General features: G+C 41.0%; 3 protein-coding genes and 1 long non-coding RNA gene across 11 annotated transcripts in view; 3 read left to right on the top strand and 1 right to left on the bottom strand.

Moving 5' to 3' along the window:
- LOC308394253 overlaps positions 1–899 on the top strand; it is a 1271-nt gene extending 372 nt beyond the window's left edge. The window contains exons 1-2 of the long non-coding RNA XR_013971145.1: positions 1–469; positions 715–899. The exon at positions 1–469 is cut by the window's left edge and continues 372 nt beyond it. This is a non-coding gene — a long non-coding RNA (uncharacterized lncRNA). The remainder of the gene's footprint in view (positions 470–714) is intronic.
- Positions 900–178066: 177167 nt separating this feature from the next.
- Positions 178067–261197, top strand: dab1a (DAB adaptor protein 1a). Of its 7 annotated transcripts, XM_080876795.1 has the most exons (17): positions 178067–178351; positions 208412–208695; positions 225980–226119; positions 227786–227884; positions 238739–238870; positions 243507–243626; positions 244087–244125; positions 244572–244634; positions 246010–246063; positions 250373–250519; positions 252236–252298; positions 252417–252513; positions 253577–253983; positions 254610–254805; positions 254908–255056; positions 256460–256556; positions 259550–261197. In XM_080876795.1, the coding sequence occupies exons 2-16, from the start codon at positions 208626–208628 to the stop codon at positions 256538–256540; spliced, it is 1857 nt and encodes a 618-aa protein (XP_080732921.1). In that variant the 5' UTR covers positions 178067–178351; positions 208412–208625; the 3' UTR covers positions 256541–256556; positions 259550–261197. The 7 variants fall into 7 exon arrangements, with proteins under 7 accessions (XP_080732921.1, XP_080732924.1, XP_080732922.1 ...); XM_080876798.1 differs by lacking the exon at positions 250373–250519; XM_080876796.1 differs by lacking the exon at positions 256460–256556.
- Positions 261198–264314: 3117 nt separating this feature from the next.
- On the top strand, positions 264315–274173 carry LOC308393203 (uncharacterized protein). Of its 2 annotated transcripts, XM_080876781.1 has the most exons (21): positions 264315–264427; positions 264530–264619; positions 264977–266145; positions 266258–266427; positions 267296–267484; positions 267582–267864; positions 267969–268087; positions 268214–268242; positions 268357–268391; positions 268554–268722; positions 270442–270601; positions 270734–270857; positions 270960–270994; positions 271083–271158; positions 271278–271312; positions 272012–272081; positions 272163–272222; positions 272330–272349; positions 272535–272580; positions 273130–273246; positions 273328–274173. In XM_080876781.1, exons 2-20 carry the CDS (start codon positions 264611–264613, stop codon positions 273218–273220), a joined length of 2889 nt encoding a protein of 962 aa, XP_080732907.1. In that variant the 5' UTR covers positions 264315–264427; positions 264530–264610; the 3' UTR covers positions 273221–273246; positions 273328–274173. The 2 variants fall into 2 exon arrangements, with proteins under 2 accessions (XP_080732907.1, XP_080732906.1); XM_080876780.1 differs by having other exon boundaries at positions 264410–264619; positions 273130–273222.
- Positions 274174–274307: 134 nt separating this feature from the next.
- prkaa2 (protein kinase, AMP-activated, alpha 2 catalytic subunit) lies at positions 274308–287793 on the bottom strand. The gene is made up of 10 exons (XM_080876782.1): positions 287633–287793; positions 286291–286432; positions 284385–284478; positions 282076–282220; positions 280441–280528; positions 280017–280241; positions 279463–279625; positions 278966–279304; positions 278626–278752; positions 274308–277621 (listed from the first exon to the last, which is right to left on the bottom strand). Exons 1-10 carry the CDS (start codon positions 287730–287732, stop codon positions 277371–277373), a joined length of 1674 nt encoding a protein of 557 aa, XP_080732908.1. The 5' UTR covers positions 287733–287793; the 3' UTR covers positions 274308–277370.
- Between the last annotated feature and the right edge of the window lie 565 nt (positions 287794–288358).

The following is a 288358-nucleotide window of genomic DNA, read 5'->3' as shown; positions in this document are numbered from 1 at the left end:
AGGTGTCGGTGTGTTGGTGGTTCTTTGTGTCTGGGGGTGGGCGTCCGGGTACACACCGGCTCACTCCTTGGCGGCCGCTTGTCGGGGCCTGGGGCCTGGGGCTCGCTCGGGCCCCTTTGGAGGTGGGGTGCCCCCGGCCTCTCGGCCTGGGGCTCGGTCACTCAGGCACAGCTGGGGGCCGGCGGAGCTCACGGGCGCGTCACTGCAACTCCCCCTGACTTCTGCTCCGCGGCTGCTGGGCGAGCCCTCATCTGGGACTCTCCTCAGCTCTTACTGGAACAGTGGCGCGGCTGCCCCTCTGTTGGTCTTCCATGGTCTCTTGTGTTCTGGGGGCCTCTGGATGTCTGGAGTTTTGATCTCCTCCATACCCGCTTCACACCCTGGAGGACGGGGCTGTGGCCCCCCCACACTCCCTAGCAGATCATTACATGGAGAAACCTTTGGAATGCAAGCATGCTGATCCACACAGGTATGCACACATGGGTATTCACAGACGCGGACTAAAGCTTTCTTGGCTGCTGCCTCAAAGCACACTGTGCGCTGTCTATCTTGCGTGCTGCACAATATCGTTTATTATTTAGTAAATATTGATATCTATGACTAGCTAGTTTATTGTGATGGTGCTTTGTTTTCTCTATTATTATGTTACTCTTTGTTGTTTGCTGTCTCCTCTGTTTGTTTTTTTTGTTTGTTTTTTTTTTTTTCTCCATACAGGTGACCCAGGAGTTCTTTTTTTTTTTTTCTCTCTCTTCCCCCCCCTTCTCACCGTCTCTTCTCCCCTTTGGTTTTCTTTCTTTCTCTCCCCCTCTTTCTCTCATTCATTCCCCCTGTCCTATTTATTAAAAAAAAAAAAAAAAAAAAAAAAAAAAAATGACAAAGGATGAACTGAAGCTCTGCCATCACGTAATGTCGCATACTGCTGTTTCTGATGTCATTTAAAGAAAAAAAAAAAAAATAATAATTCAAAACTAAATGATAAACAAAATCCAGGTCCTTAACAGAGACTATACATCACATTGCCTGATGACACCATCCTTCCTCCTTCTGCTTTGTACCTTTCACAGATGAAAGCAATGCCTCCTGGTTACTGAAACATGACAAATCAGAAGGAGAGTGGAAGAAAAGCCATTCATCACAAAGTTGGAGTTGACAACAGTTTTTCTGCAGCGTTGTGCATAGGTGAGTGTTTTTTCTCCCCTGGCTCTGTGTACACTTTGAAATACCCATCTCTTGCTGTTGTACTAGTGTATATGAGAACTGTGCAGAAATATTGTTCTTTTTGTGTTGTGCACAAAACCGACTGCTGCAAACGAACACCCAGACATTTCTTCTTGGCAGCCGTGTCTCCCTCCTTTTGTCAGTCTGTCCATGTCTTCATTTTGATTCTGACGTTTATCCACCGCCCCACGTTGACAACCAATATAATACCCTGTCATTCATTCACCTTGTTGCTTGGCTTGGGTCGCTCTAACAGAATCACCCTATTACCCAACTAACTAACTTGTGATATCACACACACATACATACACAGGCATTGAGTTTAAGCTGTCTATGTGATGGATGTGCCCTCTCAGACAGGACTGCTGTGTGTTGCATCTCAACCTTCAGCCTCACCTTCAGGCTATTACTAAGGCAGTGCTCTGTGTGTGTGAAGAGGGAGAGTGTTTGATCATCAGGACTTTTACCCAAAGTACTGTGCACTGTGTTAAAACACACACACCCACACACACACACACACAGGGAATCTCCCCCTTTCACTTTCTCTCTCTGTCACACACATGCACACACAGGCTCCTAGTGTCTGATAAAGACCTTTTTGGCAGAGGCTCTCCTCTGTGCTGTGGGCTCATTAATGCTCCGAGTGTGTCCCTGTGACTGAGGACTAAGCCCTCAGCCCTTATCAACAACAGCAGGCCTCGTCGGCTACACACATACACACCAACACGCACAAAAATAGACACACAATGGATTATGAAGAGTGTGGATAAGTCGCCAACATCAGCTCAGATATCCCCTTACAGGACAATGACAGACACCCCCTCTCCCATCCCACTGTCACAGTCATGGAGAGTGTGTTTGTGCTTAAGGGCTGGAGGGGAAGTGGATAGTACTGCTTTCCAATTGATCCGTTTGTATTTGTTGATCCATCTGTACACAGTCCCTATCATGGATAGGTCATTTTTGTCTGAGCGTGTTGGGTGCAAACTTGGGCATTGTTCGCCGTGTGTTATTTCAGCTCAGGATGACACAAAAGCTTACGCCTACTCTCCTTGCGAGTACTATTTGTTTCCTTTAGCGCACACACAGATGCTCGCCCAAACACAAACTGTGTGGTTATTTGCATATTTATTACTGCACTGTGCTTGTGCTCAACAAATTGATTGTCTGTGTGTGTGTGGTTAACTGGGTGTTGGTGTGGACTAACGTTACAAACCTGGTTCAGGAAGGACAGTATGGACAGATGCTGGTTTATGGCTATTTCACGTTGGCACAATTTGTTCAGCTTGGTGTACTATTATTATTCCTTTATCCTGATGCACAGCAACACCCACCTAGCACATTCAGCCACGTGCACATACCTGCATACCTGGGCAGAATGCTACACATGCATTACCACCATAGGACTTGTAAGGCATTTGAACTCTGGAGGGATTTTTACTGTAGTGGTTGTGTTCTCATTGCGTTGGGGTTTTTAATGGGTGTGCTTAGGTGTACATATATGTCAACAGGAAGTGCAGATACTGTCTTAAATGACGTAATACTGTTTATTAGTGTATAAGCAACAGGTTATCAATAAAACAGGTTCCTTGTGGGTCTCTTTCTGCAGAGAGCATTTGATGATGGTAGGACTTTCTACAGAATAGTGGCACGAGCAGCATTTCTTCTTCAGCAAGATTGCAGCACTTGCTGTGTAGCAACAACTGAATGAACTGACTGTGGATGGTGTCATTATCCCAGATGGATAAAATTACTAAATTAATTAAAAAAAAAATATAGAATAAGTTGACAAATACAAATAAGTGGACTTTAAAACACCTCTATTTGGCATGCCTCTGTACTGTAGCAGCACTGTACTGTTTTTATCCTTTCATTGTTTTATTTTAAAAAAAAAAGTGTGTTATTAAAAAATTGTTTTTCAGGAATGCATGCACAAATTCTGCATTTTAATAAATGTTCTCATAGATTTTCAGTGGATTTTATTGGCCTGGGAGTCATGACAGTTGTTCCGCCTCTTAAAGCCCTCCGAGCAAAAACAATGCAAATTACCAAAATGTATGTTGTCATTTTTATTTTTTATTTATTTATTTATTTTTTAGATGCACGGGTTTCATCTCATCACGTCCCTCTTTCTTCTTCATCTCACTCCCGAAATTACTCTTGGAGCAGCAGATGCAGAATTTACAGCATATACAAAAACATTGTTTTTAAATTTCATTCGGAGCTTTTTAATCTTAGCTCTTTATACAAGAGAACAAGTGGACCGGATGTCCTCTGGTGGGTTCAGATCTAATCATGTTGAAAGGCAGCCAGTGTTGCTTGCGGCGCTCGATAATTGGTTGACCTCAGAACCGCTCCAACTCTTTTTGAGGATTTGATATTTTAAAGCTGATGTTAGAATGGAAACGGCTGGTACTAACGATGGTTCTCCCTGCTTTGCTGTCTAATTCATCAGATTGTCCTCCTAGATTTGGAACAGTCAGGCGTCTGGCTTCTTACTCACAGCGATGTTATGATTATATGGCTCATTAATAACTACATCTCAGGCCTGGAGAGATGGAGAAGCAGAGAGGGCAGGTTTTGAGTGAGAAACAGTGGGAAAGCTTTGTCAGTGATGTAACAACACTTGGAGAGGGAGCCGAACTTGAGAACACAATCTGAAATGAGTTTGTCGGTTTACTTGTCAATGGTTTATTATGTTGGAAAATTTGGGAAATTTATATATCTGCCTTTTTGTTTATGTGTTGAGTGGGCAGGATGTGGTGGGCTATATGTGCTGTGTTAGTTTTGTGTATGTGTATGATTGTAGCCTTGGCATATCTGGTGCATGTGTGTGTTCCTTTTTTCTGTTAAGGGAATTGAGAAGCATCTCTTTAATTTGGCCTATAATTGAATTTGGCCCATGGGCATGCCATAATCTTCAGAGAGATGGCAGCAGATGAGAAGGGGATGAGAAGAAGTGGCAGAGAGAAAGAGAAGGGGACAAGAGGAGAGGCAGCAGAGAGAGGGAGAGGGTGGAGAAAAAGGAGGTGGCATATGGACGGGAGATGAGAAAATGTATAGTGGGAAGAAAAGGGGGATAGTAGGGAGGCAGGGGATGGGGGAGGACACAACATTGCATCCTCAGTCATCTGTGAGACTTCATAAGTACTGGGTGCATGGGCGAGTGGCTGGCAGTCAAGTCAATATGACATATGAATATTGCAGGAGCCATTCTCTCGCCTCCTGCCCTCCTCAATTATTAACGTCTGGCTCAGAGTTGGCTCAACTTTTACTTGAGGCATTCCTCTCCAATACTCCTGAAAACGAATGAGAAACAGACAGATGGACAAATAGACATAAAGACAGCAGAAAAAAGGCAACAGTCAAGTAGACAGCGAGGCACACAATGTAGATGGAGCAGAAAGAGATGAGGTTTTCAACATTCCCGACAGTTCATGTCTGCAGAGAAGAAATGGACTTTGTTGGCTCATTTCAAACAGACCAAAATAAACGAAAGATCTGCAGCACTAGCCATACAGATGGCCACCCTGCTCAGGTCAGTGTGTCTTCAGGCAACATGTTTGATAACAAGATGTCTGTTACACTCCATATTCACAAATGTGCTAATGTTAAATGTTTTTGAAGGGTGTGAAAGAAATTAAAGATCTTACCCTTTGAAAAATATCAATACTGTGGAGTTGTGTGTAATGGTAATTTGCAAACATCAGGTTAAAAAACACATGGAAGTCATAAATAATTTGTTTAACTGTAATGGTTTCAGTTTTAAATTACAGATCAAAGCTCATTATATTTCTGATTTCTTTTTGTCTGCTTTATAAGGCCTGACTATACTTACTGACCACTTTATTAGGCACACCTGTTCTGCTCATTAGCAGAAAAAAATCGAATCAGCCAATCACTTGGGGCGATCGTGGCTCAAGAGTTGGGAGTTTGCCTTGTAATCGGAAGGTTGCCGGTTCGAGCCCCGGCTTGGACAGTCTCGGTCGTTGTGTCCTTGGGCAAGACACTTCACCCGTTGCCTACTGGCGGTAGTCAGAGGGCCCGGTGGCGCCAGTGTCCGACAGCCTCGCCTCTGTCAGTGGCTACAATGTAGCTTGCCATCATGTGTGTGATAGTGTGTGTGAATGGGTGGATGACTGAACGTGTAAAGCGCTTTGGGGTCCTTAGGGACTAGGACCATTTGGCAGCATTTGGGCGTGTAGACATCCTCAAGATGGCATACTGAGTTCCCTGTACCCAAAGATCCCAGTCCAATGCAGCACCTTTGGTGGAACAGGAGAGTCTCATCGTGATTGTGCAGACAACAAATCTGCAGTAACTGTGTGATCTTATCACATTAGTACGACCTAAGAAAACATGAGGATTTTTTCCAGCACTTGTTGCTACAACAAATTAGGGTAGTTCTGAAGGCAAATGAGGGTCCTGGCAAGGTGTACCTAATAATAAAGCAGCTGTTATATTTATATTAAACTAATAACTAGTCTGTTATGGTAACTTGTAGGGAATGTCATCATTTTTACTGCACCCCGTACTCAAGGGTGGAGTGCTAGAGAAAGCTAACACTTATTTTTAGGGCTATAATCTTTAAAGAGTGGTCGAAACATGCCCAGGGAGTGTCAGAAAGTATTTTTACTTTAAATTACATCATTGGTTTCTGAATTCATCTGAAACACATGGTTTGTGATATATATATTTTTCAGTATAAATTGGAAATGTGCAAAAAAAAGGAGCTTAATCTATAATTGAGAAAACTTTTGTTTTGGTGCCATGCTGTCATCTTTCATCCATACTGCATAAGTGCACAGAAATGTAAGGTAGACTCTAATTGGCTTCAGTCATTGTGTCAGGAGGTGGACCCAGTCAACCTACGTGCTACGAGCTACACTGCTGATATGCTAAACATAAATTAAGCAGGATGTTTGGAGGATGACCATTAAAATGACTGATAACTAATGTCATTTCCAATTAGTGTTAAGTATGATTTAAAAGCATTAAAGTGTGACATTAAGCCTCTGAGTGTGTCACATCGGATATGCACAAGTTCATGACCTTAAATGTGATGAATCCATGAAATAAAGTTTTGAATAGGTCACAGCTGCTACACTGAGTGTGACTCTTTGTCCTTGAGTGACATCATCATTGGGCAAAGTGTTACCCTGATGCCAGCCTAGTTGCTGACATTATGGCTCTTGTTGGCCCTACTGGCAGGTGAGGTACAAAGATACCAAGGTGGGAGAGGTGGGCAAAGAGGTGCTGTAATGTAACAAGGCCAGAGGGTGGGGAGGGTCAAATTAATTGACAGGGTGTCAGCACAGCAACAGGGTGATCAGGGCGTAAGAGCTTCTACCCAGCTGGGTAGTAGATTTGGAAAGTGGATGTCAAGGTCTCCTATGCTGTTTACACACTTCACACAAAAAGTCCACATTCACAAATACACACAGGCACACACGTTGCCTGTGTTTTCAGTGCTGACCTTGTTGGGCTGACAGAGTTAGCAGGCGCAACACCTCTCTTTGGCAGCATCATCTGTTTGCTTAGAGCAGAGCAGTGCATTACTGTGTGTATGTGTGCTTATCTGCATTGTCTGTGACCCCCCCCCCCTCATTGGACTTAGTGATTCATCCCTTACATATCCACAAGTTAAGGCATTGTAGAATAAACAGGAAAAGAGTGAGAAAGGGTAGAAAGAAACGATGGGTTTTCAGTTTGCTGTGTTACATTGTAGCTTGTTTTTCTGGCTTTGGCAATAACAGATCAGATAGTCAAGTTCAGTTCAGACAGTTAAGTTCAATCTTTGAACTTAACTCATGAAAGCAGAATTGACAAGTTACACACATGCAGCTTTAGGTTGTTTTTTTTCCAGCCTCCATCTTTATAATCTTTTTGCATCTACATTCAACGTGTGCTGTTCTGATTAGGTCCCTGCTGTGAACACGCAGAATCAGAGTATTTGCTCCTGAGTGAAGATAAAAGAGTGAGCTACATCTTTTTATTCCCAAGAGGCATCACCCATACAGAAAAGCAATAAACCCCCCCCCCCCCCCCCCCCCATAAGAATCACCCATTTAAAACAGCAGTGAATGCCTTGTAAGGCTTGCATGTCTCTCACTTTTACTCATGAAAGTGGGCATACGCTCATGTTTTGGCCTGTATAGTGTGAATGTGTTGTCCTAGTTCACCTAGCATTTTCTGACCTTTAGTCTTATTTTGGCTGAGGCTGATTTTTAGAGCATGAGCAGTTGGTCTGGTTACCGCGGCTCACTACATGTTCAATGTTGACTGAAATATACCAGCTAATGCTTGGTCAGATTCTTAAGCTTGTTTATTTTACCCAACGGATGCTTGCAATACACTGACTCGCTCACAAGTCAAACATGATTTTCATGGGGAAAAAAGGAATTTGTTGAATGTATTTATGTTTCCAAAGTAGAAGATTTTTTTTTTTCCCCTAACACCTTAATTTTTGTCTTACTTTGATCACCTTTTAATATTTTGGTTCATCTGATTGTTGGGGTTTTCTCTGTTTTCCCTGTATTATTGGAGGGTCTTTACCTTACAATATGAAGTGCCTTGAGGCAACTGTTTGGTGCTATATAAATAAAACTGAATTTAATTGAATGTTTTAGAGTTGGTATTGTTACTTTATAATGTTAACAGAGTTTTTGTTACTGCTGCTTCCAGAACCATTAAAAGAGGCGACAAATATGTATACAGATGTTAAGAGTCATGCTTCATGTGATTCTAGGCTAAAACTAAGTGCACCCCGTGATTGTGTAGCATTTTGTAGAACCACCAGCAATAGCTTGATGTAATCATGGTCGACTCAATTACTGCAAGGTGCCCAGGTTGTGTGGCTATAAAACAAGCCCTAATCATCATCCCTCCTGACAGTAGGTATAAAGTCTTTGTGCTTTAAACCACAAAGATTGGTTTTCACCAAATGTGGTGCTCTACCGTCTTCCCAAACACCTCCACCTTGGTCTTGTCTCTTCCAAAGGATATGGATCCAAAAGCCTTGTGGTTTGTTGAAATGCAACTTTGCAAACCTAAGTCATGTTACCATGTTCTTTTTAGAGAGAAGGGGCAACCCTTCCCAACAAGCCGTACTTGTTTAGGGTTTTTCATGTACTCAGGAACTGTCATGAACTTCTCTGAGTAGTGCATTGTCTAAACTTGGACCCTGTGAACTTTAATTTTCACATGGCTCTATGGTGTATTGCCACTGAGCCTAACAATATGACTTTGGGTCCATATTGCTCTGCCCTAGGAGAAGGTATAGATTATTTTGAAGCTTTCTAACAAGGTATATTTCATATATCTATATATATCTATATATATACATACATACATACATACATACATACATACATACATACATACATACATACATACATACATACATACATACATATATATATATAAAAAATAAATATTTTTTTTAACTTGCCTGGAAGGGTTTGAATATGTGTATGGACAGACTGGTAAGTGAGAATGTTTGTGTGCTCAGATTCAGAGTGGCTAAAATGCCTGTATTTGTGTAGCAGTGTCCCTGGCTGTGCGTTGCTGTTGTAGCAGTGATTGACGAGGAACTGTGAGTGTGCAGTATAGGAGCAGAGCTCAACCCCATTTGACTGATCTGTAAATATTCCCTCTTTCTGCTGCCTCAGCAAGTCTCTGCAGGAGCACAACACATGGATCACAATGGCAGGGTACAGGCAGGGAGGGAGCAAGAGGTGTGGGGAAAACTAACAAGTACAGGCGAATGATGCGGGCTGGGGGGCTGTGGGGACTGGAGAAATGGTTGGAGGAAACAGTGAGAGAAGAGTGGGGCTGCAGAGCTCTTTTCATCAGAACTGCAACACTGGGTCCTGAGGCCCTGTTGGAGCATAGCCAGAACCACAAAGCAGCAAACACAGAGGTTCAGTTTACTCTTTTTTTCCTGTTGTTCTTGCGCTCTGTGTATCTCTGTCCTTCTTTCATGTATCACATCTTAATCTAACAAACTCACAGTGGAAATTGCAGGGAAAGATGCGATGTGTCTCAGTTCATTAGGAGGTTTGAAATTCTGGTGCATAATCAAAAATATGAACAAAGTCGATGCTGGTTAAAAAGAGGGTAATTGGAATAATTATGTTTTAATAACTAGTGTGTTTAGGAAATATAGAGCTAAAGCTAAAAGACAGCAAATTCTTGGACTGAGAGCAACAGACACCAACAGAGAAACACAAAGAGAGAGAGGTGCAGGTAGCGAGGCTGTTACCTCAGTCTTCCTCTCCTGGGTGTTCAGTCACTCTCTCTCTGCAGTCATGGTGGGAGGCAAATGCTTGGCTTCAGATGAAATGGACATATTGATATTAAAGGCCGCCCCTGCAGTGGAGCATTCCTAGGTAATTGTCTAAAGTAAAAAGACATTTTAGTCATGACCTTTTTGAATCTATTTCTTTTACACATTTCTGTCTGATGCACTCATGCACTCACAGAAATGCGCATACTCTCATCTTCACATGCTGAGTGTTTTGGGGTGGAACTAAAATCTTTTAAAGCCACTTTGTAAGGTTGGTCCATTGGCTAATTCTATTCAGTGTGAAATGAAATTGCAAGCCTCGGTGAGGCATGTCCAAGTCTTGATTCAGAGGCCTGCAGCTTCTTTAAAGGCAGGATTTAAAAAGAGCAAAGGTTTGACACAAAGTGGCTTTGTTGATTGCATGAAATTAGGTCCTGCATATAGGCTTTTTACACAGCTCTGCTCTTTTTCTAGACCCTGTTCTCCTTCTTACTTATATAAAGCCTGCGAGCATTTCCATTACTCTTTTGACAGAAGCCTATGACAAAAGCGTTCCTGTGTGGTAATATGATTACATTAACATGGAGGAATGGAGCCAGTTGGTCCTAGAAAGCTCAAATCAAACAGGCTCTTGGAATGTCTGCTATTGCATTTAGCAAGACAAAGACAACTGGAGATCTTCCAGTGTTATTAGAGAGCTTTGTCATTCTTTTAACTTTGGTACCTGTTTATAATTTGTATCTATCCTCTTGTGTCTGTTTTGCATTTTCTCAAAGGGATTCTTGAGGCTCAAATACTGCCAAAATAGATCAAACTTAGCTACCAATGAACGTAGTAGCACTGTTATCTGCTGTCATGGCGTGGTTCACAAGCAATGTGTGCAGTGCACAGCATAGCAATAGAGACCAGAGTGCCTAGAGATGCACCGATCGACTGTCCAGGGACCAGAATTGGCGGATTTAGTGTTCTCAGTCCAGACCAGTTACTGAGTGACTGGCTGGTTGGCCTTACGCATGTCTGATTATGATCCTTTTCATACATGTACAACACGCACATAGTGGTGCAGGTAAGTAAATTGGTTTTAAGACATGTTTTAAAAGTGGTAAATCCCCTTAACCCTGCTGAACATGGATGTTTTAAAGAAGCTAACAAAATGAAAGTGGGTCTAGTTAAAGCTGACCAGAAATCAGAGTCAGCTGTAAGGGCCCATTTTATCCACTAGACATTGGTTGCATCATGTACTGACCGTGATGTCATCGCACACCTAAATGTATTTATACTTCCTGTATAGCCCATGTGCTGCAATGGCAAAACACACGGGGGTTACACAAGTACTCGACCAGCTGAAACGACACCAAAACATGGCTTGCACCAGTGGATGTGATGCCACTTTTGTCGTACAGTAAACAGCGAGTATAATGTTCCCGTACGCCAGCAGTTTCGATATGAGCAGTCAGAACATCAAAGCATTTACAAGCAAAATTATGGAGATGAGTAAAAAAGAGAAAAGAGTCAATGTCCTGTTACCTGGTGAAATTATAAACGTAATGGAAAATGATGTAAGCACATTTCTTTTGTTCATATAAATCTTTTGCTTTTGTTTGGTAACGTAAAATATGTTAGGTAAATGTCGATATATACAGTATGGCAGCATTTTTTTTTTAGATCCTGTAATTTAACTATTTACCACTTGAAGTAACTCTTAAAGCTCCTTTTTAAATGTATTCCAGGTCGTTTTATAGAACAAAATTGATGCGTGTGGATCAGAAGTTAGAGTCAGGGTGGTCTCCGCTTATGCAGCTACCCTTGAAATAACCCAGAAACCATTCTAATGTCAAACTTTGTCTTTATTGACATATACTGAGATTTGAAAACTGGTCATTAAGGATACAGGGGAGGTCGTCAAATGTGAAAAACTGTATGGGGGAAAGAGTTATTGCATTTTGGGGGAAATGATAACATTTAATAGGTTATTTCATTATGAAAATAACATTTTGCATTAAAGATTTTTTTTTTGTATATGTTACCAATTATAGTGGAATCAGAAAACATCAGCATTGGGAGGTCACCTTTAATGTCAGACTCACAAATCAAAAATCAGAATTAGCCAAGAAAATTATATCTTTAATGCGTTAAACTTGCTGCTGAAAGCCAATGGCCAAATGAGGGCTGGACGTATTGACAAAGTGGTTGTTGCACATGAAGGTTACCTTTCTCGCAGACGGTGCGACTCATGTCTTATTAATGTGTTTTTGATTTGGCAACTTATAAAAACTTAGTTGTGTGTTCTTTACCCTGGTGCTGTTACACCCCGGCACAGTTTAGGCATGTTTTTAGGCAATTAGTTCTTTTTTTGCTAGCAGAAAGAATTGACTTGTGTTGCATGAATAATTTGATTTGTATTGCATGAATTCAGAATTGAAATCATGCAATACAAAGTCGCTGGAGATTCGTTAATTGTTTTCCTTTTTGTGCGTGTGGGACTTAACTGTTCTGTTTTTCATTTGAGTGAGAAAAGCAAGTGTTTCATGCTCTTGAAACACTCTGTTGTTCCACCACTAAGTGCTATTGTTCTAGTTCAAGACAGCATTTAAACGTATGTATTAAATTTGTGTTTTGGTTAAAAATAGGCTGTCAAAACACCATCTGAAGTTGACAGGTCTGCACTGACACTCCTCTATATGGATATTATACAAAGCACTTTAAGACACTATACAGAGTATTATAGGAAGCCATTGAAGGCAAGCAGTGATGCAGGCTGCATAATTCAGTGCTATTCAGCTGTCATATTTTATTTTCAAGTCATACTTGAATTACTTGGGTAAACTGAGTGTAGACACACTTTGCATTGTTCTTCAGACTGGCATTGGTATGATGTGATTAAAGAAAGCGTTTAGTTTTTCTGTTCTTTTAAAGATTTTTCCATGTCTGTAGTTTGCTAGACAGGGTTGTATTTAGTTTGCCAGGTGATACATGAACCTACTTGAAGATATTATTAAGCAAGAGATCTTTCTGAAGATAACAATTGAGCCTTTAAAACCTTTTCATACTTCACAAAAACCCAGATGAGATCACTGAACCATGAAACCAACAGCGAGTGATTCAAAGCACAGACAAATTTGTTCAGATGAAGGCTTATTGAGGGAGGTTTCATCAGACAAATTAATAATACTGAGACAGATATGAAAAGCACTGTGTTATATATACAAGTATTTTAAACTAATGTTGCCTGTGGAGTCCAAAGAACTGCTGAGAACATAGCAGTTAGGCATAAAGACTTGTTTTTAGACAGTGTTGTTTATAATGAATGCTGTACCACACTGGAGGCCATAAATGGACAAGAACATCACGTAGTGATGGTCTGAGCTGGAATATTGGAAAGTGAGAAAATGTATCAGACTATATGTTCTCTAAAGAGCACCATTATCAGTATACATTGAATTAACAGCTGGAACCTGATGGTAGAGTCTGAGCTATGTCAAGTGTTTAGAAACTGCTGCTATGAAAGGGTACATTTTAACTTGAGGAGCCAGCAGATCTCCCAAGTATCACTCTCTTTTACACAACATTCAAATTCAGCTGCTGTGGTAAGAAAAGCTAATGGATGCTCTTTAGGTTTGTACAGAGTAAGAGGTGCTTCAGCTAAGAAATATGCCGGAGATACCTTATCTATGTAAAAATAAATGCATAAATAGATAAAATTGAGTGGTGCTTATGATCCTGATTAGTGATTTTTGTGCACACTAATTTAGTTTAGTCGAAGCTAGTCTATAACAAATTACAGCAGCCCATATATTTGTGATATCAGGAAAATAACCTTTTCTGCTTTAAACTTATATTTAATCTTTGCACACTAAGTGTTTTTAGACACCAAGTTGTGGAAAGGTTTCAAATTTATTTTACATACTTCTCAAAGCTTAAGATTCATACTGAAGTTTCCAGTTTTTCTCTTGTAATTGTCTGTCATGCACTCTGCATGATAAAAGGGCTGCAGCCTTACTCTAGCACATTCACGCTGATGCTCTAGCCTGTCTCTAACAGTTTCATATTCCTGCCTAAAACTCAGTCTGGTGATGCAATGGATACCACTAAGCACAGAGCAGAATTTATTTCACAAGCTGACATTACTTTAAACTATTAGACCATATTTGGTTTAGCTTTATGTGCTTATCAGTTTGAGGATTTGATAGATGTGCGTGTGTACTGTAAATGTTTTTGCGGACACTGACGTTAGAAAGGACAGAAAGGACAATACGGCTATTGTGGTGATTGATCTTTAAAGTTGAGTGGTTTCACATCTGATATCAGGTCGGACAAAACATCCCACTCTTAACACGCCGGCGTGTCACTCTGTGTGTGAAAGCAAGGGGAGAAGTGGGCATTATAACCTCGTTGTGACCCCAAGTTGTTCTCGTAATTAAAAGATAACCTTTAATGAGGCTTTGTCCTCAGAAGCGCTATCCGTGGAAATGTCACATTTAACCAGACGGGAACACATCCTGGGTTTGCACGCACATACATGCGCGCATTAATGTGAACACACACCCATAAGCACATACACATACAGTGGGGAATGTGTTAAAAGTGTCCTGTCATGCCATAAATGTCATCTGACTGTAACATTCAGGGACTGCCTCTGTGCTTTTTGCAGATGGATCGTGTGGGTGGGAAGGAAACGGGCTGGGAAAGATCAGCCTGTCACAATGTGTTGTCATCATGTATTGAGGAGAACAGTGAGCTGAACACATGAACAAATTAGTGTAATCTGCACATAGTTTTTTTATGAAGTCAAGTTGTCATAGCAGAATCTGTTCCATACAATTAAATATCTGATTATTGAACCTGATTTTCTTGACAAAACAATGTCAGAATCATTTCATTATCAGGGTCTCTGGCAGCTGTGCATTCTCTAGATTGGGTTTAAACCCAGCAGGGAGAAACTCTTTGCACAATCAGACCCACTGCTCTCTCTGTGTGCTCAGTTTCTTTTTGATCTCTCCTCTCTTTTCTGCACGCTTTCTTCTATTTGCCTCCTTCCTGCTTCCTATCTGGCTTTTCTTTGAACAAAAACAACTTTTTCTGACAGTCCATTTATGAGGAGATGGATTGATGTGTGTAAGTTGTATTTTCAAAGATATACCCCCACTAAAAAGGAAACCTAAACACACACTCATACTTAAACACACAGATACACACACGGAGTACCGTTTCACATACTGCTAGATATCCATCGGGGAGCTATTGTTTGTAATAAGGTTAAACCTTGCACTGGTTGTGGTCACTGAGGTAAGCTCCTGAGCTGACATAGTTTTTTATTAGGAGTAAATAGATTTGGCTGGAAACTACTCCCCACACATTCATTTGACAAAAGCAATAAAGTCAAGCTGGAACTCTTATGACACTTGGATAGTTCTGCGGGGCTTTTATGATGCTGCTTTATTTAAATATCCATGAATATATCAGAAATGTATAGATGACTCTCCACGTCAGATAACTACTCGGATAATTTTGGAAGAGGAAATAGGATTTCTTTGAATGAGATGCAACAAATACTTGTAGGTTGCGAGTATATGAGAGACATCCCATGCACGTACACACGCACACAAATGCAATGTACATTTTAGCATGTTGGCATTAGGGGGGGAAAAGTGACGTGTTTGGCTATTCATTGCTGCTGTAGCAGAGAGTGAGGATGTGTAAGTGTCATTTCACTGTAAATCGGTTTAGAAGTGAAACTGTCAGCTTGCATCAAACAGATATGTGACGACTTTTGAATGCTGAAGAGGTGCGTGTGTGTGTTTGTTTATGTTGGCTCTTCTGCACTGCAGCCTAATGCAGAGATGTACTCTTCTACTGTATTGGCTACATCCCACACCCTTGTGCATACACGCGCACGTACACACACGCTGGCTTGCATAGTGTCAAGATGTACCAGCAGACACAATCACAGACATTCCCCCTGCATCTTGTGCTCTCGTCACGCCTCCCTGACATTTTCTCATTGTCTGAATCTGAGATGAATACACACACAAACAAACACACACATACGCAGTCGCACAAATTATACCACCCGCACGAACACGTTCTTTAGGTTAGGGGACAATTTGTTCAGCATCTGTGAAATTAGACATGGGGTTACAATGTAGCCTTTTCAATACTGATCACTGTTAAGTCTCTGCGTTAGTGTGTCTCTCTCTCTGTGTGTGTGTGTGTGTGTGTGTGTGTGTGTGTGTGTGTGTGTGTGTATTTGTGCATTTTATTCAGAAGAGAGTTAAAAGAAACTCATTGTGTTAAGTTGTTTTGTGAATTTGTAGTGAGCCCCAGTGGTTTAACTTAATTCATGTAGCATAAGCAGAACATCTTCACCTTCTATATGTCACGGTCCGCTGTGACGGACCGAGTGGAGAATGCGTGTAATGGACCCAGGTGCGTACACAAGTGAGCAGACGGGAGTGAGTTTTAACAAAAGGCGAGCCTTTAATATGGCTGAAAACAAGGTGTGCAAATACAGCAGGGATGGCGTGGCTAAACAAAAACCTAAACTGGGAACAAACTATGGTGAGGCTATGGCTTGGAAGACAACAGACCAGGCATGGAAACACGGAGGGTGGGAACACAGACGACGCGACACAGACTGTATGAAACACAGAGACTAAATACACATGAGGGATGATCAGGGGAAGTGGATGCACACGGGGAACACAGGTGACACTGATAATCATAACAAGACACGGCAGGAGTGAACGTAACACTGATGGGAGATGGGCAAAGTAAAGCAGGAAGTACACAGAGGTTCAAACAGGAGGAGAGAGAGCACGGGGAGAACGCAGACATAACGGGCTGGGGAAAACATAGAATAAAACACAAAGAGAGACGAGGGCTCATAAATACACAGAGGGGCACACAGGGGGTAAGAGTCACGAAGGGAAAACACATAAGGAACAACGTAACAGATCAACCCAGGAAGCATGGCCTAAATAAAGAACAAAATACAAAAATACATGAAAACTAAGAATACTGGGCCCACATGGCCCAGGACCATGACACTATATATTTATGGACCTGCAACATGATGCTTTTTTTCTTCATGTGGCTGAAAAAACTGCTTTGTGTAGGAGTGACTAGGGCTGGGTATCGTCACTGATTTCTAGAATCGATTTGATTCCAATTCACAAGGTTTCGATTTGATTTGAATCGGGGAAATTTTGCCTCATATTATAATTCTGATCACTTATCAGTACATATCTATATTTTTTATATCTATAAAAAGAAAGCTGACACTTGTGAGACTTTATCAAAGGTAGCTCGTCTTCTGACACGTACTAAAAGATGTGAACACATTTCCCTGGTGCTTGCTTCTCTTCATTGGCTCCCTGTCCGCTTCAGAATTAACTTTAAAATTTTATTGTTAACTTACAAAGCCCTGAATGGACAGGCTCCCGGGTATTTGTCTGACCTCTTGCAGACTTATACCCCCTTTAGATCTCTTAGATCAAGTGATCTTTTGCTTTTAGCTGTACCAAGGTCGAGACTGGTTCATAGAGGCGATCGAGCATTTGCAGTTGTAGCGCCTAAGCTGTGGAATAATTTACCCCTATACATCAGACAGGCTCCCACTGTAAATCTTTTTAAATCTTATCTTAAAATGCATTTTTATTTACTGGCTTTTAATACAGCATGAGAGTTATTTGTTAATTCATATTTGGTGTTTGCTATCAATACTCTAAGTTATTTTATTAGGTATGTTGTATTCTTGTACAGTTATTTTATTATGTATACTGTTTTAGCTGTTTGGTGGTTTTAGAAATTTTGTGAGGTTTAACCTGAGATTCTGGCGTTTCGGGCAAAATAAATTTATATTTAAAAATCAATCAATTCAGGATTTTAATGAATCGATATCATGTTATCCAAGCCACAATTGATTTTAATCGATAAATCTATAATCAAAACCCACCCCTAGGAGTGACCGCCTTAGGCCTTCAAGGATCTGTAAGCCATTATGGACCTCCAACCTTTTATTTTCCATTAGTAAGCTATCACTTTGCAAGCCTTCTACTAATTACGTTTATTGTAACATTTACGCTTAGCTATGTTTGCAATGTCGTTTTGAAAAAGTAGTTTTCCACCTTGTTGTATGCAGATGCTGGGGGGCTTACTATATGACTAAAAAAAAAGCTTAAACCATGAATTTTATAGTAATATTGCCATAGAAAACAAAAGGGGGAGGAGGGGACAGATATCATATTAAGTGCATATAAAGCTTAGGATGATCGTATGTTTTGGTTGCCCCTCAGGCTCTGACATATTTTTCTGCTTCCATCAAGCATTAATATGCAGTCTGATGTTGACTATTACCCGTGTTGCCAACTGTTTCTGCTTGAGCTATGCTTGCTTGATCTCTGATGTGTTGCTGTTGTTTTTTTGTTTGTTTTTTGTCCTTGTTTAAGTGCAGCTAATTTTCCCGTCTTCATTATGGCAATGAGCAGCAATTACTGGGAGATATGTGACAGAACTTAACATTTTTTGTCAAATTTAAATCAAAGCAAACAAAATGTGATTTGTGTTTTTAAATCATCACCAGTCTTGATTATGTTTCTCTCTATCTTTAAGCTTCTGCAATTTCTATCTCCCATATTTTTTTCTATCCTCCAGCATGTTGTGGTTTTGGGAGTTTGGTTGTTTTTGTTTCCTGTGTACAGAATTGAGAGCAGAGGGTCATTTTAATGTTAGAGTATAAACTGAGTTAGTGAAAGGAAAAATAACTTTATGTGAACCCCTGTATTTGTGGGGTTACCAACAACCTCTGTGTAGCAAGTATTTTACTGCTGTGTTCCAGTTCAGATGCTGCCTGCTTCACAGGATACATCCCACTGGTGGGAGCAAAGGCCAAGGGGAAAATAATCCTCCAGTAGCTGCCCGTCAAACATTATGCCTGGTTTACATTTTATACAGTTTGTCTGAGGGCACTGTCACCTAACAGCATAAAGCTTCTGGGTTTGAATACACTGGTCATCTGGGGTCTTTTTGCATGTTCTGGAAGGCCTGGTCTCCTCTGGTTTCTCACTAGTTTTTCTCCAGGTTCCTCAATTTCCTCCCACAGTTGAGCTTGAATGGTAATTATACATTAGTTGTAGGCCTGAATGTGTGTTAATTGATGTCTTTCTCTGTCGTAGTTATGATTATCATGGAGCCTGCCCTGCATTCCACCCGTTCAACCCTATTTGGATAATGTTATTGTTGGGATACAACGATAACACGGTCGTGCAACACTTTCTGAAATTATGTTAATAAAAATCCCAACTGCTGCTCTGACAGAGTCAAATTTAGCTCGGTGTAATATAAAAATAATAGGAAATAATGATTAACCGCTAACGGAAAACAACATAATTTGACAGCACGCATGGAATGGGTCAGTGCTGTTTTCAATAGGAGTCTCATTTGAATTGTGTGTAATGCTGAGGGATGGAGTGAACAATGGCAGTGTCCTACTAACTCAAGCAGTAGAAGTTTGTGTCTAGAGAAACCTTTGAGCTAGAACAGTCTTTGTCAGCCTTTTCAGATGAATCAGGCATTAAAATGCAGACTTACCACACTGTATGACATTTTTCTTTGCTGGTGCTACATGGGCTGCTGTTGAAGGAAGCATTGGTGGTAGTAAAATCAGAGAACTGTATTAGAAGCCCCTGTCTCTCTCTCTCTCTCTCTTTCTGCGTGTGTGTGTGTGTGTGTGTGTGTGAGAGAGAGAGAGAGAAAGTGAGACTGGACACTAGTTAATCAGAGCTGTCTCTGTGCTTGCTCCTTGAATCCCCTGTTGGTGAAAACTGAGTTTGTCTGGGAGCTAAAAGAGACTGGTGAATTATTAAAGCTTGCTGAAGCTTCACTCACAGAGAACCAGCAGACTACCGAGACGCCACAACACACACACACACATATACACACTGAGAGGCCAGTTCAATGTAATACCCGCAGGGTACCGTACTCACAATCGCTACACATGAAGAATGTTGACTGTTCATGCTGAGCAAAGCTTGTGGATTTCACTGTTTGCAGCTGCAGACAGACTTTAGTAGCCTTTCAAACATCCAGCTATAGGCTACTCTTACTACAGCTCACTACAACAGGAAAAAAAAATCATCCCACCTGGCTTACAACATTTTCAGCTTGTAGGCTGAACTCCAAGTCAGACGAGCTTTATGAAGAGCCTCTGCCTTGCACTCTAACCTTTTAAAGATTCATTCTCATGGCATTTCTGTTTTATTAGATGACCAGCTGATGTAAAATAAAAGGCAAAAGTTCTGGGTTACAACCCAGCTTTTTATTAGTAGCCACACACAGCCGGCTGTTTTCGATTTGGTTGTGAATTCATGCAGTTCACAGAAGTGTAAAAAAAAGTGACTCCAGGGGCTTGGATATGAAATTCTTGTCAAGAAAGACAGAACAAATGGAATTCATGAAAATGACAACCACCAACCTCTGTCCATCATACTGACTACTTTCAAAAATATCTGCTTGACATGCTTTTTATGGCTGTCTACATACTGCGATTGTTCTTAGTGTGGTGTACAAAAATGTGGATTAAAGCTGATTTGTTTGTCATCCATAGCATGCAGATATGTTTTGAACCACTATTCTGCTATAACCTTGGCTTTTGGTTCACTATCAAACTGCATTCATAGAAAAACACGGCACTACCCTTGGGAGTGTAAAGACATATTTTGATTTTTGTTATTATTTTGAGCCTGTAAAATAAAAGAAACTGTGCAGTGTTGCAATCCTTTGTAGGAGGCATTGACATTTTTGTCTACAGCTGTCCTGGTAAGATGTATGTTGTATATTTATACATAGTAAGTCCCTGGAATCAAAGTGCTACTTCACTTTTCTCCCCCTAGGTTTCATTTTTTTTCTAGAGTAACATTCAACTGTACTGAGAAAAGACTTTGTTATTCTCTAAACATATGGGTGGAAAGAGCAGTTGCTACAACAATGTTGCAGCACATTTTTCCACTTGAGAAACAGTGAGTACAGAGAGAATAAAGCCACAGTTTATTGTGCCCAGTGGTTTAATTAAAACGCTAAAATGGAGCTCATAGTATGGGTCTTAAGCAGGAGCATGAAGTCGTTTGTGCCATCTAGATGAGCTGATGATCAGCTGATTCCTTTAAGTGCCATCTTCATAACCATCCACATAATAGAGTGCTCTTCCTAAACACTCTGCTCTATACATCTGCTGTGTGCCTGCCACATTGGCCACTAGTGTAGGGCAGGCTAAAAATGCCCATCTTTTTTAAATAGTTTACTTAATTTAAGCTGCATCAGCTGTTTATTATGACCAACGTGTTGTTCATGGATCCTTTTTACTTTTTTTTTTAGATAAATCTTTCTCCTCACCCCACAGCTGGTTGGAAAAAAAATACTTGTCACTCCCTGATCTTCTAGATATTATGTTTATTGAAAGGGAGTTCTTCCTTCCCACTGTTGCCAGGTGCTTAATCATAAGGGATTGTTAATATTAGTTATTAACAATAGCTGTGCTTTTATAGCCTATTAGATAATATCAGTTAGGGTCTTTCCATAGTGGGAAAAGGTAATTACCAAAATGTTTACCAAATTACCTCTAAAATAGTTTAAACTCGCTGTACTGTCCCGTGAAGAAAGATTCCACCAATCTGCAATTTCCAGATGGTTGAAACAAATGTGTTCAATTATTTGCTAATGCTGTTTGATCAAGGTCTTGTATATAGTAATTGTAAAAGTCTTTGAAGGTGCAAGGGGTTACACAGTAAATGCCCACATTTACTATTTGCTATCATTTTCTAGTCTTGGGAGATTGCAGCTAATCTATTCTTGCAAGCCAGTGGCAAGTTGCAGCATTATCTGCTATGTGAGGCAGCCTCCATTGAGTGCTGCTAGTCAAGCTGGCATTCATTATCAAGCAGGTAATAACACAGAGCAGTGGGCCTAACTCAACCGGCAGTGGACTCATTAATATAAACAGGACCCTAAACCCAAACTCAATTTACTTGAAAGCCTCTTTGCAGACGGGGGTTCAGTGAAGAGCCTTTGCCGGAGTGTGTGCGAGCGCGTGCGTCCGCATGTGTGTCTAAGAAAGGTATTAGTCATTCCTCTCCTACAGCCTGACACACCAGTGCACAAACAGTGCTGCGTGTGTGTGCGTGTGTGTGTGTGTGCATTACAAAGCTCCAATTAGATAGCTGATCAGTGGTGTATATTTAAGTAGTCACTCATCTCTTTTCGCTCCCTACCCCCACCCTCCCACCCCCCCATATCTGTGCCATTAATGAGTCCAATTAGCACATGCAAATATTTACTTCTAACCAGCATTTGTGATTTATCACACTGTTCACTTTTTAAAACAAACAGTCTGAGTCATTTGTGTGTATGTCCATGCACATACATATGTGTGTGCAGGTTTTCTTGCTTTATTCATGAGGGCACATCAACTCATTAGGCCCTCCTGTAGTGTAAGATCATCAGCAAAGCACAGAGAGGAATCAAAAGACAGTGAACATCACAATATAAATCTTTGCTGGAATTTTTTTTTTACATTTTTTTTTGTTTTTAAGCTATGCAGACACACATACACCCCCATGTATCAGTCATTGATTTAAGATAAGATAAGATAAGATAGAACTTTATTAATCCCTCGGGTGGGTTCCTCTGGGAAATTCGATTTCCAAAAAAAGCACAGCAACGACCGAAGTTACAGTTACAGAATTGTTATATAGAGGATGCCCAGCATTGTTCATAATGTCCATCAGTTTCTTTAGTGTCCTTTTCTCTGCCACTGTCACCAGAGTGTCCAGCTTCATGCCGACCACAGAGCTAGCCCTCCTGATCAGTTTCTCCAGCCTGGATGAGTCCTTCTTTGCTGTGCTGCTCCCCCAGCACACCACAGCATAGAAAAGTACTCCAGCAACCACCGACTGGTAAAACATCCTCAGGAGCTTCCTGCAGATGTTAAAAGACCTCAGCCTCCTGAGGAAGTACAGTCGGCTTTGGGCTTTTTTATACAGGTGCTCTGTGTTGCATGACCAGTCCAGTTTATTGTCCACCCACAGCCCGAGGTACTTGTAGTTGTTGACCACCTCCACCTCCTCCCCCTCTATCTGAACCGGCAGTGGACCTTCTCTGGACCTCCCGAAGTCCACAACCAGTTCCTTAGTCTTTGAGGTGTTGCGACTGTAATGGGTACCACTCCAGTACCATCAGATTAATGACACCCAGACATCGCAGAAGGCACTGGGAAAAAGAGTGGAGGAGGGGGAGGAAGGAGGAGATTAAATAGAGGGAAACAGAGATGCTCTTTTGGGGAGTTATTGCTGAGAGGTACTTAAATCTGCTGCACATAGCATTTTAAAATATCAATATATCATTGGGCAATGTGTTATGATGCCTGGGTAGAATTGACATAAATAAATGGATGCTATTGTAGCTTTGTAGCCTTTTTTTCAACCTCCTTTGTGCTGTGATTCTCTTCAGAACATTCCCTGCAAAATATGACTAATTTACCTCAGATTTTACACGGTGTGGACACGCATTAATGAAACATGCAGATTTTTTCCCTATTGTTCAGCACCAAAATGGAATATGATGCACCACACTCTAAACCATTACAGTTTCATATTCCTGACTAATCAGAACAGTGATACATTAATCTACAACAGTTAGTAGACGAAGAAAATGTTAAGATATCAGATCCATTTATACAAGAGCATGACGCAAAAAGACAATACTCACTAAAGCCATTAAAAGACATTATTATTATCTATATTTTTGCAATATAAAAATCCTAAGGTAAATTTCAGGGGAAGATGCAAATGTTGAGCAGCACGCTTTGCCATGTTGGCAGTTCGTGGAATGAATATGTGGGAGTTCAATGGAGCCCAAATCAAGGACTAATATATTCAAGAGTGTGTACCAATTACTTTTTATGATTATCTCTGGTCTGTAGGTGGGTGTGACGAATAGGAATTGGTTTATGTACTGCCATTTATGTGTTCATGTTCACGTGCTGTGTGTGTGTATATATATATATATATATATGCATTTGCTGCAGCAGCTCATCATCTGCTATGTTTGTTCATTTAGGAGGTGGTCTGACCAGCTAATGGAAAATTGAGGTACATGGGTCCAAATGTTTGTGTTTGTACATATCTGTTTCTGTGTGTGTATTAGACCAGCTGCAGGGAAACTACTGCTAATTCTTACACTGTGCTGCTCCTATCATGTGTGTGAGTAGGTCCTCTGTAAACTGTAATATATAAATTAATAATGTGGAGCAATAAAAGTGTAAAAAGCAGGAAATTATTGAATAGTTTGTATAGTAAAAGGCATATAATAGTGTCAGGCTGGTAAGCAGTGACAGTTATACACAGATGGTTTGGAAGAGCTGTTGGAAATCCTCATACTGACCAGAATTCATGATTTAGAACCAGGTAGAAAATAACTGCTGGAGGGTAAAGAACCAAAATGACTTTGCCTTTTGGCTAATTTCAGATGCGTAGTAATTTTGACTACTATTTCCAGCCACATACAGCAAAAACACCCTAATATGTAAGAAACAGTTTGTTACCTTCCTGCAAACCAAATAGTTGTTGGGTAATGTCTTATTACTAGCTGCAATACAAGGGAGTGATATGTGTAGTGCTGTGTTCGATGAGGCAAAGATATCGATTGTGTTGGTACTCTAGACTGAGCCATTAATGAAGCTGTAATGTTGTAAACCTGTGCCTATATGCAGAAGCAGTAGGTGAAAAGGGGTTTTAAATATTATATTACAACAGATTCAAAAAGCTTATAAATCATTTAAGTCAAAATTGATTAGTGTTTTCTTCTTTCCTGGTTACCATTAACATTATGTCCCTTTTCCCTATTTGGTTGGATAGGCTGTGTATTATTCTTAACCTGAAATAACTGCTGCATTTAGTAAAAAATGGTAAGTAACATTTAGTTATCCTTTAAAAATCACAACACACATTTTAAAATGTATTACCTATTAGAGGCTGGGTTCATCCCTGGCATCATAACAGGACTCACAAATCGCCGTTTCTCAGATAATCATGTTCTCTTAAGAAAAGAATTTGCATGATTTTGCAAATTTGCAGAAGTATAATCTTATAGTGAAACTCAGCTGAAATTTTATTTCAAGGATATCTTCCACAAATGCAGTTTTCTGTATAACAACATTTTCTTGAAATCTGACGTTCTTTAAGTGTATGCTGTGTGATCCTCCTTCATATGCTGGAAAGGATCACACAGCGTTTAGTCTCTACCTCCATCAACAGAGATGACTGGCAACATTTAACCTTTGATCTCCAAAGTGGTTCTTGCTGACTCCTCAAACCAGAGGACGATGAGAACACGATTTCTAATTATTATATCTCAGCTTCAGCATTCCAGTACTGCATGTTACCCTCTTTTTCTCACCCATCTGTCCCCTCACCTTGCTTCTTCACCCCCCCTTCACTGCCTTTTTTCTCTGTCGCTCAGCAACCATCCGTAATTAATGAGCTTTTACTGTTCGATCTGATCTACCTCAGGATTGGACACGTCTGATAAGCCGAATGGAATATACACACAGTCCTGCCCCTCTCTACTCAGCACTGCCTGGAAATATAATTACTTGAGAATGAATACACACACATATGCGCACACATTTTACACACACAGAATGAGTAAGCCCAGGTTAATACCAATCTTTTTCCTCTTCTCTGCACTAATTAGAAATGTACTGACGAGTCATTTGTTTGGAAGTTGAATGCACTGTGAGCTTGTTGTCGTTATTCAGAGACTCAGAAACTTAAATAATTAAATCTATTTAATGTTACGCTTTAGTGAGCGTATGTGTGTATGTTAATGACATGCTCTAATGCTCTTAATGAGCATGTGACAGTGCCAGGGAGATGGAACAGCATTCCACATCTAAATACCACTCAGCTAGTCATTACCTAAACGTAATCTATCTCCTCTATGTCAAATGCCAGTTAACACGCTTGCTTATCAATCTGCCCCTATGGCAACACTCGACAGCTGTCAATTGACTGCTCAAGTGGTTCCTCATAACAGTTTGGTCTCCATCGAAGAACGATGCAGGTGCATACATGTTTGTTTTCTCATAGTTTTGACACATGTAAGGGCAGAAGCACATCCTATATAAGCACTCATTCAGTTTGGAGTGAGGCAGCACAGTCAGGTTTATTGCTGTGACCATAGCAACAGCTGTGAGTAGAGATGGAGATGGAGATGACATTTTTTTGTGGTGATGTACTGAATGTCCTTGTTCAGATGAGAGAGGAGAGTGCGGGTTGAAAGCACAGTCAGACTGATGGAGAGACAGAGAAAGGGTAGAGAGGGCTGGAAGAAATTTTTAGAGAAGACTGAGTGAAGGCTTTATTTCATATCCTTTTAGCTGTTTGTTCTACAAGCCGGCAGAGCTCAGGGATGGACTCTTTATGAGTTTTTTATTTTCTCTCTGCTCCCATGAAAAGTGGCTTTCCCTGCTTATAGTGTTTCCTATGGAGACTCAATCGGATGTGAGCCCAACAACAGATGAGAGGTGCTGTTCACTTGCTCGGAAAGCTTTTAAAAAGTAATTATGTTTAAAAAAAAAACCCAAACAAAATACTAATAAAAATATGTTTTGCATTTTATTTAATTATCATATTCAGACTAAAAAGCTGCTTTCATACATTCGCTGCAGTGCTTACCAAATGGGGAATCTCCAGGGCTAAAAAATTAAGCTAATGCTTAAGTGGCAAAAACTGCCGTTCCTCTAGGTGCCAACTGAGGCTGACTCCAAATCTCTATAAACACCCAAATTAAAATGCCCAACTGTACAGCATTAAAAAAAGGTCATTTACAGCCTCATTTGGCCTCTAGGGGGATAGCCATATTGATAGGTGTGCCAATTCAGATACCTAAAGCTGATCAGCTTCTCCCAGATTTCGCCTCCACTATTAACTTATTAAACTGGACCTCTTTGCTGTGTTTATGCTGTTGGTGCCTTTTGGAGCATTTTTATCTGGAATTATCTGGTACACAATATGGCTTAGTGTGAGCGCTACACCGTCCAAGAAGTGCAGCAGTTTTAGTGAGTGAAATATCTAAATCTAGTAATTTATAAGTCTGTCACTCAACACTAATGAGGTCATATTTCTGTTTTTGCATTGCACCTGTATAGTTGATTAAGGCAGCTTGCCTACCAAGTTAGCGTTATTTAGCACTCCATGATGCCAAAAAGTAAAAAGGATTCCAAAACACTAAGGTTGAAGCTTGAAGTTCAAAACCAGTGGCTGACATCTTGATGTCTGTGTCCATCTTTCATTCTGTCTATAGTACCTACGCCACAGAGATGCCTGTGACAGATCAAATGTTCAGTGCAGTGTTATGCTAGATTGCGAAGAATATTGCAACTGATAGTCCGAGTGTTGCATTTACATTAAGAGAGTGGGTGCCGTGTGTCCTGCACAATCTACCCAGGCAGCTACCTTGTTTAAACTGCACATAGTATTCCCAGTGGTGCGAATTTGTCTAAAGCGGACCGACTGTGTGCAACATGTGAGAGCTGTGGAAAATATTCTGACCTAATTCTCCCCAAATCGTCCAAAAATTACGTGTGTGCAACTTGGCTGGGACATGTTAGGAAATGAACAAATGTATAGACGAGCCAGTATTTGTAGCATGGCATGCTTACTTTTTCTGTGATGTCTAGATGTCCGTTTTAAAGAACTGCTGTTTTTAGGCATAAATATTAGCGTTCACTGTGTTGGCTAAAGCGACTATCAATTCGTTTCCAAAATAAATGCTATTTCAGTCAGTAAGAAACAATCATTTAGTTTACTTAAGACTGAAGTCATATACCACAATGTTACCACTTGAGGTTTAAATTAAATTGTAGTCACTGTGTGTCCTCAAAGCCTCAAATAGTGTTTCCTGCCTTGAAATGGTGTTAAATGTATGATGTCATAATTGACATTATGACTCTAAAAACAAAAGATATTGCAGTATTATTTTGTACTGCACTGCTTAGTGCCTGTCATAACAACAGACAGAATTTTGGTAAATTATTGATTTTCCAACACCTGTCCAAAGTGAGCCTTTCTGATACAGTGACTGCAGTCTCTTTTTCCTGGATTGCTCTTTTTTTCCCCAATGGGCAATGCTCCACTTGACTTCCCCTCCCACTCTTTATGTGTTCATCTCTTTCCACTCCACTATGTGGGTCTCAGTGTGTGTAGTCTGTCTGTGGCTAATCTGTGTGTTAAGGAGGGCTGAATAAGCTTGTCTTTGTCAGGGCATTAGGTTTGGAGAGGATGAATACTTTAAATGATAAATAGTGGGGGTGAAGGTGGTGGTGTGTGGATTTAGATTAATCTGGGGCCACTGTGTCCCTCTTTTATTGCTGTCTTCTTGACTGTATATGATTTTTTGTGATCTGTATGTTGCTTATTTGTGTTAAAAGGTAAGCAAAAAAAAAAGAGTATCTGAGCTGAACAGAACTGTTTTGGGTTATTTTTTTCATCTCTGTATCTCTGTCTTTGTATAAAAAATATTTGGTAGAAATCAGCTAAGGGTATGGACAAATAGCTGTGATCATACAGTTCTACAAGTATGCCCATAAAAAATGAAAATCTTGTCTCATTTAGATCTGGCTGATCTCTTCTTCCAGGTAGTCTGCTTGGGCAGTACTTTTTTAGCAGCATCTTCTTGACACAACTGTAATGCTGTTAAGACTGTTGCTGATATTGGTGTCAGATCAAACAGAAGATTTTAGTGAAACATCATTCAGAAGCATGCTCATCAATTTTTGACATGCACTGGGTTATGTACCGTGAATTGATGCCCAAAGGGTTTACTGTATTGTTATGAGACATTTGACGGAGCATTTTTAACTCAAAGAGTGGCATTACATGCTTCCATTGGCCGCACCAATTGAATCTTCACTCACCAACTGACCTTCTTGCCAAATTTGGCTCCACTCAACTTTCTACTTTTCCCCAAAGTGAAGTCGATTGGTTGCTGTTTCGACACACTGAAGAAGATCCAGCGCACATTACAAATGCACAAGTGCAAGTTGTAAGAAGAGATTTTCAGAACATGTTTACAAAATAGCAGTTGGAAGGAAACTAACTTGAAGGGGTTACTGGCCAAGTTTAAATGAAATGTCTTTTTATTTCTTTAAAGGCAGACAGAGAACTTCACAATCAATAGACAGCCCACAGTCTGCAGGTTTTTATTCCAACTAAAATTTCACTCACTGACAAGTAATCATTATAGTAGAGAAAAAGAGAACAAAGTAAGAGCGTAAAATCACTTGAAGAGGTGACTAAAACTCCCAAACTTGAACTTAATCTTTATTTTACCTTTAGCAAAAGAGTGAAAATGGTCTTATGGACATGTTCGCATGAGATGATTGCTTGGTAGGTGCATGTTGCTGTTTCAAAAAGAAACAAAATGTATAGTTAAACACATTTGACTGAAGGATTGTAGCAACAGTGAAAGGGAGGGTTTACAAAATGGTCAAGGTGATAAGATTTTTATTGGGGATGAGGAGGAGAAATTAATATATCAGAGGGACAACTCAGGTTGAGTAGTTCAGAGACAAAGTTAGCCAGACATGCGGAAAAGAGGTAAACAATTCAAGGAGAAAATTCATGGATCTAGTAAAGGTGGACACGGAGAGGATTGGTGTGACAGAAGAGGATGCTGGGGATAGGGTACGATGAAGGCAGATCATCGACTGTGATAACTCCTAAAGGGAGGAGCCGAAAGAAGAAAAGAGAGAAACAGGTTTTTGACTTTCTTCTTGGTGCTTTTAAGGTGTCCTTTTCATCCTGTGTTCACTAACACAATCTTGCCTTGAAGATATATTAGTGAGAAGATAAGATTTTACCTACATCTCAGCTGCAGGATTTTCTTGTCTGATTGAAGGGTAATGCCTGAGCTGGGGATGAGAGTGATGTATACTTTAGTTAAATGAAGAAGAAAGTGAGGAAGAGAGGATTCTGCTATTAGGTGGAATGTGGTAACTGTGCAAGAGGAAAGGAGGGGGGCAGCGGCAGAGCAAGAGTGAGCCAGGCGGGAGGGGAGGGTGGGGGGCTAGGTTGCTGACTCGGAGCTCTGCTGCGGTGAGCTTTGAGCTAGCGACTCTCTGAGCTTTCTGGCTGCTCATGTGTCTGTACACTGCTGTGGTGCAGACCGTATCGTAGTCACGCTAGCCTCCCTCCAGCACTTTCACAGCTCAGTCAGTCAGCAGCTCCTGTGTATTTCAGCGGCAGCTAGGCTTTACAATCTTTAAGTGTCTCTGTCTCTAGCTGAGGATTTCCTGTCTGTGGAAGGATTTTCTTCTCTCTCTTTCTGACCAAAGCAGAGAGAGGAGGAGAAGGACAGATAGTAAGAGGAGAGGAAAACAGGAGAAGGAAGAGCGACAGTGGGCCGGGAGTGACCTTCGTGGTGTGGTGGCAAAGCAGAGGAGGAGGAACGGGACTAAGCGGAGGATCCATCAGGTGTGTGTCAGCACTTAAAGGGATGAGTAAGAGAGAGTCTGCTCTGTGTTTGAATTTGTATTCGGAGGCTGTGAGTGACTAAGTAGAGAGGATACCTTATATGAGTTAAATAGACTTTATTTCTTTGCAGCAGCATGTTATTTTCATACTGAAATTCAGTGCAAGTGTTCAAGTTAACTAAGAAGTACAAAGCTCAGGAGAGGAGTTGTAAGAGTAGTAGATAAGCATTAAGAGGGAGATATTCTTCTGTGACATGTTGTAGATGAATACATCCTTACAGAAGTCAGATATAGAGATGCTGATATGAGGAGAGCAGAGGAAATATAAATGGAGAATACTGGAGATGGATGGAACAGGAGAGAGAGAGAGATGTATGTTGTGCCAGCCATTGCTCAGCGAGGATGACAGACGTGTTTGTGTGTGTGTTTTTTCTCACTGGCTTGGACTTGGCTGGCAAGAAAAACGTCTGTATCAGAATATCCATCACTTTGGGCTGGGCGCTGCCTCAAGGTTGCAGGCTAGAGAAGTATGCTCTCACAGATATTTGGGAGCATCTGTGCGTCTTTTAATTAATGTAATTTAGTACTTCTGTACAGTAATATCATAGTATTAGTTATTTTTTGGGGTACTGATATGTAGGAGTGTTCATTATGAAAAGATTAAATGTATTAGAGTATTGTCTCACTACAGGACTTGTTGCCAGATAAAAAGGTACAAAGCTGAAAATATTTTGAGCCGATATCAGATTAGTCGAGCGGAGTGACTGTACCTCAGTCATAAGGTGCAATGCTGCATGATGGATAGCCAAGTGGTGGTGCTTTTTCTCTTTCTGGCTACACCTTCCTTTTATTCATTTTGTCATGTTTGCTCAGCGGCACCTGAGCAGTACAGGATCAGTGCTGCAGAGCCCATGTTGAGAAAACCTCTTCTCCAAGCTCATTTTTAAAAAGTTAAATCACTCATTTTGGACGTTTTTAGCACTAAATTTCTACATTGTACACTCAGCTAGGTGGGGATATCCAAGACAGAATATGCAAGTCATTCGATTGGCTTAGAGCCAGTCGAGTGTATCAGTAATTTCTTTTGTGTCTCTTTTGTGTGTGCATTTGTTTGTTCAACAGCCAAAGCCTGAACTTGAGGCCTAAGGGGACATGTACTGTGGGTGCATGAGGGAGAATGAAAGGCTTGGTCTGCATGCCTTGAGGATGGTCTCATTCAGTATCTGTTATTTCGTTTCCTTTTTCCTTTTTGACAACCCATCATGTCTTTCTTAGGTAACATCTTGACTTTGACCTATTGAGAACTGGCTCAGACGGATCCGTGACTCAGCAGCCGGCACACACTTATCTACTTCCACATATACGTACGCTCGCCTGGGCTTTTGCTAGTCTTGAGGTTATTAAAATTCTGGCTTGCTCCTCTATTTCTATAGCTCAAAATTGGCACAGTGAAAATTGGCGCTGATGTAGAGTGGATATGAGTGGTAATATTACTTTGTGTGAAAAAAAAACAGAGGTCTATTGTGTTGTACTGGCAGCTGTAATATCACATTGTTTGTTGTGCTACATTTTCTGTGTACAAGTGTGTCTGAATGTGCGTACAGGTGCTGTGCAGCTCTCATAACTTTGTACCCTTCGTACAGCAGAACATCATTTGTTAAACCAAGAGAGGAAAAATGTAATTACATTCTCCTTACACTGTCTGCCAACAAAGAGACAGGCTTTTTATATCTTGGATTTTACAAATCTCTTTCAATCATCAAATGGGCCAAATGTACCTAAAACGGTATGCTTTTACTGTATTCATTTGGCATGCAGCATGGCTGTGGGAATGAGAAAGTTATGCGTACACAAATGTGTGTATGTTTGCAGAAGTGTGTTATCCATGTGAAGGCAAAGCTTTTCCTTGATAGGTCCTGACAGAGAATTCCATTTACCACGTAGGCGTTTGCTATATAGACTCTATGGATGAAGTTTGCTTTAAAGAACTGTAAATACATGTGAAGGCGCATAAATAAGCAATATAAATGCACATTTTTTTATGGTATTTATGTGTATATATAGGTGACGGCTCTATGAATGCACATATTTATCAAATGTACTGTGTCCTTTTGTGTCCTTTATGTGTTAAGAACCTTGGTTGTGGTAAATGAGGGAAGGGTGAGATGAAAAAAAGAAAGCTTCTCTTCTTCCATCCCTCTCTCTGGTGCTGCTTTGTGCTATCATGGCTGTAATGAAGGCTCATTTATCTCCATCTCAGCACAGTCTCATCATTCACATAAGGCCTGCAGTAGCCCTGGATTGAGGATGAGTGTGTATTGCTTAAGGGATGGTCCTTTATGCATGTGTTGTCTGAGGATGGATGCTGGACGGGATGCAGAAACTGACCTGTTGATGTACCTGTTGAGTGGAATGAGTGAAATAGGTCAGATTTGATACGAAAGGGCAAACGTTTTCTGTGTTTGGTCAGCATTGTGAGGGCAAACGCTCAGCGTAGAATTGGATCAATGGACAAGGATTACATCCAGAGGTCAGGTTAAGTAAGCGTCCATTTGAGCTGTAGAGCCACCTCCTCATCCTGGAGCTGAGAGGCAACGAATGGAATAGGCAGATTGGGAGACAGACATACAGAGAAACAGTGGGACGTGTGTAGAGAGATAAAGGCTGAGTAATGTCATCATAGGCCCCATGTCCTCCAGGTCTGATTAAGAGCCTCTCTGAGCATTCCCAGACACTGTGCTGTGATAGGCCAAGGTCACTGCGAATCACTGCACAGTGCTGCAGATTGATGCTTAACTCCGTCAGGAAATGGCACAATCTAATTTGGCCAATGGGCTTCCTCCCTACTTCAGATGAAGAGGACGATTCTCCTCACCCTGGGGCCCTTTGAGGAAGTTTGCGTGTGAATGTCTGCTGGCTTGCAGCCTGTGTGGTTGAGTGATTGTACGTGTGTCTGGGTGCATTCATTCATTCTCTGCGCATTCTATTACTTCTCACCATGTGCAGATCTATATGGATGCATTTCGGTTTAAAACTACTCCTGTCTATGTGTGTTTATGCCTCTCATACAGTATGTGTGCAACACCACACCTGTCAGCATGTGGTTAAGAAAGGCAAGCAAGTGATTGGCAGGCTATGATATTAGTTTGGGAATAATAAGACTGTGATAACTCAGCAGCGTTTCCCTCCAGAGAGTGACTCCCAGGTAATCACATTGACTCAACACAATCACTGTCTTGCATGGCAGTGCCCAGGACAGGACAAAGCTCTTTTTCATTTCCTCTTATGAATGTCATGGGTCCTGGTGTGCGTGAAGTGTGTTGGTGTGTGTATGGGAGTGATGCAGTTTAATAGCTTATGGTTATGAGTTTAGATTTCTTTTGGATGTATTTTGAAAACTGTAATGTTCCAAGGTAGGTGGCAAAGAGTTTACAGATATTGAAGTTGCATTTAAAAAAGCCTTAAAATAATGCTATACAGTGGTCCCTCGTTTATAGCGGGAGTCACGTTTTAAAAATAACCCCCGATAGGTGAAATCCGTGAAGTAGCCAGCTTTATTTTTTACAATTATTATAGATGTTTTAAGGCTGTAAAACCCCTCACTACACACTTTATACACTTTTCTCAGACAGGCATGAACATTTTCACACTTTTCTCTCTTGTTTAAACACCCTCAAAGTTCAAACCTTGGTAGAAAAATAAGTCCAGTATTATACAATGAAACAAAGATCAAACCCTGTTTTCAGGTCCAGAACATGGGAATAGAGCAGCTGAGAGAGTATTCAACATTAATGAATCAATGATATGGAAGTAGAGGAAGCAAAAAGAATGAGTTGAGTAAAGTATGACTTATCTGACTGTTTTGTTTCGCTTAATGCGCCTTATAATCCCAAAAATACAGTAACTTCTGCCTTTCTTTAGCATGTCCAGATGTCCAACTTTTTGAGAGATGGTTAGCATCTTCCTCTGCCCTTTTGGTGCTATCGCAGGTGCCTTTGATGCTGCAAAACGTTTCGTCGAAATTGTTGTGTTCGTTGGGGACAAAACATATAAACATGCAGTACAGCACTTCAGAAGCAGAATTTTGGCAATTGAAGATTTATGTAAATTTGACAAGCAGAACACATTCTGTACTGTACAGGAGACACAGCATGGAGGAGATTGATTGACAGTGGTCTACAGCCAATCATGACGCAGAACACAATGTGCTGTTAAAAGTATTTAGGGACAGGCTTAGGGCGTCGGGGGGTTCCCCGGAGGCATCTTCCTTGGGGGGCTCAACCCGGGGTAGCGGTCATGTCCGGTTGGGGGCTCTGTTGGCTCTCAGGTGACTGTTTCCTCGCGGCTGCGTGCAGCGGGGCTAGGGGAGGGTCTGTGCTGACGGACGTGGGTTACTGACCTGGTAGCCTGGCTGGCCCTGGGTGGGTCCGGGATGGGCGTGAGGTTCTGGGGGCGCTCCGTCTCTGGGCTGGGGCCCGGGCCGGGCCTCGGGGGCTTGGATCCTGGTTGGTGTGTTGCCGGGGTTGTGGGCGGGTGGGTGCATGGGGGCCCGGCCCTGGAGCGGGGTGCCGCCGGTGCGTCGAACCACCTGGGGGGCTCTTCAACTGGTGGGGGAGATGGTCACATCTTGCAGGAGCTTTCCTCTCTTCAGGAACTCTCTCTGCAGGAGGGGGAGATACAGGAGAGGTGGAGGAAGATCTCAGCCTGGGCGTTTACTGTCTTATGTAGTCTGGAAGATGAGTGGATGGTGGGGTGGGTGCAGTTTTCTCTGTGGTGGGGTTGGGTGGACTGTCCCGGGCTCTGTGGGGCCGGGAGGCGCTGCTGCACTGGGCCCCGGTCTGGATGGGCCTGGGCCCCCTTTCCCTGGCGGGTCGTGGAGTGTGGGAGTGCCTACTGGGGTCAGCGGGGGAGCTGGCCCCAGGGAGGGGTTACCTGCCCCTCCCTTCCTTCCCTCCCCATCTCCAGCTGCCTCTCTCTTCCCGCTCCACCACAACCACCCACACATGCAGGGCCTTGGAGTAGGGGTATGTCACCAGGGTGCAGAGGAGGCTATTCCCCCCCTCTGTCCCCTTCTGGCTGCCTCTGCCTCAATTTTATCCCACAACTTAGACATTCACATTATTCACACTCTCATTATACATACATATAGGATCTTGGGGGTGGGCACAATCACGGAGTCCAAATTACCATCAGGGTGTACACCTCACCCCTGGCGTCGTTGCCCACCTCTCAATTTTAAATACACTTAGACATTGAGGGCTATCAGGAGGGACTATGCGCTTACCTGCTGCTCCTTGGCAGGTAGCTCCATGCCCTCCTGGGTTTTAATTGCACCTCAGAACACACATGCATCAACACTACAATGAGCGGGTGGAGGGAGGTTTGGAGTCTTCTCCCACCCCCATTCTCTGCGGCCTGCTGGAGCGGGAGGGCTAGGTGGAGTTGGCCGTCCGACTGCGGTCTGGAGTGTGGGGCCTCCCTGCTGCTACGGAGTCGGGGTGGTCTGCCTCTCCCCACCGCAGGGAAAAGGGTAACACCACCTGGGTCTGGGTGCAGTTCCCCCCTCCAGGAGCAAGGGTACCTAGACCCGGTTTGTAGAGTACGCTTGGGGAGTGTGATCGTGTGTACAGCGTCTCTTTATGTCTGTCTCCACGTTGGTTGAGTGTGGGGTGAGTGCATATGAGAGCATGAGGGGGGGAATGGATGTTTGTGTCTGTGTGTGCCTGTATGTCTGTGTCTATATGTCAGGTTGGGTATCAGATGCCACCTCTCTGGGGACACCTCAGGCCCTCCAAGGTTTGGAGGCCTATCTCCACCTACCACCACTTCCCCTGCCGGTGGCGGACTCCCTCAGGTGTCGGTGCGTTGGTGGTTCTTTGTGTCTGGGGGTGGGCGTCCAGGTACACACCGGCTCACTCCTTGGCGGCCGCTTATCGGGGCCTGGAGCCTGGGGCTCGCTCGGGCCCCTTCGGGGGTGGGGTGCCCCCGGCCTCTCGGCCTGGGGCTCGGTCACTCAGGCACAGCTGGCGGCCGGCGGAGCTCACGGGCGCGTCACTGCAACTCCCCCTGGCTTCTGCTCCGCGGCTGCTGAGTGAACCCTCATCTGGGACTCTCCTCAGCTCTTACTGGAACAGTGGCGCGGCTGCCCCTCTGTTGGTCTTCCATGGTTTCTTGTGTTCTGGGGGCCTCTGGATGTCTGGAGTTTTGATCTCCTCCATACCTGCTTCACACCCTGGAGGACGGGGCTGTGGCCCCCCCACACTCCCTAGCAGATCGTTACATGGAGAAACCTTTGGAATACAAGCGCGCTGATCCACACAGGTATGCACACGGGTGTTCACTGCTCGTAGACCCAAATTACACCTTTCTTGGCTGCTACTTCGAAGCACATCTGTCCTGCGTGCTGCACAACAACATTGAATATTTAGTATTTACTGCTGTTTACACTTAGCTAGATTAATGCGATGGTGTTGTGTTTAGTATGTTGCTTTGTTTTTTGTTTTTTTTGTCTTTTTTTGCTTGTTTTCTATTCTTCTCTCAACAGGTGATCCAGGAGATTTTTATTTTTTTTCTCCCCCCCTTTCTCACTGTCCCTCTCCCCTTCTGTTTTTCCTTTCCTTCCTCTTTCTTTCTCCCTTTCCTATCTCTCACTCATGTCTGTCCCGTCTGTAACATCTGAAAATAAAATATAATAAATAATAAAAACAAAGATCGACCAAATGGACCAATACGGCAATGCCACGATGATCCATTTGGCAAAGTAAATCCATTGGGTATCCTTGTTGGTCTTCAGACAACAATTCTGATGGCTAAAGAACCAAATGGGACAGGCGAAAAAAAAAAAAAAGAAAAAAAAAAGTATTTATTTTTGTGCATAATTGCACAAAGAAAATCTGCGAAACAGCGAGGCTGCAAAAGGTGAACCGCGTTATAGTGAAGGACCACTGTATATAGATGAAGTGTGGTCTCATTTTCCATATTTTGAGAGGTGCTGGTATTGGTACAAAAAAAGAATACTGCAAATTGTCCAGTTCCAGTCTGCGGCTGGTCCATTCTCTAAATGTAATGCAATAATTGTTTAACCTCGAGTGCTTTGTACATTTCTACTTGTGAGAACTGTTTATAAGTTTGAGAACTTTCTGCTCTGGACTCCTTGAGCCAGCATTGACTTTTAGAAAAGTACTATTGGAGCAGAACAAAACCTGTTAATAGAAAACAGAGGGTTGGCTTCCCTCCGAGACTGACGTTTAGAAATAATGTTGGTGCAGCAATAAATATGCACGCTAATTGTTTTTTTTTGTTGTTGTTTTTTTAATTTTCAGACTGATCCAAAGGAGTGTGTAAGTGAAATGCATTGCAGTAGAAACGTAAACATCAATTATGGTGCTGGAATATGTTGTGTTAGTTGCGTCAGTGAACACATATACTGTCTTCTTTCTGGAGAGGAGATGTTTACAGTATTGGCAGAGTATACTTCTCTTTATTATAGGAGAATTTTTCTCTTTACATAATAATTAATATAGGGATATTTTTAGTCATTATTTTCACTGTTAATTAACATTTTGATTATTTGTCTTCTTTTTACACAGGTAATTGTGATACGTTTCATTGAATTGCTCATTTTACCTACTGTCTAAAACAAAGCTTCATTGATAGATTACAAGCAGTAAATGTGTACTGTTAACTATTAACTATAACTCTCTCCCTCTCTTTTGAGTTTACACCATATACAAATGATGAAGGCTGCTCTCTTTTTTTTTTTGTCTTAATTACTGATATTTTTCACCAGCTAAACAAATATTGATTAATGTACAGGGTGGGCCATTTATATGGATACACCGTGATAAAATGGGAATGGTTGGTGATATTAAAGTCCTGTTTGTGTCACATTAGTATATGTGAGGGGGCAAACTCCTCAAGATGGGTGGTGACCATGGTGGCCAATTAGAAGTCGGCCATCTTGGATACAACTTTTGTTTTTTCCAATAGGAAGAGGGCCATGTGACACATCAAACTTATTGGTAATGTCACAAGAAAAACAATGGTGTGCTTGGCTTCAACGTAACTTTATTCTTTCATGAGTTATTTACAAGTTTCTGACCGCTTATAAAATGTGTTCAATGTGCTGCCCATTGTGTTGGATTGTCAATGCCACCCTCTTCTCCCACTCTTCACACACTGATAGCAACACCGCAGGAGAAATGCCAGCACAGGCATCCAGTATCCGTAGTTTCAGGTGCTGCACATCTCCTATCTTCACACCATAGACAATTGCCTTCAGATGACCACAAAGATAAAAGTCTAAGGGGGTCAGATTGGGAGACCTTGGGGGCCATTCAACTGGCCCACGACGACCAATCCACTTTCCAGGAAACTGTTCATCTAGGAATGCTCAGACCTGGCACCCATAATGTGGTGGTGCACCATCTTGCTGGAAAAACTCAGGGAACGTGCCAGCTTCAGTGCATACAGAGGGAAACACATCATCATGTAGCAATTTCAAATATCCAGTGGCCTTGAGGTTTCCATTAATGAAGAATGGACCCACTATCGTTGTACCCCATATACCACACCAAACCATCACTTTTGTTGTTCCAACAGTCTTGGAGGGATCGATCCAATGTGGGTTAGTGTCAGACCAATAGCGGTGGTTTTGTTTGTTAACTTCATCATTCACATAAAAGTTTGACTCATCACTGAATAAAATCTTCTGCGTGAACTAAGGGTCCTGTTCCAATTTTTGTTTTGCCCATTCTGCAAATTCTGTGCGCCGATCTGGGTCGTCCTCGTTGAGATGCTGCAGTAGTTAGAGTTTGTAAGGGTGCCATTTGTGAGTAGCTAATATCCGCCGAAGGGATGTTCGACTAATGCCACTCTCCAGTGACATGTGGCGAGTGCTACGCTGTGGGCTCTTGCTGAATGAAGCTAGGACAGCCACTGATGTTTCTTCATTAGTGACAGTTTTCTTGCGTCCACATTTTGGCAAATCCAACACTGAACCAGTTTCACGAAACTTAGCAAGCAGTTTGCTAACTGTAGCATGGGAGATGGGTGGTCTCATAGGGTGTCTTGCATTGAAATCTTCTGCAATGACCTGGTTACTGCGTTCACCAGATATCAACACGATTTCGATCCGCTCCTCACGTGTTAACCTCTTCGACATGTCAATCAATGGCTGTGAACAAAGAGAAACTTGTAAATAACTCATGATAGAATAAAGTTACGTTGAAACCAAGCACATCATTGTTTTTCTTGTGACATTACCAATAAGTTTGATGTGTCACATGGCCCTCTTCCAATTGAAAAAAACCAAAGTTGTATCCAAGATGGCCGACTTCTAATTGGCCACCATGGTCACCACCCATTTTGAGGAGTTTGCCCCCTCACATATACTAATGTGCCACAAACAGGACTTTAATATCACCAAACATTCCCATGTTATTTCGGTGTATCCATATAAATGGTCCACCCTGTAGATTCATTTTTTCAGTTAAGTCTATGAAATCGGAATCTGAACCCAAGATGATGCCTGTATGTTGTCAGTCCAAGCAGTGAACAATGATTGGTAAACAAATGGTACTCAATCCAAATATAGATTTCTTTTTTAAGGCACCAAACTCTTCTGGTTTGAGCTGGAACCAGTAAATTTCATCATTATTATATTCCTTGAATCATCAGTTGGTAGATTTTTTTTTAGTGCAATGCCCACAAGCGCAAAGGTCAAGAGTATGTTGTTTTTACCTGTTTATTGATCAGTGCTTATGCAAGATGATAAGTACGATGAGTGTGCACTTATGAGTTCCTGTTTAAAAAAAAAAAAAAAAAAAAAATTAAATGGAAGAAAAGTAGTGAGGAAAGGTTGTAAGACAAAGGGTATTCTATCAGGAGGTTTAACACAGGAGATACCTCAGTGGTGAAGAGAGAAAGTGGAGGGCGCAGTGGACCAGGGTAACTATATAGCTGAGCTGGCCAATCGATAATACACTCGCTGATCCATAACATATTAATAGGAGGGAATACATTATTACTGTTAAGAGATGTCAGGTGGACAGGGCAAGCGTGCACACACACCTGAATGCTAGGAAATTTGCAGCTGAGCTTGGGTGAGGGACACAACACCGCATCTGGGCACAAAGCCAAAGAAAAACACTCAATCGTCTCCTCCATTTTTTTTTTGTCCTCCCCCCGATGTACCTTCTCTGCCCATTTCATTCCCAGTCTTAATATCCTGATTGAAGTGGTCACCTTTGCCTGTTGTCGTTAATGAGCAGCAGGTGTCTGAGTGCAGCTCACTCGACCATGGCCCCAGGAACCAACTCAGAGTTGTGCGTCTTCTTTATCAGCCTGGAAAAAGGAAGAGACTGCAGTCCAAAGCAGTTTAATGGGTTTTCATTACTGCTTATAAGGAAGAGTAGAAATATAAGAGAGGAAGGTGCAGGGCAGCATTAGGTGTGTCATTCAAAATGTGACGGTCGGGTGGTTTTCACAGTGTTACTGCATTATCTTACTGTGTTTTCACCTTGTTTACTGAGCATTGTCGCATTAAATCCAGTATATACTAGAGTTGCAGAGCTTTAGCTACATTTCAGATCCACACGAGAATAGACATCAGCAGTGTGCTTTTGCATGTATGAATGTGTGCGTATGTGTTTGCACAGTTATGTGTAGTCAGACTTGTTCTGTACTTTGCATTTCGTGCTGTCTGCGATGCCATGTCTGACAGCACCGTTCGGGCTGTGTGAGTTGTCCTTTGCAATTCAATGCAATGTAGTGCAGCAGATTGTGTGCTTTGAATACACAACTATAACCACTGGGTTTGACAGTGAAGGTGAAAAGACCAAATAGGTATGTTGGGAGTATAATGATCAGAATGTCTCCAAAATCCTTTCCTTTACGCCCTCTTATTTCTGCCCTAATGCTGAAAATAACACTGCAGTGTCTTACCATTCTCTGATATTTTTGCCAATACTGGAATGAACAGCCCTGTAGGTGTAATAGAGTCACAATTAACTACATATTCCATAAAAACAAAATATTTGTGAGAAATGTAGCTATAGACATGCACATATGTCCCTCTTAAATGATGAAACTCACTTCGCTGGTCACTGCTCTCTCCACATGACTATATGCAAAACAGTATATATGTAGTTACTAGAAACATTACTTAACTTTGTGGCTGTGTGATGAACAGAGCTTTAAATTTTCCATCCAATAACCTTATTTTACATACTTATTCTGAGTCATTATGTTATGTTGCTGAAAATACATTCGAGATTCTGCATATTCATAAGCAGATATCTGTTTACAGACTTTAGGTGCTATTAAATCATTGCCATCTGTAAATCATAAATGTGTCATACTGGGTCAGTAAAACCTACTGTGTTGGGGGTTTAAACATGCTATTTTTATGTTTACAGCTAAAAATAGCACAGGTTCATCACCATCTTTGGTCCCTTTGGGTTTTTCTTTTTCTAGTAAGTGTGCGAGGGTGAGGAGAGAGATGGAAAGTGTATGTTCGTGTCCAGCTTCAACTTTATATATTTATCTCTGAGCCACGGCTTAGCTTTAACTGGTACGGAAGGAAAAAAGATGGTGGACAGTTGGACAGTGAGGTGGATGAGGCAGAGCACATGCACAGGACTGATGCCAAGAGTCTGCCTCAAGGTTCATATCTCTGAAAAGCATAGATGTAGTAGGTCAAAATTCAATACAACAGTGCACGCATTGGAAGAATGATGTGAGTGTGTGTTAGAGGCAAACATAGTTTCACCGCTGATGTGAGAAAAGCAGATTGATGTACGTTCCTTTTCTCTTTTTTGTGTTGGTTCCTGTCTCTCCTCCTCCTCCTTCCCTCCCTCGCTGTCCCTTCCTCTCTTTCTGCGGTGTGAGCGTGGCGAGGCCAGATGAGTTGCTATGTCAGAGGGAATGCAGCAGTGAGGGAGGTGAAGCTTTATTTCTCTCTGAAAGGTGTATTTTTCTCTTGTCAACAGGCATGGCTGCATCCTTGACTCCCCCTCCCAATCTCCATCTTTTCCCTTATATTTCTTTCTTTCTGGCTTCGCTTCTCTCTCCCTCCCTCTCTCTCTCTCTTCCAGCCTCCTATCTGGAGCTGTACAGAGGACAGATTGAGGGTATTATTTTTCTGCGACTGAATTTTTCTGCCATGCAGTGATACTGAAGGTCCCACTCTGCTCCTGTGTCCAAGATAAATCAAAAACATTTTTCTACAGCTGCAATCAATGCCCTAGCCGCTTTTCAACCGCTTTGCCTTTTCCCCATCTCCGATACGTTTGCAGACATGTGCACACTCTTAAGACACACATCCACTCTCTTCTGTGTTTCTTCCTGAGGCGGTGGTTCTCTCTTGAACGCTGACATCAGATAGCCTCCCTGCAGCAGTCCACTCCTCTGGGAGGGATTTGCATCGTATTTGCATCTCATTACAGATTTAATAGAGCAAACTGTGCTCCTTCCTGAGTGAAAATGATGAGAGGGGAAGTAGAAAGGTGAAGATAGCTGGGGAGAGTCAGCCTACTGGTGACTGTCAGTGCCTCCGAGCAGATGTTACTGTATATCCCCTGTCTCACACCCAGCTGATGTAGCTCTGCAATTAACCATATCCTTAAAAAAATAAAGAAAATCGAATTATTTATTCTCTCACAAACACTTTCTCGTAAGCCAAAGACAATCTGGGATCAAAAGCTTTTAATAAAAGTCATTAAAAGTTAAAACCTCTGATGAATTATAATTGAAGCCAATGCAGATGTACTGAAAGCTGCTACTTGAAGCTGTATCCAGAGGTTTCCATGTTGTTCAGCAAATATATTTAGATAGATAGATAGTAGGGGTGCAACAATACTCGTATCGGTATTGAACCGTTCGATACAGTGCTTTCGGTTCGGTACGCATATGTATTGAACAATACAAAATTTTTAATTTATTTTATCAACTTTCTGACGATGCTGTCTGTGTTGAGAGCTCAGTGGATCTGCGTTCGACTACTCCGCCTAGGCTGCACTGTCGAGCGCTCGTTGCAACATAGCAAATGCCTCAACGCGAAATTGAACCTCCCCCACCCTCATTCAGATCTGGCGTTTGGAACTATTTTGGTTTTCATGTGAAGTATGACCCTGATGGTAAGCGCGTCATGGACAAAAGTAAAACAGTATGTTGGATGTGCCACGCAATGCTCAATTACATTGGTGGGAACTAGTGCGTTAGTGCAGTTAGCTTGTTAACGTGCTGACGCCGTCCAGCCCCACGCACGGGGCGATCCGCGGTAACTCGTTAACGGAGATTTGCCACATTATGGCGTTAATGTCATTTTACCCGACTTTACCCGAGTCATTTAGACAGCCGTTAGCACATGATTCTCCTTATGGGAACCTGATATGTTTAATATGCTGCTGAGAATATAGCCCAGAAGAAGCGTATAGTATAGCTTTTATTTTGGAAAGAGCCATTTCTCTGTAATAAACTCTGTTTTCCAAAGATGAGTGATTTCTTGATAAGATAGATTTTTTTAAAAAATTTTTTATTATTATGTTGTTTCAGCAACATTACATTTAAAAACTGTACTTTTGAGTTAAAATATATATTTATAATTTTAATAAATGACAAATTAAAAAGGCATGAATATTTTTTTGTATCGAAAAAATATCGAACCGTGTGTACTTTGTGTTTCGTTGTTTTGGTGAATAAAGTTCTAAAATGAATGCATTAATATGAGGACAGTAAAGTGCATGCTTTAAAATTCACAATTCAGAAGCCAATGTGAGGTGTCACAGTGGTTTCATCCCTCTTTAAATATAGGTTTGTACCTGTAATTAACCTATATTTCATGGTACCTGTGAAAATGTGAATATTCTTGGTTGGGAATATGTGTCTATACAACAGTACACCGCAGTAGGTTGTCGGTATCATTATTAAACCACATGTACTTTAAACACTTGATTTTTCACACAAAATAAGAGAAAACTTGTCGTGTAAAGATTCTGCTTGAAGTCCCTGTGCTTGTTTGCTTCATAAAGTTGGAGAAATTGATGAATGAAGCAACATCACCTGGTTGACAGACTGAGACTACTCAAATGACAAGCAGTGTGAATAGACAATGAGGCTCGTGCACTGTAAATATTCTGAAGTGAAACGGATGAGGATGGAGTAGAGAGCACGGGGGGATTTATTGGAAAGAGTAAAATTGTTAAACAGCAGACAGTTTGACTAAAGCAGGAAAAGCACAGGTAGAATTATTGAATTACATTGATTGGTGCATTCCTTTTAGCTGAGGTAGTTTCAGGAGTAGATAAAGCCGATAAACTTGTGGGAAATATATCTGCACTTGTGTACATTTGTGTTGCATATAGGAAGAAATCTAAAATGTCAACAGCAACTTTTATTTTAATTACAAATTCAACAAGAATAATGCTTAACGCGAGGTTGCATTAGATTAGGAGCATGGCCTTGTACGATATCAGGAGCTGTACTGTATTGATCTCTGTAGAGAATGTCCTTGCACCATACTTAGACACTTCAGTGGGAAAGCTGTTTCCTGACAAAGGAGCAAGAAGGGAGGATTAAAAAGAAGAAGGCTTTTCTACACACTAATTGTAGTTCTTAGTATTTGGTTTTCTACTTCACAAAAATATTTTCACATGCAGTTAATAAGGCAGAAAATATGATTTGTTTATGTAAATTCCTATCAGTCAGCGTGTGACAATCCTGAGATAAACCCTGCCGCATCACTCAGACTTTTTTTAATTACCTTATTGTGCTGTCTTTCCTCAGCAGCAGACTCCTGGAAGGAAGAGGCTTTTTCAATTAGGAATTCCTCCCCATCTGAGCTCCAGTTCCTGCCACACGCTTTGTTATTGTGTGTGTGCAAATTATTTGGTAACCTTTCTAATTTCACACTTGTTAGGTTTCCATGTAAAAGGCAACATTTTAGAAAGAAGCCCTCAGGATGGGTGAATGTCATTAGTAATTGTGTGTGTGTGTGTGTGTGTGTGTGTGTGTGTGTGTGTGTGTGTGTGTCTGTCTGTGTAAGTGTGGGCGATCATAGTATGCAGATTAGTGAAGTGAGTAAAATCAGGGGCAGGCTTGAGTTTTCCAACCACCTTTTCACAAACACATTTGGAAACACAGATGGAGATGCACAGAAAGCATGCCCATGCCGTTGCTTGCATTCCTGCAAAGAAATGAGGTGACCAGCTGTTTGCTGTTGTTCGTGATCTCAGACCCCCGCAGACATAATCTGCTGTGTGTGCTTCATGATGATGATTGTGCTCTCTTTCTGTCTGTTCCTCTCTCTCTCTAATTTATGTGTTGTTGTTGGAGCCGGTGCTGATAGGCCCAGAGATGGCATTTAGCTAAAGAGCAGAGAGGCTGTTAGCTTCTCCATTCATCTAATCAATCTCACTAATGAAACCACTGTCCTCTCCACAGCCTCTCTCTTCTCTCATCCTGCCCTCTACCCTCTCATCATTGCCTCACCTTGTGCTTTTATGCTTTTTACTTTCTAACTTTTACATTCTGATGGCACTCTGGTACCCATTATTGTTTTGTTTCCTTCCTTACCTCCTTCCATCCTCACTTCCTTTGTTCAGCTGTCCTAGATTTACCAGCAGTGGAATCATTCCCAGTGAGGCAGCTTTTTCTGGTGTTTGCTTCCTCCATTTCAGCAAACCCTTGTCTCCTCCTCCCTCCCCCAGCAGAGTAGATAGATGGTGGATTGACCCAGTTAGGGTGAGAATGAAAGGAGGAGGGTATATGTGCCAAGGTGTATAGATCTGTGTACTTTACTATGGCGTGTGTGTTCTCCCACATGTGCACACAGCAGTCCACATGCCTACAGGACCAGATTAACTTGTTAGGAGGTGGCTCTGGGTGAAAATTGATTGGTGTCCCCTATTGTGTTAATTTCATAAAATGACACTTTAATTAGGTATGTGTACTATGTACACTCAGGGCCCTTAAAAAGAGAAAGGCATAAAATTACCAACACTGCATGGGCCACTTGAATTGATGTAATTGACTGGTAATTTTTGTGCAGTTATTTAAATTACCCAAAGCTAATAAACATCAAGTAAATTTGGGTCTTTTGGAGCCCTTGGTGGTCTGGGGCCTATGGATTGCTGCCCACTTTGCCTGGTTGATGGTGTTTCATTATTTCTCTTCTGGTGTACTTACTATAGATCCATGTAATGATGCCCAGTGAGATCATTTTGCATTTGAATGTAGTGGATGAGGTAAAGGCAAAAACACCACAGTATAATATGTTAACGGAGTCTAGATCACATCTCAAACAATTAGCTGAGTAACTGATTAGTTGAACCATTGTGTGCGTGCGCACTGCCCTCTTTCCACTCCCTGCAGGCATAGTGGCTGTGCCAGCAGTTTTCTACTGTTACGGTGTGTGGAGACAGACCGTGCGGAGGTGTGTGTTGTGGGTCCAGGTGCGAACACAGGTGAGGAGACGGGAGTGTACTTAAACTGAAAGCGAGCCTTTATTTGGGCTGATACAGAGGGGAGTAGACAAAACGTAACAGGGACAGAGACCGTAACTAACCAGAAAGCTAAACTGGAAAAACACTAACATGACTGACAGGAATAACTATGATCACTGTGAACAGAATGCTGTGCAGATGCATGAAAAACAACATAAACCAAATGGCTAACAAGAACTGCACAGAATCCTGAAAAACACTTAAGTTGACCAGAGGGGAGGTACACAGACGACACGAATACCCACAGGGATGATCGGGGGAAAGTGGAAACACATGAAGAAGAACAGCTGACACACGTGAACCTAATGACAGGACAGGGGCAGTGAAACTAAATACAATGAACAAAGAACACCAGACTCTTCCAAAAATAAAACAAGAAACATGGAGACATAGACATGACACGAACTTGACAACAAGGACCACGCAGACATGAAACACGACAGGTAGACAATACGGGGGGAGATGACAGAAACAACTAAAAAACAAAGGACTAAACTGCAACCTAGAAATTAACTAGATGAGCTAAACTAGAACACAAATGAATACAAAAGATACATAAAAAAAACTCAAACACGACCCAGTACCATGACAGCTGCAGCTTTCACTGTGACAAGACATGGCTGAAAATCGAAGAGCCTTGTGAATGAGGCAGACAAATGAAGTGAAATATAGAATTATGTCGTTTGCAGAGCTGACAGTGAGGACAATCCATGGACATTACAAAGCCTGTCTGTAAGAATGGAGACACAAACAGCTACACTCACCAGCCACTTTATTAGGTACACCTGTTCAGTTGCTCGTTAGCACAAGTATCTAATAAACCAATCATATCTGATATGATAGCGCCTTAATGCATCTAGTTGAATTAGACGAACAATTCAGATCAAAATTGGGAAGATGGATGATTTATTTGAATGTGGCCTGGTTGGTTGTGTCAGATGGGCTGGTCTGAGTGTTTCAGAAACTAGTAATCTGCTGGGATCATCCCTCACAACCATCTCTAGGGTTTGCATAGAATTGTCACAAAAAGACAAAAATATCCAGTGTGCTGTAATTTGCTGGGAAAAATGCTGTGTCAGTGGAAGACGTCAGAGGACAATGGCCAAGTGTTAAAACCAAGGTAAGCACAAGTGCATCTCTGAGTGCACAACTCACTGAAAACTGAGTTGTGCACTCATCTCAAACTGGTTTGAGGTCACTTTACTTAAATAACTTCCACAATCACCAGATTGTATTCAGTTAGGTCCAGATAAAAATTCAGACTAAAAATAAATAAATTTAACAAACCTCCTTTGGGATGTGGTGGAATACGAGAGGGCTGAATATGTGATGCTGTCATGTCAATGCAGACCACATTCTTTGAGAAATCTTTCCAGCACCTTGTTGAAACTGTGCTACAAGGACTTAAGACAGTTCTGAAAGCACAGGGGCTCCAACCCAGTATTAGCAAGATATAGCAAATAAAGTGACTGATGAGTGTATAAAGTAATATTTACATTATCCCTTTAAAGACAAATCAATTGTGTATTAGAGTTATTGAGACAGTGTGGTGTTCAGAGTAGTGTTTGCAATGCAATGCAACGCTTAATGTTATGTTATTGTTTTATAGTGTGACACTCTGACTATTGGAGAGCAAATTTAAAGCATTAGTTGACTGGAAAATATTTGGTTTTAGCCTTGGACTGTGTAGGGCCTTCAGGTCTTCAGGTTAAGATATTCTGATGTCAGTGTACTGCAAAAATTAAAGAAAGCAAGGCTAAGGTTAGGAGCTGGAAGCAACATTGAATGCTATTGCAAAGCAACAGTGACCTTTTCTGGAGTAAGGTATTCCTCATATTTTTTCTTTGAAAGTTATAAAATGCCTCTTTGTTAAAGAAGAAGACATTGCCCTTGGGCTTCCTGTTTCTTTTCCGCCCCAGTGAAATCTGTTTTTCGGTCTGTATATGTATGTGACTACATGCGTATATATTACTGCTTATATGTGTGAGTACTTAGCCTTGGGGTATTCACATGTGCTGGACAGAGACCCTACAGAGAGCCTTTGTGCAGAAGTCTTCCCTGCAGCAAGGTTGCCTTTTCCCTCTCTCCCCTCCCTTTCTCCATTTATCCCCTGCTCTTCTCCTCCTTCCACCACTGTTTGTCAGTCCATATCTGTGAAACATCCATTCATAGTATTCATTTGAGCGACTCACTCTCACACAGATACACACACTTAATTATATATTCTGTTTTCTGGATTGTTACCGGAACCATAACTGCTGCTTGTCAGATCCTAACCTTCACCAGACCTTAACCTAAACGTTCTTTTACACTGACCAAGCCCAAGTCTTATATATTTAATAATTTACATTATAGTAAAGAAAGCGCATACGACATGAATTAATATTTTGAAGGTATGTCAGTGGTTATAAGTTCAAAGTGGAGTGCACACCGGTGATAGCGAATGCACATATACATGCGCCTTTATGCTTGGACGCGTGTGACTGTGACTTTGTGTATGTCACCTGGGTAATGGCAATGATTGTAATGTATAGATATGCTGACTTTTATTAGAGGTCGAAATATATCCTTCACAGTGAATTGCACAGACACACACTCATGTTCACACACAAAAACACGCAACCTTATACATTTAAAAGCTGAAAACCTTTCACTATTTTGTATATATTGTATCCGTGTTACATACTGTTTATAAGACTATAGAAGACACAAAACATTATTCATTTTGAATAGCACAATCACACAGATGCACAAAGGGACATTTTGTCCTTGTAATGCTTTGATGTACATCCAACCACTGCATTTTCAGGCACTCTGCGTGTGTCAGTGTGTGTGCATGTATGTGTGTGTGTGTGTGTGTGTAAACTGCAGGACAGCGATACCGTAATTCCCCTGCTGTCCCACTGTGAACAGAGGAGCCACGCTGCCACAGTTTTACCTTTTCAGTCTTTAATACATGCGTAGTTTTCACACTCTCACTCACATGCCAGTGTAAAGACACACACACTTCAGCTGGATGCACATCAATCATAGCTCCAGGCTCACCTGTCGTTGTCTTTTTTGTGTTTTATACAAACATTCTTCTCGTGGTCCACAGAGTAAAGACCCCAATCAGGATTTACATTCACAGCATTGCACCTTTTTGCTCCCATCCACTTGGGAGGAAAAAAAACACAACCCTTGGCGAAAAGCATAGCTTACAATGGTTTTCATTTTTGCAATTATGGCAAAAAAGGAAGCGATGAAATAGAGAAACAAAAATGAGTTCTTTGTGGAGAAGTTAAACTGATTTGTGAATGTGATGAAGGAGGAAAAGAACAGACAAGAAAGACGTAAAGAGCAGGAATGCGAAATTAGGACAATCATGGCAGAAGGAGGGACAGGTGAGGTGTGTGTGTGTGTGTGTGTGTGTGTGTGTGTGTGTGTGTGTGTGTGTGTGTGTGCGTGTGTGTGTGTGTGTGTGTGTGTTTGAGAGAGAGAGATGAGCCTGCATAAACAAGCACAGTGCTGAATGCTGATCAGGGACAATAAAACCTCCATTAAAGATTTATTCTGGAGAGACAGAAGTAGGGAGGGCCAGATGATAGAGAGAGGAAGACGTAAGGTAGAAAGCAGGGACGAGTGAGAGAGAGAGCACTCAGGTTTGTGTCACAGAGTGGATTATACCAAAGACACCTCTCTCCACCCATCACTGCGAGACACACACGTGCACACATACACACATATAGGTGCTCAGACTCTGTGCATTTTAATAGCCCTGTCACCTCCAGCTATAATACCAGACAATAGCTTTTTGAACAGACACTCGTCTTCAGAAGTGTCTTTCGTGCTTCCTGACAGGCTCAAGCAAGAGCTAACTGGCTAGATAACCACAATTATAGATCCCATCTGTGTAGTCGCAGAGCTACAGCAAACCTTAACACAACAAGCCCGAGGCCACTCTGTCAAAATGTCACCTGGACCAGGCTGCGCTCCAGGCGAGACACCCGGGCACTTTTTAGTTAATATCTACAATAGGATTGTGGGGAGACGGGGAGGAGAAATGAAATGACATGGAGAAAATGTAACCTAATTCACCCCCCCCCCCCCCCCTTCTCCAATGAAGTGTGCTGTCAGCTTTATCTCAGTGCTCCAATCCCATACCCCCCTCCCCTACAAGCCCCTTCTTTCATCCACTTTGAGATGATTGAGATTCAGAGTTGATGCTGATGACATTTGAGCAGGTACTTTACTGTTCCACTCACTAGTGACTGACTGGTCGACTTACAGTGGGGGTGAAATGCCAAATGTATGGAAAGAGGGGGGAGGAAGACAAGCTTGATGGGAAGAAGATGGATTTGGAAATAGAGAATGTGACTTAGAAGAGAAGAGGACAGAGATAGGGGGACAAAGAAGGATATTGGGGGGGTAGATGAGCTTGACGAAAGCATAATCGATGGAGAGAAAACGGGAGTTGAGAATGTATGTAAATGGAAAATTTTGAGGGGGAAGAAAGAGAAGAAATCACTATGACTAGACATGAGGAGGAATGAAATGGTGTGGGAGATATGAGAAGGATTAAAGGGCACAAAAAGGCCAGTTGGAATAGTAGAGGGCAGAGAGTGGGCTATTTACTCTAAAATCAACTTGAACTCAGAGGCGTGCATTTTAATAAAGAGGAGCAACAGAATCAATAGGAAGATCTCCATGTAGGCGTCGAGGATTGGTGTGTTCTCGTGTGTGTGCGTGTGTGCATGCACGAGCGTGCCTGACAATGTGATTATCAGTGTGTTTGAGAACACTGTGACAAGGATAATTATGTTTGATTAGTAAAGACCCCAGTGAGGGTTTGCATTATCAGGCACTGTGCTCCTTTGGTATTTTTCTAAGCCTCGATGGTGAGCTGCCACCACCCCTGTGTGTTTTTCTAATAGCCCAGTCTTATTACTTTTCTGTTGGACTTGTTAAAGTAGACGTTCTACATTGTAATGAGAGTATTTCAGTTTTTGTTTGTGCATCATAGAGGAGGTTTTCACACCAACCTCCTTAAATTATACCAGAACTTAACATGAAATAAAAAAGCAGAGTTGAGGCTGTACTGATTTGAAGTTGTCAGCACTGATAATTGTTGTCCTGCACTTATTAAGACAAGAGACTATTTTTGTAACATGGAGCATAAAACTATGATGATGCTTGGGGAAAAGAATAGCTTGGTGGGGGGAGTTTAAAATGGCAAAATACCTCAGCATTTTCCTTCTTTGTTTTTTACTTTCTGATCACGCTCCTTTTTCTCAGTCTTTGTGTGGGCCTGTTTGTTTCTTCCTAAGCATTTCTATCTGTGTTTGGAAGGTTTTGCAGGTAATTAACAATGTGATCCCCATCTAGTGTGATCACGTCTGAAGTCGAGCCAGTGCCTGCTATCCAAATGAGCCTCTTGATGGCAGCCAACACCTCCAGCCGTGTGCATGTGTTTGTTGGTGAATGTGAGTGTATAATAGATCAACTGTCCTCATGACACAAATGAGACCCTGGCCCATTTTCACTTCTCGTTTAGAGAGTTTAGAAATGTCTCACTTACTGTCACAGACACACATACTTTCACACATACACAAATGTCCAGGTTTTCATGCTTAATTTACAGATTGAGGTTCTTTAATATGTTCTTTAATTTATACATACACACATACTTCGACTTAGAGCTTTTTATTATCATTGTGCAGTTTTTTGCACAGCGAAATTGGGTAGCTGAACCACAAAGGTGCTAAAGTAAGAAGAAGAGAAACCAATATACAACGAAGGCGGAAAATAAATAAATAATTAAATAAATAGAACAAAATAAAAAACAGTGTATATGTATACATATGTGAGTGGAACTATATACATGGTGTATGTGTAGGAAACATTGAAACAGACTGGGACCAAAATAATTGCACATGAGCCAAAAATATTGCACAGAACATGGAAAGACTGAGATATTGCACATAGATGATCAACAGCAGTGTCAGGGTGGATGTGTTGGGGAAGTCTTTACACACCCTTAGTTTGCATTAAGAGTTCTGACAGCCCACGAGAAGAAGCTGTTCTGCATACACGTGCACACACACACTCTAACACCCATATAAACACTGAGTTGCACATTAATTATTTTAGGTGGTCTGAGTAGTCATCAGTCATCTAGTGTAGCCCCAACCTCTCCATAAATGGAAATCTAATGTCTGATGGCGCATACTGCACACATGGTACGCACAGACAACTAAACTAAACTAAAAGCTCACATAACACACAGAAATGCTTATATGCTTGTAAATTAGCATGAGTAAGTGTCTTTCAGTTGCCATCTGTAAGTTGGGAGAATCACAATCCCTTATGATCTTTCACCAAATGACTGTGGCTTAGCAGCTGTTTTCGTGCCACTCTGTGTATATTTTGTTTTTATATAACCCCAGCTCATCACAGTGATTATCTGCAGAAAACGAATTCAGCATTTCTTGATAAAATTATATTATATACTGTATATTTCCTAATTTAAGCTTCCAGTCTAGATTGTGTTTGCCTGAAGTAAATTCACTTGCTGTTATATAAAATTAAATTAGGTGCTGACCCAGTTTGAGTAGCTTTTTCAAGCAAATTATTTTTTTTTTTTAAAACTTGCATACTAAATGCAATTTAGAACCATGCCCATTAACTGCATTGGGCAACCAGCAATTAAGCTTTAAGGAAGAATTTACAGCAAAATTAAATTTACATATTATTTCCCATGGCATGTACCGCTGTTTGTCCACCTGTTTCAGTTTGAAGCACTTTCCTTTTACATTAAAAAAAATCAATCTTGTTGAGAACATGGAAACTCCACACTGAGATGCCCCAGCAAGTGCTGGATTCGATCCCCGGACCTCCTTGCTGTGAGGTGACAGTGCCAACCACAGCACCGCTTTGACGTCCATTTGTAAAGCCAATATCTCCATACCAGGCTATAGCAAAAGAATCTAGATAGATGAATAGCATTACCTACCAGTAGAAGAAATATGTAAATTAAATCCTTCAGTGAACTGTCCCTTTAAGGCAAGGTAAAGCTGGATTAGAGACTTTGAGTTACTTAGGAAACACTGCGCTGAGATTGTCACCCCATGAGGCTGGAGCTGTCCGTGGTGCTGAATCACTCAGGCTGTACTATACTTGTGTGCTGCATTATTCTGAATACTGCAGGTTATTTGGTGGTAATGGATAATATTCACAGATGTGTTGATGCAGTGTAAAACCAGTTTTGTTTTTCTATATTTTCGGCTCAGTAGATCATCTGTTGTATATCTTCTGTGTGACTTTGAACTACCACCTTCCAAAGTTACCCCCTGCTGGCAGACTTCATGTCAGACTTTGGCTTTCACACAAATATATATTTCAGTCCTGCTGAGAACGTTCCTAACTTGCTCGCACGTATCCTATATGTCTACTATAACCTACTTTCTTTCTTGTCTGTACTGTTTCCTGAATGCACATATTTCATCCTATGGCCTTTGTTCCACTTTCTTTTCATTTCTTTCATTACTTCTCTCTCTCTCCTTGGGGTTACTATAAGTGTCTCGAAGAAGTGATTTCATTATTGCCGACTACTTTTAACCAAGGTTTAATGAAAAGATGAGGACATTAGTATGTCCTCTAGCCCCTTGCTTGAACATCCACTCTGTCTTTTCCTCTCCCCTCTCTAATTCTGTTGATGGGGTGGGGCAGATGAATGTGTTGCCCTCACTCCAGCTTGCCAATAGCAGCCTGTGAACTGTTCGAGCTTATGACTTATTGTATGTGTGGGTCTTATCTTAGTTATTAGTTTATCTCCATGACTATCTGGGGTTTCATAGCTCTACTGCCTTTCGCTATCAACCCTCCACATATTAATCCATTTACTCCCTGTTCACCAGCTTTATCTTACTGAAGCCCACAGATAGTCTAAAGGCCATAGATAAGTCTGACATGCTCGTCTCCTTTCACACTAATTGAATTGACATCAGTTGCGCTGCATCACAATCAGACTCAACCCCTTGTGATATTTGACTTTTTTTGCTGTTGTTTTTTTTTTAATTTCACTACCAGTCAGCCAGTGGTTCTGTATGCAGATTGCACTGCTTACTTCAACCATGATTGACAGAGAGAGTAAATTGTGCTTGTATTTGTGTGACACACTGAGTGGTGCTGATGTGTAGTGGGCGAGCCCTCCTGAGCAGGGAAATCGGCTTATTTCCAACAGCCTCTAAAAGCACCTCAGAGGTGCGTTAATGAAACAGCATGAAAGGGGGATGAACATTACTCTAATCCTAATTTTTGTCTGCTGCTGCCCTCCACCCTCACCCAGCCTCCCCCATCCTGCTAGTTTCTTTGTGTCTCTCATTTCCTCTTTGACTTGGTCAGTAATCAAGCTCATACGAGCAACATTTTTCTAGAAATACACATTTTTACTGTCTAGTGGACCAGTGGTTTGGAAATGTTAATGAGTTATTCTCCACACAGCTTTTGCTGGATGTCTGTAGTAAGCTGTGATTCTGGCTGCGTGCCCCGGTATTGTGACCAGGGTATTAGACAGTATTTGGAGACATTATACTCTGGCATTTTTTTGTACAGCCTGGAGGTATACTCAGATATATTTTTGCCTGGTGTCAGCCATAAAACCGATACCATCTCTGCCCTGTTGCTTCTCACCCTTTACTGGAATTTTACCCATTTATAAACAGGCAGAAAAATTGGTGTACTGTCGATAAGCAAATACATAAATAACAGAAATGGTGTATGTGTGAGAGAAGGGGGAGAGGTTATTTTGCCTCTCTTTTTTCTCTCAGACATTTACTATTTCTGATGAAGATGAAGCTGTGGGGGTTGAGCCATGGTGTTGCTTTGTGAGCTTTGGGGTAGGCTTAAATTTAATGGCTGGACTGGGGCTAAATGAGCTGAATTAATAGGGTCTGCTCTGAACACTTACATGCCTGCTAAACATACATTTGTGTGCATGCGTGTGGGTGTATGTGTGTGTCATTATTAATTGGGTCATCTTTCAACCATTTCATGCCCTCTAAGCCTAGAGTGTATGTGGGTTTGTAGGCTACAATATTTAATGTATTATTTCAGAAATATGTTTCTACTTTATTTACAGCATTGTTGTTTTTTAATTGATATTTTTGTTATTACTTTTAACATCCCGACACTTTGATGTTAGTGTTCTGAATTAATTTGTAAAGTATTTTCTTTTTGTCTCCCCCTGTGCACTCTTTACTTATCAGAGTTTTTGCAGACAGAAGCAGAATATCAATCATGGCTTTCACATATGTACCCCCCTGGTGATAGTGTGTGTGCGCACCAAGCTAAATGTTGGCTTAGAATTAAAGGGTCATTCCCTAGTGTATTCACTGAATCACTCGGGTGCAGGATCACTACAAGCAGATTCTGCTCCACATCCCCCAACTGCATCCTTCCTTCCCTTGTTCCTCTCTCTGCTCCAGCTCATTAACCCCCAAGTTTTTCCATCTACAGAGTCTTTCCTTCTCCACAAATGGGTATCAGCTTCCATCTCTCATCTGTCATCAATAATTCTTCTTCCCTTCCCCCTGCTCTGGATTGGAATGGTTCAGTCTGCGGCAACCTCAGCAGGGGTCTGACTCCCCACAAATAAGGCCAGCCATTTTGACATGAAAGGATACAGCTTCGGAAGAACAAAGATTTGTGTGCCTGAGTGTGCATACATGCATGTGTGTGTGTATATACACGTGTACATGTGATTTATACACTTGTGCACATTTGTTTTTCTGCTTGCTTGTTTTTCACAGGTCCTTTGAATAGTGTGTATATAAGGTGGAAATCCACGAGGATCTTTAGTACTGAACTTTTCTCTTGTTTTGCTTAGCTTGACCACTTCAGGAATCTTACATGTATTTGTATGCGACTGGGAGGAAAACACAGACGGGAAGATGAAACGGTTTTGCCACAAAGCCAGATGAGTGTGAGTTGCAAACAGAACTCTGGCTCTTTTGTCTCTGTCTCCTAATATCTGAGCTTCTGTCTCTTTCGCCTATGTTTCTTACTCAGATCACGTTGCCTCTAGGGTTAGGATTGGGCAGGATGTTTGCAGACAGATTATCCAGACAGTGAGAGGACCGTGTTCGAAGGGTCATCCAGACTGTCTTGTTCTATCCACGGGCAAAACACAAACAGAACAGCCATGACTCACTTTGCCTCACTGTAGGAAAACCTCGTGATAATAATTGAACTCAGGCCACCATCCGGCATCTCACAGCACAGGAAACTGCAAAGAATACCACTGATAGGTTGTGGGTAGTTCACACATATACACATATGGATGTATACCGCGTGTTGTGCAGGATATCGCACAAGTGTTTCCTCAGCAATATATTATCTGATTAGGCAGAATTAATGAGACCCAGGAGAATGATAAAACTCTTTTGCATCCTTCCCGTTAGTCATGCCACTATCCCATCCCTCTGCCTCTTTTGCCTCATCCTATAGCTCCCTGCACCCCAGATTTTTTTCTTTTTCTGTCTTCTTCCCTTCTTCCTATTTGCCACTCATTACCTTCTGCTCTTGTCTTTTGGTACTTTTGTTTGGTTAAGAAAGAAAGGTTTTTGTATAGTTTTTTCTGTAACTCCTAAATTGACTGCCTTACTTTTTTAATCAGACAGTAGTGTTAGCACAGCACTTCAGAAAATGTCAAACTGACGTTGGCATATAATCGCATGCAAAGAATGTATACAGTACAGATACAAAATGTATATGCACACATTTAAACGCTCTTGTATGCTTAAGCATTTTTGACAGTTAACACAAAGCAGCGTTCTTGATGTGCCAGTAGTTGCATTTAATCTGTGCACATATGGTATTATGTGTGATTAAACTCTGCTTGATATGTGTGAAAGCAAGGAGAGGCTGGTAGATTTAACCAGCTGCCAGTCTTAATATGTGAGCTGGCATGAAAAGAGGAGCCATGAGATTCCCTCATCTTGCTGTCTGCTTTTCTTATTAAATACAGACTGCTTATAGGACTCCCCTCTCGTACACTGTGTGATGTGGGTTGTGTGTACAGACTTTGTGAATTTGCAAGTCTCAAGTGATATAGGAGTTGTTTTTTCATGATGCAAAATATACTTCATTATGAGTGACACCATGAACATGACAGAGAGGGAAAGATTTTAAGTGTGTGTGTGTGTGTGTGTGCATGAAAGAATGTGTGTCCTTGTGTTTGTGCAGCCTTGGGGCTGCTTCTTGTGATGTTTTAAGCAGAGTTTCATGTCTTCCCTCATTAAATCAAAAAGAACAGGGGTTTTTTTTTTTTTTTTTTTTTTTTTGAAGAATTGCCTGTGTGAGCAAGAAGATATGCCTGCGTGTGCTTTTTTTGTAGATTTTGAAATGCTCCATCAATGGCTCAGCTTCAGCAGGGCAATCACAAAGATCACAAATCACAGGCCAAAGTGCTTGGTCATACATGTTGTGACAGTGAGGGGCTAAAGAGCCTTGGCAGTTCATGTAGAAGCAGTTAATCATTTGCAGTAGGGTTGGATGAAGTATAAATTTCCTGGTATGGTGATTGGTATCCTCTCAAACAGTCTCTGTACTTAGCTCGTAGTTTTTTAGTTTTTGTTTTTTTAAACAGTTGGGCCTGTTCCAGCAAGAAGGACAGTAGTATTGTCCACAAGTTACTGTGTAAACCTGGGTACTTGATATTACTGTTTTGACAGTGTTGTGCCTTTACATTTGAATGCAAATGAACTGTGTGTCTGAGGCAACCATCAATCTCTGGAGCTGACCACAGGGGCCAGGCTCCAGAAACGGGTCAAGCTTAATAGTGCTCAACAGTGATGTTCCAAAAGTTAAAATATTATTGATATTTTCCATTTCTATTGATCATGATTCTTAATATTTCAACCATGCAAATTAGACTATATATAGTGGCATTGTGAAATGACGGTGTGTGCTTCTATAGAAGAAGAACTACTCTAACCACAATTCTTGAATGTCTGTTATTTTCTTATCTCGTCACTGTTGCCATGGAAATTTGTTAATCCTGAAGGTCAGGTCATTTAGTGAGAGCTAAGTTTCAGAAACCACCGAGTCTGTGTTTGCAGACAGGAACAAATCACTGTACCATATCGATAACTCTGCTGTACTTTACTACAGCGGTCTGCAACCTCTGGGCCGTGGAGTGATACTGGTCCACGAGTTGTTTGGTACCGGGCTGCGAGAGTTGAGGCTCAGGTATGAAATTTGTGGTTTTCAGGGTTTTTATTGTTTTTTTTATCGTTATTTTTTTAAAATTGTTTTTATGGTTAACTCGGTTCCCTGGGTCTCTCTCCATGTGTTTTTTGGTACCGGTACTGGTTTTATTTTGTAGTAATTATCCACCTCACCTTAAAGGCCGGTCGGTGAAAATGTTGTCGGACATATTGTTGGGGACTGCTGCTTTACTACACACACAAAGAAGGTTGGTTGATACCTGTGGATTCTGGGATTTGTATTGGGTTTATGGGTATGAGTACTTCTCTTTCTGGTAATAAATTATGTACACAGACTTGTAACATTTTGTATTTTCTTTGTTTTTCAACTGGATCGATTTTTTGTCATGATTTACCTCGTAGCTGGTTGGGTTGGTTCAAGGCTTAAAATGCTTTTATAAGGATTTTCGGAAACCTGAATTGAGAAGGTGAACAGGAAATTCAATCCCACAACCAAAGCTCTTAATAAAGTGGACAAGCGCAGTTGAGCTGTATATACTCCAAATTTTAAAAAGTCCAACTTTACAACATTAAAAGGGTTACTTACAGCCTGGTATAAAAAAATGTTGGCCTTTATGTTTAGAATCAGGGATGTGGTCACTTTAATTAACAGATGTGGCATCACTACACAGAGGCCCAGAGCTAGTTGTTGTCTGCTAGGCCTCACCTTCTCTAACTGGAATCACTGAACTGGATTTCTCCAGTATTTTTGTCTCATAAAAAATGTTTTCCGCCAAACTGAAATGGCAGATATTTCCACATTCAAAAAAATAAATAAAAATCTGTATAAATACTCAAATATTATCCAATTGAATGGCCTAGGAAACATGACCCACATGTATCTGCTTATGAAATGGTCTACAGGACTTTACCACAGGGAAAATGGACTCTGTTTTATGAAGGGAAAGGATCTGCCATTATCCCACAATTCACAGTGACACATCCAGATTTTTATGAAAACAAATGATCACCATGACTCACGAGTGATGCAGACCATGTAAAACTGTTTTCTATTTCATAACCTGCTGATATGTTTTGACTCTTCAGTGGGAGGATATATTAAACCCACAGGCAGAAAAGATGCTGTGAAAAATGAAGTAGCCTCTTTTATTTTTTTTAATCTGTATAAATAACAATTATGAGCAATAATAACATTACCGAAGTGAATTTAAGGTTTATCATAACTCAGTTCGCATTAGTTATGTCCTCAGCTTCTGCAGTTGCTGTATTGCCAGCCTTTAAATTTTAACATGAATTAATTTGACTTGTCACAGACATTCTTAATAAAAGCAGGCGTTACGCGATTACTCGATCATCTCTCTAGCGGGAGGAGAAAATATGAGTGGACAGAAAAAACAGCTAATGTCAGCGTGACTCATATTTCATTTTACTTTATAACCTAGATATTGCATTTTCTTTCAAATACCAACCTTGGTAATTAATTTTTCACCCTTGTTTTTTGTTTATATGGCCTGTGTAAAACAACACAGTAAGAACACTTGTGACAACGTATCTAATATTCACTTTTTGCATTCCCTCTTCGAAGCATTGTTTTTCCATAGCTGACCCACATCAGCAACGTGCTTTCATATTATTAAAGAGGCTTGTGTAGGTGCAATCATAGTCTCTGAACTCTGTGGCTCTTTTTGTTTCCAAGTCCTGATAAATTGTCCTTTGCAGCAGGCCTTGACCTCCTGATATTTTCTGTCAAGGTCAAAATAAATGTGCCTGAAGGAAAAGAAGAAAAAAGAGGTAATTTCTTGGACTATTTGAGCACAGTCCCAGTTAAAGTGTGCAGAACACACAATAATTCCTCTAGAGTTTTGATTAATAGCATCGCATTTAATTCAAAGAGCTGAGTGGTGAGTGTCTGAGAGAGAAAGATGGACAGAGAAGAAAGAAGAAAGAAAGTGGAGACGGAGTGAGAAATAGGGGGTGGAAAGAGGCACTCAATCCCTTTGTATGACAGTTGCTTCAGCAGAGGATAAGCTATTGTTGACACTACATCGCTGAAACGACTTTCAATTCATTTCTGTTTAGTTTTGTTCAGTACGAGTCAACACCTCAGTTTAACCAGATTCTTTGCAGTTCAACTGAAATTCCTATTGTAGCTGTTTTATTAAAGTAATGACGATTTAGCAAAGGCAAACTCCTTCAAAGGAAGCTCTTTGAAAGTGAAGCAAGAAATAACAGCAAGTATTTTTGTATCTCAGCACAACATGGTGCAGTTTTAGAAGAAACATTTGTGATTTTGTGTTTTGTTGCATTGGTTTTTGTATTGATTTATTTGTGGAGGCCTTGTCTGAGATATCATTCTGTCTATATCAGTGGAATTGGTTTTCATTTTTGCTCAGTCTCTGGCCGGCAGCTTTATTTCAGGAACCATCTCTGGTGAAAGCGCGGTTGCAGTGTGAATTTGACCGGTGTTGTATACATCTGCTATGACCTGATAGTGCAACTGTTGGACCGCATAAACAAGCAGCTCCATTTTTTGTTAAAGATTTTGCTCAGCGCACCTTGTGAGAAATGAATTTTTAATATGCTGCATACAAGAAAAGTTTCTTCTCATATAAAATCTTAAAATCTCCCCTTTAAAAAGTCTTCTCAAGCAGAAATATTACATATATGTGTGCCTTCGATATGTTCGCCTGCCCTAAAGTGAGGCTGGCGAGATAAGAATCACACCATCCCATCTGCTGTACTCCCTGTCACCAGATCTTGTTTGTCAGTCCTGGTTATTCCATGTTCACTAAAACCGGTGCACATCTGTGTTCCTTGATTTGCTAAAAGAGAGAGAGAGAGTGCATATACATTGAGGTGAGTTAATTTGAACACCAGCCAACAAACATTTAATTTTCTCTGAAGCCCCACCTTCACATTCCCTCCACTCTGTATCATTAGCAGAATATATTAGTCTCCACCTTTTCAGCTTGCCAGCTAAAGCACCTATTAATATTCATATCCTGATCCTAATGGAACCAGAAAAGCCAAAAACAGCATTGGTTTTGGAAAAAATTAACTGCTCTCCAGATCCTATTAGGCCATAATGCACATACTACAGATAGATGCAGACATGCATATCCAGTACTGTGCAAAAGTCTTGAGCCGTCCTTCACTATTTTATATTTTGCTTGGAAAATGGGAAATAGCTATATGGATTTATTAAAACATGCAAACATAATTGGAAATAAGGTAAAACAGAGTTTGCACAAGCTTGAAAGTCAATATTTGGTATGACCACCTTTACTCTTCAACATAGCCTAAACTCTAGGCTGGCTCTCTTGTACTTTCTTTAAGAAGTCTTGTTTCTTGGATGTTGGTTTTCGTTTGTTCTGTTCTACGCTTTCCTTGCTTGAGACTGAGACTATTTCTGATTAGACTTCAGCAAACAGTAAATGGTTTAACTGAAGCGCTAAATCCATCTCTCATGTCCTGTGTCAGGTCTTTGTTGGATTTTTCACTGTCTTAAGGACATGACTTTCAGATACTGTCCATCTGATGTAAATAGCTTTTTAGGTCTCCAGTCATCTAGCTTTCTGATTTTTTTTTTTTTTTTTTTTTTTTAAGACACACTGCATACCATGCACAAGATTTATTACATTTTTGTTAATAACTCTTTGGGAATTATTATGCGTTTTTGTGACAGAAAAAAGTGACTAAAGACAAAGTGATCTTAGCTAGGTTACCTGTTATGTGTAGGCATTTGTTAAGGCACTAATCAGTGACCTATGAATCATTAAAGCATAACAAAAGCACCTGACTCAAGGGACGAACCAAGTTTTTCTTTCCCCCCACACATAACAGGGAATTCTTTAGCGTAGATATAGTGACTTTAGCTAAATTGCCTGTTATGTATATAAATAACTTTTGGTTCGTCCCTTCAGTTAGGTGACTATTTTATGCTTGAATGATAGGTCACTGTTAAATAGCTTATCAAACAAAATTTACTCTGAAAATAGTCAGGTACAAGGACTGGACTGAAATCAGTGAAAAAGTAGCCAATGTCAAGAAATGGAAGACCTTCAAATAGCCTGTTGAACTATAGCTAAAGCTCATTTACAAAACAAGGCAAGAAAGTCTGACTCCCTGAAAGTAAAATATGAAGAAATGAGGAGTTTCTCAAGACCTTTTCACAGCACTGTTCACATACATATGGGTAATAATTTAAAAGGAACACCTTAAACCCTATAGTGAGGGGATTCAGTAGCTGTATTTTGCTTAGATGGATTTAGCTGGCACAGTTTATGGTGTTTTTTCTTTAATTTGTCACCTGTCTGTATAAACATAACACACCTAAGTTACCCACGAAAAGATTTGTGTGTTTTTGTAAATGTTTTAAAGGTGTGTGGGTGAGAAATACGAAATAGGCTTAGTTGTAGTGAAATTGAATTTTAATTGGCAGAAAATGTCAAGATCTAATCTGATTTCTGTTTTGATTTTATTTATGTCTCTATCTGGTGTAAATTGCAACATCTTATGTAATGGAGAGTCTAAAGTCATATTTTTCTTTTGCTTGCAGCCTAAAAATGCCTGATTTGTATTTTTATTTTAGCGGTTATATTAATGATAGCTATATAGATGTGTAATATTGTGCTTTTTAAATTGCCATTGAAATGCTTTTCTCTTTAATATGGAGTGTTTCAGCGGTGTGCAACACATAGATGTAGTCGGTAAGGTTGTCCTTCGCCATCTGTGCTGTAAAATGTGTTTTCCTGGATGCTGTGTAAATGGATTTAAGCTTTACTCACCCTCCCACTCAGCAGATCTCCCAACCATACTCAATCCTCCCTGCATGATGCTTCAGTATTTCTTCTCTACCGGGCTTCCGATAGTCTGTGTGTGTATTGACATGTATGCCGCATGTGTCTGTGCATGTGTGCACTGCGGTGTGCTTACTGTTGCTTTGCATGCTGTCCTGCACAACTGGCTCACATTTATATTCTGATTGTCTGTGATTTATGTGGCCCTCAGCTTGGATATATAAGCGTCCATATGTGTATTTGCAATCACTTATGTCTCCAGGCACATGTGAGTATGTGTGTATAGTGTGCTTTGTCATTCAGGGTGACCTCATACACCTACTAACCTGTCCATCCACATATCTTCAGGTTCTTTCACTTAATGTGTTTGTGTATGTGTGAACAGAAACATTTGGAGCAGGTTATATGGGACTTTGTGATAGTTTGTTGCTTGTTTGTTACACTCAGTGCGTGTGAGACTTTACTGTATGTAGCGATTTGTTGCATGAGATATTTGCTAGATACAGATGTGTTCATTAACGTTGTTTACTGGAACGCTGTTGCACCAGGTGTATTGATCCACACTAGGCTCTCTGAGTGCGTGTTTGTAGCAGTGAGACTATTGATCTGTACCACTCCCAATAGTGTTTATTCCTGCAGCAAGTCTGTCAAAAGCCAAGTGTAAGTAATCCCTCCTCTGTTCTTCCCCATTTTCTGCTTTTACCCCTCTTGTACAATTTGTCTCACTCAGTCAGATTCAAATATAGTTTTAAATGAAATTTTTTCAATTTTTCTTCCAGTTTGCTCTCTTGCTTTTATTTAAATTCTGTCAACTTGGTCTGTTTTAATCTCGTTGATTTATTTTCTTTGATTTGCTTTGTCACAAATCGCTGATAGATGTCACCAAAGCCCATATTTCTTTGTATAACACAGAGATACTCTAGCATCAAATTACACTTGCTGCACTGTAACAAAATTCCACAGATAAATGTCTTTTTAGCAGCAAGTGGAGTCCTGTGTGTCGCTGTGTGTAGTAGTTTGCGTTTGAAGCTGTGGGGCTCAAGCTATCTCTCTAATTGCTTTTGACTTCCAGCCTTCAAACACATTACCATGACAAGGCAGACTCTGAATCCAACTGTATTACATTAATTGTTAGTCAGAGCTGCAGTTTGGCAGATGAAAGCACAATGACACATGCTTGCATATACACACTATCTTTAATGGTGCCTAATTGCCACCCGCATTTCAGCCAGTGCTTAGACAGTACTTTAATTTGCTTTAATGTTTAACAGTTTCTTTTATGTGGGCCTGATGCTGAAACACTGGTGTGTTTTAAAAAAACATTTCAGTATTAGATATACGAGGGCTTTCCCAATCGAGAGTATGCCAAGTTCAGTCTCCTGTACTAAGTCCAGTGGATAGGAGTATTTGTAACTGCGGCATTAGCATTTTTGCTGACTCCAGCATCTCAGATGGACTGTTGATTACAGAATAAAACTGTGCGTTACTGTATTGTGACAAAATAATCTCTAAGGTCCATAACTGGAATTTGTTTGTGGTGGGGAAACTGGCTTAACACCTTTGTTATCCAATATGAGTGGTCTGTCACCTCAGGAACTGGATGACTAGTCAGTGTTAACTGGCAGGTCTCATCAATCAGGCAGGTCCTAATCCCCTAAAATATTTTCAAGGTTTATAAAAAGAAAATTAAACGTATTTTGATAGAGGACCCATCATATACTTTAAATTAAAAAAGATCAGGACATTGTCTTTGTGCTAAATGTTAACTAAGCTTTGTAGCTGGTGTAGCCCTTATAACTTTAACTTTTTGCCTGTTCCTTATTTTTGACATTTGACTAACTCCATGTTATGATTTACTTATTTAGTCCCAGTGTTGATGGAGTTTTTCCTGTGTTTGTGTTTTGCCTTCATCTTTTAGATGAATTCGTTGTTATACTGAGTGACTTCTTGTGTACGACCTCCGGCTTTCAAGTAAAGACTCTTGTTTTGAACTTTTACCCGGTCTCCTGTGTGATCCCTGCATTTGAGTCTATTTCATATTTTATGATTGATACAATAGCAGTCTAATTTAAAGAATTGTCAGTGGCTGGGGCAAAATGTGTGTTTTATGGAGGCTTTATTGACTTAAGCTTATTTGTATTACTGCATTAATTGTGTGGTTACAGCATAGCTACAATAAAGCCGTATACCACACACCGCAGTCTACGCTGTAGCCTGATGTGCACCTTCACTGATAAGCAGCTTTAGCAACAGAGACTACAACAACCCTTTACACTAATATGCTGTGTAAACACAGTAGAGTGATAGGAAGTTGTATCTCGCTTGTTAACAATGCGTTACAATGTATGTTTTCGTATTTATATAGCCCTTTCTATCAATGCATAGACTCCTTCGGCTCTTAACCCTTTTTTTTAACCATCAGCCCAGTGGTAGGCCCATTTTACAAGCACTATTTAAGTGATGGTATCTCTGTTCCTTTATCATTTGCACAAGGGACAAAATTCACATGGTTTCGGAACAAAGAGACTAACTTTATGGGAATATTCGGTGTATTGGACTTGAATCTGATTCAAGACTTGAATCCTAAAGGGTTAAGTCTTCCCTCTTTCCTGCATTTCAGTAATAGTATAAATAGTATAAATGCAAACAGTTACAGTGCCATCTAGAGAATACTATAGGCTATATGGGGCCTATAGTATATAGGCGCTGGAAGCACTGTGAGAATCATGTTCTTTGATTTCTCCAGTGCCTTCAACACCATTCTTCCCTCGGTTCTAAAGGACAAGCTGGTGAACTCTGGAGTGGACCATCACCTCACTACCTGGATCCTGGACTACCTCACCGACCGACCACAGTATGTGAGGACTCAGGGCTGTGTGTCGGACAGGGTCGTCTGCAGTACGGGGGCCCCACAGGGAACGGTTCTGGCTCCGTTCCTCTTCACCATCTACACTGCAGACTTCTCCCACAATTCCACCCAGTGCTTCCTGCAGAAGTTCTCTGATGACTCTGCAATAGTCGGCCTCATCACTGATGGGGACGACAAGGAGTACAGAGGTCTGACCCAAGACTTTGTGGACTGGTGCCAGCAGAACTACCTCCAGATCAACGCCAGTAAAACCAAGGAACTGGTGGTAGACTTCCGCAGGCACAAGCATTCTCCACTGCAACCACTGAACATCCAAGGTATGGACATTGAGGCTGTGGACAGCTACAGGTACCTTGGTGTTCATCTGAACAATAGACTGGACTGGACTCATAACTCAGACGCCCTCTACAGGAAAGGGCAGAGCAGGCTGTACCTGCTGCGGAGACTCAGGTCGTTTGGAGTGGAGGGCCCACTCCTGAAGACCTTCTATGACTCTGTTGTGGCTTCTGCTATCTTTTATGGTGTGGTCTGCTGGGGCGGCAGCATCTCTGCTGGGGACAGGAAGAGACTGAACAGGGTGATCCGAAGGGCCAGCTCTGTTCTAGGATGCCCTCTGGACCCAGTGGAGGTGGTGAGTGACAGGAGAACGGCGGCTAAGCTGTCATCCCTGATGGACAACATCTCCCACCCCATGCAGCAAACTGTGACAGCACTGAGCAGCTCCTTCAGTGGGAGACTGCGGCACCCACGGTGTGAGACGGAGAGATTTCGCAGGTCTTTCCTCCCCACTGCTGTCAGACTCCATAATAAAGACTTTAACTGATCAAGCACACACATCCATACATATGCAATAATACTAAGTGCAATAATCCTTTCTGTCATCGTTGTATTTTTACTCAGTTGTATATAGTATTTGTATTTGTATTCTATTTTTATCTTATTGTATATTTATTTTATTTTATTCTACTGTATATAGTATTTTATTCTATTCTGTACAGTTGTGTACTGTATTTATTCTTATTGTATTCTAATTTTTGCCTCATAACTTTTGCACTGTCCACTTCCTGCTGTGACAAAACAAATTTCCCACGTGTGGGACTAATAAAGGTTATCTTATCTTATCTTATCTTATCTTATCTTATCTTATCTTATAGTATTCTCTCTGGATTAAACTTTACTTGGGTCAAAGGGTCTATGTTACATTTACTAACTGTAACAACTTCTGTGACAAAATTTTGAAAGATGATACTGTTTTTAGAGCTTTCTATAAAAACAAGGTATCTTTGCGTTAATGTTATCAAGCAGAAGTTAGAAGTCATCTCTTTCTTAATTTTTCCCTCGGGCACCATCATGGTTACAAATGACAAGAACAACAGAGAAAGTGACAAATCAAGACCCGGCACTCACTTTGTATTACTGGCTGACTGTCCAGAAAGTTGCTAGATTTGTTGCTAGCCCTTTGGGTATAGCAAAAATGAAACCAACTGTAGTGTAACACATGATATTCCTCTCTCTCACATAGCTAAGCTGACATAGTATATATATGTGTATATATATATTCAAATTAAAAAATAAAGCATACCCTGCAAATAGAGCTGGGCGATATATCGAGTTTTTAAAACATATCGATATATTTTTATACGAGATATAAGATGTGACAATATCGTTTATATCGATATAGTCTATGTTACGTTATAATTATACTTGTGGAGCCGCAAGTTTGCCTCTCTTTCGTCCACTTTCGTCTTTACGCAACGTTACTCGGCCTCGCCTCTCCTTCACTGAACACAACTCCCCCTCCTCCCCCATCGCTTCACCTGCAGGAAGCGACAAGATGGACACGGCAAATCTCCGTTAACGAGTTACTGCGCATCGCCCCGTGCGTGGGGCTGGACGGCGTCAATGTGTTAGCTAGCTAACCACGCTAACGAGCTAACCACGCTAACGCCATGCAGCCCAGAGGTGCTGCACGGACTAAAATCCTTTCATTTTCTCAAAAGTTGACAGCGCGCCTTATGTATGAATTCTGGTTGTGCTTGATGGCCGCGAACCGATCTTATGTGGAACACGGCGCTCAGCAATCTGTCAAAAAATGTTTTAGTACGACTTTGGTAAGCTACGGAGCTGCACCGCTTGATGGATTGTCGGAGCATTACGGCTGAGCCTCGCGGAGTGATACGTACTGTGCTTCAACGTAATATTACCCTACTGTGTATAAGGACCATAAATGGCACCTGTTATGAGACGTGGTTGCGAAGTGGATTTCAAACTCCAGGCTGTCAGTCACGCAGTAGAAGTTGGGAACAGAGCAGCTTATTGTGCTCAGCGTCTTTTAGTTTACATTTTGACTGCACAATTGTGAGCTCTTTGTTATGCACAAAAACAACATTGTTTTCTTTTATTTATGGAGCATTATTATTTAATAAATGCTCATAATTTATTTTTGAGTAAATTTTATGTACATCTGCTCTATGTTAATAAAAGTGCCTGTGTGACATCTGGGACACAGCTTTGACTAAGAACTCTCTTTTTGTTCTTACTTTATGGCTTTAAAAAAATATATCGAGATATATCTTATATCGCCATCCAGCTAAAAAATATCGAGATATGAATTTTGGGTCATATCGCCCAGCCCTACCTGCAAATATTCAAATGACTGGAAATTTCCCTAAAACCTTAACATTTCAAGGGTTCAAGTGCAAAAACTTTTTTTTTTTATATATATAATTGACAGCAAAAATATACAGATTCATTATTGTACTATCATTACTCAGGACTGGTGCATTAAAAAAATCCCAAACCTGTTTTTATTTTTATTTTTTAGCTTTATTATTATTCTTATTTCTCACTGGGCAATGTTAGTACAATACATGGATTTGTGACGGAGTTGGGTATTCGAATGGATTTCACAGGATTGGAAGGAACCTGAGTAGTGGGAAGGGGCAATGGTTTAAAAGAGAGGTGAGATAGTAATAATAAGATTGGATAAGAAAAGGGAGGAGAGCGATGGAGGGCAGCATGGGTGTTATAAGGGAGGATAGAGGTGTTCAGGGTTGAGCAGTGAAGCAGAGAAACTGTTGCACGCTGAGCCTGGGTTGTGTGAGTGTATGTGTGTGTCTGTGTGTGCGTCCATGGGTGAGCTTGCAAGTAAGCATCTGCATGAGATGAGTTTTCAACCCGAGAACTCAAGGAGCCCAGAGTCCTCTCACTACCTCAAAGTCACTTTCCCTCCTCCTTCCCTCCTCTTTCTTCCCATCAGCCCAAAGTCACTAGCTCTCCTTCCCTCCTCTTCCCATACACTCTCTATCGCTCTCTTCAGGGGGTCCAGTCAGCTCGGGCATTAACATTCAGACCATGTCACACAACTCCCACCCATTGAACAGAGAGTATGACTAGGCCAGACCTGTCTCTTCTCTTCTCACCCCACCCTTAGTGGTAGCCTGAGTAGTAGCATTGTGCAGCATGTCATGTGTGATCCGCATGTTGAGACATTGGTGTGCGTGCATGTGATCAGACATACATGTCTGTTGTCTCTACTTTTCTCTTTTCTGTGCCGGCCTTGGGATCGCACCTCATTTCTAAATTTATCCTCAAAGTGTGCCACCTCTCCTGTGAGCTGCTGCTGGGATTCTGTTGAGGGGTGTTGGGAGGCAGAGGGGTGAAGAGGGGTGTAGAAACTGCAGAGAAGAAGGGAGCGAAGGGGGGGAGGGGGCATTAATCGGAGAAAAGGGAGGAGAAAAGTGGTAAATGAGGGAGGGAGTGTGTGGCGCATATATGTGGGACACAGCGATTTTCATCCTTTTCTCTACCGTCTTCCTCGTTTCCATATCTCTTCTGCCATCATTCCATCCGTGTCCCAAGGCTGCTGGGTTTATTTGGGGGGAATTAGCATCGTGAATGTGTCATGTGTGTAAGTATTATCTGTGCTCAAGTCACAGCTTCAGTGGACTCCCTTCCATATTTGCATGGAAACATGCATGTTGTACTGAAAACAAGCTGTTTTGAGCTGCTTACAGTGTATCATGCTATGTCTGTGTGTAAGTAAGGCAGATCAAACCACACAAGCACATAGATTCACATGAATTTGACACTAGAAGTGAGTTTGTGTGTTGGGGAGCCTGATAAAGATATGTTTCCACTTGTGAATACCTGTGAATAGAAAATCAATACCCTCAGCAGAATTAATCACTGGACACACAGTGTGTGCACACAATAGTGGTGTACTATTGTGTGCACACCACTCGTGTAACACACACGACATTTGCTCACTTTATATAATATTAGCTGGAGAATCTACAGAGCTATAGCTTTGTAATCTACCTTGTACTAATTTACATCTTCATAGATGTTAAACAAAAGCTGCTATATTGAGAGAATATGTGGCTCTGTATATGTCAAAGTGTGTGTGTGACTTTTGCACAATAGCTGCCATGTGTGGTTAATCTCTCCCCGACAATAGCCTCCCTGAGCTGCCAGCTCTCAGGCCCACAGGCCTAGAGTGAAGCCTGGGGAGTGGGGTTGGAAGTCACCCAGCTGGGACTCAAGGGACTGCGCTTGGATTGCTTCCAACTCTCCCTGTGTGGGGATGATTGAGGGGGTTGCAAGGACACTACTGCTCGGCACAGAGGAGACCAAGAGAGGAAGGAGGATAGCAGAGGGGAGATAATGAAAGGAGGGGAAAACAGATGGAAAGGAATAGGAAGGACAGAGAGTGAGCAGAATGGGGGTAAGAGGATAGGCTGACAAGTAGTTATGGCTACAAAAAGCAGTAATCCTCATGCAGCAACAAAACAACAACAAAATGAAAACATTCACCATATGTTTGATTCTTGGGGAAATTTCTGTCAGTGGAGATTCTACTGCTTCTACTTTGCACAACATACCTAATAGTTGGGTTGCGGTCACGTGGTTCTGATGACGTGCGGAGGCAGCGCGATTTTTGAGTGGAGGGCGGAAGTAAACATGGAGGACACTGTGGAGAGTCAGGAGAGCAGCTATTGTGCAACTTTAGACCCCGTTTCTCGGGAGAGATATAAACAGATAGTTAAAAAATATATCGGACGTGATCCGTATTCTTTGAAAATGTCCGAATACACCACAGAAGTAAAGGATTTGCCTACTATCGAGGCTGTGGATATCACCAACTACTTGGTCCTCCAGACTTCTTACTACACTAGGCAGCAAATGAAAGCTTTCAAGAGTCTGGAGGCGTACAATTTTTTTGTCAGCGGGTGGGTCCACAACCTTGGAACAAAACGTCTCCGTGATGGATACAGTTTGGTGTTTGCAAGGGTGAGTGTTTGTTCTTATATTGCTTTATCTTAAACACGCTAACAGTTAGCGGTAGCGGCTTTAACGTCAACAAACATGCCACATCCTTAGGACTTCGTTAGAGTGACAGTTGTTTGTTTCAAGGTAAACCATTCTCAGCCGTCTGTTGCATATCCAAAATCGCCTCTGCACATCGATGCTGTTCTGCCTTAAGCTTCATTCTTTTCTCTCGTTTGAGAACTGATTCCGATCTGGGTTTTCGTTCGTAGCCGAGATTGACCGTCGGAGCCCAGTCCTCCGACTCTTCGTCATCCAAAGCACTTGGGCAGCCTATAGTCCCAATCAAGTCAATATTAGACTACTAACTTAAAAGCACTAAGTAAACGAGAATTTAACGACAACCTAATGCTAATAAGTTCGTTTGCAAACATAACATTACCTCTGACGAAGTGGTCGCTGCAGACACGGGCATTGGCAGACTCTGCTCCTCCCGACTGTAAACGTAAATTTAAAATCCATTTTTTCCTACGTTTTTCGGTTAGAATTTTCCATTTTTCTCCTCTTCGTTGGGCTATTTTTGGTACCCTAAAATACCGTTTATCAGTTTCTCTGGTCGACCTACTGGAGCATCCGTAAACACAACAGGACATAGGCATTTTGCGTACTGTCTGTCTGTGATTTTGCGCTTATCTTTTTCACTTCCGACCGCCAGTCAAATTTCGCGCTTTACGTCGACGTCACGTCTACGTCAAATGAAACCTAGCTATTAACAATGCATTTGTTACATTTCCTTTCCAAAATATCAAACTGAATTTTCTTAAACTTGGAGTAGTAAATTTTGCTACACATCTAGCATTGCCCTTGAAAGAAGATGTTTTCATCGAATGCCCTTATAGGTTACTGTTTTGGTGCTGTGTGGTGCATCGGTAGTACTGGTCTTTAAGGGTCGCTGGAGCTATTTTCCTCATAATGTGCAGCATTTTTTAAATGCTTTTTAATGCATAAAGAAGTGTAGATTTTTTTAATAGCTTCTTTTGTAAATGGCGTAGTATGCAGAATACATTAGTGATTAGAGTGATGAGAGATTGTGTGAGCATTGTGCTGCAGTGGACCAGTAGTTTACTAACTGTATTCTGTAAACCATATACAGAATTAGTGCTACATGTCATATGGAACCCACTCACAGATCTGAGATTCCTGCACAGGCCAACATCAACAGCAGTTAAAACTCAGGTTAAGGTTTGTAGGAATACGACATCCCAGAATAAGAAGCAACCTTCTTAAAAGGAATAAAACCTCAGAAGAGAATATAACACACCATGTACACAAGGTTAATGTTCCATTTGATCCCGCAGTCTCATAATTTAATCATCTTTCACTATGCCAGTTGCATAATGGAATAGGTTAAGAGGAAGCCAGCGCTTTCATTTGACTAAAATTGGGACAGTTTTTAATTTTAAAAAATTTTTTTCTTTACATTGGGTTGGATCTTTTGTTTTTTCTCTGATAAGGAAGGACACCTATTATAGGTATGAATATGATATGTGTTTAGATAAAAGCTATACTGTACTGATTCTCACCATGGTAGTGCAAAGGTGTGATATTTAAAAGGAAATAAAGTCTAATTTGTAAATGTATTCACCCAGTTTGAAATGAGCTTAATTGCCTCAATTTAATAACTCTCTTGACACCAAGTGCAAAGATACAGATGGTGCAGTTTCAGTGAGTTTCTCTAATTTCCCAACTGACACTGTAATCTATAAAAGAAAGAACACATTCAAAGTTCACCATCTGTATCTTTATGTGCCACGATGAGAGGGTGATAATTTTCCTCGAAACCTCAGACTATATGCGAATCCCATTTAACATGAATCACATTTCAGGCATGTGCTTAAGTATTATGTAATTGCGTCAGTTACAGCCTACATTGCAATGGAAATTAATTACAAAGTTCTCTCATCATTTCACCAAAATCAAATTTAGAACAATTTTTAAATGGGAATAGTGTTGCTATCATCTCAGTGCAGGATGAGCTATATTCATGGTTTTTATTGTTGTGCACCTGAATATGTGTCTTTAGAAAATGTCATGCCAAGCCTGTAGCAGGGTGAATGCCACCTCTGAGCTGACATACAGTCTTGATTTTGAACTAAATATAAATTTAGGCACACAAACTAACAGGTGGTGCTAACAGGTAAGGTAATTTATTTCTATAATCCGTAGGGATGGAGGTCAGCAGACAGCAGGTATTTCTGATACACATGAAGGGAACGACTGCTATAGCATTTACATTGTCATCATCAAATTTAGCAGCCATTCACTCACCCATTGTGCCTTGTCACTCCCATCAGGGTGGAAATGTAAGAGGATAATAGTGATCACTCAAAACAACTTTGTATTGATTTGTAGTGACCCTCCCTTCTAAGAGGACAAGTGTAATTGTAAAACATGAGAACCCAGTACAGGTTGGGTTTTCTAGGCTATGTCCAACCTAGCCCGGATAAATTTGAAAACTGAGTTTTCATCTGAAAACGCTCCGCGTGCACGCTATCGTTTTCAGTCGTTTTCACAGAGTTGTGCATCCACATTGAAATGGCCGAAAACGCTTACGTTCCAGTACTGCGCATGCGTGAAACGCAAGACGATTTGACCTGCCCCATTTATGTCTGCCGTTTATTTACTTTCCGGCTATTTGAAACGACGCGCCAAAATGTTGAGAAAAAGCACCGAGTTTTTTAAATGGACTAACAATGAGGTGGACTTGTTGCTGCAAGTAACAGAAAAGTACAAAGTTGCAAAAGCGAGGGAGAATTAAAGAATCTGAAGAAAAGCTATCTGGAGCATGTGCTGATATTAATCTTTAATAGGGCTGTCAAAATTGAGCGCAAACAAAACAACTCAAGTTCAAATTTATTCGCCACATGCAGTGGCAGGTTGTCTGCAGTGGAATGAACCCGCCCCCCGACCTTACACACACAACACAGACATCACATGGGGATACAAGTCAGAGAACGGTTGCATTACAGAAAAACCACTGAAATATACACTACAATGGGAAAGTACAAGAGGTAAAAAAGAGACCTCTACTCATGCTGGGCTATAGGAGGACAGCATGAGAACAGGAAATAATGTCCACAGTACAACATTATAGAGCACGTGACCAGCAACAGGGTTGGGTAGGGGATAAGGAGTAATCCCAGGCAACACAGCAGCCATCCTGCCACTGCGCCGTCTCTCCAGCGCGGGCCCAGACCCGCCTCGTTTTCCCAGGAGGCAACAATCATCGAAGGCATTGGATGGGAGGGGGATGTGTGAGTGCTTATCAGTGTAAGTGTATGTGTGTGCGTGTCCATAGTTCAGCTGAGACAGTGTCCTTCGCCCTACCAGGCTAAGTAAACAGTCTACCAGCCAACCCAGGTGGCCTTGCATGGAATGGAAAGAACAGTCAACACACAGTCGTTATCAGGGAGTTTTTGTTCGGCTCCAGCCTTGAGCCCACAGCTGGCGCCGAGGGGATATCCGCATTATGATGTTGATGTTGTTGATTTTTCTTATATAAACCAGGGCCAAGCCAGCTCCGATCAGCAAGAACCCTGTCATCATGGTTCCGAATAGGTAGATATCTTCAGCGTCCTTGATCGACAGTCCCACCAGGCACACGATCCTCCATTTCTGCCACCCGTCCATCGTGTAGGCAGGGAAAGTCCCTCCAGGGCACTCGGGCTCTCCCGAGGCCAGACTTCTCGTTGAGAAAAGGGTGTCAATAGCATTCAGAGACCAGTTGATCAAATCCATAATTCTCTTTTAGGTTTTAGAGAACAGACTGTGAGAGAGTGTTCCAGGGAAAGTAATACACACGAGACAAGACAAGGACACAAGAGGCTAAGCAGGGAAGATAAGGGGAAGGAGGAGAGGAGAAAAGTGCGACTGCCTTCGCCGAGAGCCAAACGAGAACTGCTGTGTAATGCCCTCCTAATCTTAGTTTAATTGGTCACATGACTGCGTCACATGACTAAAATGTGTCATCGCTTTCGAAAAGGCTCCAGGTTCGCTGTCCACACTGTGATGCAAAAACAGCGTTTTCAAATGTATCCGCTTTGGAGAGCGTTTTCAAAACGCTGCGTTTTCCTTCACTCAAAATGCCGTCTCAGTGTGGATGGAAGGCCAAAACGAAGAGAAAAAAAATGCGTTTTCAAACGAAAATGTATTAGTGTGGACATGGCCCTAGAAGATGTCCATTTCCATTTATTTTTCGGAGTTCTTCTCCTTAACACTTCTTGCTAAGCACAGCCTTCTTGCTGTCATGCAAGTGCAACCAACGCACCAACAAGCCACACTTGCATTTATTTTCATCTTTCTCTGTACATTCGAAGACAAACATTTACTGTCTGTAACATCTGCTCCATAAACAAACACCAGTATGGGTGCTTCTGTTAAATAAGCTAGTGAGTTACCCAGGCTTTTAACTTGACGCCAGCTAATGAAGTCTTAGCGATGAATGCAATGAATACTGAGGAAGTGTTTTCCCCAGACTATCTTAAAATGTCAGATGGATACAATTAAAATTGTAAATGACTCTATAAACATTTCTTCTTTGTAGATCAGACCAAAATCTTGTGGCAGGCTTATACAAGTGAACACATATAGTACCTTTTTATTGTTCTAAGGAAAATGGTAGACTAGGAAATTCATCCTTGTGCTATTTACTAAGTATCTTCAGGCAGTTTTATGACCTTGTAGGTTAACTTCGTTTGCATGGCTGCATAATGTGATCAGGGCAGAGATCCCCTGTAACCTCAGCTGACTTATTGGTGATGAAACAGAAATGCTTCAGAGCTGTCTTGGCCTTTTGATATCACTGAAAATACAGCATGAATGAAGCATCTGAAATCCGCTCTAATTATTCTTACTGAGACCTCACCAGCAGGGATCTTGTGTGCATAAAAAAATGCGAGGGTGTATATGTGGACGTCTATAAAATATGTGCATGTCTGTTTTTGATGTCCTATTACCTTAATGTTTCTTTCGCTGCTGTTTTTAGCATTGCAAAACAGGATTTTTAAGCAAATGCATACTATTTCTGTTTTGCAGACACACAAACACAAAGTTGAACATTGCAGAGAAAATCTATGGTGGAAAATGTGTTTTCAATAAGACCAGGAACTTAGTGTAGTCTGCGTTAAGAGGAGAGCAAAATGAGCAGTTTTTCTCCAAGGAAATATCTAGAACGAGATTGGACAGCTACAGCACTATCAGAGATAGTACATGGTAAATGAGCTTAGACTGTGGTAGTCAACAGGGAGATAACTCTCTCTCTTGCTTCTATGCCGTTTCATATTTTTTTCCTCAGCTCTCATTCATTCCATCTTTTAATATAATTTTTTTTCCATTGCACTTTCCCTTGTGCGCACTGCTGTTAGAGCATATCCATCTTGTCATTTTTTTCTTCTTTAGGATGTGTATGTGAGAGAGCAACAGGGAAAGATGCGGCATCCCTATGTATTTAGCTGAGAGTGCATGTGTGAGTGGATCTGTGTGTGTTTGTGACTGTTACAGTTATGCATGCCTGCCTTCCAGGCCGGGCATAAATCATCATTAGAGATGGCAGGAGTGTGTTTGTGTGTGGTTGTGCATACGTTTATGTGTGTATTTAACTGTATATGCTCATTCAGACAGGCCGACGGCAGCAACTGTAGCTTTCCATGCTCAACAGGCTGCCTTATTGTTACAGCTCTAATGCTCTGTTCCACTTCGTTTCCAAGGTTTCTGAGACCTGGGACAGACACGCACGCGCACACAGTGGACTGTCTCAGGGAGGGGGTGACCTTGCACAGTGATGAGAGACTGGTTGATGAACTCTGCTGAGAGAGTGTTTACTCCACCTCCATATAATGGCTTGCACAATGCTGGAGCGTGAGCAGTTGTGCAGCAGTGGACCAGTGGCTTACACATAAATGCATGGGCTATGCTATGCAGCCATTTTCTCATCCAAGATCTCAGGAAACAGAAGAAGATGCACACTGAGTTTGTGTCTTCAAGTCTGCAACGGGAAATGTTGATTGGGCCATAATTACCATATAATTCACGTTAAAGTCATGCCAGATGTGTCTGAATTAGAATTTTTTTATGTCAGCATTTAATTTCTTTCCTTATGAGCTTGTGAGTATTTAGGGATCACCTGTTGAGCTGTGATGAAGCTTTTCCTACAAGTGCCAAGGGTTTTTTATTATTATTGATGCACTATATTAATATTTCATTTTATTATTTGATACTATTTCTACAAATTTTTTGGAAATTATTCAATTTTTTTTACCACCATTTTCACCAATTTATCAGAAGTTAAAAGTAAAAGTAACATTTTTTTTAAATTGCTGTCCTGTTCATTGTAGGTGAAAGTCCCTGACTACACTGCCTAATTGTATACTTGTACTCTATGTCAGTTTTTCAGGTGTTGCGCTTTGTAGATAGTCCTTGCACATTTTTGTTTGTGTTTTGCGCAATGTTTCAAACATGTTTTATGAATATCTTTCCAACTTTACTAAAGAGAAAGTCTTCGCAGCGCAGACAGCTGAAGTGGTCCAATTAACAAGTTAAGATAGCAGCTAATTCATTCAGCATCCAACTGATCTGTCTGCGCAGAGATTAGCTGTATGCACTGCTTGAATCAGGTTATGTGGCTTCAACAGATGGTTTGAAATTGTATTTAGTGTGTGAACTGTGTCTACACTGTGTCATAGACAGCCTTGGAACATGGGTAATATTAGATGAACATACAAAACTTGGTGATTGTTGTATTACAGTAATTTATAAACGATATTTAAGAGTCATGCAAATTATGGAGTCTCCTGAGAAAAAGGGCAGAACGGGATGCCACAGGGAGATGGTCTAAAAATACAGGAGAAGCATTAGGAGAAGTGGACAGGTTCTGTGCAGAAATCCAACTCAAGCTGCAAGCTGCAGTACCTTGGTCCAAGGGCAAGGCAGATGAAGGAAACCCTCACAAGCATGCAACATGTAAACTTCAGAGACCCAGATTCAAACACACTGTGCTTCAATCATGGAGTGGACCAAGTTTAGACTGTTCATCCATTTGTCTCTAAATGGTCAAGGGGTTCCAAAATTAAATCTAATATTGGCTGTTTAAAATGCACAGGTCCATTGCATACCTTGCATAGTTCACTTAATAAGAGTTTGACAATGATGCTAGTCTTACCATGGCACCGGTTGGCTAAACTTTAGTCTTACCTCAGACTATCATTGGAAAACACATGTCATGATGACAAATGAACCAATCAGCTCATGCACCAGGCAAAAATATAGACATTGACATTTTTAAAACTCTTTACCATTTTTGATGCACACTTCTTCACTAGTGTACAAGTGGAGGAGCGCTAAAAAGAACTATTTTGTAATTGCACTATAAGCAAGTTAAAGAAGGTCATTGTGTAGTTTCTACTCTGATGGTAGTAAAGGTCTAACTTCCACAGGAAAAGCTTTTAAATAGATTTTGTAATCAGACTGGTGATTTTATGCGGTTTTATATCCTAGAAGTATTAAAAATTAAGATGAATTTAGATGATGCTCAAAAGCACCTGCCCAAATAAATGGTATAACTGAGAGCATTGTAAAAGACCAAAACAAATCGGGTCATTTCATATCAGTAAGTTTGTATCTGATATAAATCTAGATGTTTGCTTTTGCCACAGCTTTCTTAATTACCCCACACTGCAGGGATAAAATGTCTTTTGGCGTTTGCGAACCGAACCTCTAAAAAACAAACTGTAATATTTCATTGTTTCTGAGATTAACGAGTGCCTCTATAAAGCTTGTCCAGATGTCACTGCAATAAATTCTTTCTGACATCATCTCACCAGATATTTTAGAAAATGCTAGAGGAAATAAGTTTATTATATTTTTCTCATGAAAGTGACATTCATTTATTCATACAGTACAAAGCATGAAATATTTTGTAATTAAGCAAAATGTGATTAACTTTCAGAATGAGGGTTAGTGTTCAGAGAAATTAGTTCACAATGTATTGTATCACAATGTAATACACAATGTATTACTTATGTTGCCCATAAGGGGCATCAGGACTGATCAATTTGATTGATTGGTTCTTCTCTCTAAACACTCCACCCCCATCTGACTCATTTGTGTCCACCGATGTTGCGAATTGATCTGAAGAAGAGGCCAAAAAGTGGTCGGTCACCCACACACTCCCGTAGTAATAGATGAGTCTGGAGATGCAATAGAGGGGGAAACAGGGTTAACCATTGGCTGGGGATTATTAATGATAATTTCCTGCTGCCCTCTAGTCACTGCAATCAGCTGCATTCATCAGGAAGCTCAATGAAACAAAGGAGAGAGATGGGAACAGTCTTATTTTCTGTCTAGCTTCTCATTCCCCTTTTGTTTTCATCTCATACTGGCTGATTTGTATGTCAGTCAGTGTCATATGCTCCATGCTAGTCGTCTCAGCTTTCCGGCTTAGTATTAATATGTGTTTTGTTATCTGTTTGGATATTTCTCAGCATTCAAAACACTTTGACAATCCCTCTGCTTCTGGCTTCGTTCGTCTGGCAGGCTTCCAATGCTTTCACTGTCGTGTGTGCAAATGTGAGCGTGTGTGCGTGCTTCTGTATCCCTGCCAGTCCCTGTGTTAAGGGAGGTATCACAACTGACACTTTCTTGTTCCTTCCTTTCATTTGTATCCCATCATTCATTTAGTGTGTGTATGTTTGTGTGTGTGCGTGTGTGTTAAAGGAGCTGGTAAAGACTCCTCCAGCATTGTGATCCACAGATCCATTATCCTCTGCCTACCTTCGGGCCAGCTGGGATCCTTTTCTGTGTGCGTTTAGGTGTGCGTGCGTGTGTGCGTGCGTGTGTATGTGTGTGTGTTGGACACCAGGCAAAGGAAAATCAATGGTATTAATTTGCGGAGGCAGTGGTGTGAGCTGAGGCAATCTGCTGCACACTGGGAGCCACGCTTTGCTCTGATTTACCGCACACACATACAGAACCTCCTCCTTTCCAATTCCACCTTCCCAAATCACACCTTCCCTCCTCACATCTCCGCTTTGGTTTGCATTCAGAGACAATATCAGTTTACAGGTTATGAGGCACACTGGAATGTCACGCTTCACTCGCTCCTTGCCTCTCTGTCTGTCACTCGCTCTCCCTCGCTCCCTCTCTCGCTCCCTTTATCGTGGTGCAGGTAATTAAAAGGCAGGCTGCTCCACGGTGGCAGCTGGGAGGAGAGGACTGGAGGGAAGGGCAGGTTATAGTCACTACTACACACTGGCCGCACACACACACACACACACACACATACACTACCTGTGCCAAACACACACCCAGCCATGCACACAATTCACATTATTTAATGCAGTATAAAAAAATGTTACATATAGAGAAACTTGGTTATCTTTTGGTACAAAAAGATTAGTGTGTAGTAACTGTTCTGCAGGCAGCAAAACTCAAATTTTCTTTTAAAATTACAATAATGGTTATGGCTCATAAATGTTTTATTTCAGGACATTTTATGTCACAATTAATAACCAGCTGCAGCAGCGTGCCATCCAAAATTGACTCAAAATACTTTGTGTGACAAGTGACACGGGCGTACTACACACATACCTAACACTTTCCTGTCACAAATGTAACAATGGAAGAAAATTTTCAGTCTGTTAGAAATATTATCTCATCCTGTCTTCTTGTCAGGAGCTGCAGTGTGCATGAAGTGGATTTTCTCTCTCTGAGCTGAAATACACTCAGCCACCTGGCACAAACTCTAAACTGAGTCAATTATCATGTTTTATGAGTTATTAAAATCAGCATCATACACATATTTTTCACTGTGACAACTAAAACTGCATTTGATGAAGGCAGAGGGACATATTTCATATTTCTTTATGATGTTTGATGATCTCAGTGATGGTTCTGATGAATATGTCTGTCAGTTAATGTAGAAATACACATTAGGACAGCAATGTGCCTACAATACTCCTAGCTATTTATTACAGCAATTAGGGTGCATTTTCAGTTAAGCAGTGGATGTTTGGTACATTCACAAACAAAATGAGCTGCCAGTCTCCATTACTGTAGATCATCAGTATTTATCCTGGGATTTCATTCATGTACACAGGTTGTGATAAAACCCTATTTGTATTAGTTATGAGATTAAACTCTTTTTTTGCTTCACACAGATGCAGTTATGAGATTGAATCACACACAGAATCAGACACGGCTCTCTCTCTCTTTCTGTGTCCAGCATTACAGCAGACATGACTAATCCACTGAAGAGTGTCTTAATCCAATCAGACCTGTTGTCTGCTGAACCAAGACACAGAGGGCAGCTGCCCTGATATTGTTAGAAATGTGAATACAATGCACAAACGCACACTTTCACACAAAACCTCTTTGCACTGATTTATGCTGTACGTTACATCATATAATTATTTTGTATTTTTTTTTGTGACTGTCAGTTCTTTGGATATTTTCCATCCTTCCATCCATCCTCTAATGGTTATCTGTATGGGGCTTTGCAGGGCAAGCAGTCTAAGCAGAGATTCCCAGACCTCTCTTTTCTAACCACCTTCTCGAAGTCTTCTGGCAGGACACTGAGGTGTTATCTCTCGAACATCTGCCTGGGGCCTTCTCCCAGTGTGACATGCTCGAAACACTTCATTTACAAGGCCTGCAGGAGGCATTCTAGTAGATTTCTGAACTACATCAACTGGCTAGTTTGGATTTAGGGGAGGGGCACCTCTAATCAGATCACATTATGAATGACTGAACCCCGCCCCTGTAATTTAGAGCCCAGACAATCTTTGAAGGGTGCTTGCTTCTCGTATCTATAATCTCATTCTTTTGTTCGCTAGCCACCACTTGTACGGTAAGGGTCTGGCCGTAGATCAGCTGGTAAATCAACAGCTTTCCCTTCATGGTCTGCTCTCTCTTCACCACAACGAACAGCAGAACCACATTTCTCCAAAAAGCAGACACAGGGTCCTTAGACAACCGAATCTGACAGTGCTCTGCCTCTTGGCTGCACATAGAAACCACATCTATAAAAATTATGAACAGAATTGATAACAGCAGCTGCGGCAGAATCCACCACCCACCAGAAACAAGCTGAATTATTACTGGCAATAACTGTAGCGAGAGCTTGGTTTAAAACCCAATGTTGAAAAATGCAAAGGAGGAAAAAACAGCCCAGGAAAAGAAAATGATTCAGTATTATCCACTAAATTTTTACCACTACCTGTGTTGGTTTTCTTCAGCAATTATAAATCAACATCTAAGATGTATCATTATGAAAGGGAACACAAACTATATCAAAGAGAGTCTTAAGAAAAAAAAAGACTCACCATCACCTGTCCACCCATGTTAAACAAAATATCCAGTTTCAGTCTGAACAACGTGCATGGCCAAGAACGAACTCTGCCTCATCTAAATCCATTAGAGTTCAAAAAGATTTTTTTCAGGCCTTTTTTTTTTTTTTTAGAATTATTAAACTTATTAAGTAAGATATAGCTTTTTAAAGAGATGATTAGAATCAGTATTTTATTTTTGCTGTCATCTTCTGGATTTACTAGTGAAATTTCTTTAGAAACAATGTAAAAAAAAAAAAAAAACAAACCCTCTAGCCAGACTCAGCCAAATATAGTCACGTCTTGGCTTCATGTAGCAAGACTGCCTAGCAATCTAACTTTTTAAAGACATTTTAATATTCACGAATGGTTCATTTTGGAAAAAAAATAAACAAAAGCAACTTACATATATAATATAAACAAATAGATTTTACCTGGACCTTTAAGATCATATGAAAAATATTATTTTTAATATTGTGTTATGAATTTCATGCATACTATATTAGCCAGCTCTATCAACCAATTGCATGCTAGCTTGCATCCTGCCGGTCATGGGTATCATGCATGAGAGCACACAGTTTTTAATTGACTTTGGCTTATGTCTAAAATAATTTGGAAAAATGCGAGATGCCAGGTGGAGAACCAGGTGTAAATCGTCCACGTTGTTAAAATTCTCATTTATACCTAATGTAATTTTTTAAAATTCAATTTCTATTTCACAGCTCAAAGCCTATTTTTGCTTTAAACGCTCACTGGTGTGATAAGCTTAGCTGTCATACACACAGACGCACATCTCACCCAGGTTTCACGCAAGCTACAAATACTAGGAAGAAAAAAACCCCACTGGTGATGTAGAGGGGTGATTTTAGTCATGTTGACTCCTCATTGACTATTTGCTGTTCTTGGTGGAGATTTTGATTGAGGACTGACGTTGCGTTATAGTTTTACTTTCTGTTGTCTCAGCTGGGGAGAAAACAAATCTTTTCCCCAGTTTTCTTTCATCTCCAAGACCTCAGACTCTTGCCTGTTATTAAATAGCTGAGGAGTCATTTTCTAGTCCTTGTGTCAGGAAGAAGAAACTCACACAAGACAAATGGTCCAATTCCACTTTAACAGACCCATTCATATTGTAATAGAGGGCTGGAACAAAGAAAGGAGAGAGATGGGATATTAGGAATGGCACAGTCAGCCTTACTCACTGTGTTTGACTGTGTGAGTGTGCGTGGACAAGCGAGGGGAACTGAAAGAAGGAAAGATAGAGGGATATAGTGTGTGTGTGTGTGAGAGAGAGAGAGGTTTTTCTCTTTAATTCACTCTGTTGGAGATGTACTACCTCAGGGATATTCTGCCATCTGATCCACTTTAGTAGTGTGGCAAACAGCCAGGGCATCTTTTCAATTACAGAGAAATGGATAGTGTGTGTCCATGTGAGTGTGCATGCATGGGTCTGCGAGTGCGTATGAGAGCACAGAAGGAAAGACAAAGACACAGTAAGGTGGAAAGAGAGGTAGAGCTGGAAGAATAGAGAGAGTGCATAGCTTTTGAGAGAAACGGTAAATGTGAAACAGTAAAGGTGGCACCAAAGAGGGGCCTGTATTCCTGCACTGCTGGCTTGGGACTCATCAAGAGGGAAGAGACCTAGAGCAAGATGAGAAAAGCTGGGTAAGAGAGGGTGAACTGGAATAAGAGGGCTTTGGTATGGACCGAGAAAATACTGCTCATCCCCTGTCTTTAAGCTGAGCAATAATTTAAAATCTCGGCCGTCTGAAGCCTTGAATCCACATTGACTGGTCATCTTAAATCAAATCAGAGGGCTGGGCTGGATGCCGTGTGTGTATTTTTTTTTTCATGTGTTAGTGTGGTCGTCCACATACACAGAGAACCCCTGGTCTACTCTGAATTATTGACAGTGGAGAATAATTGATTGGTTCACCTTCAAGCCTATCAGTCTCCGTTTGAGTGCACCACCTCATATCAGTATGCCTCCTCCTGTTTTACTCTCACTCCCTCACACACTGGCTTTGCCTTTTTATGCCCTTCTCTTTCTACTTCTATGGTGTATCTTAAATTGTCTGGCTGATGTAACAAAAGTATAGATTCAACATATTTTCTCAACAATTTTTAATGTGACCAGGATATGAGCTATCAGCTTATAAACGCCACTGTTAATAATTCTGGATTCATATATTGAAAAAAGCATACTCTGTAAAGGGTGACGTGGAAGTCTTTTGTTTTCCACTTCCTGCAAAAGTCCATGTGATGTAAATTTTGTCTTCAGATGGTGTGAGCAAGCCTTTGAGTACGTGTCCATGGATCTTCCAATTTCATGTGTTAGGACATTAAAGTGGATCTACTCTGTGTTTATCAGCCAGGTAGACTCCAAGCAGACTACAAAGTAGTAAAATAAGAACAACTACATGTTTGTGGTGTCTGCAGATAACTGCCTTTGCGGCCAGAAGTAAGTGTAATCCCAGCCTTAGAGGTAAATGTCCGAAAACCTCAGCACATAAACAGTGACGCTGAGTGGATTGCAGATTTTTCATAATTTGGTTTAACAAGTTCAATCTTCTGAGCTATCTTTGTCCATTTTCCCTTCTTATCACTCTTTAGTCCTTCATCCCAGGTGCTCTGACGGCCTTGCCCCTGATGCTGTGCAGCATGTGATCAGTCATGGCCACCTATAGTCCACTAGGACATGCATCCAATCAATAACACGATTCTCCAGGCAGGAGACAACCGTGACTTACAACTCCTGCTCTGTCACGCATGCACGCGCACATACACACACAAGCATAGAGGTGTGCACACACACACATGCTGGGCTGACATACAGCCCCACTGCTTTGACAGGGTGGAGATGAGGTGAAGATAGATGGATGGATAGATAGATGTAGGATGGAATGAAAGTAATGGAGAGAGGTGAATGGTGCCGATGTTGTTGTTGCTGGATCGCTGTCAGTGACGATGGAGTCTAGCTCTCTCTGTCGTGTTTTAGACCTTACTCAGAGCTGGACTGTTTATGATAAGTCTCCAGGTATGGATTTTTACATCCTCCATAACTCTGAAGGCTGCAGGATAGGGTGCCTGGCGGGTCTTAGAATTTAACACCCAACAAAATATAGAGCTCAATTACCAGCTTACTGTACAAATCTTCTAGCCACAGAATGCTCCCTCATCTCTTGGGCTGTTTGGGCCCTTTTTTTAAAGCCGCCATGAAGCGGCTCTTTCCCTCCTCTACAGTGCAAATGCCAACATGGCAGACCATAATAGGCTCTTTTTGAAAGCAGAGTGTGGCAAAGATGTCATATAACTTTGTAGTGTATCAACAACGGCGTAGCCTGCACTATTATTATTATTGGAAATACAGTAATCTGCTTATATGCGGCATGCAATTCAAATATTATTTATGCTTATTACATGGACTCTGTGCAGTTTCATTTGAAATTGTTGAAAAGCTCCAAGCACAGCAAGTGATAGTGTATCACAGAGCAAACTGCACATTCTGATTCAGCATTATTTCAGCTACAAAGGCGCTGCTGCAAATCCCCTACTGGCAATTCTCAATTCTCTTTTCTTATGTTAGTGTAAACAGTCTGCATATACTACTTGTTGTATCCATATCAGTGTTGTGCTGGTGGGATGCATGCAGTACTCAGGTGTGTTATGCAAATATCTGAACCTGGATTAGACCAATGGGAGAGTTAGGATAGTGTAATCCTCTCTTGTGTACACCTCATTATCATATTTACACCACAGCTGTAAAGGTCTTGTCCTATGTAATAATCCTTCCGAGTCATAAAGAGAGACAGAGAGAAAGGCATTCTTGTTACATCTCTCTCTGCTTTCTCCTATGAATGTGCTGACTCCATCAGAATGTCTCACAGCTAAAAGAGAAGTCAATTAACCTGGATACGTCTTTGCTTGTGTGTAGGTAGTAGGTGAATTTGTGAGTTTTGCATGCATGTTTGGGTTCATCAGAGCCGGTGTGTGTTCCTTTGTGCATGTGTTAGTCCGTATGAATGACAGTCAGGGGTGCACTAATCCTGTCGCCTTAGCTTGTCATCACAGTCAGCTCACACAAACGGGATACAGAGTGTTGACACAGGCAGGAGCAAATACACAAAGCCACAAAAAAGTAAGTCCATTTCATCTTAGCCTGGATAATTAATCATTAAAATTTATTTCTACAAAGCGTGTTTGTTTTATGAGCTTCTGCATCACACTGTTCAGGCCTGCTAGCGTGCTTTGCTTTTACTGTCACATGCTGGCAGAAGAACACAACTTCTCTATGGGATAGATTCATTAGTTGCCCCTCAGACTCAGCTTCGTGTCTCTGTGTCTTAACTGTGACAATATGGAGAGGTAGAGCAGGAGAAAGAGAGTGGGTAATTGAGACAGACAGAGCAAGAGAGAGAGACTACAGTACTTGCCACCAGAGGTAATTAGCAGAGCAGCTGTTTGAGAAGGGGAAGCTATAGCCGTGACACTGCAGGAAGGAGCTGGGGGAATAATTAGCCGGTAACACCCGTCAAGCTTTCACAAAGCGGAGATGTGTTATTCTACTTCTGCTCTCCTGTGAGGAATGCCAGACCTCCACACACAGCCCAACACCTACTGACTTCCAGCTTGAAAATCCTTCTAGTAAGATGGAGTATGTCTATTCCATCTCACCAGATGCACATGCGAAGGCCTTCACAAGTGCACCTGGTGTGTGTGTGTGTGTGTGTGTGTGTGTGTGTGTGTGTGTGTGTGTGTGTGTGTGTGTGTGTGATATCTGCTCCATGGGCCATATTTAGACCATGTTAATTGGGTATTGATCATAGCTGGTAGTCAGTAATGATGTATGGTTGTTTCAGGTGAGACTGCTACCAGTAGAGTGCATGTTATGTATGTGTACATAACATATGCTTGCAGGTGTGTGTGTTTGTCAATAACCTTGCACTGTATTCGATCAAAGCTCCTCAGTGGAAAACGTTCTTCTTTTCCCTCTACGCCACGATCGATGCACTCCAGCTTAACTAGGCTGCACACCAATATGCAGATTTGAATACAGCAAAGGAAAAACAACTTAAGCAAATGACAATTTGTTCGGTGTTTGTGAAAGAAAAGCTTTAAATCAGTAGGTGAGGCTATAATTAATTATTTTATGTTCAATTTTATCTGGTTTCAGATTCAGTTTTTGCTTTAGTGCAGTGAATTGTTGCCTTTACACGTTCAGAAGCACATACTGAACAGAAGAGGGAGTAGTAACTGAAATTAGGCATATTTATTAGTAATTAGAAACTGAATGTTATTTCAGAGATGAAAAAAATATTTTTGAATTATTGATCATTGTATCACTTGATTCCAGTGTCCATGTTATGATAAAAACAAATTTAAATTGGCTCTGTATTAAAATTTTATAGTTGTATTATAGAATTTTATATTGGCTGGTTTTATCATTGTCACAGCCGTTGTCCAATATGGCTTAGTGACATACAGAGCTGCTAGCACATTAGGATTATATCATCCTCCATCAGGGAACTGAAATTAAATTTAAACATGTATATCATGACATTTTTACCGTGTAATAACAATTTACATTGAGGCTGTCTGTGTGCAGGTAGATTGATGTTCCCCTCCAGTCACTCAGTGTGCAGTGCAGGGAGTCATCCAGGAAGACCTAACTGTACAGCAACAAATAAAGTTACCGCTACCATTGTCATTTGTCTCCATATATCCACCACTGTAGCAGTAACCTAGTTATAGCACACCTTGCCACAGTAATGCCATGTCCCCAGTGTCATGCCGTCTGCCTTAGAGACGTTCACTGTCTGTTCTGTATTCTTTTTCCTGGCGCTACTAAAATAATCAAGATTAAAAACTTAAATGGTTAATTACATGGATTTCTGTTTACTACTTGATAGTGCAGATTTAAAAAAAAAAAGAAATGTAAGAAATGGGTATACTACATGAAAAAGTATAGTTATTTAAAAACCTTTGTCTTTATCTTCTTGTGACTAATCTAAATAGAAAGAAAATTGGTCTTTTTTTATGTGACTGACTCTGTTCATTTAATAACGCTGCAGTGGAGTGAACTTGCATCCCAAATTACACGACCTTGTCAGGTAGTTGCAAGATTATTCAGCAGGCCTGCTTGCAGACTTTGGCCAGAGCTGTTTCACTGCTTTCTTTCTGCTGTAAACCTCAGATCTTACCTGTGTGTGCGACTGGAATTTTCTTTTCTAGGGCGTAGAGATCCAGGCTTTGCCACATCCATTTGAAACTCCTCCTCCATCAAATTGCTCGTCGGTATTGTGGATAAGTGGCTCTCCATTTCAGCATCCACTGTAGTCATGAATAGACTCCATGGTGTGTTGACTCTGCAAGAAGGCCTGTCAAGTTTGTGTCCACAGTGAGCCCCTTTTTTACCGTGCTGAAGCATTTATCAGCTGCTTTCTCCCCACACTCCCTCGGATTGGGTGAGGATGTGTGTGTTTGTGTATTTCCGTGCCCTAAGCGCTCTCTACCTAGAGATTACCCTTCATTTTGCAGGGAGCCACTCGAGCTGCTGACACAGCAACTTCCTGCAGAGAAACTCTGCATATGTATTGACTGTGTGTGTTTGTATTTGTGTGTCTTTCTCCGTGTCTCTCTCCTATTCCCGCCACAGTAAAAGGTAAGCTATGGAATGTTGTACCTCAGCTTGCCTTTGATACTGTCACACCCTTTCATTTCTTTCATTATTCTTCACACTCACGAGAGATTGGTATTTATTTTGCATTTTACCTTGTAAGCTTTAGGTCTGTTAAGGTTGTTCACAAGTCCTTCAAAACCCCGCTATCCCCCGTGTGTGTAAGTCAAAGTGCCTGTGTATGATTTTGTATGGGTGATGCTAGGGGGCGGCTTTTATTCCCAGCACTCCTGAGACAGCAGTCAGATGGGTCATAAATATACAGGAGCATCTGTTTGAGGTTCACACACACACATCCGCTGTCCTACTAACCGGAAGGGCGTTGGCTTTTTTTCCCTCCCCTGACAATGCTGACACCTCCCAGTGGGAGCCTACATCGCAACTGGCAACTGGGACAGTTGGATTTACATATTCATGAATACTAATGAATGTGCTGGAATGGAAATTGAATGCTAAAACTTTCTCTTCTCAGGCCATATGGTGGACAGTGCTCAGGGAGGGACTTTAGTTCACTTTGAATTTGTTTATGCATGTTGTCATAGGAAGGATGAAGGGAACAGCTGAGTAGGAGGGCATTTAAGCAGAGTGTTTGAGTCAGCCGGTAGTTTAAGGCAGAAACTATGGGAGGTTGATGATGGGGTCACAGCATGGAACTTCAGACTTTTTTTGTTTTGTTACTTGATGCTCATAGAAGTTGTGAAAACTGTTGAACAGGGTCTGTAATTGTAATCTATTCAGACTACTTCAGTTCAGTTGAGCTTAAAGATCAGATTGTTCTGGGCGGTGGGTGATTGCTCTTTTAGCCTTATTTTATGAATGATTGCATTGCTGCTTCACCCATTTTAGCTCATCCATAGCTGCTGTTCTCTTCTCTTTGTTGTTTTTAAAAGTTCATCGCCTTTTGGAGATGTTAAAGTTAATGAAACAGTAGAGCTAGGCAAGAGTAAAACTGTCTCCATCTTACTGACTCTTACTCCGTATTCTTGTTATATTAATGGATACAACATTCACCCAACATCCCCTGGTGCTCATTCCCATCTGCCAGTAGTCCAACTGCTGACTGTTTTCTTGTGGTGTGTTTATGTAGCACAGTAATATGTGGTAATGAGATAAGAGATAAGATAACCTTTATTGGCCCCACACATGGGAAATTTGTTTTGTCACAGCAGGAAGTGGACAGTGCAAAAGGTATATAGCAAACATTTGAATATAATAAGAATAAATACAGTACACAACTGTACAGAATAGAATAAAATACTATATACAGTAGAATAAAATAGAATGAAATATACAATAGGATAAAATTACTCTAATCACATTACACTTTTCTGTAGTGTAACTATGTAATGCAGTTCTTCACTCAGTTCTGTAGTCATATTACAGTTACAACTTGCATACTTAAGCTACAATCAGCTGATTTCAGTTGTTGTGCTGATAGGAGGAAAATGACCGAGGGGTCTACAACCTTTGTGGAGTGGAGTTAAGCACATTACTATTTTACTGCACAAAAGAACAAGAAGGTGATGGTAAAGTGCAAGAAAAAACCAAATGCTGCTAACAGGACATCGACTCTTTGCGTGCTGCGAAAACACCATGTTAACACAAAGCTAGTTGCAAAAACCCCCCCAGAGTGATGTTAAAACTGAGGGTATCCCGACCTCAGCCAAACAACCAGAGTCTGAGCTTCAGCATGTAAGAAGCTTTTCAATGTTGCTGTTGGCTTTGAGTTATGAGAAATATTCTGTGTGTGTCCTCATTAGGATAGGGATTTGTGTAGGTGTGTGGTGGGACTCTGTCTTGCACTGTCACACAATTATCAGTTAACAATATACTTATTATAAGGTAACAAATTACTTTCTCCTGGGAGTGATTCGGTAACTAATGCATTTCTTAAAAACGTCACAAGTAATATGTGATAATTGCTTTTTAATTTTTGAGTAATGATGTGAGTGAAATAAATAGTAATGCACATCTAGCTCTGCGTGGGCTATAAGATAGCTTGTTTGCTCAAATTTATTGGCTGCGGGAATGGAGACTTCATTCTGCAGTACTTAATACTGACCATACAGTGCCTGGTATCCATGACACAACACTGATTAGTCATATATGATGAAAATCTCTGTCATTATTCAACACAACCAAAAAGGAGGCAGGACCTCCTCCACAATGACTGATCTGATTAAACTGAATGCATTTGCCCGATTGCCAAACTGTCCTGACAGTCAGTGAGAAGCAAAGTCTGTGAGGCTACTTACTGATTCAAGTAGTGGGAAAGAGATCAGACCTGAATTCTGTGTTTCTACCGCTGCTTTCAGTTTTTAGATCCTCTTATTTTAGCCTAGTATTGTTAACACAGTTTTGTGTGTTAACAATACTTCTGTCTCCATGTCTCCTTCTTACTGACTCCTGTTTCTTCTCATTTTCTTCTTATTCTCCTCACCCTTCATTCCCCTCATCCACTCGTACTCATGCCCACCTGACAAGACGAGCTCATAAGTGGCCCATAGCTGACTGCCGCTTTTAAGAATGCCATTTATTTTAGATCACACACATCGAACAATTGCAAAGTGTTGTCACCTCCACTAAAATTATAATTGCCACCTTTCCACAAAGAACCGAAAAGATGAAAGTACTCCTGCAAGCTTTCAGTTCCTCAGTGTGCGACACAGGTTAACACACGCGCACACACACACACACACACACACACACACACACACACACACACACACACACACACACACACACACACACACACACACACGCAGTGAAGTACACAAGAGAGAGAGGATTCCCTTGAGATTTTTGCTTCTCAAACAAGAGACATTTGCAAGTGTTTCCTCTCATCAGACCTCCCTCTTTCCCAGCTCTACACCATCACAGAGGGAGGAATACAGGTTAAGTTGTGTGAAATCACCGTGACAGTACATGCAAATTTGTCACAGCCCACCTACAATGGAACCTGTCAATCTAAATGATTGTCTCTCTCCTTCTGTATAGGCTTACCTGTGTGCCTAATCAAGATGAACCTTTTTTTTTGGTGCCATTGGGATATTAACGTAGTTCTGCTTGAGGCCATTAGGCTCCTGTCTATAACTCATCCAGCCAGTCGCTGTCCCTGGGCCTTTACGCTTTTTTTATTTTGTTAGCTGTGCACCCACATCTGCATGTATAAGTTGTAATTTGCATCTTTATGCAAGCCCTCTTTTCTGAACAACAATATACACATCCCTAAGAGCAGATTCACCCCTCAAAAATAAATTATATGCTTCCTCTTCGTGTGTGTGTGTGTTTTTATGTTTACACACATATTAGGTCTTACTTGAGAAGAATTCCTGATTTTTGACAGAAATAACACACTGAAATCTTACATCTTATGCTTTATATCCTGGCTATAGTTGTTGCATCAGATGTATACGGTTCTTCTTTAGATCGATACAGTGATCTTTTTGTGTTCCATCATATTTATTTAGTAACAATATCTTCTAGTCTCAGGAATCTATACTATGTGCATTATATGTTCCCTCATTTATTTCTAAAAATGTGGGATTGATAAAATTCTGCACACTTTGGGGCTGGCCTGGAGGTTTGCTTCTGCTTGTGAAGAGAAAGTGAACAGCAGTCACTTGTCCACCACAATCAGATGTTGGAAAGAAGTTGGATAAAGGAAATCTGTGAAAGACCTGTGTAGAACAGTAGCTGCCAGGATTAGTGCTGATTCCCACAGACAGGAAGTCTAAGAGTGGAAGTCTGGACTGAAGCCGAGGGTGGTGTTACACCCATTATTACACGGTACCCCCCGCAGTGCGATGACAGTCACAGCGAATCACTGTACACAAGAGCACAAAGATTATACGGTATACACACCTGCTTACATAAGACACAGAAAGAGGGACAAACAAGCAGAAAGCTACCTGTTGTTTGCATAAGCACTTGGAACTCTTCTCAAAATTCTGTTTAGGGTCTTAACTGTATGGTTGTCAAGACCAAGCTGTACTCCTCTCTCTTAGTCGCTTGTTGTCTCTGTTGAAATGTGTAATCTGGGAAGGATTAACTCCCCAGCTTCTTTTATTTGCATGTTTGGGGATTGTTGTCATATTCCCAATTTACATGCTGATACCAAGTCATTATGATGTTTAACTGAGTTGAATAATGTAGATTATGCATCCTGTTACTCCGCTACTTGCCGCAGTGGTTGCACATGCACGTACACATGAATTTGGGCATTCGCATGCATACAGACACACTCACTGGGATCTTAAATGAATATGTATGTCCTGCAGAGGGACAAAGAAGAAAGATGAATAGTTGCGTTCTTGTACACACAGTTTCGCTATGTCTTCCAGGCAAAGTAGAATGAAGTAGCGAGGGGAAGTAAGAGAAAAAGATTGCAGAAAAGAGGTGAGGGGGGGTCATCTATTCTCTATGGCATCGCTCTTCACATATTTCATCTTTCTTTCATGTTCTTTTACTTCCTCGCTTACTCCCAGTGGGATGTGCTAGTTTCTTTTCTTTCTCTTTCTTCCCTCTCATGTATCTCAGCAGGGATAACAAGTTAATGTGATGAAACCAAATGTAGTCGAGTGATGGCAGCAGAGGGAAAGATGTCAAGATTTCTAAAAGAGAGTGAGTGATGAATAGCTCCCAATCTTTCCAACAAACTTGATGTGGTATTATTCCCTTTTAAAGCCACTTGGTAATTAGAGAAGAACCCCATTTCTGCTTTCTCTCTACCTCTTACTCTGTTCCAATCCTTTAATCACTGTGTAAATGAAGTGATAAAAAGAGAGAGCAAGTGGATGTCTGGATTGAGATGGGGTTTTTCGGCCGCTGTGCTCTGTTACCAAGCAACAAGCAGAAAAGCCCTGAGTCACTAGGTTCCATGGTGAAAGCAGCTGACCTCACCAAAGTCGAGGTCAAAGGTCACCTCAGGCCATCTTCCAAGAAAATATTGACTCAGACAAATAAAGCAGCTGGAGTTTGTGTGCATTTATGAAGGAATAGAAGGAAATGTGTGTGGTTGTGTGCATGCTTTGTATGCGTAGTGTTTGAGATATATGTCAGTGGGGACTGATTTGTTGTTGGGTGTTCATGCACATGTGTGTCCAAGTTTGTGTGTGCATAAAGTTGAAGTGACCGGGTTAACAGCATTAGCATGTGAAGCTGAATTATTCATAGTGTGACAACCCATGAGGCATCTATCCTCAGCTTTACAAATGACTAACTTTCTCTCTGTATGGGGACACAGACTTCACGCTTCAGTGTATGGATGTTGAGGGTAGAGATTTCATGTTTATTTTATGGTTTTTACTTGTGTCTAAACTTCTCAAGTGTGAATTATGCAAGGGGTTGGCATAGTGTTACTGTTGGAATGTCACTTTCTGCAATATAGAAGATAAAATAATAAAAAAAACCATTTATTTGATCAAAAATCTTTAGACATTATGTAAATTTTAATGGGTTTTGGTAAAGCTAAGGTTACAAAGCCCTGTATTAGAAAGCTGCAGTGGGATTGGGATGTAGCAAGCCATTCAAGACTCAGTACATATGATGTGCAGAATAAATTAACTTCGTATTTAGCATGATTATTGCAGGATGGAATGGAGGAACCCTGCAGGAAGGTGCAGAATTGAAACAAGATTAGGAAGGTCACAATTCAGACAATGCTTTATTGTATTATTACTGGTCTAAGCTCCAGATTACATCTACACGGGTGGCTCGGCCATGCAAATCTGTGCCATAAAGCTCCTGGTATACAATTTATGTGCTGATGTTAATGCCAAAGGAGGCATACAGCTCTGCAGGTACTAAGTCAGCACAGTGTTGGCAATGTTTATGCACTGTGCGTCTCTGCACTCGGTGATATACTCTTAACTACATTTCATCTGCCACTTTGTAGCAGAGTTTCTTTAATTTCTAAACACTTTCAGTAACACTGATTACAGTTGTTGTAGAATTTCTCAGACTGACTTGCTGCCATGGTAGCATGCCATTATAACACCATGCTTACATGCTGTTTATAAAGGCACACTGCATGGCTAAGTGCTTAATTTTATACACCTGTGGCGATGGGACTGAAAACATCCGAATTCAAAGATTTCCCTTATGGACAAGAGTGCTGGCGTGTCTATATAGTATAAGTAAAAAAGTATGCAATATAATGTTTAGCAACTGTTCCATCCATTAATTGAGCATGTTAGTATGATAAAATTTGGTACTCAACACTAAACAGAAAGTACAACGGAGACAAAGGTCATTAGTTCAAATGTTCACTTTAAATGTGTTATTGTAATTCATCCTGAAAAAACACAAATGTACTGTGAACTCAGTGTGGCGTTGTGTGTTCATGTTGTATATTTTTCAGCTGCTAATAGTATGATGAGCAGCATTTACTTTAAATTTCATAGGAGATTATATTTATATGTAGATATATTGTATAGGGTTAATACATTTAGTTACATGTATAAAATATTTGAAGTTGCTAATGCAAGACATCCCTGTTGTAACAATGCTATAATACGGGAAATATCTCTTTTAGTGTTTAGTACTGCACCTTAAAGAGTTACATATAGAGCTGAAATCTTAAACTACTTGTGAAAAAAGTTAACAAGTTAACTAATGACAACTTAATGGTTCTCTTTTAGCTGAAAAATTAGAATTTTTTTAAATAATCATATTTATTGATAAAATGATCTAACCTTTGCAAACTGGTCAGCCAGTAATTTCTCATCTTGAAGTTGATTTATGTGACTGTGCACCACAAAGAGTTGGTTGAGATTGGCGTGTTTCTTTCTGCGAGTGCTTTATCAAAAGTTTATGGAGAGAAGTGAACATTGCCTACGGTGAGACCTGAACACGCATTTGATGGTCCTGTGATCAGAGCTATTAATCAGCGCATAAGCAGACAGGCAGTGGGTGTATGGTGACTCAGCTCCTTCCTATTCTCACTGAGTGTCTATGTTCTTTTATTTCTGTGTGGGTTGGCCAGCAGCCCCCTGCGGCCCTAAACATTGATGGGGAAACCTTCAGTGAGCCTTGATGATGACTCACGGCACTGATTCCAGTCATGAATCTACTTGGATTCTTGCTGTGTACACGCACATACAGTGCTGTGAAAGTATTTGCCCCCTTCCTGATTTCGTTTTTCTTTTTGCACATTTGCCCCACTTGTAATACTAATTGCCCCCTAAAACTAATAACTGGTTGTGCCACCCTTTGCAGTGAGATAGAGATAACAGGGTTTAATTACAGGCTTTGACTAGGCTTCTACTGGTGTGTTTTAGGTCAATTTCTTGGTCATTGTCCTGGTGCATAACTAAAGTGCATGAGCTTCAGGACATGAGCTGATGGCCGGGCATCCTCTTACAGGATTTTCTGGTAGAGAGCTGAATTCATGGTTCCATCAGTTGCTGGAAGTTGTCCAGGTCCCGGAGCAGGAGGAACAGACTTCCAATCCATCACACTACTGCCACCTGTTATTTTACTGTTCATTTGATGCTTTTTTATGTAACAGGAAACAAAGATGAGCCTTTATATTCTTTTTGGTCAGCAGCAGTTTTCACCTTAGAAATCTCCCATTGATGCCATTTTAGCCTAGTCTCTTTCTTATTGTTGAATCATGAACTTTGACCTTAATCGAGGTGGGGGGCCTGCAGTTCTCTGTTCTTTTGTGACTTCCTGGATAAGTTGTCAGTTGTAATGTCGGTATGACTGCCACACGTTTGAAGGTTAAGCACTATTCAGTGCTTATAGGTTTGCTGAAGGCCCAAAGCCTTAGAAATGGCTGTGTAACCCTTTCCAGACTGTTAGATGTCAATAACTTTGTTTGTCAGCTGTTTCTTTAGATTGTGGCATAATGTGCTGCTTTTTGAGATTATACAAATTCTATTTCTTGATTCAGTAGGTCTGGCAGTGATCAGGCCAGGGTGTGGTTGTTAAAATTGAACTAAACTTTCCAGAAAACGTGTTATCTTCATCTAATATTGTTTTTAAAAATTGAAGCATGCACGTTTTGTGAAATGTGAAAAAAAAGAAATCTGTAAAAGAGTAAATACAGCACTGCATACCTAGACAAACAGACAGGCATACAAATAATTCAACTCAGGTTGTCTGACAGGTGCTCTTTATGTATGTGTGTCTTTCTCTCTATGCACCATGTTAAATCTACAGAACCCTTATTCATGTGGCCCTGGGGGCTGATATAATGCTTGAATGATGTTCTTACTAATGGCACTGCAAACGTATGCGCTTGCACGCATGCACTTACAGCAGTGCGTATGCCACGTACAAACATGTATTCCAACACAAGCATGCACGCCTTTACTCACATTAACAGCAATACAAATGGCTGCCACTCTTCTTCTGTCAAGCAGTGGGAGGGGAGACTGCGGTGGGGGGAACTGCCAAGACTGTGTATCAGAGGAGAAAACGGAGGGAGAGCGCAAGAAGAGAAGCAGAAATAGATGTGACTGTTATATACTGTCTGTCTCCAAATAGCTGTTGTTTCATTTGTCCAACTGGCATCTGTCTTGTTTAGCCTGTGCTTTTCCAATATGCTAAACTGTTTATGTTTATGTGCAAGGAGGACAGTGAGCAGAGATGATTGGGTCAGACACCAGTCACTTGTTTACATGCAGCTGCCTCTAATCATCATGTCATGGGTGAGACACTGATTGTCGAGGAACAGACTGAGGCTGTTATAGGCAAAGCTTTTCTGTCCTATGACCCCATTGCTAGCTAGATTCCTATGACTCCAGCAATTTTAGGTTTATTGTGCTATCAGAATTTTTTTTTTTATAATGGAGTAAATGGCTAGTAATTTAAACATCACTTTTATATAATAATAATTGTAAGGTGCCATCATGCTATATAGCAGTTCATTGAATCATCAGCCTCAGTGAAATTGTATCACCCAGGCCTCATGCTGTACAACCTGCAACCATAGAAATTACCTTGATCTAAATACATCTGCATTTAGATCAAGGTAAATATTAAAGGTGGGCGTGCGAGTATTCTTCCACACTGGAATATTTCTCTTGTTTTGTGTGCAAATGAATGGCATTAATATGCAACCATGTAGGGGGATTATTCAGATGATGCTGAGATTATCACTGGCATCACATAATGTTTCATTTTGTGTGTGTGTGTGTGTGTGTGTGTGTGTGTGTGTGTGTGTGTGTGTGTGTGTGTGTGTGTGTGTGTGTGTGTGTGTGTGTGTGTGTGTGTGTGTGTGTGTGCAGCAAATTAATGGACATGACTTTTACAGGTTGGACAACAATGTCAGCCTTTTAATCCAATCACTGGGCTGCTAAATCAAATTATACGGAGAACCTAAGGAAAGGGTGTGTCTATACAACAGAGCTGAGCTCTATGCCTGGAAACAGGGTTACAAAGCCAGCCATGTTAGTCATCTAATATGGAAGTTTAAAGAATCCCTATTATGATTCTGGCCATGTCATACAATTTAGACATACAGTACTGTCTAAAAGTATTAAACCACCCTTTATTTCTTTATATTTTGCTTCCAAGGGGCCAGACTTTGTTGTAATTTAAATAAAGTGCCCTTGAACAATAGCTCTCAGAGCTTTTTGGATGTCTTTTATAGTCTTTCATTGGGCATTGGCTACTTTTTCCCTTATTTTTTGTTAAACTAACACTGATCTATGAATCATTCAAGATTAAAAAGGCACCTAGCTCAAGGAATGAGGCAGTGTTGTGTCTACACATGACAGGCAACTTGGCAAATAACCCTTTTTAACTAATATCTTTAGACACTCTGTTGCAAAAAATGTTCAAAAAATTTAGGTGATTATCATCATTATTCTCTCTCCATCAGCTACAGCTGATGTGTCACGTGCCAGAGGACACCTTATGCACAGTCAGTAGACAGTAAGTCATGCTCACAAATTGAAATACAGTTTTCTTGATGAATCTATTTACACACTGTCATGAAATATTCTGCTTATGGTCCAGGAAGATGGTATAAATGCATTTTAAAACAGAATAAAATTGACAGTAATGAGGTTCAATTGTCTTGTAATTTGTGCAACAATCTTTTTAATGATGGATTGAGGACCTAACATGTCTGATATGGATTTGGCAGGTTACCATTTCCCATAAAGAAAGAGAAAATATGTAATTTAATAGTTTGACGATTAACTTTTAGAACTTCTATACCAGTTATGATCTACTAGTTTTTTGCCTCTCAGAATGAAAAGAAACACTAGGAAAGTCTCTAATTCAGGAGGAAGCTGGCTTTAAGGGAAGAGCTAAAATAGCATGTTTTGACTATGAATGTACAGATTAAATAACGATTGTTTTGAACTGTGATTCATGCAAACCTACTTGGATGAAGTCCAAAAACAATAAAAAGCTTTGAATGAGCTGCCAATTTGGTCCCTGTGGCTGTGGATAATTCACAGTTATCCCAATAGCAGTTCAGTTGAAGTAGGGAGGTCAAAATGTACAATTTAGATGTACTATTGTGATAAATGTGAAGGGTGTCTTATATGTTTGCATAGTCTTGTGATACCTATTAGGGATTTTACAAAACACACAAAGACCCCTCGAGTTTATAAGAGTCAGTGTAGAGAAGGAAATAAAAGAACAAATGACAAAACACTTGTCAGAGGAGAACAAGAATGCTGTGATAAACACGTCTGTGTATTAATCAAACAAAAAAAGAAATGGTTTCATCATTTATATGCCTTCTGCTGGCTTCTCTTTCATTTATTTCCTTTCCTGGACTAATGGATGGTGTCACATTATGTGTTTTGTGTGGGCTTGTTTGTTAATATTTTACAGTCACTTCCTAATGTGGCACCACAGAAATAGCTATGGACAGCACGTATGTCTTTCTAAGAATGTGAATGGGATGGGGAGCATGAGAGGAAGAGACAGAGGCTGCTTGAATTAAATGGGAAAAGCAATCATTTTGGCCAAATGCCAAGTCATCTCAAATGTAAAAAATGTGAAGCTAAGACTGGGGGGAAGAGAGTGCAAGAGAATAAAAAGATAAGGGACTTAAGTGGGAAAGTAAAACAGGGAAAAAATGAAGCAGTCGGAAATGAAATAGACAAGTACCAAGCTGTGTATGTGTGGTACTCGAATGTAATGATATGTTCTCAGTGTCTGTGCTTTTCTGTAGGTTTGGCTTGATATGAAAAAAACAAAAACAAAAACCAGATGCAGATACAGGAAATGTTATTATTAATTTATCTGAGGGATTGGAAACAGAAAAAAACATCTTGTTGCATCAATTTGAACTAAAAAAAAACACCTTGTCACAAAGTTCTCATTTAAAAAGCCCCCGAGTACAATTAGCAAACTTCGTGTGGATGCTTAAATGGTTTTAAAAAATGTGAGGTTCACTTTGAATAAGGTTAGCTGCTATAATGCTGCTGAATGAGGTTAGCGCTGCCCTCGTATATCTAAATGGGGTTAGCAATTGCAGCTTGTGCTTTGGTAATCATGACGTTTGTTCTCTGCTGAATGCTAACGTCGATGCTAACCCAGTTTCATCAATGCTAACGCTGTCTTCGAAATCGAATTAATTCACAGGAGGATGTCAACAATAACCCCTAGAGCATGTATGAGAGGGAACAGCTGAATCCTGAGTGTCTTTGCTTCTTTTGACTCTGATACAAATGAAGTCTCGCCTCACAGTGCAGATGTTAAACGTATCCTTATAATTTTCTCCCATTTTACTGAAAATCAAATGCATATTCACTTCACATGCTGCAATGATTTAAGCTGCTTTTAATCTCTCATATGCATCAAGCATAATGGTTTAGATAAAAGCGACCAGATGTATCAGAGTTAGCATGTGTGTAAAATAATCGTTAGCAAGAACTGCCTTTCCTTATAACAAGAGACTGGATTATAAAATCCAAACCCTTTGAAGTATTAATGTGTGTCTCTGTGTGGTTCTATATACAGCACATACTTGCACATTAGTGTGTCCATCCATGTGCACACACATGCACATGGATACCCTGATGGATTATTTGCTGTGTGCAAAATATCCAACTGCCTCAGCCAATTCTAATTAACCAATTATAGTAAAGTATTTTCCTCCTCTTCAGTTTGATAGTGAGAGTCATATTGTGGATTAAGCTGCTTTACTTTATTGCATCTCATTAACTTTACCCAAACAATGTTTGAAGTTTAAATCAGCTGTTAAAAAGAACATGGCATCAAAGTGAGGCTCAGAACCAAAGTTAACTAGCAAACTGCTACAGGAAACTAGATTTGATATTAAAATCAGAGATCGATGTAAGGGACATGAAAGAGAGTCATCTTTATATAAGTTCGACTATATGCACAAATTAGAGTTTTAGACTTGTAACATGCTAACAAATGAACGATGTTGATGTAGTATATGTGCATCACAAGCCTCAAAGATGCTGCAAAGTGCATAAATACATACAATATGAATACAAATGAATTTTAATATCTATTGTTACCAGTCCTCTCCTCTCCTTTTCTTTGCTTTTTCTTTTTGCGGTTCTTCCTCTTCATAGCGAGCTCTCTTTTTGGTTATAGAAACCTTTCAAGCAATCAATAGTAGACATAAATTTCCCGTCATTATTCACAGAGGGCACACCGTTGGCTTACTGGAGAACTGCTTCCAAGAATGGGTACAGTTCCCCAGCTACTAAATTCCCATGGATGTAGCTTCTGGGTCAGAAGAGTGAAGCTGGGGTAGAAGTACCAGTTGAACCTGTTTCTGATGGCCACTTTTCACTTGATTTATAACTCCAGTAAACATTTTCAGAGTTTCGTGGCTTGTTTTAATCCAACATGATGCCCATTGTGCCGGCAGATTGTCTAACGTGTACCCCTCCTTTGCACAATTTCAGCCACCCTCCCAATCCTAAATTAGATAAGCGTTTAAGAAGGTGAATAAACTGGCACATAATGCTCTATTTTTTAAACTGTGTTGTTGAACAGATCACGAAGCAGGATATAATTTTGGGTGTGTCTACAGTGCTAGTGTACGAATATGGAGTATCTAGTTTCTCAGAAAGACCAGCATACTTGGTTAACCAAAAAATCACCAACTGTCAATCGAGAGTTGACAAAGGGTTGGGCAATGTTACAGTGGGCTTGTCCATCTTTTACATACAGTCTTTGACACCACCATAAATTGGTATTAATTGCATTGAGCATTTCCAACCAGCATGCAGCAACAGGATAATATTTTTATTTTAAAAAACACAAACAGTGCTAGAAATCAGTGAATACAGTGTGCGTTAGTCATAGTATAATTGATATAAAGTTATAGCTGTTTGTTGGGGCTCTCACAATTTTTGTCAGTGGTATAAGGTGCTAGTATAACAGAGGTCAGATCATTTCTCAGAGCCTTGTATTTTCATCTTTACATATAATCTTCCATTTAAATCAGTAAAACATGAAGTGGGTTTTTTGTATTTATTACTTTAAATAAGACTTCTGGCCTGTGCTCTGTGTTGCTATAGGAACCATAAAGGTCAATAGAAAGTCTTTTGAGTGGGTTTGTGAAGGCTCTGCGTAGGAGACAAATTTACCTGTCTGAACAACAGAGAGACACTCTTTTCTATCACTTTCCTTTTTTTCACATCTCTAGTGTTGTTTTGGTCCCTCCCTCACTATACACCCCTGTTTTTAAGCCTCTCCCCTCCCTTCTGCTTAATCCTTCCCCTCACTGGTTTATAGACAGATCTCATCTCCTCTCTTGCACCACACATTGTACTTCAAGAAAGGCGCTCTCATCGATACTGACAGCAATCTAATTGCCATTGCATCCTTATGAATATCTGTGAAGCGTTGTTGTGTGTGTGTGTGTGTATGTGCGCGTGCTCAGTGTTTGCTACCGCAAAGCTATTACCGGAGCTGGTTCCCTGCTACATTGTGTGTTATTTTATAGTGTGTCTTTCATTGTGCACGGGCTGTAGCCAGTACTGCCTCATCAACTTACAGGTCGATAGAGTAGTTCTGAACAGAGGATGTCCGTCAATGATGGGAGGTGAGAGGAGGAGGGAGGAAAAAATGAGCAGGGAGGGTGAGACGGAGAGCAACCTTTCCATATTCAGTTCTCCTGTTGTTGTGTTCTGGCATGTCAAAGAGGAAGCGTTATATGACTGGATCAGTTAACAGATGGGCATCCCAAATAGCAGCAAGATAAAATTTTGTTGCTCTGTTTTATTAATTTCTACACAAACCACACACAGCCGCACGCTCTCGGAGAAAGAAAATCTGGTAAATTCTGCGTGCCGTTTTTAAACATGCACAAATGTTTACACGTACGCATAAACACAAACTCAGGCATAAACAAATGTCTGCATTCTTGTGTGTGTACATGTTCCACAGAGCCTGATGAGACAGATGGCAAACGACTGGTGGATGAACCAAACTGTCCGTGTTATCTTTAGGTGTAATGGTGCGGTTAATGATTCTGCCTTGCTTGAACGGTATAGAATATTACATAAATTACAATGTATGCACTATCAGTTAGTGTGAGAGACAGAAGAATTTATCTTAGTTTGAGTAGCTGTTCATTAGCCTTCTCTCCTACTCATCAAGCGATACGAGTCGAAATCAGCTAGACAAAGCATCAAAGTTTTGCCCCGAAACTTGTCTGTTGTTAGCCCGACCTGATTGGATTAGCTGGTTATTAGGATGCAGCAATGAGCTTCAAGGCTACGGCATGTTTTGTAACATCTGAAGCTCGTAGTAGATGGATTCAGTTACATGTCCTTGGAGAGACATGCAGTGAGAAAGGCTCACTGACTGTATGTGCGCCAGTGTATTGTGTTGTATTTAGTGCCTGTTTTAGGAGGCCGAGACAGCCAAACCTCCGACAGATTTATTGGTTCTGCACTCTTCTATCCTCCCCAACAGAAAACGCCATACTGCATCCTCACCTTTGACACTTTTGTCTATTTCTTTCATCTCTGTGTTTACAAAAATCTTACGTGAGCACTATCGAGGGCTATGTCACTTTGTTTGCAGCTACCTCTGCGATTCCCATGAGACTACACAAGGTACTGGGATTATCCCAGCCAGTCTCGAATCACCTGAACCAAGTCATCAGTTACTAATGTGTGCGTGGAAGCTTGTGTGTGTTTGGGAGAGTGCGGGTACACATAGGTTAAGAAGATGAGAGGATTCGCCAATATGCCAAGACAATATCTCTGTGGGCATTCATGTATATAGATGTATATGATTGTGGGCTCGTGACTGCAAAGGTGCTGGATTTGTTTAAGAATCAGGCAGAATAAACAAGTCGGTGGATATGCAGGTCCTGATAGTCAAACTGTTCATATTACAATTAAAAAAACAACAAATGCTTAATGGCAAAGCCACCTCCCTGGTTGCAGTTATGTCCCTTGGGGCCAGGGATATAATAATGTGAAATTACGTAAATGCCTAAAATGTGTTAACATGCTTTGGAAATTACTCTTAAAAACAGCATGTTGTGATTCAAAAGTGGTTCCTCTTTATTACTGATTCAGGAACACAATTACCAGCTGATAATGTTGCAGCACATCACCTCCCTCTCATCAAGAAGGTGATAAGCAACGATGAAGATTGAGTTCATGTATTTAAAAACAAACATCATTTTTAGAGAACAAAGAAAATGTAAAATTTAGTGTAAATACGACCTATTATATGTTTGCCTTTCATTGTTTCATTGGATGGGAATTATAGAGATGGAGAGAACATGAAAGGCAACTTAAGAATGAAATGAGACACCTAAACAAAGACAAGGAGGCCAAAGTTAAAGTTAACTAAACTTTGTAGTATCTAATAATGTCACTACAAAGCGTGCAGTTATAATGCTTATGGCTGGGACAGTAGAAAGCGTTTTCTGAAACTAATGGGCTATATGGACATAGAAGTATCAGGTATTTAATTGTTTGATTGATTATTACTTTATACCAAATGTCTACTTTTAAAAACATTTTTACAGTATACATGGTTTCTGGTTTCAGCTCCCTCAAATAATTAGGTTTTCCAATTGTGAAATGCTAACATGCAGTAATGAGCTTGAAAACGAAGCAAATCAAAGTAATACTGCCTTATAAAGTAAATCTTTGAAAACTGCACTGGGCAACCTTGGAGAAATGAACAAAGTTGCTGAAGGACACGCTCCTTTTGTTCTAAGTCATCGTCCCAAAAATTATTTTTGGTTTGTAAATGAAAAGCTGCTTATTGCAGACAAAGCTGCATTTCCCTATGCTGTTCATCATAGTGTATCGTGTTTTTAACTTTTTCAAATTGTATTTATTTGAATAAACTTATTAAGGAACACAGAGCTTAGCTTACAAAAGGTAATACAGTGGAACCCCGACTTACGAATACCCCATTTAACGAAAAATTCAAGTTACGAAGGCACTTAACGGCAATATTTCTGCCTGTGTTACGGCAAAATGCCCACATAACGAAATCCGCTGGCTCTGATTGGCTGAGCCCACAATGCCTTCCGAATCATGTGACAACCCCCTTGGTGTTTGTACTTGTGCTTTGCTGTTCCACTTGAACTTTGCTGTTCCACTTGAACGACGTATTGTTGTTGCAGTAAACAATTAGCCTATAGCCTATCATTCACTCAAAAGGCACGATGGGTGCTTCGACTTACGAAAGACCCTCGGGAACGAATTAATTTCGTAAGTCGGGGTTCCACTCTCTTATTTTGTTAACATATGATATAAGAATGAAAATACCCAAAGACCGAAAAGTGTTGACAAAAAATGTGAAGTAGTCAAATAAAGAAAACTGGGGGAAATGTAACGGCTGTAACTTATAATAAATTGAATCTACTATAGTGTGGATGTGAAAGAGTGTTGGCATAGACTCTGTGAGCATTCTTGTGCGGAAAGGTTTTTATATTTAACAGACTCAGCCAATCAGATTTAAAATCATAGGGTAGGGGTTGAGGGGTCAGGGGTGCAGTGAGAGCAGCACACTCTTAGAGCTACATACTGGTCTCATCTAAGTGCTGGAGTCAGATTTTTAATTGTTGCTCTGGGTATTGATTCGCCTGTTGAGATGGGGAGCAGATTTGTGATCCAGCAGAGAATAGCGATGGGGTAAAAGGAGTAAGAGGTGAGGTTATTGGTGGCTGTATACTGCTAAACAGTCATTATAATGAAATTCCACCCACTTTTTATTTTGAAGTTTTACATATCAGGGAATAAAAAAATCATCTCGTCTTATGCAGGTCTTATAATGAGGTTAAGACAACCTCTGACAAACTAAAACACTACATATCAGTATCTTTGCAACAGCCAAAATAAGCCAAATAAGCTAAAATGCAGAAACTGTCTGTTGAAAAAAAGCTAAATGCACTATTACTGCTTTCATAGGAATTAAGATGGTAGTAGCAACCAGGAAAAAATGTGATTGCCTCCATAAAAGTATCTGAATGCTGGCTTGGTACATTCAGTTGTGTGTTAACACAATGCCAAGAAGGAGAGACATCGGCAGTAATCTTAGAGCATTTGTTGCTACACAACAGTCTGGAAGCAGTTATAAGACCATTTTCAAACAATTTGAATTCTACAGTGAGAAAGATTATTCATAAGTAAGCATTCAAGAAATTTCCAGTTTTTCATCATTGCAAATTCACCAGAAAATCAAGAAAACAGCAGAATGGCTGCAAAAGAGAAGAGTCAAGGTCTTACCAATGGTCTAGTCAAACTGTAGACCTCAACCTGTGGCACGACCTTAAGGGAGCTGTGCATAAACCCCTGCAAACCTCACTGAAAACTACTTCAAGTTATCACTGCTAAAGGTGGTTCTATAAGCGCATGACTCATGGGGCATACTTAGTTTATCACATATTGTTTCTGCATTTTGATTTAGTTAAATAATAACATAGGATAATTACCAGATTTTAAGATGTAGTAAGCAGAAAATAATTGTTGTATGTCCTGATGTGTAAAACCTTAGAATTGATAAATGGTGTGCTTTGGTTTTTATTGTGACTGTATACACTTTTTACAGCACGCAGCCTAAAAATGTTATTTTAGAGAAGGACAGTCCAACCTCTAAAGGCTGGCAGGGACTATTTTTTAATATGTTTATTTACTCTCAGAGCATAGTAAATAAATTGGAATAGAGGATATCTGTTTTGTTGCCAATACAACTTAAAGTCCAATTTATTTTCTAGCACTAAATTGAAGGGATTGAAATAGCGGACCAAGCCCTAGCAAATTTGTCACAGACTTTGGATCACTGATTCATTATATATCTCATTTTCTCTCTCTAATATTGTGCTGCTTGTAATTTCCTTGCAAATAGCCAAAAAGGATCTATTAATGTTATCAAGCTTTGGGCTCTGATCTGTGATGATACATTTGAAGGTCAGTCCGCGTAGAAAAAAATGGAAATAAAGAGCATAATTTAATCTCAAGTGTATTTTAATACAACTAAACACGCAGGATGAATAGCAGGGATGACATGCGGTCCATTGTTTTAAAAGCTCATAGACTAATTGCTCTGCAACAAGGACCACTTTGGAATAAGAGGACCCTTCCAGAGGAACATACTGAAATAGAACCTGAATAGACTGGTGATATGCAAATGCCTTGTGGAAATGTCTTGTGTGTATTTGTGTGCGATAGAAAAAGTCAGAGAAACAGAGTGCTTTGATTCATGTGGATTCATTTCTGTTTTTTTTTTTTAATGAAATGTTTCTGTGTTCTGATCTCCTCGTTTTGAGGCTTAGTGGAACATCTCAGGCTAACCGTGTTTTGTGTCCCACAAAAGCTAATAATCACAGATGTGTTAGCCGTTTCATTTTTGTTTTCATAGAAAGTGCCAGACTTGCAGAGAAAAAGCAGCGCCACTTCAATTTGCACCTCGTCTTTAAAAAGTGTGTAAACAACACGACAAAGTGCTTATGTGTTACAGAGTTTTAACAACACCTTAATAGAGGGCTTGTGTGATTGCTTAAAAAGAATATGTGTGAGAATTCGGGGGGGTAAACACTGTGTTGGTACTTACCGTATTTTTTTTTCCAGAGATGCGACGGAGATTAAAGATGACAGTGATTCATATAAGGTTGAACTGCTTCGATAGATAGCTGAAATGAAACGCTGACAACAAAAAAAGACTATTTTGTCCCTAATGTGGGGGATTGGACCTTGGTGACAGTCTCTATAAAGAGACTAAATGTCCTCCTCAGTGGCTCCCCTGTCCCAAAGTCTCTCTGCCCCCACTTCATACATATACATGGCTGCTAAATAGATGGTTCATGAATACTATCAGGGCTCGTCTGTGATAGCATTGTCTATAGACTTACGTGAGTGTGTTTGAAAATGCGTTAAAGACTTTTCCCCCCTCGTCATAAATACTATTACTGGCTGTTTGTATTCAGCCGGTTTGCATGTTCATCTCGGCTTGTCGTCTGCGCCCACTGGCAGCAGCCAATGAAACTTTGTGTTTATCAGCCTCAGCAGATCTGTATTTAGCTTTTCCCATTCACATATTTCAGCATTTTTATATTTTTATTTTTATCATTCACGCACAAACCCTGCACCGAACTTCTCATTTCAGAGTGATGCTAATCAGGCCAGGCTTTTCCTGTGAGTTTCCCCACCGACAGACTGACTAGGTCACTGCTATGGCGGTCCTAGAGGCCATTATAGTCCTCTCCAGAGAATCTCTGTATTTTTAGACACTAGTTCTTATTCTGCTCTGGACTGGAGAGGCGACAAATGGCTTTGTTATTTCTTATCACAAAATATCTATGTTACTTTTTATTAATTCATCTAAAAGTGTGGGTGCCTCCCTTATAAACATGTTACACAAATACAATCAAGCATTGGTATTTACATCACAGGTTGTAGAGATACCTAACAGCACACCAGTAATGGTTTCTCCCAACGAGAACACGTGCTTAGACCTGTCTTTTCTGGGTTAACCCTCTGTGCTGTTCATGTGTGTATGTGTATTGTCTCTACACATGTGTGTCTGTAGGTTTTTTTTTTAATCATTACGAGTGTCCATGAGGGTGAAATCTTTTTAATGCAGCTGTTTATCAGAGGAAAAGCCTGAGGGCAAGAATTTCTTTCTCTTTCTCTGGTGCACACACACACACACACACCTGCCCTTTAATGAAATGTTAGCTGCTGTGGAGTTTTGTAGTAGGTCTGTGTGTTTCGGTTGTGAGACTTTATTAGTAATGACTTAGTATTGTGTATGTTCAAGGGGAGTTTGCTGGGTTGGAATGAGCCGCCTGCAGCTTTCCCTTTATTACACTGTGCTGTAACTCAGCTGGAGAACTAGTCCCAAACCTGCTCTCTCACTCATTGCGTGTGTGTGTGTATTTAGTATTTAGTATTTATTTATTTATTGTCATTGTCAAGAACAATGAAATTGCGTTTGGGGCTTCCATACAACCCAAACGCTTGCGTGTGTTTACCTGTGGCAGCTGCCACAAGCATGCTGTCTAATCATGTGATGTGTCACTCCTCACAGTGGAACAGATTTCACACTCGGATTGCTGTCACTCTACGAGGGAAACATCACACATCTCTGACTTGTCAGTGTTTTTAATTGCGTTGCAATCACACTGTGATATAGTCATCTGCAGATATTTATTGGACATGATGTATGACATATAGTGGATCTCGAATCTTTGATAGAAAAAATCAACTCAGATAAACAAAAGTAACTCACTAAATATGGAAAAAATGAAACCATATATTTTTTTTTTTACAATAACAAGTGGTAGATTTACATAAGCACTTTTGACAGTCAGCACTAGATGCTCAACTTGCTGTTTGGTTGGGGCTTTTATCGAGGTAACTATGATCTGATTTTGACACCTTATCTTTTTTCTTTCCTCATGTGTTCTTTCCATACAGAGGAAAGCTGATTGGCAGCTTTGTGTGTCAAGTCAAAGCAGCATTTTTCAGATCACAAAAAAGCCACCTTTACAACCAGCTTGTGAAAGATGTTTTCCCTACTCTGTCAGAGGAAAGCTTTAAAAAAAAATCTGTTTTTCTTTTTGGCATATATAGAGCATATTGTATGTTATGTAAAAGACATTTGTCTGACAACTTATAAATTGTGTAACTACAAAATCCAATCCTTTCAAAGTCTCATATTCATACTAAAACACTAAAGCACATTAGGTCGTTTTCCGCTACAGGAAATTTGGAGTTAGCAGTCCTGATGATTAGTTACATTTTGAGAAGATGACACCTTGTATTTTCCTGTTGACCCACTACCTCAGAAGGAAAGAAAACATGAAGCTACAAGCCCATGAGGTTTTATGCAAATTTGTAGAGTGTTGTCACTTTGAAAACCTTTAGTTAGCACGGTGACACTTGAGTTGCAGAGAGGAGAGCGTCGAGAACATAGACAGGGCAGCAGAAAGATCCTTGAGACAGTTCTGGATTAGTAGAAGAGATCCTTGGGGAGAGTTGGAAGCTACCTGAATACAAGTTGATCATCCACAGCTGAAAATGACTGCTCAGGTTATGCTGCTCAGACAGTTTAAAAAGACATGTTAGGTTTATACAGCAACTTGTTGGTCCCCATCAACATGAAATCTTGATGACAGGGCTACAGTGATACAGCTTTAATTAATTTCACCTCTGCTGGTGAAAGACTTCAAAATGACAATGACTGGATTGCTACTGAGGCAGCTCTGTGAGGGGAGCAGTGAGGAGGTTGCCGCGTGTGACAACAGAGGCCGTGCTCTCTGACAGACCTTTCTCTAGTGCTGTCAAAAATGTATGACTCCAGGTGATGCAAAGTACTAATTAAAATTGATTTCAGAGCCCTGCTGGTGTTGTGCCCTTCTGTGATAGAGCTCCTCTCCCTTTGCATTTGTGCTTTCATTCGAATTTTAACAGATTTTCATGTCTCTGCTCTTTTACTCCTTTATTTCTCTCTTTGTGACAAGCAAATTGTCAGTGCATCTGCTAATGATGGCAGGAGTATTGTCATTTATTTCAGCGATACAATAAGTGTGCACATTGTCTGGCTGTATGTGCAAAAACATCCACACATATAATTAGATGTAAGGATTTCTCAAAATGACCTCATTAAAAGAAGTGATCATCAGTGGAGGGAAACGCTAAGTACTTTTGGAGAAATTGCAACCAACTAATGAGGACATTGCAACGACTTCCTCTTAAAAACCAAAACAATAGAGATGGAATATAGGAGACAAGCTAGAAAAAATGAGAAAAGTAAAAACAGGTGAAAAATGGTCTTGACAGGTGTTGAGATGTGGAGAGATGGGTGTGGCTGCCGAGCAGTGTGATGGGAAAGCTGCAGGCTGAAGCGTTCAGTGGATAGCTGACAGTGAAAAACAGACCACAGACATCTATACATCAGCCCCTTGTTCTTCTTGACCACCTGTGTCTCTGAGCCATTCTGTCAAAGTCTAAACCAATAGATTGATGCGGGAAACATTTTCCCTCAAAGCTTCTACCTCTGTCTTTTTTCATAGCTTTATTTTTCCTTCTTGAATATAGAGCTTGTCTTCCTGTAGCAGTTGAGTTCACATTCTCTCATCGCACTGCAGGATCCACAGTGTTCACGCAGAGTCCGCAGGTTTAGGCTCTGGTTTTGATTTGTGTTTGTGTGTGAGTTTCAAGCTCCTGATAGTGTGTTTACGTGTGTGTGCCTATTTGTTCTGTGTGCATGTTTTTTTGTGCCATGTGAATATATGTGTGTTTCTCTACCTGCCCAGGCTTGGGATTAAATGTCACTCTAGCAGATTGATGTTCTCTCTGATAGAACGCCACAGCAGGAATGAATCCATTGCATCTTGCAGATGGGAATAGAAAGACACACTTAGAAAAAAAACTAAGCCGTAATTTTCATAGACGCACTGCCACATTCTTTCAACATTTTCCTCACAAATAAAGCGAGGCGTTGACTGTGCATGGTCCATATTCAACATAGGAGGAGATAGGTAACATCAGCAGAAAAGGGTAGTAGGTTAAACACTTCCTTTTTCAGCACATGCAGGGGTCACACACTGGTAATGTGCTGTTAGTGGCTGGCAATGCGCCACGCAGAAAGGGCACACTTTTATGGCTTCAGCAAAGTGGAATAGTGGATGACTGATTGTGGGTATGTATGAGTATGCATTTAGGCTTTTGTGAGAATGTGAACATATGAGTATGTGGATGAACGTGTGGCAAAGTGTGTGTGTGCGTGCATAAGTGTAAAGAGTGGGTGATTCAGGGAATAATGTACCTCTGCTGCAGTTCTGGCATTCATCCATTTTTGAGAATATTTCTATCAGGCTCTCCTCTGTGGCTGACCGCATTAATACCCGTGAATGAGCTTTTTATGTATGATTTCACTATTACATGCATATACCTTCATTGACCATTTTATTAGGTGCACCATGTTACCTTATTTATTTGTGGCATACATTTAAAAAGGAAATATTCCTCAGAGATTTTGGTCCACATTGATATGACAGCATCACACAGTTGTTGCAGATTTTTCGCCTGCACATCTTATGATATCAAATGAGATCTGCTCATGGAGGAGGCCATTTGGGTAAATTGAACTCAGTGTCATGTTCAAGAAACCACTTTGAGATATTTTGAATGTGGTATGGCACGTTATCCTCTTGGAATCAGCCATCAGAAGATGGGTCAACTGTGGTCAAAAGGGGATGGACAGGGTCAGCAAAAATACTCAGTCTGTGATGCTTAAACGATGCTCAGTTTGTACTGAAGGGCACAAAGTGTGCCAAGATAATATCCTTTGCATTATCACATCACCACCAGCAGCGGCCTAAACTGTCAGTAGAACCCAGGATGGATCTGTGCCTTCATGTTGTTCATGCCTCCTCATGATCCCATTATCTGAATCTAGCATCAGAAATCGAGTCTCATTAGTCCAGGCGATGCTTTTGTAATCTTCTGTTGCCCAATTTTGGTGAGTCTTTGTAAATTTCTGCTGTTTAAAGATTTGATTTGTTTAAAATGCAAGTACAAAGATGCTCTTTTGCCTACCTTGGTTGTAACTTTCCCTTTATTATGCTCACTTTGAAATTCAACATGTCCACATGTCTAAAGAAATATCTGCCTTGTGACTGGCTATTTAGATATTTAACAAGCAGTTGAGCAGGTGTACCTAATGAACTGTATATCTATACCTTGCAGTCATACTTGTACTGAAACAGTTCAACAAACAATAAGGTTGACAGAATATTTTACATGATCTTTTAATTACTGCAGTCATTTATCCAACAAAACTACCAAATATTTACAAGTTTCAGCTTCTGTTTTGATGCACTGTTTGTGTCTGACAAATTGTAGTGTACAAATAATGAGTCAGTAAAAAACAAATGCTGTTGGAGCCGAAATTACACTAGATGCATCGCCTATTTTTTCATCTACTATTTCCTTTTCTCTTCACTGCTTCTCCTGGAACAGCTGGAGCAGGTGAGCATCTTCTTATCACTTTCTCTTACCACTCCCACTCTTGTAAGCTGTGACTGATCCTAAACAAACACTTTTATGTGGTAGTATGTGTGAATGACACAAATCTCTAATATGTCCTCTTTGGGCTGTTTTTAAAATAAATAAATAAATAAATTGTGGCATAGGCTCCAGAGTGGCCATCAGTATTTCTTGCAGGATTTTATGGTAACAGTGTGTTTTCAGTACAATCACATGAGACTCAAAGTAATTCTAAATTTCTCATTTTTGCACTGGAAAAAACCTCCCCTGCATGCCACATTTACAGGCTTTAAGTCAGAACTAGTCATGCTGGAAAATGTAATTCACTTCACAAAGTCCCATATTGTCCAGGCTCTCAAGTTTATAAATAAGCCTATCTGGCCTCTACAAATCCTCAAAAAGAGGAAATGTTCTTAGCAGGCAGCAGCAGAGAAGCTGTCCTTGGTGCTGAACTCAAGAGATTTGAGAGCTGGAATATACTGTCTCAGCTTGAGTTTTCTGCTGGAACACTGTGGGTAATAAACGCGGTGCATGGGACTCATGATTGTATCTAAAACATTACGGGGAGTTGCTTCTGCTTTTTGTGTTGAGTAGACATTTTGGGGGAGAATTTGTTGTTGCACAGTATAAACTTTCTTGTGGCTGTGCAACTCTTGTTTGTTTTATCTGTCTTGCTTATACACTCATTATTTTTCTGAATGTTCTGTGTATTTGTTTTTCCCTCTCTCATTTTGAAGATCCCAGTGTGATTTTTGTTTTTTTGACCACATTCAGATGTTTGGGAAAACAATTAATTGCGGTTCCCGATCATTTCCGTGTTTGATGATTGGCTTACTCTTTATGAAACACACAGGTGGCACAGAATAATAAATAAATAAATATAAAGGCCCGTTTGGTCTTCTGCCTCTATGAATACTTTAAGACTGAGCTGCAGATCCAAGCTTCTGTGACTGTGAGGAATGAAGCATTACTTGATCTAACGCCAGTTGTGGAAATCTGATTGATTTGGCTTTGTCTACAGAACAGCAGTGGGTGTATCAACATTGCATCATGATGCTGCTGTCAGACAAAAACCTCATACCTCCACTGTTGATGTTTTATCGTTCCTGACTGGAATTGAATCGTGCTTTTCTGAGTGCTGATGTTTTTTCCTTCTTTGTTTGTTTATTTTTTTTATGACCGCAAAGCCCTCAGGGACCCATTACAAACCAGTTGTGTAGTTTGAAAATGCCCAGACATCAATTGGAATATCTGACTGGATGGATCAGTACCTTACAACAACATACATTTCAGAAGAACAAGTCTTGAATCTGACAGCAGCAGTTTGGAGAGCGAATGGAAGTGTGTGTAAACAGATAGTGGGGAGCAGAGACGGCAGACTTTTCAGAACTGTCTTCACTTCCAGCTCATCTCTCTCTTCATGTACCGGAATGCTAGCTCACATCACACTGAGAAATGCCTCCAGCAGCATCATTCCTGCTGGTCCACACTTTTTAGCACAGTCAGATACAGGATATACATGCAGCATACAGTATACGCTGCTTTCCGATTTACACGCTTTTATCGCCAAAGAAACGTGTACACCATCTAAATGCTCCTATCCATCTGCCTTTTTTCCTCCTGGTACTTGTATGTGTATGCAAATGTATTTGTGTTAGCGCACGCATGTGTCCCTCTGCTGTAAAACACACGCTCATTAGATGTACGTTCTAAACACAGTAATTAACAAAGTCATTAAGGCTCAAGCAGCTCTCCTGCTGCGGGTGAGGAAAAGCCAGACAGTCTGATACACACACACACACACACACACACACACACACACACACACACACAGATCTGAATGTTAGCGTACATAGTTGTCATTCATCAACATATGCATAAAGAAATGTATATCCGACTCAACAAATTCAGAAATTAAGAAAAATAAAATATGCATGTATGACACAAAGAAACACCTGCTAATGCAAACGCACAACTGTCCTAATAAAATCCATCTTCACAGATTTCTATAAATACTTCATATAATATCCAAAAAGGTCCATGTCCTGCTCTCTTGATGTTGTGATATTCAACTGTAATATTATAATGTAAACCAGACGTGTGTGTGTGTGTGTGTGTGTGTGTGTGTGTGTGTGTTTCCAACACAAAATGCAGTATTTTAGATTTTCCACAAAACACTTGAATAACAATAACAATAACAGAAAGCCCCTCTCCCCCTGTCTGTCTGTGCTTTCTTTTCATGTTATTCACACATTTTGTCATTGTTTCGACTGTGGTTTTGTTTAGGTGAGGCTAAGGTCAAAACAAAATTTGACAAACTAAAGGGAGAGTGTGGTTCAGGGGATAGTGTGTTGTCCACTAATTGCAGGCTTGGTGCAATTAGTGGACAACAGCACTAAGTATGGACTTTCCAAAAAGTTTACTGAACAGGGTAAACTGCAGAGTTGTACCTTGGATGCAAGAGTGGAATTAGAATCTAATACTCATTTATTCATTTAGAATGTGAGGGTGGAACAAAAGACTTTACCATGACATGAACCGAAGAAGCAAACATTTACAAAGACCCACTTGTTAAAAACTGGTGTTAAAACGAGGTTTTTGTCTGAAGAAGAAATCTCTGCTGCCTGGTAGCCTCTCAAAAAACTGCCAAACAAAATTAGGTGTATCTCCAGCCTGCATAGAGCTGGGAACATACACCTTCTGATTTATCATAGTTCTTTGGTAGTACAAAAACTATCACAGGTTTTTACCCAGGGTGTCCAGTGATGCAGGCAGGGACACATTTTACCATTTACACCTCCAGGAGCACTGCTATACAGAAGCTGTCTGGTACATGACTTGATTGAAGAAGATGCTTGAATCAAGTTCATATTAACTGAGTGAGTACTATGTGAAATAAATTCACTGAACAAAACCTGTTTGGCTTTGAGGTCTGAAAGTTTTGTAAAAGGTTACTGAGAGCAGGAAACAATGAAGCAACACAGTTTGATCAGCTAAATCATTGGGGTCACACATGCCACCAAAGGAGCCACCAGCAGCACAGTAAATGGAAACATATAGTTGTATATACATGATACAAAGCTGCTGGCCTGTGATGGTATGTTGATTAAAATGTTGCTTGTAAAAACAGTAATAAAAAATCAATATCCCATTTGGGATTGTGTTGTTATAGTGAGTATTGGAACAGCTGTGATTCTGTTTCCACAGGTAATCACAGCTATTATAATATTTGGTGTCACAGCACAACCTCGACTGTGATATTGCATAAGCATGTTTGCATACAGTTGTTTTGTGTGACAGCACTCTACCGTGTTTGCTTCCAGGCGAGTTCATGTGGATTTGTTTGCAATGCTAATGCAATTTTAAACGACATAATGCGCTCGAATACAGAAACAGTCTAAATGACATGTTTTTATATGTCTCCATTATGTGTAAATATATATAAATGAATCTCTCATCTCTATCTGTTCCAGTGGATGACAGACAAATACATCTTAAACACCTGACAGAGAGTTAAAACTGTGGCTTCTTATTCTCTCTATGCCTGTGGGTATGCATGAATGACCATTTATAGACACACACACACACACACAATAACTAACACAAACAAACAGTGTAAAGGCCATTTGCTACTTGCTGCATTCTGTCTTCATAACGCTCCTCTCACCAGGCAACTCGCAGATCCCATAATTTAGCCCTTATCTTGCTGGTGGAGGTTGTTTGTAGGGGAATGTGTGTAGGTGTAAGTGTGTATGCTTTGAAGCAGCCACTTTTATGCTAACATAGACTGGCATAGAAATGGCTGCAGCGACTTTACACACTTATTTTTTTCACCACTACCTTGATTTGCTCTATTGTTTGAGTCTTAAAAACATTTGACATTTGCAATCATTCCTCACCACTTTGGCTAATAACTGCATATTGTTGAGTAGGTGGTGCAGTAAGACGGGAAATTGCAGGCATAGTATTATAAAATGTTAGTCAATCGTCAAAGTTACTTACAGTTTAGATGTGAAAGTTTGACTTTAGTAATTATTGATGCAGAAAGCTACGTGCCAGTGGAAGAAGCTTAGAGGAGGTGGACTGGCTGACTTTCAGCATAAAAGCATATACAGAAGCCAGAAGCTGAGAACTGACATGGGATCAATGCAGCAGGTCTTATTTAGATTCCAATTACAGCCATTTGTGATCAATTGGCTCCTCTCCTCAACGGCAAACCAGGGCACTGCTTTGATCAATGGCCACACACACAGATGGACTGACACACCCAGAAACACAACCATAAACAGACTTTGTCATTCTGGTTCTGTCTGTGTGTGTGTGTGTGTGTGTGTGTGTGTGTGTGTGTGTGTGTGTGTGTGTGTGTGTGTGTGTGTGTGTATACACACAAACCAGCACAGGTGCAAAACCATTCAAATGTGTTTGATCAATGCCCACTTGGCCTGAGAGCAGGATCTGCATTATTTCATGCTCTGTAGTTTGGATTGATCGCAGGATAAAATGATTAGTGAAGGAATCTTTTATGTTGTTATTTTCCTTTTCCCCTCACACCAAGCCTTGCAGCATTGATTGCAAGGATACGCATTTGTCCTTGAATGTGTGCTTGTGTGATCTTAGTTTGATATTGAGATACGCAACAGGTACATCTTGAAGGAGCTCACAGGTTTCAGTTGCATTTTATGGTGTTTTGTTGTGGTTTTTTGTAGCATTATATACTATGTGGTACTAAGTTTTCCCTTTGAAAAGACAAGATTCTATTGAATCTTATATTTTTGAAACTTTTATCAATACATAAAGTTTCAACATAGTTCTTTCCACCCACTCTCAGTGGACAGTGGGTAGCAAAAGATTGCAGAGTAATAACACTTTTTCTTGAGTTTGGGGGCAATGGAAACATTTAGGCAGTTTGGAAATTGTAAATATTTTTTTCTTCTTTTATACTTTTAAAGACTACTCTGTACCAGTTTTGTTTAAGATAACATTTAGCTTAGCTTAACTTAACTTTGCCTTAATTTTAAAAATTGCAACATGGCAAGTTGAACTAATATGGCAAGCATGGACTTCCATGCATAGTTTGAACTTGGCTCTAATCAGGAAATCTGATGGGACCTAATTTTTGGAAATCTATAGACGTGAGAATGGTGCCAATCAATGATAATAACATTAATAAAGTTAAATTTGAACTGCAATTGAGATGATACTGGACTTGTTTTCCAACTAATATATATACAGGGATGATGATAATGATGATGATATTTATTATTATTATTAAATTCATATTAAAATCCTATATAGAACCAAGACTACTGTCCACAGTAGTCAAAATGAATGTAAGCATTTGTGTCAGGAGTTGGTCCATCACAAAATCACAAAAAGTTGATAGAGGATAGAGGGTTATTCTTTCTGTTAGTTTGTATTTAAATTGCAACAAATAAAATAAATTAGATCCTTAATTGTGGATTTCCAGTTGTGGTAGCTCTGCTCTCTGTTTCACCTTGAGTGAAACAAAATCTGCTCCATGCCGTCCTCGCACGCACGAGCATAGGAGGGCAGGTGAAAAATACAGTATGTGAGTCAACATAAGGAAGATACTGTAGCTAATCTCCCCTCCAGCGATCAAACCAGGATATTGCCAGTCTCACGAGGTGATGATTGGATGATCGGACTAAACAGCAGATCACCCAAAACTATTAGTTGTAAATGAGGGGGTGAAAGAAATCACTATAAAAAAAGGTTTGCTGTCTGGCCCTTAAATAGACATGTAGTATTTGTTGAGTGGGAGGTGGAGTGTGAATAGTTTTCCATAAGAGAATATTTGTTTTGTTAAAGAACTGCTAAATGACCTCAAATCATTGCAGATGGCTTCACACAGATGCTCTGCCACAATATTCACATATACAGCAGCCCTCCCATGCACTCTTCCAGCATGCGTCTGAGTCAATATGTTTGCTTTGTTTGGCTGCGTTAGTTCATTTTGTTGACTTATTTTCTGCATCAGAAACAATCGCTGCAGAGATTGGGAAGGGGATTAATTTTATGCAAATGTATGCAAATAACTGTGACACAGAACTCCATCCGCATCAGTTCTATGCAAATTATGTTTGCTAAACAGCCATACTGGAAGAGCCCGCATTTCCCAGCCCCCTCACATCCCACCCACCCCTCAACCTTCTTCCTAATCCAAACTCCTCCCCCTTCCCTCCCCCGCCAGCATCGCTCTATGCTTCTCTTATTATCATTTTCCCATTTGCCCCCATTCAATCTCCCTTAATCCCCCTACACCGTTTTTCTTACTTGGCCGACCACTCTGCGCGGGCTGCTTTCCCCAGTCTCACCCAGTCCCCCAACCCCTACCCCTTCCTCCTCTATCAGCTCTCCTCTGTAATCCTCCTCTTCATTCCTCCCCCCTCTCATCCTTCTGTGTGCTGCATGGCTGTTAGTGGTGTGAGGAGGCACTAATGGGGCTTGAGGAAAACATTGTCATAGTGCCTGGAAAGCATACAGCCGGGAGCCATGCAGGAGGCAGCCAGGTAGGCCTGACATTAGACTTGCAAATGGAAGGTTAGCAAAACACAGAAAAGATGGATGATGAAGGTTAACGCAACAACTTGAGGAGATACAGAGTGCGATGGAACACCAAAAGACGCCGGGAGAGAGAGACAGAGGCGCTTCTCGGGAAGATGGCAAACAGTCTCATCCTCTGTCGCCCAGTCCTGCCAACACTTGGGGCGGGTGGGGGAGCGAGTGGCAAAAATAGGGTGTCTCTGTCCTCTCTCCATGCTCCAATCCTCTTTTCTGGTTTCCCGGTTTATGAGGAGATTGTGGCATCACGCGTGACACTTCCTTCCTAAAGGCAAGGGGAAGTGTGCAGTTTCCGTCTACCCACTTCAGATTTCCCAGAGAAGCTCATGACAAAATTAAAAAAAAAAAGAAAGAAAAAAAGAAAATCAAACAACAAAAATGAAATAAAACTTGCCTACAACTGGTTTTGTGCTAATTTGTAGTAGTCGCATTAAAAAAAATTGTTGACCTTACAAAATTGAAACCTTAAAAAAGAGTTTGCCACACTGCAACTACAGTGCCAACGCAGAACAGCAGTGTTGACTTTCTTGAGGGGCGCGTGGCGCACTGAAGCAGTTGCTCACAGAAAGACGGGTGAGAGAGAAACTCTTTGCACCCAGCATGTGTGGAGCAGCCACACAGTCTCACACCTAAATGGCATTTGTGAGTAATATGATTTTCTCTACTGCAAGTGCAAGCAATGCAATACAGCTAAGTAATATCTCTCTGCAGAGCAATACTGGCTGTCAGCATTATATGGATGAGTTGATGTCTGTGATGTGTGTGTGTGTCTCTGTGTGTGTGTGTGTGTGTTTGTGTGAACGCTTGTCAGATCCATTTGGATAGCAGGTATAGCATTTAAAATGACTGTTCAGAGAAAGGAGGACAGAGTCTTGTGTTAGCCATGCATCATTTGACCAGTTGCATGGTTGACTGTGCCTCAGCCATTAGCAAGGAAGTGTGGAATGAAGGAAATCAAAAAATCAAAACCAGAGTACCACAATTGAACAGAAACTCACATTAGTAACTTTAGTAACATTATTCTGGGGTGGGGTTTAATATTTTGAAGGGGGGGGGGGGGATAGATTCTGAACTCTAATTTGTAAAAAAAAAAAAAACTTACATTCTTTAAAGTTTCAGGTTTATGAGGGAAAAACATATCACATTAGGCTTGATTGTACAAGGCTTGCTGTGTTTTAGCCATTTGGAAACGCTTACAATTCTAGCCCAGAATTACAATATAGTCATTACTGGAGAGATTGTAATTTAATAAAACACTTCATTCTGCGGTAAAATATTGTTGCCTCACAGCAACAAGGTCCTGGGCCAGAATTTGCTTGTAGCCTGGGACTCCTTTTTCATTATGAACTTTGCATGTAACTGGAGTTTGTCGTTGTTGTCTTGTTTTTCCTCAAGGAAAACATTAACTTTGCTGTTTTTAAGATTATTTCATGGTAAAAAAAAAAAAAGTGTTTGATTCTAAAACATGTTACTTGCTGCTTTGTTTACAGTCATTTTCTCCTGCAGTAAATGTTTGCATTTCTCACCCTGTTCAACACTTTCATAGGAAGCTTGGTGTGTTGTTTTTATGCTGCATTCTTATGTTGATTACACAGTTATCTTACCTACATGAATGATGGCTTAAATAAGACCAGTGCTGTTCTAAACTGGAATTGTCTTTTAGTTTAAACTGACAAAAATTCCAGCGCAAAAGGGACAGTCAAGCATGAAACATGGAGGGCAAAAGAGACACACACACACACAGGGAAGCAGACAATACAGATTTATGTGGCAATACAATGGCATGGTAGTTGGTGACAGCCATTGTAGTGACATCAAAACTCAGCAGGCCTGCGGCTCTGCTCTCTGTGTGTCTGTATGTACAGACTCCAGTGTCTCCAGCACTTCTCATCTGTCATGGCTACAGATGGCTGCTGTGCCACCATGAGACGCTGCTCTTTGATTATGACAGACATTTCCCTGTGTATGTGTGCTTGTACATTGCTGTTTTTGAGGCTGATATGACAAGCTAGCTAAACGACCAAACTATATGCCTGCAGCTAACACCCCAAACAAATAACACGCAAATGTGACATACAGTATAAGCCCTCATATCCATTTCAGTTGTTTTGATCCCATGAGGCCTAATGTGTTACTGTCACTTTTGATACTATCCAGCAAAGTTGTCTGAAAAAAGCAACTTAGCTGTTCCTGTTGCCTGCTTTCTAATTCACGCTCCATTCTCATGCTGTAGCAGAGGAGTGAGTAACAAAGTGAGCAGAGATGGATGTGTCGAAAAGTGGCAACACAAGGAACAAGAATGCAAGAAAGAGAGAGAGTGAGAGGATGATAGAGTGAGACGGAGCGAGGAGTTTGATTCCTCCAGTTGTCAGAAGGGCTGCATTATTGATGTGCTGAGGATCCCACATTGTCGCCAAGATTCTCAGTATGTCACGTGTGTGTGTGTGTGTGTGTGTGTGTGTGTGTGTGTGTGTGTGTGTGTGTGTGTGTGTAAGCCACACTAGTTTGTTGTGGTCGCACAAGTCCCACCGGAGTGCTACCTGTCAGCACCTCCATATCACAGGGAGCTCAGTCAGTGACAATAGTGTCTATGTTGGACTGACCACATGGGAAGGCTGTAGTCACACACACAAACTCACACACACTTCTGTACAGATTTGTGGGATGACATGATTGTGTCTTAGATGGGTTTTGTGTTATTCTGAGGATTCTCTTGGGTCTCAGATTCATTCTAAGTTTCCACTGTCTGCATGACCATAATTTGGCTTTGTCAGTCTGCATTATGAAGTTGGAGGTAGTTCGCTGAGCGATTGTGTGCACACGCATGTGCATGTCTGTTTGGATGATGAATCTCTGACATTGAGGGATGGGCCTTCTGCTCTGAGCTGTCTCATGAATTCTTTAGAAAGTCTCCTCAGCAGATAGAATATGTCACTATTAGATACAAGTACAGCGGTATGTGACCAATATTCATGTCACACTGTACATCCACAGGTGCACTGAGAAGAATTTCCAACGCCATTGCCAGCATGGAGACTCCATTATCTCCATTATCTCCTATTCTCATACAGAAATAAATGATTTAGCTTATTGTAATTAGTGATCACAAGTAGACAGCAGGTGAATAACAACGAGTAAAAAAGTAATTTCCTGGGTACTTTTTTACTGTTTGTGAAAAATTCTTTGTAGTTTCCAAAAAGAAAATGTCAAAACTCTTGTCTCCAGAGCCAGTGGGTTTTACTCAGAAGGTAGAGTGGTTCACCACTTAGACAGTTGCCAGCTTGACACTTCAGTTCGCATGTTGAAATGTCTTCGGACAAGATACTGACCTCCAAATTCCACCCAGATGCATCCGTCGCAATGTAACTGTTTGCGTATCACAGTCACATTCCACAGTGAATGAATAGTGGAATTGTACAGCGCTTTGAGGGCCCCGAAAAGCGCTATATAAATGCAATCCATCCATCCATCCATCCATTCGCTTCCGCTTATCCTTTTCAGGGTCGCGGGGGGCGCTGGAGCCTATCCCAGCTGTCATAGGGCGAAAGGCGGGGTACACCCTGGACAGGTCGCCAGTCTGTTGCAGGGCTAACACATAGGGACAGACAACCATTCACACTCACATTCACTCGCAGTGACAATTTGGATTAATCAATTAACCTATCCCCACAAGCTGCATGTCTTTGGACGGTGGGAGGAAGCCGGAGTACCCGGAGAGAACCCACGCAAACACGGGGAGAACATGCAAACTCCACACAGAAAGACCCCGGCCTGATGGTGGAATTGAACTCAGAACCTTCTTGCTGTGCGGCAACAGTGCTAACCACCGTGCCACCGTGCTGCCTCTTAAATGCAATCCATTATTATTATTATTATTATTATTATTATTATTATTATTATAATAATAATAATAATAATAATAATAATAATAATAATAATAATAATAATAATAATAATAAGTTTGTGAATGCAATAATTCAAGAACGAGGCTACGTACATATACTACATATATCAGTGGCTCATGTGATTAGGTAGAGGATCATCAGGGGGTCCTTTGTCCCTCTTTGGGGGGGGGGGGAAACTCCCCCTGGGTTTATATCTGGGACTCTCCACCATTTGACCCTTAGAACTGAAGAAGCTTCTTGGATGAGAGGTGAAACGTCTTCAAGCAACTTAAAGAAGTCCAGACCCTTTTCTTTCCAAGCTTCCTAGACCAAATGCTACAAGGTTAATACAGAGGTCAGGGTTTGAATCTGCCTTGAGGCTATTTACTGTATGTCTTCTTCCAGCTTTGTTGTCTTTTCTATCAAATAATGGATAAAAGTCTAAAAAGATATATATTTAAAAAGAAAAAAAGACCAAATCATCTCAAACTGGTTTCTTGAACACAGCAATGAGTTCTCTGTAAACAAATGGCTTCTACAGTCACCAGCTCTCAATCCAGTAGAGCACCTTTGGGATGCAATGAAGCAGTAGATTCCCATTATGAATGTGCAGCAACTGTGTGATGCTATCATGCATGTATCAAAATGTGTACCAAAATCTCCTAGGAATGTTTCCAGCATCTCGTTGTTGCTGGAAGAATTAAAGCCATTCTGAAGGAAAGTAGCGGGGCAACAAGGTCGACCTAATAAGGTAGCTGACAAGTCTATACTTCCATTAAAAAGTCTTAATGTCTTAATGGAAATCTGTCCATAAATTGTTCAGTTATTGTGCTAACAAACTGTGCGATATGACCAAAATCTCATATCCCGATATAATACATCTATCGTCCGATAACGATATAAATCACAAAAATGTAACATTTTCTGTAAATTCTGTGAATCTCGGGCAGCTCGTCTTGCGTGAAGTGTTTCCAGCTGGGCGTCCTTTACCCGGAGTGGAGTGTTTTAACCGATGCATTTAGACATAAGTTGTAACAGTGTATTTATTACATGGCGTGCTGCGGGGAAAAGCCTGTTCTAACGTTTGAGTCTAAGGTTTATTTTTTTAGCACCTGGCGGCTCTTTTTTACTTCTCATCTGTAAATAATCTGCTCTTTCACGTGATTCAGTTTATTTTGAAAAGTCTCAACAGGATCTTTAGCTTTATTGTGAAAGGTTTATGTGGAACATAAACAAGTGGACACGTGAAGGTGTTACCGTCGCTGTTGCTAACGACAACGCATAAAAACAGGCGCTTGTCCGTCTGTAGTGTGGTTATATTAAATATAAGAGAAAGAGAGAACTTTAAGAAATTAATATATCCACTACAGTGACCATCTGAACAATGAAAAAATATTGCCGTAAACAGTTTATTTTGCGACACCACGAAACAAACGATAGCGTAAAATGAAACGATAGATGTTTTTATATCGTCATCCGATATATATCGTTATATCGAACAGCCCTAATGTCATCTAATCTATATACCTTTCTACACTTTGATTGTGATTTCAAGTTGTTGCAGCTGAGGACATTTTAAAAGATGGTACAAATATCAGTGCTGCCGATTGGTTGGGTACTTAAGCACCTCTCAATTCAATTCAATTCAATTCAATTCAATTTTATTTATATAGCGCCAAATCACAACAAAAGTCGCCTCAAGGCGCTTCATAGATACAGAGAAAAACCCAACAATCATATGACCCCCTATGAGCAAGCACTTTGGCGACAGTGGGAAGGAAAAACTCCCTTTTAACAGGAAGAAACCTCCGGCAGAACCAGGCTCAGGGAGGGGCGGCCATCTGCTGCAACCGGTTGGGGTGAGAGAAGGAAGACAGGATAAAGACATGCTGTGGAAGAGAGACAGAGGTTAATAACAGATATGATTCAATGCAGAGAGGTCTATTAATACATAGTGAGTGAGAAAGGTGACTGGAAAGGAAAAACTCAATGCATCATGGGAATCCCCCGGCAGCCTACATCTATTGCAGCATAACAAAGGGAGGATTCAGGGTCACCTGGTCCAGCCCTAACTATATGCTTTAGAAAAAAGGAAAGTTTTAAGCCTAATCTTAAAAGTAGAGATAGTGTCTGTCTCCCGAATCCAAACTGGAAGCTGGTTCCACAGAAGAGGGGCCTGAAAACTGAAGGCTCTCCCTCCCATTCTACTTTTAAATACTCTAGGAACAACAAGTAGGCCTGCAGAGCGAGAGCGGAGCGCTCTAATAGGGTGATATGGTACTACAAGGTCATTAAGATAAGATGGGGCCTGATTATTTAAGACCTTGTATGTGAGGAGCAGGATTTTGAATTCAATTCTGGATTTAACAGGAAGCCAATGAAGGGAAGCCAAAACAGGAGAAATATGCTCTCTCTTTCTAGTCCCTGTCAGGACTCTTGCTGCAGCATTTTGGATTAGCTGAAGGCTTTTCAGTGAGTTTTTTGGACATCCTGATAATAATGAATTACAGTAGTCCAGCCTGGAAGTAATAAATGCATGAACTAGTTTTTTAGCGTCACTCTGAGACAGGATATTTCTAATTTTAGAGATGTTGCGCAAATGGAAGAAAGCAGTCTTACATATTTGTTTAATATGTGCGTTGAAGGACATGTCCTGGTCAAAAATGACTCCAAGGTTCCTCACCGCGTTACGGGAGGCCAAGGTAATGCCATCCAGAGTAAGAATCTGATTAGATACCATATTTCTAAGATTTTCAGGGCCGAGTACAATAACCTCAGTTTTATCTGAATTAAGAAGCAGAAAGTTAGCGGCCATCCAGGTCTTTATGTCTTTAAGACATTCCTGCAGTTTAACTAATTGGTGTGTGTTATCTGGCTTCATGGACAGATAGAGCTGGGTGTCATCTGCATAGCAGTGAAAATGTATGCTATGTCTTCTAATGATACTGCCTAAGGGAAGCATGTATAATGTAAACAGAATTGGTCCTAGCACTGAACCCTGTGGAACTCCATAATTAACCTCAGTGTGTGAAGAGGACTCTCCATTTACATGCACGAATTGGAGTCTATTAGATAGATATGATACAAACCACTGCAGCGCAGTACTTGTAATACCTACAGCATGTTCTAATCGCTCTAATAGGATATTATGATCAACAGTATCGAACGCTGCACTGAGGTCTAGCAGGACAAGCACAGAGATGAGTCCACTGTCAGAGGCCATAAGAAGATCATTTGTAACCTTCACTAAAGCTGTTTCTGTGCTGTGCTGAGCTCTGAAACCTGACTGAAACTCTTCAAATAAACCATTCCTCTGCAGATGATCTGTTAGCTGTTTGACAACTACTCTTTCAAGGATTTTTGATATGAAAGGAAGGTTGGAGATTGGCCTATAATTAGCTAAGACTGCTGGGTCTAGAGATGGCTTTTTGAGTAAAGGTTTAACTACAGCCAGCTTGAAGGCCTGTGGTACATAGCCGATTATTAGAGATAGGTTGATCATATTTAAGATCGAAGAATTAATTAATGGCAGGACTTCTTTGAGCAGTTTTGTAGGAATGGGGTCTAAAAGACACGTTGATGGTTTGGAGGAAGTAATTATTGAAGTTAACTCAGAAAGATCAATTGGAGAAAAAGAGTCTAACTTAATATCAATGGTACTAAGAGTAACTGTAGATAATATTACATCTGTGGGATGATTATTGGTAATTTTTTCTCTAATGATAAAAATTTTATTTGTGAAGAAGTTCATGAAGTCATTACTAGTTAACGTTAAAGGGATGGTTGGCTCAAAAGAGCTCTGACTTTTTGTCAGCCTGGCTACAGTGCTGAAGAGAAACCTAGGGTTGTTCTTATTTTCTTCAATCAGTGATGAATAGTAAGATGTTCTGGCTTTGCGGAGGGCTTTCTTATAAAGCAGCAAACTATGTCTCCAGGCTAAATGATGATCCTCTAGATTTGTGACACGCCATTTCCTCTCCAGATTACGAGTCATCTGCTTTAGGGTACGTGTTTCAGAATTATACCACGGAGTCAGGTACTTCTGATTTGAGGCCTTAGTTTTCACAGGAGCTACAGTATCCAGAGTCGTACGTAGTGAGGAGGTGAAATTATTAACAAGATAATCGACCTCTGTTGGGGTAGCGTTCAGATAGCTGCTTTGCTCTGTGTTGGTATAGGGCATTGGAGATGATAACAGTGGGTGGATTATATTCTTAAACTTAGTTACAGTGCTTTCAGAAAGACATCTACTTTGATAAAGTCTACTCTTCACCGCTGTGTAATCAATTATTGTAAAAGTAAATGTTATCAGGAAATGATCAGACAGGAGAGGGTTTTCAGGAAACACTGTTAAATGTTCAGGTTCGATGCCATATGTTAAAACAAGATCTAGAGTGTGATTAAAGTGGTGGGTGGGTTCTTTTACATTTTGAGAGAAACCAATTGAGTCTAATAACAGATTAAATGCCATGTTGAGGCTGTCATTTTTAGCATCTACATGGATGTTAAAATCACCCACAATAATTATTTTATCTGAGCTCAGAACTAAATTAGATATAAAGTCTGAGAAATCAGACAGAAACTCTGTGTAAGGCCCAGGTGGACGATAGATGATAACAAGTAAGACTGGTTTCTGAGTTTCACAGCTGGGGTGGACAATGTTAAGCATCAGGCTTTCAAATGAATTAAAAGTCTGTCTTGGTCTTTCATTAATTAATAGGCTGGTGTGAAAAATTGCTGCCACACCGCCCCCTCGGCCTGTGCTTCGAGATTTCTGGTAGTTAGAATGGCTCGGGGGTGTTGATTCATTTAAACTAACATAATCATCCTGCTGCAACCAGGTTTCTGTAAGGCAGAGTAAATCAATTTGTTGATCAATTATTAAGTCATGTACTAACAGAGACTTGGAGGAGAGAGACCTAATATTTAATAATCCACATTTCACTGTTTTACTCTTTGGTTCAGATGTGGATACTGTATTGTTCTTTCTTTGTGATTGTTTATGTTTAAGTTGTTTGTTGCTGGTTTTTAGTTTGTTTTTTGTCTTTTTGGAAGCTGACACAGTCTCTATGGAGATGGGTTTTTGGGGGGGTAGCAGGAGGAGAGAAGCTGCAGAGAAGCGTGTAAGACTGCAACTCTGCTTCCTGGTCCCAACTCTGGATAGTCATATTTTGGGGGGTTTAATAAATTTGTCCATATTTCTAGAAATGAGAGCTGCTCCATCCAAAGTGGGATGGATGCCGTCTCTCCTAACAAGACCAGGTTTCCTCCAGAAGGTTTGCCAATTATCTATGAAGCCCACATCGTTTCTGGGACACCACTCAGACAGCCAGCAATTTAAGGAGAACATGCGGCTAAACATGTCACTCCTGGTCTGATTGGGGAGGGGACCAGAGAAAACTACAGAGTCCGACATTGTTTTGGCAAAGTTGCACACCGATTCAATATTGATTTTAGTGACCTCCGATTGGCGTAACCGGGTGTCATTACTGCCGACGTGAATTATGATTTTACTGAATTTACGTTTACCCTTAGCCAGCAGTTTTAAATTTCCTTCAATGTCGCCTGCTCTGGCCCCTGGAAGACAATTGACTATGGTTGCCGGTGTCTCTAGCTTCACATGTCTGAGAACAGAATCGCCAATTACCAGAGTTTGACCCCCGGCGGGTGTGTCGCCGAGTGGGGAAAAACGGTTAGACACATGAACGGGTTGGTGGTGTACCTGGGGCTTCTGTTTAGGACTATGCTTCCTCCTCACCGTGACCCAGCCGCCCTGATTCCCCAGCTGCTTGGGACCTGCCGGGGAACAGCTAGCGGGGCCTACGCTATTTTCGGCTGCACCAGCTACAGGGGCCTGGCTAGCTGCGGGTGAATGAAGGGTGCGAAGCCGAGTCTCCAATTCAGTAATCCTGGCCTCCAGCGCTGCAAATATGCTACATTTGTTACAGAGATTTATTTAGTCAATGCTAACCTTTTTTCTGCTAGGAAATAATGTCCATAATTACTCTATAAAAAACTTTAACGACCACGCAGAAAAAAAATACAAAAGGGCATTGCTGCTGTAAAGATTCTTTTTTTACTTTTCCAATGTCTTGTGAAGTTAAAAGTGCCATTATGAGCTCAGCAGTGCAACTATTTTATTTTATCAGTGAGCAATGATGGCTCGTATCCAGTCCAATATATTGTAGGTTTTTTCTTTTGTCTATACTGCAAAAGCACATTAAATACAAAGAGATGTACTGCTGTTTAGATGCGCATGCTTAGCAATTTCAATTAAATGTCAGTGCTCGTGGTAAGTTACAGCAAGTCTAGTAATAAATATGTTTGACTCAAATCATATTTCATCAGTGCTTTCTTGGCTTTTACGGCTGTGACCTTAAAGCATGTATAATCAGCCACTGGCTTTCGGTGGGCATGCACCACCATCAAAATGACACACACTCTCACCCTTCAACTTGTGCAACTCCCACTCGTATTTTGCTTTTATCACATACCATGAATTGAACTCTGGATTCCATTTCACAGGCGCTGTAATATAGGAACTTGTAACTTTTTATGACAATTTGTTCATTGGCGAAGGAATTCACCTCAAGAATTATTGTCAGTGAAAAGCAATTATCTGAGAAAACATAACAGAAACCAAATGACAGATGGACAGATGAAAAACACGGGAAGAAAATACAGAGAAAGCAATAGATAGATGGAGAGATAGAGAGCCTATTGTGTTGGCTATCTTCCCAGAAAAGAGGGATCGATCAGCAGAACGGGAGAGCCTCCCTATTTCCTCTGTCAGTAGAATGAGTCAGGCTAATAATGGAAAGCAGTCATCATCTCCCTTTGCACTCTTCCTTCTTTCTTTCCCTTCATTCCATTTTTCTTGAAAAACAATCATAGTCTCGTCAGAGGGCCGCCTCGCTCTCCCACCAAGATCTGACATTTGAAAAGCAAACCCGTTTACCCAGAGATGTGGGCGTCAAACGGCAATGAGCCTTCTGAAACACTGACTCACGACATCCGGAGGTTGTCAGCACACACATGCACACACGCACACAAGTGGTTCTGTGCGTGAAACTGTCAAAATCCCTCAGTGTAGGCCTACATTAGAAACAATAGAGGAATCAAGAAGGCTGCAACTCAATGGTCCAATCACAACTGACGCATCCAGACCACCGCTACCTGCTACTCATAACGAGCTAAACGACCTTTCCACCGCACTCATTTCTGCCACTCAAACCCTGTCAGTCACTCTGCTCCAAAACACAATTACTGCCATTCAGGAATTTATGAGGCCAAATGTTTTCCTGTCATTTATTCACTATTTTTCCTTTGTACGTGTGCATACATGGTTTTGTTATGTGTCTTTCCTCTGAGAGTTATAATAAAATGAGTAAAGACTGTTGTAAACCTTTAATTTTCATGCTTCTCTCTTGGGATTTTTTTTCAAGAGTTTAAGAAATCCTGTAAAATTAGCAGATCAAACAAATTGTTTTCTCTACTTACATTTTTCTTGTCAAAATTTGTTGACAAGAAAAATATAGGTGCCTTTGCACGGTGTATTATTGCAGGTGCAGGTGTCTTTACACAGTGTATTACATTTACCAGCAAAGTTATCTGAACTAGACAGTCCTAGGAATCCCAAACTTTTTATAGCTGCACAATGTGACCTTTTGGACTCTTGGGATCTGGAAAATGCTGTCAGTAATTTATATAGATATATATAGATATATATAGATATAGATATAGATAGATAGATAGATAGATATTTTTTTTCACCCAGCACGCCCCTGCGGGCGGTTTATCCTTCAAGCTCGGGTCCTCTACCAGAGGCCTGGGAGCTTGAGGGTCCTGCGCAGTATCTTAGCTGTTCCCAGGACTGCGCTCTTCTGGACAGAGATCTCCGATGTTGTTCCCGGGATCTGCTGGAGCCACTCGCCTAGCTTGGGAGTCACCGCACCTAGTGCTCCGATTACCACGGGGACCACTGTTACCTTCACCCTCCACATCCTCTCGAGCTCTTCTCTGAGCCCTTGGTATTTCTCCAGCTTCTCGTGTTCCTTCTTCCTGATATTGCTGTCATTCGGAACCGCTACATCGATCACTACGGCCGTCTTCTTCTGTTTGTCTATATATATATGAAATATATATATGAAATTATTTTTGTTAATAAATACTAAAACTATTGATTGAAATCCTAAAAGCATCATGAAACTTTTTACTGAGGCCACAAAGGAAAGGCAGTTTTCACATAGACTACAATCAGACTTCTGAAAATGCAGTCAGCCTGCATTTCTACACTGCCTTTACTTTTCTGACTGATGACTCTGCTGTAAATATTGTTGTGTGCCTATTGGAGATATAAAAGTTGAGAGATATATATAGATATAGATATATATCTATATCTATATATATATATATATATATATATATATATATATATATATATATATATATATATATATATATATAGATATATAGATATATAGATATATAGATATATATATCTATATATATATAGATCTATATATATATAGATATATAGATAGATATCTATATATATAGCTATATCTCTCAACTTTTATATCTCCAATAGGCACACAACAATATTTACAGCAGAGTCATCAGTCAGAAAAGTAAAGGCAGTGTAGAAATGCAGGCTGACTGCATTTTCAGAAGTCTGATTGTAGTCTATGTGAAAACTGCCTTTCCTTTGTGGCCTCAGTAAAAAGTTTCATGATGCTTTTAGGATTTCAATCAATAGTTTTAGTATTTATTAACAAAAATAATTTCATTTTGTGGGTTTTGGCCCTTTTATGTCTAGAAGGAGAAAGCAGGTTACACGTTAACGCTGGCGTACTGAGACTGACAAGCTGATACCCAAAGAGCGTGCAGTGTTCCTCGGGTTCTCAGTCAGATCTACTCTCACACATCATGTCTGGATTCAAAACGGCAAGACGGCAGGGTCAAAAACACTCACCTCAAGACTTCTACAGATTTCTTTAAACACCGCCATGGTTGTTACAGCACTTTGGGTGCCTTGAAAAGCGCTATATAAATCCAATCCATTATTATTATTATTACATCAAAGTGACTAAGTCCATCTTTTATATATAGTACATGTTTCATCAGCAGTTATCATCTTTCACTAACATGTGCCATTACAATACATAGTAATGTGTATTATAATTTTGTTATTGGCCACGGCAGTCACTGTATCCTACTTCTGAAGTGACCCTGTTTATCTATGGAGGAGTTACTCAGCATCCTTATTGTGAATAAAAAATAAAGGGGGAAGACTCTATTGTTAGCTGTATTTATCAGTATGGGCCAAGTCTGCCCAGCACTTCAACTCAGGGTAGACACCACAGATGTGTGTTTGTGCATATGTAGGTGTTTGTGTGTCAAAGACAAGCAGCTGTCATTCAGACATTAAGATCACAACAGGGATATGGCATCAGAATGTGACAGACATCAGTGTGACACTTTACAGCAGCAACTGGGAGTCTGCTGTCTGACATACTTGAAGGCAGAGAAATGCAGACAGAAGAATCGGCGGAGGAGAGGTGCAGAGGGTAGATACTCTGTAGACACTTAAATAGACAGATATAGAGAGGCTACTGCTTTTAGCCTGACACGCTCTTTCTTCCCTCTTTCATCTGAAGCATCCCAGTCTGGTTCTCTTGCTCAATCGCGTATTCAGATCTTTGCGGCTATGTCATCATTCCCCTTTTTATCACATCAGCCCATCATTAAAAGACTAATTTGGGGCATGTCCTGTCCAACTTTTTTTTAATCCTTTGTTTTCACCATCTGCCATTTTATTTTTCTTCCTTTTTCTCCTCCTTCTCCTTCTCTTTTTTTTTCTTCTTTGTTTTCCTCCATCTCTTTTTTTCCTTTCTCAGATTGCCTTTCTGCTCGCTTCTTACGTTTCATCTCTTCTTCTGTTTAATGTTCACAACCAGATTGCAATCCAGATCATAGTGAGGGGCCATTAAAATTCAAAAACCTTGCACAATAATTTTTAAGGCTGCGTTTTAATAAAACTCTAATGAAGAGTACATTTTCATCTTTGCTCAGTAATCTTTCTTTTTCTCCCACACAGTTTACAGATAAACATATGAGAATTTTTGTATATCTCTGTAGCTAATATTGGAACATTTCTCTTTTGGTTACACATCTTCAAACATGAAAGCAACCAATAAATTCTTTTTTTTTCTCTCCGACTCTCATATATTGCTGTTGTTGGTCTCATATAACTCTGCTGTCACTGACTTGTCATAAAGTAGTTAATTTTTGTTTGTTTGTGAATTTTTGGTCTTTTATTTGCTAAGTGCTGGGAGCTGATGATCAGTAATGTTACGGGTTTTACTAGGAAAGAGCAAAGCTCTTAACAGGGGTACAGACCTCAGCTCATTGACTAATTCCCTACACACTTTTATCTATTAGGCAAATAACCTTTTTAAAGCTTGGACTGTGCTTGTAAAAGCCTGATTAATTGCTTAAAATGCTCCTACTTGTGTATTACTTAGCACAGTGGGTAAAAACAGACACTTTATAGTATTTGGGCTTTGTTGTCAGCATTCGGTGTGTCATATTCACTCGTATTTATTGCTCAGTGAGCACAAGTGTACTCTTATCTTACATTTTCACATATGTAAGATTACATTTTCATATGTTTTTCAGTTTTTGACTTCTGTCAGTGTTTTGATTTGAGTTAACCATTAGCAGCATTGACTGTTTAGGCTAATGGGGGGGGGGGGGAAAGGTTTTCAGTTATTAAACAGACATTAAAACCATAGACTGTACGTAAAAGATGGATGTAGAAGATGTTGGCTTCTGCCATTTTTGCAATAAAAAATGACCGTGGGGGGTAGGCTGTACCTCACAGGAAAACTAGTAGTTGTGAAATAGTGTCACTTCTGGTATTAGCATTATTAGGTGTAGCAACACATTTTTCTGCTATCAGACTATAAGCATTATTTCTATTGCAAAGCACACCCTGTAATATCCAGTAGAACTGCAGTTTTTGGGACATAGATGTTAGCTTAATTTTTCAGCTATTGAGGTTACTGATTAGTGAAAAGTAAAACATAGCAGATGTTCTACAAGCTTCTCTGCCATTTCCTTGCTTACCCCAGTTGTGCGTCCTGTGAAAGTGAGCAGCAGCACACTTTTACCTTGAGGGGCTCGTAATACCTCTGTTGGACTACATGTCATGTTGAAAAATGACGCTAAACGACTGGGCTCACCAAACATCAGTAATGTGATAAACTGGAAGGTTGTTATTTAAAAATGAGGCAACTATTTTGTAAATATTTCTACGTTTTTTGCAAAGTCTCTCAAGAAACAGAGTTCTACTCCATCTGTACTTTATTTCCCTGAGCAGTTTCTCCCATCTGTGACGTGCACAAGTTGAGCTGTCAGGTACTTTCAGCTAGTTATTCGCCTGTCTTTGATCATGGCAGCAGGGTTGCCAAGTCAACACAAAATTGACATTTATAAAGAGACTGTATGCCCGTTTTGCTATTTCTGATCGTTCCTCACCTCCTGCTTGCAGTCAGCCTGAGTTGGATGGTGTGTGTATGTGCATGTATGAATTTGCATGTAAGCATGTGATTATGTTAAAAGTATGACATCTACTGCTGACAGGGAGGTTTTTACTTTGGCTCATAAGGATTCTGGCTGGCTAGTCTAGACGTTTACTCCTACACCTCGCTCTGTGGTGAGTGGAACTTTGAAGTTGATATCTAGATTAAAATAGACTGGAAAAGAGCAAGAGATGGACAGAGGAAGAATCAACATTCAACGTAGAGGTTATAGAAATTTTTTTTTTTAATGCGTTGCTGGGAAAACTAGAATGGATGCATATGCAAACAAAATAAACCATATTAAATTCATTTAGATACATGTAGATGTACCACATACATTGGAGGACTGAACAGTTTAAGTTGCATAGCAGTCTCATAATCTGATGTGTGTTCCTCTCTTCTTCCTCTATTTGTGTGTGTGTGTGTGTGTGTGTGTGTGTGTGTGTGTGTGTGTGTGTGTGTGTGTGTGTGTGTGTGTGTGTGTGTGTGTGTGTGTGTGTGTGGATGAGTATCCATGTGCAAGACAGTGTTTTGCTTCTGGTTTTTTGTGCGAACTGCGGGTTTGGGAATCACTTAACTTCTGTCACTAGCTGTTATGTCTCTCCCAGCCGGAAGGACAGAAGAGGAGACAGAGGGGAAGAAGGAAAGCGACAGTGAGAAACAGAGATGGAAGCAAAGAGGCAGCCTAGGAGCTGAACAGATTTTACCTAAAAAGACAGAATTTTTCATTAAAAGATTCTTTGCCCTTGACTTTTTTCCTCTATTTTATACACATTTAAGCAGATCCATAGTTTTGATCATGTTTACTTGTATTTAGTTACTGTTTTCAAATTGAAGCACTTTTGTTGGGGTACTATGTGGCATTGGTAACACAAAAAACAATGTCTGAGCAGGGTTAAATATTCCTTTGCTCTTCCTCTCCCTCTGTCTCACCATATCCATGTCATATTTTTGAAGCAGCTGTAGCTTTTGGCACAAACACTTAAATACTATACCTGAAAGCGTGGGAATGTGCACCCTAGTGCATTGAGGCATAGACACACATGCACAAATGTGTACAAGGGCACCCAGTGTCTGTGTCATCCAGCCACCCCCTGAACAGTGAGATTCCCTTCTCTACATCCTCCTCCTCCTCCTCCTCCTGAAAGGTCAGGGCTCATCACTGTGTCAGAAGGAGTTTATTCATTCCTCTTCTATCCTCTTCTATCACCAACGTCATTCTCACCAAGTCAGCTGTCAGAGTGGGTGAATGTCGTACACAAAATCACGTCTTCGGGACTTCTTTTCTTCTTTTCCTTTGTAAATTTCTGCCTCTGGATATGTCTCCTCTTCCTGTGTTTTTTCTTCTTCTTCATAAATATATGCAAACATACATATACATGATTGTCTTTGTTGTTCATCTGCTGGTTTGTGTTTCTGATTTCCTTGCAGGTGAGAAGAAGAAGCCATCCGATGCAATTTTCCCTTTTTTCTAGCCATTATCTTGACTCAGAGCTCAGTCTTTGTGGCTCTGCTGCATATTATCTAATTGCACATAGAAATTCCTTGTGCTGCTGGTGCAAATTTGTTTGCCAGACAACATACAAGGGAAAACTGAGTGAGAGAAAGGTAGAAGAAGAGGAATCGGTGGCAATTAACATCACCTCTTTACACAGACTACTTAAAATCCTTTCACTATCAGCATAAAGAACATTCTCTTTCTCCTCTATCTCCCTTTCCCGGGCTTCCTCACTCCTTTTTATATCCTCACCAAAATACGAGTCTTTGAACTCCCCTGTTGGAGTAGAGAAGCGTAGAGGAATCAAACAGCCCGTGTCTTTGCACACTCAGACGCTTGTTAGAGAATTGCCGGTGTCAAGATGCATTAAACAGGTCAGACTAAGAGCAGCATGATGTGGGCTAATTTAAGGCATTAAACCAAAAGAACATAAATGTTTTTGCCAAAAAGCCCAAAGCTATAGTCAAGACAGATTAGAGGTGGGAGCTGAGATCTAAAAAATAAGCTCAGACAGATGTGTTACACTAAAAGCAGAAATATTACATGCCAGAAGATGCAGCCTGGTGTACATTAATTACCCATCTTGTAAAAACCTGGTTTGAAATTAACAGTTTGTGGTTGCTGGCAGCCATAATGGCTATCATTAATTCTTGTCTACTTGCTGTTGTGGTCCTTCAGCCCCTATTGTCCTTAAAGCTGGCATTAATATGTGTGTAGTGTATTGGGTTTTCATTTCTGCTCCGCAACCAATTAGAGTGACAGCAGCTCATCTGTCTGGTTCAGTGGAGCATGTCTCGGGTTCTGTCCAAACCTGACCTCGCTGCTACTCCTGTGCTCCCCACAGAAAGCCTGCATTGCCACCATACAGTACGGTTACATGCAAGGCACAATTGCGGGCAGCTATGTCAAGTGTGAGGGGGTCCTCGGGGCTTCGGTGACCCACCATGCAGAGGATTTGTTCTGAGACTTTCAAAGTGAGTTACATGGAAAGCCACTGCAGTGATATGTGTGTGTGTTTGCGTGCGAGGGGACACCCTGGCTTTTCAATCGACCAGACAAAACGTGGCACCCAAAGTAAACTGAAGCTAATACATCAAGGGCGAACCACAAATCCCATCACTTTTAGAGGGCATGAAGTGCAAGACAATAAAAGAAAGAGAATGACAGTTATATAAAAGTTTCTTGCCTTGGCACCCTTGTTAGCAAAGAAAACGTGATAGATGATGGTAGAGAAACGGGGACAGAAAGCAAGAGACATCTGTAAAGACTTTTGATGCTGGTGCGAACTGAAATACACTTAAGTGTAGCTTATTGATGCGGATGCGGATGATTTGATGCACTGGCTGATGTGAGTTTCCTTTCAACCTGCAGCACCGCCCGATCACAGGCCCAGACTCCCTGGGGAACTACACTTTACCAAACACACCACTCAGCTATGGATCGAAATAGAAAGCGAAGGATTTTTTTTTGGCTCTACATCATCTACATCTACTCAGAGAAAATAGTCTGTTAAACTGGCTGCCAACTTCACCTTACATCAGACAGACAGACACTGTTGATACATTCAGTTCTGAATTGTACATAATAGAGCAAAATGCACGGAAGTTTTGGATCTCGTGTTCTCTTGTTCTGTAGTTTTACCTGTAAATGCACGGCTTTGTGTCTTTGCAGTTGGACTGATAGAGAGATGTACAGGACTGAGGTCTGTAGGAGCAGATGATGATTACTAGGGCTTCATGTGAGCAGCATGTACTGTTCTACAGCTGTCAGGGCATATAGGGAATCCATGGGGGGAACCTCACACCCACCCTCAATTACAGGCTCACACTGACAGCCAGCCTTTCCGCTCATCAGCCAGCCAGCCCACCCAGTCATCAACCAAGCCAGCTTCTCCTACCCCTACTCCCACTTAACACATTCCCTGCCGCTAGTCCCCTCACCAAGTTTCTAGTTAATCTTTGGGACCTCGCTCACCGTGTAGGGGGAGGCTGTAGACCAGACACACACCCTGCAGTTAAAAATGTTGTTGCCATCACTTCCTTATACCTAAACAATACAATACAGTAAATTGCCAGTGAATACCACGGCACTGGGCTGTAGATTTCCTGGTCAGATTTCCTGGTCTATAGAACAGGACTACTCCATAGTATAATAAGTGGTGTAAATACTAATGAAGTCTGCACATCGACAGAGCCCACAATGACAGGGGGTGACCTGTTAAGTACAGTCGTTGTATGATATGCCTATGCATTTCCGGTTCTGTCACTGTTTTTAAATCAAGTCACAGAAAATAGATCAAGTTGAAGAAAGAACACAACGTAGTAGCAAAACGCAAAAATATAAATACTGAAAACATAGTCTATTTGCATACAATATGTAAAAGACACTACATGCAGTATAATCAACCCAAAAGCTTAGTTTCATGTTGGTGCTGTCTCATTTAGTTTTTCCTATTTAACTTGGAAATTTCCTTTTTACTTTCATGTCCTGTGTTAAGTGTAATTTAGTGTCTGTGTATGCATTTTTGTTTGGACAGAGAATACAAAGGGGTTTTCACGTACCATAAACATGCTCCCATGCAGTCCTTTAAAATCCCAACTGCACGTCGCTGGATGCAGATGACCAGTGAATTAGTTGAATGCTGATTGGTTGACAAGTGGGCCAGAATAGGGAGGGGAGCAAGAGCAGAGTTCATCAGGAACAGGAGAAGCATGAAAAAAAAAAGATTAAAAATATTGTATGAAAAGCACTGACATTGGCTGCAGTTGACACTCTTCATTGTTTTTAATATTCGGTTTCCACTTCAACTGTTTGTATGTTAGCTGTTCTGTCTTCTCCACGGTTAGCTGACAGACCAAAATAGCACAAACAAGAGTAGCCAACAGACCGGTTGTACCACATATTGTGTAGAATGCCTCCACTCACAACAAACACTCTCTTCAGGTAGACTGTCCGAGGACTGCCATCGTGTTACCCACACTCAAACATAAAACAAGCATCGATTTTACTTCCTATCTTGGTCTTCCTTTGTTTATACCTGTTGATTACTTTCATCTGCATCTCATGTCCCTCTGGTTTGTCATCCCCAGTTAGTCCTCTAGGATATGCTGTATATGGTCCTGGGTCTTTATCAAGTTATCTGTTTATTCCTAACAATGTGCTGCTTTTGTGTTCTTCTGTGTCTCTTAGTTTTCTGTGGAGGCACAGAAGAACACCTTGTGTTTAGTCTTTTTTGTTCACCCCTTGAATTTTGTTATTTGAATTAAAAATAGATATTAAATCATGCTTTTTGGTCCTTAATTGTGCCTATTACATCCTGCATTTGGGTCTTGTATATCACCGATTTCAATGGTAAATGAATTATTTTGTGAATTTCAATAATAAAGTAATAAAAGGCATACACTCCTTTTTCTATAATATTCTGTTCCATAACCAAAAGAATTTACCCATTAACTAGAAAAAAAAGTAACTGAATGGTTTCACGTAGATTCTGTAACATAATAAAGACAAATTACATCAAGAAATATTTTAGAATTTCCACACATTCAGAAGTGTTATACATATCTGCATATCTGCAGTAGAAATACTTAAATGTGAAAATGCAAACTGTCATGTGACTGTGATAACAGCTATGAACAGCATGTTTTCAGATTTTCAGTCAGTTCAGTTGCTGGTCTAGTGACCCCACCTCTAACTCCTGCTGCTTCCTGCTGCTCCTATGGTTTTACACCAGGGAATTCCAGCAGACGATAGAAGAAGGGGTTGATCTGCACCACCAACAATACAGAATGCAACTCTCACCATGTGCTACATTGCCTCTCAATATATGCTTTTCATGTACTTCTTCACCTACACCTGTATGTCAGCTTTCACCTCCCTTTATTTCTTCTGTCCTGCCAATATTCTGAAAGTTTAATTCTGTCTCATGTTTCTGTTTAAGTCCCACAGTGTGTATAAGATATATATAAATGTATCTAAAGCTCAAGCCCATATCTATTTATACTGCAAAAAATTGTTGGAATATCTTGATATTCTTCTCCCTCTGATATTACCACTTATTTTGTGCTCTTTTCTTTTGTCCTTTTCCCCCATCTGTCTGTCACTGTGCTCTCTGTCTCCTGGTTCCCTGAAGCCCTAATCAAGGCTCTCACATAAGGCACACAGAGACAGCAAGAAGAGAGCACAGAGACTCCCAGTTCACTAATAGGGCAGAGGTTGGAATCTGTCAGCTGTGGCCATAAAGTCTTTGGTGCTGTGCCTCTGACAGCATACTGCTTCTTCTGAGTAACCAGAAGACTAAAGTGCTAATTCAGATGGCACTGAACGGTCACAGGCTAACTGCTAGCGGCAATGCTATTTGGATGCGTCAAGAGACCAAAGAAGAATTCAAGTCTCTGGAACAAAAGTGTGTTGGGTTTTTTCTTTAAGAAGCCACATAGATGGCTGTTTTTCAGTTTTTTCCCCCACTTCTTTTAACATTTGTTCTATTCAGTAACTTCCACTTTCTCCCTCACGTGCTGTGGCTAAGGCTCAGCTAATTATAAATATGCAGATGTGAAGAATGAATGATTAATTAGGGTAATGCAGGGGGATTCAGAGTGCCGCCTTTTCCTTGTGGATACCAAATGACTTTAGCAGATTTGCATAGATCTTAACCTCATCTCACCGGTATAAATGAAGCCAAACAGTGCAGTGTCCACTTTAAATTAATGACTGTCTCCACAGGAGAAAGAAATAAAATAAAATCATCAATATAAAAATTAACATTAGTGCACTTTACACTGACAGGTTTGTCATTCCTAATCTGCGAAACAATTCACAGCTCAAATGTTCCAGTCACAGTGGGATTGTTGAGGAATTTCTGGGTCAACAAATGTGTTAGCTGATGTATTAGCTCAGCTTATAGCCTGACATGTTACATATAGAGTATGTTACACACATGGGGTCAGTGTGATGGATCATTTTTCCAACCTCTGACCGGTTTGATTTTCTCTCCTCTCTAATTGGGCGCAGGGGACCTGCTGGGTTCGAAGGGGCTTGTGATATGATCACACTGCTCTTGTGTTGTGGCAGCAAAACATCCAGCACATCTATGTGCACCCTTGGACATATACACAATTATAAAAATCTACAAATACACACAGAGATGATGTATGGTATTTCTTTTCAATAATAAGTATATGATATCAAAAAACACCAGTTTTGATCTATGAGGGGAAAAAAGCATTTGTCAGTTATCATTTTCTCATTAGTCAGCTTAAGAAGTTGGATCAATTTAATTATAATTAATAACGTTGATGTTAATTCTTGTCCTTGTACTACTAGAGCCAGAGCAATTGTCATTTAGTCAAAGATGAACCTTGTGTTAGCTCTCCAATTTCAAACCCTCCCCTCTGTTTCAGTGGAGCTAGTGACAAATGTGCAGCGAGACTGTATTTGAAATGTAGTCAGAAGAGATATTTCTGTTAATCTGAATTTGATAACCTCCAAACTGTGAGTATATTTGCATATTTTTAATTAAATATCTCAGTGTGTGTTTTTTTTTCTTCTTCTTCCCTGTTTATTTATTTTTTGATAATCTACACCAGCTTGTCACTTCCTGGAGTCCTTGGCTATAACTAATTAATATTTGCTTTGGCTTGTCAGTTTGTGTTTGTCCATTTACTCATTATTTATGGTACACTTACTTAGAACATGTGTTTCTGGGAGAGTTGGCACTTCTGAGAGAGAGTTGCTGCCCCAAGCAAAAGGAGTTTAACCCAGATATCAAAGATATTTAGGCCCAAATTGGGTTACTTTGGCACTTGCATCTCTTACTCCATCCCTATAAGACTATTAATTCTTCCATTTTTTTTTATCTGTTTATTTTCAATAGTAGGCTATATCTGCTCTGGCCTAGAACTGCCTCCAAATCACCCAGTAAAAATGGGAAAATTGTGCTGGGGAAAAAGACATGTGGAATGCCATATTTCGGATGGATGGATCTTTTCTGTCTCTTGAGAGAACTTGTAGGTACTACTGGCCTTCTTATGTGAAAATGTGTGCGTATGTGTACACCCTGTTTGAACTACATGTTCATGTTATCTGTTGCAAATTTACGTATCACTTCTCTGCAAGTATTTTCTCTGTATTTGGTTCCCTTGACCAGTCACACCTCTTCAGAATGGTTGCCATGACAGCCTTATAGCCTCAGCCACTGCAGGGCTGCCAGAGGTTTGTGTGTTTATTTTTTCTTACTTCCATTTTTGTGTTTCTACCATAAACACATTGCTAGAGAAACCAAATAAGCAGTGATAAGGTTTCAGTTTAGTTGTGTGCCTGTGCCAATGTTCTTATCTGCGTGCGTGACAGGTAATAAGGCCAAGTTAAAAAAAATCTCTTGCAAATTTCCTCAGCTTGATCAATAACTAATTGTTGGAGAAATGGAAAAATTAGCCTGTTCAGTATTTAGTCATTTACCATCACTATATCTTTCTGATCAGGTTAAAGTAACAATTTGCTTTTTATTGAAGTTGCTTCTCTCATTAATGTGTTACTGCTCTCTAACCCAGTGAGTTGAACCCTGCTTACCTGCATGTGTATGTACCTGTGTGTGTTTGTGTTGACTTGTGGTTACATGTTTAACTGTAATTTCCAAAGACATGCATTGTTCACTTGGACAATTTGCTTCATAAATGGACTTATTGGTTTGTATGAGTGCTCGAGAGCACAGAAACACAAAGTTACACATAATGGCTGTCAGTAACTGGAAACTCCTTCAGTCTCCACACCGCAACCTTCCACGCCAGTTGTTGTGGTATGGACCCGACATGCATTTACATTTCTCTGGAGGTGCACATCAAGTTACATAGAAGGTTGCGGCACACTTAATCACACATATGCAGGCTGAGGCAGCCACACAGTGTATCCACACACATACAGAAGATGGGAAGAATGTAGAACGACTTGTAAGTGTCGCAGTGGAAAGGAATAGAACCGGAGAATAGAGGAGGTGTGGACAAAGGGGCAGTCTGGGGTCAATTAGTATTCATAAAAGACAAATGAATCCATAGCTGTGGCCTAATTCCAATTACTTTTGATCACCTAATCAATTAGAGTTGGTTAGGGTTACTGTAGCTAAATAGAAAATTAACTGCGACATTCACCATTGGCGTCGAGATGACTTTTCATCAGCCCCCATATCGGACATGTTAATTTCCTCATCAAGGTGTAGAATGGAAGGATATTCGCCTGCCCGGTCAAAAATGCACACTACTGCACACACACATATGAAACCACACACAGTTATTACAGGCCCTTTATTAAATATCCCCGTGGCCCCTTAATAGACAAATAGCATCTGATTCTATCAAGCAGAGTAGAGAGAAGAGAGGGAGGAGGAGGGAAGAAAATTAACGGAGTCCTCGGTGGCAGAGAGAATATGTAGCACTGAGTAAATGAGTAATTCAGAACTGATTGATTGTATGAGAGAGGTTGAAAAATGGTGAATAAGAGAGTGCAAAATAGGTGGAGATATTAGAGGGAGACAGAGATAAAAAAAAAAGGGACAGATTGCAAAAGAGGGGGAGGGAATGTAACAGAGGGGAAGAAAATGGACGATGGAGATGTGATCGATGGATAGCTCGAGAGAAAGATTCAGACAAGAGGGAGATAGCGTGCTAGTCACTTCCCAGATCTTAGGTTGATGGTTATTAAGTTTACACTTCTCTACGTTCTGTATGTCTTGTGTTACTGTTACTGCACCTTTTCCCATTTCCATCTGTAACCTAATTTAAGTTCAGCCATTGCCTCAGGCTTATGGAAGAGGAGTGGCAGCAATACCAGGTCAAGCCTGGGGAGGAAAAAAGCCCAGTGGTTAGCATTCCCTGAGTGTTAAAGCCACAGGGTCTGGAAGGAGATGGAGGTGAGAGGGTGCTTGGTGGGGGTAGGGAAAGGATGTCTGGAGGATACGTCTGTGTATACTTCTCAAAAAATTAAGGGCGCACCCTTTTGATTTTTGGTGTCAAGTCAAGTTGCTCTGTTTGGAGGAAATAACACAGTGCATCTCAGTAAAGCCTTACAACTTGAATATGTCATTCATCGAGATCTGATGTATTTATGCAAAACCAAACACTGACTTTGTTCAAATCCAAATTTAATCCAATTTTGTTCTTTTTTTTTTTAATCACCCTTCCTGCTCAGTGTATTTGTGGTACCCACAACGGGTAAAGAAGAAACTGTTACTTTAGGTTTTAATATTGTCAGGTCCAAAACATTGCTGACCTTTTTAGCCATACTAGCAACATTTCTCTTGGGCAGGTCTGGATTGGGACAAAAAATTTGACCCATGCCTTTTTGGAACAGGCGGTCCACTGTGATCATCCAAAACAATGCAGATGGTCCAGTTAAATATGTGCACATGTTTGTGCAATTTTTTAAATTAGTGCTATTCCTTAAAGCAAGGAAATGGAATAATAGGTCAAAGTAGCCATTCATTTTTTACTGAATCCTTGATTCCTAATTATGTCCCTCCATCTATTCTCTTACCATATTAATTATACCTGCCTCTATCGCTTCCCTACACTGTTTTTGGGACTGCTGTCCCTCCTCCTAAATACTATACACAAATGAAAGTTAAATTTCTAATGTGACCATATGCTACATGGCCAGAGTGCAGCGGTGCTGTGTAGTGATGCTGGGCCAAAATTCATTGGCGATATACTGAGACTATGTGGAAATTTTTTGGATTGACGAAGCAAACTCTCAAAATTCTTTGGGAATCACTGGTGCTGTGTCCTACAGGGTAAAGCGAAGCAGGGCCGTTCAGCTTGTTAGAATTACAACTTTAAAAAGACAGCATCTGTGATAATGTACATCTCTGCACGTGACATAGATCATTTGGACACCTGTAAAGTCACCAGTAATGCTGAACAATATATTGAGCATCGTCTTGCCTCAGGCAAGCCATGAAGTTAAGCTCAGTGCAATCTCAGGAGATTAGCTGATCTCATTCCCACCCCACATTAGCTGATGGCTCAGCTGACACCCTCCTACACATCTAACTGGTAAATCTCATAGAGGGCACCATTTAAGCTGCTTTACCCCAATTGCAGTTGCTACACAACTGCAAGCCACTTTGTAACCCACTTCCAGCATAGGTGCTCCTTCCTTGCCATTACTGACATTTTCAGTCTCATGTCTGAGTAGTTAAAAAAGCATTAACTGTGTGTAGCTCACATCTAAACAGATGTTTGCATGAATTTGTTTTCATTCCTGCAGATTCATTTCTTTCTGCCCTCCATGTCTTGCCCTGTCTCTAATTTGTCTCTCTTCTCCTCCCCCTCTATGTCTCAGCCTCTCTCCTGGTCTTTGAGGCCAATGGCCAAGACAGGCTTGCACGATGCAGTATTGATGTGGACGGTTAGTTAGCTCTTCCTCCCCATATAGTCCTTCCTGTCTAATTAGTGTCGAAGGAGAAGGGTATGAGCCGTGTGTGTATCTGTGTACATGTGTGTCCTAGCCTCTGCTCTCTTATCTCTAAGCTCTCATTAACCAGGCTTTGTTTTCCTTGGCTTCATTAGCATTCCCGTGACAGTGGCTGTTACCTCAGTACGAGGCTAAATGCTAGGCTAAACGGTACCCATAAGAAGTGAGTTTGCCCCTTTTCATTAACATTAGTCTGTTTACATTGGCTGTTTGTGTGTGCAGTGACAGAGCTTTCCTTAATAGCGCTTTAGCAGTACCTCTACATATGTAAGTGTTTGCTTTAGCTGCTCTGCTTTAAAATTGTGGGAGAAAAATCTTTCCTCAGAATATGTTAGACTGTAGACACCCTTGGGTGAATTCACATGTCTGTGCCCATGAGGAATCCTGACTTGGGTATTAATATGAAGACAGCATCTGGACATGTTTCCTCCAGGTGTAGGACACTCTGCAGTCTTTAATATCACTCCCTGGCCATAATGCAGAGAGGAAACAGAGCAAATAGGAATGCCAGTAGGGTTGGCGATCTTCGGGGAGGTGGGGCCAGAAGAAGTAGAAAAATGGAAAATGTATGAGAATAGCAAGAGGCAGAGATGGGGCATATGTCATTATTGAGATGAGGTCTTCTCTGGGGAGAGTATAGCCAGTCGGGACTGATATATAAAGGAGACCAGAGTGTGACAAGAGGAAACCTCTGCTAAGGTGGTGCAGGAGCAAAGGGTCCAACTCCCATCCATAATGATCACCATGGAGACCATATAGCAGCAAGATGAAAAAATAGATATGTTCAGCAGTATCCAAGCCTTTCCTCCACCCATTCTCTACCCCCTTCTCCCACTAATAAATCGGTCACCACCCAACAACAATAAACAGGACTACAACTATAAAATTCAGCCATTGAAAACTCATATTGGGGTTTTTGTATATTCTCTGGTTAACTACAATTGTTTAGTATAGCTTTTACTTTTCTCACTACAAGAATATAATCAGTATGCTAATATCATTTTAATATAAATTTTGACAACACATTACTGTGTCATTCGGGTTTGATGAGATGCTAAAACTATAGTACTATTGTCACTGCATGTTTGCTAAAAGCCTAAAAGAAGGAAGTGATGCAAAAAATATTTGCATTTGTAGGATTGATTTGTGCTTGCAGATTTCATTTTTAGCTACAAATACAAACTGTTGAAGTCTCTGTGTACTTTCTTCACCCTCAGACAAATTGATGTTTAACTGCCAGCCTCATCCATAACTGCAAATATTTGTTAGTTAACTGTTTGAGGTCTAAGTACCTAATCCCAACTGTAACCCAGAGCAATCAGAATATTTCATTTTTGTTTTAATAAATTGTTATCAATCTTGACAATCAGGCAAGAAAGAAAATTATCATTGACTTTTCTACAAAAGAGGGTTCAGGATAGTTTTCCACTTATGACAAAAGACCTCAGAGGATTTACTGGAAACCTTTGTACAAGTCTTCTTTATGCAGTCACACATGGTAGATTTTTCACCCAACTGTTTTTCATTTATGCCCAGCTGCACTCTTGCCTATGGATTCAGGAGCACTTTAATTAATGTGATTTAAAAAAAGGTCTTAGCACATTCACACATTAAAGCACGTTAAATGTGTCACACAAAATGCTTTCATACATTCAGCTACAATACTTGTGACCTTCTTTTATTTTCCGTGTGGCTGGTAGATCTTGACAGCTCTGTATACCGTTTTTGTTGCTTTTTTTTTTTGGTCTTGACTTATGTTCGCTATTGAATTAAAACAGTGAAAATAGCCAAACAATCAGAAACCATCAATCTGTACAGTGGTGCATTTTTTAATGTTATATCAGTGTATGATATTCTAACTTTTCTGCATGGTTACTCCATTTAGAGCACATGGAGTTCCCTGCACCAAAAACCGGGGCCTGTTTTAATGAATGTGGAGGGTGTTTTATTGATGTAATGCTACTGTCAGTCCCACCGCAGCTTTAAAGCAAGGCTAAAGGAGATTAATGGGAGAAAAACTCTTTAACTATCAGAAACACTGTTTCATGTCAGCTTTACTGAATGTGCGAGTACTTCAAAATTAAAGAACGTGGGCTTTTTCCGATGCATCATTTTGTACCACTGTTAAAAGAAACATAACAGGAATCTGTTGTTGAAGAGACAGAGCTTTTTCAGCAGGCAGTTGAGTAAATCATCCATGATGTGCAGCCACAAGACATGCATTTTGAGTAAGAGCTGTCTCCTCTGTCAGATGAATATTGCTCAGGGTTTGAGTGTGGCGAGACAGATGTGAGAAATTATGAAGAAAGCCGTCATACCTTCTATCCATCCGTCCATCCTTCTCTTTTTCTCCCCACCCCCTCTCCTCTTTCCTTATCACCGTTCATTCCCTTCTCTCTCTAAACCGCCCACTTACATTTTCTATCAGGAGCCCAGTGCTTACATATCCTTGCAGAAGCTGAAGTGGTCATTATTCACAGCTTAGCCCATCACTGTTTGCTGTGAAATAGCTCACAGTGTGCTAACATGCGTTCAGAAATGCAATTAGCATAGCGATTAGCACAGCTATTTCACATGTTAACCCATCCAGCACCTCTCTCAGGACCCCTACAGTCAGAACTGACAATGCACCCATGCAATCATTTCCTCTGAGGTGGAAATACTGTAAAGCGAACAGGGATATGTGAAAGGGAATTGTGTGTCATAAATACACAGCATGTAAGAAACTGCACAGAAATTCAGTTCCCATTTCTCTTTTCCTTCCTGTTTCATTTTCCTTTTTTTTCTTTTTTTTCCTCTGTGGCCCTTCCATTTCAGCATCATGTAGTCCTTATCTCTGTATCAGTTTGGCCTCTTTGTCCACAATATGTCCCCAAGGATCCTTTCACTAAATGGAAAACCCCTCACTGATGGAATTACACACACACACACACACACACACACACACACACACACACACACACACACACACACACACACACACACACACAGGCAATATAACAATGTTATCTCAACGGCATGCCCAGTGACCCCTCTTAAAAGATCCCTGCCATGGCTGTATAAACATAACCTCAGTAATTCACTCACACACTGCTTTCAAACACACACGCGCACAGACACACAAAGAGAAGGTCTAAATAATTTACGGGTAGAGACGTCTAGCCCCTAGCATGAATAAGTAAGAGGCAGCCTACTGGCCTATTGCACCTCTCTCATGGCCCCTCTGACCACGTACACAGTTTAATCAGCTCATAAATATTGCATTGCTTGCTTACTTGATAGTGTCACTAATTCATTCATGTATTCATTTTTGTTTTCATTTAACTACCACTTAGTGAGTTCACAAAGTGTGGTGTTAAGACAGAGAGTAGAGATACTTTTTCACATGCATTCGAACAGTTGAAATGGGAGAAAATGCATATATTTAAACCACTGAAGCTGTAATTAAGCACCATTAAACCACACCGTGTCTCTTATAATTTGAGTTTGACTTTTATAATTTTTGACTGAGAATGACTTATTCTAACAATAGCTAGTGCTTATTTCCAGCTCTGTAGTTTTTCATTCGTGGACAGGGATAGCATTGCATGATTTAGAGTTCAGAGTAATGTTTATTCATATTATACTTCATTTTGGTGCAGCTGCACAGTTCATCCACTATCTCAAATAAGCTATTTAACCCTCGCTTTAATTGAACGTTCTTCTGATTGGCTGCACCTCACAAATAGGTTTGAACAGCAGGTGGCTGGAGCTTCTGTGCTCACATTCTGTGGTAAACATTCCATGCTTAATATCAACATCAAAGGAAATAGGGGAAAACATAAGAGGTCCACTTTAAAGGGAGCTGCAGACAGATTAGGGAGACTAGCAGCGATGTGCCGACCAGAGACCGCTGAATGTCAATGAAATCTGGCAAACTGTAATGATTAGAAGTAATTGGTAGCAATACAATGCATTTGGGAGCATCACCGATGACCCTATGATGAGATCAGAAATGTACAAGAGGATTACCTATGTAATCAGAGCCTGAAATGGCCACTAGCAACCAAATATGAGTTTATAATGGCCAAAAAATGAAGCTACTTTTGGCTGCTCACTTATTCTCAAGGGGCCGCCACAGCAGGTAACTCTGCGTATTGGATTTGTCAGATTTTTATGTTGGATGCCCTTTCTGACGCAACCACGAGGAATTTGTATCTCCTCCCAGGAAGAGACAACACAATAAGTGATTTGCTTTATATGTGGACAGTGCTTAAAGGAATTGTTCATTTCCATTGTTTCCAGTGTCATTTTTTTTATTCTTGGATTCCATGAGATTGTTTTGCATGATTCACTGCTTAAAAGGACTTTTTTTTCATGATGCAGCACCTCAATGCATCCACTGTCTGAAACAAGCTACAGCCAGAGCTGTGATGGTCTTCGGATATCCCATCTGATATTCTGAAGAGCCAAAAGTAGAAAAAACTGGCAGAAAGGTAGTGTTAGAGCTGTCTTTTGACTATGTTTACACATTTTTATGTTTATTGTGTGTATCACCCATTGTAGAAGTATATAAATGTTAGACAAATTCAGCTATGTTTTCACAAAAAACAAAGACTAAAGATTGAAAGCATTTTGTTCTTTGGACTCTTACAAGAGAGTAAAAAAAACGGTTAATATTATGTGCACACACTTATTGCATTGCACTTTTAGGATATATAAAATGACCCCAAACATGACAAAAGGTAACCTAACTATGATGTTATATTGGCTGATGTAAATACAAATCTCTTATAGTAAAATAAACATGCATCTACAAACAGCACTACTGAAATTCCTTCATTAAATAGCTTGCCAAAGTTCTTTAACTCACTATCAACATATTGATTTTCTTCATACATAAAAGTTGGCTTTTTAATTAGACGGTACATTTCCCAAATTGACACTAAACTTTTAAGTGATATAATAGACACCGGAGACTTTTTACATTCAACACACAAAATGCAAAACAATTAGTTTAACTTAGAAATCAATTCAAATAGTCCATAATGAATTTACCTCCATAATCCATTGCTTCATCTCATAGAAGAGTGTCCATGAAATTAGCAGATGGATAGCTGGCAGTTAAAGTTTAATAGTGCAGTGTTCCCTGTCTGTTTAGAAATAAACTGTTCATCAGAGCTTCAGAATTAACAGATTAGCTCATCAAAGGTCTGACGGAGGGCTCAGTGAAGCCAAAAGCACCACCACAAAGACACCCAGAATGTGTAAACTACAGTTTAGGGCTACCCTAAACTACTTGTAGATAATGACAACTTTTAGTTTAGCAAAGAACCAGCTTGCTTAATGTTGAAATAATAAATTTTAAATTGATTTTAATTAAAGATAAATGACCAAACACAATTAGCAAAAGCAAAAACACTGTAGTTTCCTCTGTTACTAAAACATTGCATATATATAGTTTTTACTCACAATGTATTACAGACCTAAATAAACAAATTAAAATACTACTTTAAGTCTTTAGCTGCATAAAGTTAACAAGAGTCACTGATAAGGAGTGTATTCTGAATTTTGACATAATGTTATTGGCATCTAACTTTGTTTCTTCCAGCTGTTTAGAGAAGTCTTTTTCCTGAGTTAATTACCTAACTGTTGCATCGGACAATGGCAAGATCCATTTGGTAAATATGTAATTATGAAGCAGGAACTTTAATTATAATTACCTTTAAAGAATTTGCCACAAAATGAAGACAGGCTCTAACTCCAAATAATACTGCAATCCTTCTTTTGGACAGATGAGATGGCTGAAGGGTGGAGTTACAGTTTACCTGATTTCTTTTCAAAAGTGTACAAAGTGTGTGTGGACACACCATAGCCATAGCTACATATAAAATCTAACTTGTTTAATTATCAAAAAAACTATTAAACTATTGGGAACAAGGTAAGAAAGTTTTGACTATGTGTTGTACTGCCACATTTTGCCTATAATGCATGATATTGGTGTGGTGGGCATATCTAAATAAAACTGTAAGGAAGAATAAAGAAACCAGCAATCTTACCAATATCTGAAAATGGCTTCTGTTTCTTTTTCTCCTTCTCTCTTATTGTGTGCGAGTGTCAGCATAGCAGTTGCATAAATCATGTTCAACTCTTAATTCACTGAGAAAAACCTGTCACATCATTTTCATAAAGTTAGGCTGCTATTCAACTCTTCTTTATCCCCTCACTCAAGTGCCTGTCCCCGATTTCGACCTATTTGTCTCCGCTGGCAGAGTCTGCTGCTCTGTTACATTCTGAAAGTTCAATGGTCAGGAGGACATCCTTGCTCTAGCAGCACAGATCGTGACAAATAGGGAAAGGAGCGGGGTTGTGGGGCTGAATAAGAGGAAAATCAATGAGTGGGAACACTTTTATTTTTATTTTTTGCTTCTTGTCTTTTTGGGTTTTTTTTCCACATTTCTTTCTTTCACACTTAATTTCTCACAGTAGAGGGTTCTTTTGTTCTGCAGATATCTCTGTGATTCGACTGTTGGTAATTAAACTAACCGTCTGAATGACTGATGCAGATCTAGATAAAGGAATTATCCGTGGCTCCCTTTCACAGAAAATTCTTTTGGAGCAAGTGTAGAATGACAGTTTTAAAACTTGACTAAGGTTCTCCAGAGCAAATCTCTACTGTACATGTATAATGTATGGTGATATGTAAAGCAAGAGAGCCATTGAGAAATACTAAGGCAAAGGTGTAAGAAGAGTGAAAGAGACAGATAAAGAGGTGAAGGGAAAATGGCTATAGAGAGAGAGGTAAGGGGAGAAAGAAGGTGAAATAGCGTAAAACGCTGAGCACAGGGTGCTGCATGTTGGCGGGTATCAGGGGGAGTATTTGGTGGCTGGGAGCCAGTATGAGTGAGATGAAGGGAGGCGAGTCTGCAGAGCCAATAAATTACGGGCCTTCAAGCCCCACTTTACATTAATGGAATGTGCAGCGCTGCTCTCTCCAGTCTGCTGCTGAGATTAAAGAGTAGGGAAATGGCTGTGGACAGGCTCTCCCCAGCCTGGGCTCTTGGTGTGTTATGGGCCCAGAGAAATCCACAGAGTGGCCCCATGGTCCACATGCCCACAAAGCAGTGAAGACTCCACATATAGGTCTGGACTTTGCGTTTTAGTTGTAATATCATTACAACAAAACCTCCCAAGCATCTTTAAATTGTCATCACAAGCTATTGGCTTTTGGGTGCTCTCAGAGAATTTTCTTCTTTTTTTTAGAATCCCCCTCACGTTGGTGTTTATGTGAAATACTGTATTAAAGATCAGTTTCCAGGAAAGTCAACCTGGATACAGTGCGGTACTCTGAAGATTTCTTACAGATTATGTGGGATAAAGTGTGCGAGTACCAAAGAATGGCTGAAGCATATCCACCTAAACCCTGCTCTCTTTCAGCCTCTAAACCCATTACTCCACTATTCATCTCTCAATTGAACTGTGCCACTGCTGTGTCTCTGGCTTTCTCCTGGTGGCTTTACACTTGTTTGATGTAATCAGATGCATCTGGGAAGATTCAATTAAAATGCCGTTGCCTTTCTTAACTACTTCTCATTGCTTGCATTACTCCTGCCAGTCTTTTAAAGTGATTACACACAATTATTTCAATTAGATGTCAGGAAGTAGTGCCATCATCATCAGACAGTAATCAGGTTGTGGAGGAGCGGTGGGAGCCATAGAGCGACAGCTCCTCTCATTCTCTTTCATTAAACATGGAGGAGAACATTGCTGTGCATTTTCTCTTTTCTTTTATAGTTTCCTTCTATTTTTCCAAAATGTGGCACACTTTTAGAAATGGAAGAAATACACTTTTTTGCCCCCTGCAAGCTGCTATCATGTCTGCTAATGAATTAAATCCATTTCTGGATCACTTTCTGAGAGACGGGTGAAGCTGAGGGATCGAGTGAGACACAAAGGAACAGGCCTCCCGTTTTCTCCCGGACAGAGCCAAATACACAGCCTTCTGGCTATGCTTTCCAGTGAGGAGCAGTCAGTATGATATGAGTTCCTCCCATTTTACAGATAATTTCAAATTCAAATTGATGTTAGCACGTGGAATGACATAGATACATGCGATTCACCCCCACAACCAACCCACCCCAATACCCATTTTTGTCTTGCTGCTCGATTCACATATGCACTGCAACTCTGAGATATTAACCGGCAAACCTTTACACAAATGTGTGAATCAGTCAGATAGGATATTCAAATATTATACCCTACCAACTGTCTTACACAAAACTGATGTAATGTGTGATTGTACTCATGTGTGAATAGAGCAGATTATTGTCCAAGTCCTCCTGCAAACACTTCCCAGGTATGTCTCCTCACCTAAACCCTATGGGGTATTTCCAGTTATCAGAATATATATATTGCAAACTATTGCCCGTGTTTTGTTTCCTCCTAAGTATAGGCAGTCAGTTATTATTAAGCTTTGAGTAAAATAAACAATATATGAAAAACAGCAGTCCTAAGATTCTTGCTAATTAACATTTATAAAAATACAAACAATAACAGAGAAATTTCTATGTCTTTGTATGTTGTTCAGCAGGAGCTCCTGCATGAAGCTGTGTGAGATGTTTATGGTGGTCTGTGTTTCTGTTGGAGCTCCAGAATGCTTGGGGAGCAGAATATGCCATAGCAGTTCCTATGGGACTCTGGTATCGTAACAAAGCTGCTGTGGTCCCTTGTTGTGATAACAGAGGCTTTGCAGGAGGAGACATGCACAGCATAATGAACAACCCACCACCACTGCAGCACACGGTGCACATACACTCATTTACACCCATGTACACGTACATACAAGGTCAGAAGCGCACTGGTGTGTCTTTTTCCTCCTATATTATTTCACACACACGATAATCAACAATACACAAAAGTGCATACACAGTTATGAGGCAGCTCAGACCTCTGCAGCACATGCTTGGTTGCTTAGCCAAGGCCACGCTGACTGCATGCCTTAAAGCAGCATCAGTATGCTACAGGCATGATCCAGTGTCTACACCTCTCTGTTCTCCCTCCCTTCGTCCATCTCTCTTTTACGCCTCCCTCTCGGTTTTACATCTTACCTGCACCACTTTCTCCATGCAAACTGGGCTCTAGTATTCTCTCTGTTCCTGGTTGCTCCTTCTCTAAGTGTAAAACAATCAGATCAATCGTTTTAGCTAGCCCAACTGCTGTGTATTCATCTTTTTTGCAATTTTCAACCTTCTTATTTATAAATTGTGTGTATCTTCTTCTACTCCCTCACTGTTTTATATCTCTCTACACTTCTTTGTCTGTTTGTATCACCATGGTCTTGCTTCACTGCAGACTGGGCTTTTGAGTTTCCAGGTCCAAGTGGAGAGCAGCATGTTTGGATAATTATTCCGTTAGGATCAAGCCATACTGGTTAATGTTGTTTTTGTTGTTTGTATTGTAACCAGGGAATGGGGCCATTAATTGCCCCGCTGATGGCTGTCATCATCCACACCCCTCTAAGTCCGACACACAGGGGTAGAGTGTGTGTGTCTGTGTGTGTCTCAGCGGGTGTCTGATGGGAGGGTGCTCAAGTGTGGAGGACTCATCATGGGTTATTAGGAGCATGCAGGGGGGCCATCAAGCGTGAGAGATAGAGAGATAGAGGCAGCAAAGAAATGAAAACAGAGAAAATGGTTAAAAGTGAATAATTTCTAAAGCAAACTATTGCTGGAACAGAACTTTAGCTATGGTGAAGTAGCTTCCTGCTCCTCGGGATACTTTTTGTCATTTTGGACAAACTTTTGTTGCTATGAATACTGTGTTTTGGGGAAGACAATGAATAATGTTAGATTTATGATGAGGACTTAAGTAGTTGGATGATACAGTTTTAATTTTGTCTCTGTACACAAACATTTTAAATTATTTTTAGTGAAGAAAGAAGACCAAGATACCCTGTACTCTGTATGATGTCACTGAGACCAGACCGGACCCACCCACCATCTATTTAAGTCTTTTGTTTACACTTAGCAGTCATTCAGAAGTTATTAAAGTAGGAATGGCCTTTAAAGGAAGAGAAACTAAAAGGACTTCTTTTAGTCAGTGAATAAACTCGGGAACTGCGGCATGAGGATAAATAAGAATTAAAACCCCAGCCAGACAAACTAGTTGATGACAACAGTCATGAGGGAAAAATGAGTATTGCAATTGGTCGCTGGAATTTGCAGTGAAATCAATTGCTAAAGCCCCAGTCATGCAGCACTAGAGACTGGTCATCGACCCCCCTGGACCCCCTGATAACCAGTGGTTGCTAGGGAAAACTGCAGTTGTTGAGAAAATGAAAATGATCGCAAAGGGTTACTGAAAACCTCCTTGCAACTGTTTTGATCACTAGAAGCTGCCCAAAGTTTCTATGAAACACTACAATTAATGTATCGAAGAAGTTAGGGTTAGTATCTTTCCCAAGTGTGGAGCAGCCAGGTATCAAATAACCAACCTTCTGATTAGTAGATGACCTACTCCATCTCCTGAGCTACAGCCACCCCTTGTACACTTCATCCTTCTAGTTTTATGAGTGTATACCTGCCAAAAATCACCAGCAGCTGGGTTCCACTCGCAGCCTTTCTTGCCCATTGCCTCTGGGTTTGGCAAACTATTTGGTTCACTGGATCATGAGCACATCTTTTGCTTCTCTGCACCCTTCTCTTCTTCATTCTGGTACAAATTAGTCTTAGTTATGTCTGTCCAAAGACTCTTATTCTAGATGTTTCGAGGAATCTAGCCTTTCTCGGTCTTGAGTGTTACCTGCAGAGATGGGCAGTAACGCGTTACTTGTAACGAGTAAAGTAAGGGATTACTATTGCAAAAACGGTAATTAGATTACCGTTACTTTCCCATAGGAACGCTGCGTTACTGCGTTACTAAAACCGTGATTTTTTTTTTGCGAGAATGTCTCACGACAGTGACGTAAGCGAGTGCGCCGTTAGTGACAACAGCTGTGTGCAGATCAACAATGGATCACATATCGATTGTGGGAGAGAGTATGAGCGTGCAGCGTTTAAAGCGTGGAAGTACTGACCTTACTTTGAGTTTGATTCCATAAAAAGTGACAAAACCATTAGCGTCCATTGTGCGTGGGAAGAAAACTTCTTTTTACAGCGAAAAAAAACCCTAAACAAGCACCGAGTGCGCAACGACGTAATGGGAAATTCACAGAGAAACTCGCGGATTCTTCAACTGACCGCAGCACACCTGCACCAGGGTAAACCTCCGCCTACCCCAGTCCTGCTTTACAGGTGAAAATAGAGCAAAAGGACCGCTGAGTCTTTGACTTTATTTATTTTCTGCTGTGTTTTACTTGCATCTATTTGAAAGACTAAGTGTAAACACAAAAAATATTTTATTTTATGTGCTGGAATGTGCAGAAAATAGCTTTAAATGTTAAACTAATTTATTCAAGTCAGAGAATGTTGCATATAATTAAATTTTTGCTTGATGCATAAAGTTAAAAGATTAAAACTGATAAAACAAGTTAAAAAAAGAGACTTTTCCATTTGATTACATTTTGTATGATGGATTATGCAGAAAAAGTAGAATTGGGCTGAAAGATCTATCGCTTTATCACCTCTTCAGGTTGTAAATCATGTTTTTAAAAAGTAACTAAGTAACTAAGTAATTAATTACTTTTGAAAATAAGTAATCAGTAAAGTAACGGGATTACTTTTGGGGGAAGTAATCAGTAATTACTGATTACTTTTTTCAAGTAACTTGACCAACACTGGTTACCTGTAGTAAATTATTAATAGCCCTGCTTCCCTTAGAATGTTCATGACTTGGTGAATATTTTTCCCCCACCAAGGAAATAATTCTGTGGTCCTCGCTTTACTTGTCTTCTGTTGTCTTTAGGTTCCTTTGGTATTTCTGGTGTGCTCAGTGCATTCATTCTTTATAAAAATAAATAAAGTTTCATCTAGTTCTTTAAAAGATCTGCTTTATTTTAGCCTTCTTTCTTTGCATCAACACTTTTGGAATGGTATATTAAGAGTTAATGTGAACAGTGAATATCCTTAATGCATATTCAACTCAATCTGTAATGGAAAAAGAAAGGTGACACCTGGCTATGAATCTGCTTATCAGCAGAGGTGGAAAGAGTACTAAAATATTTTACTCAAGTAAAAGTACTATTACTTTGCTGAAATTTTACTCAAGTACAAGTAAAATTACCTGTCTAAAAATGTACTCAAGTAAAAGTAAAAAGTAGCTCATTTAAAATGTACTCAGAGTAAAAGTTACATAGTTTTCTGTCAGCAGGAGGACAGCCGCTTCCGAGTAGTGCAAAAAAGGACAGTGGGATATAAATCTCAAAGTAGTTCTTTTTTAGTGAAAAGAAAAACTTTACAAATTAAAGTGCAGTGGCAGTTAAACTGCAAGTCTATACATGAAAATGGATAATGGTCACCAAACCAATCAACCAAACTGTCAGGTATCACAGTGTTTTCAATACAAAACCATATCATTACTTCACATGAGAATGTGTTCTAAACTGTCAAATAAGAGAACAAATCCTGAACTGAACGGCAGCTGCTTTAAAAATGTTTTTTAATTTTTTAAACATGGCCCTGCCCTACTGTACCTCTAGATTAAAGTTCCTTTGTATCCATCCTAGAGTGTTACTCTCTGAACTTCCTGTTAATTTTGAGGAGCAGTTGATTTTCAAAGTTAGTAGAGTTCATCCTTGCTCACTTTGCAGTGAACAGTAGTCCAGCACAGCTAAAGAGACGTTCGAAGGCAGCTGAGGCAGGCAGGCCAGTGTTAAGTTTGAGAGAAAGTTTTTTGATATCCTTAATAAGACATCAATGCATTACATAGCTACCGCTGGTAAATTATACCAATATACCTTGTGTTTTTTTTTTTTTATTGGACAGTAACAGGCTAGTTAACGGGAGGTTGCAAGTGCTAATTAACAAGTAACAGAAGTCAGCTGTCTTTGACTAATCTAAGGTAAGTGAGCGCTCTGTTATTCTTTTGCCTGCAGTGTGAACATATGTGGGTTAAGTAAGAAAGTAGCCACTTCTGTCTTTAAATTAACTATTTTTTAAAATAAATTATTATTATTAACAAACAGGAAAAACGTAGGTAAACACATTTTCTTTTGGCAATTTACCAACCCAGTAAAAAAATGTAAGTTGCGTGGACAACAACGTGCCCGATTACAGCAAGTTGCTAGTACCAACCAACGTTATCTGTGTTCTTCACAGATGTCTTAACTTAATGTGATTAATTTGAACACAGCCTTTTTGCTACCATAACGGTACGAGTTGTATTTAACTTACCTCTACATGCTTGCGCAGGTTTGATGTGGAATTTTTAAAAGCTGCCAACTCGGTCTCTTTGGGCAAACACAGCTTACACTGCATAATAAAGCTGTTGCCTTTCTTGCACTTGAAGCCGAAATGGTCCCTTAAATACGGTCAGGGGTTCACATCCGTTTCTTCGAGTTCAGGGTCAGCAGAATTCGACGGGGCTTCTTTTTTCACTGGATCTGTAACACCGATGTCAGACTCCATCTTTAACGTGACCTTAGCGCCAATTTGTTCTACTACCCATCATTCCCTGCAGTATTTCCGAAGCGCAATGGGTTTTTTTTTTATTTTTTATTTACTCAGTAACGGGTGTGATTGAAAACGTAGCGAACTACAATACTTTATAAAAAATATACTTAAGTAAAAGTAAAATTACAGACTTGAAAAATGACTTTAAAAAGTACAAATACACAAAAAAACTACTCAATTACAGTAACGCAAGTAAATGTAATTCGTTACTTTCCACCTCTGCTTATCAGTTATTTGTCTGATCAATTTCAAGTCTGTAAAAATGGAGAAACTTTATAAAAATTGCGCTAATTAACAGTTAAAACAGTATTTTATTTAAAACCAAATAACACAGGGATTCTTTCCAATTCAATTCAGTTTTATTTATATTGCACTAAATCACAACAACTGCTGTTTCCTCAGTGGTTATGGCATCTGTCCTCATGTCTAAGTCGTTGGCTTGGTCGGGAGTGTTAAAGACTAATGAGCTAGTGGGGTGGGGGTGGGTGGTACTGATTCAGGGCCATAACCACCGAGGAAACAGCAGCTGCTATCAAATTCCTTAAAAATGGCAGGGTGCCAGGTCTGGACATAGTGTCTGCGGAACTGCTTAAGCACGGCGGACAGTGCCTCATCAATGAAATAACGGACCTTTTCAATTCATCCTGGTCATCGATGCGAGTGCCAGAAGAGTGGCGAAAAGGAGTCATTATAAAGCTCCCCAAAAAAGGCAACCTGGCAGACTGCAACAACTGGCGAGGAATCACACTCCTTTCTGTTCCAGGCAAAGTGTTTAGCATTGTCCTCCTCCGAAGACTCCATAAGGCGGTGGACCAGAACCTCCGCCTCTCAATTACTTTCGTCGATTTCACAAAGGCATTTGATAGTGTCCATCGAGATTCCCTGTGTAATTTTGCCCGGTCATATGGCATCCCTGAGCAGTTTGTCAAAATATTCTAAACTCTATACCTTCATTCCAGTTGCTGCATTCGCACAGAGGAGGGCTACACGGATTTCTTCACCATCGAGACCGGTGTGAGGCAAGGGTGTATCCTCTCTCCCTTCCTCTTCCTTCTTGTCATTGACTTTGTTATGCGGAGTGCCATGGACCAAGATGGCTTTGGGATACCCTGGCATCCACCAACACGCCTGAATGACCTCGACTTCGCAGACGACATCGCTTTGTTGGCCGACATCCAGAAAAACATTATTACTATGGCATCATGCTTGGAGCAAGAGGCAGCCAAGGTGGGCTTACGGATCAATGGAAACAAGACCAAGGTCATGAGGATAGGTTACGTGTCGAATTGTAAAAGCGGGTGCGTTTTTTCAGCGGCTCCAGACGACCTGGTCGACCTCAAATATCGGTCTGGCGACGAAGATTCGCCTGCTCAACTCCATCGTTATACCTACCGCGATCTACGCCTGTGAGACGTGGAAAACATCAGCCAGAATCACCAAAAGACTCAATGTGGCCCAGCAGCTATGGCTAAGATGGATCCTGGGGGTCTCCTACTGCGACCATGTCACCAACGAAGAAGTACACCGTCAAACTGCCACACGTCCCCTCCAGGACATTGTGACTGAGCGGCGTGTGCGCTTTGGAGGCCATGTTCTACGTCAACCCCCACATTGACTGCCTAAGCTCGCCATCACATGGAACCCACCCCATGGAAGATGCAAACCAGGTGCCGCCAACATCAACAACCAAACGACCCTATTTGAGCAAGCACTTGGCAACAATGGGAAGGAAAAACTCCCTTTTAACAGGAAGAAACCACCATGCCGTTATCAGAGTAATTTTCTCAGGTGTTGCAAAGGTACTCAAACCACAGAAGGCATTGCATTACTGATTTAACTGGTTTGGGTCGGTTGGGGGACAGGAAAAATCGCTGCACGTAGATAAAATGTGAGAAGAACAAGTGGCGCTGCTGCATTTAGTAATAGATATGAAATGGTTAGATCATTTTACACACACACTTACACATATATACATATGGTGCACACACTGGTCGCTGTCATTGGCCACTGTTAATTTCCTGCGACGCACATCACAGCACATGAAGACAGATAAGAATAAAGGATAAGAATCTAGACAGCCTTGTACGCCATGATTAATTTATTTCATATTCTGCTTGCCTAGAATAAATGTGCAGTTAATATTTTATATTCCTATGTCTTTCCTCATGATTCCAACATGATTATGAGGGAGACACGTAGTCGGTGTGCATGTTTGGGAGGCGAGAGAGCGAGAGTGTGAAGGAGACAGAATGAAATCATACGTTCTGTGAATCGCATTGTTAATACTCTTTGTGTCTGTGCAGTGTTGCTAATGTGACGTTTAAGTAATTGAAATTGAAAACAAAATTAGATTGAAAGAGACAATTAAATGGGAACAGGAGATGACTGGAGTAGAAGAAGACTCTGAGGAGAGAGGGAATCACAGCATTACCATATGTAGTTCAGTGTGGGGGAGGAAACAAGTCCTGACACAGTTTTTTTTGTTTGTGCATCTAAACAATGCAAGAATAAATAGAATAAACCTATCTGTCTTTATTTTTTTCAGTTTATCAGCAAGAAAATAAACTATATAGTTTAGTATTGTAGATCATGTGAATTACTCTTTTGGCCTCAATAACGGGCTGAATGCATACATACACAGAGATAAAGAGAGAGTTACAGATTTCATATAAATTAATAATACTACCCTTGAAATTATGTTATTGTTCATAATTGAAATCTTAAAATAAGCATGCTGAGAAGTCATTGGGTATTAATAGTATAATTTGCCAGATTCACAAAGCAATTGAAGACTCAAAACGCTTCATCATTCTACACTAAAATTATATGATGGAAGTCCCACGCATGCCTCCCTTTGAAGGTGTATGTAGTAATTGTATTTCTGTGAATATACCGTATTTTTCGGACCATAAGGCGCACTGTCGATGAAGGGCTCTGTTTTCATACATAGGGCGCACCAGATTATAAGGCGCATTAGGCGAAATAAAACAGTCAGATAAATCAAACTTTACTCAACTCATTCTTCTTGCTTCCTCCACTTCCGTATCATTGTTTGATTAATTTTGAATTCTCTTGCAGCTGCTCTATTCCCATGTTGTTGCAGTATATTAATGACTAACCGTGTTTTGTGGATAGATTATCTCAGTTGTTCTCCTGACTGAAGTTTGGTCCGTTTACAGCAGCCTGCCATGCAATTGCATTTGTGCCTAACCATCGAGAACCCTCACGTTAACTTTTGTCGAGTGGACAAATTTAGCGTTCATCCTCCAGCTTCAGTATTTATGTTATGCTAACATAGCTGTGTCGCTAGTGATCATGTAGCACATCATTATAGACCACCTAGTCCATCTTCAGTAACCCTACAAAAGTCACTGCTGTTTGTTTTTTTTGTCTTCATTTATGTTGGAAGTGATAGCAGAGCTGTATGTTTTAATTCTTTCAAAAATCTCTCAGTCAGAACATGGTATATCATGTTTAGGTGGACACTAGCGAGCTAACTTCCTGCTAACTTCTAACTCCGTTAAATTTAATAAATTCAGTTTTCATGGATGCCTGGATGTTAAACTTAATTGTTACACCTGGTAAAGCAGCAACGCTGATCATTTTATTAAAGATGAAAGGATTTAGACAGTTTTTAACTCTCAGTGATGCCACAGTGTTCGTTTGACTTTGGGACCTGAAGCGGACAGAGTTTTGGTCCCAGATTACTCTGCGAGGCTCCTGACTACGGTAGCTGTAATGCTCCGACGATCCACCAAGCGATGTGGCTTCGTAGCTTACGAATGTCGTATTAAAACATATTTATGCACCACATAAAATCGGTTGGAGGTCAGTAAGCACAACCAGAATACATACATAAGGCGCACTGGATTATAAAGCGCACTGTCGATTTTTGAGAAAATTAAAGGATTTTAAGTACGCCCTTATACTCCGAAAAATATGGTACATACAAAATCTCCACAGATTAATGCAGAGAAATATTTTATGGTGATGAAGTCAGCATGTTGCATTTGGACCTGCATGTCAAAAAAAGCTGACCAGTTGACCCAGCCTCTCTTTGTGAGGGAAGTTTGGATGGAAACTCTTGATCTGAACTGGAATCATTAACCTGTGCTTCAAATCCCTGCTCTGCGCCTGTAATGATGTTGAATATTAGAGTTAAAAAAGGCATATTTCTGTATGAAAATGAATAGTCTCTTTACTGTAGACAAAGACACATGTTCCTGCCTTTTTTCCTTTACATACTCTTGTCATATGGTTGCAGTAGGAGTAAAGGAGCAAGTGGCGATAATAGGAAGTAAGAGCCATAGGCTGATGGAAAAGTTAATTAGAGGCCAGGACAGTCATCTCCACCTTCTGACCCATTTCCACCCCTCCCATCATCTCCATCTGCATCTGTCATTCACATTCCCACGACTGCTAATGAGCGTATTCTGAGGCATACATTATGTCTGCAGCTGTACCTTTTTCCCGGTTTAGTGCAGCTCATCTGTTTTTTTTTTCTCCATCAGAAAGAGCGAGCTATTCGTTCCCACCATGTCTCCAATTAGAATCCCCTCAATTCATGTTTCTATCATTTCTCCCTCTTCTCTCTATCCTCTTGTTTCTCTCATCTGCCGGTGTTGGAAGCAGGTTGTAAAACAGCGTGCCTTATCCAAATGGAGACGAGCCCTGCGGTCACCGTAGTTTTGTTACTGAGGCAGAGTCACATTATTCTCTTTAGTCTGCTTGTGTGTACGCTTATGTGTGTATATGTGTGTTTTGAGGCTGTGCATGACATTAGCCTCGCAGTCACAGGTAATGATCTCATATCCCCGTTGGTGACTGGAGGCACACAAGGAGAATTATATACACACACACACTGTGAAAGGGAAAGATGTGGAAAAGAGATTGGTATTGTAATGGTACTCTAATGGGTTACCTGACAAGTGCTTTTTCTTAATGTTGTATCCCTCTCTCCCCCCTTCCTTTTTTCTCCCTCGCTCTCTTCTACAGGTGCATTTTCCCTCTTTGAGGAGCAGTGATATGGACACCAGGTGTGGTGACGCTAAGGTATGCATTCACTTCTGAGAGCACACACACTTGTGTGCTTTTAACACGTTATGAGAGGCGCTGCCCTCTCATCTTATTTGTTCAATTCTACCTTTTATTCAGAAAGTTGACCAAAAATGTGACACTTTGACAGAACGCTATGCACTGTGTAATACACTTTAGTGTCTGTGTGAATACAATACCCTGTGTGAAGCTAACAGTAGTGTAAACTCATACTAAATGCTATAGACAAATTAGTACCCCAATAAAGCATCAGACATCCATGGATGTTGTTGTCTGGACTAAATGTGGTCAGCCACTCACAGTCTTTAAAAATATGCCCCTTTGCTTTTAAATGTGGCAGTAAATGGAAAGGTGAAGAGTTTTGACAGAGACCTAAACAGAACTATAATTTTAACCATAAATTCATGCTTACACACAGTAATTTTCCATTGATTATAGGGCTGAAAGATGCCTAAATGGTACTAAGCTTTCAGAAATGGGTTAAACATTGTTTCAAAACTGAAATTTTAATATGTGTACAGATCACAACTAGTTGTTGTTTTTTATTTTGTTTGGTTGTGAATTGTTGTGATCTGATATCCACACAATGTCGGCTCCAGGTACACGTACAAATATTACTAATGGCAGCTTATCTTTTTTTCAACTATGAAAAGTACATGTAAGTGTTGTTCCCAAATGCTTAGGTGGAACAGTGGTGAACTGGTAAGCAATGTGTCATATGACATACTTGATGCCGCATGGATAAAAATCAGCCAAAGAGACGGCGAAGAACTCATGTATTTAAGAACAACGTTCCATCATTTCCCATTTTTATCTCAACTTCAATGGAATATCTTTCAATACTAAAACCAAAAAATGCTGTTTATCAAACAATTTCTGATACATGAAACTGTAAATAAACAGCACAGTGAAGGTGGTCCTCATCCTAAAACATTCCCCTCCCTCAGTACTCCACACATGCAGAGGAGTTCAACCTGGATAGCCAGCCAGCAAAATGTTAATGCGGACGGCTTTTCAATCTGTCGCGATGATGAAGTTTCAAAGTTTTTGGAAGCATAAAAATTAATAAGAAGAAGCAAAGCATAGAAGTTTTGAAATTGGGTTTTCACATGCTGTACCACACATAGGAATGTCTTTTTCTAAATATCTTTTCAGTGTCCTGCAAAAATGTCTCAATTCTTTTCACGTTTTTAACCAAATCTTTATTTTGTTTAGATGTCTGGACTGTTTTCAAGGAGCTGTTGCTGGGTTGGTGGTGGCCAATTCCCAAAAGTCTGCTGCTGCAAAAAAAAAAAAAAAGAAAAAGGAAAAATGAATGACCCAAGAAAACCCAGAGGAAGGGGGAAAAAGTGTCATGAAGGCACCTTTTGCAAAAAATCTGAGCCTGCTTTTGAAAAATTAGTTCTGGATGCTAACATTACACTTTATACTGACCCAGGTTATTTAGCTGGTGCCAATTTGAATATAGTTTCAATCAGACAAATTATACCTGCTGTTAAATTTAACATTTCTTTAGATTTGAATCCACCTGCTATCAGATTAGATGTTTTTTTTTCTCTTCTTGCAGCCTCTCACCCCCCTCAGACACACAATGATGCCCTTATATTCCTGGCTCTCAATTTTTCTATTTATACCCACTGAGATGAGCAATGAGCCCCAGGCATCCCTCACTCACTAACCAAAGTACACGTTGACTCACACTGGCACAGAAACACAATTTCTCCCTGAAACACAAGTATACACGTGTTTTGAGTTAAAGTTGAGGTGGAGGGTACAGAGTTTCATCAGCTGTGTATCTGGCCATATCTACTAAAGTAATGCAGTTAGCAATAGTGTGTAGCCTCAGAAAACACAGAGGACTGGAGTTCCTGCTGTGTCCTTGCTTTCAGCATTGTGCTTCACAGCATCAAAAGGAAAAGGCATTCTAAAGACCAATACCATTTTCTATTCTGCAATTTTTTAAACCTGCCTAGGTTTGTAAACCTAGGCAACATGAAAATGCTATAAATAAAAGAGACAAGGCAGTCTTAGCAGAGCCATCAAGAGACATAATCCTGAAACAACTTTGGGATGTGTTTTCATTACTGTCACAAAGCACAATATTTGCATTTTTTTTAATTCAACAGTGTAAGCAAATTTTATATTAATCTATAAAGTCACTTGACATTTTTTCTGAATCTGACACACAGAAAAGAGTGAGAAAGACACTGTGGGGTTAATACCAGTGCTATAAAGGAAACCTGTTCTGAAGTGTGTGTCTAGTAATTAACTTCGGCAATCAAAAAGCAATTAGCAGCAAACCATTAACCTGTTGTTTTTTTGTGACCTCAACTAAAAGGTGTGTTTATCACATTAAATACACGCCTACATGCCTACATCTGCACATGTCCAGACATACTGGACAAGCTATCAAGCACAGAGGGAAGCAAAGAAAGCTTGAGTACTACTGTGTAACTGAACCAGTAAAAATGAATGAAGACAACATCCATGAGACTCAGCCTATTCTGCATTATTTACAATATTGAGCATGCACTAAAACTGTTGTCAGCTTGACTATCCAAACTTCACCTGTTATAATAGGATACTCACTAACAAGTGAGCATTTTAACTCTTCAGTACAGCTTGAGGTTGCAATCGTATGCCAATATAATGGTATAAAAACTGACGATTTTTTTTTTACATATATTTGCTCATTGTCAGTATTTAAAAAAGCATGTAATGTAAAAACCATAAATTAGTATTTTATATTTATCAGAAACTGCATTAAAAACACAATATCTATAAATGTGCTTTTGTTTTTGTGTGTATATTAGAAATATTTGAGATAGCAGACAGCAGTAGACACATTGCCAGTATAGGAGAATGTCTGACTAGCAGGTGCTTAATATGTTTGCTCCATATTCAGTTAGAAATCAAATAAAAGGCTTTTTCTTGAATAATTTTCATGAACACAAATAAACAGAAAAATAAACCAGAGCTGCAAAACAGTCTACAAAACTGATGGAAATTAAAGCTTCACTGACAACTTAATTCATGGACAAAACACATCAGCTCATGCTAATGTTGCTGGTAATGTTATCACCACTGCGCCTGTCACTTAAAATCCTGTTAATCTTTTCCTGCTAATAACCTTCTTTAATTACTTCCCAGGCCCAAATTATGTTCCTATTATGATACATATATACATGCATATAATATTTAAGCATGGGGTTTGTGTATTTCTGTGCTTATTTTCTAATTTTTTGAAAACTCTTATGCAGGGGTGTCAAACATAAGGCCCAGGGGCCAAAATTGGCCTGCCAAAGACTCCAATCTGGCCCACTTAACAACTTTAGAATATATGAAGTACATGAATATATGAAGTACTTTTAACTGTCTTTTCACATGTTTTGCAGCTGTTCCTATTGATAAAGCCCCCACCACCACCACGAGTAAAACTGGTGAATTGGTATCAATCCATAACATAACATTAGTATCACAGATATAAACTAATCTGAAAACCTGGTTTAGGGTGTCTAGACTGAAAGTAAAGTGAGTTTAGGATGGTGGTAGGGCTCATAGCTGTTATTATAGAGGGATGGGATACCCTTTCCCCCCCCTCGTTCAAGGTAGCTAGAGGGCATCTATGTGTGTAGATTCCCATGTCTGTATATGCAAATGTTTTAATGAAACATGATGAAATATGATGGAAGCTTTCAGAGGCAGAAGCCCTCAAAGTTACACATCCTGATAAAAGCATAAATGTGTGACATTTCTGCCTCACGTTGTTGTGTTTAACCCCCTGCAGGTTGGTGCACATGCACAGACGCGCTCACACACAAACCAAATCATCCCAAGTCAACTACTCGAGTCAACCTTGTTCTGGTGTTGAGAGTGCATGAGAATACATACGAGCCACTCACCCAGCTTTGAGGTCACTGCCCCAAGTGCTCAGATTACCACAGACACCACCGGTCACTTCACCTTCCACTTCTTGTCAAGCTCCTCTCTCAACCACTCTAGGGGGCATTTCCCATGTTGATACTCTGCACAGATGTTCATGTATACTATACCAGCCACTTTATTATAGCATTCCACGTATGCCTTGCCTACTCGCATCGTGCACCTTGCTGTTATGTGCTGAATTATCTTAAGGGTATCTTTGCACCGCCTGCACCTGGGGTCTTGCTTGGTGTGGTAGACCCCAGCCTCTGTTGATCTCATGCTCAGAGCTTGTTTCTATGCTGCCATGATTAGTGCCTCTGCGCTGTTTTTCGGTCCTACCAACCATTAGTAGGATATTTCTATAACAGTCAATATATATATTCCTTTCTGATCTATTTTCCATCTCAAAAAGCCATCTCTCCTCATCTCCACATGCTCCTTTCCTCCCTTCACATCTGTCAGGTGTTTGATATCCTGATACATCTGAGTTATTGAAGAGTGGCATGCTTTGATAGCTGCAGTTGAACTGTGATATTTCATCTTCAGAAGGGGTTCCAGTGTCATATCTCCATGCGATCAACCTCTGCTATCCCTCTCACTTTTTAGTTCCTTCTTTCTGACACACACACACTCGCACGCACACAACTCTGGATGTGTGGCGAAATACAGGAGAGAGTTGATGAGATAGGTCATTGTATCCTTGTGTGTACGTTTGGCTCATCACTTAATCTTGTTTTGTTGAGACCCATCTTGTGTAGATGGGTCTCTCAAATTCACCTCCAGACATATTGATGCCTTGTCAGAGGAGACTGTGTCATTCATAGGTGTCAAGTGATTGTAACAGTTTTATTGTATAGTCATGTGACCACAGTGGGCATATTTGATTGCAGTATAGAGGTACAAGACTTCGAACACATGGCTACAATTGGCTCTTTAACAAGTGAAACAACTTGTGTTCAGCAGACACACAAATAATAATCACTCAACTCCTTTTCTGTTGGGTTGGGTTATTCCATCTCGATGGTAGTGCATCTATAACTGACACCACTGACATCACATCTCTGTTGAGTTGTGATAAGATATGGTTTGACCTTCTATGCAGAAATATCCCCAGTCACAGCTTATGTTTAACCCTGAATCTGAATTATAGCAGGTCAACATGTTAGAGGCCTCAAGGTTCTACCCAAGCTTTTGCTGAACTGACTGTCCATAGTACCACTGTACTGTGTAGCGTTTACATCAGTTCAGCTCTGCAGAACTATGCTCAGGCAATTAGAGAGCTGCTTTTGTTGCCTTTAACGAGTTTGACCAGTTTTGCTGATAATATGCACAAATTTCCATTCTTTCTGCACTTCTTTTTTTCTTTCCCTTTTTATTTTTGGTCTCTGTCCCTATTTTTCTTTTTTCCTCTCCTATCTCTTTCTTTGTCCCCTTGCTGAATATGTGTGAATTAGAGAAATCCTAATCCTCTGAAATAAATATTCTTTTTGAACAGTACACTGGAGCTGACTGTCAGATTATATCCATCTGGACATTCCCATGGATTACCCTAAAAGAGTTGTATGTGTCCACGGGAATGAATGGTTATGTGTGTGTGCGTGAGTATGTGACAGGTGTTAGTGGAAGGTGAGAAAGCTATCTACTGATTTAGCAACATCCAGTGCTTGGCTGTAGCACGGTACACTACAAGTCAAATGAATTTAGAATACAAAATATGAGTCAAAGTTACAATCTAAATATCTAGTAATTAACAGACAGTTACATTCTTCAATCAACAGAGTACATGAAGTTATTACTTTTTAAAGCCTGCTGTCATCATAAAGAATACTTATAGTTTAGTTGAATGCAGGTCTAATTATCTATTGCTACTGCACCTACTTATACTGCGTACTAGTGACATGCAGTGACTTTTGCAAGCTGAAAGAAATACTGTTCCCCAACTGTTTGACAAAATATACTGTACCAGATTAAAAAAAAATATGTTGCCTTTCTTTTGTTCTTCTATATAAGCTGTGATGAGTTTGAAAGGTGAAGCCAGTTAGGAGGTACCTTAAACCTGTATTCTGTTCAATGGCCAGTAACCTTTTGATATTTTTATTTTAAGATTAATTTTTGTAATGCAGCAAAGTGAAAGCAAAATATTCTGTGGAACTATAAATTTAGTTTAATTCTTATCTGGTCTGCTGGTTTTTATGGGAACTTGGTGCTACGTAAACGCTAATCAAAACATCGTCATTAGATAAACTCTTTTTCTGGCATCAGTGTAGTACAAATTTCAAAGCGTTAAATATGTTGTTCACTTTGAGCAATCTGACTCAATACATTAAAGATAGCATTTAAATGAATATATTCTGCAATATGTACTGAAATACATTTTAAAGTAACACTCCCAGCACTTCCCACATGAGGAATTATCTGTTCAACCAAGCTGAGACAGACGGACAGAGACTGAGAGCAGAGAAAGGTAAGCGAGAGAAGAGATACTGAGGGAGGATGATACGGCAAAACGGGCAGAGATACTGAAGTGTGGGAAGGAGATAGAGAGGAGGGCTCTGCATAGATAGAGAGAGCTGACTACAGTTAGCACAAGGAGCGAAAGGATGATGTTAGGAGAGAGTGGTGAGGCACTGCATGAGGTTATATGATGGGGTGAAAAGTTTAGGGAGAAATGTGAGGTGGAGAAGGAGTATTTATTATTCAAATGAGGTTTAGAAGCACAGGAGTAGATTTATGAACAATATAAATATGTCCCTGTGAACTTCATGAGAGCTACTAACATTTTACCCATTTTATAACCACAGAGCTTGCACGATATTCAGTCACTCAGCATCACATTGTCACTCCTGGTCAAATGTCAGTATCTCTTGGCTTGAAGATCTAACCAGTAATCATAGAAAGAACATGAAGGATTGATAGTAATGAGACAACAAAATATACGACAAAAAACCCCAAAATCAAAACACAGGGCGTCGCGTTCATGGGGATGTGTTACTTGAGGTTTCTGTGAGATGATGAAATACGATTGACATCCCTTTTAGAAGCTAAAACTTGCGCAGTGGCTATAAAAAAACAATTGTGGATGGTGATAACATTTATATTTCATGGCAATAGCCAAAAATAGAATCCAAGTATTGTACCAGGAATATGCATTTTAATATATCCATGTTTTTTTCTTCTTTTAGGAGACTCTTCTGTTACCATCATATCTGTACCTTTGTTCTGGCCTAATTTAGATTATTAATGCTAGTCTCTGCTAGTCTCACACTAGTCTGAACACATCTTAAGTAATGGCTGTAGTTATACTTTGAGAGTAATCCAATCGTTCTTTGTTGATCTAACAGATAAAGCAGTCCTCTCTATTTCTTCACTTTCTCAAACAGTTAGATCCAAAAATATTAGAATAGATTTTTCTTTATCTGAGGAGACCATTAATTTGCATGTTTTGAAGAAAACTTTGAAATAATCCAAAAAGATATAGAATTTATTGCACTTAAATAAATATATGTGTTAGTATATGTGTAAATCTATGTGTAGGCATCGGTGGGGTATATATCTCTTTTCAAAGGAACAGTGATATTAAGAACTAAAGGAAGAAGAGTGAAGAAGTCTGAAGCTAAATTGTTATTCTAAGCAAAAAGGACTTTTTCTGCATCTGATCCCGGCCAGACTGAAGTTTTCTAAGGGGTATGCGTCTGGGTGAAAAAACACTTTGTGAAAACTGCACCAGTTCTATCCGAAGCACAGTCAAGCAAACCACGTTACCCACAATATCATGTGTATAAGCCTTTTGCAGAGATAGAAAAGCACATTTGAAAGTCCTGTAAAGAGAAGACTACTCAGTAATGATTTCCTGGGATAAGCAGCAGTCGCTAAAGTCCTTCTCAGGAGGTGAAACAAAGGCCAAACCCTATTTAACTGTTCTAGTGACAGTAGATAATTGGAAAAGTTTGTTAATGAATTGGAACAGAAGGGTACAGCAATGGAAGGCTTTCTTTACAGAGATTAACAGGAGAAACAATGATGCTGCAAGATACACTATGTGAGAAAAATATCGGTCCACACCTTTTAATCTTTGAGTTGAGGGGCTTTCAATCCAATGGCCACAGATGTATAAAATTAAGCACCTAGCCATGCAGTCTGCTCTGACAACCATAGTGACTGGGTTGTTCAAAAGAGCTTATTGAATCTGAATGTGGTACTGTAAGAGGATGTCACTGCTGCACGTCTTCCCTTCCAGATATTCCTCGAGTGGCTGTAAGTGGTATTATAGCAAAGTGGAATTGTTTAGGAACCACAGCAACTCAACCACAAAGTGATAGAACATATAAAATTACAGAGGAGGGCTGCTGACTGCTGAGGCACACGATGCGTAAAAGTCGCCAACACTTTTTTTTTTTTTTTCTTGCCTGTCCCGTTTGGCTCTTTTGCCATCAGAATTATTGTCTAAAGGCAAAGAAAGATGCCCAACGGATTTACTTTACCAAATTGACCATCCCAGCCTTGCCATAATGGTCCATTTGATTCACCTTTTATTGTTTATTTTATTTTCACTTGCTGAATACGGGACAGACTTGACTGGAGGAAAGAAGGGGAGAAAGAAAGAGGGAAAGAGAAACAGCTGAGAAGAGGGACGGGGGAGAAGGGCAAAAAACAAAAACCAACAGAATGGGCAGCAAAAAAAAAAAAAAAAGCATATATCGATCACCTGGATCACCTGTTGAGAAAGAAAAAGGAAAACAAGCAGAAGAGCAGAAGAGAACAAGAGTAATAGAATAAACAACATCACAATGATATATGGGAATATGACAGTAAATACTAAATATTAAACATTATTGTGCAGCACATAAGATCAACAGAACACAGTGTGCTTTGAGGTAGGAGCAAAAAAGGGTGTAGTTTGTGGGTGTGATCACCCGTGTGTACACCTGTGAGCATGGACGCGCTTGTTTTTTTAAAAGGTTCCTTCATGTAATGATCTGCTAGAGGGTGTGGGGGGGCCACTGCCCCGTCCTCCAGGGCATGAAGCAGGTATGGAGGAGATCAAAACTCCAGACATCCAGAGGCCCCCAGAACACAAGAGACCAAGGAAGACCAACAGAGGGGCAGCCGCGCCACTGTCCCAGAAAGAGCTGAGGAGAGTCCCAGATGAGGGCTCACTCAGCAGCCGCGGAGCAGAAGCCAGGGGGAGTTGCAGTGACGCGCCCGTGAGCTCCGCCGGCAGCCAGCTGTGCCTGAGTGACCGAGCCCCAGGCCGAGAGGCCGGGGGCACCCCACCTCCGAAGTGGCCCGAGCGAGCCCCAGGCTCCAGGCCCCGATAAGCGGCCGCCAAGGAGTGAGCCGGTGTGTACCTGGACGCCCATCCCCAGACACAAAGAACCACCAACGCACCGATGTCTGAGGGAGTCTGCCACTGGCAGGGGAAGTGATGGTGGGGGGAGATAGGCCTCCAAACCTTGGAGGGCCTGAGATGTCCCCAGAGAGGTGGCGCCTGACACCCAACCTGACATATAGACACAGACATACAGGCACACACAGATACAAACATCCATTCCCACCCTCATGCTCTCATATGCACTTACTCCACACTCAACCAACATGGAGACAGACATAAAGAGACACTGTACACACAATCACACTCCCCAAGCGTACTCTACGAACCGGGTCTAGGTACCCTTGCCCCTGGAGGGGGGAACTGCACCCAGACCCAGGTGGTGTTACCCTTTTCCCTGCGGTAGGGAGAGGCAGACCGCCCCGACTCCGCAGCAGCAGGGAGGCCCCACACTCCAGACCGCAGTCGGACGGCCAACTCCTCCTAGCCCCCCCGCTCCAACAGGTCGCAGAGAACGGGGGTGAGAGAAGACTCCAAACCTCTCTCCACCCGTTCAATGTAGTGTTGATGCATGTGTGTTCTAAGGTGCATTTAAAACCCAGGAGGGCATGGAGCTACCTGCCAGAGAGCAGCAGGTAAGCGCATGGTCCCTCCTGCTAGCCCTCAATGTCTACGTGTATTTAAAATTGAGAGGTGGGCAACGACGCCAGGGGTGGGGTGTACACCCTGATGGTAACTCGGATTCCGTGTATCGTGCCCACCCCCAAGATCCTATATGTATGTGTAATGAGAGTGTGAGTAATGTGAATGTCTAAATTGTGGGATAAAATTGAGGCAGAGGCAGCCAGAAGGGGACAGGGGGGGGGGGGGGTAGCCTCCTCTGCACCCTGGTGACATACCCCTACTCCAAGGCCCTGCATGTGTGGGTGGTTGTGGTGGAGCGGGAAGAGGGAGGCAGCTGGAGATGGGGAGGGAAGGAAGGGAGGGGCAAGTGACCCCTCCCTGGGGCCAGCTCCCCCGCTGACCCCAGTAGGCACCCCCATACTCCGCGACCCGCCAGGGGAAGGGGGCCCAGGCCCATTCAGACCGGGGCCCAGTGCAGCGCCTCCCGGCCCCACAGAGCCCGGGACAGTCCACCCAACCCCACCACAGAGAAAACTGAACCCACCCCATCATCCACTCATCTTCCAGACTACATAAGACAATAGACGCCCAGGCTGAGATCTTCCTCCACCTCTCCTGTATCTCCCCTTCCTGCAGAGAGAGTTCCTGAAGAGAGGAAAGCTCCTGCAAGATGTGACAATCTCCCCCACCAGTTGAAGAGCCCCCCAGGTGGCTCGACGCACCGGCGGCACCCTGCGCCAGGGCTGGGCCCCCATGCACCCACCCGCCCACAACCCCGGCAACACACCAACCAGGACCCAAGCCCCCGAGGCCCGGCCAGTCGCCAACACTTTGATGACTTTTGAGTTCCAAAAGTCTCATAGCGTTAACATCAACACAGAAATTGGGCACCGTGAGCTTCGTCGCATGGGTGTCCATGTCTAAGCATGCTGTTGGAAACATTCACCTTCACTGGATGGATTACATTCTGAGTGAGTGAATGCTCTGCCATTTGCTTTGTTTCTATGTGATGTAGGTTCATATTTATGCTGAGCATCATGGAACTGGCAGTCTCCTGATCATTCTCTGAACTGGGTTACTTTGATAAAAGCTAGCATTATTTGTATTGCAAGAATGTTTTCGAAACATGGCAAGATCATGCTACGCATGACGTATGAAGTGGCAAAAACTAATGCTAAGATGTTCTGAAATTAATTTGTCTGGAAAAAATACTTTTAGACCTTTTTGTTTATTCCTAAGTAGTATTTTTAACATATTCCACACTATGCTCGTGTCATACTCTTACATTAAAATAAAAACCTCTATCTTTGTTTGAACACGGAAGAGATTTTAGGTGGAGGAGTGCCGAGTGTCTTCCAGTGTTTGCAGAGATCAGAGGAATCGTGTCCGTGCTGAAGCTCCTAAACTCCCCACAGAAGTGCAACACATTTGAGAGTAGGGGATGATGATTTAAGGCCAGAGACTGGGGGAGAAAGAGAGAAGATGAGGTGCAGGAATAAAAAAGTAAAAGGGAAGGATTAAATGAGGACAGGCTGCACAAGATTAAGGCTTATGGGAGACTGGAGGAAAATCATGCAGCTGAAAAATATGATTCAGTCAGCTCAGTATAGTTGCATCACTCTTATAATTACATTTTTTTTGTCATTCTTATACTAATTAATCAACAACATTAAGGAAGATGTATTTTCTGTCTTTAGGACACTTTTCTTTCATTTCTTCAAAACTTTGAACTTGAACTTGAAAACTTTAAGTGTGTGCTCCCACTCTCTGAGCAGGAAGGTTAGACACCATGGTGAATCTGCCAAGTGCATGACTCAGAAATGATTTGGGCTGCATGACTTAACTGTGGGTGGTTAACCAATCAATAGTCTGTACTGAATGACTGGGTGATGACTGGCTGGTGCATTCATGTTTCGGTGAGTGGGTTTTGTATGCCAGCAATACTTGGTGTGCAGAAAAAGAGTTGATGTGTGATGATGGTGAATTTTGGACAGTACAGTCATCTTAAAACTTGCCTCTAAGCTACATCCAGTGCTGTCTGTTCCAACAGTGATGCAGCCTCTCCATTCACAAGGACTTTGTTTCCACGTGTCTTCATTTTAAACCTAAATCCACCAGTAAGCTCCTCCTCCACACTCATCCACTTTTTTTTCTTTCTTTTTTTGTGGTCATTATAGTTCTGTAATAGACATTTTTAAATCCTTCACCATCACCCAGTGCTTCTCTTTTTCTCCTCTTCACTCCTACCTCCCATCTCCCCTTACTCCTTGAAAGCTGGAAATCAGGACAGTTCAGCAGCGGAGGGGTTAAGATGAACCCAGCCTTGTGATTGGCTGCAGGCCGGCGGTCTGAACCAGCCTACAGATAGAGGTAACCAGGCAACCTCAGAGAGAGAGAGGGAGAGGAAAGAAGAGGGGGGCATAGGACCGAGGAGCGGAGAAAAAAAAGCGCTGAAAGAAGCCTGGCATAGTTTTGTAAGGATTGTGGGAAAAGATGTAAGGAAGCTCGCACGCGCTCTCTCCGGCATGGAAAACTGGATTACTCTCCCTGCTGAAACACACTGTGGATGTCTGAATAAACCAGGAGGGGATTCACGGGAATGAATGGAGACTAAAGCCTTTTCTGAAAATGGGAACTAACAGTGCTCTTTTTCGCAGTAGTGCAAAGGTAAGTGCGTCAATGCAAACAGCCCGAATGGAAACGAACAGAACAAGTGGCAAATTTCGTCCTGTGCGTAAGGTCCTGCCAGCGTGTACTTTTTAGATCGCTGTGTGATAGTTGAATGTGATCAGAAGCCTGTGGATTCTGTGTGCTCTGCCACTGACACTGCAATGAATTATCTATTGCTGCTGCTGCTGCTGGTGCATCGGGATTTTAGCACATGTATGTATGTGTGTGTTTGTGTGTGTGTGGATTGAAGCTTGTGGGGGGAGTGACCCTCTCAGAGAAATAGTAGAGGGAGGCTGTGTGTGTGCTGTAAAGCGGGAGGGAAGACAGCGGTTTGGTGCATTTGGCGTGTGTAGTTTTACGGGGCGTCCCCACACTCGGAGATTCCGCAACAGATTTACGCGCTTAACGACTATAAAGTGTCGAAACCATAAGTTTTATTCCTTTCTCTCTCTGAAACACACGTGTTTCCTACCCCACTTGGGCAAAATTTGACATAGGAGTGCCCTGACTTTATAGTTACCGTATTATACTTTGTGGGATTTTTCTTGAAGATAGCTTTTTTACGTGTCTTTTGTGACCTTACTGTGATTGAGCTTTTTTTTTTTTTTTAAATAAACAAGTTTATAAAAAAAAAACTTTTTAATTCTCTTTTGTGTATGGAGGTCTTCTGATGTATTGGCGTTTGTCCACGTTTTAGAGGGCTGTCTCACAATAGAAGGGGTATGAAATGTACTGAAACGCAAAACATGATGAGATTCTGTTGATGAAGTGAAAGTGTAGAAATCCATGCAATGGTGTGTGAGCTACAGATGGTCCTCAATCACTAGGTTTTGGTTGATAGGGTAAGAGAGAGGGCGACAGATCCAGGGGAGGAGAGTTGAATGGGCAACCCGGTCAGGTTGCTTTGGGGGGGCCCAGGATCCGCTGCAGCTAAAAGCCGCATTAATCATGAAACCGTGGCGCTCTGCAGACCCTCACTCTCTTCTCTCTCCCTGTCTGGCGCACAAGCTGCATCAGCTTTATATACATCGTAGTGTATTGCTTTGATGTAGTTCGTGTAACTGGTTTATGCCATTGTGAATACTTGTTTTATACCCATGTTTCAGATTATATTTTTCTTGCGATACAGTCATTAGGGATATGGTAATATCAGTGCGTCATGGTTGGTCCAACCCAAGCCCATCTCCGTGTATATGTTTACCCAACAACTGCTCTTTTATTGTCAGGTGCTGTCAGTTTACTTGAGTATTTTGAATTTATGGTGCTCTGCTGTACTGCATTTCAGATGGAAACACTTCACCTATTATGCCACTCCTGATACCTGTTGTTAGTTCACAGATAAAATGCCCACACCAGACCAGTGCCAATTTTTAAATAAAACTTGCGACATGCTACTTTTAGCTCTAAACGTTTGAGTGACAGACTATTTTACTGGAGTTACTCGATTTGAGTAAAGGATTTGGATACTTTTTCCTCTTCTGCCAAACAGACCTACTTCTGCCTGTATAGACCCAGCTGGCGACTCCAGGTTGTCATAGAAACCCTCAGAGTATTGTGAGGAAACTCAAAGAAAACACTGTTGAAGGCTCTCTTTCTTCCTCTTTCAATTCTCAGCTCCGTCTGTCCCATGTACAGCCTCCCTTTTGCCTATTCTCAGTCACTTTTCAGAACCCAGGCTGCGTCCTGCAATTTTAGTTTTTATGTGTACTCGATAATGGTAGACAACGCTCCTGAATGAATGTTGGACTAAATCTTAAAGAGAAAAGGGTTCTCTAAGTTTATGTAGTCTTGAAGTCATGAAATCTTTGGAAGCTGGAGCTTACTGTTCTGTTCCTAAAGCGTCTCACTGCCTTTGTAAAAGCTGGCTTGTAGCTGATTTTGTATCTCAGTTGGAAAACCTTCTTTTCACCCCATTGTTTTGTGATCTACAGAAACTCTAGCGACACCATGTAAATCACTGCATAAAATCACAAACTGTCGGAAAATAAAGCACCATCTAAAAAGGATTGCAATGAGCTCAAGGTCTTGCTTTAACTGTGCATCGTGTGAAGTTTAAATGGTACGACTGCTATCACAGAGAAATGTTGAGGCCTTTGTGTAGACCTGGCTGTTTGCTGATCACTGAGCTTTAGTTCAAGTACAACTTAATTTGCTTTTAGCTGCAGGCGGGTAGACCACAAAGTTTTTGTGTTGGCCAAAAAATAATACATAGTGAGGTATTTTTTAATTAGTTATGTTTCACATTATTATACTGAAGCACCATCATGAGAGGTGAAAGGAGTAAAGGTAATATAGCATACAGTATGTTAGTCCATTTGTTCTTTGTAATGAACAGAGCTTGACTTATAATTCACGTTGTTGCCTTTTTTGCTGAGGCACCCCAGTGACACTTGTTGCTATGGATACAATTCAACATCACAATAAAGTGACAGCCTATTCAAGTTACCTGCTGGATGTGACAGAGGCTGTGTGTGTCTCAGTGGCATTTCGTTAAATTAGCTGTGGCGAAAACAATGAGCTGGCAGCTGCAGTGGAATTATACTTGTGCATGTAGATAACTAACATTCATCAAGTTCCCTGCCTTCATTATTTTCTTTTCCTGTTTGACCTGGAAACTTGAGGGGAGTGTCTCCCCCCCCCCAGCTTTATATCTTATGTCACAACACAAAATAATTCCCAATTCTATATTGTCTTTAGGACTAGTTCATACTCAGGTTTAGTTACTCTTGGGTCTATTTTGAACCAGTATGTTTAAAAAGGGACAGTTTCATTAGAATTTAAGATTGTGTAGTAGTAAAATTAATATGCATGTACTAGTTTGGTCTGCTTCCTAGGTAGATATCCCAAAAATAAATATATTATTCAGTTCAAAGGTGAAATTGTGTAAATGAAATTTGTGTTTGACCTTTCCCAAAGCAATGCCAGCTTTTACACACAGCTCTTCTTCAAGTCTTTTTGTCTATTGCCAAAGGAAACAGTTTTCCTTTGATAGCTTTTAGACTCTCTAAAACACCCCAGATGGGACTTACACAGTCTCTCTCTTAGGAAGCCACTGCCTTTCAATTAATGCATTACGGTCACTGGAGCTTTTCCACCTGTAGAACTGTAAATTAAGTCAAGTTCATTGGAGTATCTCAGTGCCGAAAGCCGGGTTTGATTTCCTTACACTATAAGCTTCTAATATTATGTTTGAAAGAACTTTAAGACGAACTCCTCCCTTTTTCTTAGATTTAAACCGTTGTCAAAGGTATAATCTTAAATAAAATAAAACCCTGCTCATTCTTATATTTACTTTTCTGTGGTATATTAAACAGGTGGCAACATGTTAAGTAAGGGTATTTTTTCAGTAGGGCTTCCACTGTTTCACATGGAGGGAGGGGGGAGAATTGAGTGGCTCTTGGCTGGGTGCCCTTCTCATTGATCCACTTTCTGCATGTGTGTGTGTGTGTGATCGCAGTCTCATATAATTAGCATTGAGAATATCTTTACAGCCCACTGGGACTCTATGTGTACGTATGTACCCTATTTCTTGCCATTTATTAACTATGAAGAAAACTGAGAGTGTGTTTGTGTCTGACAAATCAATATCCACCCAGACAAACACATTTTTAAGCCGTATGTGCACAAAGCTGTCATTACCACCAATCATGACTACCTTTTGAACACAAACAGCCACACTAAAGCACATTACACGCATGCACACCCCCACAGAGGGCCTGTGAGTGAGCAGGGCAGTCCATCCAGAGGTTCAGATTAAGCTGCCAACTAATCTGCCTCTGCAGTCTGTAATCTTCTTAAAACACTCGCAATCTGTCCACAGCACTGGGATTAGCATCTGCAGAGACAACAATGCACTTTCACTGTCCTTATATTTGACCACAAAAAGACTGCTTTATGGGTTTAGCATCCTCTGCTTTGCTCTGAAATGGGATCAGTAGGAAAAAAGAATGCTGTCTGTTATTTCCGCTTTTTACTTGTATGGGTTGGATCGTACCTGTTACAGGTCAGTTGGGATAATGCATATCTGTAGGCTTAGAGGTTTTTTCACACCAATAGCTTGCTGTGGGGAAACAAAGACACATTTTCTTTGTAAAACTGACCTGTTTTAAAGTGCACAAGGAAAGTTTGTAGTCCAGGATGAACCACAGAGTCACTCCTACAGACCAACAAAACATATTCTGCTTCAAAAAAACTGAACAACCATGCTATTAACCTTTTTGGTGAATCTTATCAAGTCCTTTTTAACCCTTTCTTTATCATTACTTCGTCCTTTCTTAATCTGTTTTTGATTTTGCATCCCTGCCCTGTTCAGGGTCTACCCTATCTCTCAGTCTGTATTTCATTATTTCTCCTTCCCTCTCTCTCCCTCCATCATTCTCTTTCTGTAGCATAGCTTCAGGGATCCTCTTGTTTCAGATAAGATGCTGATTATGGAACTAAGGCTCTTGAGTTCCTCTTTTTTCCCTGCTTACATTCACATCGACATTAGCATTTCTCAGCATCATTATCACATTGAATCCCCCCCCCCCCCCCCCCCCCCGTCCCGTCCTTGATTTACACATCGGTCCTCCTTTTCTTTTTCCAGCGAGTGCCACTTTGGGGTAAAATCACAAAGGTGTTCACGTTGTTAATGAGTTTTAACAGCAAACAAAAGCACTTTATAGGAGGCATTTTCAGGAGGTGAAGACACACATACACATGGGGGCGCGGGCACACACACAGACTGAAGTCACAGCACATTAACACTTCAATTAATTCAGCGCCTTACATTCTAATTTCCACAGAAGTCAAGATCCCTGACCACCCCCTTCCCTCAAACCACACACACACACACACACACACACACACACACACACGCACACACAGCAGTGATGTACGGTGCTCTATGCCTCAGCAGACCCCAGCAGTATTACATGCGCCTTATGACATTTTAGGTGCTGGAGAGAGCACAACAAACAAAGCATCGCAAATTACATTTTAATTTGCGATGCTTTGCCTTTTACTCAGGCATATACAAAGGAGCAGAGATGCCTCGTTTTGTACAATATTCTTTATTCAAAGAATACAATAGATAATGAATGCGTCTATGGTGTGAAGGGAGCATGGGAGTGGGCCCTTAGATTTGCTGAGGGGGGTTGCAAGTGACTCTTCCCTGTGGATCGGCTCCACTGACTTCCACACTCACTGGGAGACTGCAACAAAGTTAGAGAAAGAAATAGACAAAGACAGGAGTGGAAAGATGTTTTCCTCAGAGGATTGCCTCTTTGTATTTCTCCTCCTATTTCTTTCTCTCTTTTCCCTTCTCATGATTTCTCTCCATCTGCGCTTTTCTGTTGCTGCTCACTAATGAATTTTTAACCGTCCCATGATTCTCTTCTTTGTTTCTCTCTTACTGTTGGTGTTTGTAAAGATTAGGCGTAATTCAATATCCATCATCATACACCGTCTCCTCCATGAAATTCACAGTGATGTTTCATAGCATGTTTACTTATTAAAGCAGGAAGCTGTGTACCAGTCATGTAAAGGTGCTATATCCTGTCTGACCCTGTCTGAAAGACAAAGTGCTGGTAACCTAATTAAATTCCTTGTAGGACATGTTAGGATTGCTTTGCGTGCTAAACATCTGTTCTAAGTAGATGAAATGGGAGGTAGAGTCTGGCATCTGTGTCTAGGACAGAAGAGTTGTTTCTGGGTTGGAACCATAGCACTGGCTGCTTCCCTGGAGCACCTGGTGCCTGGCTCATATAGTGCTTGCTGGGCTTAGAGGAGAGGTTGGGTGCCCAGATGCTCCTGCGTTCAGCCTGCAGAGCTAAAACTGAAGTATGCTGCCACACTAGCATATACTCATGCGTGCCACACATGCACCTCCTGCTTCAGCTCATGGAGCTCAGCACTTCAGCTTCACAAAAACACATTTGTAAACACTGAATGGAGTCTTATCTAGTTTCATGGATCATGAAATCTGCTCAACCCATAAACCAGGTTCAGTTTCAGTTCAAGTGGAGGCATAAAAATGATCAAAATTGGATTTGGATTTTGCATACAGTATTAATTTCACAGCAGGAAAACTGCTCCAGTGTTTTTTTTTTTATGTCTTTTTCTCACTTATGTGTTGTACTTATAGCCAATCTTTTGCAAAAATCGTTTCAGTTTGTAGATACTACTCAATAGGAAAACTCATAAAAAAAATCATGATAACAGACAAAATGTTTATTCATGAAAAAAAATTAACTGAAGCATCAAAGAAAAGAAGCTCAGAGGAGGTTAAGGTGAAGCTTACTAGTGTAAATGATTCTGCAGAGCTGTGAGTGGTCATTTAATTGCATAGCTTTAACGGTTTATCCTCTGTGCTGACTCATCAACAACTTGTACATCTAAGAACAAACAGACTTGTAGAAAATGTGCTATCGGTTACTTTTTCATTTTGTAATGAAAAAAAGTTGTTTGAGGGGTTTGCAATGTTGACCTTGTGTACAAAAATAAAATTAAGTGTTACAACCTTAGGTTAATTGCAAATGTAGAGTGAAAATGTTGCAAATTGCAGTTATGGGATATTTTGCAGGATTTGCCTTCGTGCTCTCAGGTGGTTTCTCTAAATAATAATAATGGATTGCATTTATATAGCGCTTTTCAAGGCACCCAAAGCGCTTTACAATGCCACTATTCATTCACTCTCACATTCATACACTGGTGGAGGCGGCTACAGTTGTAGCCACAGCTGCCCTGGGGCAGACTGACAGAAGCGAGGCTGCCATATCGCGCCATCGGTCCCTCTGGCCAACACCAGTAGGCAAGTAGGGTAAAGTGTCTTGCCCAAGGACACAACGACCAGGACAGAGAGCCCAGGGATCGAACCGGCGACCTTCCGGTTACAGATGCGATTCCCAACCCCCTGAGCCACGGTCGCCCCGTTAAGCTAGTTCTGCCTCTTTTATGTCAGTTGAACGGAGGGAATGGATGGATGGATGGAAAGGTAGGGAGTGAAATAGGTCAGAATGTGACTTAAATATGTTTGTGTTTAACCCTTTCATGTATGAATTATGACAACCTCAATCTTCATTTTTTTCTTAAATATTTTTATTCATCTCTATGCATGAAAAAAAGATTTTGGAGCTTCATTTTTCAACCATGTATTTTTCAAAGAGTTTTTTACATGTCTACTTAAGTGGACAACACTGGCTGACCAGTGGGTGACAGGGTATGGAGTGACACATCAGTGTCCAATGTAGTGGTTTATGTGCAAGTATACCATCAACACTGACACAAATACAAGAAAACAGCTATCCACTGTAGTGACCACTATGAGTAAAAGGGTTAATAACTGTCTGTAAGATGTAAAATGCTTATTTTTGTAACATTGGCTATATACATTTAACAAAATGTGGCCTATTTTGAGACAGACTGTTAGATTAAGCTAACTGGGAGCCGCACGGGAGAGTGAACTTATAGAAAGATTTTATAATCAGCCGTCTCTTATACTCACTGCCACATTCAGAGCAGATCAGACCATACAGCGGCTGATTTCTATCAGAGGCCTGCTCTTTAACATCTATTAATTAGATCTGATTTAAATGTATGGTTTTTTTCTTTTTTTTAGAAATATTTTTGCCTTGATTCCTGAGCACGCATGCACCAGTTCCAAAACTGAACCCACTAAGCCCCCACTTCACCATAACAAATCCCAATTTAATCCATGCATGCTGCTTTTCTTTTTGCTCATCAACCAGGCACACGCGCATACGCACACACACACGCACAGAGTGGGGGGTGCAACCAGAGTATAACTAAAGAAGTAGGGTAAATTTAAAACAATACTCGTGTCAGTAGAGGGTATATTGTGCCAATAATGATCGCAAAGAATCACTGCATGTTTTATGCTGCTTTTTCTTGTGTTGATCTTTGCATACTACTGTAGTTCATTATAATGACTTGAACTGAAATAGGGCATCATGTGACAGAATCATAGCGTGTGGCTACTCTTAGGCCCTTAAGGTTTGCCATGTCATTAGGATTGTCTTGGTGGCTTCGAGTTTTGGAGATTTGCAGCATGCATATCACTGAGGCTGTAAAAGGCAGTTTATATTTTATTGCAAAAAGAAAGCGGAGCTCGATAATGTAGAAATCTTTTATTTTTTTGAGATATCACACTTGGCACCACCCACGGACGCTAACCCAGTGGTGCTAATTAATCAGTTCTTCTTTGCCGCTCAGTCAGAATTTCTTCAGTTTAAATGTGAATCCAAATAGATAAAATGTTCCAGAAAGATTGGAAAAAAAATTGAGCAGTCATGTAAAAATAGTAAGTGGAAATCTTTATTTTAGACAGATTAAAAACATAGACAAGCAAACATTTCATCTGATCAAACAAATGACGTTTAAAAATAGATATTTTGAATTGATTTGAATTATTTAAGTAACTAAAAATGACATTTCATACATTTGGAAAAATAAGTTCACCTGTGCAGTTTTTGCACCTTCAAATCTAAATCATAAGAATCAGGAATCCGGATCAGAGGTCAAGGATGTGTGGTGTGTGTAGTGTTATTATGCTCAGATCTAAAGATCTCCAACATATTTGGAAGAAACCATTCCCTTGTAAGGACGTTTGGCAGATTTAGTAGTGCAGTTTTGTTGACTGACTGTAAATATTACAGTTGTTGGTATCAAAATACATGGATCTGCAGTAAGGGTGGGTAACCTTACAGTCCTGCCTCATGTAAATAAGACTAAACTTTCGTACTTAACAAACGCTAAGCAAAGGCTTGAGTAGTTGTGACACAATTACATCTGTCCTCTATCCCAAAAGATTTTCATATGATCTTTTTGACAGTTTCTCACCCCTAATTTGCAATTGGATTACATAAAATTTGACCCGCAGGGCTGGCGTGCAATAAAAAAAGCCCTTGCTGTTCTAAAAAGAACAGCTTATCGACTGACGTGGAACATTTATGAAAGACCAGGTCTTTGGGAATAACGTACTTTAACCAGATAAATAAAAGATAGATTTGATTTGCCACAATAACAGTAAACAAAAAGAGCTTTTCAGGGGATGATCCTCATCTGTATGAAGATTTAAATTGAACTGGAAGTTGACCTTTTAACAGTATGAAGATCTTAAGTACTGCTGAAACCCAATGTAATAGCTCAAGAAAAAAAGGCACAGATTTGAACCTCATGTACATATTTTGAGGGAGTTTAAAACACACAGTTTATGAAACTGTAGTGTAGAAAGCTAAGAATGTTAAAGACTGGTCAGTGTTTGGCTTCTGAGCCATACTATGTTATTTTATTCAAGTATATCACCTTTGCTTTACACCACTGTATCAAAGCAGATTTAATGTTGACTGGACAGACCAGCAAGCAGCACCCAGACTGTAATCTGTGCACTGTGGGAGAGAAATAAGTAAGAGATGTTTTGTTCCATCTCTGTGAGTGATCACTTTACATGTAAATATATCCCCAATCACAGCACAACTATAAACTTTAACTAGAGCGAACAGTGATATTGTCAGACAGTATTGGCACACACACACACACACACACACACACACACAAAAAAAATCAGTAAAGTATACTTTTTATAGTTGCAGCATTGTCACTATTATATTATGTTCAGTAGGTATAATTTATAGTTCACAAACAATGCAGTAATGCATGTTTACACCTTAATCTTTATTTGTGTCTTTAAGTACCCCAAAAAGTATCCTGTACATAAGATTTATTACTTTTATTATGATCTATAAAGCTGCTAATTCCCTTGTACGTGGAACATCAGCCCCCTTTCTAATGACTAAACATTATCCCTCCAATACCACAATTTGCACTTTATCCACTTTTAAATGTTGTTTACAGGCATTCGTGTAAGAGGATTTGACCCACAGACACATAAATACACATTAGAGATGAAATGACGCAGTCCTCACTTGACTGCTGAAATTTACAGCTCAAATCAGCTTATAGCCAGTTAGTATGGCTTTGTGCTTTTGAATAAGCTGTGGTTTAGTATTAGTGACTGTGTGCAAATTCATTACAAGCATACAATAAATGAAAACAAAGATGCATTCTTAATTTATGAAAGCTAAAAGAATTTAATTCTCCATAAAGCAGTTTTAAAAAACTGCAAGCCAGGAGACCCTAAAAAAAGTCTGACGGGAGGAGCTTTGATATTATATTAACTTCTTATGGCCAAGCCACTGGCAGTCAGTAAACAGTTGCATTCTTTTCCAACAGAAACAGAGCACTATGGGCACCCCATTTGAGTCTCCCCTCCACCTGTGCAATTTAAGTCCAGTATTTACTGGTCTGCTGAGAAAAACAAGTATTTCCTTGGCTGGGTATTGGCTTTGCTCTCCAGCAATTTGTCCTTTGGCTATTCAATTTCACACTGAACTCAGGGAAAGAACATCTTGTGTGAACTAGTGGGTTGGTAGTGCTTTATATGAACTGGCATAGTTTTTATGTGTGTGACCAGTAAATCAAATCGGTAAAGCAAAAGCTGCTTAAAGGTGTATAGAACTACAGATTTAGGTGTTTACTTTCAGAGGAATTAGTGGGACTGCCAATCTGTTTATCTAACAGATACTCAGCATATCCACTGTCAATTTAAAAAGTGTCTTCGGCAAACGAACCAAGCATTGGACTTGGATGTAAGATCCAGTGAATAAGTATTAGCAGTAAATATGCACCGAAAGTGAATTTAGCAGATTTAGGGATGCTGCAACCGTGTATGTGTGTGTGTGCGTGCCTGTGTCAGGGACCCTCTTTAAGGACGAATGGAGGATTCAATCACCTGCTCACAGGTCATTTGTGCTTCTTGATCGAATTGAACTGAGCATCTATCAGAGAGACACACTTGACTGGACTGGTGGACACATACACACAGACACACCCATATATATATATATATATATATATATATATATATATATAATGGTGCATTTCATGGCTCCCTTACCCCTAGGCCATGACCCTTCTTTCCATCTATCTCACTCTCCTGCTCATTTTTACACATACTCCCCCCCTGCATCCATTCTCAGTATGAGCATTTAGATAGGAAGCCTTCAATTAGCTGGATATGCTTATAGATAATAACTTCTCTGTCAATAGAAGCTGATGGCTGGTGAGTATGATAAGTAATTTTTGGTAATGAGGATGTTAAAAGACCACCCATTCAGCCTTGAGGTCAAGTTCACAGTGTGTGACTGTGTGTATTTATATGCACACGTGAGCTCATAAAACTCGCACCGTAAAGGTGATGGTTTCAATCACACAACCATGCCAGCCGTGGTGGGACCTGACAGGAATATTTGACAGAGACTCATTTAGAAGTTGTTAATTTGTTCGAGAATGAGTGTGCCACCATATTTGGTGTGTGGTTTTCTGTCATTAACAAAAGCACACATGATTTTTCCTGCACTTGGCAGCTTCACATTGCCCCAGTCTTCTGTGCCAGCTGGTAATAGCACTGGTACTGTAGAATAGATTGTACTTATAAACAGATTTCTTCATTTATCTTTCTTTCTTATACTTTCTTGTGCCATGTTATAAATGTAAGCTGGCAGACCAAGAATGGAAGGGCTATTTTACTGCTTCATACTTCATAAAGCACAACATGGGTTTTAGAGTCGGTGATGAGTCTACAGTCTCATCCTTCTCTTTCCCTTCTCTCTGGAGACTGTGGTCACCTAGAGAAAACAGACGCTTACCTTGGCCTTTGGTGTAAATCGCCCCTCAAATGAGTTCTTACCGTGATCCCCTCACATTGCCTTGGATGACAGCTCTCTTGAGGGAACAATTTAATGATCCCTTGTCTGATGAACACAGGCCAGAGGAATGAATGGAAATGTGTTCTGAAGGGAATATTTGAAACCTGTATTGTCTATCAGGTGGCCTTCCATGAGTGCGGACCTCTTCACCAGAGTGGATTGACCCCTGCAATTTATTACATACACCGCTGACATCTATCACACCTCAGCCCTCAGGGACACTTGTGCAATAATAATATCAGAGCAGCCACATACAACTGGCCATGTGACTTCTTTTCCTGCTGCTGTGGATCCCTGCATGGTATATTAAATGACTGTCTGTGTGGTTTCTCCTTTTGTGATCTTCTGTTCAACATGTTTCATCCTACATCGACTTAAGCTGTTTTCACACGTGTGCGTAATCCGGAACTTTTCTAGGCGTCGCACAACAGTGGTTCAAAAACACAGATCTTCAGAGATGAACAGGTCTGTAATCTGCCCACTCCCTAGTATAAGGTCTGTGTTAGGTCTTGTGCCAGTGTCTAAGAGACAGGTAAAGGTCTGGTACATTCACTCCTAGCAAAGTAGCATCATTTTTTTTCATCCCAACCGGTCACAGCAGATGGCCACCCCTCCCTGAGCCTGTTTCTGCCGGAGGTTTCTTCATGTTAAAGGGGAGTTTTTCCTTCCCACTGTCGCCAAAGTGCTTCAGGGCTCGCAAAATCGCTAGCCCGACGACCCGGAGCTAGCAATATCTCCGGTCGGGCGACCAAAATCTATCTCAGCCCCGCCCGTCGGGCTATATAATAACCCAACAGGTTAGTGATTCGATCCCTGGGTCCTCCAGTTTGCATCCCAAGTATCCTTGGGTAACATACTAACCCCAAATTGCTCTCTGATGCGTCCATCGGAGTATGAATGTGTATGAATGGTAGTTAAGAAGCACTAAGAACTTTAGAAAACAGTGCTTGTGTGATTGGGTGAATGTGGCATGTTGTATAGAGCACTTTGAGTACTCCGGGAGAGTAGAAAAGCTCTATATAAGAATCAGTCCATTATTTTAGGGTCTACCTTACAATATAAAGCACCTTGGGGCGACTGTTGTTGTGATTTGGCGCTGTATAAAATTGAAGTGAATGTGTCCTTCCATTTTGACGGTTACTCGGAGAACTCAGTCACATAAACAATATATCCCATAATTCTCCAAAGTTCATATGAGAATAAATCTTAGGTGTAGAGCTGATCGTGTGCTCTGGTTCTCTGGTGCTCCAATAGAATTTCGGGACGTAAGGCTAAGAGTATGATCCAGTATCCATAACCCCATCAATATCCTGAAGGACTCCTTCCTGATCCTTCACCTTCTCTCTAATCACAGCTGCTTTTACCCAATTTTTCCAACTTAATGTGTATGCTGCTTCTTAAAACCTTCCACCAGATCATCTAACACAGTGATATTTTAATATGTTGATTTCATGCATGAATAGCCCAAAGCCTGTTTTTCATAAAAGGCATACAGTAATCTGTAACACCTTCAGCTTGGATTAAGTCTTAAATACTATCACATTATTTTAAAGGCTGTGGTAACACAGGGCTAATGAACCAAGAAGTAACTAGGATGACCCAGTTTTAAGTTCTGGGGAGCTTCTTATATCACGTGTAAAAATGTTCTCACAGACACAATCATTTTTAAAAAATGATCATTCACTGTTGCCATAGTTATTTGTCATTTGATTATGATACAAATTACAAAAGAGTTCACATGTGTTGCAAATAGGAACTGAATCAGAGCCACACTTATTGAGCGCTGCTGGACTGTATAGGCAGCTAATAAATTATGGAAGTGATGAGAACATTTATTAGAGAACCCTTGAGCTCACCGTGGGCATTAATTAAAGCTTCCGCTGCAAACTAAGTTTATATTACATCACTCCAGCAGCCTAAAAGAAAAGTGAAAGCACTTCTTCTTTTTTTATTTTTTGGGGGGGGGGGGGGTTTGAAACAGCTGAAGTTCAGCAAATTACTGAGCTAAACACTAAAGCGATTTGAGTACAATGTTGCAGTGAAGAAGCACAAACGGTAACAAAACAACTTCGGTGTTGGATAACCTCACAGTCAGAGCCATCCTTCGTTATCACTTCTGCTTTTATGCCACCAAGATAGAAATAGTTGAAACATTTATTTCAACCCTTCAGAAATCAGTGGGTGATATCACGGTAGCTGATGTAAATATATAAAGCCAATGTAAAAGTGAAATTTACTGGCCACATGAAGTTGGCTCCAAAACTGAGTCAGTTCCTGTAGAGTATCATTTTACATTATTCACACTCTCATTACACATACATATAGGATCTTGGGGGTGGGCACAATCACGGAGTCCAAATCTCCATCAGGGTGTATACCTCACCCCTGACGTCGTTGCCCACCTCTCAATTTTAAATACACTTAGTCATTGAGGGCTAGCAGGAGGGACTATGCGCTTACCTGCTGCTCCTTGGCAGGTAGCTCCATGCCCTCCTGGGTTTTAATTGCACCTTAGAACACATATGCATCAACACTACAATGAGCGGGTGGAGGGAGGTTTGGAGTCTTCTCCCACCCCCATTCTCTGCGGCCTGCTGGAGCGGGAGGGCTAGTAGGAGGAGTTGGCCGTCCGACTGCGGTCTGGAGTGTGGGGCCTCCCTGCTGCTGCGGAGTCGGGGTGGTCTGCCTCTCCCCACCGCAGGGAAAAGGGTAACACCACCTGGGTCTGGGTGCAATTCCCCCCTCCAGGGGCAAGGGTACCTAGACCCGGTTTGTAGAGTACGCTTGGGGAGTGTGATTGTGTGTACAGCGTCTCTTTATGTCTGTCTCCACGTTGGTTGAGTGTGGAGTGAGTGCATATGAGAGCATGAGGGTGGGAATGGATGTTTGTGTCTGTGTGTGCCTGTATGTCTGTGTCTATATGTCAGGTTGGGTATCAGACGCCACCTCTCTGGGGACACCTCAGGCCCTCCAAGGTTTGGAGGCCTATCTCCACCCACCACCACTTCCCCTGCCGGTGGCGGACTCCCTCAGGTGTCGGTGTGTTGGTGGTTCTTTGTGTCTGGGGGTGGGCGTCCGGGTACACACCGGCTCACTCCTTGGCGGCCGCTTGTCGGGGCCTGGGGCCTGGGGCTCGCTCGGGCCCCTTTGGAGGTGGGGTGCCCCCGGCCTCTCGGCCTGGGGCTTGGTCACTCAGGCACAGCTGGGGGCCGGCGGAGCTCACGGGCGCGTCACTGCAACTCCCCCTGACTTCTGCTCCGCGGCTGCTGGGCGAGCCCTCATCTGGGACTCTCCTCAGCTCTTACTGGAACAGTGGCGCGGCTGCCCCTCTGTTGGTCTTCCATGGTCTCTTGTGTTCTGGGGGCCTCTGGATGTCTGGAGTTTTGATCTCCTCCATACCCGCTTCACACCCTGGAGGACGGGGCTGTGGCCCCCCCACACTCCCTAGCAGATCATTACATGGAGAAACCTTTGGAATGCAAGCATGCTGATCCACACAGGTATGCACACATGGGTATTCACAGACGCGGACTAAAGCTTTCTTGGCTGCTGCCTCAAAGCACACTGTGCGCTGTCTATCTTGCGTGCTGCACAATATCGTTTATTATTTAGTAAATATTGATATCTATGACTAGCTAGTTTATTGTGATGGTGCTTTGTTTTCTCTATTATTATGTTGCTCTTTGTTGTTTGCTGTCTCCTCTGTTTGTTTTTTTTGTTTGTTTGTTTTTTTTTCTCCATACAGGTGACCCAGGAGTTCTTTTTTTTTTTTCTCTCTCTTCCCCCCCCTTCTCACCGTCTCTTCTCCCCTTTGGTTTTCTTTCTTTCTCTCCCCCTCTTTCTCTCATTCATTCCCCCTGTCCTATTTATTAAAAAAAAAAAAAAAAAAAAAAAAAAAAATGACAAAGGATGAACTGAAGCTCTGCCATCACGTAATGTCGCATACTGCTGTTTCTGATGTCATTTAAAAAAAAAAAAAAAGAGTATCATTTTAAAGTACCAAACTTTAAAGGATAGATGGACATTATTACAGATTGGTTAAAATATGATTTCATTTCTACAGCTGTATTCCACACTTGTGAAAACAAATTCTTATAAAAACTACACTGTTTACACGGTATTGTTTAAGACAGTCCCGATCAAAAGTTTAAGAACACTTAAAAAAAGGCAAAATACATTAATTTTGCATGGTTGGATCTTAACAAGGTTCCAAGTAGAGCTTCAACATGCAACAAAAAGAAATGGGAGTGAGACGAAACATTTTTTTAAGCATTGAGCATGCAATTTATTGAAAACAACGCTTAAACTGAAACAGGCTGTTTTACAGCTGATCAAAAGTTTAAGACCACATGTCCAAAAAAAAAACCCATAACCCCACCAACACAGAAATCAAAGTTCCAGACATGAACTCAGTAATGAGTAGCTCCACCTTTATTGTTGATCACTTCAATAATCTGTTGCGCCATGCTTGATGTAAGCATTTCCACGGGGTGAGTAGGAACATTTCTCCAAGTGGTGAAGACCGCACAAAGGACATCTACTCTCTGGAACTGTTGTCCATTTTTGTAAACTTCCCTTGCCATCCATCCCCAAAGGTTCTCAAGTGGATTTAGATCACCAATCGTTACCACACAGACGAGGGCCCTCAGTCATGAGGGATGCTCTCTGCAACCTCTGGACATAGCCAGCAGCTGTTTGATGCCTCCGCACTTCTTGAAGCTCCATTGTTCCACTGAAGGAAAAAGCACCCCAGACCATTATGTCTGGGGACCACTGTGGCGCATAGAAAACATCTCAGGTGGGATTTCCTTGTCATTTCAGTAACGTTGGAAACCATCAGGTTCATCAATGTTAAATTCTTTTCTCATCAGAGAATAAAACTTTGCAAAAGAGCACCAAACATGGGACATTGAAAGCTGGAAGAAAGTTCAAACCGTCAGTTCTGTGGTGTTCAAAGGGACGAGGGCTTTGAAGAGTTTTTTTTTTAATTTTTTAATTTTAATTTTTTTTTGAAGCCCTTCAGTCTCAGATGGCGTCTGATGGTTATGGGGCTACAGTCAGCCTTAATTTGGGTCGAGGATCGTCCAGTGTCTTGACAGACAGCTAATTGGATCCTCCGGCTCAGTGCTGGTGAAATTTTTTTGGGTCCTCCACTTGACTTCTTTGTTCCAAAACACTTAGGATCATTTAAGAAATTCCAAATAACTGTCTTACTGTAGACACCCTGCTTATTCAGTTCAACAACCCAACCACATTTAGAATGGGAAAGCTTTTTTACCTATGCCATCAAAACATCATGACAGTATGACTATCTGACAGGAAATGACAATGAGTCCACATTTTTGCACAGATTTGGCCTTTTAAAGGCATGTGGTCCTAAACTTTTGATCGGCTGTAAAACGGTCTGTTTCAGTTTAAGTGTTATTTTCAATAAACTGCAAGCTCAAAATTTTTTTTTGTCTCACTCCCATTTCTTCTTGTTGCATGTTGAAGCTCTACTTGGAACCTTGTGAAGATCCAACCATTCAAAATATGATTTTTTTTTTTGCCATTTTTCAAGTGGTGATCTGGACTATATAAATGGATGATTTCTTTATGGACGATTAAGACTGTGGCAATTATTGAAACACCTCATACTGAAACAGCCACACCTCATCGGATGGCTTAAGCATTGACGTGTTTGTCGTTAAGTTTGTGGAGCCATTCTCAAGTGTGCTTTGTGACTGGGGCAGGAAGATTCCCAAGGGTGTTGCTGTAAATTAAGACAACAGCAGAATAGGGAGGGAAGGAAGAAACGAGGAACAATTCCAGGTGTTGCAGAGCATTTAATCACTCACCTGTGTGACTAATGAGACCACACCACACAAACACACCCATATGTGCTCACATGTACATGCACACCCACAGACTGGTGGGACTAATTACCCAAACTCTACTACGGTGAACACACTGCCACAGCACAACTGGTAAGCCTCATTGAAATGCGTATGCAAATACACAACAGCTTGCCGTTGCTTCTTTAACTCATTACGCACTCGTCTCCTACTCTTCTCTTTACTCTGTCGCCATCCGAAGGAGTCACGGGAGGAGGATTAGTGAAAAGAGAGCAGAGCATTACCTAGTAGGTCAGATAGAAGCAGCTATTCTCCATGCAGGCTGTGGCTGCAGGCAGTGCTACAGGTAACAAACACATCAGTCACATACACAGCACACCTGTTACTGTACAGATGGCAAGCCCTGGGAGAGAGGCAGGCAGAGCAATGAAGAAAGATGAGCAATCAGACACACAGGGAAACACAGAGGAGAAGACAAAGAAGAGGGAGGAATGATATTTTTCATGGGTAGATTGTTAAAGCAGATCGAGGACAGGGAGATTTAGGGGGTGTTGCCGGGTCAGGGGAGCTGTACCTGTTTGTGTACAGCTGCGATAACGGGAATAGGGCTGAGGGAAAGATGGAGGACATAAGAGGAAGGAGCGAAAAAAAGGAGGGATTTCCTCACCTGTGCTTTCTGCCTGGAGCAGATAGTACTGTGTAATCTAGTGAGCCTCTCTCTATGCTCTCTGTATATCATTATACATACTCACATCTGCATCTTTTTTATCTCTTTTTCTCGTCCAGCTTCACATAAGAAATAATCCTCATCATTACCCATATCCTTATCAAAGACACCGTAACATTCTGAAAAGCTGCCTCTGCTCTTGAGATCTGAAATGATCATTTTGTCCTCTGTAATCATTGAATAAAAAGGTTTTAGTGTATGTCTGCGAGTATATGAATGTGTGTGTGTGTGTGTCTGTAAAATATAAATGTGTGTGGAGATGTGGCTGTGCCCCAAGCTACATATCTTAATCTCCTATCTATTAGTATATTCAGAATTCTCCTTTAGCTGGTGGAGGCATCTGATAGGCTAATTTAAAACCCCCGCTGGCCTTCATCCTGCTCCTGGAAGTGAAGAGGACAACGTGTCTTGGGAGTGAGATGAGAAGGAAGAAAGAAATACTCCAGCCTTTTTCCTCACAGCCTCTCTCATGACTAATCTAGCTGAATTCTGAGTGAGGTAGTCGAGGTGGTTTGGAAAATACAAATTTTCAATCAAAATTGACCTAAAAAATATACTGTTATGATGCTATGGAGGGGATTTCCATGCACAATAGATGCATGTATTTATTTAAATACTGTAAAACCAAATTTTTAGTATTATGATGCTTATATAACTTTAAATATTTAAACATTTGTGATGATTTGAGAGACCTTTTTAAGAATGTAGTAGAATTAAACAAAAAAAAAGCCTTTTAACTGATCAAATAATCACATTTGTATTCCAGCAAGTCAAAGAAATCCTTGAGTGGTTATCTTTTTGTTCTTTCAAATGCACTACTCCAACATTAATTTCTTGTTCAGTAGCTCTGCCGTTGTAAGACTTAAATGTGACATTTTGAGACATTTATGAATGTAGGTGTTCTTTCCTGTTTAACCACATAAATTCAGTGAGACATTAAAAAAGTCCAATCTAGCACTGGTAGTATTTTCAGGGTGCAAAAATCCTAAAAATAAGAATATTTCTTCTTCACGTTTCCATTCAAATTTTATTCTCTCTTAATAGAAGCAAATGCTACAATTAATTTTATGTGTCTTATTCCTGAAGCAGAATCTACTGGCTGTGATATTAATCCACACAGATGCAATGGAGCTCATGCAGGGCACACAGTCAGCCTCAGCTTTTCTGTGAGTTTGGCAGCGGGCAGTGTTGTGTATACACTGTGTGTGTTTGTGTTTTAGTGTGTGTTTCAGAGAGAAAGAGAGCAAGGAGGAGGAAAGGGAGAATCAGATTGCCTATTCCAGTCACACAGATTATCTTCCACTTCTCAGCCTGTGACAGCACATTTCCTTCCCTCTTCATGCTGGTTGCCTCTTCTCTACCAGCACTCTCTCTCTCCTCTCCCTCCTCCTCCTCTTCAGCCTTCCCTCTCAAATGCAAATGTAAATTAAAATTCACTTTATTTGCGTGACAATGATCTTTATGTAACCCAACTGACATAAAAATAATAATATTAGAATTCTTGTTGTTCCTTTACCTTTTGCATCACCATTTTTACTCTCCTCTTCTTTTCTCCCTGCCCCCCCCCCTTTTGCTTTCCTTCCACCTCTTCCCTCTGTGCTGGTGTGTGTATTGGTATCATTAGCAGCATCACCATGATGGATGACACTAAGAGGCTGAGGCCCAGTGGGGTGGAGCTCTGTTTAAGCACACAATCATTACCTGTGCCACATACACATAAGCCATTTTCACACGTGCACTTGCAGACCTGAACTTTTCTAGATGTTTACCAAGACGTGACAGAGAAACGTGTGAGAATGCAAACGCCCGATGCATTTGGATCGGACATCAGTCGTCTCTTAGCCTGTCAGCTATATTGGTATAAAGCCTGTGTGATATCAGATTATGCCCAGTTCTACCAGTATGAGAACAACTGTGAAATCACTCGGTGGGTGTCGTGTGTACTGCTTCCTCTATTCTCTTCTACCTGCTACCCTGGTAGCACCATCATCTAAACTGAATGGAGTCTTGTAGATAGTGAGAATTCATCGGAAGTAGTCCGTCTCTTGTTGTGTGCTTCAAGTGAAAAAGGACATCAAAGTGTTTGTGTGAAAATGGTTGCACATACAGAAGCACGCATGGATGTTTCGCACCGATACTGTCTGTGTGTGTAGCTGAACATCTGTCTTTAACTATTGCACGGCTTCTTTTGCATGACTTTTACATGAATGTTAACATCCCTTCCTTCTTTCTTCTGTTTTCGGTCTCATATACACATATACAAACACTCACTCTCAGAAACACACACAGCATTTTCTGAGTTTTAAGAGCTTTGTATCGACTCCGAGCCCCGTGGGGAAGTGAATGCCAATAGCCCCTCCGCTCTGTGAGTGTTCAGACAGCCCAGCAGTCCAATAGACCACGGGGTGCTAAAAGGGGCTATTTCAAGAGCTGGCAGAAAGTTTTCACCTCCAGGAAACTTTCACAGAGATTTTTGCACGTTGTCATAGTTGTGTACTTGTGTGTGTGTTTGGCTGGAAATGGTTGCCCACAAGTTCAAAAGAGTTGGGAATTCAAAGAAGGAAATTATGCAAATTGTGTCCTGACTATGACAATCCTGCTGTGATTCACTTTCAGGCTGATGACATCAGTGGATGCTGTATTCTTTATCTGGGCTTGGTGTGCCATGTGCATGTCTGTCTTTGTGAAAGAAAGATGGATGGATCTCCAGAAAGTACATAACAACTGTAAGATATGAAAGTATTAAATAGCCAACCTGCTGTGCTAGATTTGGAGCTGTTACTCCCATGTGAAGTGGGTGGGAGCGGATCATGTTGTCAGAGTCCATAAAAAACAACAAGGCCTTATCAAACACGGACGCTCGGTTAAGATTGATTTTGTTTGGCTGTCTGTATTAACTGGAAGGGCAGGCGACTGTGACAGTGTGCGTGGGCGATTAGACACACGGGCAGGAGGCAGGAGCTGTAACTGACTGATGGCCATTAGCGGTACAAGGTAGCACAGGGGAGTGCTAGGTGGGAGATGCGTTTCTACCCCCTTGGGAATTTCTTCCTGGGGTTCAACCTAGGCATTCCCTCAGCGCACTAACTGGCCTCAGAGACCAGAGGTGGAGAATCTGTTCCTGCTGCTCTGCTCTGACAGATTGACTGACATAGACATTCGTAAAATTCTCCAGATGTGTGTCTTGGTACCAATTGCAGGCAGTGAGCTGTTGAGTTAAGGCTCGCCAGCGGCTTGCAGTTGAAGAAGTTTTGGGATGTCACTTTTGAAGGTCTAGCCTGAAGCATTCTTAGCTTCTTTTAGTCTCTACTTTCTCTGCTCTGCAAACATCTAGTTCTTTCCCTTCTCTGTATCCTGTCTTTCCTTTCTGACTCAAAAGCAAGTAGAGAGATTAGGCAGAACTTTGGGATTTTACACCTACAAGAACTAAAACATCCTCGTGAGATGCTACAAAGAGTACCACTACTGGGCATATGAAAATACTGTAATGATCCACATTAATTATGACCATGCCCGATGTGTTTTTGGTTCTTTGCAGTCCATCGCAGTAGCTCCAGCTTCCTGTTGGGTTATTAAAAAACAATCGATACTTGGATACTTACTAGCAGATTAGTTACTCCTTTAAGTTGCATATTGTAGCATCATGGATCAGACCAGTGCCAACCAGGAGCACTGTTCAAAATGTATCAAAATTACTTCTTTACATGTGCTAATTTCTCAAGCATCTAACACTATAATAGCAATCATTTACTTACTGTTTAATCTGTCAGGAGTCTGTGTGTTGTTGATGTTATTGAAAACCTGTAAAGTGGCTATGGATGCATAAATCAAACTTGAAAATCTCTTACTGTACTTCAGTCAACTCGATTGAAATACCTAGAGAGATGAGCAGCATGTAGCAGGGGTAAGCTAGGTTAATGTTAAATCAACCAGCTGGCAGGTGCCTCTGAACAGAGTATGCAAAATGTCTGCAATTTCCATAGTTTGAACAAGAAAAAAATGACATCAAATCAAATGGCTACACAACTTTATGGCTTCAGTGGAGGATATAAATTAGATCTGACTAGATTTGTTGGCCATATCTAACAATTACAGTCAGAACCATTTTTAATCTATTAATGGTGATGAAGTGCTCAAGTTGTATTCTCCTCATGGCTTCACATCAAATAGTTTTAACTGTTAATATAAAATATGCATACGGTATCTGCAAGATGGGATCGTGCTTTGTTTATCATAGTTAATGTCAGTACAGCTGCTGGAGACAGCTGTTCAGATCCAACAGATGTCCACAAATAATATCGCACAACCTTTGTCAGTCAGTTTTTTCCAGTATTCCATTGAAATGTATTCATAGACAAAGCGGGCCAATGTCTCTGGTAGTTCATCACATTATTGTGCTGGTAATGGTAAGTGTTGGAAATGGGTGAAATTAAGGCAAAGTTGATGTGAACATTTGCAACATAAGCTCTCAGTTTTCTGACAGGATTGTTACAGTTTACACATCAGCAGGTATCCACTGGTCTAACTGGTCCGACTGACTCTGCGCGGGCATCTGCAAAATAATCCCCCATAGACATCTGCAACTTATATATTCAGCTGTGGCTTCTATTAGCATTATAGATGTTTTCCTTCAAATAGCTCAACTGGAGTGCAGTCAGATAAGTTTTTTCTTTTCATGTCAGAGTAAGAGTCTCCAGCTACTGGCACTTGCTGGTACTACAGCAGATTTTTAGTAGCTAATACATTATAACTAATATATTGAATCAATTACAGTACTAAGACCAATTTATTGATTATATCTAAAGAGATAATTGTCATTATAATAAAACTTGTATATAAGCAGTGGGAGAGGTTTCATCCTATTTTTTTATTGTGTAATATTTGTAGGAGAAAATGTCCACATACACAATAAAGCAACAGTAATCCCATGTCTGTATTCCCCTTTACATCCATCAATCTCTCTCTCAATGTCTGCCTTTAGAGGCACAGTTTGACAAGCCTGTGGTATGTCCGTGTGTGTGTGTGTGTGTGTGTGCGCACATGTGTTTGTGCAACAGCACCGTGCGACACCATGATTAAGTGTTTTGAATAATTGATGATTGCATCCCTCATTAAGTCTTACTCTTGTGCTCCAGCAGGCTCTGGCTCTATTTTTATGCACCAGAATCCTCCTCTCTTCTCTTCCACTCCACATATGTAGCAAATCCATCACTCACTTTAGGCTCTGCTGATGGGCGTCCAGAGGGGCTGTAAGGGATCTAAATCATATTGAGTAGACACTTTTACCAGGCCAGCACCAGAATGCAGTGATGATGGTTTTGTAGAAAAAAAGAGTGACCTCTGGCTTTAGAGCTGCTGGGGATATTCTGACTGCAACGGGCCAAACTCTAAATTATGCCAGTATTTAGCCAAGCATGGTTCATTTCTCTACCTCCATTGCAAAACCTCCTATGCACTTCTTTATTGTGCCTTCTGTCATTCCGTGTACACAATTTATTTATTCATTCACCCACCACTGATGCATAAAATTAAATAGGTAAAGACCCCATGAAAATGAATAAAAGTTATATATATTTTTGTATCTGAGGGGTCAGGGAAATGGTAGTCACGGGGTATGGTGTATGTTTGCACTGTGCTCCGTCATTCGTGAAAATCCATTTCCATATTGCTGACAATTGCCTGTTTCTTTTCACTACAAGCAACCATAAATCACTGAATCATTCCTGTGAGGGATGAAGCTACAATTCCACTTCCACATGTTGCTTAGTGTTGGGAATGGGAAATAACATCCAGCAGGTCTGCCTGTGTGAAGGCCATCTGAAGTCATACCGCTTCAGAGACAAATAGGAGAAAGGCCACAGCACAACCAAATAAAAGGATGCATTACTAAACGATGTCACACCGTAAATCCAACCTTACACATCAGCAAATAGTTTGGGCATGTGTAAATAGAGAAGCTGAGAATGATGTGGGTTGCTGTAGTAGAACAAGGGAGTAGAGATGAAGGAGGCAGTGAGAGGATCAGTCAGTCAGACATGCAGACACAGAGGTGGAATCAGAGTGCAGGTTTGGTGATAAAGGCATATCCACAGTCTGTCGGAAAAGCTGCTGGTTCCTCTTTGCATGAAAAAGACAGTCTTACACACATTGCTTAGCAGGACCAATTTAAAATGTAGCACATTAACAAGTCAGAGGAGACACTCACACTCACATACACAGGGGAGGTGCAAGGAGAACGGGATTCGTTTTCATCTATTTCCCCTTAAAACATGAGAAAGGAGGAAATCCCAAAAGAAAGCACAACCCTTTGATATCTACAGCCCTGTGTCTGTAAATAGGTTAGGTTAAGATGATGTGCGCGTTTGTATCCGTATGTGTATATTTTGTGTTAAATTGTGATATGCACGTGCAAGTGAGCCTGTCATCTTGTGGGGTATTCTATTTTTGGCAAGAGGTTGTGGGTGGGAAAGTGTGTGTGTGTGATTGTGTGCATGTGTGTATGTTTACCTTTTCCTGATGAGACCCCCACTGAATGTTCCTTCTAGTCATTCATGCAGGCAGGGAGCCATGTGGAGCACCTAGAGCAGCTCAGAACCCGTGTCTCTTGCAATGTGTTGTTGTGCTGAATGGTGGCCTGGCTGACTGCCTGCTGAACTAGAGGCACACTTGTTCTTATAGAACTCCAGGCTGGTGTTTCAGCCACTAGACAGCTGCAGTAACAATTTTGAGGCCTTCTTTTTTGTCATGTAACCGCTGTTGGAATTGCAATTTTTCTTTTTCTTCCCCCAGCCCCAAAAGGAATTCTCAGAAATTCAGCTAGGCTAATGTGCAGCGTGGGTGGACTGGCTATTTAGATCAATGTCAAAAATGCCCTTTTACCACGCAGCTGCTATATAATACTTTAGCTTCATTATGACGTGGTGAGCGGTGATCACATGCATTTTGACAGTTGCTTCTCAGCGTGTGATAACTGCGTTGACCCATGATACCAGGGATGGATAATGCTAACAAATGCAATATGTGGCTGCACAAGTAGCTAGAGTGAGCTTTAATTTTTAAAAAGCAATTAAAAATCGACATCTTTTGATGATATTGGGGTAATTTTGGATCAAGGCTGTCGCTCAAGAGTATTTCCATCATATTTATGAATTTCTGGTTGGCCTATAAAATGTCAGAAAATATTGAATATCCTCACCATATTTTCAATAGTTCAAAGTATCAAGGTGGTGATGTTGCCAAACCAACAGTCCAAAATATTTTTGGTTTCTATTACATGAGACAAAAAGGGAACATTTTCCTGATGTGAAAATCCATCACTAGATAATGCTATAAAAACTAAGTACAAAAACGGCTAATGCTGTTACTGATTAATCAGCTAAAGGTTACAGTCTTGTTTTAGATCAATAAAAATGTCATCATGCTGATAAAACATCCTAGTGCCAAAGTTGCTTCATGATAAGAATTTGATCATTGAGGAGTTCACAGATGATTTCACGGTGCAGTATGCCTCTGCAACTATCCCTGCAACCACTTCACTGGCATTACTTCTGCATTGCCAGATGAACTTTTACATGTCCAAAGCATTTAATGATTTATTGATTATTATCTATGAAGTTACCCTGATACAAAATTTATCAGGAAATTGCATTTCTTTTCATCATTGCTTTATATCTGTCTGCACAAATCCCTCATCAAAAAGGAGATTAGATTGTGGAAAGTACACTTCTTTTATTGTTATATGCTGGACAAAGTGCAGTGATATGCAGCATCTTTGCATAGCATTGGACTTTAGTCCAGACCTCATGTTTTTTGCTCTTTTTTTTAATCCCACACTCTCCCAGTCTTTTTACAGAAGTGCAAACAACCTTTTATATCATACACCAATAGGCATGCCTTCTCTTCTAACCTCTATTAGTTGATCTTTTACCCTTCCTTCTCTTCATTTCCTTCATTTCTGCTCCACTGTTTTGTTCCTCGCCTCGTCTTCCTGAGCTTTTTGGACTACCGAAGTTGAGTGGACACTATATATTTTTATCTGCTAAGGCTCATGAACTGGTAGGTTTTATATCTTTAAGTTTTATACTTTTTCTGGACAGAACAGAAATTTATTGACATTTATTTCTCTCCTCGGCTTGATGGTGTGCTCTGTCAGTTGACATTTAAAAGGTGTATGTAGCCGTTTGGGTCTTTAAAACTACATGTGATTTTGTTTGTTTTATATGGTTAAAACGAACACCGTTCATTCACTGTAAAAACATCTGAAACCTAGCAGAATGTAACTTGGTTGACCTTTAGTACCAACATTGTTATTCATCAACGAATACACCTCAGAGGAGAAGCGTGCTGCTGATAAGGACTCGGTGCAATAGTGTCAGGATACAAAGGTAGCACTGATAAAGTGTGAGTGTGCGCGTAGGCTGGACAGAGCACAAGTATTGAGAACAGCGTGTGCGAGTAGTGTAGAGGGGGTCTTTATGATTATTCATTATTGAGATGGCAGGAGAGCCGAATGAGTGGAGCCAGCAATCTAACTCTGAGCCTGATGGACGGAACACAATTACCCTGTAAGAGTGAGAGGTGGGAGAAAGGCGAGGTGGATAGAGAGAGCACGCCCTTTCTCTCTCTCTTCCTTTCTTTTTTTCTTTCCACTAACTTGGCATACTTTCCTGTAGCTGCAGATGATTTCTGGGCATTAAGCTCCTGTTGGCAGCATCCTGTTTATGAAGTCATACACACATACAGTACAGTGAAGCGCGTGCACACACATGCAGATCGTCACATCTCCCGCTAGCGCCTGTTGGCAGCGCCCCATTTACGGACGTCCAATTTACTGCTCATTCCCTTCTCCTCCTTGCCTGCACTATGCCTCTCCTCTGGCGTGGCTTCAGATTGCTGTCTAAATCCAGACACACTAAGCCATGTTCACATCCTGCTCTGCTGCTACATTTAGCTTGCGCGCTGATTCCAGGTCAAACCACCACTACAGCGTTCACGATGGCTTTTGATGGTGCTGCTCTTTCCTTCACTTTATCTGTGCGTGCTTTCAAGGCAGGGAATTTGTACAGCTGAAGCTAGACATGGACTGTGTTTTGAGAAATTAGCTTGTTCTCCTCTCCAGGGACGGTAGCTTAAGATGTAGAACTCTTCGCTGAGTCTCTAGAGAAACAACCATATGTCTGGAGAGCTGTGCTGCAGCAGATTTTTCATTTTCAGTCTCACAATCCTGTTTCTTGCTCATTTTCACCAGTGAAGTAGTGGCTGTTTTGCTTGTAATGCTTGGATGGGTAGAACATCTTTAAATAAGTGAGTTGTTCTCTTACAGGAGTAATTTTGCAGACAGGATGTAAACTGTGAACCCATTTCACAGTTTAAAGTTGGTCTAAATTTGTTTGTGAAATCAAAGTTGCACTACAGAAACTTGTCTACGAGGTCTTATTTGTGTGTGCGTTTGGTTGTAGATTGTGCGTGTGCAGTGAGAATTGCTGGACTGCCTCGTCTCTGGTCCAGTTTGAGGATTAACAGACTGCTTTTTTTTTTTTTTAAACACAAGCTCCAGATGCTTCATGAAAGACTTCACAGCTAGAAGGAGGAGAACAAATTCAGAGAACAAAAAAAGGAAGGAGAAGAGACGGACAGGGGACATGTTCAGGGTTGAAGCTGAAGCTGCTCAGACCCCATCCTTTCTTTTCTGATTTTACTTCCTTGGGCTTTTTTCTCTCCCCTTTTACCCCTCGCTCATTGTCTTTCTCACCCGCTCTGTTTCCTCACCCCTCACTTTTTTTCCACTCTGTTCGTTTCTCTTCCTTCTAACCCTTCTCTCTTCATACTCACTCTCTCTCCATCCATTTGGTGGAACAGTGCTGCTGATAATGCCTGTAATTGGAGTGACTCACACTTTTCCAGTGTGTTTGGACCAGATAAAGAATATTGTCAGCATTTTGCCGACATGGCCTCTGCTGGCAGAATTAAATGGACTCTGTTCTGTTCTGTCTGCAGCAAATTAAAAGCCTCTCAATTCATCTGTTCTCGCCCAAGGCTTACAGGGGCCTCCTATTCACACAAAAACACCGTGGAGAGGGGGAGGAATAGAATAAGAGAGATTTCCCTCTTCCCCAAGAAGCACAAGTCTTTTGGTTTTGTTTAAATCGGCACTCGGCCACTGTTAGATGGAGACGGAGAAGGAAAGAGAGGTCAAGACTTATATTCTAAGAAGATTGGAAGAGCAGCTCAGAAGGTAGTCAGATTCATTATGTAGCATGTCAGCTTGCAGCTGCCCGTCTTTGTGCTTTACCATCTCCAAGTAAGAAAAAAAAGCTATTCTGGATTTGTGTGCACATGTAAATGAGCGTGCTTTCATGCATTCACACAACAGCATTAAAGTGTGAATCTGAGTGTTTTTGGCTGCTAAGTTATGGTAGTCACTGCCAGTCAACACTTAGGAATAAGTAGCAGCAGATGGGCAGGAAAAATACAAAATGCTGGGGCCAAAGGGGCCTGTCAGTCCTAAGAAGGGCAGCTGGAATTAGCATTAAAAAGAAATTAATACAACCTTGGTCTTGTTAGTTTAAGCTTCTGTTCGTGCTCGTAATAATAACACTGGAACCCTCAAGTTAATTGCTAAGATATCAGATAATTGCTGTGAGGATACAGAATGCATAAATATTAAAAAAATTGACCTGTTAGAAAAGATAAAGGGAGCAAATTGTCTGTCATAATTCTCTATCACTGTTTCGACTTCCTGGTTCAGCTCTGTAGGGTGCTGTAGCAATGTTTCAACCCGAGCATATTATTTTCAAGCTAATAAAAACACTTTGGAAGCTTTAGCAGAACTATGAAGAAGTAAAGCAAATGTTGTGAATTATAATTGTTTTATCTTTTGTTGTTCAGCAAGTATGGGACCACTTATGGTCATTAAATCGTTCATAGCTGTAAACAAGGTTAACCGTGTTCCCCTGCTGTTATTTCCTGTTACTTTTGGTTCAGACTCAAAGTGAGAAATAAAATCCCCAGTGAGTCTTTTTCTTTCCTCTCACCAGCAGCATTGTGTCATTGTCATAGAAGTAGCGAGAGCAGCGCCAATGCTGCTCTACTGTTCTATCTTTGCGGCATGCGGTATGGCAGGTAGATGTTGCTATCACAGGCACCGGGTCTAACAATTTTTCTTCCTGAAACCTTTAGTTTGTGCAAACAGAGTTTTCCTGTGCAATAAGAGATTGTTGCAACATGTTGGAGGTGAACTCATGCTTGGCTTTACCTGCAAATAAAGCGGTATAGATATTCTGTCGATACTACTTTGCTGGTTCCACCTGCTTGTTGAAAACACTTGTGTTTCTTACCCTGTCTGACATTAGGTTAGTGACTTCCCATGTCATAGCCAAACATTTGGGGAGTATAGGAAGATAAAACCAACATAATAATGATCTAACAGATTACGTCATGTGTAAACGTTTGAATGCATTATTAGTACTTTTAAATCTGACTCCTGGTTACCTGGCTTCAAGAGGAAGAACATTTTCTCAAGAAAATTTCTTGCTGAGGCACATTATTGATAGAAAGCAGAAAGTGTAGTGGAGGTCTCTCTAGTCTGTTACCATTGGCAACATCTTCTCAAAGCAGATCAGAGACGAAGTCATTCTAATGCCTGCTGAGAACTCTTTCTAGGTCTCACCTGCCAAGAGTAAGCGCAACCTCACCGACGCCAACCTCTTTCTCCCTGTCTTTTCTCCTCCAGCTCTCTGTGGGTGTGTGTAGGATGTTGTGTCAGGGCTAAAGCCCATCCCTCTCCCATGAGCCTGTGTGCCCACACACACACCTGGCGCCTCCACGCACACACCCGGCGGCCACGCACGCACAGCCGGCACTGACGCTGTGAACTGGACCCTCGGAGCCCAGCCGATCCCAGCTGAGCCAAGCGGAGCGGAGTCTAAACCAGTTGGAGCCTGAGGATGTCAACAGAGACAGAGCTACAACCAGCGGTCAGGCCCAGCAGCGTAAGACGGGACTCCAAGAGGAAAGGTAAGTGCAGCATCAAAGTCAGGAACAACTTTGAAGATATTACTGTTTACTCATCATTTAACTGATGAGTAACTGAAAGGGTAATGTGGTTAATTCACTGATTACTCTGCAAGGAGAGAAAAAATCTTTTTCTCTTGTGACATGAAAGTAGTTTCACATCACAAGAGAAATCCCTCATCATAGCAGCATTTTGACATTAAAGTCAAAAAAGCACAATGAAAGTGACTCAGCATGCACAATACTGGCAGCCAAGTAACCACAGACTGTATATAAAAAATAGACATAGCCCGAGGTTCTGAAAAGTAAGACCGTTGCGGAGGTGCTTTCAGTCTGCTTTCTCTCTAATCATCAGCAGTGGGTGACTTCTCTGGTTATAAAAAGAAGTCAGACAGTGTAGGATGTTTTTTTTTCTCTTTTGGGTTTGATTTAATACCTCAGTAGGCATTTACTTAGTGAGTTTCTGATCTTAGCTGGTAGTTTTGAGTTTTATCGAATACACCATAATATGTGTTCTGGTCCCATTTAAAGTAAAATGTGGTAAAGCTGGGTATGGCATAAAGAATGGCTATCTAGTGACTGATTGTTGCTAAAATTCTGTTGTCCTGAGTGTTTGGATCAGATCTGCCACCTGTCTGTTTTCAAATGCTCAACTTGAGATTTAAAAACAGGAATCCACAAAAAAACAGTGTATGACCTCAATGTGTCCCAGTATGGTGACTGGTCCATGATTTATGTACAGTTAATAGCTGTAATATGTTGAAGTTTTATTTTTTGTTTTTGTTTTTTGTTTTTGTTTTTTTTAACAAAAACTAGGCTAGAATTCAGAAGAAGTGTGTGAAAAGTTAAGTACATCCCATCCATTTGTTAAACAAATGTCGTTGAGATCTGGACTTTGGCCACTACAACACATTGATTTTTGGTGTTTTATTTTAATTTTTCTTTTATTTTTAGCCATTTTGTTATAGATTTGCTGGTGTGCTTGTGTTCATTGTCTTGCTGCCAAATTTAAGCCGCCAGACAGATTTCCTCACACTTGACTTTAGAATAATTTGATATAAAGAGAAGTTCTTGGTTTACTCTGGGTCATATGGCTGTAAAACAAGCTCAGATCTTTACTTCTCCACCACACTTGCTTGACAGTAGGCATTTGTGCTGGTACGCTTCAGGTTTAATAAAAAGTGGTGCTGTGGATTATGGCAAGAGATCACTACCTCAGTTCAAAGGACATTGTTCCTGAGTCCATTCAGATGCAGCTTTTCCAATCTTTTAGAGATAAGAGCCTTTTCCTGACAACACTTCACTCATTCAGTCTTTTTCTAATTGTACTCTCATGAACTTTAATATTTAATATGCTCACTGAGGCATGTTTAGTCTGAGATGTGGCTCTTGGGTTTTTGCAGTTTCTGTGAACATTGCATGTCTGACCTGGGAATGAATTTGCTGGGACGTCCACTCCTGGGAAGACTGGCAGCTGTCTTGAATGTTTTCCAGTTGTGAATTATCTTTCTCACTATAGAATTGTGAACTTCACATTGTTTGGAAATGGCCTTATTACCCTTCACAGATTGATGTGGTGATGCAATTGCTTCACTAAGGTCATTACTGATGTCATTCCTTCTTTGTGTTGTGTTAACATACATCTGAATACTCCAGACCAGCGAACTGCCAAAGCCTCTGTTTTTATGGAGAGGATCACACTTGCTGATTATCAGTTAATGAGGTGCAGTTAATTAGCAGTACTTTCTGTTTCTACAGGAATCAACCGACAAGAAAAAGTAAAGGGTGTACTTAGTTTTTCCACATGTGGCTTCTGCATTTTGGGTTCATTTCTGTGACATAAATAATGACATGATGCAATTTTGTTATGTGCTGTTTTTACATTTAAAAAAAAAAGTAAGACCTGGGAAGGAACAGATGATTCATTTTATTATGCCCTGATATGTAAAATGTTAGAATTGAAAAAGGTGACCTTTTAATCTCATATTACTGTATCAGATCATGAAGGCAAGACTACTCTGAATTTAATAAATCACTACTTTTTAAGGTAGTACCTGCAGCCCTGACTAGAAATGATTGTTATACACACACTCATATACATGCAAACACAGCTTTGTGAGCTACTTTTTTCTCTTTATTAATTGTGTCTTTGTGGATTAGGATACAGAATGCAGGGCTGCTGCCGTTCATAGTTAATTAACAGGTGGTGTAGCACAGTAGGCTTCCACTAAACAGGTGCTGGGATGTTGTGTTTGGTGAGAAGCAAAAATATCCAGGTGTGAAAAGCTCCAGAGGCAGGTAGCTAGCAGGTGTATGAGAGCAAGCCTGGGCGGTCTCAGAGCAGAGGTGATGCCAGGGGCCAGGCTGGCAGCCATCACCCAGCTGCTCGGTGCCACCTGCCCGACTGTAAGAGTGACGCCCAGCATTCTCTGAATAAGCATCTGATTGATGTAGCAAAAACTTTGGACGCCGTTGGGAATGACACTTAATGGATGCACGCAACTGCACAGAAACACACACTCGCTATCACCTGCAGCAGATGCCTCATTGCACATGGTGCGCCTGAGCCCCTGCAAACAAGCATTGGTTCCCCCATACACAGTGTATGAGGGAACACTGAATGCCTCTCATGTCCTATTTAGAAATAGTATTGTTCTGCTGCAATGGAGATCATGTTCATCATTCAGACTGCTCTCCATATTTGGAAGATGCGAACACACACACACTCACACACACACACACACTGGGACTGGGATTGAAGCCCAGAAGAGCATATGAGAGGGAAGATGAATGGTTTGCCTTCAGCATTGAGACTTAAGGGTTTTCACTTTCTTTCTCTCTCTCCCTCTCTCTCTCGCACACACGCGCGCGCGCACACACACACACACACACACACACACACACACACACACACACACACACACACACACACACAGTTGTACATATATCTCACCTTATAACTCGTCTCTATCTGTATGTCTCTCTTACAAATGGGATGTAGAATTTGCTCAGCCACAGACCTGTTGAGATTGGTTCATTCATCTCTCTTCTGATCTGGGTCTTTCTTCTAAACAGGCAGACACAAGCACACCCAATCTACACAAACAGACATGAACACACATACACACACACACTCTCAGCAGGGTGATGAAAGTCAAATGCAATCATATACCACACACAAGCAACGGGCATGATTTTGGAATAGGAAACCTTAATGTGCTTCATGTGTAAGACCTGTGTTTATGCAGAACATATACATGTTTTTGTCCAGTCCTCTGGTTTCTGTCCCTCTGGAGTGGCTGAATTTAAATGAAAATAGATCCACAGAATAGATGGTTGTCATTAGGGTGTAAATAGTGGTTTTGTTGTAGTGAAAATCCCTGAAGGATAGTTCCTTACTCCTCTAATGTCCTTCCTCTCCCGTTCTCATCGTTCTTTCTCCCACTCCACAGACTCCTAAATGACCTTGTCCTGTATAAGTGAGACACAGAGCAGAGACTGATCATGAAGAGAGTGAGGAGTGAGTGAGACTAATGAGTCATTGCGAATGAGAGCTGTTTAATCTCGGGCCTTTGTTTCTGAGTTCTTTGGAGAAGAATGTAATGAAAAAGACTGTGGGACTGCTATGTGTCATACATTTATCACAGATGTTGTGTGATCGGTGTGTGGGTCTGTGCGCATGTGTTTTTTGTACAAGTGCAGTTACGCTTCTATTGCTAGCTCAGGGGTCACTTTTCTAAGAGCTCTTTTCTTCCCTAGCAGAAGGTTTTATTGAATTACTATGACAGGGTAGAGATAACCTTTGATATTTAGCATTTACATGACCGTAGTGAAATAATTGCCAAGTTGTGATACTCTAACAGTAAATTAGTCAGTCTTATTGGTCAGACTTGATCCCTGAAGTAGACATAATTGTCTTTATTAAGCCCTAATAAATCCAGAGAGATTGGATCTTTCCACCTTGCTATTCCCCTCTGATTTTTTTTTCCTATCGCCTCCCTCCTCTTCTGTTTGTATCACATTTTTGCACGCTGTTTATTTCCCTCTCTGCTGATTCCAACCTTGACGTTAAGGGGATGAGCAGACTCCAGTAGTATGCCAACGTTTTTTTTTTAAGAAACTCATTTTGATATTCTTCATTATTAATAAAACATGGAGTTGACAGTCTGCCAGTACAAACACTTTTATGTGAATGTCAAATTAGAACAGCAAGCCAATTTGACATTTGTGAAGAGCCAACAGCTGCAGACAGTTTTGTCTCCACTTTAAACTTTTACATTTCAGCGCCCACCTGCTAATGAAGTGTGATGTACCATTGCCGAACTCTGGAGAATCTTTGAATTGCATTTTCGCCTTTTACCGCAAATCATTCTGACATTACATCGCTGTAGCCTTTCAACAACAATGCAGTTGTGAAAAATGCAGTGCAGTTAAAATAATTACTGAATAGATTTAAGCTGTTAGTAAATGGGTACTGAATGCATGCTATGCTTTTGGTTCACCCACCAGAGGATCTAAAGTTTCTTGTCAAAACAAGAGTAGGTTGAGTCACTCGTATAACATTGAACAAAAACAAATTGTCTGCATCGTTTAATCACAGTTGATGGAGCATAAATTTTCATGTTGCCTCCTGCCTTTTGATAAAGCTAAATGGAAGAAAAACTTAAAATCGTAAAAAAACCCTCTGGTTTTCTCTTTGAAGCTGGCGTTGTGCCCGTATTGTTGTTCCAACAAGTGTGGTCATTGTCGGATTCGTGAATGAACGTTTGCGGCTTGTCAAATGTTGCTAAATTGTTACTGTCATTCTTAAGCTTGTCTTTCAAAAGCAGTCGCATTGGCACGTAACCATCAATCATTTGGATGATTTGATTGTGCTTCGTTTCCTAACCGCTACATGTAAACATTACAAAACTGACTTTTATACTTATACAGAGTTTTGTCATTTTCATTTGCGGTATTGCATTCATAACGTTATCAAATGCTCAAATAAAACATCGACTAGTGCATGTCTGTCTTTCCTAATGCGACATCAAATATGAATACAAGTTATAATAACTTCCGCTGCTGTCAAAACTCGCAGTCATCACAACTTTGAAAAATCACGATTCGGGATTTGGCTGGATGTGTGGGAGGGTGTTTCTACAGTGTAGCTGGCAGCCACCGGCATGAAAAGAGTGGTTAAGGGTTATAGCTGTGCAGCTGTTAGCCTTTGTGTTAGTGTGTGTGGATTGTGTGGGTGTGTGTTTGCGTGTCTCTGGTGTGCGATTAGCAAACACATTATCTTCTTCGTGTGGATATTATGCACACATCCAGTCTATCTGGCACAATCACCACAGCCATTTACTCTAACATCTTTCCCTGGGGAATCTTAGAGCACAAACAACGGCATTTTGAGTGTGTGTGTGTGCCTTCTATGAGAGGTAATCAGATCTGTTCCCTCCAATCAGACAGAGATTGAATTGAATTGGCTGTCTGCTGTTGTGGTTGTCATTGGAGGCCAATAGTGAATACTTGGGGATATTCACATAGTGACACACACTTTGCAAACATGGCCTTTCTCTCAGTTTGCACTAAAACTATATTTAGAGGTAATTGCCTCTTCTATCTCCTCTCCTGTCATCCCCTCTCATCATTTTATCCCTGGAAAACGTGTGCTCTATTTATCCATCCACTTTTTTCTTCCCTATAATAACTTAAGAGGGGCACTAAGGGTGGTGAGATGTGATCTGGTTTTTTTTTTCCCAAGCAGGTGTCTCATTCCTCTCAGCAAAGCCACATCCTCTAACTGTGCAGCAGCTTCAATGATACGCTCTTCTGCCCTTATTCCTGAGTGTTCAAAAAGCTTCATCCAAGGTTTAAGATGTGACCACACCAAATTAGCATTCAGAATGCCTGACTCAGAAAGAAAATTACATATCGGTAAAAGCCTTTTATTTGCTTTCCTGAGTCTTGGACTGTGTGTGTGTGTGGCTGCAGGAGCTTGTGATCCTCACAGTATGTTCAGCTTAGTCCTCTCCTCCACACAAGTTGGTGTGGCTTTGCTCACCGCATCACTAACTACTGTCTCCATAGCAACAGTTTGCTCCCTGCTCATAATTTGCACAAAAGGAAAATGTCCCAATGTCGCACAGGCTCTAATAGAGGCCGATAGTCTCACCCTGCTGTGCTGGTTTAAGGACTGTGTGCTGAAAGGGCATTTCTTATTTGTTAGAGGTTTGGTAGGCTGCTGTTTTCTATTTCCATTTTCATAACGCAGTGTGTTTAAGGCTCATTTAAGAGACATGCTGTAAAATATAGCTAAATCTATGCTGTAAATTATTACTTTGTTTGAAAAGTATAACTCAGTCACTTCATTCTCTTGTAGGGGTTATAAGTGAGCTAAAGGTTTGCTATGGAGTTCTTGACCTTTTATTGTTGCACAGCAGCATGTTTGTGTCCCCGTGTTGTTTGTCTTTGACTTTCTGCACACTCCATCAAACCAGATAATCGACTATCCTGAGAGTAATTTCGCATTATTCCACTGATCAACTGGTGGTGGTATACGGCAAGACACGCACCACATCAGCAGCTAACACAGGGTTGAAGACAAGCAGATGTAAAGAATATGGGTTTGAAAAATCTGCTTTGCAAAAGGTGCATGTACATATAATCCTCTTACAGTGTGTTCCTACTAACGCTGTATGTCATTTTGTGTCTCTAAAGGAAATTTAAGAGAACAAGTGTTGTCACATTTATTATTTTCATTTTGATTTGTACTGAAAGACAAAACAACCTTGGAGATATGGCTAAAATCTCTCTTCAGCTCAACTTGATTGCAGGTTGTCTGGTGTACCAGTTTGGTAGTGTATTCACTTCTGCTGGTTAAGATGTTTTAGTTACAGTGATATCATCTAAACTGGTCGAGCTGGGTAAGTTTTTAAGTTTTTTACAGCTAAATAGCTTGGGGTACTATGCATTGGTGTTTTTCCGCATAATTTATCACTTTGTGCACTTTTCATTCCATTAATGTTTCTTTTGAAGCACATTTTTCAAGCCAAGGTGCAGCACGACATGGAAAAAAGCCCCTTTCTTATAGGCCTTTCCTTTGTAACAGTTTCCTAGTAGACTTTCCTGGCTGTGTTTTTGCGGGTAATCCTGTTTATACATTTCCTGCTCCATTATATGTGTGTTAGTTGTAGCCTACATTCCCATTGGTTATTGCTTTAATTGATATTCACCTCAGAGTTGGCATTTGATACTTTGTTACCCACCAGCTTTATATTATGAGCAGTTTTTACTCCTGTCTCTACAGGTAGCTAGATTTCAAATTTCAATGCTCTCTGGTGCCACATCACTACTAGTCTTTTACTGTTTGCAATTTCATTAAGTATATACTCCTGGATAATACGAAGTGCAATTGAAACATTTAAATCCCAGTGTACACGAAGCATGCAAATTAAATATCTTGTCACATAAGAGACTGAAATTTGTGTGATCAGATGATCTGATACATTTGAAGTTTAATGCTAGCAGATGCATACTTTCTAACTACACAGTCGCTGCATTTTTTTTAGATCTCTCCTTACATGTTTCTTTGTTGTTAATGTATCTGACAAAAAATAGAAAATTAAAATTTCCTTTCTGTTTCTACTGTTTTTGCTGGAAAAACATGTCATTTAGTTTTAAAAAAGAGAAGAAATCTTCTTTTACTTAAAAGAGTTGACGACAATGTGAGGAGATTACACACAGTAATAGAAACAATCTAACAGATGGGAGAACTTCCTCTCCTTTTTCAGGCTGAATAATGTTTGCCAGTCTTCTTTTACTCCATCCTCTCTTCCAGGACTCTTGCTGAGAGAATTAAAGGAGAGGGTTCATTAAGCAAGATGCAACACAGAAAAGTAGAGAGGGGAAGGACAGCAACTTCAAGTGATTCCATATTTTGCCGGATATATCACAGGGAGGAGAGAAGGCTTTGTTCTAGCACCCTCGTTTTGGCATGAAAGGAAGACTGCTGAAAGGAGTTACCTGTGTTTCCTAATGCTTTGAAAGCAGTAGTGACACACACACACACACACACACACACACACACACACACACACACACACACACACACACACACACAGATGTTCACAATCCTCCAACAAACATGCCTCCTGTTCACACAGAATGCGGAATTTAAGAAACAAGTAGTTTTCCCACTTTTCACTCAGATTTGTCTTTTAGTGCTTGAACTCACTGACCTGTGTGTAGGGATGGGTATTGATAAGACTTTCACGATTCCGATTCCATTTTCGATTCTGTTTAACAATTCGATTGTTTATCGATTCTTTTTAAAAAAGGAGAACACTAAGGTCGATTAGCTTAGAACTTTGTTTTATATCTTCTCTTTGAACAAGATAGAAATTTAGGAGTAACATGGCCTTACAAACCCAACAGTGAGATCTTAAGAGATCCAGCCTACGGCTCTTCAATGGGGTGTCACAGGGTCCCCAGGAAAAAAAATTGTAAATGTCAAATAATAAAATAAATATTCTTCTGTAGCAATAATAAAATATAACATAAATTATTCAGTAGCAATTACACAAGAATATCCAGTAATGTCCCTGCCTACAATTAAACACATTCACTTACCGAAAATCGGGGGCATCTGCTGTGGCAAATGGGTGCAAACCTTCTACCACAAACTTAGTCACTGCTCGGTGACATTCATCTATCCTGGCCTGAAAGGAGACGCTGCCGGTAGACTGCAGCGAGAACTGCCAGCATCTGAGCCAGACTCTGCCTGTCTCATCATGGTCACCTAAATGCACAGTAATGGCAGGTTTTGTAATAAGGCAGATCGCGCTAACATAATATGCACTGTTAGTTGATTATTTACCTGCCGCATTAACGGGAGAGGACGTGCAAACGTTACCGCTGCTGCTGGGTTGAGATTCACGAGTCCAGAGCGGAATTAAAAACACGACATTCATTTAAGGTCATCGCGTGTTTTGTGAGCAAATGCTTTTGCATATTCGTAGTGTTTCCTCCCTTAAATGAAATCTCTACTTTGCAAGTATTGCAAGTTGCCCTGTAGTCATCCGTTCTCGTAAAGTATAACCAAACTTTTGAGCGTTTAAGCCGCTTAGGTGCCCTGCCAGGTAAATGATGCTCCGCAATGTGGTGACGTCATTCGGGGCGACTGGAATCGATAAGGGAATCGTTTGCAAAAATGGCAAACAATTCCAAGGAATTGAAACAGTGGGAACGGGTTCTCAACAAGAACCGGTTTTCGATACCCATCCCTACCTGTGTCTGTGTTTTCACGAAAGGGACAAGGAGAACAACAATGACAAAAAAGTAAGTGGTGCCTTTTCTATTTCTTCTGATAAAAGGAGGTATTTTGTGGAGGCTCATAGTGCAGGACTTTGGAGAGCTACCTGTTCTTCTGCAGCAGGATGTGAACATTTCTGCACTCGTGGAATCGACTGCTTGTGTATTAGCAGCTGCTGAGGTGCATTCGTTGAAGCACTCTGTGGGTGGAACAGCTTCAACATCTCACATGACAGGATGCTAGCTGCATGTTTACACACACCAACCCCTGATACACAGATATCAGAAAACATACACGCACATGCATGTTCACAGACACAGTTACATACACACACACTCATGCACATTTTCAGGTTCCCCTTTGCTTGCGAGAACAATTACCTTCTAATTACTGCCAGAGAGAGAAAAGAGCTTGACTACCAAGATTTCTAGATATACACAGGACTGCTTGGATAGTTGGGAAAAGAGACTGAGATATGGGAAGGAAAAAGACTCATAGCCTCATGTTAGTTTAGGTATCATATTAATTCATAACAGGGAGAAAATAGAGAAGGTTGAGGTGAAAATGAACGGTAAGGAAGATCTGTGAGAACTTCTAATCAGCATAGTGAGTACATAGAGTTAAATACTTTTTTAGGATTACAAAGAACCTAAAACACAGGTTTGTCAGTAAGCATGCAATCATCCTGACAGGATTGTGAACATAGAGGCGAGACCAGTGCTGCTTTTGCTATTTTTTAGTGTATTAATAGCTTTCCTGGATTTTTGCTTTAGTAGCAAGCGAGTGTAAAAACTGAGCATACCATAGTTTCCGGTAGGAAACAAAGTCAAGCTGGGATAGTCCCAGTAGATGAGGTGATGTCAGGGCCTGTCCATTTTTCCTGATCATATAATGTCCAGATAGTATTTCTAATAAAGTAAAATAAAATATTTATATAACACCTTTTGAAACCGGGTTTACAAAGTGCTTTGACAGATTACTACATCCAAACAGAAAGTGAGAGATAATAAACTGAATTAAAACTGAGTAATGTTAAAGAAGTTAATATGTAAAAAAAAAAAAACACCCATTGTCCTGAAAAATCGAAAACACAAATTGGCACAAAAAGAATTTCTCAAGAAAAGAGAATAAATAACACACCATTAATTAGAAAACAATAAGAGATGACAAAAACAAGAGACATCACATGAGAGCAAATTTATAAAAATATTTTTTTATAAATTTGAAAGACAGTCCTGAGATTTGAAGGACATCACGGCTAATAGTTGATACTCCTGTATGCAACTCAACTCCTCCTTCCACGTCTCTCTCATTCTGTTGATTATATCATCTTGAGTGAAATTAACTGTAGTCAGGTAGATGCATTTACAATGTGGCTTTATAAAAAGCTCAATGGTCTAAAAAAACAAGCAAATAAAAAAACATTTTAGTCCAAGGACAGTGCGCTCAAATAAAAGAAAACACTTCTTAACAACCCAAACACTGTGTGATAGAATTAAGAACTATGGTTTCAAAATAATATTTTACAGAAGTATTTTCTAGTTAATAAATAATCCAGTCAAAAGACACTAGTCATTAGAAGTCATTAGACAACTACCAATGAAATGCTTATGTCAAAGCTGCCATCAATATAGTTTTTGTTTTTTATCTATGTTATTTCAGATTTACTGTTTTACAAAAAAAGCTGAAAAATTGCAAAGCACATCATTATTTATTTTTAATAAGATGCAAAATTGCAGTAATTTACTTGAATTCTTAAATAGAAAAACTGAAACGTATGCGGCTGAATGTTCTACTAGACTTCTCAGAGAAGTCCAGTGTCTTGGTTCAAATATAGGTAAAATATAAATCCAATTGAGTGAATTTAGTTGCTTTTGATAGATTTCTAAAAAAAAAACAAAAAACAATTTGTGGTCTAATAAATTTGATAAATTCAGCAATGTTATGTTTCATGTTATAGAAATGATGATAGGGGAAATATGGGATTACCTCATTATACCAACCCCTACAGAAGTAAATACAGCAGATTTAAATGATCTTCAAAAATTAAATAAGTAAACTTACCATAAATGTGTCTATAAAGTGTGCCATAAAAATAAGATTTTATCTGAAGGTCTCATGTGTCTTTCCCAACTGTCACCATACAATCGAGTCAAAACTTTTTTCTGTTTGCTTTTCCAAAAGTCACCTTGACAGAAGGTGTGAGTGTCTGACTGTGTGGTGGTAATGGGCAATGTGCTCCGTCTGTCCCTAACTTATTTTTCAGCTCTAATTTGTTCTGTGTTTTCTGCCAGCGAGGATGGCTGGATGCCTCAGGACACATGTGCAGCAACACACATGCGCAGGGAGCTCAGGTCTCTGACTGCGTCCCTGTCATCCAGGTGGGTGGGAGAGAGGTGAGAGTGGGGGAAAGGAAGCACAAAACGGACCCTGAAAAAAGGAATTCAGATAAAAGGGGGGGGGGGGGGGGGGGGAGACACCGCTCTACCTGTTTAATCTTATTTGCTCCCTCTGAAATCTCCTTTCATGATTGTGGTTCATAGTCAACAGGTGAGCAGCAGCTCTCTTCAAGAATGGATGCTAAGTTAGTCACACTGATTACACAAATCAGTCCTATCAAGATCATTCGCAACACGAACGGTTCAAAGAAGCAACTTCATTTGGCAGACACAGCCGCAGTCGTGTTGGAAATGGGACCGAAAAACGTACATGAGCAAAAGCGCAGCGCTCATTTATTTGATTGAGTGGCCGCAGTGCTTCATCATCTCATTTTACAGCTGCTATTTCACTTCAGCTACTATGGTTGTGTTTTTGTAGCGTGCGCTTATGTGCATACTCAGTCAAGTGTGAGCTTTTGTGTGCCAAATCAATCTGCCAAAATTAAGCATGGAGCTGAAGGGGAAACTTGTTGTTTTCTTGGCACATACTGTTTTGTGGATTTAAAAGAGTCTGTCTGAGATTGGGTATGAGTGAGCGCTTCATCTGAACAAGTCTCTGATAGGTAAGGAAAGCACAAAACCCCACACGTGTTGACACAAACGCACACAGACATTCAGCGGCAGGGTTTAGAAGCAGGATTAATTGGAGAGTAACTGCCAGGTTCCCTCATGTGCTGTTGAGTGTTTGTTGGGAACCATCCCAGCTGCAGTTAAGAGCCTCTGGGTGCTTCTTCATCTGGAGCACAGTGAATCAAGCTCCACACTTTACCAGCCACTGCAAACAATGCTGGCCTTATGAAAGTAAATGCGTGATAGTGGCAACAACATTTGTGTAGCTAATTAATTTCCGAGGAATATCAGATGACATGATGCCCAAAAAAACCTCCTCTTACAGCAAGAAATCAAATAAAGTCTTGAGTTCACTTTTCTTTGCTATTGAGGTGCCGCATCTCTCCCATATTCTTACTCAGTGGTCTCAAACTAATAGCCTCTGTCTCTAACGTCTAATGAAATTAATGAACTAGACTGTTATGCCTTATTGGCCTTACACTTAAAACCTATACACTCATTGCCAGCCTTAAGCCTGGATGATCAGAATGTTTTTGAATGAAAATCTGCACTGCTGAGGAGAGCCCTGCATACATCTGTGACAGGCCTGGATACATGAGAATGTATCTGCATCAATCTGTAAGTCTAACATACATTTGATACAGCTTGATAAAGTGAGAAGTACCTAGAAGACAGACAGTTAGGCAACTTGTAAACAAACCCACAGGTAATCTGGCTGTGGTCCACTTAGACCGTGCGCACTTAAGAAGCTTTGATTGCGCACAGTTTGTCTGATGAGGATTCAGTATCATGATTTTGGTGCATTGGGTTTATATGGTGTTGTTATTACAATAGATGATCCGTGTTGTCTTGGACCTGTCAGACTTCATTCTAGCTATGATTTCTAAATCCAGACAGTCGCTCTGGTAAGTAAAATGTCATCATAATTGAAATGAGTGACAGCCAAAACTACAAAAAAATCAGTAATAACCTGATTTGCCAGGAAGAAAGACATTGGCAAATATTTAAGTAAATAAGATTTCAATATGTCACCCATGTAAAGAGGTGGAATTACGCAGAGACTAAGAAGGGTTGGGAGAAGAGGCGAAAAGGGGGAAGACGGGGATGGACGGGCGCACAGGAGGCGAAAGGTTACAGTTGCCAGGGGCGATGCTAGGGGCTTTCCTGAAGGGCTAGACGCACTGTACCAGCAGTCACCTGCCATCTATCACATGTGAAAGTTTGTGTGTGTGTGTGTGTGTGTGTGAGTCAGGGAGGTTCTGCCTGTCATATCGCTCTAAACATGACTGACATTTATCCAATGGAGGCTTCGCTCATTCATCCATCCATCACGTTTTTCCATCCTTTGCTCTTCGCTTTATGTCCTTCCCTCCCTCTCTGCTTGTTGCTTCAGACAGACAGTTATGAACAAACCCTGCATACCAAGTGCTACCGCAAACACACACGTACACTCGATACGCAGCGCTTGACTGTAGCGTAAAAACTTGAATTCCAGATATTGCGATAGCAGCGTAGCACTGCAGTGTAGTTTGCACAGATCTGAGAAAAGATTGCATGTTTTTGTGTGTTTGTTGACCTGTGGAGCAGCCGTGATTGATGTTCCAAAAGCTTCTTTCATTAGTGTTATGGTATGGTAGGTGGGATGCGTGTGAGCGTGAGTCTGTAAGTGCTTTGTGTGCGAGTGTGAGGCAGGCACACAAGTTTGCGTTTGTGTGTCTGTGGAGCAGCCGTGACAGATGAAATGGAAGATTCTTTCATTAGTTGTGTTTGAAGCTCAGCAGGGTCACAGAAACAGCGGACATTTAATTACAGCAGACTGAATGCTTCCCCCACTGACTGACACACACACACACACACACACACACACACACACACACACACACACACACACACACACACACACACACACAGAGGGAGGTCTTTCATGGAACATGCTCCCAAAAGGTAATATTATAAACCACTCAGCAGGAGTGGTAACCTTGGACCCCTCTCTACCTTTTCCTTTCTTTTTTCCCATCTTGACTTTATTTCAACTTCTCTCTCTCACTCTCACTCTCTGTCTATCTCACTCTCTCACTCGTCCTTTCATTGTGAGCTAAGTATAGCAGCAGTAATGGTGATGGGTGCAGATGGAGCAAGCATGTCTTAAATGTCAAACTCAAATGAAAATCACTGTTCCAGTGAGACAGAGTCATCTGGACACAACCAGTGTTATTTAACTCTCATACATATAAATACACACAGATGAAGTCCTACACAGTGTGGACTGCTATAACAATGAACAAATGGATCCTCAGAAGGGCATAAAAAGTACAATCAAATTATACAGTATCTGACAAAACAGTCTAAATTAAGATAAAATACCAAATTGTGTTTTTCACTAATCCTCTCACTGAAACATTAAAATCAAGTTTATTTGGTTTATAATTAAATGAATAAAGTTGCTCTAATTGTATGATATAAAACTCATCTGAACCCCTTTTTATTTTTCCTTTAAGGGCTTTAAAATTGGCTAAATCATCTTAATATTCACTATGAGCTTGTTCCGGCTCTTCATTAAATCTACTTAGAGATTACATAGAGGAATACTTAAACTCGAGCTTTTGCTGCAGTGCCACCTTTTTCTTTGATAAGTGATTTATATTCTTGAACTTGACCCCACTTTCTCTGTCAGGAACACACATGCTACATTTTTTTAGGATTCAGTGATTTTTGTGAACATGCCATGAAGTGGGAATATTGTGGATGTTTTCTAAATTGCGCTTTATGGATTTCACATTCAGCCTGGTGTACTTGGTTTCCTACCAGTGCAAACGCTTTTGCTTACTGGAATTGAAGGTTTGGATTAGAGGTGTTAAAAATCTGAAACTGTGACCAGAATCACGACACAAACAAGTACAAGAGTGTCGGGCCTTGTTAGAGCATGTCAGTGTTTGAATATTATTCAGTTTATTCGCTGAATTGAAAATAAATCTTATTGTTTGTTCATGGGGCAGTTGTGATCAAGTAATTAGTCCTGTAGTAAAAAGAATGTGTTTTATTTCACTGTTTGTTATTTTCCCCTCTAAAAAAATAATTGTATTAATCAAACCTCAGCTTCAGAGAGTTGTTAGTTTGTTGCACAGTGAAGAAAGGTTTTTGACACTTTTTGAGATCTGGAGCGATTTTTTTGTGAATGTTTCCTGACAGACAGCTCATGCAGTATGTTTCATGTCATTGTCACAGTGAGAAGAGATGATGTGGAACTAGTGGGTGTGGAAATCTGGGGGTTGCCATCACACTACCAGAGTAGTATTGTCAACATACTTATATGAGTGTGTGTGTGTGTGCGCGCTCGTTTTACAGCATCGTTTCATATTTAATGAAGGCAATATTTAAATGTCTCCAAAATGAACATCTCCTTGTTGAACAACACAGTCCTGCAGAGGTTTAGTCACTTACTTTGATCTCAGATATGCTGAGACGTGACACAGTAGAGAGAGCTGCTCTCTCTTACTCTCCCCAAAATAAGGACTGATATTCTTCGGCTCTTTTGTCTCTTAGGACTATGAGACAGACAGTCGTGATTTACTCCAAGTAGCAGTGTGACTGAGTGTGTCTGTTCAATGATTCAGAGGGATGAGTTCATCTGCAGCCTTTGAGTGTGTGTCTCTCTATGTGTATGTTATTTTTTTATCAATGGAAAATAGTAAGTGTAAGTGGGGTTTTTTTTCCTTTCTTGTAGTTTGTCAAGTTTTTCTTCCCATAGGATGAAGCTTCTTAGACAAATTAATATTCACAAAATAATCTGTGGCAGCCTTGGACGTTTCTATTTGCGGTTTTAACAAAGCAGGGTTATTAATACAAAGGCTAACCGACCATCGTGTGATAACGAGGCCTTATATTGAATTGTCCTCAAATACTTTCCAACTTGTTAAATCATTTGATTGATTGATTCAAATGCAGATTTAAAAAATACTCGTGTTCGCTTGTTTTCGCGTCAGGGCACACAAACGAAGTCGTGGGAGGTTTGTGTTGCACAAAAATGATTCAATAGCTGCACGTAACGTGATGGTCTTAAAAGGGCACATTTCTCTTATGCTGCAACGCTGTAGGGACTCGGTGTGAATGGAGGGAGTGTGAAAGAAAGACGAAAGGAGGAGTGGGACCTCTCCATCACTCCGGCTGTGACCTTCCAAGAGTCACGCTCTTATAGAGTACAGAACTAATGCCTCAATATATTATCTGAATATGCTGCATTATCATTATGCCTCTCTCTCAGAATCACACTCAAAGTCTCGCATATACACACTCAAAAACAGAACACGGAGACATGCAGAGATGCTCTGGTGTTTGTCTGTACAACTTTTGGTGTGTGCGTGCACGCTGCAGGTCAGAGAAATAGAAACTGAGAGGAAGAAAGAATGAGAGAGTATGACACAAAAGAGTTTGTCCTTATGAGTAACGGTTCTCTCTCCCTCTCTCTGTGCTCTGTATTGTGTGTAAAGAGGTTTGGAGGAGATAACACAGAGACTTCCTGGACAAGAGCAAGGTCAACACATGCACGCCATCGCTGACACTTACTAATACATGCGCACAGTGCTGGCAATCTGGTACACAGTAGCAAGTGAGAAGAGACGAGGGACTGCTGGAGACGGGGGAGATAAGGAGGAAATGTCACACCATTATTTTGTATGAGAAATGGCCAAAGATGTGAACAGTCAGAGTTTCGTCTAATCCTGCCAAACACTGAGCGTCAATGAGTGTACTGCCCATTATCATTCATATGATACCACAGTTCAGTGCATGTGATCTGAGTTAGTTTTGGACATTAGTGGCTTTAAACTATACCATAGTTGGGTTTTTTTTTTCTTTACTGTTGAAGTATTCTGGGGTTTGTGTGATTGATGATCCTGAGGTAATAGCACTGGTCTGAGGTAGATTGAGGTCCTTGACTTGAAGATGTACTGTAGACTGCAAAGTGAGTGTGTATGTGTGTCTGCAGGGCAGGATCGCAGCGAGACAGCTCTCATCAGGCGTTTTAAGGGCGATGGCGTCCGCTACAAGGCCAAGCTCATTGGCCTGGACGAGGTTACCGCCGCCCGTGGAGACAAACTCTGCCAGGACTCGATGATGAAGCTCAAGGTAAGAAGAGTATTTCTCCTCCTCTTGATCTGTCTCAAATTACAAATTAATTGTACCATTTTAAACTCGCTGTTAAAACAAACTTTCCACGGTAGTTGCGAGCAATTAAAAAAAACCAGAGGACGTCAACACCCAGAATTAATGTTATATTACAGCCTGCAGCTGCATGAAGTTCTGTGACCCACAAAAGACATCAGTTGCCAGCTTCATGCATATTCTGAAGTTCAACATTTAAATATGCATGTTTTGTTCATCATAGCATTACTGCGCTTTTGACGGTGTGCGCATGCATATAGAGTTTGTTGCCGTCTTTCTATGCAAATTGCTATAAGCGAGAAGTTGAATAGGAAGGATAGAAAATGGGGTTGTTATAATTTATAGGGATGACGATGATCAGTGCAAGAGGAAGTAAAGGCGGTTAGCCATATGGATGAGAAGGGGATTGGGATGAATGTCTCATTTGCAAGGACAGAAACAATTAGAGGGAGGGGTAGACAGATGGGGCAGTTAGCAGCGAGGAGATGGCATATAGGAGGGGAATCATTTGGATGATAGGTGAAAGAGAGACATGAGTGAGGATGAAGATGAAGAAAAATAGGCCATTTTCTATTCAGGCCTAATGAACGACCTTGTTTTCTGAAATAATTGATTGCAGAATTATGAAAAACAGGCTTTGAAATTCTGTTACATAAAAAATGTTGAAATTTTTCCCCAAGAAGTCGCATCTTTAAACAAAACCTAGATTTTGCATCTTGTCTCTACAAATGTATGCTGAAAGAGTTTGAAAACGCTGTCAGAGTGAAGAGTGCCTCATTCATTATTAATTTCCCTTTAAATCATATTGCAGGAGATATTTGAATTGAGAAAATTACATTTACGCTTTGTTTACGTGTAGTGAAAACTCTATCCAGCGGAGACCCGTAAGGGTGAGAAGAGGACCGACAGCTCATTGATCAAACAGCTTCCCTCCTCCTCATTTATTCAGACAGAAAATCCATCAACTCCTTTTCTCTGATCTCTCCACCTTTTCTTTCATACTGCTCCTCCCTTTTCTATCCGGAATCTGTCGTTTTTGTGATCCTGCTTCTCTCCTGTCTTCTTTTTGTGACTCGCCTATGCAAATGGTGACGAGGTGAAAATGGAGAGAAACTTAAACCTTTACATATACTTACAGCTATAAATAATCAGTATGTCGTTTGACTGTATGCTGAGTGCATCGTAGCAGTTGTACTGTGTTAAAAGCACGTTCCCAAAGCTTTTAAACAAGTTATATAAATTAAGTTGTTCCATTCAGCAGCAAGCTATTTTTAAGCAAAGCAACTTTTTATTATTAAATAAAAACTATCATAACATTTCTGACATTCTCAATAAACTAGTAATTGATATCGATCTCCTTTCACATCATCCCTAGTCGTTTTGTAGAAAGAATGCATGGTGCCCTGGTACACAATATAGTAAAGTGTTGTTTGTTGGATGAGAATAAATGAGAAACCTGCCACAAATAATTTAAAGATTATAAATTGATGCCAGTATATGAAACTCATTGCTGATTTTTCAAACACATAGTTATTACCTTTATTGACAGTTGTTGGCAACTGCATGTACATTTCTATACTGCTTCTGACATGGTTGTATGGATTGTGTTTCTGTGTGTGTGCATCCTCAGGGAATAGCTGCAGCAGCACGGTCTAAAGGAGAACACAAACAGAAGGTGTTCCTGACCGTTTCCTTTGGAGGGATCAAAATCTTTGATGAGAAGTCAGGGGTAAGTTCTGAAGCAAATTTGATTCTCTTTACTTGTGGGTCTGTGTTTGTGTGTGTGTTTGTGTGTCCGTGCACTTGTGTTTCATCTATTAATGAGGCATCTCCATAAGAGGGAGGGGCCCCTGGGGAAATCAGGAGGCCCTAATTGAAACCCTGAGAACAAGGCCTCAGTAGATGAGAGAACATGGCCGTCCCATTGTCTTCCTGTGTGCAAACAGCAACTACACTGGTTTTATATTATGCCCCAGGATTAGGCATTTTCCATCTTACATGGCTTCTTCTTTGGTTAACCGATATGATCTGTCCAGACTTCATCGACTGTTTTCAGTCAATCCCCTGGTTCAGTTTTTAGCTCTGTTTACTGTCTGTTAACTGACCCTGACTCTCCCTCTATCACTTAATTTGCTAGGCGTTTTTCCCAGTGGCTGATAAGATCTAAGACTTACTTAAATCCATGCAAAAAAGCAATAAAACAAGAAGTGTAATATTGAATTTACTGGCAAGTACCCACAACCCGTAGATATATTTGAAGCAGACGCAAGTAGAGAAGAAGATTAATGTAGTTATAGAAAGGCCAGTGTGTAGGATTTAGTGGCTTCTAGTGGAGGTTTGCATTGGAACAAATTTAATGGACCTTCCTTCCTCTTGCTTCCCAGCTCAAATCTACTACTCCTACTGTAGAAACAAGGCCGTTGCACATAACGGATTCCTTGGAAGTGCATACAAAAACATAGTTGCAGGTTATTATAATTATGACTACCATATTCCATCTATGGTAATAGGTAATGCCTATAACCTACACAGGGTTCTTTAAATGCCATTGCAGAGTAAATATGATTGTAAATCAGGGAAAATGACCAGGCTTGTTTAGGATTATTTGATTGGTGTTATTTAGGCTCAAACCTGTGGTACCTGTCATTGTATCCTTAATCAAGAACTATAATATCTACCTTTCCAAGAATATGGGTCCTCTGGTGACTAAAGTGGCCTTTTCCCCCTGTTTTCTGTGTCTAATAATGTAGAATTACTTCCCTGTTAACTCTTTACCCCTTGAAAGCCTACTAGGAGTAACCCTTAAAGAAGCTTCTCTCATATTGCATCAGAAGTTAATGAGGGTGGTGTCTGCCCTTGGAAAAACAGGGAAAATATTGCAGTGGTTGTCAAACCAAATCCTTTTTGATATTTGTTTATGTTTTCGTTAGGGGTCCAGAGGAAGTCATCAAATATTGCCTTTATGTGGGAAAAGAGTTAAATTCTATAAGCGTGTAAAAATCTGTCCCAACGAATTAATGTTGTTATTTTGAGGTGTTTGGCTGAGTTGTGCTGCAGCAATTCTTTCCATATGTTTGTTTTTATATTCATCTTGGCAGCTCCAGAAAACCAGGCTTATTTTTTAAACATAATACAGCAACTGTTTTTTGATGTGTACATATGCAGCGTGAGCTGTCTGTTTCACTGTCTGGCTCTGAGTGTGTCTGATTGTGAATGTAGACTGGTTTAGATAGAATATAAAGCTCGCCGCTCCATACCGAGCTTTAGTGGGTGACACGGTAAGCCTAAGATTTACACTTTGTCGGGAGCCGGAATGAGCTGACACTGTATGTGTGTGTACCCAGCAGTGATTCAAAAGTACCTTGTATTAGACAGGCAAGACTCAGTAAACAACGACCACCCACGTGGCAGCCATGTTGAATACAAGCACATTCAATCCTTTGTACCTCTTCTTATAACACTCATAATCCTTATCGTATTTCTCTTCTTGATGGCTCAAAATTTAGACACTGAAGGATAACAAGAGCTAAATAGAAAAGTGAGTGATAGATGCAGAAGTAGAGAGCTAGAGTTGGGAGGAGAAGAAGCAAGAAAAGTCCAAGGGGAAGGAGGAGGGGAAAAAAGGATGTGAAAAAGATAAATAGAGGAAGCGCGTGATTGAGGAGCAGAAGCAGACTGAAACAGAGTTAGAGGGATAGGTGGAGAATCAGTAAGCATATGTCAAAGTAAAGCTTTCTGCAGGGAGACCTTGTCCTCTGTCTCTGCACATTAATATTAACTATAGAGATATGCTGTCCTTACTATCAGCCCTTCAACCACTCCTAATGGCAAAGGAGGGAGGGAGAGAGGGAGACGGGAAGAAAGAGAGAATGACTCTGCTGAGGTTCAGGGATCTTGACAGTCTCATTCCCCTCCTGTGCATCAGTCAGCCAGATGGGCGGATGGATGTATGGGTGAACGAATGGATGGATGGCCTCTCTCTTGGAGTAGGGAAGGTCGTGCAGGATGGAGGGAGGTGGTGCTTGAGATGGAGGAGAATAAGAGGGGAGACATTAATCTAACAGAGGGCAGGCCAGCATGCCTCTCTTCCTGTCAGCCTCTCTCTTAAAACACACACATGTGCATATACATAGAGACACTTGTGCATTACTACCCTCTTCAACCCCTCTGGCCAAGTCTCAGAAAGGAGACAATACCAAGGCAGATGAAAAACTAGCATGAGTGAATTGCTGAAATGGTTAGTTTGCTCGCTGCTCCTCAGAGAGTGAAATCAGAAAGATCAACTTTTCTGCCAGTAGAAAAGACTACAAACAACTGGCGTCCAGACAATTCAATAAATTTCATTTGGGTCTTATCAGATATATTGTCACTGAATGGACCTACCCAATTTATAGTATTATTTGGTCTGTGGGGCTAGAGGAATGAAAGGGGCTGAAATTAGAGAAGGCCATAGGATGAGCCTTGGGGGGGTGGCTGTGAATTAAGCAGTGCTTGTTTTCAATGAACAAGTTTCATCATTAATCGTTTTACACTAAGGATGAGAAAAGGTGGCAAACAGGGGATACAGGAATGTGATTTTTGACATCAAAATTTGTATTAAATCCCAACTATCTATGAACATGTGCTGACTGATGTGTGACAAATTCTTTTTAGGTTTTAATACGAAAATAGAACTATAGCCTTGTAATGTTACCAAACTTAAGCTGGTATTCGATCATTTTTAAGCATGCGGTAAGAAAACTGCTCCACTGGCAAAACACCAGGAAGGTTGTGAGCACCAATTGGAATTCGAACTTGGCCCATTTTACATTGGAAGGCAGAGGGTTAGATCAAGTTTTAGGTCAGACTGTGCCTAAGAAATCAAACAGATCTGTTGCTCTGATGTTTATCACGAACATCTTTAAACATGGTATGCAACCATCTTTCCCCACTGTTGCCTTAAAACCTTGTCAGTGTGGTTAAAGAGCGAACAGGTCTGATAAAGCAATTTCTGTGTCCCTGAACTCTATTTTCCAACAGCTCTGGCATCTGTTTGTCAAACACAACTCAGCCTTTTCACATCCAGACTCTTTCACGTGGAAGTTGAACATTGTCTGCGTAAATGGTCCTTGACTTCTTGTTGGAGAGAAGCCAGGTGGTCACAACGTAACTACAAACTAATTCACCATTAAGAATGAGGCCAAACAAGAGTGCATGTTATCCTCACTCATGCATTCGTTGTACACAAATGCAAAGTTAGCAGGAGACTCAGCAGGAGCCACAATGGAAAATAAGCCGGGTTGAAAATAAACTGGACTCGTGCTCTAAGCTGTCATTGATATGCCACCAGCTATATCACGTATCCACCATCCTTCTGTACTGATTTGTCTTTGTGTTTGGCACAAATACCCTACATTTGTGCTAAACATATACTACATTTACATAATAATATATTCTACGAGTGGGCTCCTATTTATAAATGTCACAATGAATCTATTCAAAACAAGCATTCAGACAGAAAATCACATTTGTTATATCATCATCATCCCTCTTTTCCTTCTACAATTAAAATTTAAATACATTTATTTTATGTTTGATGTTCAGATGCTTTTCCAAAACTTTAAAGAATCACTGCAGATGTGCTTTTTAAATCAATTTAATGTTTAATATGAAGTTCCCATAATAAATGTAGCTGATTAAAAACAAATATTTAAAAGAAATATAAACCACCAGTGATAATCAAAATTTCTGAAATTCCAAGTATGCAATTATTTTTCATCTGACGGAAACTCTTTTTATTTAAAACAGTGGACTCTCTTGATCTACAGTGTAGAGGTGGGCACAGGACGCTGCTTTTTATTTTTTAATCAAATGCAAAAAATAGAAAAAGACATGTAGGTTTATGCTTTAATCTTAAAAAGTACTTTAGGAAAAGATTAGAAAAAAGGGAAATCCTTACACACATTAAGGATTATATGTGATCTGATTGACACTGGCCAGGGGTGGGTACACATCACAAATCACACACCAGTGTTAATTCATAGCTTGCCTGATTTTAGCATATTAGAGGGGTTATGTCTGTCAGAGCATATCTTAACCTAATTAGTTTTACTTTTATGCCCAACTTGGCCACAGTAGTTCAAAATCTGTTTCATAAAATATGGTTATAGTCACATCTTTAGTGCCTTTAGTTGAGGAAAAAAACACCTCAGTATTGTGTCCTTTTAATTTCACTTACATGATCCATTATTTTCAGCCAATGCATGATGAACTGTGCGTATATAGTATTAAAATTAGTATCATGCTTCTTTCTTTGATTCTATATTCATACAGTTTTCTGATGTAGTGACCTTAAACCAGTGATTGCGAATGAAAGTTTGCTACACCCTGTGCTCTGGTTTATTAATATTAGGCGCCAGCACTTTTTAAACACACCTACAGAGAGGCCACAAGTGCTCTGATCATTTCAATCTCCTGCTGTAGCTTCAGCCTTTATTCTATTATGAACAGAGTAGTGCAGGTGCATGGCTACGGCCAGATAACATGGCGCCAGATCTTCAGAATGTACTTGAATTTACAAAATAATACATAAATAAAAGTTACACGATTTATATGCATTCAATTTATTTACTTGTCCAACTTGGTGGTTGTGGAATAGCTGAAGTCTATCCCAAGCTGTTACAGGGTGAGATGTAGAACTCCTGTCCATCACAGGGCTAGCATAGAGAGACAGACAATCACTCACACGCAAAGATCCACACACAAGACTAACCAGTTAACCCAGCATGCATGCTTCTCAGACCATGCTAACCTAAGTCAGCTCACCGTGATTAATGTCTAACAAAGGAAAAATAATGGCCTTTCTCAAAAAATACGCTCAAAAAGTAAAAAGTGTGCTACTTTATTCTATATAGACAAGCTAAACTCCTAAACTTCTGGTCTCAGATTTGCTTAAAAACCTTTCATCTAATTAGAAATCCCAGTCTTCAATTAATTCAATACAAAATATTACATAGAGTGCACTATACAGGTCATCGGATGTTCAAGATGGGCTTTACGTCTACCAACAACTGCTCACACTGCCAAACCAATTCACCGGACAATTATATCCACGCTCTTTGGTTCTGTCCACCAGTTCAGAAGTTTTGGCGCGAGATATGTGAAGACTTATCGAAGTGTCTGAAATGTAACATTCCAACTTCCCCCTTAGTGTGTTTGTTGGGCAGCTTAGATAATGTCACTTCAGAAAAGAATATCGCCCATATGGTTTTCACTGCCCTATGCATAGCCAAGAAAACAGTCCTCATGAACTGGAAAAATAAAAATAATCTTAATTCTAACCAATATAGAAATTATCTATTAGATTACATTAGTCTTGATACAGCCTCTGCCACCACATCAGATCAATTGCTCTGGGCTCCTTTGATCAGCTCCATCACCTAGTGGGGGTGGGGGGTCATAGTTTGGTCCCGCCTTCACTGTTGTGATTGGTGTGGGGGTAGGGACAGGCTTAGGGCGTCGGGGGGTTCCCCGGAGGCATCTTCCTTGGGGGGCTCAACCCGGGGTAGCGGTCATGTCCGGTTAGGGGCTCTGTTGGCTCTCCGGTGACTGTTTCCTCGCGGCTGCGTGCAGCGGGGCTAGGGGAGGGTCTGTGCTGACGGACGTGGGTTACTGACCTGGTAGCCTGGCTGCCCCTGGGTGGGTCCGGGATGGGCGTGAGGTTCTGGGGGCGCTCCGTCTCTGGGCTGGGACCCGGACCGGGCCTCGGGGGCTTGGGTCCTGGTTGGTGTGTTGCCGGGGTTGTGGGCGGGTGGGTGCATGGGGGCCCAGCCCTGGAGCAGGGTGCCGCCGGTGCGTCGAGCCACCTGGGGGGCTCTTCAACTGGTGGGGGAGATTGTCACATCTTGCAGGAGCTTTCCTCTCCTCAGGAGCTCCCTCTGCAGGAGGGGGAGATACAGGAGAGGTGGAGGAAGAGCTCAGCCTGGGTGTTTATTGTCTTATGTAGTCTGGAAGATGAGTGGATGGTGGGGTGGGTGCAGTTTTCTCTGTGGTGGGGTTGGGTGGACTGTCCCGGGCTCTGTGGGGCGGGGCGGCGCTGCTGCACTGGGCCCGGTCTGGATGGGCCTGGGCCCCCTTTCCCTGGCGGGTCGCGGAGTATGGGGGTGCCTACTGGGGTCAGCGGGGGAGCTGGCCCCAGGGAGGGGTCACTTGCCCCTCCCTTCCTTCCCTCCCCATCTCCAGCTGCCTCCCTCTTCCCGCTCCACCACAACCACCCACACATGCAGGGCCTTGGAGTAGGGGTATGTCACCAGGGTGCAGAGGAGGCTACCCCCCCCCCCCCCCCCCGTCCCCTTCTGGCTGCCTCTGCCTCAATTTTATCCCACAACTTAGACATTCACATTACTCACACTCTCATTACACATACATATAGGATCTTGGGGGTGGGCACGATACACGGAGTCCAAAGTACCATCAGGGTGTACACCCCACCCCTGGCATCGTTGCCCACCTCTCAATTTTAAATACACGTAGACATTGAGGGCTAGCAGGAGGGACCATGCGCTTACCTGCTGCTCTCTGGCAGGTAGCTCCATGCCCTCCTGGGTTTTAAATGCACCTTAGAACACACATGCATCAACATTACAATGAGCGGGTGGAGGGAGGTTCGGAGTCTTCTCTCACCCCCGTTCTCTGCGACCTGCTGGAGCAGGGGGGCTAGGACTAGGAGGAGGAGTTGGCCGTCCGACTGCGGTCTGGAGTGTGGAGCCTTCCTGCTGCTGCGGAGTCGGGGCGGTCTGCCTCCCCCCACCGCAGGGAAAAGGGAAACACCAGCTGGGTCTGGGTGCAGTTCCCCCCTCCAGGGGCGGGGGCACCTAGACCCGGTTTGTAGAGTACGCTTGGGGAGTGTGATCGTGTGTACAACGTCTCTTTATGTCTGTCTCCACGTTGGTTGAGTGTGGAGTAAGTGCATATGAGAGCATGAGGGTGGGAATGGATGTTTGTATCTGTGTGTGCCTGTATGTCTGTGTCTATATGTCAGGTTGGGTGTCAGGCGCCACCTCTCTGGGGACATCTCAGGCCCTCCAAGGTTTGGAGGCCTATCTCCCCCTACCACCACTTCCCCTGCCAGTGGCGGACTCCCTCAGACATCGGTGCGTTGGTGGTTCTTTGTGTCCGGGGATGGGCGTCCAGGTACACACCGGCTCACTCCTTGGCGGCCGCTTATCGGGGCCTGGAGCCTGGGGCTCGCTCGGGCCACTTCGGAGGTGGGGTGCCCCCGGCCTCTCGGCCTGGGGCTCGGTCACTCAGGCGCAGCTGGCTGCCGGCGGAGCTCACGGGCGCGTCACTGCAACTCCCCCTGGCTTCTGCTCCGCGGCTGCTGAGTGAGCCCTCATCTGGGACTCTCCTCAGCTCTTTCCGGGACAGTGGCGCAGCTGCCCCTCTGTTGGTCTTCCTTGGTCTCTTGTGTTCTGGGGGCCTCTGGATGTCTGGAGTTTTGATCTCCTCCACACCTGCTTCACGCCCTGGAGGACGGGGCTGTGGCCCCCCCACACCCTCTAGCAGATTATTACATGAAGGAACCTTTTAAAAAAACAAAAAACAAGCGCGTCCATGCTCACAGGTGTACACACGGGTGATCACACCCACAAACTACACCCTTTTTGGCTCCTACCTCAAAGCACACTGTGTTCTGTTGATCTTATGTGCTGCACAATAATGTTTAACATTTAGTATTTACTGTCATATTCCCATATATCATTGTGATGTTGTTTATTCTATTACTCTTGTTCTCTTCTGCTTGCTTTCTTTTTTCTTTCTCAGCAGGTGATCCAGGTGATTGATATATGCATTTTTTTTTCTCTGCCCGTTCTGTTGGTTTTTGTCTTTTGCCCTTCTCCCCCGTCCCTCTTCTCAGCTGTTTCTCTTTCCCTCTTTCTTTCTCCCCTTCTTTCCCCCAGTCAAGTCTGTCCCGTATTCATTAAGTGAAAATAAAATAAACAATAAAAGGTGAATCAAATGGACCATTACGGCAAGGCTGGGATGGTCAGTTTGGTAAAGTAAATCCGTTGGGCATCTTTCTTTGCCTTTAGACAACAATTCTGATGGCAAAAGAGCCAAACGGGACAGGCCAAAAAAAAAAAAAAAAAAAGACAAGCTAATGGAGTTATTTCCATGTTTAATTCAGTTCAAATATTGTTTCACACACGTATATTACAGAATAAAAGCAAGAAATAAAGAAACCTGGGTTAAATAACCAGACCTGATTTGAATCTGATAAAAACAAGCTAATTAAATCTTTAAGTTTAACTGCTAATCTCCCATCATGTTGTTCCTACTGGCTTAAGGCTGGATGGCCTCCACAGGCCCTTTGATGATGTCTCCCCTCCAGGAGAGAGAGATGTGACGATCGGAGATATTAGAGAGACAGTATCCTGCTGTTTCCCCTCTTCACTCCCAGAATAACAAGGAATATCTTGGTTCAGTGGCCAGCAACTGCTGAAGGGCATGCTGTCCACAGTCCCTCAGAGACACCGACGCTGTGTGTGAAAGATTGTGAGACTGGTACAGCACATCAACAGCGAGAAAAGCAGACCTCAGACCCAGTGTCAACTCTTTGAATCCACCTATTTTTACGCAGTGTTTGAGCATCTATATCCAACTAAAGCAGGCCATGTTCAAAACATTAGATGACATCAGCCAGTATATAAGCTGATAAATGAAAATGAAAAATTAAAGAAATGGGAGAAACACACGTTATGTAATTTATCCACCAGAGGACAGTTATGGCAACACACATCCAGCTTATCCATGCAGAGTCAGGCAGATTGGACAAAGTAATCCACGACTACCTGTGATAAGAAAACAATGCTTTTAAGCAGCATTGTCACATTGTTTTTTCTACCCTTTTCTCTAGCATGACACTACAAAAACATTCAAACCACCATAAAAATGCTAGTAACAGTCTTGTTGGCATAAATGTCTCATGAAGTGAAATCAAGTGTTGAATATTTCCATCATTAGTTTTGGAGCTTCGGTGGTGTTTTGACAAAATTTGAAATTATATGTGTAAAGTTCAATTTGTCATTTCCTTCCACGACCAGCATCTTAACTTGTTTTACCTTTGTGAGTAGAGTTTTGATTTTATTTTTCTACTCTAATTAGAGTTTGGCAGATATGTCAGATAGAACCGAGGTCCGCTACTTTATCATAACTTATTGAATCTTCCCATCCGTCCATTTGGACGGTGGGAGGAAGCCGTCTTCCCATTGCACTAAATTTTCTTCTGAAAGGTGGCACTTTCACCTTTGTACTTGTCTTAGATGTCAAGCACACAGAGAACCTAAAACCAGAAAGGGAGGTCAGTAATATGTTTTTAATGCTAAAAAAGTGACGTTAACTAGACCAAAGCTTCTGTGAACGTTTTCAGCTTTTTATTAAAAAAGCTGGTATTGATTATATGTATTTTTCTACTGTCTAAGCTCTACTTGCTACCAAGACAAAGTGAAGCAATTGAATTTATGCAGTCATTTAATTCTCTGCCCTCTTTGTCACCGCACCACCCACCCAGAGATAATTCAATAACCTCTGCAAATGAGCTCTGTGTGTGTGTGTGTGTGTGTGTGTGTGTGTGTGTGTGTGTGTGTGTGTGTGTGTGTGTGTGTGTGTGTGTGTGTGTGCACATGTACATCCTTAGCTGCCAATTTCAGGTCAATCAGAGGTGATAATAACAATCATTACTCCAATTATTAAATTTAGAAGACATGACTCACAGAATGATTATCTGTTTCTGCTGAGGTGGTTGGTGTCTCTCTGTGTGTGTTTGTGTGTCATAGGTCCCGTGTTATACTAGTGTCACTCTACTCTGCCATGTCGCACTTCTGGAGTAGCTTCAGAGAGAGCAGATGTGTGTGTTTAGCCTCTGATGTATAAGGCTCCAACCCCTAGCATGCACTCAAGGGCTACTGGGTTATTATGTTGACTCTGTGTCTCTGCTCCCAGCATGCATCTGGCATAGACAATAACAACAAAGCAGACATTTAGTGTGACTAACAGAGGGGCTATTGCATATTATGCTGTGAATTGTGAGCGTGTGTTTGTGTTTGTGCGTGTTGTGAGTGAGGGCACAGATGAAGTGATCAAGTCGACAGCTTGCCGAGCTGTGATTGTCACTGATCCCCCCCTGTCCTCGGGAAAAACAGTGCCATCTGCCACGGGGCACAGGCAATGCCAGCTTGGCACTCCCCACCCAGACTAAACTAGAGAGGGCAGGGGAGCTAGAAACAATTTAATGTAGGATACAAGGTCTCCGTGTGACTGTGTGTTTTTGTGAGTATATACTTAAGGGGGTTTACATGAGATGATTATGCTTCCCACATGGTTTGGAAGTATAGATGAGTGCATCCTAACTTTCAGTTACTGGTTTGGAGCAGACAGTTAAATTTTTAACAAAGAATAAATAAACTTGCTTTTTATAAAGACGTAGAGTCAGTTTGCTTCTTATGTGTTTTTAAAACATATATATATATATGTAAATACAGGGCTTTTTGTTTGCATCTTTACAATTTAAAGCTCATCTGTATCATTATGTCATTCCCTGCTACAGGTCCTCCAACACCACCATGCTGTCCATGAGATCTCTTACATTGCCAAGGACATCACGGACCACCGAGCCTTTGGCTATGTCTGCGGAAAAGAAGGGAACCACCGCTTTGTGGCTATCAAAACCGCGCAGTCGGTTAGTATTTATGTACATTCAGTCCAATAAGCGGAAAATGAACCCAAACCCCCACCTTTCACCTTCACCATTTTCTGAGCTCTTCCGACATTTACATTTGGAAATATCTAAACTAGTGCTGTCAGCGTTACTCTCGTTAAAATGACGTGAATGGGGCTGGACAGCGCTAACGCGTTAACGAGCTAACCGCGCTAATGCATTGATGCCTTGCAGCCCCACGCACGGGGCGATCAGCACTAACTCGCTAATAGAGATTTGCCGCGTTAATGCAGTTATGGCGTTAATGTCATTTTAATGAGATTAACGCTGACGGCACTAATCTAAACATAGTAAATAAGTGATGCTGGCCAGTGCTGATGTTACAGTCCTACTCCACTGTTATAGCTTGAAGTCTTTGGCGCTTCTGAACTGTTGGTCATGATTTAGATTTTCTAAAACTGAAAACAGAGCCCAGAGGATGTTCAGTATAGTTTCCTCTCACCCCGCATGAATAACAATATGGTATTTTATGGATTTTTCATCCAACGACACAAAAAGACGTTGTGTAGCCCAGCTCTCTTTGTGTTTAGGTTAATTTATGATTCATCAGGCTCTTTGCTCAGTAACATGAACCTCTTGACATTTAGATAAGGACCCTTGAATACCAGCTCATGTCGCTTTGTGCTGTTCATCAAACAAACTGTTTACCGAGTAGATCTGCAGCTTTAGGTTTTGTGTGTTCAGAACAGCGCAGCTTCGGTTCTGCGTCGGCATACTCTATATAATATTGAGTACTTCTTTCAGACCTTTTATGATTGTTGCTGCTGTTGTTGTATGCGCCTGGCTTGTTTCGTCTGGATTCAGCTGGCTCTCTCTGTAGCCATATTGATTTCCCATAGTGAGTCGATGAGGGTTTGAGTGTGTGTCACCAGCCCTAATGGCATATCCATCCTCCTAGGGCCATGAACCGTGGCTCTTTGACTGAGACAGATATGCGCCAGTCTGCACTCACAAATACAGCAGCCGCATTTCCATTAAAAAACAGTTGTTCAGAAAATGTTACCCTGCGTAACAGTGAAGCACAACGGTAAGTTCTCATCCGTCAGCTACGCTGCCTTTTGCCTGATGTGTGCCTGAGGAAAGGTCATAATTATGTTTTACTTCCATTTTCAGGATTTGAACCAGCCATCACTAACACTCAGACTATTAGTTGTGGAGCAGACAATAAGAGGGATGGAGGCACAGAGCTCATGGCCGAGGCTGTAATTGGAAAGTAACTGCTTTGATGTGAATTAACAAAGTGTCTCTGTTGTCATGAAGACTAAGACTTAAAGATGTTCCGAACAGGCCAATTTAAGGTCGCGTTCAAAAGTAATTGGCTTACCACTCAAATCAAAGTCTCAGGACAAGAAAGACATGTTTTATTTAGCCAGTTTTAGTGAAGATAGCAAGACTCTAATTGTGAATAGAGGATTGTCAGTCATTGTTATAACTTTTCTAAAAAAGTTGCAGCTGTAATTAGCATGACTCGCTTTGTTGTTTCAAAACCTAGGTTTCAATTTGTAGAGAGGCTACAGAGAGTTCAAATGTAGTTTAATGTATTACATAATTTATGACACAGTAACAGATTTAGCCAGTAAATCCTTTATTTTGAGCCCATAGAAATTATTTAAACAAAGTTAACAACATGAGTCTTTTTCTCTAAGTAGTCCACTTTTGCACATCCTCATTTTTATTTTTCTGATCATTTTTCTAATGCACATGCTTCCTCGTGTAAATTCTCCTAAAGGTTTTCAACATGACTTCCAGATTTAACGATTTTCTGAATTTCATAAAACAGAAATAATTGAATTGAATTTAGACAAGACAGGTTTAACAAAAATCAGTTCACCAAGAAATACGTTCAGGAATATCCTCAAGATATTCCGCTAACAACCAACAGCAGAATTCAATTTGGGCAATGAGAGTGAATCTCTTGCATTAATATTTAGTAGAATTGGAGACTCATCTTCTGCTCTAAAATCCTGATCCGGGCAGATTTTATTAGAACTGTGTCTGCAGTAAAAGTCTTTATCGTTACTTTTTGTTGGAATCATTTATCAGGTTTGCCGTAGGCTATGAATTAGTCATCTGTGCTGAACTGAGGTTATCTCATCTCTCTGGTCCTATGAGCAGGCCACTCCTCCTCAAAGTTTTCTGCATTAGCACTTTTAGAATTCAGTGATTTTCTCTGCTCACTCTCTTTTCATACCTTGAGGTTTTGATCGAGGAAAAGCAAAAAAGAATGGGAGAGAAATCACAAGAGAAAGTGAGGATTAGAGCACGTATTGTCAAATGTAAAACGGATCTGAATTTAAAAGAGTGACAGTATGTTTCAGTGTTGGCTCAGCGGGAGAGAAGTTTACCCCAGCGTGTATGTCATGTGCCTTATTCGGCTCAGAATATCTTGCAGAAAGCCAACACTAAAATAGAACTACATTTTGCACAACATTCAGTCTATGAACTCTGGCTGCACTCCGCATAGCTCCAGTCAATAATTGATTAGGTTTGAAAGACCGTTGTACTATAAGACTCTTTGTTATTGCGCTGTGACAGTAGTTATAGTCATCTCGCTGGTTTGTTGTCACCACTTTTGTTCATTCGAGGAAAGAGGTACAAAGGTAACACAAGGCTACAATTTTTGCTGCGTGAAGCAATAGATCATGCAGTGACTGTGTTCACCCCCTGCCCGTTTCCATGAAAGTGTGCAGACAGCAATGTCTTAAACATACTTACGTGTTCTGAGTTACGTCACTTACGCCTCAAGGTCAGTGTTTAATTACTTGAAGTGGCACAGAAAAAAAAGTGGCACAGAATTTTTGGCATCCTTCCCACTGTCGCCAAAGCACTTGCTCATAGCGGTTCATATGATTGTTGAGGTTTTCTCTGTTGTATTATTGTAGGGTCCACCTTACAATATAAAGCGCCTTGAGGCGACTGTTAGAGGTGGGCGGAACAATCCAAATATCAATAGTGTCGATACCAACTCTGGTATTGGTATCGGATCGATACTAGCCAAATAGGATCGATACTTTGTTTCAGTAAGTAGCCCACTGAATTGTGTTAAATTATAGATTTTGGGGGAATTAAACAATACACCTCAAACACGCACTATGAAACATGTCAAACAACAGAATTTGACCCAAAACGCTTTAGAGAAGTTGGAAGATGTGTTTTGTTGTGATAACTAAGTATTATAGAACGTAAAAATCAGAGTGAGTTAGTGGTGATGAGCCGTCTCTTAAGTCATCACACACTGTCTCCCGAACATAAGCTGCCTTTACAGGTTAAAAGTATCGGTACTGGTATCAGCACTTGGTTTACTTGGTATCGGATCGATACTAAAATCTGCAGTATCCCACAGCACTAGTGACTGATGTTGTGATGAACAAAATTGAATTACATTTTTTCTTATTTTTATACTGTGAAAAGATTCCTGAAAAGCTAGACAATTAGTCTTTCTTCTGTTACAATTTTATTTGGGCAATTTAAATTATGAGGGTGTATTCTGCTGGATCAGCTTTCTGTAGGTAGAAGTTGAAGTATAATCAAAGAAGAGCACTTTGTGTAATATATCTTTGAGAATGAAAACTTGTCAGATCCCGTACAGCAGTTTCTAATGCCTATTCTTTTTTTTTCTTTTTTTTAATCTCTACTATGTATCTACAGAATTACAAGTTAAATCTACAAGGAGCATTTAAAATGTTGCACGACTCTGTCTGTAAAATGCAAAGAAACCTGATTTTTATCCTAGATGACTTCTCCTTTTAAGTTAAATCACTCTATGGTCCTGTTCTAACCAGTTGTGCTTGTTTTCCTGCAATGCATACTGGATGTCCTCTAGTGTCTAGAAGTGGTGGCCCTTTGATAAGTCTTGGGGAACCACATCTAATTAGTTGGCACCACAATTCAGGTGTTTCCGGTGAGTGTTGTCGCTCACATGGTTCAAGACATTACAGTAGAGCCTCAGTCTGGAGGATTACCTCAGAGTGCACAACCCTGTGAAGGTAAAAAGCAGAACCTGCTCTTGGTCACACTCCTGACTGATGTGCTTTCTTCCACCTTTTACTCCAGAAACAGCTGTTCTGTATTTGGGTCACAGTCAGCGATCAGGGTCTCTTAATGGGTCATGTCAAACTCACTCACATCTTCACGGAAAGCTTCATAACTCAAAAAGAAAGCTCAGTAGAGACACAGAAGAGGCCTCTTCTCTGTGCATGTTTGTCAAATTGCAAATGCAAATCTGAAAAACTTGCAAGGGTAATGATCAGAATCACCTTTACTTGTCTTAAAAGTCAGAATTTACTAAAAAAGTTGAAGAGAAATGTGCACTTGTTAGAATTTAAAGCAGGGTGTGTGATAAAGTGACAGTGAGATGGGACAGATTAAATGTTTTGGCCTGAGGCCTCTGCATCATTAAAGTGAATGAGGTGGTATCTTTTTCCGCACTGTTCATGTCAGTCTGATCATGGCCTTAAACTCCTGTCGTGAAGTTGGGCAGGGAAATTAATCATCACATAACGAGAATGAACATGCAGTTCTTGAGTTCTGATCGGTGTTGTGCTCCTGTTAATGTGTGTGCCTGTGTTAATGGTTGGATAATGTGTCCTCGTCCTAGGCTGAACCTGTGATTCTGGACCTGCGGGACTTGTTCCAGCTTATCTATGACATAAAGCAGAGAGAGGAGAAGGAGAAGAAGGCCCAAAAAGACAAGCAGTGTGAGCAGGCGGTGTACCAGGTACTCTTCTCAACTCTCTGGTATTTTTTTTTCTTTTAAACAATTTCCTTAATCATCTGCCATAAGTATGATGAGGTTCATGTGAGAGACTCTTGACAGATGAGTCAGGTAAGACTTAAAAAAACATCAAAGAGTAACATACGGAGCACCCACTTTCAGGTTTCATCAGTGGTACCATCTGCCCATTGTGCTTATTCACCTTCCTCTGTTCTGTCTTCTGTACGTCTCCTGTTTAATTTTCTCTTTATCTCTCTGTCTCGCTCGTTCTCTGATGATTGCCAAATGATTATCTGAATGCTGGGAAGCCGCTATGTCTCGCTGTGCTTTCCGCCTACTCTCTCTACTTCACCGGCTTAACTCTCCGCCTCTTCCCTCTCTTCTGTCTTCTCACCCCTGCTCCTCTCTCCTCCCCGTTTGATCTCTCCCTCTCTTTCCTGCTGCTGCCGCCGCTCATCCGCAGACAATACTGGAGGAGGATCTGGAGGACCCTGTCTACCAGGTAACTTCTTGACCAATCCCATTGCTGCTGTCACCTGCTGCATTTCTAGCCAGTCAGCTTGCTCCTCTGTGTGTGCACTGTGGGGAGACAGCTCCTGTTTGGGTAGATCTTCGTAATAAGCACAACACACGCTGTTTAGGGGTTTGCCGATGTATACAAAGAGACAGTAGGAAGCACTCATATCTGTGTGTTCGTGAGTCTGTAGCTGTGGGTGCATGATTAGCTGAGAGATGTGTTTGTTTTCTCAGTTGCTCTGGGTATTTATTACTGCTTAAAGCCTCCTCCGTGTGTCACTGGGATCTCTTCTTCAACTGCTTTTTAATGAGAACCTATTGACAATGCTGTTTGACTAATCACCTCTGCAGTTTTCTCTCAGTTTCTTTATCTTCCAATTTCCCTCCTGCTTCTTTTTCCCCCCTCTCTTTCCCGTGCTGCTGACGTTGTAGTACATTGTGTTTGAGGCGGGACACGAGCCCATCCGTGACCAATCAGAAGAGAGCATTTATCAGGTACTCACAAGCTCATCTTGTTTGCTTGTGTCTTATGTAGCTTTAAACTACAGTTACTGTGGTTAATCTGCTGACAGGGAGTTCCTAAAAGCGTTTAAGCTACAGAGATTTAATCACCTATTTACTGTCCAATCGGTACAAGCTGCATTACTCTTTAATGGGATAAATATACTGTGGCCTGCTCATAGAATTAATTGCCGTTTTTACACATGAAAACAGCAATTGTAGATACAGGAAATAAAGACTTTAAGAATCTGAGGCAAACAACCAGCCAACACTCTCCAGAGGGCCCTGATAGCTAAAGCTAGCTACTCCTGGGAGATGAGGCTTTCTCTGGGTGCACTCCTCAGAGATGTGGGTAGACCTCCGAGGGATAAAGAGGGGGAGGGTTGGGTGCGCGTGGAGGGGATGTGGAGGTTATTCCTGTTGTGTGTGTGGAAGGAAGACCCCTCCTCTTTTTCTCGCCTCCCCTCCCTCTTTTCCCAAGAAGATGAAAGAAAGCGGGGGAAAGAAAGATTAATCACCAGCCTCTCGTTTGATCTTTAAATAAAATGGATTGAAATAGAGGGAGCGCTGGCGCGTGCACAATCGTACGCAAACAAATACACGTACAAACAAACCCCCACACACACATCATGCGTAAAAAACGTGCGGCTCAGCCAGCCTCCAGCCACAGAGGAACTAATGTATGAATAAAGATGGCAGCTTCTGGAAATAAACATGTGAAAGAAGTAAACAAGGCATTGAAAGGAGGAGAAAGAATGGGACAGGCTGTGCTAGATAGATATCCACATTTTTCCTCTGTGCTATTTTTTGTTTTTCATTTACCACTCTGATTAGAGCACATCCAGCTGGGGAAGAATAAAACTTTGTTTCAGGCCTTGTGCCACTGTAGGAGAAATCAAACCATAGGAATCTCAGGATTCATACATATCAGCATTTTGCTATCGCTGCTCATTGTTTCTTCTCATTACACACAGACTCAGATCTATCTGACTGTGTGACATAGAAATATTACATGTCTCCATGTGTGTGACAATGTGAGTTATTACATGTCTGTGGATGTGATAAGCTGCCTTATCCATTCTTTATTAGAGAGAGAGAGAGACCATCGCCACAGGCTGATAGTCTTCTGATTAACCTAGTAAATGAGTTCTCACTCAAAAGATTTTAATTCTGATTATCCCTGCACACACACAAACACTTTACTAGTGATTGATATGATTCCAGGAGAGGCAGGTTACAGGGTTTTGTGTTGCCATCCAGTTTGTCGCAGTGCTGGAACAGTGATGAAGTGTAAAGTTTTATTGCTTAATTACTCCAGAGGTAACAGGCTCTCTTGGCTGTTCTCTGAATCTATTGGTCGATTGTATAGGTTCCCACCAGTCAGCAGAAGGAAGGGGTCTATGACGTCCCAAAGCGACACCCAGTGAGTGACCGTGTGTATGCCCGTGCCCGACCTCCCACCCCCCTCAGCCTGCCTCCCCCTCTCAGACAAACCTCTCAGCTGTCCCACGTGTTACTCAACGTGGAAAGCCTTTCTGCTTCAGCGCTCTCCCATCATGCGGTCATGTGGAAGCTCTAATTTCGCATTTTATTCTACTTCCTTTTAATATATCTCCCACACAGTGATCAGTATGTCTAATTTTCCCCTGAGAGGTTTGCTGGGATCCAGTGCCTCATGCAGTGTGCTGTGCTATTGTACTGCTTGTGCTGTAGTTATGGTGGCTGGTGCCGTTCTCCTCGTGCCCCGTGGTGCCTGCTCCTTATGGTTAACTGGGATAATGTGTGTGTTTGGATGTTTGTGTCATGTCAGCTTTCTCAGTGAAGCATGCTTGGCTGTGGTTTGGCCAGTCATGAAGCTTGCATGATGTTATCCCAGACTGCACTGATCACGTATTTTGTCACTGTTATATTTTCGTAAAAATGATGTTATTACGTCTGACTGTAAATGTGCATGACATCATATATTTAAAATATACTTGAGCTTTGTTGAGCAGTTTTTCACCCTGTCTGTGCCTTTTGAGTGAATGTTTGCAGTGGAAATCTGTATTCCTGTTTGCGTGTGTACATGCAAGCCTCTGTTCACACTGCCGGTAGTTATAATGAAAGATGACCTTGACCACTGTCAGGCTGTGCTATACCTCAGCTGCTCTTTATCTGCCCATAAAGATGGAAGTTATATTGCGGCCTGATTTAATCTACTAAAATCTTCACACTCACAATAATCAAGCTGTTGATCTGCTGGTGTGTGTTTTGGTTTATGAGTATTTGAGCTTATATTATTTGAACACACACTCCCATTTAGCTCTAATTATTTTGTAGAGCTCACCACCAGTGCCTGAAATCTCTTTGTGTATTCCACTGCTGTAATAGATTGCTAAACTGGACTCCTCAACGTCACTACTGGCAGTGACGATCTCACTCTATGAATTTTGGTAGTCTTGAAATCAGTCTCGCAGTTTTCTGGCTGTATATTATCCCCAGATTTAGTAAGAAGCTTACAGGCACTATAGTATTTCTGTTCTCTCCTCACCCAGCCCACAACACATGCTGTTATTTGGATTGCCTTTGTGTTGGCAGGTGTCTGAACGTGAACAAATCCAATATTTCTCTCTTGTTGTGCAACCAATTGGGCTAGTCAGTCCATTGTGGCTTAAATAAACCAGATTCAAGTCTTTTGTGCTTCCCAGTCAGTTGGAATGTGAGCATAGATCACAGAAATATAAATGGACCAGAGAATTTTTTTAAATTTCCTTTGTGGCAGACAACTTGTAGGGTAATTTGCAGATACTTTCATTTAAATTAAAAATAAAATCCGGGCATCAAAGGGTTAAAAAGTGCTGCTGCGCTGATCTCTCTGTGGATTAAATGTTTCGAGCATGTTGCTCTTCAGTCAGTAGTGTGACACCAGAAGTCAAACTCTAGCCATCTTATCATATTGTAAATATATGCACGCTCCTGATGTCCAAGTAAGGTTTATTTATATAGCACTTTTAAGACATTAAGGTGTTAAAAACACAGTCAAAATGAACACATCTGAATCAAGTAACACACACAAAAACATGACCCTGTCTGAATATGATTTTTTTAAAGGATACCACAGAGTTAAGGGTGCAAATTGAGAGAAGTAAGCTGTTCCACAGGTTTGGAGTTTACAGCTCTCATTAGTTTTCAGATGGGTACGTGGAATCACAAAAAGAGCTCTACCTGTGGATCTACAGATCCAGTTTGGTAAATATGGAGTTATTATGGTGAAAGGAATTTAAGGGAAATTTTATGGTTATATGAAGTGACAACTTGGTTTTCAGTGTTGCTAAAATAAAGTTGAAATAATGTGTAAACATAGACATTAGGATGTAATCTTCTTATTCTGCTGTCTATGGCAGAAATGTTGGTAGCTGAGTGACCAGACACAGCAGCAGGTTTGTTATTTGTAGTGGATTCAATATTTATTTTATTGACAATAGAAATTCACCGTCCTCTCAGAGGGACTGACAGTAGACAACAGTGCAACATGACATCGATGTACACAGTACACCTAGATGAAATGATCTCATCGGCTGAAATGTGACCTCCTGTCTAAAGCAGTCTCTTCTCTTGTTTAATCTGTCACCGTCTTAAATGATGGCAAATCAATAAAACACACACACGCACACATAAAGCGATTCCAATCTACTGAGCCCTTGACCCTCTGGGACCTGAGCGAGTCTGTTGAATCAACAGCAGCCCTCAACACCTTAGAGTTCACATGCAGAGGTCAGTGTATTTCCACCACACATCATGGCCAACTCAAACACTGTACTACCTTAATAGAATATGACTGTAGACTGCTTATAAAAGATGGACAAGTGATTACTTGGTGACTTATTAGTAAAACACAAGATTGCCGTTAATAAAACTGAAGTGCAGACTTTGTGCTGTTTGTATGTTAAGCACACAGAAAGGCATATTTTTTGTTAGGTAATTGCAGTTATTATGAAGGGGGAAATGAGTGATAGAAACCCGAAGTAGAAGGCTGTGAATGTGTTTATTCCAGTGTTAAAACTGGGTATTTTAACACTGGACTTTAAGGAGATTGACTCACTTTGGTATCAACCTGAATTTGAAAGTTGCAGAACTGCAGATATTGGCACTCATGCATTGGCTTCAGTAGCATGATCAGTGACATCATCACAAATATTTAGCTTGTTGTTGATTTTGTGGCATTTGGAACAAGTATTCCCAACAGGGAAGATGATGGAAAAACTATCCAATGGCAACACTCATAACACGGTTGATGGGCGTTTCTTCTCTGCCTTCTTTATTTATATATCACCAAACAACTGATACTGGCATACATATTGGTCGGGCTCTATAAATTACATTGTGTGTGTTTGTGTGTGTGGTGGCCTGTGAGACAGAAAGGGAGAAAAAGAGCTCTAAAAATTAGTTATTGTTATCCATTGTGTGTCCGGTTGTGTTATGAGTTTCGTTGTGTGTGTGTGTGGCTTTGCGTGTGGCAGGTCAGCAGGGTTTTTTTTTTGGTGCGTGCCAATGTGATCAGTCACACGGCAGGGGATCAGCAAGGTGGTGTTAATTAAAGGGGATGCATTAATTGTATGCAGAACACATGTGCACAGGTAATTACTGTTTCCCTAGAGACGGCTAATTGATAGGTGGCGGCAGTACTGATAAAGATAAAGGGCCAGGCAAAGAGATGGCGAGAGTGTATAATGGGCGCAGAGGGATAATTGGCAGGGCAAAAGAGAGAGAGGGTGGTCAGACTGGGAAAGTGAAGGAAGAAAGATGGAGAGAAATAGGCAGCAGCAGAGTGGAGCTTTAAGTGATGAACACAGCAGATCCTGCATGATTTAAAATATGCTCCACCCATCCAAAAAACATCAGATGGATTAAAATTTAGATTTTTAATAAAAATTAATATGGTTAGTATTGAGCAATCTGTTATTGTTCTTTTCACTGTCAACTATTGCTGGCCATATCTCATGCTTTCCTGCAACGAAAATAATACATTCACGATTGCTGTCATTCAGTGAATACTATAGCTCTGCCAGACCAATCTGACGTCATTTTTTAGTGCCAGTGTTGGTGAAAGGAACCGCAAAGCCCATCACTGTGCTGTAGCCTACAAAATGTAGTTGTTTTGTGCAATCAGATTGGAGTGCAAAATACATGGGAGTAGTGTGTTGGTATGACCCTTTCACATGTCTTATTTTCCCCGGCTATAGGTTTTTAATGGCAAATGGGCTTTTTCCAATTATGTACTCCCTCACTGTGCTCTCACATGAAGCATGTTAGTTAAACCAGCTCTGTTTTCTATGTCTGCCTGCTTGTCAGTCTCACACTGTGGTTCCTGACGCATGGGAGCAGGCTTTACAGAAACACAAATAGGGTTTAAACCCCAGCTCAGTGCTGTAGTTTAGACAAAAGGTAGGGATGATCTTTAAACCTCTTTAAATCTTCACTTGGTCTAAGTCAGACAAGAAGAACACTGTTCTGTGACTGCGTGTGTGTGTGTGTGTGTGTGTGTGTGTGTGTGTGTGTGCGCGTCCGTGCGTGCGTGTATGTGTGCATCACTAGAACACCTGCAATCCATCATGTTCCTCTCTTTAAAGAGACTCATTCCACCTCCCTCTGTCCTCCTCTTTCTCTCAGCGTGTATGAAAGATAACTAACATGTTTGTGTGCGAGAACATTTTCATCCCACCTGCCATCTAACTCTGGGGTTGTGATTGCAGAATGGACATAAAAGAAAACCCCACCACCACCATCACCATCATCAACATCATCATTCTCATGAACAACCCCTTCACCAAGAACAAACCGAACAGCAGCAGCAGTCGCAGTCACATATGATAGATTTAGACCTGGATATGGTGACTCAGGTAAGTTGTTACAGTATACTAACATGCACTTTGTAGTTCAAACTAATGCAATGTTCAAAGCTCTAAACAGGGAACATACTGTCCTGAGCGTTAGTTGCCGTGAACTACTCTTTAATCACGTCCTCAGATGATCTTTGGTGTTCGCATCCTCGACTGTACCTCCAACTCTGTTCTTCTGTACTCATAAGTGACCCCAACTCTTAACCTCTGTCATTTATGAATAAAACATGCAACCTTGTTGTTGCCATAGTAACCAGGTTCAGGCAGGAGTAAAGTCAAGAGCCGCATGGGTGCACCCATGCATTCATGCCGCCGTGGTGTCCATGTGTGAAAGAGGACAAGCCAATGGAATAGAGAGAAAAACTCTCACTTAGCTCAGAGCGGAGGTCCTTTAAGGGCGGAGTAGACGTAAAGGTCATAGTGTCTGTCAGAGAACTGGTGTGGGGGTCAGCAGGGTTAGCCGACAGCAGCGGTCATCGCGGCTCCGAGCACATTAATAAAGCATTCATAACACTATGATAATCACAGCAACCTGACCTCACCAACCCGCCGCCGCACACGTAAAGAATATTGAGCGAATGGAAACTGGACAGAAGGTCTATAAATATTCAACTTCCTGTGCTGTTTGAACACTCTCTGCAGTACATTTTCCCCGTGCATGTGGTTTCACATTAAAGAACATCAGCACGGGCTCTGTCATTGACGAATGATTCATTGATGAATGCCAGAGGAAATTTATTGTAAAGTTAGAAAAACTCTTAAAATGTGTTCTGTGAGTGGAAATCCTTTTATCAGTGCCTGTGAATGCACTATTTTGTCTATCTTGGATATCTGGCTTATCTTGTTGATTCCATTTTGTCTGCTTTGCTAAACTCTGCTGCAGCCGTAGTATATATTACAACTTCCTATCCCTCTTAGTAAAAAAAAAAGCCTTCTAGACTAATAATGTAAAACACCATGCTCACAGATCCATTTTCTGATATGTGTAAAAAGAACTTTGTGGTCTATGCGTGACCCAGGAGAGTGAACAAAAGGGAAGATATTCTAAGAACATTCATTATCTCTAAAGAATTTATCTGCATCCATGATTTATGCTAATCTCTGACCATGTGTTCAAGGCTTAAATTCCTTTATCAACTAAAAATAGACTATCCTTCACTTGCCACCAGCCTAAAGATATTAATAATGTGCAAAAAAAGAGGCAGATACTAAAGTGAAGGATCATGTGAAACTGTGAAAGGAAACAGAGTGGTACAGAACCAATCCGGATTGAATACAAAGGCTGCTGTCTCCGATAGTTATTCCCTCTGGGACATACCACATATCTTCCACAAGAAGGAAACATTAATGACTTGTCCAAAAGACGACGCTGCTACAATAATGATACTAGAGGGTGTGGTAGTCTGCTTTTAGATCCACTGATGGAAAGAATCTTTATCTGAAGCAGATGACAAAGATTGTGATAACTCCTGGTAGGTATGCCATCATAATCAATCATTTCATCTCATTATCCCATCTCTCCACACCCCTCTTTTACCTCTTCTGTTGCTGCCAAAGTCCTCAGGTAGGTAGCTCTAACATACCGAGCTAATGTCGCGTCGCATGCGGTGTATGATGCACGTTGCACTGGAATGTAGAGCGATTCAGAAATTGCATGTAGTCTAATATTCCCGCGATTGTGCCTGACTGCTATTATGCGCTTTCTCTAATTCTCAGAATATCAACCAATTAGAAATTTTTGGAGACATGTCTACGCCTCCTGACATCACCTCTCCATCTGTGAGTAGCCGTTATACATACACAGTCTGTGATTTACATCTTTTGAAATAATACCGGCATCTCCACTGAGTTGTCTCCTTTTCGTTGTCCGCCTGACCTCCAACCACAACCTGCACAGACTCCCGCCTCTCCAGCCAACACCCTGGACCCCTCACAGGGCTTGCAGCCTCCCACGGAACTGTTTGCTCCCTTCAATCCTGCGTCTGTGCCCTCAGGTAAGACCTTGTTTACGTTCTGCTTAAATACAAGGCTTCTAAAAGCCAGTGGGTAACAAGCTCAGCAGGAGAGACATGAAGGCAAACTGGAGACTAAGAAGATTCAGATGCAGGGGGCATCTGAAGAAGAGAAGAAAAGGGGTTGTGCTGAAATAAATATAGAGCGATGGAGTAGAAGCGAAACGTAGGCGAGAGAAAGAGGAGAAAAGGTGGCATTGGTTGTGTGTTGAATATGAAAAGCATTATTATCCCGCGGCCTCAGATGCTGCTGATTTACTTGTGGCTGAGCCAACTGTGTCAGACGGGGGAAAGTAATAAAACATGCCGCGATGATTGTAGTGAAGACTTCTTTGTGCACAGAGCTACTGTGTATTTAGAAATTGGTATAAAGGTTTTGCATCTCTTTATTCACTCCCCTCATCACCTCTGCTTGCCTCCTCTTTTCCGTTCTCTGTGCATGTGTCAGAGCAGCCAAGGTTAAATGTCAACTTTCTCCACTGTAGTTAGCAAGCAGAGACTAGAACCAGGAGACTAGTGAGTGTGAAATACGAAACAGCTTTTACTGATGAATCTGAGTGATTTTAATGAGTGTGTTGAGTTCTACCTTTTCATAATGACTCTGCCTCATTCTGGAGGTAATTATAATAGTTCACCATGACCACTGTTTGCTGCTACAGCTACACATGTTTCTTTTCCAAATATTTATTTATAAGTGACTTATGTATGTATGTATGTATATATATGTATATATTGTACTATTCTTAGTTAGCGTATTGTCTGTCTTGTCTTAATGTTGGTTTAAAATGGAGCACTGTAACAAAAAATAATTTCCCCCAGGGATCAATAAAGTATTCTGATTCTGATTCTGATTAAGAGACACTGCATTAGCCGCGGGCAAAAGTAGGGCAGCACTCTCTGGTGATGCATGTGCAGGTTTGTGTGTGGAAAAGCAGGCTATGCACTGTGGATATTCGAATCACTTTCTCTTTTGTCTTCTTTTCTTACTCTTTTAAAATGGCGCAGAAAAAAATGAAATAACTTATCTCAATCCACTCACAACCAGGTTATGTGACGATGGGAGCAGTACCTCCTGGCCACTGGTCCCAGCAGGCTTTTGCTGCCCAGACTCCGCTGGCCTTCGGGGTCCAATCTCCTCTAGGCCCGGTAGCCCAGGTGCTGCCAGGTGGCCAGCCTCTCATCTGGGGCCAGGCCAACATCTTCCCTGCCACCCAGCAGCAGTGGGCAGCCATGGCAGCAGGAGCCTTCCCCCCCACAGCCTACCTCCCAGCCCAGCCTGTGGGCACCCTGCCCGCCGCCATGTTCCAGACTCTCACCCCCGTCACGACTGTGACTCCAGCCGGCGAGAGCCATTCGAGCACTGGAGCCAGCGCTTCAGCTCCTTCCCCTTCAGCATCTTCGAGTCCACAGCATGGGGAGAGGGGAAAGAAGATGGGAAAGGAGATGTTCAAGGTGGGGAACTGATGAATACAGAGACGATTTTTACAAATAGTCTTCATAGTCCCATTCAAAATAAAAACTAAATATTAGTTTTTGCTCCTTGAATAATTTATCACAGTTAATTTTCTAATTTAAGTATTTTTTTAGAGTTGCACTATGTCTGGGACCAGTTTTTAATTGCTTGGGTAAGTCTGAAACAAGCCTTAGGGTGCAAAGAGTCATAAAAGTGGGACATGTAAGTACAAATGGACAGTCATACATATTTGGGTTGTATTTGATCATTTTAGCTATGTTGAGCAAATTAGCCTCATTTAACCCTTTAAAGGCTTCCAAAAAATTACATTTTTGGAAATACATTTTGGTTCACATAGTTAGGCCACATACAAACACATCAAAAATGCACATTTTTTCGGATTCAACTAATCTGTAGTGAAAATACATACATATTCATATCAGAATTTTTCACTTGTAAAATCTCATCTATGAGAGAACATATTTCCCCAATCTGGTGGTGTTTTCATCAATAAAAAGGCTGCAAAACAGGCAGTGATTTGTATAGTAACCTGAAACAAAGGTCACTAATTGATTGTCCACACTTTCAATGTTAACCTTGCTGACCAGTCTCTGTCTTCCTTTAGGATTTTCAGCTGGCGAAGCCTCCGGCCATGCCTTCGAAGAAGGCTGATCAGCCCAGTTTAACAGGAACCTCAGAGGCGTTCAGCACTTACTTCAGCCGTGTGGGCACTGCCCAGGACACAGATGACTGTGATGACTTTGACATTTCTCAGATGAATCTGACACCAGTCACCTCCACAACACCATCCACCAACTCCCGTGAGCGCTCTCTCCGTGTCTGTCTGTGCTGTGTAACACGCTTTTTCTCTTATCACCATCCAGCGTGTAGTTACGCCTTAATTGTTCTGTCCTCCTCTGCAGCACCCACCCCAGCTCCCAGGCAGAGCTCTCCCTCAAAATCCTCAGCCTCTCACGTCAGTGACCCCCCCACCGACGCCACAGACCCCCCCACCGACGACTCGTTTGGCGAGGCAGAGGGCAGTCCCAGTCGCAGTGGAGAGGAAGATGCTGTAAGTGTGGTGTGGTTTGGTGTATGAGAAATTTTTGGAGTAAGCCAAGTGTGTGCGCCTTTTTAATAAGTCACTTCTTATGCTGCTATAACCTGCACAGCTTGTTGAGATCTGCTGATAAATAGCCTTTGTAGCCGTGTTGGCGGGCCAGGTAATCACTCTCGCTGATTAGGGGGCCGACGCTGTTGTGTCCTTTAGTGTGAGAGTGTGTGTTGGTGTTTGTGTCAATGCATATGAAAATGTGCACGTCCAGTGTGGGTTACTGTGGAAAAATGAGCAGTAGCATGCATGAGTATTGGGTTGAGTGTGTGCATGGTCAACACAGCGTTAAATTAGCTGGTGAAATTGTCAGAGACATCATTAAGCTGTTATTAATACCAGCAAGGTAGCATCCATACATCACTACTTCTATGTGGACAGACTCATCTGTGGTGAGATATAGGAAGCGTAGTGCCCCAATTCTTCTTCCAGGGGCAATTAATATTTATTTTACCTGTAGCACCTTAATCTGGGGCAGAAAAATGGGTGAAATTAAGGAGGAGTGAGAAGATGGAGAGAAAATAGAAAGATAAAACGAAAGAAAATGGGGGAAAGAAGGATAGAACGTCAGATTCTTAGGGAGTGCCTTTGACCAAAGTCCTTGTAGAATCTGTGACCTTCTAAGAAGCAAGACTTTTCTAGTTCTTTCCCTGCCATTTTCTTCCTGTCTTCCAATTACTCTTTTTTTTGTTTCTTTCAAGCTTGCTTCTCTCCTCCCTCTCGTCCTTCACTCCCCAGGCGTGAAACATTAGTTTTATGCCTCCAATCCAGCTATTATTGAAAAAATAGAGGACTTTCACACTGCTGAAAATGTCACCAGCCCTGAATAAGACACAGAAGCTTTGACCAACCCAAAGACATGTGCATTGGTGGCGGCACTGAGTGAGTGCGGCGAAAAGGTTACCCAAAAAAAAAAAAAAAAAAGCGAGAGGACTGGAAAGATGGAGCAAACGCAGAAAAACAACCTCCCACCCTTTTGTGGGTTGAGGTGCAAAAAGCAGAAGTGTTTTAGGAAAAAAAGCAGTGGATCAATAGAAGTAACTCCACAAAGGTTTTCATAACACACCACTGTAAATGAGTGCATGTTTACTGTTTGTGTGTATTTGCAAAGAAGTTTCTATAAAAGGAAAAGCTGCGATGGGCTGTGGTTTTCTACTCTAAGTGTCTGTGTTCCTCCTTCAGAGCATTAACAGCTTTACTCTTTGCTTCCTGTTTGCTCTGTTCTTGTAGTTTATCAATCAAGCGTTCTGTCCTTCAGATTTATTCTTCTCTGTCTGTTTTCCCTTTATTTCCTTCTTATACTCTTCCATGGACCTTCCTTTCCACCCTTTCCTCTTCCTTCCTTTCCATCTTCCACTCTTTAGGCATGTGGTTCTGGGTCGCCCTGCCCCAGCGAGACAGCAGAGCCCAGCCCAGATCAGGCCAGTCCAGAGGCTGGGAGCTAGATAGCAGCAGGGCAAGGTAGGTATCAATACCTCTCCTTCCCCTCTTAACTCCTTCAACTCTCTGCATGTATCTCTTCTTCTCATTTACTGTTGCACCTCCCTTACATAAGTGTGTTGCATCTTTCTGTTTCTTTGCATCAGTGGTTACATTTTCACTGTTTTACCTGTTTTCATTGCCTCGTTAACACAAGTTCAAAGGATGGCACACGTGTGGTTTGGTTTTAATGCTTTATCATGTGTGGGAATTTTTTGTTTTGTAAGTATCTGGTCATGCTGAAGGTGTTGTGCATGTGTGACTTTTTGGAAACAGTGTGTGACAAGTTCATCACGCAACATCACTTTGGCCATAGTGCTCTCATTGTGTTCTGTCATTCTGATGTGCACCTAAATCACGCTCAGTTCTCTAAATAGCACACGTCTCACTTGGAAATTCAATAGCGTGTGACAGCCAATCAGAAACTGTGCACTTCAGTGAGCAGGATGTCTTTTGGGATTTGTGTGCAATATGCTGATCTCAGTTGTTTGGCTTAATTTGATCAGGATGTATGCTCACATTTTATGCATTATATACAGTGTGCAATGTCACTTAAGCACCAGGCACCAATGTTAACCGTTGAGCGATATAGACAGGCAGTCACTGATGACGGGCATGTTTTCACACTTTTTGCACTTTGTTCTACAGTGAAATTCACAACTTTCATAAGCTTGAATGTTCTATGAGAAGCATGTCAATATGCGGTTTGCCTATTCAATGACACACAAACACACACACACACTCCAAGAAAAAGAGCCATTTTGATCCCTGCCTCCCTACCCGGTGTCCTCTCCCACACAATTCCCGACTGTGGCTCCTTAATGATAGCTGCTGGCACTCACACCAGAAAAAAATGTGATGGTTTTGTTTTCATCAGCTAATACTGGAGCGCCAAGATTAATGACTGCCCCGATATAATTGGCATTAATTAAAACCCAAGGAGCCTTCAAGTCCTTCCCCACTCCGGGAGAGGAGGAGGGGGGCAAAGCAGCTTCCCTCCCCTGTTGGCCTTGCTCCTCATTCAGACGCTATGAAAGCTGCATGGCAGCAGGTGGATGTGGCACTTAAGTACGAGAACGAATTTTAGAATACTGAGCAGGAAATCTGGTTATGATCTAGCAGCTATGGCCAGAAGCTTCTAGTCTGTCCTCTGTAGTAGGTGGACTGCTTTGGTCCTGGTCCAATTACGCTGTTCCCATATGGTGTTTACTTGCTCAATCACATCGGCTTTAGACATCTTCCCAAACACACACACCTGTGCAGTAGTCCCGGCTATTCCCTGGACAAGCACACCTGTGATCGATACTGTCACCACCTGTGCTCATATTGGAGCCAAAAATATGCGTGTGCTTGTGTGAGTGTGTTGCTGCTGGCCATGACCGCCTGTCCTGTCCTCCCCCTCCCACTGCGTGTCTCCGACAGACATGTGTTCAGGCTAGTGGGAGTGTAAGTGTTTTTTCTGGGGTGATTTCATCATGTCCAGTGAACGCTCCCGAGTCTCAGCCATGAAATGGCCTGCTTCCACGGTTCACTGACCAATCTCACATTGCTCCCCCTGCCGAGGGCCTACCACACGCATGCACATAAATGTCCACACATGTACCAGCCAGGCCGGATATTCTGGCCTTGAGGCTGCTGCCACGCCAGCAAATCACTCATACCTCCACCGAGGACTTGTACTCGCTCTCTCGGCTGGGGATGAAGGAGCTGAAGCCGCCTCAGATGGCAGTGCCTGTTAGATGATGCAGGGTGACACCGCTGGGCTGTGGCTCTGGTGCATTGGCTGAGCAGTGTGTGCTTGCTGTCACTGCTTGTCTCAGCCTCTTTGTCACCTTTCTCGGGGCTGCTGGCAGCTACTTTCTGCTGACTGTCTGGCCTTGGCCAGCCCTGCAGTTACAGCTTTGTATGCCAAAGACCAAAGCCTTAACTAAAGCAGCCCTCCCAGCATCAACCCAAGTATTCTTTTTTTTAGATGAAAGCTGTTGCAGATTGTGCATTATGTAAGTTTAAGCACAAGTAGAAGTGAGAGGTTCAATCATTCGTTGCTTATCTATAAAATGTCAAACAGCATATTCAAAAAAAAGAAAAACATAATGGTTTTCCAGAACCCAGTTTAACATATTTTAATGACTTCTTTTTATCTAGCTGAGCCTCCAAAACAGAACAGCCCAACGTTGAGTCATACTGTGACAGAGACACACCTAACTACGAGCAGTTTGCTCAACTAAACCTTCTTCTAATAGGGGAGCTGTGGGCAGCCCCAAACTCTAAATGAGTTTTCTGCTCTGGAGAAGTCTCCCAGAATATAATAGGAAAGTCAGTAGCCTCCAATCAAGTTGTCTACATGGCAGATTGAGTGGCTGGCTATAATTATGTGTACAATAATAACGACCCCATTGTGAGTGACTGCAGCAGGGTTGGTGCTTTGACTGCAGGGTGTTCCATCATCCACTGTTGTCTTCCAGCTCAGCTGGAGAGAAATGCAGACATGATGACTCATAACTGGTTTTTCAAGGCACTACCTCTGATTCTTGCTGGTCCTGGAGGGAGTTTGAGGTGGGAGAAAATATGCATTTACATGGACACTGTGATAACAACACACAAACACGCATGCAGGCACGCGCACACAAATGGCTTTGAGAGTGATGGACCTACGAACGGCCTAAGAGGTAAGAGGAAAAGTGACCGAAGGTCTCCTTCAATGCAGTGTGCTACTGCCACCTGGTGGTGATGTCAGTTATAGGAACTTGCAAACCACTGCAAAACTAGAGCTAACTTGTCAGGGCTTGCAGGTTGCTGATACTTGCAGTTCAGTCAGTTGAGAGAATGAATCATAAATCTGGGCACTCCCTTTTTATTATGTAACACTCAGATGAAACACAGAGGCCAGACACTGACATTACAGATATAGCAAGCCTTTGAAAAAAACAAAGGAAAGTAAAAATGTGGTAATTTTTTTTTTCTTTCATTGACAGAAGAGGAAGGACCCTCTCTATGCCCAGATTAACAAAGGGAAGAAATAAAGAGACACACAGGAAGACAGACCTGACCAGCACTGAGAGAACAGGAGGAGAACCCTTAACCTCTGTTTGTGTGAGTGCGTGTGTGCGTGCATGTCTGGCACATCCCCGCCTGGCCAAGCCCTTCTTCTTCTCCTTCAGCTAACAACCTCCCAGGAGGAGCTTCCACACTCCCACAGTCCTCCTCCTCCTCCTCCTGTCTGCAGTCTTTCCTCCTCCTGAGAGGGGAGAGCCCTCTTGGTCATTCACTCCAGGCAGGAAGGGATATCAATCACTGAGACGGATCCAGTTCTCCCTCCACTGCGCAGTCTTCTCCTCTCCTCCCTTCTCCCTGTGGCGACTCACACTCAGCCTTACAGATAGAACCTGCTCCTCCCCTCTCTGCCCCCCCGTTCCCTTCCTCCTCCTTTGCTCTCTTTCCTCTGCCTCCTGTGTCTGGCCAGAGACTGTGCTGCCAAGAAGGGACTGAATCATGCAGTGCCTCCCCGTCTCTGACACTCCCTCACACACGCACGCTCATCGGGATTAGAACGATCACCTTTTGTTTTAATGGACAGAATCTGCATCTGTAGTGAGGAGATCCCATAGGAGGAGCTAGACTATTAATGGGCCTATCAGGGATGGCCCGTTACTGGGATCACTGCTTCTGATTGCTTGGCTGGTTCGGGGAGTTTAACCCCATTCTTGTGAGTGTCTGCTGGATCACTATGCAGAAACAGACTCTCTGGGAGCTACTCACACACCAACGACATACATCTTGCACACAGGAATCAGCTTACATACTCTCACACATGCAAACACATACACACAGTCCACCTTCTCTGACATGCATACACACAGTAATTTGCCAAACGTCTCTCCTCGCAGACAGACTCATACAGAGGCCAGAGGACCAGACATACTGAAGAAAAGACACTGAGAGGGAAGTGCTGCAAGTTAAACAGATTCTGTGATTGAACTGTTCATTCTCTATAGCTTTTGTACAATACTGATTAAAAAAGAAGAAGAAATTGAAAAATTTGAATTTTTATTTTATAAGTCAATCAAGCCGCTGGGGTCAGCTCTATAGGAGATATAGAGTCAACATGGCTTTAAGGCATCTGATCGTTGGTTTGCCAAACTCATTTTGTAAATAATGATAACAACCATTTTGTCCACTGGACTTCTGTGCCATAAAATAGGAAGGCTTCAGTTATGCAACTCTTGACGTTAACCCAAGCAATACCAACATATGTTTTCTTTTTCCTGTTGTCTGTTTCATTCGCCTCACCCCCCCTCTTTTGTGCATAGATGTTGTGAACCATTAATTACTCTGGTTCCAGCCCTAAAGCCTGCACCGTGCCCTGCTGTGTCTTCTTGAGTTCCCACCCAAAAACACTATATCGCGGTCCTGAGCTTTTGTATCACAAGACTATCATTTTTATGTTGCAGGCAACAGTCAGGGTCTCACTCACTCACTGTAGCCCAGACTGCTTCTCTCCTCCATCACATTCTCCGAGACTAGTCTCAAAGATAACAGCGATGCTCTGCCCATCTGTCTGTCTGTTGGTCAGGTGCCAAACTGCTGCTGTCTGAGTGTGGACTGCAGCATCCTCTGCTACAACTACATCAACTGTGATGCCAATGACTCCCTATTTTATGGCCAGAGTCCCCATATCATTCGAGAACTCTTTTGGACTATGAAGCTGATTAACTTTAAAACTTTGAGAACTAGATGATGAGCAAAGACGTTGAATAAAAAGGGAAACGTTGCTGTTTGAGTACATAACATTTCTAGACCTATTTTAACTTTACCTCAGCTAACAGTTTCTTAATGTAAATTGACACATTATTTTTATCTTTATGAATATGACATTCTACAGTGGGTTTTTAGATGATTTTTTTGGTTCTATCTTGATTTACGTATTCCACCATGTATTACTGTTACAAATAAACACATCCCAAATGACTAATACGTGTGTTTATGCCTCTGCTTTTGTGTGCGAGCAAGAAAGAGTGAGCCTAATGGTGTGTGCCTAGCAGAGGTGACCCCCCCCCCCCCACACACACACACACACACCACCTCCACCATCAAGTGCCACAGCATTTTGCAATAATTTAACACTGCTTTAATGACCTGTCACATTCTGCTACACTCTATTGCAAGCTGTCATAAGCTTTATTAGCAAGCAACCGCAAAACAAGAACTCTAACCTTCCTACTCTTGTTCTGTTTCTCACTTTCTACCCACAGAAAGGGTTCAGACACGAGTACACCCTTAATGCACTGTTCTGTAAATTCAATTGAACTAGAACTTTACACATTTTAAATGAACCATTTTACACACAAAATGCTGTCACTGTGCTATTTGGTTGTGGGATTAGTTAGGTATTTGAGATGCTTATCTGTAGGATTTCTGACACCTGTGCAGGTGAATGGAATTGCCTTGTTATTCCTTAAACATTAAAAAATTATATCTGACAGCTTTTGTCTTCCCTCAAACAGTGTCCTGGGTACTCCATAATCTATAAACCCTACTGTGTGCAGCTTATTTGAGAACATTTCAGCTGTGAAAGCTGTCAAAACTGACATCTGCAAATTGTCCAAGATGAGCAGCAGGCTGTGCTGGAAAGATGAGCAGCAGTTTGACCATCTTTATGTATTTTTCAAGAGAGCACCACAGCTATAGTCTTCTCCATAGAAACCAAAAAGTTGCAGACATGTTTAAAGGCAGATGCTACAGGTTAATAATAAACAAAAAACCGAACGCTATCAAGACAACCGTTTTATTATACATGATGAGCCTTATCTTTAACTATCAAATGTATCAGCTATCTAAATATCTTCTAATTTGCCTTTTGAAATTTGTACACTGGATGAAGCCAGTTTAAAGTTTGCATATCAGTGTGAAATGTTTTTACAGATCTGATTTTAAGTAGCTCATTTTTTTACTTGAGAAAATTTTGTCAACAGATAAGATAAGATTTTCAACATGCTTCTAGGAATAGGATGCACCATGAATCACATACTCAAAGTTTTTTGAATGAAGGATGCGGTAAAAACCTTCCACATACAGATGGGAGTAAAACTTAGATCTTTCCCTGAAAAAAAAGAAAGAAATGGCGTTAAAAGGTATCCAATGTAAAATTGCAAAAACAAAAATTGTTTTTAGTTTACAAGATTACCTACAATCATTTAATTCTTCTGTAATGCAAATTTTCTGGAATGTTTTATTTAAATATGCAAATACAATCACCTTAAACATGCACCAGTTACAATACATTTCAAAGCACAAGGCCGCAAAATAAAGACTTCATTCTGTTATTTATAGAATGAAGAATATTATTTATCCACTAGACTGAGCAAAGACATGCTATGTACACCAAACAGCTTGAAATCTACACTCATTGACCACTTCTTTAATTAAACCTGTTCAACTAATAGTTAACACACAGAGCTAATCAGGGACATTGTATAAGCTGACTCCTTTTAGACACGTAGACATGATCAAGATGACCTGAAGTTTAAAAAAAGCATCTGAAAGGAAGAAAGATGATTTAAGTGAACGTGGCAAACTGCTGCTCTACGGGGATTTTACCCCCCAAAACGATCTCTAGGGTTTATAGAGCAATGGCCCAAAAAGGAGAAAATATCCAGTAAGCGAAATGCCTTGTTGATCAGAGGAGAATGGCCAGACTGTTTTGAGCTAAAAGGAAAAGAACATAACTCCCTTTACAACCAGGGTATGCAGAGGAGCATCTCTGAACACAGTGCTCCTTGAAACACTACAGCAGTAGTGGCACCACGTGCAGGAAATTTAGGCTACATCACCAAAGTTGGACAATGGATGATTGAAAAAACATTCCCTGGACTGATGAGTCTGGATTTCTGCAACAACAAACAGCATCAAAAATAGATTTCTCCTGCCTTGCAACAACAGTTCGGGGCGGTGTTGGTATAATGGTGTGTGGGATATCTCAAAAACTTTGGGTTCTTTAGTACAAACTCAGTCAGCATTGTTTAAAAACTACAGTACAATCTGAGTACTGTTGTTGTCCATCCCTTTATGACCACAGTGTGCCCACCTTCTGATGGCTGCTCCCATTAGGAATGCACCATGTCACGAACCTCAAATCATCTCAAAGTGGTTTCTTAAATAGCCTCTAAAGTCACCACATCTCAGTCCAATAGAGCAACTGTGTGATGCGGTCATGCTGGTAAGGACCAAAATCTCTGATGAAAGTTTCCCGCACTTTTGTTGAATCTGTGAGAATTAAGACAAAAAGAGATCCTCCTTAGTACGAGTAAAGTGTACCTAATGAAGTGACCGGTGAGTGTACACAACTTGGTAGTGAGTTAAGCGTATGAGAGACTATAGTCTGCTACAGTTACAAAGCTGCCAAATAAAGACAACGCTTACAGAATGTATTTATGTCACATTATTGACACATTTCTTCGGTCATCTCATTTTCTCTACGTTTAATTTGAATGATTCGTTTAGGCGACAGTTAATAAATCAAAGATTAAACTTTTATACCACATCCTCTCATAACAGCAAAATACACTGTTCTTATAAGAGAGATTAGCATTCTTAAAAAAATGAGTCACTTTGAAAATAAACACAAAAAAAATCTCCATCCGCTTGGTTTCATGAGAGTGACTCACGTCGTGCCAGCCGGGCGACATTCCTGAAGAAGAGGGAGAAGAATCCAAGAGCTGTTGACAGTCATCGTGCTGTGGCGTAAAATGCTCAGCAGGACTAGTTTGACGAGCCTGACTGTTTTTTACTCAATCGCACTCCTCCTCTGAAACCATCTCGGGTGCGCATGGGACGCAGATTTGTCTCGATCAGAGGTGAAGCACGCAGGAACCTGGAACAGTGAATACACTATTTAAAGTTTCTTTCTTCCTTTTTTATTTTAAATTAATTTCTTTGTTTTTTTCCAACGGACACAGGATGAGAAGCTGAATAAGAGAACGATCTCTATTCGTACAGGAGGTTTTTTTTGGTCGTTTCTGTGGATATTAAAACGTGCAATGGAACAGGTATGTCCTATGACGCTCGTAACATTATGATGATTGGATAATATGCTATTGATATATTTAAAGTTGTGTTAGCAGACATAAATCCTGGCAATACTGTAAACTGACATTTGAAGAAAAAAAAGATCAAAGCTTACAACAACATTAAGTAAAGTGAGACAGAGTTTTAGCTCTGTACGCTGTAACGTTGTTACTACAATGATGACATAGTTTATCTTACCGGATTAAGACCAGAACTAAACTCCTCTTAATAATAAGTGATTTGGGATTTTGTTCTTACTCCAAATATGTTAGGGAAATAAAATTTACCTTATTTAGGTCCTGTATTGAGACTATTGTACTGTGTGATACTTTCATCAGGAGGAACAGATTGACTTTCAGGCCATAAGGGCCAAGTTTCAACAAGAAGAATTCATACTGAAGAAACCCAAGATAAAACCTGTTCTCCCAGAGAAGTCAAAGGTGGTCTCTCCTCCCCAGAGCCCCAGTCATTACCTCCCTTCAGGTGCACGCCCCTCCCTGCTGACCACCATTAATGAGAACTTGGAAAGAAAGACACTATTTGCCCCAAGAGTGGTCTTCAAAGATGATCCGAAAGAGAGCAAAAAACCTCTCATCGACGATAAAGACAAAAGTGAAGGGAAACGGAAAGGTGGTAAGCACAAAACACTCAAAGGGAGCAGGGAGAATCTTCTTAAAGATTCCGTGGATCAAAAGAAAGTTAATAAGAAAGACAAGACGCTTCCTTCGGTTGTCCCTGTAACTCAGAAAGAGAGTACTGCAGAGCTGGTGCCAGCCGCACCCCCACCTAAAGTCACAACAGAGAAAAAGAAGCCTTTCAGTCTTTTCAAAAAGTCAAAACGAGATTCAGTGTTGATCTCAGCTGATCCAATTCTGGACACCCCAAGCTCAGATATTGCTGGACTAGCTCCACTCCTCCCAGTGCCTTCTGAATCTGGTGGGGAAACAATACCTAATTCAACATCAGAGCCCCATCTACCAGACAACCCCACCTTACCAGATCACAGTGCTGATGTAGAAATGTCCCCAACCTCTACTACTCTTGAATCTTTTGCCTTCAACCTACCTCCTCCTCTCATACCTGAGAGCCCACCACCTGAAATCCCAATCTTGACCAGTGAAATCCCACCTGAAATAGAAAATCCCACTTTTCCTGTTTCTAGCCAAGATGAAGCTATTACCAGTCCACCCAGTGTCTCTCCACCTCTTCCACCCAGCTGTGTCATCTCTGGTTCTCCTTCCCTGGTTTCTTCTCCATCTCCATCACCCGCCGAGCCTGAGATTACATCTGAGATTGGGAAAGATGATATTTCTATAACTGCTGTGGAGAAACTTCCTTCTCTAGCCACAAACCCTCCATCTGTTCCACCATCTCCCAAACCAGAGCGTCCAGTCTCAGCACTCTCTGCCCTGGAGAGGGCAGAGGATATGAGTCCTGGAAAAAGAACACCACCAGGTGACCAGAGGATTTTCAATGCTCTACAGAATGCACGCAAGAAGACCAACAGGTAAAGAACACAAACAGCAGGAACACACACAGTTTCATTCCAGCAGTTACGAAGAAACATCTCTGTTTACAGCTCAGTCACTAACAAGATGTAATTTCTCACCTGCTCTTAGCCCCTTGATATGTGACATCCACTCCTATTCTGTTACCCCTCCACCTGAGGAATCTTCCCAGTGTCAGAGCCCCACTGAAAGTCTCCCAGAACTCCCACCCATTGATTATGAAGATCGAACAGGCAATGCCGTCCCATCGAAACCAGCACAAGTCAATGGCATTGACCACCGTAAGTCCAATTAACATAACCACAGTAGAGCTCCCCTCCCCCCTCCTCTCTTCCCCACCTCTTACTTTTCCGTGGATTTACTTCACCTCAAAAGAAGTTGAGAAGAATTTATCTCATCATCATCAGGTATGTGCTGTAGGCCTGCAAAACATAATTTAATAGCTTAGAGTTTTAGCTGCAGAAAATACCTGGCCACAAGGTCGCCTCAGGTGGTGACATTCTTCTTTTGTGCCAGAAACAACTTAGCAGAAGGCAGGGCAGAGCTGCAGAGGTATGTTTGCTATGTCAGAGGTGCAGTGACAAACAGTTCAACGTCTGTTAAGCACAGTGCAGAAAGAGCAGGAAGTCTGCTGCTCTGTTTCATTTGCATTGCATTTTTGAAATTGTGCATACAGGTTTTTATGTCAAGCTCGTTTAATATGATGAAGTCTACTGTTACAAATTACAGATGAGTACCTTTGACATGGTTTCTAATCTTTTATTCTGCAACAGCAAACAGTTTTGTACAGCTTCAAAAGGCAGCTAGCGGGCAAGTTTCTAGAGATGTGTTTTGTATTTTAATTAAAGTAGCAAAATTGAATTATACTGCACATTTCTTATAAATGCATTAGCTCTGCTCTACAGAGTTATACAAGAACAACTTCCACAGTGGGTTTGACTGGTTTTGTTTCCTTACATATGCAATTCTTATTCTTTTTCTTGCCCTATCTCTATTTCTGTGTTGGAAAATTCACTTTCAGATGTAGTTTTGATGTTGAATGGTTCTTTTTGACTTAAATGAGATTAAAGTTCAAAATCTTTTAGCAATCATATCTAGTCATAACCTTCTAAACTGTTATATGTTCATATGTAATGTCATTCCTTCCAGGACAGCCCTCTCCATTGTTGCAAGAAATCACTGAGGGACCTGACCCTGTCCCTGAGGCGATTCCCCCGCCTCCACCCAAGATGACTATTTCAGATAATGGGCTTCTGAATTCTTCTGTAGAGGAACCTGCCATACCTAACTCTGCCAACTTGAGTGAATTCATTCCTCCACCTGTCATGGGAGTTAATGGTGTGGTCACCAGTGCTAGACTCACAATTTAGAGAAAAGCTAAACTTCAGTGGCCTGTTCTTGTAATGCGTCATAATCCTTTATGCTTCTTCTGCAGATATCCCTGCTCCACTTGAGTTTTCAGAGACCTACACCCCTGATGTCCCAGAGGTTGACAATGTGGCTTCAGGCATTCCTATTCCCGAGCTGCAGGGATCAGAGTTGGAGTATGAGATGTACCCAGGTGCAGATGTTCCAGACGGTTATGACCCGCCAAAGGCTCACAGTAATGTTCCGCAAACCGAGATCCACACAGAGACACCATATGGAGACATATCCCAAAATAATCCACTACCAGAATCATCTCATGCTCTCGGTCAGGACTTACAACAGGCGTCAGAGTAAGACATGCAAATTTAATCTATTTTATTTCTCATTAAAATGGTTCTTAATCCCTGACAAGTTAGTATTCATTAGTGTTTGTTCAACTTTTTGTCCCACGCAGGCCCCAACCAGAAGACGATGTTTATCAGAACACGGAAAATGCGTACGAGTATATCGCCACACCTGATGGTGACAAGAAAAAAGTCAAGACTAAAGTCAAGAAACGCAAAGAGCCAAAGAGTAAGAAACTATTTATACTAGAAAAATAGGAATTGTGCTCAAATTAATACAGTAATATTAGAAACTGCCTGGAAGGGTTGCATCTTTGGTATTGTACATAACTGTGTCCTTCTTTTTAAACCACAGATCCATATGTTGAGTCAATGCCAGTAACGGTAAGCTGCAGTGTAAAATCAAGACTTTATTTTTCTTCATTCAAAAAGATAAGCTTTCTTTATGCAATTTTAATTCAAAGTTAATTAATCCACATTCTTTATTCTTACTTATAGGTTCAAGAGAAAACCAAGACGTTGAGGTTTGGCAAGTAAGGCCTAATTTTTTTTATCCAGAGATTTTTTAATTTCTCTTATCCCCGGGGAATTAGCGATGAGAGTGTGATTTGCTTTTGTTTCACTCATATTCTCCTCTGCTATTAACCAGTAGTCCTTTTCTAACTGGATGATCCTCTTCATTCTGCCTTCCTCAGGAGTGAAAAGAAAGCAGCTGCAGAGGGGCCTGATGAGAAGGAGCTGAAAAAGAAAGAAAAGCAGCGGCTAGAAAAGGAGAAGAAGGAGCTAAAGGAGAAACAAGAACGGGAAAAGAAAGAACAGAAAGAGAGGGAAAAGAGGGAGAACGAGATGAAGAAGAAATTCAAGGTAAGTGAACACGGAAGGTTAAGAAACATCGGGGGAGGGTGGGGTATATGTTCGGGCATACAAACCTGTCTGGATTCATTCCTGGCAGTGGAAGAGTTGAAGTGAGCAACATGTGCAAGCTCAAACAGAATACGAGCAAACATTTGTTTTGTCTGTGATATTTCTGACAGAACACCTATGGGCCATTCTTTATTTCTGCATGTTCTTCTACAATATTACTGTTCTGAACATGTTCTGATTAATGTTTGTGTTGTAGCAGAAACTGTTGTAATAATTAACATAGGGATGAACCCAAAAAAGATGCAACAACTCTATAAATGCGGTTTTGTGTCTACTTTAGCTCTGTTTTTTTTTTTTTTAACACAACAGGCAGCTGGCTTTACCAGAAACACAAAAAATGGAGTAAATGCCAGCAGCCCAGTTAATATCATTAAGTGTAAAACCCAAGGATTACAAGATTAATGTCACATTTGTCACACGCTGTAAGTACTGTACATGTAAGAAGCACGTCAACATTTATTATGTCATCATGTGCTGCTTCTTTGCTCTATTCCTCTATTGATAAAACACAGACAGTTTTAATAATCATATCAATTCAAAGCCTGGTGCCTCTCCTGCTGATGCTTTGACAGTCTTACAGCTTAGCTGTGGTAAATATCATACATCTGGCAACTAAATGGTTTGATATGTCAAACCTTTTTTTGTGATTAGTGCGAAATGGTTACCTTGCTGAGATTGTGTTCCTATGCAATTCTCAGTGGAACTACTTTGATTTTAAATCTTACCCATATCCCCCCTGGACTTATGTCCCTTTTGAAACAGTGCTTTTTCCTAATAAAGACAGTATTGTTGTACAGTATAAAATCTTTTAATCTACCTTTTGCAGATAGGTCCAAGTCCTATCTGCAAAAGGCAGTCTACCTCTAATTGTACTTGTATCATCAGTAATCATGATTGCTCGTTGACAATCATGACATCATCATCCTTTCATAACGAGACTGTGCACTGTGGAGAAATTGTGATGGGGTTGTTGCCTTTGCAGAAGACATAAAAATATCCTCCGATCAATGAGAGAGAAAGAGAAAGAGAGAAGTTAGAAGTTAGAAGAAAACAACAACAACAATAACAACAATCCCCAAATCAGATGATGGAATTCAAGTAAATCATCACTCCATTTCTCATTTCTCCAATTCTTGATCAGATTATATTGGGCATCCACAGGGCAGTTAGATGGCAGTCTTGTCACTCAAATACCTTCAGATCAGCAAATGCAAGCCTGTTGGCTTTGAGAAAGATGCCTTTGTAAAAAATAATACACATTTCTTACTTATCAGGAACAAAATCATGTATCGAGAGTAAGTACTGTGAACATAACAGCAGGTTAAAGATAAACTGCTCCTCCCACTCTGACACTTAAGAAGTCTACTATAGGTCTGTAAATTCTGACTGTTAAAATGAAGAGTAACAGCATGCATCAGGCAAATGGGAGTCATCTCAGTGTTTCTGCACAACAACAAACTATTTGTCAGGAGACTGCTCTTTAATAGAATAAATTACACGATTAGCCCACCATCCAGCTAGTGAACACATGTATTTGTTTTGTGGTATAAAGCCTCTTGTAGTGTTGTTTTCAAAAGTGCTACATGAATATTGTTTATTGAGGTTATTTGAGTGCAAGTGGAGGAATATTCAGTGTTAACATGTAACTGTGTTTGTTAGATCACAGGACAGGAGGATGCCCTTTACCAGGCAAGAGTAGTTGTAACTGCAAAGGGACGAAAGACTGATCTCCCCGTCAAAGCAGGAGACACGATCAGCATTATTCGAACAGCAAACTGCCCCAAAGGAAAGTGGCTGGCCAGAGACAGCACCAACAGCTGTGAGTTAAAAAAATAAACAATCAAGATTAAAAGGATAAAAGGATGCAAGAACCTGTTTTTGAAACATAAGTGCTATAATCTGAAATGACATCTGAAATGACTGAATAACGACCATGTGAATGTGTTTTTAGATGGGTATGTCGCCGTTGACCATGTGGAACTGGACATCAAGGAGATGTTAGAGCTGGGAAGGAAAACTCATCCCGGGTCAAACAATAACTTTATCGAACCAGACGGTGCCCGCATGATTTCACAGTAAGAGTTTCATACAATAACAAGCTATCATGTGTAACCTTCTACTACTGTTATTACCTTTAAGTTAAAAAGTTATTTACAGATGATTTTTATTTCCCCCAGTGACTCAAACCATTATCAATTACCAGGAGAAAGCTGTAAGTGTTTCCCGTTTCTACCCAAGATAACAAAATACAGTGAAATTATTCAGCAGCAGTTTAATATTTTTGATGTTGACATGCTCAGTCACAGACGACAGTGAGGAGTGGAGCGGTGATGATGATGAACCTCCCTCTGGTTCTCCAAGTACACAGGCTGTACTGTGAGTAAATGCTCAATTATGCTCTACTTTTGGTGTTTACTGCTTGTTTCTATTGAGGACAAGAGTTAAGGTGATCAATCTGCTATTAACAGTTTTTTTGGCACTCTTTTTTCCTGCAGAGGTCATACCCGGACATTCTCCATGCCAGATGTGGGTAAGACATAACAACTTAGGCAGCACCATTCCCCAGTCAGCTCTTGTGAAAAAACAAGTTTGGGAAGATCTTTAATTGTTTACTGGAAACATACATTAAACAAAGCATAATGAATCACTTACTGAATTACTCACTTAAAAGTCACCTTTCAGTACAATACAAAAATAAATGGGACACTTGTGTTTGTCATGTTGATTTCCTCAATTTGTTATCTTGATGTGGGTTAACAGATACAGTAAACAAAGATACTACAGACTTGATATTTTGCAGCAGCTGTTTCAGAGAAACACAGGAAGGCTTATGTGAGGTTGCAACACAACTGCGAGTGTGTGAGCGCCCTCAGTATAAAAAACACTCAATCTGAGTCCATAAACAAGTCCTTGAGGACTTACTGATGTTCTGGATGTTGTATCAAGTTTCTATCCAATTATAATTTCTTCACAACTACCGAAATTACAAAACTGCACCCTTCTAAACTTCTTTAATGAACAATGGACTTTTCATTACGGCATTCTTTAAACGTTAATTCCCTGCAATGTGACTCATTAGACAAGCAGGTGCTTAAACAGGAAGCTGCTAGTAAAATATGTAATGGCTAATCTTAGGTCTGGTAACTTAGGAATTATTTCCTTGGTGTAACTGTTGTATGTTTACTTGTATACAGTTATTTATCTGTCGCTTGTGTGATTTCGTCTTTAGGAAACAAAGACCTTAGCGTGAACCACCAGCACAGTCACAGTGACATGGGTCATGATAGCTCCCACAACCAGTGAGTTCACCTGTTTCACTCTTACAGAAACACATACAGACACGCGCAGACTCATATAATTCTTTTTATTTCTCCTTATAGAGCACTTCAGAGGTTGTCCACATTTTTCCATTCACAAAAAAATGTAGAGCCAGCTGCAAGGTAGGCATGGTGGAGAAAAATGTAACAATGTTGTCCATCCACGAGCGTGCATGTACACACACATCCAGAGCTTCTTTTCAATTTTTGTTTTTTCTTCTTTTTAACAGCACCGATGAACCAGTAATGAGTAAGTAATGCCCTAAAATCACATTTAAAAAGTCACTAATGTACTACTTTTTCAAACCTAATGCTGATGCACTTTCAGGCAATACACTTATGCTGGAAGAAGCATTTAAAAAAAAACATTCATAAAGTATTATCATAAAGTTTTTATAAACTGATTTTTAAATTGCAATATCAATACATCTTCAGGTTACACTGCAGGTTCTGTGAATGCGGCACAAGAAGCAAATCACACGTAAGTACAGAAAGAATAACGCACATAGAAAAATGTCAAACATGCTGTCCGACCTGTAGACGGAGAGGGTTCCTTCCTTTTTGCCTGGAACAGCTTGATAAGCATGAAAAGAGTAAATGTCTTCCTTTTTTTTAATCTCTGAGAGAAAGAAAGCTTTTAACTCCACCTTAACGCCACCAGGAAGTTAAGCCAGGTTGACTCCTGACAGAACAATGAGTTGTTAATTCTCAAGTAGGTCCCTCCTCTGTGCTTAGTGCAACAGACAGCATTTACATAACAAGAGCACTTAAAGAGAAGAGCACAGAAGAGTATATTGCATATACTCAATATACCCAATATTTCCATGGGTAATATAAAGCTTTTACTACTTTTTACATTTGGTGTGACCTTGACCTTGACCAGAAATTCACTAAAATAAAATCATCTCGAGCTGATTGAAATAGAACCAATTACATACTCCCTCCCTTCGAGGGAAGAATGAGTTACTGGGTTAAGAATATAAGGTGATAGATGAAAGACTGAGTTTTTTTTCATGTTTTTTTTCTACAGGCCTGAGGCTGTGTCAGCAGGAGATACAGATTTTGTTCCTGATACACTCATTTTACCTCCTCCTGTCATGTATGCCGATGGAGTGGAGTGAAGGTAAAGTGGCCTTCATACAACAAGGCAAGGATGAATCACCCGGACTCTTCACTGTCCATCACTGTGCACATGCCATGATGACATGATGTTTTTCTGTCTTAACAGCTGAACAGAAACTCCCCCAGGTGGAACTGCATTTGTCTGCAGCATTACCTGCTGGACTATGATCTTATTTATCCAATGACTGCATTCGTGAAGTAGAATTACATTTAACAACAATGAGAATTATATCATCTGGGCAAACGGAAATCTTTCTTCTGTTCTTTCAAATGCTGCAATGTGGAACCAGCATGGGACAGTTGATCTGCTTGCTTTAAGTGATCACGGTGAACTGCGTTGCACAGACACACACAGTATTTGTGGACAATGTGATCCTGGAAACTCTCGTAGGGACAATGAACTGCTTTCTGTGCAAAAACCAGAATGGAAAATATATTTAAAGTGGAGGAAATAAGGGAAAGAACAACGGAATGGAAACAGCGGTTTTTCTTATCAGATGGAAGTGTGTGTAGCTAAGAAATACTGGAAAAAGCTTCATTTGTTTTAAGATGCATCCATTAGAAACAATTAACCAGCTGTAAGCAGCAAGTAATGTGAGCTAATACCAGTAATATTCCTGGTTTATGTTTATCTACAGTACTCCAGCATTTAAAAACATTGTTTGTATTTTTTGCACATAAGCTTTTGCTAATTTGTAATTTGTACACTCATTATTGTTTTCAGTGTCAACTGTGGTATTTGGAAGGGACTATGTGACTACTCATGCTACAATACATATGACCTTTGAGTTTGACTTCTTTTTCATTGGACCCAAATAACCAGCATGCTGTGTAATATAATAGGTATAAAATATAGCATTTGCTCTGTATTTGCTCTGTATTGATCATAGCTGCAACTTCAGTTCCCTATAAACAGATGAATAAGTATTATAGATAAACAACATAATGTGATGATTACTTGAGGTCATTTGCAACCGGCATTTGTAGTGGGTGTGAGTTTGTGTGACTCTATGAAAGCACGTTAAGACGGAATTTTTTTTATGTTTATTTTTTTTCCAATAAATATTCATTAAAGTGCAAATCAATACAGCAATATCATGCAACGCATAACATGAGAAATCCAAACCTCAATCAGACAGAAAGACATATAGAGACAGTATCAACACGCACGCATACAGGCAATCACAACAACCAGCGTGCACCCACATACCTAACACACACACGCACACACACACACACACACACGGTGGTATTTAGGGTTACACTGATCATAAGAACCCCACTACAGAAAATACTCACTTTGGTACAACATGTGAAATTTGTATTTAATTAGGCCCTTTAGCATTTCTTCTGGCACTAAACACAAATTAGCTTACATGACTATCATGCCACTGGTATTTGCATACAGTTGTGATGGTAGACTACACCTGACAGTAAACACTGGTTATGTCAGAGGAGTTTTTAAATCTCACCCATGACTTCTGCTGGATAGTGCACTTCAATCATACATATTTTTGCAAGTGTTTTTTAGGAGCATCAGTACCCGGAATTAAAGCATAAAGGCCCATATATTATATATTGATGTGACTGAAGATGCTTACAATAGAGAAGTAATTTAAGACACAGCAATAGTGTAAAATAGATGGCTGACAAAGGCTGTGGACTAGTGTTTACAAAGGTGTATATGCAGCAGCATATTGGAGCAGGGAACACAATTTCTCCTTGACAAAGAACAATGAGCAGTGTATGAGCTTACAGACAGAACAAATACACAGAACATGTAAATAAAGGGTTTCAGGGTAGCAGAAAGTGGCTTTCACTGGTTCAACCAGACCTCGGTCTACTACCAAGTAGAACCAGGTGAGAAAAGCGACCCGATATTGATCTGGGAAAGCGTGGTGTTTGAATCCAATGTGAAACGAAAAGGCAGCACTTTTTAGACAAATGTGCATTTGTCTGTGCTCATCTCACAGGGTTGACGTGTTGGAGAAGAAGTTCCACAACTTTATTTTGAAAGATTTCTGCAGATTTAATATTTTTCTGTCGTTTCAGTTATTTCGTTTTTTTACTGCACATATTTATATCAGTGTATATTTCTAAGTGCTGTATTTACACTTTTGTAAATCTCTGTGACACCACTCTGCAGAACAGTAACTGCCTCAGTGCCACTGACTTCTACGTCTTACTGCAAACAGTAGAAAGGCAACGGTCCAGTATCCCCACATCAAAACAGCAGGTTTAAAACCAGAAGAACATAGTGAGAGAAAGAGAGAAAAGGATTTATATTAGCAGCACCAGCATTCAATTTACATTCAGTCATAAATGATTTTGATATAATGTTATGCCTGACTATAGCAATACACAACATCACTATGGAAATCTGACAGGACATTACAGAACGGTGGCGTGCATCAATAGCAACCAGCAACAACAGTTACAGTAAAGTTTGCAGTGCAGTAAACAGTAAGTGTGCAAACTGTCGGCCACAGCAAATGAGTTTTACAGTGCAGACTGGACAGCAATGACTAATTGAAACAGATAACAGCTCAGACAGCTGCACCACGCCGAACCGTCATGGTTTGTCTCTCGCCACTCACTTTTCTGATTCTGTCACCTCTCTGACATCCCAGACATCACAATTATACTGAAGAGCCTTTAAACACACCAGTGTTAAGTACCATACTTATCTGAGCTCACAAACACACACTTGTATGGAAAACTTCCACAACACACTCCATACCAATTAATGCGTTGCATTGTTTAAGGCAACTGTAGAAAAGTTCATGTGGCTTATACACTTGTGCAACAGATACACACCGTCTCACATCTATTTTTTGCCCTCCTCAGTGTCATTCTGTTTTGAAATTTAATGGCTTACTTAAGTATTTTAACAAGTTAGAAAAAAAAAACTGGCCACACCAGCCAATAAAAATAGTTTTAAGATCTCACATTAAGCATCTGTCTCAATTTCTAAGGGGTATCTGCCTAATTTAAAAGCTTAATAATATAATAATAAAACAAAATGTTAGTTTTTACCTAAAAACAGCTATAATGCCTGTCTTTATTCAGCTTACTACATATGTGACTGAACTGAACACCCCTATGATAACTAAGCAAGTGTCTAAGTGTCTTCATTAGGGACTTGCATGTAAAGGGATCTGTTGGGTGTGTTGCATATAAAAGACTGCTTTAAATAGCAGGGTGATTGAATGCTTTGAAATATATCTGGATATCCCCCCGAAAAAAACCCAAACTCTTGTAAGATGGTCTGCATCTGTCTTCAACACCAATGCAACACATACTCGGCGTCATGCAGAGCATCATTCTACTATCCCGCTGTCTCAAAGAGCTTCGCTACTCATCTACAATCAATTCAAAATCAAGTAAAACTATGTTGAAGTAGTAATTAAATTAAAAAACTATAATGCCTCTTAAAAATAAATATGGGTCTGACCGCTAAAATATAAATCTTAAAGATGTATAAAGTAATTTATTTGGTATTTCTCTGTCAAACTTTTCAGCTACATAATGATTGTAATATAAATATAATACAAGGATAACAAAATCTTCCTCATAAACAACATAAATAAAAAAAAATAGAATTTTACATTTTGCGATACTCTCTCTGACACGATTTAATGTCGAGTTTAACAACTTTGCCTCAGTGAAGATTTAAGACCAGATGCAAAACTGACCTTTGATCGGTGGTACAGTGGGTGAAGGAAATTCAGCAACTGATAATCAGCCGAAGATGTTTGTGGGAGAAGTGACAGTGAGCTTGAGCTTTGCTGAACTCTGACCACTCGCTTCTCACTTTACAGGCCTCCACTAGTTCATAGATTCCCCTCAGCTGCAGCCTGATGTGTAAGACATCAAGACTTTGACCCAATGACTGTCAAAACAAGAAATAATAACCCCCACTATTTTACCCCCTCATTCTCTCTCTCTTCATCCGAGGCGAATGCCACACCTGCCTTGCCATTTACATTTCCAATCGCTTCCCCCAATCCAGTAAAACAGAACAGATGGAGAAGAGACAGAAAGAAGAAGTCACTCCAAACATCTACACTCCCTACATCCTCGATCTGTGATTAGCTTAAAAACCCCACTGACATCCAGGTTACAGTGACCTAAGCAAGTCAGCAGGGCTCAGCGTGCTAGCGTAGTGATCAGACTGGCACACATTTCAAAGAAGTCCATGGTGTGTGATCCCTGACGTGGGGTGAGCAGATGGGAGCTACCAGACAGGGATCCCGGGAGAGAGGAGCTGAGCTGGGGCAGATCAATCGCTGGGGTTGCCGAGTCAATGCTCAGTCTGGGCCTGTGGAGACCGGCTGTGGAACCTGACCTCTGAGGAGTGGATGAGCCCGATTTAAAGCCCACTGCCTCGATGATGTCATCTAGAAGCACAGCAACAGCAAATATTAGTAGTCATTCATAAAGTAACTACTACGTTAACTTTTGTTTTATTAAACTTTGTGAGAAATATCTGTGAGACAGTACACAAATCAGTCCAGCTATTTCGAACCAGTGCTAAATGCTAAAAGAGGTCATTTAAAACAAAAGACACAAAGCTAATGGTACATTTTGTCTTAAAAACGATGTCAATGCATTTTTTAATAAGTAGTGGTCCTCTCTTCCTGAAGTGCAATTCTGTGCTAAAGCAAGTACAAGATGACTCATTCACCTGATTTGCATAACCATAAAAATATATATCTGTCATCTAAATAATAATGTCATCTATTGGATGTATGAAGTTTCTTATAGCCTTTTAAAATATTTTAGGCTTCAAATGACGTGATATTAAATCTGTTAAATTTTTTTAAATATAGTTACGTATCCTCAGAAGAAGATTTAATCTCATTATTGACAAAAAGAGTTAATATTATATGCACAATCCAAGACCAGAAATCTCTGCAGTGGATGATTTAAATGGTCTAAATGTAAATAATAGATCACAGACACCCATCTACTGAGCATCAAAGGCACCGGTGAGGTGAGGTGTCTACGCAGAAAGGATACTAAAAGACATCTTGCAAGTAATACATTAGTACCAACACACTTCAAAACGGTTTCTTTCCTCAGGCTGTAGGATTGCTGAACCCACTCTCAACGCTTTAACATGAAAAAGGAGCTTTTTCATAAAACAACTTTTTTCTTTTTTTTATGTTTTGTGACTACAGCTGCAATTTTCTTAGACAACCTTGTGAAGTGCAGTTCACGCCTTTATTCATTTCAGCTCAACTTTAGAATGACAAAATTAAGGACAAACATCAGCAGCTTTACACCTGCACAAAGGCCACGCATGTTTTATGATTTGGAAAATGTGTATTTTATTTTGGTTTTAAATTAGTCATGTATTGATTGTGACTAGATTGTGAAACCTGCTTAATGTGTTACTAACCATCAATGCTCTTGAAGTCAAGGAGGTAGGATCTGTTGTCCACTTGATAGAGCTGCAGGCTCATTTTCACCAAGTTGCCTGTCACTGGATTCTTCCTTCGAACTCGCAAATGGTATGGGTTCACCACCTGACACACACACACACACACACACACACACACACACACACACACACACACACACACACACACACACACACACACACACACACACACACACACACACACACACACAAAAAAGAGTCAATAAATATATAAATAAATATTTTAAAAACAGCCAAAACAGAGACTCTGTTTGTGTGGGGTTCTTTGCAGTGATGTGCTTTATGTATGTATAAGCACCTTCCAGTCAAAGTTTAGCTGCTTCATAGCTCTGTACACCTCAGCCATGATATCATAGGGTCTGCTCTGACTCCTGATACCCAGGTGCCACTTAGCCTTCTTCACTGCCAGTGGTTTAGGCCGAGTGGTGTTGAGAGCATCCAGAGGACAACGCGACTTTGGGCTGTCAGCCAAGAGTGGAGGCATCCTCTCTGGGTGAGGTTTAACTCCAGGGGGCAACGGCATTCCCTCCTCTATAAAGGAGCCCTGTGGAGGACTGGACGCCAAATAGAATTCACTGGCCTGGGTCATGATGCGCCTGTTATCTATGATGAGGTGATAGGCTACGGATAACTGATCCTGCGTAAACAGAAGGATGACGAAAAATAAAGTGAAGACCAATAAGATAATTCACTCCCAACAGACCATTATACTACTGAAACCTACAAACGTTGTTTACAGCTTTCATGATTTCATCAAACATAGAAAACATGTACTAGAACAAAGTCAATGAGCACCTGTGGGTCTCCACTGTACAGGCTGGTCACAACCTCAGATTCAGTGCATTCAAACTTTTCGCACACTTCCCTGACAGCCTCTTCATCAAGAACAGTCGCATCATATGATGGATCCTCTGGGAAAAGGTAGCCTGGTAGGTCCTGCTTAAACCATTCATGTTCCCTATCAAAAAACATTGATCAACTCAAACGCTTCATCCCAAACTCAATACTGACATTATCAGACACGCAAGGTATGACTTTTAGCTTGCTTCAAGCTGGATTATCAAACAGAGGAGTCTGTAATAAAATAATCCTGTGCCACATTACAGAGCTAACAGTTATAAAAGAGTGGACAGGGAACTAAATATTTGACATATTGAGGAAAGAAAATAAAGCTATAACTTGAGTTATAAAGCTATGGCATTTTCTTTTGTGGCAACATTAGTTAAAGAACTCTTTTTTTAAAGAAAAAAAAAGATATATGAAGAGAAACATACAGTATAATATTAATAAAAAAGTGTTAACAATATAGCTAAAGGAGGCCTCTGGATTCAAGACAGTGGGGTCAGTACCTGATGTCTTTGATGGTGGCTCTCTTCAAAGGATCCACCTGCAGCATGAGCATCAGCAACGAGGCCACAGAGCGGGTCAGATACTCTGGGATGTAAAAGACACCTCCTCTGATCTTCTTAAACAGTGTGGGGACATGCTCATCATCAAAGGGCAGGGTGCCACACAGCAGGGCATACAGAATCACACCACAGCTCCAGATGTCAACTTCTGGGCCTGCATAGAGTCTAACAGAGAGATGAAAGGATGTGACAGTTTAAAAAAAAAAAAAAAAAAAAAAAAGCCAGATGCTTAACCACCAGAAACGCTTTTTTTCCACAGTGATTTATAGGTTAATGGTTAAACGGTTTGTTTATGACTTATCCCATGAGGCAGTTAAAAAAATAGTTGGTTGTATGATCACACACAAAAAATAGACGTACAAACCTTCCTGAGATGACCTCTGGAGCTGCATAATTGGGTGAGCCACAGCTAGTTCGTAGGAATTCTCCATCTGACATCATGTTTGACAGTCCTGTCGGACAATCCCAGTTAAATGGCAAGAGAACATTAATATCTCTCCGTCTTTATTCTTACAGTAACAAGCATAACAACAACAAAGCATCTTAGTATGGAGATGAGCGACCAGCTGCCACCAGAACAGCTTCAGCTTTAGAACTCTTTTAAGGTGTTCAAGTACCCTCAAAAGATATTTCATCATTTGGTGGAGATGGGGGGTGGAGAGCAGTGAACCTATATCATTCTATCAATTTTCTTAATTTCTAATAATGGACAGATATATTTTCTTCTTTCCATTCAACTTAGGGTTTCAAGGGAGTGAAACCTATCACTGTCTATCTGTCATGTCTGTGACAGAGTGCCAGTCCAGCACAGAGCTGGCACAACGAGAAAGACTAGTCATACTCACCCCTATTGCCAATTTAGAATCACAAATTAACCGACAATCATGTCTCTGGAGGCAAAACTTCACACAGAAAGACCCAAAACAGCACAGTATATGACTATGTTTTCCATCCTCATGAATCCAGTCAGTGACCACTAATGGCCTATAAACAGGGTACTGTAATCCTTAAAGCGACCACTCTAGGAGTCAGGATAGAAATGTTTCATCCCAGGATGAAGTAATAAGGCATTGATTTCTAGTGACCCTTTCCTCTAAAAGAACAGAAGGGCTAGTCAAACCCTGCCAGCAAAAAGATCCCAACAACACAACAGATCTCCAGCACCCCTCCTCGCACGGGTCAAGGGTTCAGGTTTTTCCCCTAATCTGTCACCTGTCTGCAGGTTAAATGTGAACATAGCCCAACAGGGAGTTACACACTGCGGACACTACTGAGACCTTTATCCTTCTTTACTCTCCAAGACACTAAGCTCTAAACACACAGCTCGTTTAATTGGATGAGCCTCTCTCTGCCTACCAGGGTCTCTGCCAAACATTAAACGTCAGACCCTTTGTGTTGTGCTGACCTTCCCTTTATCTTTTATCCCTGGTCCCTTAACACTCCCTTGCTCTGCTTGCCAGTATTTTTTGCTCTCAGCCAAAACACTTCTCCTGCTGTACTCCACTGCCACACCCCCCCTTGATTCCTTCCCTATCAGATGACACTGGGCCTCAAGGCTTCCTGCCAGACTTGATATGAAACCTTGCCGTTGCTAAGGGATGTCTCTCCACCCCACACGCCCTGCTGCGCATAAGGGCCCTTGTGTGTTTTTGAAATATTTCTCTCTTTCATGGTCATATTACATCAGGATTTTTAACTTAAATTGCAAAAATTAAGGCCTTAACTGATAAGAGGCATTCTCAAGTGAAATTTTCCTTATCATTTAATAAAGCTAAAAGGTGCACAATTATATTTCACATTTTTCTTCAAGTTAACAAAGTTACTGCATGTGTTGAATCATAAACAGCTGTCACTTGGCTTTATTTAAACTATGTAATTTTACTCTGTCACCCTAAACAAACCTCAGTATTTTATCTGTCCTCTTATCATGAATTTACAAAAGATTCTATTGTCAAGCTTGTTTTTATGTCTCCCCCTCTAGCTATAACTGTTTTCTTACCAAAGTCTGCTATCTTGGCATTCTTATTGGCATCCAATAGGACATTCTCAGGTTTGAGGTCTCTGTGAACCACCATGTGCCGGTGACAGTAGTCTACAGCTGAGATAATCTGCTGGAAAAGGCGGCGTGCTTCAGTGTCCTCCACCTGAAAGACACAAAATGAATGGACTTGACTGATCTGAGTGATGATGTTCCCTCTGATCTACAAGTATGCAACTGGGTCAGTTGCAACAGGACCCAACTTTAAAAACATTTCTAGCAGATTTTGTTGAGCCAGTGCAAAAAAAAAAAAGCACTAACATTTAGAGTTATTATGGAAAACATTCATTTACTGATTTATTAGAAATGGAAAACATTTCAGACTGTGTTTTCTACGCATGTAATTAATTTAAGATCAATAATAATTAGCCCATTTATCTCTTTTAATTGCCCTTAATGACCTGAGGGAATAGCTAGCTTTGTGGATGCTAAATGTAAAAAGCTAGTGATTTTAAATAGTCTGGTTTTCTAAACTGTAGAACGCTGCCTACGGACTAGTGGATAATGGGCTTTAACACAAAAGGTAGTGACAACAGAGTTCATGAAAAGAGAAAGAAGCACAAAAAAGATCAAAAGATTAAAAAAAACAGCAATAAAAGCAAAGACAGTGGACAGTTTCATTGCTTTTAACACTAGTTTCACTTCACTATAATGAGTGACTTTGGCTCGCTCTCCTTGGCAGAAGCAGGACTAAAGGACCAACAATAGCACAAACATGTACAAGAGTAGAAGTAGTGCACATTCTGGATGTTTCTGACCCTGGCGACATAACCAGGTAAGACATGCAACGTTCTGCAAAGCTGTGTGTAGGTGCTGTGTGGGACTAATGCATAACCATGCAGTCCATTAAGAGTCACGCTACTTCAATTTCAAAAGGTGAAGTTCATAAACATCAATAGAAAACTATGAATGGCTTTACTAGACTTTACTAGGGCAGCTTTTCGTGACTCGCAGTTCAAAATAAACCATATTTATGTCATACTAGGCCTGTGGAACCTATCAGTTAATATGATGTCTGAAACAAGCCATTTTAGCCATCTTTACCCTCATTTTAAACCAACTTTCTTCTGATTGGTTGCCCCTCAATCAATCAGAAGAAAGTTGCCCCTCGGGCAGCACGGTGGCACGGTGGTTAGCACTGTTGCCGCACAGCAAGAAGGTCCTGAGTTCAATTCCAACACCAGGCCGGGGTCTTTCTGTGTGGAGTTTGCATGTTCTCCCCGTGTTTGCGTGGGTTCCCTCCGGGTACTCCGGCTTCCTCCCACCGTCCAAAGACATGCAGCTTGTGGGGATAGGTTAATTGGAAAATCCAAATTGTCACTAGGTGTGAATGTGCGAATGAATGTGAGCGTGAATGGTTGTCTGTCCCTGTGTGTTGGCCCTGCGACAGACTGGCGACCTGTCCAGGGTGTACCCTGCCTCTCGCCCTGTGACAGCTGGGATAGGCTCCCGTGACCCTGAAAAGGATAAGCGGAAGCGAATGGATGGATGGATGGATGGTTGCCCCTCGTAAACAGAAAATCTAAGAAATGTTTTTTATGCTCACAGGTAGAGCTTTGTGCTCTAGAGACATCTGCTTTCATTGACACCCACAGAGCTAAGGGCAGAAAAAACTGCCTGAAATTAAATGTTTAGACGAATCTAAAGCATGAAACTTTGGCTCAAAGGAATTACTTTCACATAAATTGACTTCATCTAAGTTTTTTAAAGTTTGCCCATGTTTAACATGAGCATCCACTATTACAGTGTAATACGATGTAATGTATACATGACAAAACAAGGAGAGACGTTGTAAGTTGCACTTGAAAACAGTGCACATGTTTAGGAACATAGTTTAAATGTACATTATAAGTTAATTAAAATATAGATACCTACTCAAAATGACAGTAGTAAGAAGATATATTTAAAGCTAAAGCAAGACCATACAGTTTATAATATATATAATGTGAAGGATGTGGATTTAAATAATGTGAAAAAATACAGTCAACACAAAGTTAAGTATAAATACACTCAGCTATTTTTAACAGCAAGTCTACTTGGATTACTGCACAACCCCAGGAAACAAACCATCATCAGATTTTTGCTTGATATGTTTACCAAATATATGCAACAATTGCTTTTAAACTGTCAGAACTGTTTAACCAGTCAGGCTTCTGTTTAGTCAGCTAACCATGCCACTGGATAATAAAAGAATTTCTGATGATTCATTGACCACTGTACTCAGCCAGGCTGAAATCTACCAGCAAGATAATAGAAGAATGTCATCTTACCCGTCCATTCTTGCAGATGTAATCAAACAGCTCACCTCCCGACACATACTCCATAACCATGAAAAAATCTGTCGGGGTGCTTATGACCTGGTACCTGACAACAACAACAACAACAAAAACAACAAAAAAAAAAAATGTTGTATTACAATGAACTTTTAATACATTTATTAGTTGATTTCACCTTCTATCTTCTATTTTCACCTTTTATTCTCAAAAATTAAAAAGTGAGATCACTTAGACATGTCCCTTTTTTATAGGTAGATTAATTTTTAATCAAAATAACATTAAAATAATTAAAACTCTTGTACCTGACATAGTCAGTAATGGAATCGTTAATTAGAAATTACATGTTTTTAATTGAATTGCTTGTCCAGTTTTTTGAGTATATCAGGAAAAGATTATGATGGGCAAAAGACATTAGCAGAAGGATATATGGCTTTTTCTTTGCAACTCTGCCTACAAGGGAGGTCTCCGGGAGCTGCTTCTTCACTGCTGATCCCAGAAATAGTATTTTGTGGTTACCAATTAGTGAAGCTGCCAGTTTAGGACCCATGGGGTGTCTGTTTCTCAAAATAGAGTATCTGATGCATTTGTTTCCTTGCTCTGTGTTGCAGGCCTCTCATTCCACTTTCTATTTAGGTTCAAGTTTTTGTGGTTTTATGTAGGGGGTAGGACACACCTTCCTATGGCATCTTCAGTTATCGAGCAGGCAAGAGTTGATGTTCCAGTAACTCAGCTAACCAAATGAACTGTTTCTTTAATCAACACAGCAGTTATCAGATGTGCTATCATATTTGGAGAGGTTTCTTCTCATGATCATTTTTGTAACTTGTGCAACAGGACACAGGAGTCATTGTTGCTATTAAAAAATCACCAGTCAGTCATATTTGTCATTCATGACATTTCTGATTAATTTACTGGAAATAAGAACAAATGTGCTTTTCTTTCAAAACAAAGACACAGATGGGTGAACCGGAATGTCTAAACCTATATCGTCTACATAAACAATACACAGCATTAGTACACAGAAACAAAGGCACAGCAAGGCTGTGATATTGGGTTGCTTTCATAAAGGTCAGGTATGTTAAATTGCAGGCACAATTTCATGAATGGTTGCCGGTGGTAGAATATAAACTTTATCACAATCTATTTCAATACTGTCAAGCTGGGTGAAGCCTAACACCACAGGGACTATGGGAGGAGAAACATTAAGACAAATAACTTTTTTCTTCTAACAGTTGAGAGTGTGGCAGCTTTTATAGTCATGGTCAGTATGTTAAACTGCTTCCACGTCTGTACAAGAAGTGTACACAGTGTGCATGTGTTTATTACTGTATACGTCTCTGACACTGACTTCCACAGCACTCCAGCTTATGACCTGACAACTCGCATATCTGCCATTGCTTAGAGTTTTACAGTGGACTAACCATAACCCTAGACTAAAAATATCACAAACAATGTTGAGAGGGACGGACAGACATGGACTAACAAGGGGAAAGAGGCCAGGGAGATAGAAGGAAAGAGAAAGAAGGACAACAAAGTCACAGAAAAATCCATGAGGAGAGAGGGATTTAGACATGCTCCTTCATTACAACAATATCCAGCATATTAACTGGAGATTTGTCCTAGCCAGAGCACATTTCTTTATCTAGCTCCAAGCTTGTGTGCATGCACTGGTATGTTTGTGTGTTTTACCTCCTGTGACCCTTGTGGGTATGCTCAGTAGAGTACAGCTCTAGGAAACACATGTAAACAAGCAAAGCATGCCACAACACACAGCAAAGAACCCACGTTACAACAAGCAATAATAAAAGAGAGCCCAGTTATCTCTCTGCAAAGCTTGTCAGTCTTCACTGAGTCTGAGTCTTAAATCTGACAGACGGATGTGTCGTCTTTCTGTACTTACAGCTTGATGATGTGTGGGTGTCTGAACAGCTTAAGATTCTGGATCTCTCGTTTGATCTTCCCCACAACATCGAGACTACGGATCTTCTGTCTGTTCAGGATCTTCACAGCCACTTTATGGCCTGTCAACTGATGCTCGCCAACTAAAAACAACAGAATACAGACATGAAAGAGACAGACCACAGAGGCTAAAAAAATTAATAAAAAATAAATAAATCACATAACCTACTACATAAGCAGCTTGGTGTGGATTAAAAGGGTTACACTTTGATTTGGAGTCCTGTTGCGTAGGAAGCTTGCACAAAGTAGTGAATGAACTGCGTTTGTTATATTGAGCTTTTGCTCTCTTTTGTAACCCCTATTTTCTTTCCATGCGTTTGTTTATAGTGTTGGAGCTATCTTGGAGGCTCTGAAACCAAGCTGTTATTGCAGCTGCCAAACACTGCACACGAAACTCAGAGTCAGATACGAACTGGGGCATGAACTGCTCCACAACTAACACACAAGCAGTAACCTGAAACGAGCAAGCATTACATACACACACACACAGTCATTTTTTATTCTTTCACACATGACTTTACACAGATTTTCTCCTAGTGGTTTGGGAGTGTGAGCAAAATCCTTTTCCTTGATGATGATGTTCAGAAATAGCCATGGTAGCAAATGTTTTTAGCAGCACACGCAAGAAACAGGCGGGGTGAGCATAGAGTTAAAGCTCACAAGGTCATGCTGAGTGTCAGAGAACTAGCGAAGGCTACCCTAATAATAATCTGTTATACGCATCCTATTGAAGCTTTAAGATTGTTTAGGGTTTGCTCGACTTGACAAGCACTTAACAAGCTACCACCGGCTAGCAGAGAATAACACATCGGACTAGCTTGCAAAATTAATGTCAGTTCAACGTTAGGTTCCCACGGTGGGTCAAACGGTAAGCTTCAATCGTCCTTTGTCGCCAGACAGGGCAAAGGACAGCCACCACCGCACAGTCCTTATTACTTAACGATATACCATAATAATGCGAGTGTGACTGTGCATCTCTATGCATCCAGGTTTTATCACCTGCCATAGCTGATAACAGCAGCTACTGAAGGGGGCTTCGGTGAAAGAATTTGACTTTGAAGCGGTCAGATTCTCAGACTACAGTACGTTTAAAATCCAGTCTGTTGCCGTGGTTAAACCGCTCAACTACGCCAACTGCTTCACTGACCACCAGCAAGTTGAACACGAAGCGTTAAAGGGGTGGTAGGGGAGTGGGGGCACAGCGACTACTTGGCATTAACTACTCCAACTGAAGGCACAAACGTACACATGAAGCCTGGCATGACACAGAAACAGGACTTAACTCTTCACTTTGCCGAATGTCCCCACTCCGAGCGTGTCGCCGAGGATGTAATGGCCGATCTTTACCCTGCCTTCGTGTTTCTGTTGTTGCCTCTCTGCCATCTTCTCCGTTACCGACGGCTTGGCTCGCTCGGTGAGGTGGGAGAACTGCCTGCCTGGCCTGTGCAGCGCACGGGGGGCGGGGAATTGGGAGGGGGGGGGGGGGGGGCGGGGCACTTCAGAGTGAAGAACCACCAACGGCGGAAAACGCGCGCACGCACGCGAATTATCCCTCCAAGAACCAGGCGCACTCTCCCACCTACCCTGCACGGAGCAACCAACAGGGTGTTATGTTGAGTTTAGTAGCCCAGTCAAATACTAACCCTCACGGTCTAAATATATAGATGTGTGTATATATATATATACAGTGGGGCAAAAAAGTATTTAGTCAGCCACCGAATATGCAAGTTCCCCCACTTAAAATGATGACAGAGGTCAGTAATTTGCACCAGAGGTACACTTCAACTGTGAGAGACAGAATGTGAAAAAAAAATCCATGAATTCACATGGTAGGATTTGTAAAGAATTTATTCGTAAATTAGGGTGGAAAATAAGTATTTGGTCACATCAAACAAGGAAAATCTCTGGCTCTCACAGCAGAGGCGGAGCCAGACATTTGAAACACCCGGGGCTTAGCCCTAAAGGGTAGTATGCATGTGGTATTTTTATTTATTTATTTATTTTTATTT

The sequence above is a fragment of the Rhamphochromis sp. 'chilingali' genome (assembly GCF_963969265.1).
Source record: "Rhamphochromis sp. 'chilingali' genome assembly, chromosome: 3".
Taxonomy (NCBI): Eukaryota; Metazoa; Chordata; class Actinopteri; order Cichliformes; family Cichlidae; genus Rhamphochromis; species Rhamphochromis sp. 'chilingali'.
This window is presented reverse-complemented; position numbering and strand designations above follow the sequence as displayed.

Excerpts from the sequence above, each read along its gene's own strand:
- dab1a (XM_080876795.1), top strand. The coding sequence starts at position 208,626 with ATGTCAACAGAGACAGAGCTACAACCAGCGGTCAGGCCCAGCAGCGTA. Across the intron at positions 226,120-227,785 it reads ACTCGATGATGAAGCTCAAG|GGAATAGCTGCAGCAGCACG; the intron begins GTAAGAAGAGTA and ends GTGCATCCTCAG. Across the intron at positions 243,627-244,086 it reads GTGAGCAGGCGGTGTACCAG|ACAATACTGGAGGAGGATCT; the intron begins GTACTCTTCTCA and ends GCTCATCCGCAG.
- LOC308393203 (XM_080876781.1), top strand. Across the intron at positions 268,392-268,553 it reads AAGACGTTGAGGTTTGGCAA|GAGTGAAAAGAAAGCAGCTG; the intron begins GTAAGGCCTAAT and ends TGCCTTCCTCAG. Across the intron at positions 271,313-272,011 it reads ATTCTCCATGCCAGATGTGG|GAAACAAAGACCTTAGCGTG; the intron begins GTAAGACATAAC and ends TTTCGTCTTTAG.
- prkaa2 (XM_080876782.1), bottom strand. The coding sequence starts at position 287,732 with ATGGCAGAGAGGCAACAACAGAAACACGAAGGCAGGGTAAAGATCGGC. Across the intron at positions 282,221-284,384 it reads ACATCTGCAAGAATGGACGG|GTGGAGGACACTGAAGCACG; the intron begins GTAAGATGACAT and ends TGTGTCTTTCAG. Across the intron at positions 280,529-282,075 it reads TGCCAAGATAGCAGACTTTG|GACTGTCAAACATGATGTCA; the intron begins GTAAGAAAACAG and ends ATTGTCCGACAG.